Genomic DNA, 288,358 nt, shown 5'->3' with positions numbered 1-288,358 from the left:
TTATCCACTGACCTGGCGACCTGCACTGCGGAAGGAGTTTGACTGGTTACGATTTAGGCCCGGAGCAGCTCTCCTGCCCGGAATCACAGAGGCACAGCACGGCTGAGGCTGGCAGGCACCTCTGGAGATCATCTAGTCCAACCGCCTGCTCAAGCAGCGTCACCTACAGCGCCTTGCACAGGATCGCGTCCAGGCGGCTTTTGAGTATCTCCAGAGAAGGAGACTCCACAACCTCTCTGGGCAACCTGTGCCAGTGCCCTGTGTCACCCTCACAGGGAAGAAGTTTCTCCTCATGTTCAGATGGACCTGCCTGTGTTTCAGTTTGTGCCCGCTGCCTCTTGTGCTGTTGCTGGCCACCACTGAACAGAGTCTGGCTCCATCCCCTTGACACCCTCCCTTCAGATACTTGTACACGTTGATAAGATCTCCTCTCAGTCTTCTCCTCTCCAGGCTGAACAGGCCCAGCTCTCGCAGCCTTTCCTCATAAGAGAGATGATCCAGTCCCCTAATCGCCTTTGTAGCCCTTCGCTGGACTCGCTCCAGTAGTGCCACATCCCTCTTGTCCTGGGGAGCCCAGAACTGGACGCAGGACTCCAGATGTGGCCTCACCAGGGCTGAGGAGAGGGGCAGGATCACCTCCCTCCACCTGCTGGCAACACTCTTCCTCATGCACCCCAGGATACCATTGGCCTTCTTGGCCACAAGGGCACATTGCTGCCTCATGGTCAACTTGGTGTCCACCAGCACTCCCAGGTCCTTCTCGGCAGAGCTGCTTTCCAGCAGGTCAACCCCCAACCTGGACTGGTGCAGGGGGTTATTCCTCCGTAGGTGCAGGAACCTGCACCTGCCTTTGCTGAACTTCAGGAGGTTCCTCTCTGCCCAGCTCTCCAGCCTGTCCAGGTCTCTCTGAATGGCAGCACAGCCTTCTGGGGTATCAGCCACTCCTCCCAGTTTGCTATCATCAGCACCAGAGGTGCCTCCTGGCACCGGAGGCTGGACTTTGTGAGGCTGGCTTGTGTGCCTTCCCACCCTCCCCTCTTCATGTCGAGCTCCCCAGGTCACTTGTGGAGTTCTTCTCTGGAAAGAAGAAAGCAAGCAGTGAAGTGACTGTTTTCAAGGCAGGTGTTTTTGTGGAAGAGCCAAGCAGTAGGAACACTGTCATAATACAGCTAAAGTCATTTTACTTTTGTAGACTGCACTTTCTAATTTACATCTAACAAATTAGCAGAGGGTGCTTTAAGGATTAGTAAAGTTCAGTCATGGAGTGTAACAGAAGAAGGTGCCAGCCAAGTCTGCAGATGTTTTGTCCTTTTATTGTTGACAGATCCCAATCATATGATGGAGATCTTCTGGGTACATGGCTCAGCCCATGCGAAGCTCTGTGACTTCGCTGGCTTTCCAGCTGCTGCTTATACACATTACGTATTCTTCATCAAATGGGTTTTCATCTAAAACATACTGCTTTATGGATGCTTAATAAATTAAGCTTCAGTATCCTTCTTGATTTGAAGACAGAAGATAAATAAAGAAGGGAAACTGAGGCAATATAACATTTTAGTTGCCTTTGTAGCCTTTACTTTTCTGTAACACAATCTCTTTTATGCCTAGCTTTGTTGCATCGCAGGGTTCTAGTTTTGACGTCAGAGAAAACATCGAGTTTCCTAACTGCAAGTTCAGAATGGAGCAGGTAGAAGAGTTGGATAGAGATTGTTTTCTGTATGTTTAAGATAGAAACAAATAATCCACACAGTGGCAACTCTGCGAAACCTGAGCACTTTGAATATACATTCCTTTTGGTATAGAGCATTAAGGTTCAGCACGGCATAAAAGAAGTGCTCAGGTCTATTTTCCTTGTACGCATTTCACCTTCCCTCCACCAGCGTTCCCTCCTTGTGCTTACCATTACTTTTCTCCACAAGCCTGTCTTAAGACTACACCAGGTAGCACACGCTAGCTCTTCTATGTCTAACTTCATGCTACGGCCTGAAAGATGCACTCCTGGCGGGGGACTTCTTGCACAGATTTTACCCGGAAATCCAGAAAACATTGCCTCTTTCGATCGTTGCTCTAGCATGTATCTAGCAAACATGTTCTGGCCCTGCTTAGCATGTCAGCTACTGGCCTATGGGGGTGTTATTTGGGTCTTTTTTCTTTTTGATGAAGGTGTTTGAGGAGCTGCACAATGACCAGAAAGATATGATTTTGACTCCTTGTCTCTTACTGGTGTCACTGAATGTTTAGGTTTAGCTTAAGAGAAAAATTTCTAGCCTCACTGAGCCTTGTGCACAACCGGAACCAAACAGAGGTCTCGTGTCCCTTTGTGCTCCTGGTGGCTTTTGCTGCTCTCGGCAAGAAGGAGTTCCTGACGCGCTCCCATATCCTGTCACTGGAAGCTGGACTTTGTGAGGATGGCTTGCGTGTCTTCCCACTCTGCGCTCCTCATGCTGAGAAGGAAAAAGCAGGCAACTGGAGACTGGAGAATACTGCCATTGCCCTCCCCCTTGAGAGACCCCAAACTGTGTGTCTGTCTGTTTCAGTTACGGAGTCCCTCAGACCTGTTTACCAGGCCACCTGTGGACTTCAGGAGCTCACAGATGCAGTGTGACTTGAGGAAAAACTGTAGCCTCGACTCAGGCTGGCTCTGAGGCAGGGAGAGCAGCTTTCAGAAGAGACCTTTCTGAAGCTGAATAGGAGAGGGAGCAGGAGAGAGAGGGAAGCTGCCTCCTACTGCCTGGTCCTTCTCCATTCCCTTTTGTTCAGCTTCCTTGAGGCCTTCCCACTGTCCCCTGCGTTTCCCTTTCTCCTGTGCTGCAAGTAACAAGCCTTCCCAAGTTGGGTGTTTTCCCCTCCCGCATTGCCGGTGCTCTGGCTTAGTTCCGAGCAGAGCAGAAGAGGCTCAGCTAGGAGGAGCAGCCGTTGGAGAAGGAAGTGGAAGGTGTGCAGTGTAGCAGCTCTGGTGTGCTCAGAAGGGCTTGGGACCTTCAGGTGGCGCTTCTGAGCTGAGAAGCTCGTAGAATCTCTGAGCACGGGTGCTGACTCAGGCTTGCCTTTTCGGACCTAGCTGCACGTCTCTCAGTAACTCTAGCTCCGGAGGGATACACTTCTTTGTGGCATGGTAACGTTTACCAAGATGGGTCTAGGTGTTTAGAATTGGGACCTTTTTGGCTGGTGGGAGTAGAGGGGTAAAGCGGAAACGTCAGTGTCCATGTTTAGTGTTGCTTGTATGAGTTTTGCACAGCTTTGGTGTTACAGTACCACAACTACTAGAGGCCCGCATCCCGGGTGTTTTCAGCCACGTGCCTCTTAAGAGAAATCCCCCAGCAGGAACTCCTTGACTGGCTGGAGAGCTTCCCTTCTCCGGCCATTGCTGCTCTGTTCCTGATGGGAGTGGCGAGCTCTTTGCTTGCCTTTCCCTCGAGTAGTGTAAGCAAATCGTCTACTTCTTCCTTAACTCTTTTGGCTACGAGCATGGGGGTGCCCAACACTGGTGCAGGTAAAACCCTCACCTTTGTGCTGTGTCCTTTGAAGAGCTGGGACACTCGTGGTGTAGTCAACTGATGGCTTGCAGTCTTGGCAATAAGGTATTGGCCTGTAGGTGTCCCTCTCTAAGGCAGGAGTGACTGTTTGTGGCCCTGGTGATCAGGGGAACAGCACCTTTGGGAAGGGCAGGAAAGAGAACGGAAGGGCAGGGAGCTTCCTGCATTTTTCACACCTTCTGGTAGGGCTGGCATTCGTGGGCTGCGGTGGAGCAGCAGAGCTGAGCCTGCCCAGCCACCTGCCCCTGGGTTTCCTAGCAGAAGCACGGACCCTGTGTCTTAAGCACAAGCTCTTCCAGGCAAAGGGCATTGATTACATTTCCTCTTGTCCATTCAAGGTGGTGCTGAGTGATTTCTGAGTCACAAAAGCTTGGGGGCAGGGGAGGCAGGAAAGGTCTCAGAGGAAAGAATCAGTGGCCCAGAAGAATGTGCACAGGCAGGGAGGCATTTCTGTCTTTACTCATGGTTCGGCTTGCGTGTCCCCCGACTTCTACAGTGACGTCGCAGGAGCGTGAAGGGCTCTCTTCTGCAAGACCGGCCATAACTAGCACGCAGGTGGGTTCCACCCCTTCCCAGGCGTGGACGTGAATCGTCCGCCTGGACACGAGTTTAAGATGCCCAAGGTGCAAATACTTCTCTTCCTGCAGGACCCAAGTTTCCAATGGCAAGTAGGTGGCTTTGGAGCAAAGCGTGGACATGCAGGCACTGGCACAGTATTTGTTTCTTCTCAGAGCTTGTGGCCTCCTTATCTGCAGAGTCCAAGGCTGCTCTTCAGCCCTGAGGCACTTTGCTGTGGGTTTAATTAGACGTGAGGAGGCAAAGAACGCCTCTGCCTCTGGAGGCGGCTGGGAAAGAGGCTCTTGTTGAGTCTGCTCCGATTCACAGAGCTGGTCTGTGGGACTTTTTGGCATGACTCCGTTCCCCTCCTGTTCCTGGGAAGTGGCATTTACTTTACTGTCATTTCTCTGTGCCCAGTGAGCGCTTCTCTGACTCCAAGCCAGTGTGTTTCGGTGTTCTCCCTTCTGGACTCCTTTGAGACGAGGGGGCAGGTAACCAATCTTATTTTCCTCAGCCCGCAGTTTTCAGACTGCAAGCATCTCCCATTGTGAGGGCTTTGTTTTTTCTCAGAAGGAAGTTTGGTCTTTGTTCCTACTTCCCCCTGCCGGGAGGCATTTCTTGTGCTTTGCTGTGGAGCAGTTGTTTGCAGATAAAAGCTCCATTGCTCACCACCTTCCGTTTCGGCTGCACGTTAAACACCACTGTTGTTTAGCATGCTGGCCAGGCCCTTATAGCTGTTGCTGTCGGAAGGAGGCCAGCGTGGGCTTCTCTGGGTGTGTACCCCCGAGAAAGGGGAGTGTGTTGACAAAGACATGGTCTGGCTTCTGGCTGGAGGGATGGATGGAAGGAGCAGCTGGAGGGACTTTGTCCACTCCCTAGAGGTCGCGTTCTCTTTCTAGGATAGCTTTATTCCCTGTTCCCAAACCATATGAACACCCGGGATTTTAATCCTTTAAAGGAGGAATTACAGGCAGTAAGGTCAAGCTTGCTCTTTTCGTGTCAGTAGTCTGAAGAAGGAATACAAATACACTCTCATCACCAATGTTAGGGAATTTCTGCTCTTCGGCCAACCCGGGAAGTTATTTTCATTGACCCTGTTTCAAGTTGATGCAACACAATATGTTGGAGGCAGTCTTCCTGCAAAGGTGTGAGGAATGAAGAACAGAGGAGCTTGTTGGTCTATCATTCAGCGCAGCGTATGGTTCTGTAACATCGCAGCATATGAAAAGGCAGCATTCCTTCTGTAGCAGTCTCGTGTGCTCGCCTACAGCAGCACGATCAGTTTGGCAGCTGCCGAGAGAGAGGTCTTCCTCTCCCCAGACAACCGCCTAGTTCCAGAACGTTGAATATGCACATACTGGAGAATTATGCCATTGCTGGTTTTCTTGAGCCTACCCTTCTGCAACAGAGATACCCTCTTCTACAGGTGAGCAGCTGAGGCTGTCAGGATGACTTGCCCCTGTGTCTCTGTGGTGGCATGAGGAACGGAGCCTGGAACACCCGAGTCATGAACTGCCCAGTCCCGTCACAGCCATCCTCCATTTTGGTCTCAGTGTAATTAAGTAATGCAGATTATGCTACCTCTGTCTTTGAAGGCTCATTGCAAGAGATCTGAGGAGAGTGAAAGAAGAAGCAACTGTGGATCTGTAGTCTTAGACTTTCTACCAAAGAGTGCATGCAGCATTCACTGTATTTTGGTCTCTTGGGGGACTGCAAGGGTCTTCTTCTCTTGTGATGCTCCGCAGGTTTTCAGCGCTGTCTGATCACACAGCCGGCATCCTCTTTGGCTCTGTTTTCAAGAAGTTCATTGCGCAAAGTTCTTTGGTCTTGCGTTACCAGCCAGTATTGCAGTTACCATCCAAGTTTAGTGGCTGTTTTGTGGGGTACTCCGTTTGGCAAAAAAAAAAAAAAAAAAAAAGCCATTGCCAAGCTGGTTTGATGGCTATCACTGTCCTTTTGGTCTTTAACATACCATCTCTTTGAATTTTTTACAGAGCTTTCTGGGGTGCTGCATCAGTGTCACGTTCGGGCATCAGAAATGGTCCATTTCATTCATCAAATGCAGTATTACATTACATTTGAGGTACACTTTATCCACCCAGTTGGTTGCTTAAAAAAGAAGCGCTTCTAATATGCTGTGCGTGTTGTGTGTGTTAAATTTCAAAGAGCTTGTCATCTAGCAAATCAAAATAGCCCCATCCTGAATCATTGCTCCAGGTACTTGAATGTTCGTGGGATGAACTCTGGAACAAGGTCCAACAAGCACAGGACTCGGCTCACATCATTGCGGCTCATGAGGTTTTTCTGGACACAATCATCGCTCGGTGCTTGCTGGATAGTGACTCCAGGGTAAGTCGTTACCTTTGCGTTAAGCTGTAGCTTTTGTGATCTTGGCTCATGGGTTAGCAGTTCTCCTCTGTTATGTTACAGGAACACCGGGAAAAGTCATTTTTCCCCCTCTGGTATAAGACTTGTGGTAGGCTTTGTACCTAGTCCCTGCACACACACGTGGGTGCTGATTATAAAACTTGCTGCAATGATGTGAGCCAGTTGCTTTTGGTCCGGAGAAGCTGCATTCTCAGGCAGCAGCTGACCTGGGGCCCTGCAAAGCAGCCTGTCTGGCTGTGCTTAAAAAGATTAAATCTCTGCATGTTCCAAAGAGTCTCTTTCACTGTAGAACTCTCCTCAATGTTCTGCTGTTGTACGATCTCACAGGTACCTCTCAACCAGCTTCGGGCTGGTTTTGATCAGATCGTTGAGCTCCGGAATGCCCAAGATGCAATGTACAGAGCTGCTTTGGAAGAGTTGCAGAGCTGAGGTTGCAGTTTGAAGAGAGAAAGGAACAGCGTGAGCTTGAGGTACAGCAATGCTCTCACTAGAACATGGCAGTTAATTGAGGCAGATATAGGTGGGTTTTGCTCTCTAATACTCAGGGTTTTTCTGAGAGCATCTAGAGCTGAAACAAAAATTTAATGCTGGGACAAGTGTAAAAGTCATCCGTAGCAGGTAGTGAATTCAAACAAAAGCCCGCGAATGGTGTTTTTTTGCTGCGATAACTCACCCATATTTTCCTTTTAGCTTGTAACAGTACAGTAGGTACAGGTTATTTACAGCAGCTATAATGGCGACTCTGTACCTTTTCAGCACGTGCACAGCATTTCCCAGCGCTTCTCTCCAGCAGTTTCCACCATAAGATCCATTTCTCTATTGCCTACAGCTTTGCCAGGATATAGCTACCCTGGATGAAGTGCTGCATTGCCAAAAGAGTTCAGTTCACATGCAAGCTTGAGGGAAAACAGGTCAGAAGTGCTAAGGTCAGAAGATGCTGGTGGCTGTTGTTGGAGGCTGTACTGATCCCAAGCTATTGATGCAAGGACTTCAAGTTTGGGAGCAATTTGCCCTCTGGCTCCAAATATGGCATTTTTCCTGCCTGTGAAAAATTGTGCTAAATTCTTTAAGAATTGAGAGCCCAGAATAAATTGTCATTTGCATGTTCAGAAGAACTGCTAGAGGTTGGCGATTTAGCTTCTGTCTGCCTGGACTATATTCTGGCTCAGCCCCACCGTGAATTTCCCAGGCAGGACCTCCCTGGCCAGCCTGTCATGTCTGAAGGTCACTGGGTGCTCTCCCTACGCATACGTCCACACTAGCATTTCAGCGGAGATCAGGAGCGAGCTCTGGAAGTGAGTCTTCCCACGCTCCCTACCTCCTGAGCTGCGCTCCATCCTGGGGAGAGCTCCCGCAGCCCCTTGGCTGCAGCTGAAGGGCAAGAGGGGCTGCAGGCCTGTGCCTCCTGGGTCCTGACTGCTGCCGGCTGGGCAGTCCCAGAGACCAGGCGAGAGCTAGCCCCAAATAACCCCCCCTCAAAAGGCCGACAGGCTGGTCACCACGTTCGCAGCACCCACTGCCCCTGTGCTGCTCCGCGGGGCTACTTGCTGCTGTAGGTGCGGCCTACCGCGAATGCAGGCCTACACACTGCAGGTGCGGCCTACCGCCGAGCGGTGCTTTGGAGGCGAGCAGGGGCTTCAGGCTGGCTTGGCCTGCCTTGTTCCTGCAACCCGGGAACATGTTGAGGTGTCCTGCTTGCACGGCTTGGGTCCTGCGTGGTCTCCAAAGCCTTGTGGGGCTGGCCCGAGAGGTTCGGGGCAGTGGTGCAGGAGCGGTTCCCCTGCAGCCCCCGTCCCGGCAGCCCTGGGCCAGGCAGGGGAGTCCCAGCAGGGCAAGGAGGCCGCTCTGCTTAAAAGGCTGAGCTGGGAGTGCTGCAGACGCTGCAGTGCGTGAGCGACTGCCTTCCGCAGCTGCCTTCTCTGCTGCGCAGCTCTTTGGCAAGGGGGTGAAAGCAACGACTAGGCACTTCCCTCTCCTCCCGCAGTCGCTTCTCTCACGCCCCATTTGCTCCCCCCAGCTTTTCTGGACTCCTCATTCCCTGCTTTGCTCTTTCTCAAATCCCTGCCAGCTCCCCTTAGCCCTCGGAGGCAGGAAAGCCCTGCCTGTGGAAACTTCCCCGCCTCTTCAGAAGCTTCGGCAGTCTCGTCGTTCTGTAACCCCCCCGCCTGCACAGCTCTGCCCGTTACAGCTTGAGGACGGAGCAAACAGAGGCTAAAAGCAAGCAAAAGTAACGCAGGTAGCACTGTCTGCTTTTGAATTTACCTTTGCCAAAAAAAGGGGGAAAAAATTGGTCTCCCTTCTGCCGCAGCAGGGTAGTTTATAGATATTTATTATGATGTAATCGTTGGCTGCCTCCACGACCGGACCTAAATCCCCCCAGGTTTCGACCGGCTCCAGCTGGTTCCAGTGCAGGAGCAGGGAAGCACAGGCGGGGGGCCGGGGGGGCCGGGGAGGCGGTTTTGCAGGGGGCTGGACAGCACCGGGCACAGCGGGTGGCAGCTGCTGCTTCGCCCACGGCTGCATCTGGGCCGCGGCCGTTGGCTGCTGGTGCCCAGGTGCCGGCGCAGTGCTGGGGGGCCGCGAGGGCTGCGGCGGGGGCGGCCGGGGTGGGCGGCTGCCCGCGCGTGGCGGGTCCCCTTCTCTGGGGCGGCCGGGGCGGTTTTCCGGGGGCGAGGGGCAGCCGCTGGCGTTGGGTCCAGGTCTCCCGGGCGCCGGGGTGGGGGGCCAGTTGTCCCGGCATGAGAGGCGGCTGCTGGCGTCTGCTCCGGATCTCTGGGCTGCGCGGAGGTTCCTGCGGGGAGAGGTGGCTGTTCAGGACACGCAGGCTGTGGGTCCCAGGGCGCAGGAGAGCCTGGAGCTGCCGGGGCGCAGCAGCCCCGCGGTGTGGACGGGCTCCGAGGGCTGCTGCTCCGGGCCCCATCGGCCGCCTGGCTGGGCCAGGCCACAGCTGATGCGAGGGTGCCGGCGGAGCGGCGTGCAGCCCCCGTGGTGCCTGGCACCCTGCCTCCGAGTAGGAGCTGTGGGGTACCGAAAGCTACACGTAGAAAACAGGGCACACTTGCACCCACACAGCGTTGGTTTTGCTCCCCTGCACCGGCCACCCAAGCCTAGTGGCCTCTCAAGTTCTTCTTGGCCCGTACCACATTGACCTGCCTTCTCTGCACATGCTGGGAGGGGGATCGAACTCTGAGAAACAGCGGGGACTGAAGTACTGCACAGTATGCCAGAATCTAGGAGAACTGCATAGTCTTACTTCTCAGCGTGCCTGACAAAGACCAATACTCAACTCGTAATATTTGACTGACAGCGACTACCCAGGGCATCCCCAAGGAAACAAGATCACAACTTCTGCTGCAATGACAGCTAGGCTGAGCAGCACATTTGGAATTAATGGCATTACATAACAAGGTGATTTCTGTCGCCAAATTCCCTCATAGTGGACCGTAGCTATTGCAGTTCTTACTTTCTATGGCAATCTCGCCCTTCTTTGTTTCTCTTCCTGACTTGGCTTTGCCTTCGTCTGTGCCCGCGTCTTCACTTTTAGCAACAGTGTCAGTATTAGGTAATACTGGCAACAGCAGGAATGGCTTTCAGCAAAGAATACTCATTGCTATGAACTAAGGGGCCAAATAGAAAATCTTACACCAGAAATCTCAGTAGAGCGCCGTCAACAGCTAACTTTGCCCTCCTGAAGACTACATCTGTAAACTCTTCCTTACTAATAGCAGCCGTCTAATACAGAATTTTAGGGGAAAAAAGCACACGCACCGTTTCCTCTTCCTCCGCAGCAAAATAACTAGGCAGCACAACACTGCTCCAGCCACAAGGATCCCCAAGGCTGCTGCAGTGCCTATCGCGCGATGCTTCCATATGTCTTTTGGATCTGCAGCAGCTGCGCTTCTCTCACTCGCCAAACCTGGAGGAAATTACATAAGGCCATATGTTACTGTGTTCTGAACTGCTGATAATCTCACAATGTGTTTGACATTCCCAGGAAATTTCCTTTTTCCCCTTTCTTAGCATCTCTGAAGGAGTGAAATCTCGGGGACTGCAACGCTTCCTTGGTTTCAGTAGCAGCAAAGTGCCCAAGTCACTGCAAATGAGCACGCTTTGGAGTCTCTCTTTAGCCTCTCAGCCTTGTTTACGTTCTGCGATGGCCATAATCCAGTTCTCCCAATTGGATGGGTTTGCTCCCCCTTTCTGGCGATCCTTTACATCCCACAATTCCTTTGGTGCTCTCTCACCTTTCTGAGGCTCAAAAGTGCTGCTGCACGGAGGCATGCTCTGACCCTTTGGGACAAGTCGTCCCACTGAACAAGACTCATTAGGCCAGGCGGAGAGCACTCGGCGGTGCTCATCTGCTTTACCAATAACTCCTTTGAGTGACGTGGACAAAAGCCATCCCGGGTCCAGGGAGTGCCACTCCGACTCTTCCCTCCCCGGGCGGCACACTTGCCCCAAGGGGAAAGAGTCAGGCTCTCTTGGGCTCTGGCTTCCACAGCCAGTGACACCGGTATTCGTGGCTACACCGTGGGCCGGCTCCAGCTGAAATGGTGCTGGCTGCGCTCCCCAGCCCAGCAGCCAGGGCCGGCTCCTCTGGGGCGGCCGGCAGCAAAGGAGACACCTGAACCTGGCTCTCTCCCTTTGCCTTTTCTCCAACACAGGCACCACCTCCCCTTCCTCCACCCTCCGCTCTTCCAAACACCACTTGTGTGCTCCACATCTTCAGAACAACTCTCTCACTTAGGCATCCCTGCAAGACTGCTCAGTACCTTGGTGCTTTGGAAAAAAAGCGTATTTCCTGTCGTGGAGGGCTTCCCCGGGCCGTGACACACTTGGAAGCCCTGTCAAGAATCAGAGAGAGGTAAAGCCTCAGCACTGCTCAGGCACACAGCATGCAGAAGGACGGACGAGCTTCCCTCCAAACCCCTGCCCGACCGCTGAATCAGGGCATCGCTCGGGACCTCCTTTCACAGCAGGGATCCCACTCTGTGCTCCTTCTGTGCCTAGGGCCTCTGGGGACTCCCTGCAAGTTCTGAGATGCAGACACGGCAGGAGGTCGAGTCGATTAAGAGTTGTGGAGCCTGTGGAACCTGCACTCAATGTGGTTAAAACTGCCTCGTTCCCCAAATGGCAAAGCCCCGAAATCCCTGGGAGCTGCTTGGGGGGGGAAGTGAGGCTGTCTAACAGGACCCACAAAGGTTGCTATGCACATCTCGGGCACACTAATTGCAATCATCTCCACACGCCAGAGACAAAAGTCATCTTCAGAAAGCCGCTCCTGGCTTGTTTCAGAACACTTCCGGTGCCCTCATACTTGAGCATTTGGTCGCTGACATGCTGTGCAGTAGTGGGCCCCCAGGGAAGAGCCTGCAGACACACAGGGATTTGGAGTTCCTACACCAGATGACAATGGACAGCAAGTACCTGGCATGCCCGCTGCTTGAATTGCCTCTCCTTCTTCATCAGGGACTGCCGGAAAGGTCTCCTTCTCCAGGGTCTCCTGATGATTCTCTTTGGAAAGAAAGCAAGACAGCTTGATTAGAAGGAACTGTTCCTCATCCACTTCCTCACGGTATCTTCAGGAGGCAATACTTTTCAAAAGGCTTCAGGAAAAACCTCAGAAACAAAACCTGGCGTTTCTGGGCGGGCACCCGGTCACTAGCCCAAACAATGTGTCCTTTGTAGAGAAAAATCAAAGCGCACAAAATCTTCCAGATAACCAATACGGGCAGCAACACCGGCTGTTTGGGTGGGGAGACGAGACAATTGCATGTGATCCTCTTGTTCCCATTCCACTTGGTGCCTTTTTGAGAATTGGCAACAGAGATTTGGCATGATGAGCCTTGTTTCTCAGAAGGCCTTTTTCCCAGCTGAACCGGCTACAGCTTTTTCCTGCTCTCTTCGAAGGAAAGCATTTAATAAGGCTCATCACGCCAAATCCACCACACAGTACGCACAGCAGTCACATAGAGTGCACTGAGCCCCAAGCTCTTGCCGCTCTATATCCAGGGCGCTTTCACAAACATGGTGAAGAACACGCTCGTAGAAGAGACCCCGAACAAGCTCTGCAGCTTGCCAGCGCCTGCAAGGTGTGAAATGGTGCATCACTGCGGCAAGGCTCTGGTCAATCCCTTTCTCCTGCGTAAGCTACAGCTTATCCATTCCTGTTTCTAAAACCTCGGGTTTACAATGATTGCGCTTAACACACAGTGAAATCTACCCACCAGCTGCTCTCTCCAAGTCCTTCAAGATTTCCTGTAGGACTTCAGAAGATCTCTGAGAAGACTTTCCTGTTTGGGCCTTGTACTTTCTTCGCCAAGGACCTAAACAGAAAGGATTAAGCTGAATTTCACATGAACGAGACATGCACAAAGAAATGCTGCTTCTTTCAAGTAAACCAAAACAGTAGGAGAATAGTCACGACCCACCTGCACGATTCCCCAGAGTCTCTAAACCTGCATCCAGCTGAGAAGCTGCAGAGACATCCTCTACGGCCACATCTGTAACCAAAGAGACGAGCAGAGCTCTTTCCGTAGGCTGCTTCAGATTTGAATGGGAGTCAATGAGCATGGAATGTATCATTAGACCAAGGCACTTGTCCCGCCCTTCCACTCCTGAGTCTTCTGCAAACACTTATCGGGTACCTGCAAAGGCACCATGTGGCTACAAATCTGAGCATGCGGGGAAAGGATGCCCTGGCATTCACACAAGCTGTAACCTCAACCCCAAAAACCTGCTGCCTTTGCTGTAGGTGCTGCAAGAAGCACAAGGCTGGAGGAGCCAGGCAGAACACCCACCGTACATCTCTGAAGCCCTCCCAAAGCCCACTCTGCTCCTCTGCAGGCATGAGCCTCGGCCAAAGAATTAAGCTACACGGCCCATGAATAAAACTCTCAAACAAAATGCTCATTCCAGGAAGTGAATAAATCTCCACCACTTACTCCTCGCATGCCCCTGAGGCTCAGAGATGGGATCCAGCTGAGCAGCTGGAAGGTCACTGCCTGCAGGAACGCCTGTAAGCAAACACAGACAAGACAAGTTTTCATCACGTGGTGCCACATACTTCTGCAGAAGTGACTTGCCGTGAATTTCCGGAAGGGGAATGGGGGACACACATGTAGGTCGAGAGTCTCCCAGCTGCAGGAGGGCCAGGGGGACTTGTTGGCTGGGACCTGGCACCTCTCCAAATCCTCCTTCAAGGCGCTACCCGACAGCCCCCAAGCACCCCCAGGACAAACACCCGGCCCCTCGGTGCTTCCTTCTGCGGAGGTCTCTAACATACACCAGGGAAACCAGAACTTTACCAGCAGGCAAGCTGTAGAACCGGAGGACAACAAGGATCATTTACATTGCTCACGCACAGGAGCCCGCGGGCCAGTGGAAGACCGAACCAGCGTGTACCCCTAGTTGTTCTGCTGCCCTTTGGTCAGGGGATGTGTGCTGCAGACTTTGGCTTCCTCAGGAGGGCGCTACAGAGTGAGAAAAGAAAGGCCTATTTGTTCAACTGACTATCTGCTGCCTACTCACCTCCAGGTTCAAATCCAGGGTCCAGAGGAGAAGACAAATGTCCATCGCCTATGCCCACATCTGTAACCAAACACACATAGGAACAACTCCCATTACACAGATTTCCATATGCTTCTTCAGATTTGAATGGTAGTGAATGACGGCGGGGAACACAGAATCACAGCTAGGCACTTGTCTTGCCCTTCCACTCACGAGCATCTTGCAGACGCTCACCACGTGTGTGCCCAGGCACCGTATGGGTACCAATCTAAGCAGGCACAGAGCTGCCGCGGGAAAGCACACCCTGCAGTTCACACAAGCTGTAAACTCAACCCCAACAAGCCCGCTGGCTTTGCAGCAGGCTTTGGAAGCAGCACAAAGACTCTGCAAGGCAAAGCACCCCGAGGCACATCTCTGAAGGCCTCCCGAGTCCCACTCTGCTCTTCCGTCTGTGCGAGCAGCAGCCAAGCACTTATTCAGTTACACTCCACACCAAGAAAAGTTGGAAACGGAAAAGCTTCTTCTGTGAAGTGAATGCATCTTGACTACCTACCCCGTGGATCCTCCTGAGGCTCGGGAAGAGGGTACAGCTGAAAATCTGGATAACCATTACCTACAGGCAGAGCAGAAAGCCAACACATAGGTGGCCAGTTTTCCTTACAAGCTGCTACCAGCTTCTTCACAAAGCAGGTGTAATGAATGGAAGGGGGGGGGTCACGTCATGACATGGGACATATATGCAGGTCGAGAGTCTCAAAGCTGTGGAGGGGCAGAGACGACCTTTGGCCTGGCACCTGGCAGCTCTCAAAGTAAAGAAATGCTCACAACTTACCCCTGGGGCGCCCCCGCGGCTCTAAAGCCCTTGGACGACCTGAAGAGCAAGTATGAAGTACAATTTCATGTGAACAGAATAGTACAAAGTAAGTTCTTCTTCTTTCAGGGAAGTAAAAATGGACTACGTACCCCTGGGAAGACCCCGAGGCTCAGCAACAGCATGCAGCTGAGAAGCTGGATAAGCGCCCACTACAGCCGCATCTGTAACCAAGCCGAGACAGGAACAGTTCTCATTAAGTATTTCCATAGACGACTGCTGATTTGAAGGGTGGTGAATGACGGGGAACATATCATTACACCATACTTCTGCTCCCGTGCACCTTGCAGACACCTAGCGGGTGTCTGCACTGGCACCGTATGGGCATAAATGTCAGCAGGCACAGAGCTGCTGGGGGAAGGGACGCCCTGGAGTTCACACAAGCTGTAAACTCAACCCCATCATGCCCCCGGGCTTTGCAGCGGCCACTGGCTCAGGGGCACTCGCCAACAGCGCTTTGCGAGCCAAAGCAGCCAGCGCAGATCTCGGAAGCCTTCCCCAGGTCACACAGGCAGGTCGAGAGCCTCACAGCCGCAGAGGGGCTGGGGGCACCTGTTGGCTGCGACCTGGCAGCTCTCCAAACCCTCTGTCCAGGCGCTATACGACAGCCCCCAAGCGCCCCCGGGACAAGCACACGGGGCCCCTCGGTGCCTTCTTCCGGGGAGCTCTCAAACGCCCACCAAGGAAGCCAGGACTCTACAAACGGGGAAGCCTCAGCACCGCAGCGCAGGAAGGCTCATTTACACCGCGTGGGCACAAGAGCCCGCCGGCCCGCTGAAGGCCAAAGCGGCGCGAGGACATCCGTGCTTCCAGCCTTTCCAGGGAAGATCCCCTGACGACTCGCCTCCAGCCCGTCCGTGAGGCTCACCGCTGGCACCCGGCCAAGCGCCGCCATCGCCATCGCCCCCAGGCACCGCTGAAGCCACGCGCGGGGACAGCAGCTGCCGCCACACAGCGCCAGGCGCTGCTCCACGGACAGCTCCCGGCGCCGGCGCTGCCCCGCGCAGCGCCCCCAGCGCCCCCAGCCTCCCCGCGGCCCCACGAGCCTCGCGGAGCCGCTCCCGGCCCCCGACGCCGCCGCCGCCGCGGCCCCGCAGCCCGGCAGCCGCCTCCCGCCGCCCCGGCCGCAGCCGCCCCGGCCGCTCGCCAGCCGGCCCCGCGGCCCCCAGGCTGCCGCGCCGCGCCGTGCGGGGGCGGCGGTGCCTCCGTCGCCGCCCGCCCTACCTGGGCCCGGCGCTGCCCGCGGAGCAGCCCGGCTGTCCCGGGCACGCAGGGCCGCCAGGAGGCCGAGCAGCAGGCGGCGGCCGGGGGCGGACGCCCCCCGCGCTCGCACCATGCTGCCCGTCGCCAGCAGCCGCCCCCCGCCGGCGCCCTCGAGCAACGCGCGCGCGGAGCGGCGTCTGCCGGGCGCAGCACAACAACACGCCGCAACACGCCGCAGCGCAACACAGCGCAGCGCAGCGCAACGCGGGGCCCCTCTGTGAGCTCACGGGCGCCCTCCGCGCGCCTCCGCGGGGGCGCCAGGGGCCGCGCACCCCCGCCGCGGCCCGCGCTCCCTCCGCGCGCCGGCGCCGCCCTGTGCGGGCAGCCCGGGCCTGCTGGCGGCCGCGGTTGCTGCTGCTGCTGCTGCTGCCGCCCTCGAGGAGCCCCTCGGCGGCAGCCCGGCTCCCGGGCCCCAGGTGCCTCCCGGCAGAGCCGGAGCCCGTCCCGCCTCCCCGCTACCTGCTGCTGCTCCTCTTCCTGCTCCTCCCGCTGCTTCTGCCGCCGCCGGTTCCGGTAGCGCCCGCCCGGCCCGGCGCGGGGCCGCCGCGCACCTGCCGCCCCTCAGCGCCGCTCGCCCGCGCACGGCGGCGCCGCCTGGCGGCCGCGGGGGCGCTGCAGGGCCCGGGCAGCCCCCGCGCGGCGGCGCCCCGGGGCCCCGCGACCGGCGACCGGCGACAGCGGCGCGGCGGGGCCCGGAGCCGCGGGGAGAAGAAGAGCAAGAGGGAAAAAGGAAGGAAGGAGACAGAAAGAGAGAGGGAGAGAGAGGGGGCAGAAAGGGAGAGGGAGGAAAGAAGGAAAGAAAGAGGGAAACAAGGAGAAAAAAGGAAAGAGAGAGAGAAAGGGAAAGCGGAACAAGGAGGGAGAGAGGAAGAGAAAGATGGAAGAGAGAAAGAAAGAGAAAAAGAGAAAAGAAGAAACAAAGGAGAAGGAAAGAAAGGACGAGAGAGAGAGAAGGAGAAAGAAAAAGAGACAAGAGAGAAGGTGATAAAGAGTGAGAGAAAGGGACAAAGAGAGATGGATAAAAGAGAAAAATAAGGAGGGAAAGGGAAAGAAAGAACAGGAGAGGCAGAGATAGAGAAAAGGAGAGAAGGAAAGACAGGGAGAGAAAGAAGAAGACAAAAAGAGAAAAGGAAAGCATGAGAAAGAAGAGAGGAGGAGGAAGGGAAAGAAAGAGAGAGGGAGGAAGCCAGAGCGAGAGGGAGAGAAAGAGAGAAAGCAAGAGAAAGGGAGAGAGAGAAAGAAAGAAGAGGAGGGAAAGAGTCTACGAGAATGAAAGAGAGAAAGGAAAGAGCAAGAGGCAAAGAGAGGGAAAGAGAAGAAGAGAGAAGGACAGGGAAGGAGACAGAGGGGGAAAGGAGAAAGGGAGAGAGGCAGAGAAAGAGAGAAAGGGAGAGAGAGGGAAAGAAAGAACAAAGAGGGAAACAGAACCGAGAGAGAGAGAAAGGGAAAGGGGAATAAAGAGGGAGAGAAAGAAAAAGAAAGAGGAAGGGAGAAAAGAGAAACAAAGAATGAGAAAGAGAGAGAAGGAGAAGGAGAAGGAAAGATGGAGAGCGAGCGAGAAAAGACAGGAGAGAAGGAAATGGGGAAGAAAGAGGGAGAAAGGGGGAGAGAAGGAGGAAGAGAGGCAGCGAAAAAGACCAAGACAGAGAGAGATGCAAAGCATGATAAAAAGGAGAGGGAGAGGGGAAGGGAGAAGAAGGGAGAACAAGAGAGAGAGAGGGAAAGAGAGAAAGCAGGAGAGAGAAAGTGGGAAGGAAAGGAAAAGATAGGAAGGGAGGGAGGGAGGAACGGAAGGAGGCAGGGAGGGAGGAATGGAGGGAGGGAGGAATGGAGGGAGGGAGGGAGGAATGGAGGCAGGGAGATGGTGAGAGAGCAAGAAAGCAAGCGGGAGAGAGAAAGGGAAAAGAGGAAGAGCAAGGGAAAAAAGAGGAAAGGCAAAAAGGGAAAGAGCGAAAGAGAAAGAAAACAGGGAGGGAGGGAGAGAGAGGGAAAAAGACAGCAAAAGAAAAGAGAAAGTCAAAGAGAAAAAGAGCAAGAGAAAGGAATGGCAAAAGAAGCGAAGGAGGGAGTAAGAGGGAGATTGATACAGATAAAGAGAGGGAGAAGACAGCAGGAGGGAAAAAGGGAGAAAATGAGAGAGTGAAAAAGAAAGAGAATGAAGGAGAAAGGGAGGGAAGGAAGAAGAGTGGGGAAGGGAGAAAGGGAGAGAGAGAAAGGGAGAGAGTGAGAAAGAAAAGACAACAGAGGGAAAGAGAATCAGAGAAAGAGAAAGACAGGAAAAGCAGGATAAAGAGGGAGAGACAGAGGGGACAGAGAGCAAAGGAAAGAGAGAGAAGGAAGAGAGAGGGAGAGAGAAACAGAGAAAGAGAAAGAAATAAAGAAATAAAGAGAAAAACCGAGCGAGAAAGGGGGAGAGAGGGAGGGAAAGAGGGAGAGAAAGAAAGAAGAAGACAGAGAGGAAGAGAGAGGAGAAGAGAGAGGGAGAGAGAACAAGAGAGAAAGAGGCAAAGAGAGAAAGCAGGAAAGAGAAAGGGGGAAGGAAAGGAAAAGACAGAGGGAAAGAGGGGGGAAGGGAGGAAAAAGGGGGGGAAAGAATAGTAAAGAGAAAGAGGGAGAGAAAGAGGAGGGTGAGAGGAAGAGAGAAGCAGAGGGGGAAAGAGACCAAGCGGGAGAAGGAGAGAAGGAAAGAAGGGCAGAGAAAGAGAGTCCAGGAGAATGAAAGAGAGAAGGAGAGAAGGAGAGAGAGGCAAACCGAGGGAAAGACAGGAGGAGGGAGGAGGACGGGCAGATGGGAGAGAAAGAAGAGAAAAAAGCAAAAGAGAGCAAGCGAGGTAGAGAAAGACAGCGGGAGAGAGAGAGTAAGAGTGAAGGAGAGAGAAAGAGGAGAAACAAGGCTAGTGAGAGAAGAGAGGGAAGGAGAGAGCGAGGCAAGAAGAGAAATGCAGAGGGACCGAGGAAGAGAGAGCAAGAGAAAGAGAAGACAGAGCAAGAGACAGAGGGAGAAGGAGATGAGATGGAGGGAGGGAAGGAGGGAGGGAGAGAATAACAGAGAAGGTCAGAGAGAAGAGAAAGAAAGAGAGAGGGGCAGGGAGAGGAAGGCAAAAGAAGGAGAGAGAGAGAGAGAAGAGCATGAGCGACAGAGAGAAAGAGAGAAAGAAGAGAGCAAAGGAGGGAGAGAGAAGGAGCAAGAGAATAAAGGGAGAAGAAGGAGAGGGGGCCAGAGAGAGAGGAGGAAAGAAAGAGCAAGAGAGAGAATGAGAAAGAGACAGGGAGGGAAAGAGAGAGAAAGAGAAAGAACGAGAGAGGGAAACAGAAGAGCAGGAGGGAGAAAAAGGGAGGGAAGGAAGAGAGAAGGAAAGAGCAAGAGCAAGAAGGGGAGACAAAGTAAAAGGGAGGAAGAAGAGAGTGAGACAGGTGCAGAGAGAGAAAGAAAGAAGGAGGCAGAGAAGCAGAGAGAGAACAACTGAGAGAAAGGGAGAGAGCACAAGAGAGAAGAGAAAGGGAAAGAAAGCAAGACAATGATGGAAGGAAGAGAGAAGGATGAGAAAGAGCAGGAGAAGGAGGGAGAAGGAGAGGGAGGGAAAGAGTGAGGAGAGAATGGGAGAGAGCAAGAGAGGAAATAAGACAGCGAGAGGACAGAGAAAGAGCGAGAGAGAAAGGCAGAAAGGGGGAAGGGAGGAGAGCGAGAGAGAGAGAGAGACGAAGAGACCAGGAGAGAAGGCAGCACGGGGAGGAGTTCAAAGCAGCCTGTTGCTTCTTGCAGCCATTGCCAACCTTGCGAACTTGCTGTTGGGCGAAGCAGCTGTGCGAGTCGGAGGAGCCTGGAGAAACAGGAGCGGCCGCAGGAGCTCGCAGGCCGGCGGCACCTTCCCAGCGCGGGGCAGCAGACGGGGCTGTGGCCACAGCGCTGCCTGTCAGGCTGCGGCGGCAGCCCAGCTCCCGGGCAGCAGTGCCCGCCGCCTCCTTGGCGGCCTCCAGGCGAGCGAGCGAGCGAGCGAGCGAGCGGCACCTCTGCTCGGGGACCCCTGCAGCAGGGAGAAGCACTGCGGTTTAGGCCTAGGCCTAGGGCTGGGGCTAGGGCTAGGGCTAGGGCTAGGGCTAGGGGAGAGAGAAAGCGTCGAGCCCCGCGGGCAGTGGGGCTGCCAGGGGCAGGCCGCAGGAAATGCGGGGCTGCACCAACATTGCTCCCAGCACAACTCGGTGCTTCAGGCCACAAATGGGCCTGGTGGGCTGAGGTTTGGGCCCTGCCTGAGATTAGGCTTCGGCTTAGGCAGAGAAAGACAGAGCGAGGCAGAGCAAGAGAGAGCAAGCGAGAAAGGAGGAGAGAAGGAGGGAAAGAGAGCAAGAAAGGAAGAGTGAGAGAGAGGAGAGAAAGAAAGGGCGTGCGAGAGAAAAGGGCAGAAGGAAGGAGAGGCACTGAGGAAAAGAGGGAGAGGGAAGAGAGAGGGGACAGAGGGAGAGAGAAAAAAGAGAGAAAGAGGGAGGAAGAGAAGAGCGAGAAATGAAGAAATAAAGAGCGAGAAAGAGAAAAGAAAGAGAAAGAAAGAAAGGAAGGAAGCCAGAGAGAAAGAAGGAGCGAGAAGGAGCTAGATGGTGAGAGAGAGCAAGAAAGCAAGTGAGAGGGAGAGAAAGGGAAAAGAGGAAGAGCATGGGAAAAAAGAGGAAAGGCAAAAAGGGAAAGAGTGAAAGAGTGAAAGAAAATTGTGAGGGAGGGAGGGAGAAAGAGGGAAAAAGAGAGCAAGAGAAAAGAGAAAGTTGAGGAGAGAAAAGGAGAAAAAGAGAAAGGAATGGCAAAAGAAGCCACAGAAAAGAGGGAGTAAGAAGGAGATCAATACAGATAAAGAGAGGGAGAAGAGTGGGGGAGAGAGAGAGAGACAGCAGGAGGGAGAAAGGGAGAGAATGAGAGAGTGAAAAAGAGAAAGAATGAAGGAGAAAGAGAGGGAGAGAAGGGGGAAGGGAGAGGGGAGAAAGGGAGAGTGAGAAAGGGAGAGAGTGAGAAAGAAAAGACTGAAAGGGAAGCAGAGAAAGAGAGAGAGAAAGGGGAAGTGGGATAAAGAGGGAGGGAGGGGGAGAGAAAAGGAAAGAGAGAGGGAGAAACAGAGAAAGAGAAAGAAACGGAATGAGAAAGGGGGAGGGAAAGAGGGAGGGAAAGAGGGAGGGAAAGAAAGACAAGGCAAGAGAGGAAGAAGGGAGAGGGAGAGAACAGGAGAGAGAGGCAAAGAGAGAAAGTGGGAGAGAAAGGGAAGGAAAGGAAAAGAGAGAGGGAAAGAGGGAGGAAGGGAGGGAAAAGGGGGGGAGAATAATAAAGAGAAAGAGGGAGAGAAAGAGGAGGGTGAGAGGAAGAGAGAAGCAGAGGGGGAAAGAGACCAAGCAGGAGAAGGAGAAGAGAGAAGGAAAGAAGGGCAGAGAAAGAGAGAGAAAGCAAATATATTTCTGAAATACGCTAGCTCAGGCACTATATCGATTACAAGCTGCAGGATATTATTCTAATGCTATCTGAGGGATCACAGTGGCAACAGTTGAAATACCATGTGCAATCCCAGCCACTGCATTTTTTCACTGTATTAGAAAAGAGCCTGAGATGGGGAATTCCATGATGAGGTATACACAGTCCTAGAGGGAGTAATGACTACAGGTGCTATTTGCATCAATGTCCCTGTAGCAAGTACCAGGATGATGGATCACAACTGAGACTACAGACATAGCTAATAGTCACCTTTTCTGAAGGGCATGACTCACTTCATATTCTAATATATTTGTCTGATATAAACTTGGAACTCTTGTATTTATGATTTATTTTAATCAGATATCCTACGTATAGAAAGAGGAAATACAGTCTTTGCATTACAGATACAAATACTATGTAAATGCAAATGTTATGTCTCACTCTTCTTCAGGCCCTGCCCTACGTTTTAGGCTTGGCAAGATGACAACTCTCATCATTAAATTAGTTGAGGGTAATATTGAAAGACAATTTCTGAAATTTTTTAAAGGAAGTCAGAGAAAATCAGTGTGTCATACAAAAGGTCAATGGAAGGGGGCTGTATTTGGGGCGTCCTTTTATGATAAAATGACGTGTCCTTGTACAGTGCAGTTCAAAAGAATTAAAAGAAGAACTTAACAAAAGATCATCTTTTCAACACAAAGCATCTTGGGATATGGCCTTATTGTATTATTTGCTGCTTTTCTGTAACAGGAAACAGGAACTTTTCTACTAATTATTTTTAGAAGTGATAAATGGATAGATGGTAAATAAAAATCCACAATTTTGAAGAGGTTCTTTCTTGCCTCCCCCTATTTTCACCCCTTCAATTAGAGCACAGCTGCACTAACAGCTGCTTTAGCATTTGGCAAGACTCAGGGGGTAGAACAGAGGGATGGCAGGAACCTCCCAATGCAGCCCTGCTCCCAGCTGAACTGAAATTCAGGACAGCAGATCTGCTTTTGGAGGTTTTTACTCAGTCATCCCACCCCACCTATTCCCCAGAGCTTTTTATTCCTCGGTTGTACCACATGCTGAAGTACTGTTTGCTTGCCTGAACATAATGGCAAGAAACAACCTTGAAGGGAGTGGATGTAAAGGTGCTGTAAAGGTAAAAGTGCTGATAAAAATAACAGCAACCTCTCACCCCTTTTATCAAACTGATCATTTATTGCACTTAGAAGACAAAGTTCTTATAAACACCATTGAGTACCAAATTCTTCTTTCCTCACCTCTATAATTATATAGCCAAACTATGAATAAAAAAGGTTATTTTTAAGCTAGATAAACTGTAGCTGTTAGGTTAAAGGTGGATGTGATGGGAGTAAGAAGAGCTTATCCAGCCAGAAAGCACAAAGCAATTTGTGCTGGTATTCTTTTGCTACACATAATGGCAGCTGAAGTGAACACACTAAGTATGCTTAATTTAGGATGGAGAGTTAAGAGTCTTATGTTAAGCAGGTTTAGAGTAAAATATACATTAGCCCAATGCAGTTACTGCACTGATATTTGCCCAAGATACCAGAACACTGCTATTCAAGTCTAAAAGTGTAGTAGGTTATTTAACAATCAAACTGTGCAGGATAAGAACAGACCTCACTTCAGATTTATATATAAATCCAAGAAGACCTACACTTCATTCTGCCACATTCACTGAAGCTTCTATTACATCTTACCACAGGAGGCATCTGTCTTGAAGATTTACTTGCTGCTCTTTACAACAGTATTTTTGCATCACTTTATATCAGAAAGCAGGTAAACATTGTAAAACGCCTCACAACTAAACAAAAACTGTTGCTTTATTGATCATGCTATACTATGCTTAGTATACGTCTTCAATTTTCCAAAAAACTATCAGTTATATACCTGTCCATGTTATTGCTGCCTTCTATACTTAAATGACTGAAATGTAAACAATTTAAGTTTGATTAAAATTGCCGTCAAAATTAATACTTTTACAACTGCATTCATTTACATTTTCAACAATGCCCGACAGGTGACTATTAAAAATACATATTTTTACATCATTTAAAATACCGCAGAGTTAAAGGGTTCATCTTCAAATTCCTTCATTTGCATTCTGCACTACCAATTATCATTTATTTCAGGAAAGGCACCAGCTGTGCAGTTCCTTCTCCAAGAAGATCCACAAAGCAGAGCTGGCATCTGTACCAAAGGGAGCAATACACCAAGGATTTAAAGAAACTCCTTTCGGTTTTCAGATATACTCCTGGCCTAACTGAAATCTGAAGTGACTCAGACACTTTATTAATTAAAATAATACTCAGCAAAAAGGAAGAGCAGAACAGACTTCACTTTTAGCATGTGTTTTCTTCTAAAACAATAGCAATTAAAATCAAACCACCTCCAGCTTGCATGTTCCCAAGTAACTTTCTTTACTACGCATTTAAGTAACAAAGAAATATCTGTAAACACTTACCTCTCTAACAGACAGCTGTGGGGGTAGGGATACGGAAAATACAAAACTAGTAAACTGGTAGTCAGCGGACTTAACCTTTTGGCACACCTACAAGAGAAGGATTTTAATATTAAACTACAGCAATGAAACTCAGTTGATAATCTAGTGTAATCACTGCAAATCCATATTAATACACTTTCAGATAGATGTCAAATATGCATAAGAGAGTAATCTCTAACAACTTACTGAAACACAAGTTTTGTTTTGTAAGAGTATACTACTAAATGGTATCCTTATTGCTGCAGCATTACGAAACAATCTAACTCAGTATTTTAAGGCTAAAACCAACTGCGTGCATAAATTTTGGTATAAGGATTTATACCCCAGTGATCAAAGGCTAGAAGAGTTGGCTCAGCATGTTTTTCTTCATGACACTGATAGAATTCTACAACAATACAAATGTGTAAGGTCCTGGGATAATGCAGGAACAAACAGGTATCCACAGTATTAATTCCGTTGCTCTTCAAAGTAACAGAATAGAATGCAATATTTCATCTTTCAGTTTACAACAGAATGCCTGTGTTTTCTCAGGATTAGTATGCAATTACTACACACGTAAGCTGGAACGTTGCCTAGATTTCTAATGTGCTTTGATATAAAAATCAAATTTGCCACTAGAAATAAAGCAAGAACCTACACACTCCTGAAACATTTTAAAGTAGGCTACTAAGAGCTAATGGTTAGATGTCTCACTGAAAATAAGCTTAAACACACATGGAGAAAATGCCCAACATGTCAATGATTTTAGTGAATGCTAACAAAGACTGGTTCTCAGCTTTCAAGATGAAATCAACATCTCAGATAAGGAAATTTCCTTATAAGAGAATCAGTTTTTGTGGGGCCTTAACAAATGCTGTCAGATTTTCCATCTCTACTCAAAAGTGTGAATCTGAAACAACAAGTCTTAAAAATGGGATCCATAAAAATATATATACTCTGGCAATGGAAACGAAAAAGAAACTTCTAAAACTTCTTCTAAACTGCAAAAAATTCACTGCAACAACAGAAACTATAAAATATGCTTTCTATTTAGTCTCCTTTTTAGATATATTCATGCCATTAAACCAAATACTTTTAAATTTGGTTTACACTTAACTTATTTGGTAAACACTTAAACACCTCAACTGCAGTGGGATTTTCCAGCTGATATTTCAGCTTGTTACATAAGCAATTTTATTCCTCAGAGATGATGTCTGCAGTAGTCATTACGCCCTTATTCTCCCCTAACTCATACTTCCTCCAGCATCTACAATCTGTTATGCCATTGAAACATTTTCTTCTTCTGTGGCTTTCTAAATATTAGTATATGGTAAAGACAGTGTTATACTACACTAAGAGCATCTAGTTAAGCTGAACAGCACAGCATTTGATGCCTCCACATTCTCCCATCACAGAGAAAAGTGGAGAGAGGTCATCATTTACGACGAGGTTTTAGTTGTACCCTAAGTAGCTGACCCTGTATTGTCTCCTAAATTCATATAACTAAGTATCTATTAGTCCTTTGCTTTGGAAAATGTGTTCTAATCAGTCATTCCATTGCACCTGCATTCCTTTTTTTTTAATTATTATTTTTTAAGTTACATTAAGGCAAGCCTGGGTAAAATATGGTCACATAGACATAAAATTTATTTCCCAGCTGCACAAGAGGTATGCAAACACCATGTCAGTTAGTAGTATGTAGTTGAATAGCGCCATCTACATCTCAAACACTCAAAATGAGTAAATGTTTCAGTTTGTTTTCCCATATCTTGCTGGTGATTGTTTAATTGTACAGGGTTTTCATCACCAGACCTATACTGCAGGCTCCAACACACACCAGCTCCAAGAAAAGCACATATACAGGTCGAGAACTGATTATTTACCTTCTTAACAAAGTCCACCTCGCAGAACTCCTGAAGAATTCCCAAACACACATTGCAAACCTTCACAGCTGAGCTCTCCAAAGCAGTATTTTCTTCATTAACCAAAGGAATCGGCTTGAGCACTCCATTCTGGTTCAGATCATCAGGCCCCTCTTCTGTGTTTTCAAGTCTGATTCTCTTACAGGGTGGATCAGCTACTTCAAAACAAACTGTATCCTCTTTTTCTGGATCATTTTTCAGAAACTCTTTCAACTCCTTCATCAAATCCTAACATAAAAGACAAATATAACTGCTGTTGATTTTTCTTCTTTTCTTCAATGTTTATAAACACATTCCAAAAGGCAGTATTAACTATTCCAGTTCAGCCTTAGTGTAATTAAAAACTTGTAATTTATACCAAAAAACATCTACACAATAAAAAAGCTCCAAGCTGTACTTCTGCCAAAATGTTACCCAGAGGAATTGATTTTTACTGAACAGACTTCTTCATATCATCCAACAAGACTAGAAGCATTTTACATTCCTCATTTGCAGAAATGCATTTATCTTTGGCCCCAGCTCTAATCAATGAAAACTAAATGAAAATTAAAGGGTGTGCTGGTGAGGACAGGGAAGAATTACCTGCAAGTCTCTGAATTTTAGGAACTATGAGAGAGGTAAAATGTAGTTCAGAAAGAAAGATTTATTAAAGGTCTTCAGTAACAAACACAGCAGTTATTGTGTTGTTGCAACTCAGAGGGAAACTGGGTAGACCCAAAACAATAAAAAATGGCATACAGAATGAACACGTCTCAAATGATTGACAGAAAATGGAAAAGGATAAGGAAGAAAGCTATGAAAGATGAATTCCGGAGAGTCTGAACTTGAATGACGGTAGAAACGATCAAGACGGACACCTTCAAATGCAAGCATAATGACAAGGGATATGCATTACACCAGGTAAATGGAGATGTTTATTTGCACTAAACAATGAGAGAGGTCTCAGAGAAAAAACATGGAAGAAGAATAAATAGCCAAAAACCAGAGGAGGAACATCAAATACAAGAACAAGGGCAAGAATGATGGTGCATACTTAGGAAAAATTTGGAGAATACTGAATTCCAGCAGTAAGGTTTCTTAAAAAGGACGCCCAATAACACTCTGTTTGACTGATTAAAAAAGGAAAACTTGCCCTTAACCTGTGCTCTGCAGCTCTTAAGTTACGGCACCCTAATCGGTTCTACCAAAAGAAGTAGGCAACATGAGGTTAAAACTTTGGTGCACAGGTGGTTCCTCCTCTGCTTCAGCTGCACTGACCCAAAGCTCCTTAGTTACTTATACTAAAGGGAAAAGAACAGAGAAAACAGCCATAGCTGTTCTGGTTCCAAAGTGATAGAGCCATACTGTGAAGAAGCTAATATGCCCTGTTTTCTGGTGTTTTCAGGAAACACTTAGCAACTTTCACAGTCAAACTTAACATTTAACCCACAACAATTGTTATATTCTACCATTCCTGTAATTACCCAATAAAATTGCACTGTGTAAGCAGCAGTCATTTCCCATGACTCATTGTGCAAAGCAGGATCCTCTCAGGTAAAGAGCCCAATAATACAATGTCCTTCTAATCCAAGGTAGCGCAAAGAACACCACATTCATATGTTCACATATTCTAATTAGGAATACAAAGAAGAAACTATGTACGGACATTCATAAGGTGTCTGTGATCCCACGCAGCAAAACCTGAAAATACATCACAGGCAAGTACCAGTGTTCAATAACAGCTGAACAATAGGTCTGTCCTTTCCTGTGAGTGAAGACATGCTGGATAATTGCAAAATTATATATATAAAAAAAAAGCTTAGAATAAGCATAATTCAGGAAAAAAAAAGAAATGGACTCAACTGAGCAGTACTTTGAGTCAATGAATTTTTTTTTTCTTTTTGTCCTCTAGAGAACATTTAGGTACATATTTGTCTTAGACCAAAGGCACAATTGACTGGGAGGACCAACCCCAAAAGATCACTAACTCAGGGAAAAGCTTCTCTACTTCCTAAGTAAACCAGAAGTCAGGAGTTCTGATGAAGGTATGCTGAGCTTCTGACCAGAGCTTCATCTTCAATAAAATGCATTACATGACATGATATACTTTACTGAATGGGGAAGGAGGAAGAAGCAAAGACCTATTGTTTAAGCCATATGTAAAATGAAAATTCCTTCTAAAATCACAGCAACAAAAGAATTAACATGTTAAGAATCACAGAAAAAACTGATGCCCTCCCTTTCTGTCATACAAAGCCTAAAAGGCAAAGGTAGCCTTTTTTATCCACTAGCATCTTCATTTTTTTGAGATTTCCTATTCTTCATCTCAAATATTTTTAAATAACAAGGTTTCAAATTAACAGGACTACTGTTTTTGAGACAGGCTTCTGTTTTTCTTTATAAGATTATGGCTAGTTTCACTCCCTGTCACTCTCTCTCCCAGTACTTTAGAACAGACTACTTTATTTGGCTGAAACTTGATGATGGGCTCTCCACAAAGTTAAGTTCCTATTTTTTTTGAAAAAAAGAAAAGAAAAAAGAGACTCTATTAACACCCCCAGTGAGGTATTCACCCTTACTGGGTATCTGTGAAACATGAGGGGGCATATAAGAATAACCAGAGTTGTTCAGAGCAAGGGTTCAATCAGTCTACTGTCTCCAACAGTGGGCAGAAATAAATGCCACAGGAAGATTAAAAGCAGAGCAAGTATGTGCTGCACCTCTGTCAAGAGCTTTCTGTCTCCAATTATTTTGGGTCTGGGGGATCTCCTTAACCTTGGGGTGGTTTGCCTGTTAGTAACCCTTAACAGATCTTTCTTCCAATCCTTGTCCAGTCTGCTTGAAATTTTTTGCCTCTGTAACATCCTTTGACAAGGAATTCCACAAGTTTATTACCTACTGAAGGAAGAACCATCTGATTTTGTTTCAGGCTTAGCTCCTCTGAGCAACATTTGATATCCCCTAGTTCTTGTACATCACGAGATGGTGAACAGGCAGTATATATATGCCTTCTCCACGCCAATCACAATCTGGTAGACCTCCAATGTCCTATACTACTCAGGAGTTCCTTGCATAGTCACTATGAATGTCTCAATCCTTCTCAAAACCTTCACAGCATAGGAAAACCTAACTTAATTCAGTTTCTCCTGGATATGGATTCTTCAAGGTAGGCTGTAAGAACCAAGGACTACTTGAAATCTTCAAACTGGTCCTACTTTTTTTTTAACATTTAGATATTTATTAACTTAATTGCACTTCATAAGACTTGAACCATATTGTCATGATGTTTCACACTACAATCATTTGAATTAAGATATTTAAAAAAAAAAAAAAAGAGGCACCAGAGCAGTTCATTAAGAAATCTTTCATTTCCAAGAAGAGGTTACAGACGTAATCTACGTGATGATGTGCTGAGTGTCAAAATCGCACAGTCTGGCACAAGCCGAAGGCGCGTGTCAGGCCGGGGTCGAGGCCCTGCCTGGAAGACGCGCGCAGACTTTTATGAAGCCTTTTTCTCAGCGCGTAACCCCCCCTCCCACCCCCAACGTCCCGGATTTCACGCGTTTTCCGCACCTGCCGAAACCCAGGCTAAGAACCACGAAGCAAAAGCGGCGGCGCGGACACCTCGGCTCTCGGCGAGGAGCGCCATCCGCCGCCGCCGCCACGCACCCGCCCACGCAGCAGCAGGCTCGGCGGGCAGCGGCGGCAGCGCCTGGGCGAGCCCCGCGCGCGGAGCTCCCCTCCCCTCCCCTCCCCTCCCCTCCCCCACCACCCCCGCGCCGAACGCCGCGCGCGCCCCGACCGTTGGAACTGTTAGAGCCCCCCCCCCCCCCGCCCCGCAGAGAGGGGGCTAACGCGGCGCGCGGGGAAAGGCGAGGGCTGCAGCGCGGGGGAAGGCGGCATGGGGACCGCGCCGCCGCCGCCCCACGCTCCGCGGAGAAGCCTTTCCCTGAGCCCCCCACACCGGGCTGCTCGGGCGCAGCGAGCAGGGCTGCGGCGAGCCGAGCAGGCCGAGGTAGCGGCAAGGCAGAGGGCATCGATCGGCGCTCGACGTCCTCTGCCTTGCCTGAAGGCTGGCCGGTGGGTGGCTCGGCGCTCGCGCGCGGCGCCTGCCGGCGCGGCGGGCGGACGGACGGAGGGGCGGGTGGGGGAGCGCAGCGCAGCGCGGCTCGGCCGGGGCGGAGCGGAGCGGGGCCCGGCCCGCAGCCAGGCGGAGATGGCGTCGCAGCCGCCGCCGCCCAAGCCCTGGGAGAACCGGCGGCTGGCGGGCACCGTGGCACCCGCCTTCCAGTGAGTGCGTGGCCGGCCTGGGTCTCCCCCCCCCGCCGCGGGCCAGGGCTGCCCGGCCCCGGCCGCTGCCCGCAGGCCGAGGGGGCTCAAAGGTCGCGGCCAGCCGGGCGGTGGCTCTGGGAGCGCGGAGCTGCCGGCGGCTCGGGTGGCCTGGGCGTCGGGGTTGTCTCCTTGGGGGTGCTTGTCCCACTTTTTTGAGGGATCGTGTGCACGTCCGGGGGGGGGGTGAGGGGGGGGGTCTCCTGCTGTTTCCCCTCCTCAGTGGGGAGAGGGGATGAAGGCGTCCAGCCTAGCTAGAGAGGCGCTGGCTTCCGAACGTACGTGTGTTTGCTTCCGGGAGGCTTGATGCTTAGCGCGGTGCGGGTGTACGCGCCGGTAAAGCTGCCGTGTCGCCGGGAGTGCTGTCCTAGGGACTGCAAAGCCGTGCGGGGATGCGTGCGGCTGCCTGCCTGCAGGAGCGGGGAAGCTGTGCCTCCTCCTTCCCGGGAGCGGGGAAAGAGAGATGTGTGTTTCTGTCGCTGCTGTGCTCACCCAGGAATCTGAGCATTTCCCAGAAAATGCAGTGTGCTTACTGAGAAGGCTGTTGTACAGAAAGTGTGTCTACATTCCTTCTTTTTCATCAGAAACCAAGGAAAACTTGGCAGTTAGAGATGAGCCTTGTTTTTCACTTGGTGCTGGTGATTGCAAGCTGAGCTGAAACTGGGCAAAAGGTCAACCCAAGACGAAACATTCAACAGCTTCAGTTCAACAGAAATGTTTGTGCCTTTTTACTGCAAGCTGAAGATTACCGAACTAGAAATTGGATGTTAATTCTTCTTGGTGGGGTTATCTAGGTCATTTTAAATTGTTTTAAGCAGCTTTAAAGTGAGTCGTCCTAGGCTGACTATAGGGTTTTTGTGTGTGATTTAGTACATTACAGTAGCTTTCTTCTCTGTGGTGATAACTTCCCTTTGCTTCTGTTTTTAACTGTTATGAGAGTTAAAACCTATGATGGAAAAAGCAAATAGCATAAAGACATAAACATTATTTGCTAATGAGCTTTCTTAAGAGGAAGTTGTTCACTGCCTTATGTGTACGCAATACAGCAAGCATGCTTCACATTGAAGCAGCTCTGTAGCAATTCCTGTTGTGATTCAAACTTGATCTTTCATCTCTTGCTTTGTGAATTTCATAGGCTAAAAAAAACAAAGTCATGGGATGAGGCAGTAAATATGGGAGCTGACCAAAATGTTTGACTTTGAGGATGATTATATGTGATTAGTTTTTCATGAAACAGCAACAGTTGGAGAGCTGCTTCATACAATTCAAATACCTATCATAGTACTTGCAGAGCCTTACTACAAAAGGCATAGACAAAATGATGTGGACTTACAGGCATACAAAGGGATAAAATCTGACCCATAATTTCTCTTTCTGGCAACTAGTAACAGTGATAGATTTGATCCCCAGGTGTGCTGTATAAAGCTAATTAGATAGTTTGGGGAGAGGGGGAAATCAGAGGACCCAAAACACTTGCATATGTTGTTTTATAATTGCTTGGATTCTCATTTAGGTCACACCATCCTTTAAGAGTAGATTCAAAGGAGGTTCAGGTGTACAATGGGCTCATTATAGAGAAAAGCTGAGAACAAGTATTGGAAATAAATAGATTTTGTATTGCAGTAGTCATAAACATTCTTGGTAGATCATAAGTGAGACTTTTGGGCACAGAGAAATGTCTCAGGTGTTACAGCATCAGTTTTGAATCTAGATGCAGCATTTCATACTCTCTTTGTCAATACAATGAATAACTTCAAAGTTTTTCCATGGGTATATTTCAGATATGCTGCAGTTCCACCTGGACACTGAATGTCTCGTGATCTTTTTTTTTTTTTTTTGAAAGACCTGGATTTCGTGACCAAAACTTCTACTTCACACAAACATTGTGCAACATAGTGCGTATTTGGCTATCAGGCTCCCCATCTTATCAAAATGCACTGTCTTATTGTATTGCCAAGAACTCTGGGAAAATGAAAATACAAATTTATTTTGAGTACTGATCTTGATTGTCTGGATTTGTTTAGGTCTGCTGACTTGGGTGACAACCTGCTGACTAGGCCTGGACAACCCACAGTTGCACGAATACCTCCACCTATTTTGCCAAGACCATCACAGCAAACGGGAAGCAGTAGTCTGAGCACTTTCAGGCCAGCGTATAGTAGTTCTTTTTCTCCAGGCTATGGCTCATATGGAACCTCTTTTTACGGAAGCTATAGTCCTTACAGTTATGGATATGGTGGTTTGGGTTATAACCGCTTTCGTACAGATGATATTCCTCCCAGCAGGTTTGTTCAGCAGGCTGAAGAGAGCAGCAGAGGTGCATTTCAGTCCATTGAAAGTATTGTGCATGCATTTGCCTCGGTCAGCATGATGATGGATGCTACCTTTTCAGCTGTGTACAACAGTTTCAGAGCTGTGTTGGATGTAGCCAATCACTTCTCCCGCCTCAAAATACACTTCACAAAGGTGTTTTCAGCTTTTGCTTTAGTGAGAACTATAAGGTATCTCTATCAACGTCTACAGCGATTACTAGGTCTACGGAAGAGCTCTGAGAATGAGGACTTGTGGGCTGAGAGTGAGGGGACGGTGGCTCGTGCTGGCGTTGAAGACAAGGCAGCTAGCTCTGCAAAATCCTGGCCTATTTTCTTGTTCTTTGCTGTTATACTGGGAGGTCCCTATCTGATTTGGAAACTGCTTTCTACATACAGTGACGAAGAAACAGGTAAAAATGATCTGCAGCATGAGAGTAGAGAGTATGGAAAACATTGTTCAGTTTATTTATCACATGAATAGCTATTACTCTTATATTACAATAATAAAATTTAATAGACATTGGGGCACAATACTGAGTTTTAGGCACATGATACAAGTAGCAGCCTATTTAAATAGCCTAATATTGAGTTAGGATGCAGTTTCACAGAATGCTTTCTGTGATTCCAAAATAGTGGTTCTGCTGTTTCCTTTCTATTAGATGTGGCAATTGCACAAATATGCACTGATGGTACTGAGAATTGCATTGTCAAAAAAAGAAAAAAGCTATTGGTTGGATTGACTCACCAATTCTTGCTTTGTTTGTTACTCCTTTCAGTTGTCTATCAGACAACAGACAAGTCAAGGTGTTGTGTTTTTTTTTATTTTTTTTTTTTTTTTTTTTTGAGCAGTATCTAGTAACTGGGCAAGTGGAGAAGATGATCATGTAGTTGGAAGAGCAGAATATGACTTCAGTGCTCTTTCAGAAGAAGAAATTTCTTTCCGTGCTGGTGACATGCTAAAATTAGCACCCAAAGGTAAGCTTTTAATTTTGTATCTATTTTCTAATCGTATGTGAAATCAATCATATTGTTAAGGTCAGAAAATGAAAAAAATGCACATAACTCGACTCAACTCCTCATCACCAGTGACTTTTTTTTTTTTTTACTAGTTATTATATGTGTTGTAATAAAACTTGTTGAGTAGTTCTGTTCAATTTCCCTAAAATATAAACAGCCTAGTAATTTATCCAGGGAGTGCTGTGTGGTTACCCTTGCAGTTAGCTCCTCATCACACATGCTGCACAACTGTTAAAATCCTTAGGGACTTGTAATGTTGTGGTGTCATCGATATCAGAAAAATTTGCACTTCATAATACTCCTCAGAACACCTCATCAGTGCAGATTCTAGTGATTCTCTTATGAAATAATTTGGACTGGCCTTTTACTACAAAGTTATTTTGTGTGTGTGTGATGATTTGGTGTGTCATCTACCTTCTGATGTATTTGTGCTTCAACTGCAATATATTTTGTAACTTAATGCATTTGCATTTTTTTCTTCTTCAGAACAACAACCCAAAATCCGTGGTTGGCTTTTGGCTAGTTATGATGGTCAAACAACAGGACTTGTGCCAGCTAATTACATCAAAATACTGGGCAAAAGAAGAGGTAGGAAAACTGTGGACCTGGAAAGGATTGCAGAGCAACAGTCAGTCTTTACCAACACATCTGTTAAAGGATCCACTGCTGCTGTGACTTTAGAGGAGCAGGAAGCTACTTTTGATTCTGTTTTTGCTGGAACTAATAAAGTTCCTGTTGCATCTGATGCCACTGTGATCAGTGGAGAGAAACAGGAACTCTAATGCACTTTGATCAGCTCAGTAACAGAACAATGTTTTATTGATAAAACTTTGCGTATGTTGAAAACCTGTATGGTAGTGGAACACTGATGGGTCTGTACCAGTTACTGCTGCTACTGACTGGTAAAGGGATGGAGAAATGATTTGCTCAAATTTATAATATTTATTTTTGATTCACCTAAGGCTGTACATTAGTGACTCTACCCAATCACCTAGCAGCAATTATAAGATCTTGAGCCAAGGAGTACTGAGGCATTTGTAACAAAGCAAATAAAAAAAGAGAGATTGGCAGCCTGTTCTTATTAAGTGGACAGACAGTTAATGAAATCCAGAGATTAACATCCAGTCTTCATCAGAATGTCAGCTTGACAAGAGGCCTCTTTAAAAGATATGCAAAGGTAAAATGGATTTCTGTAAGAGGTCCTCCAAAACTGAAGGTTGAGGACCCTAAAATATTGATTGTACAATGTTTTCCCTCAAAACGAAGAAGAATTTTAAGAGATTTAGGTGATGCAATCAAATCATTAAAAGCTGTCAATTGCTTGCTTTGGTAAGAAGTAGAGCTGCTGTTATAAAGACCTTAGCTCTTTTTTATAAAAAAGTGACTCTTTCTTGTGAGAAAGAGAAGGTCGGGAGAAGAGTACAAATTACAGAAGAAAAGCAGGGAAGCTTCAACAGTAGGTCTAACCATCCTCTTTTCGTTATTAAAAGAGCATTAGAATAAAGTGCGTCCTCTAGTCAAGCACTTTCCAGGGCACTTATTGTTACTCCCTTTTGTGACCAGTAAACTAACTTTGTGTCATTCTAGCCATGCATTATAGCTTGTTAACTGCCCATCAGTAGCCTATCAACTACCATCTGCATGACATTTTTCTTCTGTTTTGTTTTCTTCATGAATGTCAAAAGACCTAGCCTGCAGTTTAATGCAGCAGGAATGCATCGGAATGGTGGGTTTTAATGCCATTGAAGGGCAAAGAAATAAAGTTTCTGGTTTGTCTCAGCTAAGTTCTTGGAGATAAGTCTTTAATGCTGCCTTTCAGGTAGTAAATTTTGTATCTGCCTATAAAATTTGACGGTTCTAGTGTATCAAAAGCCATAAAAGCGTCAAGACTGTTCAAAGTATTTAGTGTTTTCTTCATATTGATATTTGAGAGTTCTGTATTGGAATACTGTTTTTAGTGAAGCAAAAATAATTAAAACTTTTTCCTTATAGAATGTGTATAACATGTTGAGCTTCTGAGGGTTAAAGCAATGGATAAAATAACTAAAGCTTGTCTTAATCATTAAAACATGTTTTCTTTCTTATTTTAAAGGTACGCAAAAGTATTAGTGGAAGTAGCACATATGCATTTGTGTAATTGATCCAGTAGTTTCAACTTGACTGTTTCTACAGAGATCTTCAACACCCATTATGTATTAGCAAAGCTTTCAGTATTTCTACCTTAATTGCATTTGTCAGACTTGAGTTCTTAGAATTCTATTCACCACAACTAAACTCTGACAAGAAAAAATTTAAAAAGAAAAACCTAATTTTGTTGAGGTAGAATGGCTGTAAAGATGCATATTATGTTGGAGCCTTGGATTGTAAAGTAACATCTGAATTCCTGTTGCTGTTCATAATTAGAGCCAAGAATTTAAGTGGTTGTGCTCAGGTCTTGGAAGATGGTGTAGAGAATCATTTTTACTTGATTGTTAGATCCTCAATTGCAGATCAAAAGGGAAGAGTAGTTTGAAGGACAAATGAGAAACTTAGAACTAGGTTTAAAACAGAACAAGTTCCTGAGACATTTCCCCATGCACCAGGGCATTGAAGAAGATTACCTACATTTGGAAATGACTTCTGAAATAAAAGCAAACAAATCTGAAATATAAAATACATAGAAGAAATGGTTTTTTTGGTATCAAATGTACAGTTTCTGCTTACAGTGTGTATTCATAGAGGGAATCAATTTACCGTTATGAGACTTATTTAATGGAGTATCAACCTCTCTTGTGTCAGTGAAAGACTTCAATTAGAGGAAGGGTCTTTTTAAAAAAAGAAAATAAAACATAAAATCCCAAATTTTTGTAGAGTATCCATTGAAGTACACTTCTTTTTTCCTGCTCAGAACAAGCTGGGAAGACACTTCCTTGATGTTTCTTAAAATCTTCAGATTTTACTAACTTTTAGAAAGAAGAGGTTTAATTTTCACTTTTCAGGTCATGTTATTTTGAAAACTATTCTCTTGGTAGAAAAATAGGTTATTATTAATTTAACTGACTTGCCTTTATAGTAGCTTGATTTAGTCTACCAGTTGCTAACTGACATAACTATATCTGTTGAATCTTGGGAAGAATTTTGATCCTTTCAATCTTGTGATTACTTTAATGGGAAAAGAAGGCTCTGAGGAAAGAAGTTATTTATTCAAATCACAATTAATTGTATTGATTGCATAAGGATATTAAAGTAAAATACCGTGTTTTAACACTCCTTTCTTTTTTATGTATAATCAGGAAAAAGTGTGAGTCCTGTAACTTCATTGTCTACATTTCTGCCTGTATGTCAGGCTACAGAAAAAACATGAATGCTGATTGAAAATGGGCGGCTGGTTGACAGGCTGCTCAAGACTTGCACAGCTTTAGAAAGGTGAGAAGACTAAAAGGAGCAGGTGTGGCTCAAACAGGGGAATAATGTGCAAGAGGAAATCCAAAAAGAGATGCAGTTGAAATACTGCTAAACTTGTGCATTAGGCAATTGACTTTTTTTTTTTAAGATCTTTACTTTGAAAAAAGTTAACTTTGTGTTATTCTTTGGAGCTATTTATACATCTGTAACAGACCTAGAAGTCTTTCCTAGGATACTTGGTTATCTGAGCTTTCAATTTAGTCTTACTTTTTAAATCTTACTGATAGTGTTTAGTGTCCCAACCATTTTATGCTTGAATACTGTCTGAACTAATGACAGATCCCAGTTTTGATTGATTCTCTGGGTGTTAGCAGTGTATTGATGTATACACATTCAAAAGCTTCACTCAGGTTTCTGAGTAATAAATAGAAAAATATTCCTATTGTATAAACTTGTCTGCTTCTTCAGCACAGGTTCAAAAAACTCTTCTTTTCATGGAACTGGACTACATCTGAGCTAGTAAGATTGTTTTGATGTATTTAGTGATCTCAGTGAAACTTGCTAGTCAGGCAAATACAGAGAAAATAGTGTCCTATAAATCTGATCTGTTTGCAGTGAAAGCTTTCTGGAAGAGATGTAAACTCAGAAACCAACACAATGATTTTCTTGAAGCACTCTAGACATTCTGGAAATACTCTTCAGTCAGTAAGAGTAGTGGAACTGCAGATATTTTACAAAGAATAGATAATATGTAAGCATTCTTCTATAAATAGCTCCTTTTATTTTTTTTATCCTTACAGATGTGGCCATGTGTTGGGATTTGCCCACATTTTTGGCCTGTGATGAGAGGTAGTGACTGCATGTGTCCACAGGTGGTGGTACGCTTTTCCCCTTACATCCTGGGTCTGGTTCTGCAGAATGATTTGAAGCAGGCTTGGGATGACGTTGCTGGTCTCTTCAATTCTGTGGGTGTTCCACACACAGCCTTTAAGCAACTGGATAATCTCTCCTTGAAACACATGTATTTGCACAACTGGTTTAACAAGTGAGATAGGCATAATGTAATGTCAATGCAGTGCAGCCATGGATCTTTCACCCATACAGTTTTTAATGCTATTTTGAGATACTAAGCCTCCCTGAATTCCACAAAAGTCAACAAAACCTCAAAGACTTGAAAAAATTGACATGGTTTATGCTATCAGAGGTGATATTTACAATTTTTTGTTTTAGAAATGAAAATGTTTTAAATGTAAAGAGCTAATTCTACTAACGTATTAGCAGTAAATGAACATGGTGTCTAGAGCATCAAATGAGTAAAACTTGACAAGAGTTTTCTTCAGTATTTACAAGGATATATTTTTCCTTTTAGAAGAAGAACTGAACCTCTGCCTTACAGCATGAGTTAACTCAAAAACTGTGTTTTTAGTTCTCTGACACACCATCAAGCTTGCACTGCTAATGTATGATATAATATACCAACTTCTCAGAGGTAGCATATTCTGTGGATTGCCGTGGGACAGTACAGAATCATGAGCATTTTCTATTTTAACTGAAATCCAAAGGAAGTTTTCTTACTGACTTTAAAGAATTCAAACTTTATATACTTTTATATACTGATGCAACCCTTTTTCTGAACTTGTCTATGCCTTTTTGCATTCTGTCCCCTCAACATATTACTCAAGGGTTTTTCGTTTGTTTGTTTTTAAGGAAACAGTTAATATCTGAGTGGCCATGAGTATCGCAATGATTCACGCCAAAATACCAAGGAGGAACAGAAATTACATAGTATGATAGAATGGGTTTTAGCCAGAGGCAAAAAGAACAACAGAATTGGAGAGGAAAAAAAAAAAAAAAAGACTTACATATAGGAAAAGTAAATCTGGGCTGATCTTTAGCAGGCATGGACGGTTTCCCAAGTGAAGTGATTTTTAAAATGTTCAGCAAGATTGATGCAGTAGCAAATATACTGAAGAAACAAACCTACAATGGACAAAATAACAGACAGGACTGGAACTGTCTGACCATTTGCAGGATAATTCCATCTGCTGAGAAAGTAGTTTTGAATGCCTCCTAGTGGTTCAACCTGTTCCCAGGTGGTTAGCTCTGTGAGTCACCTTTTTCAATTACAGGTTATGTTCATTGTTTTCCTAACTACATAGAAGTGCATCAAATATTTAAATTTAAATCAACTCAAAACTGGGGAAGAGCTAAAGCTACTTATTTTCACTCAGCCTCTTTGTTGATAGCTTTATAATACCGTTTTAGTCACAGAAAGACTTTAATCTTTTAACTAACTTGCCTTGCTCCTGTAATCATCATGAGATTGTCATAGCTGACCTATTGTTGGGGTGATAAATTTAATTATGGTCCTTATGTACTAGGTCTGCTCAGTTTTTTTCTTTGTGTAAATAGATTTGCATGTGGGAATGTAATCATGATTGTAAGATTTTTACTGGAAATATATATATATATGAGTTATTGCTGTAGAGGGCTGGGATATTATTTAAAAAGACTGTTTGAATGAGCTGTACCCAATTCAACTCTATTTTAAGTTTTATATAAGGGAGGGGTGGTTTGCTTCTGCGTGGAGGTTCTTAAATAACTGCAGCTTTTGCTCCCTTCCCTTTTATGGTGCCTGTGTGGTGTCGAAGTTCTCGTTCTTTTGTGCAGGGGGAAAAAAAAACGATTAAAATTGTTACCGTGGATGCGCAGGGTTGGTGCCTCAGCGGCCATCGTGCAGTCACCACAGCTCCTAATTGTTCCTGGTGGGTGTTTCCCTGTGTGGGATTTGCCCTTCTCTACTGCTTAACGGGAGCTTTCAAAAGCTGCTGTTTTTTTTTTTTCATGTCTGGGTGTAGCTGTGATGTCGTCATCGCAGTGATGTGACGTCACGCCCGTGACGTAACCTCCCTCTCGCTTCCCCCCCCCCCCCCTCGCCGCCAGTCGCTTACGGGGCGGGAGCGCGGGCGGAGGCCGGTCAGCGTCACCGGCTCGTGACGACGCTGAGGCGCAGCTCGGAGTCACGCCTACGTCACGCGGCGGGGCGGGGCGGTGCGTTGCTAGGCGACCGGACGCTGCGCGCGAGGCGGGAGGGGGCGCCACCGCCGCTGCACTGCGACAAGGCGGGGCCGCCGCGCCAGGCAGGGGCGCCGCCGCCGCCGCAACACGGCGCGCGCCAGGGCGCCCACGCCGCCCCCGCCGCTGCCGCGCGGCCGCGTCCCTCCCGACCACCTCATTGGCTCTCCCCGGCGGGAGGGGGCGGGGCGCTAATCACCCGCTGCGCTCTGATTGGCTGCAGCCGGCCCCCCTCATGGCTCTTCTCGCCCGTGCCCTCCCCCGCGCTGCGAGGGTGGGGCTGGGCGGCGGCGCGTGCGGGGCCGTCTCGCGGCGTGCGGGGCCGTCTCGCGCCGTGCGGCGCGGCAGGTGGGGACGGCGGCGGTGGCCCGCGGGTCTCGCCGCGCTGCGGACGGGGCCAGCCCTGAGGCTCCGGGGGCAGTTCCCTGGGTGCGCTGAGCGGCCAGCGGCCGGGCCCGGCCCGGGCTCTCCGCCGCGGGCTCCGTGAGGCGCCCGGCGCGGCGCTCGCCTCCTCAGGGAGCGGCCGTTGTGCCTCGAGGAGGAGCCGTTGGCGGAGCCGTTGGCAGAGCCACGATCTGCGCCCGCTGACCCGTCGCCTGGGAGCCCGCCAGGTAACCTGCCCCGCCGCGGCGCCCCCCCGCCTGCCTCCTGCCTCCCTGGGAGCGCTGGCGGGGGGGTTCCCTTTCTGCTCCCCTCCCCTCGCTGCGGGAGCGGTCCCTGAAAGCTGCGGTGGGACCTCTCCGTTGGGGAGCGTTGGGGTGGCTGCCGAGGACCCTGCTGTCATAGGGTCCGGTGGGGGGGGGCTCCCCACCAGGGTGATGCGTGGTGGGGAGGGTGCTTGCCCTTGCACGATCTTGCCTAAAAAAAAAATGTTTTTTTAGATTATTATTAAAGCATGCCTTACTTTGATGTTATCTTAACTAGTATGCGAGCAAACTATGGTCAAAGTTTCTCCTTCCCCCACCCCGCTTTCCATTCTGCACCATCGCTACATTGCATTTAAGGATTCTGTGTGAAGCATCGTGCCCATCCCAGCATCTTTCCTTTCCATAGGTTCTGCAGGTGCACGGGAATAGTAAATCCTCGGTTTAGATCGTGTCTGTGCTTTTCTTAAAAATACCACTCTTAAACCAGGTGCAGCACTTCAATAACATAAACCAACTTTCTGCATAATGGATTAATGCTTTATTTAAATCACTGTTATTATGAAATATTTTAAAAGCAATGGGAATATTTTGTGCTGCTTAATTTAGAGTTTTAAGTGCTGATAAAAATTGTTAAAACTGTCATTTATTTTTCTACACTGTGAATATATAATGAATTGATCAAAATTAAACAATTCTGAAACATTTTTCCCAATTTCCTTGGTTTGAGGAAAAGGTCAAGTTGAGCTTTCGTTAGAGAAACAAACTGGAGAGAATCTGATGTTGTTACCTCTCTAGCAGTCAGATTTATTATTGGCCTTACATTGCAGTTCTTATGGTGTGCACATTCTTGCATGAGAGATAGTCTTGCATGTTTTTAACTATACTTCTTACAACCTTTCCTAAAGGAGAAAAGACCAATATTAAACATCAGATCTAAAGACACAAAGGGGAGAGTTCTGTGCTATTTCCAAAATAGAAGTAAATAAAAAGACTTGAATCTATATACTTGCAATAAGTATGCTCCTTCATTCATCTTTGCAGTAGTGATTCTATAAGTAACTGTGTTTTAATGTACAGAATAAGTGGATAAAAAAATATTTGAGCAACAAAGTCTTTATTCTCCCTGAAGGTATCATTACATTTTAGAGTACCTGTCATCTTTGCATGTTTGGGTTGCTTCATAGTCCACAGTGCTGATGTATGCATAAATTTGTTACCAGTAAAGTGCTTAAAATCCGCTGTGGTATTTTTCTTCATTAAATTATAAATTTAGTTATTGCAAAATAATTGCTTTTCTTTTTTTCTTTGACTGATTACCCAGTGTGATCATATCATAGAACTAAGCTTTAAGATGGGGATATATAAAGTAACACCACCACTAATAATTTTATTTTCATTAAGTATATTTTATGTCTTGAGCTCAGAGGATATTAGTACATGATCATTTGCTCATCTCATTCAAACATATTTCTAAACCACTTGCTACACACATTTAAGATACCACAAGAAGTGGTCTTCGTATCTCCTAACCACTCAGTTTTGCCACTGGTGCTGACCTATTCTGGCCTCGTGATTCCTTTTCATAGCAGACATGGTAGATACCCAGTGGCTTAAACTGAATTCATACTGACCTCTGTCTGTGCACCGATGGAGAGAAGTCTCCACCACAGAATTACCACAGCGACGCACTTGGCAGGATTATCAGAATAAGTGCTAATGACTCAATGAATGTGGGAACTAATCTACCTTTACTAACTCCCTGTGGCATCTTTCTTAGTTGTAAAGTTTGGGCTCATGTTGTCCATGAAGTACCTTTGACTTCAAAACTGGCTATTTGACACACTTTGCAGCCAATTTCATTTAGATAGAATTGCTCAAATGCTGCGACTTTTATCCATTTGACTTGTCTTTCTAAAATGAAGCTTTTAAGTGCAAAGCAGAACACTCTTTTAAAGATCTCCCATGAATATATGAAACCTTATTTGAACCTTATTGGATTTGTTTTTTGTTTTTTTTTCTGATAGTTTCATTCAGCTGCTCTTCTGAGAGGATAAAAAGTTATTTGCTATTGTGACTTCTGTTTCTACTAATAAAAATAAAAAACCAAGAAAAACTAGAATGGCTTTTACAATCTGAAGCAAAACCAGTGCTATGTTATATATTTTAAGAGTCTTTTCTTTTAGCCGCATGAAAAGAGGGTGAGGCAAAAGAAACAAATACATGTCATATCCTTTTAGTAACTAGTGGTCGGTTAAATCTGCTAATATCCAAGTATGTTTTCCCTGAAATTCTCTATAATCCTTGTTTTATACATTAAAAGTCAAAATTTTACATGTGAATTTTAGGTCTCATTATTTATGTGGTCTGTTTAAGGTACTTTGAGAAAGATCCCAAGTGCTTTCCCAATGCAAGTCCTCATTAAGATCTTGCCTGTGCATTGCCTGAAAGTCTTGATAAATGCTTGCACTTTTCTACCAGCATATGCTAAGCGAGTACTTTGAACTTTGACTCTGTTCCCTGGTGGTATACATAAAATTGATAATAAGAAACTAAATGTTTTTTTTTCAAATTAGGAGTGCTGGATTTTTAGTGTTTACTACTGTTCTGCATGCTTTGTTGTCTGTTGTTTGACGTGAAACTGGAAGAATGAGGCTTCTCAGCCCTGAAAATCCTTAGTAAATGGAAATTATGAATGCTTTGGGACAATTCAAAAGTCAGGTCTTCAGGATGACAGTTGAAAGACATCCAGGTTTCATGCTTCCTGGCTCCAAAGTAACATTGATTGCTCTGAACTGGGTGCCCTGAGTTGGCTCATGTATAATTGAGTGAGGTTTGCAAAACAAATATGCTGAGCAAGAAGAGACTACAGTTGAGCAGTAGAAAGTCTGGGGAACAGAGAAGTATATTTAAATCATTTTTCCCTCTTGTAACTTAGGCAGCTTATTCAGAGATTGTAGGAAGCCCCTTTTTGCACTGGAGGACTCAGTGGTGCGAGTCCCTCCTGGAAGCGGACACTCAATAGTTCTCTTTCAAAACTGCAAAGGGGGAAGGTAGATGTGCTAGTATATCATCCTAAACATTTAGAACACCGATTCCTAGCAAATCCTCCAGCTTACTGCTGTTGGGCAGTTTGTGAAAGTGATTACCACCCCTGGATTCAAGGACTTGACTGAGAGATGGATATTATATTTTCCATTCCCTCTTTGTGTGAAGGGATTAAAATTTATACTTCCACATCCCAGGAGAGTTCTTCAGTTACCAGGTATTTAGCAACTGATCAACAACCGTTCACATGTATTTCTTTCCCAGGGTCTAGCTCTAAGTATCCAAATGCTTTGATGGAGTTAGAGGTAGAGGCTTTGGTTGCTAGTTCAGCCCTTCTTTCAGCAGTTTTAACCTCCAGAGCAAATATGGCCCAATACAAGTTGGCATACTTCATACTGCTCTCTTAACTAGAGTGGGTATTATTTTTAAATTACAAATTAAAATGGTTTCATGCTAATATATTGGATTGCGATGTCCAGTGGTGGAGGAATGGGCACGTGTTCTGTTTAGTTGCATCAGCTGTAGAGGTGGAAACTTCTGGCAGAAGTATGTGACTGACACTTGGGATGATAAAACTGCATGTTTGCCAGCACATGCTTGTCAGAGCCACAGGGGTGAGTAAACAGAATTATTGTCTAGTTGGTATGCGTACAAGCAAGTAAGTACTCCAGAAAAAGGACCTGTTCAAGTTTTTGTTGGATTAGGTTGTTACTGCATGGTCTTTTATGCAATGTTTTGGGTTTTTTTTGCATTGATAATGAATCTCATCAGCACGCCTTACAGATACTGCTTGTTGAATCTACTGCCTTTGATTCAAGTTTTATCTAGTAGTCTTACCTATTGATGTGCTCTTCAAAGAGGTGATCAGCTTCTCTTCTAAACTTGTGGAGCTGGAATTAATGGTTCCTGTGATTGCACCTTTTTTTTCTTAGTTGTCTTGCACTGACCTGCTCTTTGCTTCAGACTTTAGGGAAAGGAAGACTGACAACAATGTTTTGCCTTCTCATTCAGGAATAGTTTTTTTTTCTAGATTTTGTTAAGTCAAACTGCATTTAGTGTGCAAGAAAACCTTCACGTTTGCGTGGGTGTGTAGTTTTGTTTTTTTTTAACCCTACAAGTTTATAGGCAAATCAATTTTTTTTTCCTCTGTTCTTTTGTGAAGAAACAACTCAAAGAAATATTAGTACTTGCTGCTCTTATTTTTTTTGGTGTGTTCTGCACATCTGCCTTTTCTGCCCCCCCCCCCCCCCCATGAAATCTGAGGATGCAGAAGCGTGTCAGATACAAACCTTATAGCATTGGTACTTGGCTGCAATGCTGTAGTAAATATTTCCCATAGTAACTTAGAGTGCTACCATTAACATGCATTAAGCTTTAACAAATTATTCAGTTACTCTGAAATCTGAGCATTATTTAAGTGCGTACATCTCTGTGTGTACGTTCTAATAACATTTTCTTTTCTAGGCTTTAGTAACCAAAGATGAGTCGTGGATTTTCAGAAAACAATAACTTTCCATATGACAACAACCAAATGGTTTTGGATATGATCCTGTGTTCCCTAATTGGTGTTCCTCAACCTATCAACTGGGACAGTGTGGCAAGGCTAGTTCCAGGATTTACATCCAAAGAGGTGAATTTACTAAAAAAAGAATCTGCATGCTATACGCAGTACTCTATCTTCTTTTGCTTCTTTTGTTTTGGGAGGGAGGGAAATGGAAGTTAAGTTGTTTTTTTTTTTTGTAAAATAATTTAAACTATAAAGAGCTAAAAGTGTTAAATGAGCAGTAGATTGAAAAAGTATATTTTGTTTGTACAAAACCTGAATGTTAAAGTTTTGAAATAAGAACACAATGTATTTCTTCAGAACTAGTATAGAATAAGACTAAAAACTACTGGAAAATTTTATTTTAATAAAAATTGAAAAGTAGAATTGAAAAATAAAAGAATAATTGCACTAATATGTTTCAAATTACATAGTTAAGACTTTCATGATGACAGTACCCATTAACTTCATGCAGATTGTAGTATACTTTACTAGCAAACCTAATAATTTCCTTTGATTGGCATTACGTTCAATACAATTCTGAGCAAGTAAAAGTTATAGACCTCCACTAGATAATAAAGTCATGCAGTTGCCTCTTGCTTGGTCCTGCAAGAAGTGGCTTACTCTTTCTCTGGAATAGGTTTTGGAAGAACTTGCCACCTCTGTACACTTAATCTTTCTGGATTGCTGAATTTCATGATGAACTGCCTTTTTTTTTGCTTTTTTTTTTTTTTTTAACAGTTTTGGATTTTTGGGTTCTGAGGTGAAGTAAACCAAGAGAAGATAATTTATGTTCTCTTAAATGCTTTTGAGCTAAGAGAGAAAATGGCTTTTGCCCTTGTGATTCAGTGAAGCTGGAAAAAACAAGCCAATAGTCTGTATTTTCTTGCAAACTTAATCAAATGTGTCAGCTCACATTTGTAGCATTGCTAGTGGGCTTCACTGTGACCTTGTACTTAGAACATAAGTGATTGTTTGGGAGCAGGAGCTTATGTGGAATGTTACTGCCTTGCAAGCTGAAAAAAGTGCTTGGCAAAGGGTTTAACATATAAATATATTTTTTGTGGTCACTGCTGTTCAACTTCCAGTTTGGATAGAGTACTGTACAACCTTGAGCAAATAAAATAATTATAAAAGAATCCGTCAGCTTTCTCCTTATATAAAGATAGTATGGTTGATTAGTACATGTCTGGTTACTGTGTTTTAAAAGAACGAAGTGTCTTAAGTATGTGGAGTCCCTCTTTAAGGCAGCTAAGTGAAGTGAGACCTGTGCTTTCATGTGTCTGTTGAATCTTGTGAAGTGGCATTGTTAAAAACTTGAGACACTGCATTAATATCAAAAGGCTGTCACTGCGTATGCCTCTACCAAAAGAGAAGGTGACATGCAGCAATATGTCAGTTAGCTAAATCTGAATAAATAATGATAAGAGATAGCAGCTTGTATAGAGCCAGAGTGTTGTATCACAGGAGGATTATCCCTGGAGTTTGGTAGATTAGCTTGTATGTGTAAAGCTAGTTGTGTGTAGGAGTCTGCAGAATCAAGCCCGTGATTGTCATTGTGTAGGTACAAATTGACAAGATGTAAGTACTTTTTAGTTCATCAAAACAAGGAAAGGAAAGGTAATAGAACTGCATTGGAAATCACCAGTCCCTTTTGTCCAGAGTGGAAATTGTAAAGTAAAAGAAACAATAATTATGAGCCAATTAATATAGCTGCTTTTACTAATATTTGACAATGTTAATGGTAAAGCAACTAGTTAAAAAAATAATAATAATAATTTGAAACTCTCCTCAAAGCTGACCCTTTGGAAGATCAGGCCTAAAATAAAGATTGAAACAGGTTCCATCTTATCTGTTTTTCTTCTTTCTGTCAGAGTGTTTAATCATGGCAAATCTGATTTATTTTACTGTATGTTTTTGTTCTTTCCTGATGCCCCTAATTATATAAGAAGCCTTGTAAGTTTAATCTTTTGCAAATGAACAGTTTCATCATACTGATACAATACAATGAAATATATCTGCATCAAAAATCACAGTTATTTTAAAATGTACTGAAAGCTACTACTTCATTGTCCTATTGCTTAATCTTGTGACAGTGTGCAAAAAGGTTTGATGAACTAAAAAGCAGTGGAAGTTCACCTGTTGACAACCAGTATAATCCCCTAATGGCTGCTGGTGGGAGTCCTGTGGAAACTTTAGCTACGTACATCAAATCCTCCTTGCTTGATACACAGACCGAGTTTCAGGAGCCTCCCATTGGGCAGAATTCCATTACTATAACTGGTATGTTTTCAGTAATTCTGAAATATATTGACTTTGATTATAATCAATATGTGCATGCTTTTCTGTCTTGAGTGCTAAGTCCACCCAGGAATGGTACTTGTTTGTCTTTGAAAAAGAAAAGTTAAGCACACATATAATGCATATAAGAAGCCACTTTCAGTTCATTTAGATTAAGAATCAATGTTTGGGTTTTTTAAGTTTGTTGTTCCAAAAGGCATGTTATGCTGAAGTTTATGCTAAATCCTTCTGTTTGGGAGGGATGAGGATTATTCTTCTGTTTTGTGTCCCTGATGTTGCACTGTGTAAACCTCCAACACTTACAGTCACGTCAAGCTGTGTTATTAAGATAAGTAGAAAGTTTTTGTGTTGAATGGCTGAAAGCTGAGACGGTGGTTCCTCGAGGTCAGCCTCCTCTTTCCCAGCAAAAGGCCCTGCAGTTGTCTCAATGGCTAGATGGCTACATGGGAATTTGAGCATAAACTAGTTACGTTTTGATGCAAGATATTCTTGTATTGATATATAATGAGTCTTGGTCAATTATGTGGCCCAATAATACTTTGATAGAAGAGGACTAGTCCTAATGATTTGTGCTGTGACTGAAAAGGAAAAATATTGGTAACACCACCTTAAGTACCTCTCCTGTAAGAAGTTTTAATAAAACAATAGTGCAATAGTTATTCTCTGGTTTTCATTGTAAATAAAGGTATCTTCTACACGTTGGGAAACTTGCCAGTTGTGTTGCATGAGAAATTTGCTTCATTCCAGTAATGAGTAAATGATTTCTGTGTTACCCATTGAGATGATAGTGAAGGTTTAAGCCAACAGAATTTTCTCTGTTATGTTGTCTTTCTCAGCGTTGCAGCTTTCTGATCACTGTTCTTTTTGCAGGATAAAAAATAGCTTGCCTTGCTGGGCAGTGAATATAATGTTTTTTAAAAGTCTAATAAAGAGACAATATTTGAAAACTGTATATAGAGTTTATCAGCTATCAAGTGCTATCAGCTTTCAATTATGTACTTGTTATGTATATTAAGTTAAATAAATAGTTAACTTCTTGCACCCACAGGTGGCTGCTTAGAAGATTAGTAGCTTCCCAGTAGGCAGTTAACAAGCTAACTCTGCTTATAGAATTCTTTAGATAATTAGTGCGTGCTTTCTTTTTAACAATTTGATATATGTAAAAAGTATTAATGCAGTTAAGTACTCTAATGTTCCCTAGTGCAAGATCTTAGCCTGAGATTTCCTTTGTTCCTGTCTTTCCAACACATTTTTCTTGTGACTTGGGATAAATGATTTCTCATGTTTGTGTAATTTCTTAATATGTTAAGATTAGGGTAATACAATCTCTTTCTACTGGATTGTAGTGAACACACCTTCTTAATACTTGGGAAATACTCAGATATTTCAGAACTGAGAATTTGAGAAAAGCCTATTTGTAAATGAATATTTTTTCTTTAATTAATTACTTCCTAGTGAATTTATTCACATCGCCTTATTTTAGGATCAAGAATTTGGGGCCTGTTTGGATTTGTTTGTAGACATGAGTATCCCCAAGAAAAAGCAATTGGACTCAATTCATTTTGAACTGGATTTTGGTTTTGGCTGAGTGGTAAAAGCTTATTAAACTGGATGCTACCTATAAGGCAAACTGTTGTTAAGTCCTTCTAAATGCATATTATGGCAGTGCATAAGCGTAGGGTGGGCTTTTACCCAAGGTATTTCTGTTATTAACTTTCGGAAGTTGAGCCATCTATAAGCTTGAAAAAAATGATTGGAAGAAATGTGAGGTAAAGTTCAGATGTCCCTGTTAATTTGGCTGTATTGCATATTCTTCTCAACGTTATTTCCTTTTCTTTCATAAAGAACTTCACTGTGTCCAAAATAAATTTCTTAACATTTGCAAACAGAACTTTTCAGTGTCATTTTTTCCGCAGGCCTTTACTTAAAATATTCATCTTGCATTGCATTAAAAATCCAGGGCCCACATCTTGGCTGTATTTCTACCAGTATGGGTCATCTGTCTGCAGTGGAATGGCTGCCCTGAAGGCTGTGGCTGACCTAGCCTCTTCCAAGGTTCTTCTAGTGTCTGTCCAATAAACTTTCCCCTAATATTAGCTGTCTTTCCTTGATTATGGCCTTAACTAAGGCCCACCTGTGCATGGCCATAGGTTTTATCTTTAGAGAAGGTTTTGCTGCTTCTTCCACTAGTGTGTTAACTTCACTGTCCTGAAAGGTGCAACTGCTGTGTTCTGAACAGTATAGAGCTTCCAGATGGTTTTTGATGTCAGTCAGCTGTAAGATAAGAAAGTCAGCCATAAGATGAGAAGGTCTCTCTTAAAGAGTACAGCTTCTTCCTTTAGGGAGAGGATTCTTCTGGAACACTTCTCCTAGAAATCTGAGAGTAGGGAGTAATAGTTGAAAATCATGACCTTAGGTGTGTTTATCAATGGAAGCCAGATATGTGCCCTTCTATTATTTTGAAAAGATAATGACATTTCTGAGTTATAAGCAAGATTATTGGAAGTTTCAGATTGCAGTGATCCATTCATCACTGTAGAAAGAGTTGTTCAGTATCCGAATCTTAGGATTTTCTTAACTCTTGATCCAGAACTCATTTGGATGGGTGACCAGACCTCTCCTGTCTTCACTGGGTTTTGTGTCCAGCTGTGAAGAGAGCCTATTTGAACTAAAGCTCAGTTGTCCTTTATTCCCGGAATAAGCTGTGCTGTATAGATTTGGGACTAAAAGAATCTGACCGCTTTTTTGAGCGTTGTCTTATTCAATTTGCTGCTTTAAGCCATGTGTTTGAGAAATTTAGGAAAAGTACATCTGTAGAGACTTCTGTGCTTCAGCTTGTAAGCAGCATACTTCCACAGCTAACAATTTATGGATAAGAAGCTGAGTTAGTCTCAAGCGATTATATTCTGGTGGCAAAGCTTACCGAAAACAGAAGCCTTCATGTGATTGAAAGTCTTAAGACCCACATCCCACGAAGAAGAAAAGGGGAGCTAAAGGAGTAGATTGCATTCCCAGAGGAAAATGTTGAAGACTGCATAAATCTCTTGGCTCTATATTGAGATGGGACTGATCTAGATTTGCAGCTAAGTGTCTGGGCACTCCAGCAATGCTGCTGATCTGAGTTTCTGGTACATGGCTTGGATTTTCTGCTAGCTCTTATGGTAGCCCAGATCTTGCTGCTAATCATGTAACATTGCCCCAGTATGAGAGCTGTGCTTCACTTGTGCTCCAAGATGCTGAAGAGCAAAAGGTCGGTCCCTGTTGTTCTAATGAAGCCTTTTTTCCTTACATTTAAGGAAGGTCCAGCACAACCTCCGCAAGGAATTGTTCTTCAGAATCTGAGAAAGGTCCTGTGCATAAAGGTGGGGAAGGCACTGATGGAAGTCAGGGGTAAGATGATGTTTGTGGTTTTTGCCTACAGGATTATATAGCTGACAGAGCACTCATTTGGAGGAATCCCAGAATAATAGACAGCACCACTAAAAGGGGTGCAAGAAGGTCAGATAGTCATTCTCCTTGTTCAAGGCAGAACCAGTTAACAGTTTTTCTAGCTTTATTAATAAATATGAATGAAGTCTAAAGAATTTTTGGTAGTTTTCCAAATGTTTATATTTCACATGTATTTTTATATCGTTTCCCCTGATTCTGATTAAAAATAAGAATGGTAGTGGAAATGCATGTGTCCACAGTTTGTGTATTGGTTTTCTGAAGCCAGGGTGACAAATACATCTTGTCCTTTAGTACTGCTATTACTAATGATTGTAGAACTAGTCTTAGGCCAGGAGCAAGAAAATTTGCTGAAAATCTCAGTGAGGCAGCTTATTTTTGACTAAGTATTTTAAATTTCCAAATTTTTTTTTGATTATTAACCAAAAAAGTAACTGGACTGTCATTTGAAATGTGAGCTCGCTGGAAGGTTTGTCAGTAAAGTAGCTATCTCTCTAGTTTTGAAAGCTGTTTAAAGTGCTCTGAACTTTTTCCTGTCACAAAGAACACAGCTGTGAATATCCTAAACCTAATGTTGCTACAGAAATACTAGGGATTGGTTTGAGAATTTCTTATGTGCAGTAGTGATAGGTTACTTATGAAGCCGTAGATAGTTCTCTTCTGAATGATCAATCACTGCTGTGGTGGGAAACACAGTGTGATCGTTAAAAAGGAATAAAACAAGATTGATGCTCACTAACAGTTAATTAAAAAAACAAAGTTATGTTCTGTGAACATAGAATTGTCCTATTAGTCTAGAAGAAGAAAAGGAAATCTGTAAGTGAAAAGTGCAAATAAAAATTTTACTACCAATTCAAATAGCCGTGTGCATCACCAGTGCATCTTACTATAGAGATACTTACAGCATGATGTGTTTGATTCAAACCTAATGGTAACCCTCTTTTTGTAGAGATAGATTTTACTGATTCTAACTTTGACCTTTTCTTAAGAAATAGGCATTTTAATATACAGTAAAGCAATTTTAATTTCCACAGATGAAAATTGCTATAGTATACTAGTTAATGTCCTTGGTACCTCAGTAAGTTAGGGGTGGGTGGGCAGATGTGAGTGTGTGTGTATATGCATGCTTTTTTCAAGGAAGTAAAACAGGGAGAGCAAATCATTTATGTGATGTTTTAACAGTATTCCATAACAAACTGGAGACAAATTGGGGACTAGAGTTATAACTGTTCTTTCTCCAGTCCCTTAACCATTAAATCACACTTCGATTATCTGTCTGAGTATATGCAAATGTGTGCTTTTCCACTAGCATCTGACAGTAGGCCCTTACTGTTAATAACTGTGCAATTTGTTTTCCTTCTGTTAAGAAAAAACTGTTAGTGATGTCAATATTGCAATGTTTGATGCAGTTTTGGAGATGAAATTTTCATTAATCAATTTTGGCATTCTTATTGGCTTAGGGTCCTAACTCGTTTTGTGGCTTTCTTTCTTTTTAATTGAGGCCAAATATGGTGATCCATGTGTGTGATGAAGCAAAAAACCTCAAAGAAGATTTCGTTTGTCCTCGAGACCTTTTGATTTCAGAAATGAAATACTTTGCTGAATATCTGTCAGTGGATGCCCAACGCTGGGAAGAGGTGGACATTTCAGTGCACTGTGACGTTCACATCTTTGACTGGTTGATAAGATATGTTAAAAGGAACACTAAAGAATCTGAAGCTTATGAAATGCCCACTTTAGGTAAAAGACAGTGTCTTGATCATTTGTGGCAGGTTCATTATGATATGTACTTCAGACTAAAATCTCAAACTAATGGAAAATTAGTGGTTTTGGTACAATTCAGCCCCAGTCTCTTGTTTCAGTGCAACACCCAGAAAGTTTTCATTCATTAGAAAGGGATTGCAGCAGAAAATTATGTGGTCATTATAGCAGAAATCTGATCTGTCAACACTGACAGTTTTAAGGAAACATCCTGATAGCTGAAGTGGTAAAAAAGGTCTAATATAGTTTGGGATCCGATTTTTTTTTTTTTAATCTTTTTATGATCCTTTGTTATCATCTTTTAAAATATAAACAGAACAAGGTAAGAGAGTCCTAAAAACCTTTGCATTGCAGGTTATGTTGAGCAAAATTTCAGCTGGGTATGGTGGCTAGGGATGGAAGTTAGCTTGTTCTATGGTTGTTGTGTCATTTTATCCCTATGAAGTTACCTTTTCCAGCTTTTATATAGTCCAGTTTGATATAGTTTTGCTCTGGCCACCTAAATGGTAAAGAAAAAAGAAAAATCAGCTAGAAGCATAATTAAACAATTGAACAAGATCATTCTAGTTCATTTGCTAACAAAAACTGAGAACCTGGGCAAGAAAATGACTGTAAGAATAATACAGTGTCTTTGTATATGGAACCAGACATCTGTTTCATAAGGTTGGAAGTCTTCTGTGTGTTGGAAGATGGAATGATAGGTTGACTGGTAAAATAATGCTTACAACATGTGCTAAATATGCAGAGGGAGGGAGGTGATGTGAAATTATCAGAATTCATGTAAAAACACTCCTTTTGTTGTTTTCTAGAACCAGCAAATGTCATATCAATTCTTATTTCTTCTGAGTTTTTGAAGATGGATTCATTAGTAAGTATTAAAAAAGAAAGATTCTGTGCCATAAGGGCACAGCTAATCACTAGGTGTCTAACAGCTTGTTTGTTATGCTTTGACTGTTGCATCAGCCATTGCATCTGTTTTATATAATGAAGATGTTTTGAGATTTTTGCCACCTTTTCACTCAAAGCGGTAATCTAATATTTGCAGAATCTCAATGAGGGCAATATAAAATTTGTAGAATAAGTTGCTTTTAAATGTGATAGTGGGCTCTTGGATTTGTCTTCTGATGATTCATCTAAATAACCTTGGTATCTGACTTCTGATAGGTTTTATTTAAAAAAAAAAGTATTGTATTGGTGAATACCTTTTTATATCCTTCACCTCTGTGGAAATAGCGACTATTGACTTGTTTGTTAAAATGTTTGTCAAAAGTTCTGTCACTGGGGTGACCTGCAGTGAAATACACAGTAAGGTTAGCTGTTAAAGTTGAGATCTATGCGGTACCATGTATAATGTGTCCTGTGCTTCTCCATTACAAGTAATTGGAAGATACCGCTTGTTGAAGATGAAATGTTTCTGGAGCTGTTTCCCAGGCTGTAGAGACCTTTTGGAGGAGAACACAAACAAATTAAGAGTCTCATTAATGCAGGGTCGCAGTTAGACAAATCTTAAGCTTGCTTTTTATTTTTGAGTTGAACTGAACTAGTTTTGCAAAACACCACACACTTTAAAAAAAGAAAGCTTGAAGCAATTCATCTGCGATAGCTTAGTCTAGAATTCTTTTAAATTATTTTTAATATTTCTGCTTTTTATAGGTAGAAAAATGTATTAATTATTGCCATGAAAATATGAATGCCATTGTAGCCACGCCATGTAACATGAATTGCATCAATGCTAATCTTGTTACACGAATTGCTGATCTCTTCACACACAGTGAAGTGGAAGAGGTGAAGGACAAAAGAGATAAATTTAAGAGGTAACTTTTTGCAATATAATATACCACTGAAATACTATAGCGCTTCTGGATCATTTCTGGGAACAGCTAAGACACTATGGAGTCTAGAGTAATAAATACAATTTATACTTTTATATAATGTATCTTTAACACAGAATATCATGAAGTGACTTCAGAAATTTATATTAACATTTTGAGCCAAAGGAAAGAGCTTTTTATAGAAGACAAGCAAAAAGAAAGACCACAGTGGGAGTGTGACATGGATAAATTATTCATGAATCCTCGCATGGAGGCCAGGATTAGGGAAAGGAATCTTTAATGGGGTGGCATGCTCCTAATTCACAGAGAACAGTTTGGTTTCAGCAGCCTGCAAACTGTGATGTTTGGGCATAGAATTTAGGATGGCCAGAAGGCTGAATAGCTGTCATGGAATATTATTTAAACAGCGTACATAAGGACTCTAGGTTAGTTAATATCAAGATAAGGGTCAATTAATAGTAGGCAGACTTACAGGCAAGCAAGATGAAAGTAGGAAAATATTTTAATTGGCAGGAATGAAAACATTACCAGTTTAGTTCTAAAAGTTAAGTATGGCTTCACAAAAGCATTCAGTAGTAAAAAGTGTTTTAATCAAGTAGAAGCTGTGAGTTTAGATAGCAAACAAAGGATGTAATAGAGGGAAAAAAATTAACCATACGGAGTGTACATTGAAGAACATGCTTTATAAAGGTAGGAATTCCATGACCGACTCAGTGGATGTAAGGTTTTATCTGTAATATTATCACCGCTTATAAAGACGTGAGGAAAGAAATCCTTTTTTTAAAGTAAGGTTAGGAAACAGTTACCCAAACAGCACTGCATTGCATCTGCAAATGAGGCTGAAGCTGCCAGTTTAGATAAGCAAATGCTCTGCGTGTGCAGAGTTGTGTGTTGTGAGGGAAATTGAGGTTGGGCAAGAAGAAGGCCCTGTGCCATATAGGGGAACATGACAGAGACGGTTTAATGAATGGCTTAGCAAAAGCATTTAAAGTCCCATTAGGTCCTCCATAAAGAAAAAAAAAAAGTTCACACTCCTCAATGAGTAAATTCCAACCCCAGACAAGTCCAATTATATGGGCATTTCTTACATGTATGCCACAAACATTATCTTAAAGGAAAATCACATTAAAAGCTAGATATTGAAAGAAAAGTGACAACTTAACATATCATCAGAATATTATTATTAGTCTCATTATACATAAAGCAATTTTCAGGTCTTTTTCTAATGGGTAAGCTGTGTTGCTGTCATTAATAGTAAACTTTTCTGCAAGAAGATTGAGAGACTCTTTGATCCAGAGTACCTAAATCCAGATTCTCGGGGAAATGCAGCAACGTTATACAGGTGTGGTAATTTTTTTTTTTTAACTACTTCAGTTACACAGATAGCCTCTGTATTTCACAGTCTTGCTCTTACTCCAGAGTTTTGTGTCTTTTTTTTTTTTAATCTAGATGTTGTTTATGTAAAAAGCTGCTAACTAAAGAAACAGAAAGACGAATTCCTTGTGTACCGGGAAAAATCAACATAGATCAACATGGGAATATCGTCTATGTTCATATAAGGTAATATGTATATTAAATATATTTCATCAATTATATGATGTTGGGTGATTTTACAAAATACTACATGTTTAGGAGTTAACATATTCACGTTACAAAATTGAGTCATAGATAGGCATAGAGCAGTATAAATCATCATCTCAACAACTTTTTTTTTTAATATATTCCCTAGCAAAAACAACAAATGGGAGATTATGGTTGTACTTCTGAAATTCATTTAGCAGTGCCACTGCTGCTGCAATATGGAAAAGCTACATCTGAGATCACTGGGAGTGCTGTTTTGGGTTGCGCTGCTTTAAGTAGAAAATACTCAGCTAATTGTTTCATCAAAGGGTTTTTTATATGTAGCCAATGACAAATTGAATTAAAGGCTGCATTTCCACAAGGTTTGTTAGGGAAGGGTTGATCTGTCTCTGCCAACAAAGAAATGCTAAAGATTTTATTCTGGACTGACTTGACGCTGTCACATCAGATATTCATCCTGCTTAAAAATTACTATGAATAAACTTTTACCAGTTTTTTTTTTTATTGTTTTAAAGTATTTGTCAGAGGTGTTTCCAAGCCCTGTTCTCTCTGTATGCCTGATTGATTTGGCACAAATGTTATATTGATTTATGTCTGGTTGAGCCATGTTTCTGTACAGTGCATTCCCTTCTGAATGAAGACCAATGCCTGACAAGCTGCAGTTCCCTCCCTTCCTCCCACCCTCCCCTTTTAAGGAAATTAGTAACAGCAAGACTTTCTCATTGGATCTATTCGATTCAGAACAACCGAAACACAATTCAGTGTCAGCTCCCAAGATAATACATGTCAACTTGGAATTACTGTTGGGAGATAATACTAAGGTGTGGAGCAAGTCCTGCCTAACAGTCTAAGTAGAATTGAATCTGTGACCCTGTCCTGACGTATTAGGATCGTTGGTGATAAGCCAATTAAAATTCTTTAATTGTATTACGTCAAGTGGGCTGAGTGCACATAGCTGCTACATAATTCCTAGCGCGTATATGTACAGGTTCTCAAAGTTGATTAGAATCTGCGTAATCTTTTGAGTATTTGTCTTCTGGTACTTGTGGCTGCTTTTCTGGATAGAATCCATTTACCCATTCCTTAGACTAGGTGACACTGGCCACTAATGAATCCAGGCTTATGATCTAATACAAGCCTGTCTTTAATGGTATAGTTGTTTAAAAGTGGATTTGTATGCACTAGATGTCTAATGGTACCTAGAAGTTCCCATAGGAGTTTTTGTCCCCTTAGACTAGACTAGGCACCTACATAGTAAAAAGCTGTTCAGGCCAGGACTTAAAATTGTGGGGAAAACGGTATCTGCTCTTTCCAAGAATAAAATGCATCAGTGCTGGATGCATATTGTCTTTTGAATTCAAAAGAGGTGTGCTGTTTTATCACTAGGAAGGAACAAAGTCCATAATACACACTCCTAGTTTTAGAAACAGAAACCTCAAATGCATATAATCATCAAGAAAAGATACTAACATTTTTCAGAATTGCTGTTGCATTGCAGATACATAGAAACATACTATGTTGCATTTTAAAATAAATAAAATAGAATGGCAGTATTTCACGTCTGTTATACGGTAGTATTCTTCTAAGGGCAGAAAAATGCAGTATCATTGAATTTGTTCACACATGCATATTTTGTTTTCTTTTAGTTTGTGTATTGAGTTTTCCTTTGTTTTATGGTTCTCCTGATTTCCGTAAAGCTTGATATTTATCTTAGTTTACAAGTTGCAGTATATGAAGTTTGAAATGAAGCAAGCTGTAATGTGTTGTTATTACTAAGTTTAGGATGTTTTGTCATCATCTGAATTTCATTTCATTTGTCCCACACTACCCTTGTTATTGTAAACTCTTCTGTAGGATTTTCACCAGTGGAAGATGTATTGCTTTGCTGTTTCTCCACCTCACCTTTCTGGTGGCAGGATCAAAACTGCTTTAGGATTCTGTGCATAACCTGACCTTGTGCTTTTTCAGAGATAAAACCTGGGAAGTCCATGAGTATTTAATTGGTCTTCATGAGGAATTAAAATCTTGGCGAGATGTTTATTGGCGCCTCTGGGGGACTGTCAATTGGTTGGCCTGCTCAAGGTGTAACCAAGTTAGTATATTTTCACTTTTACTTGCTTGTCTGTTTGTCTTTTCTTGGGTGAGTTTTGGGGGCTGCGTCAGGGACTAAAAGAGTATGGAAAACATATTTATCCCCTCCATTTAGCTAATTGGTTTTGATACCAGCTGGCTTTGTGATTTTTCTTTTTTGATTAGGAGACAATTACTTGCATTATGGAAATTACAGAAGCTGTGGTTCATGACTTCGAAATACTCCTTTCCCATCACTTTCCCTTTCCTTTATTTTCTGACTGCTTAGAGCAAAACATGCTTAAATTAGAATGGCTATTCTCTGAGCACTCAGGTTTTAATGAGTGACATCAAGGCTTTCTGCCTTAAGAAAGGTGGTGGCTGGGGGGGAGTTTTCTTGAGTTTTTGCAGCTTTTGGTGTGTGATAGTAATAAAGCTGATATGTAGTCTTTATACTGCAAAATTTTGACTTCCATCGGTAATCTCACCTCTCATCTCTCTTCTTATTATAATGTAGTCTTTCCTGTGTACTGAATTCTCCCATTGCCAGTACCATTCGCAGCCAGTTCTTTATCCAGGTGTAGCAAGTGCTCTGGGTTCCACTGGGACAGGAATATATCCCTGTTGTAACCAAAAAGTACTTCGATTTGATCCTACAACCCTCCCAAAGGTACTTCATTAATAGTTCACTTTTAAAAGAGCATAAGACATGGGAGGGGACGGGTTTAGGAAAATAGATCTTTTGCAAAAAGAGGACTGTGCGTTGCTGCAGTGTCTCAAAGCAGTGCAGGATGAGGATTCTGACCTCGGCCGTTCTCCTGCTGCGGTGAACCCTTCTGGGATCACCCCAGTGCGGCAGGCGTTCCCTGGCAGGCAGAGCGGGGTGTGGGACTGGAGAGGGAAAGGGTGCTGTGCTCATGTCGTAAAGCTGTTTTTCACTTCCTGTCATAGTGTGTGCAGTGTAAGCTGTCCGTACAAGCAAGGGACGTTAGTCCATTCCCTTTTGTCACCTTACAGCTTCACCACATTTAATGCTAAAATTGGATATGAAACAGTTCTGTAAAAATTGTTATTCCTACCTAGTGGACTCCGCTTTGCTTCTCAGGATGTCTGTTTCTAGAAGTTCCCATTAACTTCAACAAATACAGAATCAGTTCCACCTCTTTAATCAAAAGCTCATCTGTAGTTTCTGTCTTGAAAAAGCTTCCAATTATAGAGACCAGAAGTTTCTAGAAAGTTGAGCTTTCGTTATCATGCTTGCTGGACTCAGTTCTTCTCATTAGTTCATGTATCTGATTTCTTTATGTGTATATGTATGACAGGGCTGTAAAGTGAGGGATCACGTGGTTGGTTTACCTTCAGGAGATGAAGATGGGGATGTTTTGCAATCTCGGACTACTAAAATACTGAATGATCTGCTTCATCACAGAGATGTTGTTGTTGTTCCTTTCACTAAGGATGAAAATAGGTAAGAACATTGTTCTGAAGTAACTTAGCCTTTGGCATTTTACCTGTGTGTACATTACATTTGACTTCCCCATTTTGAAATGTGCAACATATGGGATTTTTAGAAGGTACTTGATTTTATGATTGTTTAATTGGAAATTGGGAAGAGAAGAGCAAGTATTTTTACCTTTTTACACTTCAAACAGGCATTTAGTCATTCAACCTCCATAACTATTCACTCCTATCTTTATATTTTAATGCATTGTTATCAAAAAACTAGTTATGTGGCTAACGGGGGGGTCTTTTTATCATGAGTAAAGAGAGCCTGATTGTAAAGTTATGAAATAAAAAAACCTTTTTTTTTTTTTTTTTTTTTTTTCACCTCTTCAAGTGATTCTGGTATTGGACTCTGTGATGAAAAAGGTATTGAATGTGATGTGCTGTTAGAACCAAATATGCCGTGGGGCCCCAAAACAGGAGAAATCAATGCTGTGAGTGACTGCTAGCTTTTTTCCCCTTCTTCCTGATAATGAAGATTCTTACAGAGATACTTTGAAGAATTCATTAGACAACTTTGTGTATACGCATTGCTAAAGGAACAAGCACACAACTGAGCACTGTGGGATAGCATTGACTAGTCTGGGTACAAAATGTCTGTTGAGAAGGCAAAACTTTTACAGAAATATTTCTGATAGGCTTTGTAAAACAGAAGCAATTCTCCATATGTCTGTGCTTTACAGACCATTTGTAAACTGGTGGTGTTTAAGGACCCAGTCGTACTCCAGAATACATCAGGTGGTGAATATTATTTAAATAATTGCCTTCTTTGGTTTGTCTGCTAATGTGTCTGAGTATATCTAGTGGCTCTTGTAAAACCCATAAATGAAGAGCAGTAATCTCTTCTTTTCCAGGTGCAAAAGATCCTATTTTCCAGTGCTGTGATGTATGTTTTACTATGTATATGCCAAATCATCAGAGTTGCTTTCTAAGTCAAGTTGAAGTAGAGTGTTTGTAAAACTACCTCTGCTTTAAAGAGATCCTTCATGTAGAGATAAGTTTACAAAGTTCTGCACCCGTTGTGGAGCTTCACTTCAGTAACTCAGCAATCCTGACAGCAGCAGGATGCTGCTGGCTCCATGAGAATTTTACACAGAGCACCAGAAGCTTCTGCTACAGATGCTGGAGTCTATTCAATATAAACTCTAACATAATTTGGTGCCCAACACTTGCTCCTCCCCGTCTGCTTTTTTTTAATTAAAAAAAAAAAATCCATGAGTATCTTTAGTGCTGAGGTTGGGCAAATTAGAACGTGATTCTGAATTCACTGCATTTAATGGAATAGTAGTTCACAACCTGTTTGTGCTTCTTCATTCCACCAAAATGTGAAGTCAAAGATGAGAGTAAGCTTTCTAGGGGCTACAGTATATATTGCTGTACTACAGCATACCACTCCTATTTTGAGAATTGCACTCACCTATTTTTTCTTTTAATTATTATTAGTTCTCTAACATATACCTCTTTCCCTTTTCCTGGCTGCAGTTTCTTTCTCTGAAGAGCTGGACTTTGCAGCTGGTTAGTAAAATGTTTTGTTCATAATTTAAATATTTGCTCTTCTGTACTGGCAGATAATTAACTTTGATTTTTTTTTTTCTTATTTTCTAATTAATTTGTAGGAAAAGATTTTCTTACTTTTGCTTTAATTTGGAGTTTGTAGTACAGTGAAGAACTTTCAAGGAATCATAAAGTATGCGTGAAGTGCTACTTTGGCCTGAATAAAGATGAAATATTCCTTTTAAACATTCTTACAAATGACAACAAACAATAGACCTGCAGTGCGTGCATCAGTTCTTCATAGTTCATTAAGCTGGCAGAGATGTAAATGTTCAAAATATTATTTTTAAGTGTCTGTCTTTTTCATGACTTGTCTGAGATGCTTCATGTCCTAAGCACTTTAAGTTGAACTTTTTTTTTTTTAAACTGTGTCAAACTGAGCACCTAAAACCATCAGAAAGAATTGCTGATCATTCCATCTGCTGGTTAACATTTTACGGTTCTTTCATGTTATTGGTGCTGGAAAGCAACAAGTCAATTAAAGCACACTTACACCTTTATCGCAAAAAGCTTTATCAGGGTTGAGGGCAAATGCAGAGGATAGGGAGTCATTCTTCGAGCAGCATAGAGTGACATTTGGTTTACTAACTATTTTTATATTCAAATGCTAGAGAGAGCAGCAGTTCAGCTCTATAATTATGTGGCTAACTCAGATACTTGCTACCATAATGTGAATTTTTTTAGTAATTAAAAATTATATAGCAAATAGTACATTGGATACTAAACATAGAATCATCTAATAATCTGGAGGTCATCTTGTACAATCCCCCCACACTCAAAGCAGGGCCAACTTCAAAGTTGGATTCAATTTTAAAGGTGTATCAACATTGCTCAAGTTTATTTCCAGTCAAGTTTTGAATATTTCTGAGGATGGAGATTCTACAGCCTCTCTGGGCAACCTCTTCTGATGTTTGACCAGCCTGAGGAAACATAAATAAAAATATTTATCATAACATTTTAAGCAAAGATCTGAAATTACTTTTTCGATATTTGAGAATCATGTTCTCAGACCTAACTTTACACACGGTTACCTCACTCAGATACGAAGCTAGATTTGGAGAGAGCTCCTTAGGACAGATTTAACATATCATTTAACAGGATCAAGGCACACTTATCTGTGGCACTCTCCTCCCATCTGTTAGAAACAGCAGTCGTTGTTATCTGAAGAAGAGGAGTATACCACTGGCTCTGAGGTCACGGAAGATGAAGTGGGGGACGAAGAAGAAGTGTGCAGGAAACCAGGTACAACTACAGCCATCTCTGTAGTAAATCTCCCTGGAATTTAGATACAGGGATTCAAGGCAAGGCAGCAGAATTCTTCTGTAAGCAAACTTTAAACTAGAATTTTTAAAATCAAAAATAACATTTGAATTTTAGTTCTAGATTTGTCTGTGCTTAGATAGAGACTAATCTGCTGCTTGGTGCTGCCAAAAAAACACTGGCAAACAAGGGAAGTTGAAACTATTCAGATGCTGAGATGCCCTCAAGGGTGCGAGGGCATATTTTACAGGAAAGACTATCAAGCAACTTAAGAATTTTCTCCTAGATTAATGTTGGAGGAAAATACAGTAGCTACATGCCTATATTTTCTGCATGCTTGTTTGCAGAATACTATTCCTCTGATCTCATAACTTAGTGAGATGACTAGTGAATGTGGCTAGAGTTGTCTGCATTGAAGATAAGCTCCATAAAACTTTTTTTTTTTTCTCTCTCTTATGATAAGGAGTTTAGGAGTATGGAAATCCAAAAAGCAGCTTCTCCCTTTCACCCTAATAATGAGCCACTTGAACTGAGGCAGTTCTTTGTTCTTTTTGTCCTGACACGAGGGGATTGGGGTACACCAATTCCTGAAAGAAGTTGAAAACTGAAAACATCGTAGTCTGCCTTTGACTTGTTTGGTTTGACATCACCAAGACCTTTGAGCTTGTTGATTGAATTAATGTTCTCAGAGATGTAGTGTGTATGTGCACCTGCTTTTGAATTTACAACAGAAATTTGGGCAGTTCCATGTAACCATTTTGCATTTTTAATATATACTTCAGTTCATGCATGCTTCTAATGGGAAAGTGTTTGAGTAATCTGTGAGTGTTACTAACATGCCTGTAACATTAACAAAGGAAAAATATCCAGTCCAATTACACTGTTTGTGAAGAAGTAGAGGGGAAAAAAATCCTTTTATAGCTGTGTAGTTCAGAGATTCCAGATATCTGTGATTGTGCTTGTTACTAGATATTGCATTAATTAGCAGGGAGAAAGGAGAAATTAAAGAAATTCTGCAAGCACCCAAAGAAAGTGGTTTCTTCACCTAGCGTTCAGAAAAAGGAGAAGCCATCTGACAAGGTAAAATCTTGAGTTTTGAAACCAGCCCCTCTGGACTGAATAATGAGGAATACTCTTAAGTTTTAGACTTCCTCTTAAAACACACTTAGGAATATACTTTTCTTTCTTTAGTCAAGTTCCCGAGATGCATCTCCATTCATGTAAGTAATTTTCAAAGTCCTTGAGACCATATTGTAGTACAACCTTCTTTGTAAATGGCTACTGATAATACTCTGTATGCATCTTTTTTTTTTTTTCCTAACCAGTGTGAGTATGCAGCAAAACAAATGGGATGCCTCCAGATCACTAAGATTCAACCAAGATGCTCAAAGAGAAGACGGTCCGTTTTTGCATGGGCTTAGCTTTTGTAATATTAACATTATACAGAGAAAATTATTCTCTCCTATAAGAAATGTCTACTTCTCTTAAAATACAACTACTTTAGAAACTTTTAGGTTGAATTTACTTTTAGATATAACAAAATTTATTTTGCGTAGCTACTTCTCATTTGGTAGAGAATAGGCTTCTACTAGACTAATTGTTAGTGTATCAGCTGTTTCCAAACCACACAGCGATTTCAGATTCTTCCAAAATGTAGAAAAGTATTCACACAGCTGGAAACTACTCCTGAAAATGTTACTTTAGGATTTGATTGGCACTTATTAGCAATCTCCTGTATTCTGCAGGAGAAAAAATCTTTGTGGCTAGAAAATGAAAGATAATCCACCATTTAAAGCCACGCACTTCACATTCACTTCGAATGAAAAATAGACAGACAGTCTTGGGTCCACTGACTAGAAAAATATTGGGAAGGAGTTCCAGGTTTGCAGGAGGAAAAAGGAAAATTCCATCATAACTGTATGTTAGGATGTTTTTTATTCTTTATTTGAAATGTCAGCATATAATCTAGAGAGATTATAGGGATAGTGCTGGTGTTGTCATCTGCTGGCCGCACAGGTATGTTAATAACTTGCTTCTCACATCCCTGTGCAATTTGTTGTGTGTGCAGATAAACATGTTCAGGACTATAATCGTTCTGGGGTTTTTTGTTTTGTTTTGCTTTTTCTTAGTCTCTCCTGAGATTCTTGTGCATTTTTGCTGTTTTGAAAACCACTGCCTCAGAAGCATTCCTGTAGATTTTGTTCTCAGTGTAGTGCATCAGGCTAATCCTGGTATCTGCTGGGAATACAGCTGAAGCTAGGTTATGCATCAGGATCTCGGATCTAGGTTATTCAAGATTCTTGTATGAGCTGAAAAGAAAGCTACTTTTGCAAATAGAATATCATTAACATGTTCTTGTCTCTTGTTTTCACTAGCAAGAAAAACTTGTGTTCTAAATATTATTTCTTACTTCTCATAGATCAGAGAAGAATGTCTGAGATTACAGGGCACTTAATAAAAATGCGACTGGGAGACCTTGATCGAGTCAAGTCAAAAGACAGTAAAGAAGTAAGGCTTGTCTTGTTAAATTGTAGTGTTTACAGAATTTAAGTGAGTCTTAGTAACAAAAATACGTAATACAAATGAAAATACCATCTTTTTAACACTTAATCTTAAAAAGTAAATTTGATCAGGCTTCATTTTGTACTAAAAACTGTGTTTAGCCAAATAGGGGTGTGTGGGTGTGTGGTTTTTTTGTTGTTTTTTTTTTTTTTATAGTTTAAATAATTTGTGAAGTTCACTGCCTTTAAAAACCTGACATGGAAAATAGGATGGATTTGAAGGGTTTCAGTACTGGGTGGCGATAATGAAACCAAGTATGCTATAGGTTCTCGTGATTTCTATGAGAAGTCACTGATTAAACTGGAATAATTTCACAACTTGATTTCCTGAATTGCAGTACGCAGGAGGCATTTATTCTAGGCTCGAAGCTCAGATAAAGGCCTCGGCACAAGTCAGTGCACGACAAAACAACACTGAGAAGAACACAAGGTAAGATTTTAAAATGAAAGGAAAAAGCAGAACATGGACTTTTTTTTTCTTTTTCTTTTTTTTTTAAACATGCTTGCCCCATTTCAAACACATTTTGCATCAGCATCCCTTTGAGCAGTTAACCATGTATAATGTAAAAGCTTCCTTTATCAAATTACACTAGAGCTAAGAGAATGAAACCCTTGTACCCACACTGGATGAAATGTTTTATAGCTGATAGGTTGGCTGTTACTCCAAGATAATTTTTTGTGAAACTTTGAATAACTGGAAAAGTGTCAGCCGAGATTCCTTCGTCTGTTCTTTGGTCTCCTTCCAAAAAAAAAAATTTTTTAAGAACTACTACATTACTGCATATGAATCACTTATACCTTAAAAGGGAAAAACAAAAATTTACTGAGAAGCTGGCACATTGTGCAGTTGTAGAGCCTAGGACTGGTCATAATTTGGCCAGTAGGTGAGTCTCTTGAGCTGAAGCTTATAATGGAGTTGCTGACAAACTTTCAAGCAGGGGATAGATGCATAAAAATATTGTCAGAGAAATTTCTCACAGGTCTCATCTCTGTCCACGGAATTGCAAGTGACTACTTCTATAGAATTAGTGATTTCAGAAGAAAGTATTCGATGTCACAGTTCTTTGAATTCTTTATATGAATATATAGTTTGTGGGTACAGGTATCCTGGCAGAAAGGCAACTTTATCAGTAATAGATATGAGTGAGATTTTTTTCTCTTCTTTTTGAAGACACTTTAACATGAAAATAATTTCAAATACTGAACTAGAGAGCTGACTTGACAGTAGTAACAACACAGTTCTAGCAGTAATAATCTACAAATATGCTTCTTATGTGTTCTTAATCCAGGTCAAAATCCCGTTTTGGTCAAGGTCGTCCAACATAAGGACTCATGAAGAAAATATAGCCAAAATACATTACTGCTTCCTGAAACTGTACTGCACTCTGACATATGAAGAATACATATCTCTGAAAGCTTTCCTGTGACTTATTTATTAATTTAAGCCATGTAAATTATTTTGTGCGATAAATGAATGCAAATCCATTGAGGTCTGTACTTATTTTAATTGTAAATACACTATTTCTTAAATTTAAATTTAATTTTTTTAGGCTATTGTGTTAAGTTGCATAGAAAATATTTTATAAATTACGAAGTTAAATTATTAGACTATTTATGGCGGAAGACGTAAATATGCCTTCTGGTATGCTAGAAATACTAAAAAGGAAAAAAGCAAGACTACTGAATTCTGAGTACAGTCAGCAGTGTTAACACAAATCACCTACAATATTTATTTTCTATAGTATTTAATGGCACTTTTTAGGTCAGTCCTCTGGGGATTTGCATTTAAAGTCAGTGGAATTACCTATCACCTAGACTAGTTAGAGCAAAATTTTAATGCAGTTTTGAGGCTTCCCTCCATATACCTACACAGCTCTCATTTGTGTGAAGGTGGGCAACAGGTGGGATCTAGACCTCCAAAGATGATTTAAATGCAGTGATGATGCACTATTGCATCTTGCATATGAAACACTTACTTTACTTGTATGGAAAATTAAATACTGATTCCTATTTCATAGCTGACTCCTTGCACAATACAGTATCTTGTTCCCTTCTAATGTCCAGACCTTAGGAGGCAAAGCACTTCCATCTCTTAATGATGCCATGCCACTAAATTTTGTAGCAAATGTGTTATTAATTCTGCATCTTTTAATTGAGATGAATCATATGAGGATTTGTGCATACTGATTTTTTGGCTCTAGTTACTTTCTGAAACCTGCCTGAATAATGCTGTTTTGAAGTCAGATGCACTTTCAAGTTTTTTGTTTGGAGCAATAGAATACAAGTTTGTCTATACGTACAATCCAGGGCTACCAAAATGAAATAACTTGCCTAGAAAATAAATCATGTCTAAGCAAAGAAAATGGCAATAATAATGGCTGAATTCAAGAAAACACGTTCTGACTTTTTGAAACAGGTAGAAAGAGCGCTCAGGGAAAACTTTTTCCGGACCTCAGCTGTACAATAAATTGTGAGTTTGGAATTAAGTCAGCAAGATCTTGGGGCGGGAGGGGAGGGTACAGGGCGAGGGGTCGTCCTTGAAATGCACTCTTCTCTCTATTCAGGCTTTTTTGTTTGTCTTGTTTCTTGAGATTTTTTAATTGGCATTAGAAGACAAGGATAGCAATACTTGAAAATACTGCTTTCAAGGTGGAAGATTTGTATTCAAACAATAAAAATGAATTTTGTTTATTATGTGTTTTGTCCAATGCCATAGCAAATTCAGAGCCCAGTGAAACCAACAGGCAAAACTGTGGATTTCAATGGCCTTGATTTGAGGCAGGAGTGGTAACTTTGCAGGAATACTTTAACCTATATCAAATAAATAAGGCTTTACTAATGCCTCAGGTCTGTTTGCAAGTAGTAATGCAGTTCTAAGCATTTATAGTAAACACTGAAAGACTGATTGTTGTTTGCTGAAAGAAGAAGTATTTAAAATCCACCAGGTACAAAATGCAATAGAAAGTGTTTTGCCATAATTTTGTGACTTCTGATAGAGGATTGTTCCAAATTCCACAGGTAAACTGTGCTATGAAAGTTGCAGGCTGCATGTGTATGTGTTTAGTTTTCTTAGACCTACTGACTAGGCAAAGGGGGAAAATCCCACTGGATTGGTTATGAGGGAAAGTGCCAGTTTTGCGTGCCAGTATTGTAATATTTTATTCAGAAATGGTTTTGAGCATATGAGAGTAATATATATGATGTGCAGTCTATCTTTTAAGTATTTTCCTCCCTTGCCAACCACCTTGAATTTTTATCTTGTATTAATTTTGAAATCTTGTCTTGGTTTAACAGAAATAAATGTTACTGATTTAAGAAATGTGTGGGGTTTTTTTTATAGATATCTGTAAAAACTAAACAAGTTCATAAATATTGTTTTATGGTCTCAGTCATTTTGTCTATTTGTGATTAAATTGCAGCATCATGGTAAAGGAGTTTTACCTGTCAAGAACAGTATATGGATGAATGCTGAGCTACTCCAAATCTGCAACAGCTTGACAGTATTTTTATCTGAATTGAGTTTTGAAGCTGGATTAGAAGTTCATGAATGAGCTGCTCTACTAATGACCCAAGTATGCAAAATGTCAAACCAAGCTATGCTGAAATATTTTTAACTTTGCCTTCCACTGCCACAGTGCTGATCATACCACTTAACGTTAACTCTATGAATAGGATTAGTTTCCATGATTCTGTTTTTAGAAATTTCTATATGAATGTCCTGCATGAATGTCCCAGTTGACATACTGGGAAAATTGCAGTGTATGTCTCACTGTCACATATGTTGAACTCACTGCACTGTGGAGATGTGCCTGTTTGCTCAGTGCCTGGAAATCTTGGCCGAATGACCAGAATTTTAAAGTCAGCCATGGCAATGGTCTCAAAAAAAAAAAATGACGTGTTAAGAGAAACGTAGACATATACTTGCTGCTCCAGTAAGTAAACATAAAAATGTGAATAGCATGAGAACATTTGACATGGCTGAGAGGACACCTCTATTTGCAAAAAATACAGTTTTAAAACATCATTTCCTGTTTTTGTGGAGTGTATACAGGTATTGTGGTGTGTTGGGCAACTGTTCCTTTGCATCAAATGCTTGTTTGAGCAATTACATGAAGCACCTTGCTTTGCTTTATGCACCTCCCTCTCCTGTTCTGGGCACATGTGAAACCTTAAGGTATTATTGGCATCCAAGAGAGCAACATACCTAGACAAATACTGAAGACATTCCTTCTGCAGCTGTTCTTGGTGAAGTCTAATAATCTGTATGAACTGTACACCTATGTTCTGAATTCCGGGCCAGAAAGTTTCTTTTTTTTTAATCGGGAATTAAGGAAGAATCCACCCATGTTAAATTTGCCTTACTGCAAGAATAGATTTACTGCTGGGTCCCCTCTGGGTGACATATGTACCAGTAAATGAAACCAGTCAAAGGCTTTTTCGTGCTTGATGCCAAATAACAGCACAGAAGGGCCGTGTCTGTAAGGTTAATGTCTCTTCCTTTCTTTGAGCATCATGATGGTAGAGGTTGATGAAACAATCAACCAGCTTGAAAGCTACAGCAACAGACACAAAGTTAAACAGGACAGTATGGGCGCCTCTACTTTTGGGGAGTCACAAGGGCTTTGGATCCTAATTCAATATGCAGTGCTGCTTTTGAAAGTGGGCAGCATCTTCTGGTGGGAAGGACTGTGCCCTCAGTAGATGCCTGGCATCTGTCAGTATGGTATGGGAGAAGTGCCCACCCTGCTGTTTGCCGTGATTGTGTCTTGCATGCTTAGCAGGCAGCGCTGTCCTCAGCTCGGTGCTGGCCTGATGTATTCTGGTTACTGGTGCTCTAAGTCCTACAGCTGCCACGGGTGACTAGCGGTTGAAGAAAAGACTGAATTCCCCTCCACCCCCCAGCACGTTATCCTTGATATTACATAGCTGTGTGGTGTTACCAAGCATCTAACTGTAAATGCATGACTGTCCTCATCTTTCCTTTGGTACTAAGTGTAGAAAACAAATGATCTTCATCTGAACTCTGTTCAAGCCCAGATTCCACTGTGAGACATAGGTGGCAATGGCAGGAACTGTTGTGATGCCTCCTTATGTCTGGGCCTGGAGTGCTGATCCCTGAAAACAATGACTGAGCAGGAAGGAAGAATCCTGCTTGGCAGCCTTGGACCAGGACCGTCCCAGCTGTTGCAGCTTGCAAAGAGTAGAAAAGAGCATTGAGTTGCATCTGAGCAGCAGTTTTCTTTCCGTGCCTGCCTGGGAACAACCAGGCGGGGGAGGAAAACCGAGCTGCCTTAGATTGGCTCCAGTAATAATGCCGCTGTAATCAAGGCTGGAGGTGGCCTTTGTTCAAAAGTGATGGTGCTGATGATTAAATTGCTTTCAGTGTTTTTAACTCCTTCTGCTTGAACTGCTTCCACATTTCCATTTGGATTATATGAGGCTAAGAAACTGCAATAATTTTTTAGTTATATGCAGCATTATTATCTTTTGCATTTTCATTTAAGCTATAGTAATTGTGTTTATATCCATGGTGACAAAACAAGCGCTAGCACAAATATGGAAAGACCTTGGTCTGGCAGCCATTTCCCTACTGCATGATCAGTTGTCCTTTTGAATTAAAGGTATATTTACCTCAAAATGGTTGAAACAAATTGTATGATCAGCTAAATCATTTGTAGTCTTTGAAAGTATCCTGGAAGCTTTTAGTGTTCCTTTTTGGAGGAAACTTCATTGAAGTAAAATGTTTTAACTGACTGCTACACCTTTTCTCAACAAATAGTTTCTGTGACTTGCAAAGCATATATCAGATATATGTTTATATATATACTGTTTTCCCTATAGGAATTCTGTATTTATTCCTTGTTGGACAGAGTTGTGAGGAGATACTCCAGCATTATTATGAGATAAAAAGGTGCTAGTTCCTTTATCAGATGATGCCCTGTTTAGTTTTCTTTCCCAGGGAATATGTAGGTTTCTCTCATATGGGTCAGGATATCTTGCATGTACTAAATCCGTTAAAGTATTTGTTTTCATCTCTGTATTGATTATTAAAGTAAAAATAACTACGTCACTTGTGCTGAAACGCAAAAGTGAGATTTCCTTGTTGGTTTATTTTTATTGCCCAAAGGGACTTTGATCTCAGAGGCTGGAATTGATAAGCGTTATATATTTTGTGTATTTCTCTCAGTGTCTCATTATGGTCTTCTGGTTTGTTCTCACTCAAGAATTCCTCAAGGCATTATTAGGAAATTTATGATTTGCTAAATGATTCTTTACAAATATTGTGTATGATAAATGATCATCTCTCCTTGCCTTCAGTAGGATATTTTTCCTGCGGTGCTCATGGCACTTTCTAGATCTCTTGTTTTTGCTTTGATCGGTTGGGTTATATTCATCTGCCTCGATGCACAAAGTAAGTAGTTTCATTTTTATAAAGGTTTGTGAATCTGCTCTTGTTACTGAAATAAAACAAAATTAAGTTAAATAAATTCATATAAATCCTAATCTTAGAGGTTTAAGATGCATTGATTTGTTGAGTGATAAAATAGCGTCTTCTCAGTGACAGAAAATAATCTTCTCAGTGCCGATGGAAGTGGTCTGGATTTCAGGGGCTCAATGATCCCAAATCGAAAACCGCTGTTCTTGTATGTACAGAGGGTTTTAACAAATTCTCTTTGAACTTTCAGATTTTGTTATTTTATATCTGCAGCAGCCATTAAATAAGACACCTAGGCTGACGTTGAGTATGAGGATGTATAATTATGAAGTTGGGATCAGTTGACTTCCCTGGTGCTGTTATTCTGTTAAAATAGACTGTGGTAGTTAGCACTGTTGTATCTGGTATTTGTTGTGCTGAAAGGACTCCATTAAAAGTCCCCTTCTGTGTATTGAGGAGAGGACTTTCAGACAGTGAGAACTACGCCATCCGTTAGCTGAATCTGGGGAGGGGGAACAGTATCTGGTGCATAAACTTGAGGTCTTAACATAATTTAGTTCTTCGGACTTTCTAAGGAAACGTCGCAGCAGTGAAAATGCTCAAACGTCTTTCCCTTGTTTTTGATGGCTCCAGAGAATCATCAAGAATGGCTGAGGGAGAAGAGTTGTTCTTCATAAAATAGCAACAAGAGCTTTTATTTAATTATTGTGTTTTTCCTTTATTTGAGTATGATATAATTTTTCAAGCAATTCCAAGCTTGCAGCTCTCTGATCTGTTTCAGTAGAAACAGAACCCTGCTCTCCAAAATAAACTTTGGAATATTGAGAATTGGAGGCAGAGATTTAGTCCCACACCAGCAACTGCTGACTGTAGGAGTATTCTCTAGGTTTTTGTTCAGTTGCTCGTCTACAAGTTTGCTCCCTTATTAATGAGAGTGGTGCAAATGTGAAGGCATTTGCCTATCCAGGCAAATGGCCTGCTACTTCACTTTCCAACTGTCAATTTGAATATGTGGTGAAGATGGCAAGGGGGAAGAGTGGAGACACTCAGCATTGGTGCAAACCCACATAAGACCATGAGGATCATGAAGGTATCCATAAGAATATTGGTTGCACTGTGGCAGCTTCACTCAAAAATTCTGGTCAGGGAAGAAGGAAAACATCCGATGTAATTTCTGTGTGTCTAGTTTGCAGATCTAGAAAAGAGCTTATCCGTTATTATTATACGGGGAAAATGTAGCGGTCACTGAGGAACAATAATCCACTTACAAAAGCCACTTTTCAGAATAAAACCACACTTTAAAACTGCTGACTGCTATAAAAAATGAAGGGGAATAAGTTTCAGGCAAACCAGTCAATGTCTCTTTTACCCTAAGCTCTTTGATCCTTGCTGAAATTTCAGGGGTGAATAGCTTTATGTGTACCAGATTACTCAGGAGTAGAAAACATTTACAAGGCCGTGGTACGAATGTAGTTTTGTTGATGATTTTCACAGTGGAATTTGTAATGTTTCAGCAGGAAACAAACGAACAGTGATTCATTCTTGTTAGGCAATAAAGCTGTAGTTTCGCTCTGGTCAAGGTGAAAAGGAAGGACAATTCTGTAGCTAGACATTTTCTCATCATTTTTGATAGCTGCTTTTTTAAGTTGCTAAGTCCTTCACTGTGTAATTCTTGAGCAGGGGTAGACTGGTATCAACACACCGCAGTTTACCTACTCCAAGTAATGTTTTTGTATTGCTTTAACCACTGAAAATTGTGTTAAGGAACCACCATGATAAATGTCTTAGAGATTAATTTTAATTAGTATATACATCTGCTTCATATAACATAGTATCTTTTACCTTGTACTAGTTCTAAGAATATTCCCTCTGTGTTGTTTTTACATTATTTTTCCTTTTCTTTTTAGAAACCACAAATATAAACTGTGACACAACACCCAATCCACTCATGCTGTCAACCTTTGTGGATGAATATACAGGTAAAATCATCATTCTATCCTAGAATTATCTGATTTGCTCCCTAATGTGCATAATATTTTAATGCTTCATATAATCTGTGTATTTTATAGTAAATCTGTGTTATTAATTAATTTACAATAGTCTTCATGGCTGGATGCAGCGGGTGTCAAGATGGGCTACTGCTCCCCGCCACTAGTAAATTTATGCCTGTTACAGTGTGAAGGTTGAGATGAAATTAAGTCTCTAATATGCTGAGACACAGCGGGCAACGGTAAAGGAAACAGGTACGGGAAAATGTCTTGAAGTTTACAGTCCACCTTGTCCAATGAGCCTGCAAGAGCTCATCTCTTCTTTCCCTCCTGCGTCAGAAAGAACCACTGCCACCACAGCCCCGCTCTGCTTCTGGACGCTGCTTCAGGCTGGCGCCTTTCTGGAAGCCAGTTTTTTTGTCTTGTTAGGGGCAGTAGGGGGAGCAGATGGGGAGCAGAAGGACAGGTGGGCTTGCAATACTGGGTATTACAGGATCCAGGCCGGCTACCCCCTGTATTTGCATTTTCTATTCCAGCTTCCCTTGTTAGTGTAGCTCTTCCTGTAGTAGCATTACAATTATTTAATCTGTGTCACCTGGAAGGATTAACTTTAAATTTACCCCCACATTTTCTATGCTTCCTTAGCCTGGGCGCAAAGTATGACTTCCTTGGAAACAAAATCCCATGCTGTGGGGGACTGCAGTGGCTTGCAGTGACTGCAAGCGAGTGCAGTGCAGAAGAGGAGAGTAGACCGTACTTCTCCTTTTCTTTTTTTTTTGGTATTTGCACTGCAAATGCAGAACAAAATAACTATCCTCCTCTCCTCCCACCGCTAACTGCAGAGGTTACTGTTGCTAGCTAAAGCATAGAGCTGTTGTTTGTGCGGCAGCCCTGCAGTCGGGATTTGACTTGCCGAGCAGTTACGCAGCACTGTCCCAAGGCAAAGGCTAGGCTGTGGCCAAAGCATACCCTCCAGGATGTGGGGGGATCCTCGGGATCCCATGGAAGCGTGCACCAGGGCCGTGCAGGTTACGTATACACAGGCAACCTCCGCTGCTTCCGGCTTTCCACAAGATGCAGAAAACAGGTATGACACAGGACACTGATTTTTTCCAGCCGCTGTCGAAACAAGTTATTTTGAAGCTGTAAAGGTGTAGCTGCTGTGTCTGACTCTTGCACGGGGATAGAAAGGAGGAGAATCTCCTTTCACCCTGACTACTCTTCATTTAATTTTTAAAAGGCTAGCAAGAAATTTGGCCCTTGGTGTGTCCTACGTACGCATGTATGTGCTGCCGTAGCTGCAGTGAATGAGCAAAAGGGACTCCTGTGCAAGTGGCTTTGATTTGTACCCACACGCTTTCTTTTTGTCGGACTGCGGCTCTCACGCCTCTGGACAGGGTGCTGTTCACAGGGTGTCTGCTTCCTATTCCCTGTCTGAATGTATCCAACTCTGCATGGAGAATTTCACAGTGTATCCGGAAGCGAAGATGGATTTTTTTCCCCCAGGAACAAATTCTTCCAGCAGTTTCAATAACACTGCATACAGCAGCGTGATATCTCACAACACTGCCCCTGAGATACAGCACAGTTGTTTCTTTTGTGCTTGCTGGCTTCTGACTGGACTTTATCCTTAGACGCAATGACTAGTCCACTATCTTTGGGCTGCTACCGGAGAGCATTCCAGACACTCCCTGCTGTTAGAAGGCAAGGCTCCCTTCCTTGAGAAATTTAGAGACCAAGACCATGAGTCTGCACTGGAGACTGGAGATGGGGCTATTACATACAGGGCTTACTAGCCTGCAGTGGTAATGATGGAGTATAAAAACGATGGATTAAGTAGGAAACTTAACTAGCAAGTTTCCTAAAGACCACCAGAAATATTTGAGATGTCAGGAAAGATTTTGGAGAGGAGAGGGATTTGCAATCCAGATAATATGTTCCATGAAAAGATACATATTATTTTATAAACACACATCTCTTGATAAATATGAGTAAGATCACTTTAAACAATTGAATAAAACTGCTAGTAATACCACACTGGATAGTTTAAACAGCACATTTCAAACCCTCTTTCAAACACAGATTTGGTGTTTAACCAAACAAGCAAGACAGTTTAATATGAGTCATGATAATTACACATAATTACAAGTTCTAATATCTTTAGGACAATAATTCCTAAATGCATAGTTGTAGAAAATTGTTTCTAAATTGATTCAAATATTTCAATGTTTAATGTTTCAGTGTTCTGTACATATAGGAGCAGATTAAAGCATAGCACATATACCTGACATTCTGTACCAAAATCACAATTTAACAACAAATGGTAGGTTGGGAATTTGCAATATTTTCAGTATTTTCCACCTGTAAGGACTTTTCATATCTCCTGATTGACTCTACCAAGGAAAGAGAATTCAGCGTGAATCTGGATTCAGGCTTGTACTGCAAATTCCCAACCTGAAACACATCCCATGCAGCCCTGACTAGCATCTCACTGGTTTTGATTACGCTCCCTGAGCAGGAAGGCATGTCCATGTGGAACAAATGACAGGCACGGGGTCTAAATGTGAAAATAAGTTTTGCAGCATGAACCCGTCTCTAGGAAGTGATGAAAATTTAAGTGGAGATCATGCCAAGTTTTTTAATCCTGGGCATGATATCATGGAGGGTGAATATATTGAAGAAGTGGTTCTCCATGGTTTTAAAAACATAACAGTACACTTCTGTACAGCACTTAAGGGGACTTAGATTAATATCTCGTTGATTATCTGAAAATGCCAAACTGATATAAAATCTAACCAAAAAGTATACTATATTATTTGTACCGTAATCTAGTTGTCAATACATTTGAAATGAACCAGTGTATTTCTTTTCCATAAAGCAATCTAATTTTTGTTACATTTTTTCTTACAGGTGATATAGAATGGATTACAAATATCCCACCCAATGTAATTTTGACATTAGAAGAATATTTGTTCTCTGAACACTTACCGTATGTGGAGCTACTGTATAATCCTGGATATAATAATGCAACAGTGAGGACTCATAAGCCATTGGATGTTGATGCTATTGAGGTATTATTTTCACTACATGTAATTCCTAGCTATAAAGGTCTTTTTGACAGGTGACAAAAAGCAACACTAAGGCCTAGATTTTAAGTGTTCATTCCCCTGTGATATAGGTTGGTATTCCAAAAAAGTGACTCATCAGAAAGTGCAGCGTAGACTTCAGTATCTGCCTCTCAGTAATATCTGTGTTAAATGTCTTCGGTTTCCTACAACTACAAACTTATCTGGGATCTTAGAGTCAAGATGTTTCTTTCCTAAACACGCATTGTCACTTGTAATCGAAGTTGTAAATACTTAGTTAAGATAGGTGTCACTTTTATTGAAACTCATATCTCAGTAACATTGAATAATTTCATCAGAGTGAGGTTGATCAGATATAACTTGGTAGAAGGTGATCCTTTCTCATGTGAACATTTAAAGTGTTTAACTGCACACATGAATAGGTCTACTGGCCTCTGTTGGTTGATGCATGAAAGGAATCAAATGTAGGTCCATCTTTCTCGCTGTACTTGCTCTGAAGGACTACCAAGAGTCTATAAAGCAATAGTAATATGTTTTTCATCACTGACATTGTCTCTGAAAATGCAGATGGTGTGATTCTGCTGAGTAAGTGGAGACCATTTTTTACAGACTTACTTTTTCAGAAAAGCACTGTACTTGACAGAACTGCACTGTGCGTATTTTTAAAAAAACAGTGTTATAATCAAGGCTTCCACTTGATGAAAAGGTTTTACGTTTGCATTTCTCATTTGGATATTTTCCAAATGGGTTAAAACATTTTCTTGCCAATTCTATGATACTTCTTATGCTTCTTACTCATACTGTTCTTCCATTTCCTGTCAATTTTCTATCAGGGAGAACAGCCGGGTGCATGGATGGTGGGATCTGGATGGGTGGATACCAGCTGTTGATGAATAGCAGCCAATTAAAAATGACAATTGATCCTCTGTAATGGATTTGCTGTAGAATATAAGAGGATGTATTTTGGTACAACATACTAAAATCACAAAATTAGCTAAAGTATGCTCCTGTTACTGAATCAGATGAACAATTCTTTGTCAACTTGGAATGGCATGCCTGAGGATTCAGGTACCAGAAGTTGTTCTGGAACATTTTGCCGTTTATATGTTGACAATAAATATTCATTGGCAATCATATTTAGGAATTCATAGATAATACAAGAATATAAAATAAATGTTTACATACATTATTTATTTCCTTGCTTATTTATTTTAGAGTGACCATCTTTTTTATGCTGTTGTTTGCCAAAGGATTGGAACGGTAAGTAAAAGGCATGTTTTATCAAATGTATTTTTTCCTCTAAGTTTAATGCAAATTATTATTTTCTGAAATACTGTCTCATATAAAAGATATGATGTAGGGAGTTATTAAGTGTTTTACAGAAAAGGTGCCAACTGGAACAAGAGTTATTGTTTTCAGAAAACCTAAGGTAAATTTAAAAAAAAGTTAATTCAAAGTATTTTAACAAGGTTTCTGCTCCATTACTAGAAATGGTAATCTGACTCTTTCATTACCGAGTATCATGTGATAAATGTTTAGAACAAAAGCGATATCTCTTTGAAGGTCTTATTTTATATGACGAAATTAAATGTTAGCCGTATGTTGCCACCTCACTGCTTTCATTGCTAATATTTTTTTTTGTTTCCTTTATGAAGGCTGACAAGATACAGAATGCACGTGATTTAATCTTGCAGGACATAAATGACAATTCTCCAGAATTTCTACAAACTCAGTATAACACTTCAGTATCAGAGGTGGGATATGGCAAATGTTGATATTTTAAAATGTGATATTATTTAATTACTTTCTGGAGCCCAAACATGTACAGTTCTAATGCAACCACTCAGATATAACATGGTTACATGCACGCTTGTGTGACTTTTCTGCACCTTAGCCCGGTGTGGAAAAGAGAGGCTGGGCTGCATGCACAGCCGGAGGCATGGGGTGCAGAAGGAATGGACCCTTCAGCTCTCTGACCTCGAATGGAAATTGGAAGTAATTTGCACATGCTGGGGAGGTGGCATCGTTTTTCTGCCAGTAGTAAGGAGGGAAGCCAAAAGGATTTTGTTATGGAGCATTTGATGATGTTTATTTTCTCTAGGTATCTGAAGTAAATTTCACGGTTATAAAAGTGGAAGCTCAGGATAAAGATCTGTCACCTACGTTCAGCCTCATTAGTTACAGTCTTTGGGTGAGTACCTTTTGTTTGTCAGGGACTGTGAACACCAGGCTACATTTCAGACCTAAGTACGGACTGGAACCTGATCTGCAGTGTGATATTTTGCACTTTACAGTTATTGTTACAAATCTGCAAAATGCTAGCATCAGAAGGACCATGCTGCTTTCTGGAGATTATAATGGGACCAAAGAATGACTGTAACACCTCTTCTGGGTTCTCTCTTCCCGGGTGTGTTACTGAGGATCACGTTTTCCATCCCTTGCTGATCCATAGCTAACCTATCAGCTGCTGGTGCAAATACAAGCTAGAACAGTGTGGGCCACAATAAATTATACCGCAGGAGCAGCCTAGCATGCAGTGAGCCCTGAATCGGTTTATTAACATTTGTGAAATGTTCCATGGCACTCTTTAGCTGCAGCTAAGGAACTCAGTGGTCCTTTTTAAAAGCAGAAGTGAAATTGTGTCCCCTGTTTTTAAAGTCTGTGCAACAAAGCTTTGCTGTTGATCTCCAGTCCTGATAATGTGTATATTTATGGCACTTGAAGTAAGATTATCACAACTGACTTTAGATATCTGCAGTGCAGATGTCCACATCTGAGCTTGCTGTCTCAGCTCCTTTTATAGTTGGTGGAGGGAAGCTGATACTGTTCCTCTGATCTGCTTTAGTTATCAGCCACAGGATGAGATGAACCACATAGAAGGACTTATTTCTCTCCATTTGCACATTGTAGATGTCTAGGGTTTGATGAAATTGGTACTACTTTTATGGTCCTATGTGGTAGGCTCGTAAGTGATAACATCAAGCCTGCTATTAACAAGATACACTTCTAGGTGTTTCCCAGGACAGTAGGTGTCTGATTAAAAATATATAGTTCTAAAAGAAAAGTGTGATCACAGGTTTTTATAGAAATTTCAATGAATTTGTAGCAAGTCTGGTGATTTTTAAATACACAAAGACTGATATTCATCTGATGAAAACTGAAATCTGTGGAACTACATCAATTTATACTACCTGAATATCTTTTTCAAGCCACCTAGGTCTATTTATTTTAATCTATTTCAGTCCTTACCACTAGAAATGTGAGAGAAGGAAGCACCACAGAAGCTCCTAGTATTTTTTATTTTCCATGTTGTTGCAGAAAAGGAAAAAAAAGTTGTGTTGCCATATAGATTTTAGTTTTCAGGGGGAGACTACCTAATACATAATCAGTTGTGCAGTTTTGTTCTGAAAATATGAAAATAATAATGCATGAAATCTTTTCACATTCAAATGTCATGTTCCACACACATTTTGTCGGTAACCTGGGAGCTTTTGAAGGAAGAGCATGCTGGTTTCTGGATAAGCAAAAGATTGTGATGTTGGCATTGCCCTGCCTTGCCTTGCCTTGCCTTGCCTAGGAAGTGCAGTTTCAGTAGGTGGTAGCTCTCTCCAGCCAACGTGGACATCTGACCGCCAGTCTGCAAACACAACCTGTCCCCCTGTTTTTGGTTGTTGCTTACTAGTAGATCAGTCCTTAAGCTCTGTTCTCCATGTCTGAGTTCCTCATCACCTTAACCCCTAATGTTTACTGTTTCAGATCTATTGTTTGCAGCAGAAGCAAGAGCTGATACATGTCATTCTGAAACTTGACAGTTGGAAGTGTTTCAGTGTTTGAAACGCTGCTACTTCAGGGCCACAATTTAGAAAGCGAGGAGCTAATTCTCTTCTTGTTACAGTCAAGAGCAGATTTCCTACTTACTTCAGTGGATTTAGATCAAGACAGAAATGTTATCATTGTACAAGAATGGAAAGATGAATACCACTGTGCAATAGAGAGGGTGTCCTATGTTCCTGGGGAAGAAAGTTAAAATTTTTAGTTGCTCCTGCTGATAGATTGAGGAATTCTTGAGTTGTAGCTCTAGAGAGTCCTCTGTTGGGCTTATTTGACTAGTTTTTTTCCTTCTCAGATATACAATCTAGCAGTGCTGATGGGAGAGACAATACAATCTGGTGAAGAGGATCAACATTTTCCATTGTAGTGGTGGTGTTGAGAGATTCCTGGTCCTTTATGAATAATAGTCCAATAATAAAGGTGGCAAGAGAAAAGAATACGTATTTCATAATTAATTATATAAAATATATGACTGATTCATTTAACAGGGTCCAAACTCCGATTACTTTTATATAAGGGAAGGAGATGGGAACATCATGGTGAAAAAACATTTGGATTACAACAAGATCAACCTTTTCAATTTAACAGTGCAAGCAAAGGTATGGTATAAATGTATGTGTATATATATATATTTCTAGAACGAAGCACTTCCTCTGACAGGGAGATAAGAACAGCCCTATTGACACAGAACAGAAATCCTTCCAGTTCAGTTTCCTGTCTCTGACACACAGCACTATTGAATTAAAAGAAGAGTGAGAACCAGGGTAGTTCTACAGTGATCCTTCCTTTGATATAATATCCCAATTTCCAGCAGTCTACAACTTTGGTAGTTCCCAAGCCAAAAGTTCTATCTGCATCCTTTGTGTTTACTTGTGCATGATGAGACTTTAATGAACTTATTAATTATCTTTTAGACCAATTTATGCTTTGCCACATGATGTTGTTGTTATCAGTGGTGTTGTGTTAAAAAGGTACTTCCATTCATTTGTTTAGAGCAGTTTCTTAGAGTCACAGGTTTGCTAATTTTTCCTAAAACTTCAGGTCTCACTTAGTCTAGGTCTGCTCAGTATTGGCAAAGATATAATGCTGGTGGTCTGCACTTCTATTTCAGGCAGTTCATTCCTCCTTCTATTGCAGGAGGCATCCTTCCACTTCCATGTCACAACACTTGACAAGCATGAATATACGGAGTAATGCATTCTATCTCCTTTGTGACTGTTAAATCTCCCTGTGAGATAATTGTTTTGGGGTTTTTTTGTAAATAGGAAAGATAAGGCTAGATGGCCAATGAACTGCTTATGCACAATAACTCATGGGAGTTCTTTCTTTATGTCTGCCAGTGCAAGTAAGAATGCTACAGTCTGGATCTGAGAGATTAAACTGAGTGACTCAACAAATTTCATACTACAGTTGTGCTGGCAGTGTCAGGAACAACATCCAGATCTTCCTGAGTCTCCCTTATGCATTTAATTCTGTTTGGCAATGCCTCTTTAAAATTCCTTTACATTGTTTCAGCCAACATCAGCATTGACTCTCTCTAGTCCAAAACCAGACTAAACATGTTAGCACATACATTTGTTAATATATTAAAAAGTTTCTCCTTTGATATCTAAGTAAGTTTGGACTTGGTTCTCTTTTCCACACTGCTGGCTCATACCACAAAGAAAGAAGCATGTTCTTAATGTTTGAGCCAATTGTTTGAGTCTCCCTTCAAATATTAGCACAATTTCTTTCTGTGTGCATTAAGTGTGTATATAGCGCATATTACTCTTCACTATTCTGTCACATATTCACCCGATCACTCTGGTGGATCTAACTTATCCTATTTTTGCTGCAGCTTACCACCTGCAGTCTTTTTGTGCATCCGTCTGGGGATTTGAATATATATTTGCCTTTGATGCCTTTTGGAACTAAAAACATATCCTTTTGCCATGTTTATTTGTGGTGCCTGGCAAATGGTATAGCTATGTACTGCTATTACACTCTACATGCTACTTTCTAACACATGCGTGATATAAAATCAATACCTTAGAACAACTATCTTTTGATAGTATTATTCCTAAAATTGGACTTCTAGTAATGGAAAAAACTGATAAGGTCAAACTTTTCAAATTAAGACTGTTTAGACACTACAAAGCACACATAATTATATTCTGCCATATTTTCTGCTGAAAATGACTCTTTTATTACAGTGTTTCTTATTTTCTTCTTTCTCTTGGGATATAGGAAAGATTTGGAAGCAACAGTGGTAATGTATCATTACTAATTAATGTACAGGATTATGACACATTGAACCCCTATTTCAGTCAATCAGTGTACGATGGAACCATCAGGGAAAACCAGGTAAAAGCATTTCACTGAATGCTACAAATGTAAATAGCTTATTCTTGTCCACTGTGTTTACTCGCAAGGAATCTTTCTCATTGAGCAACTTAAGATGGATTAGTGGAAGGCTGCTTTGTTTTGAGCTAACTAGTGAAGTTTATGGTTCTTAACTATAGGTTTCCAAATACGAGGTAAACAGGCCACATATTATATGAAGTATAAAGCTTTCTGCCACAGAAACGCAAATTCTTCTGCCACTTGAGAGGGAAAAAAACCCACTAACTAAGAGTTGTAACAGGACTTTTACTGTAAACTTGGAAGGGCAGCTGTCTGTATCCATCAGTCCTGGAGTTAACTGCCCTGTCTCAGTTTCAAACCAGTGTAATTTCTTCATATTTCATTACAATCAGGTAGGCAAAATAAGAATCTCAGCTGTAAACTGTGATTTGTATGTTATTGTAATATACTTTCTACATAGGGACAGGAAAGGTGATATAATTTCTGGGTGGAATGTATTTAACTCTGATTTCTGTATGTATTGAAAAAAAAATCTCAGGCTAGCATTACCAGAGTAATCTACTCAAATTAAAATAGTTCATTATCTTCTTTATCATTTTCACATTAACATATGTTAAACTACAAGTGCACTTGGTGTCATACCTTTGGTATCCTTTCTGTTAGAAGTTCATCTTTAATTGTCCAAGAGGAATTTTTTTAGAACTTCTAAATTTTTTTTTTAAGTTGCTGTTTTTATTAGGGCTATAGTTTAGACCTGCATATTATTTTCCAGTAGGGGAATGGAACTGAGATTTTCTATATTCTTAATATTAAGTTCCATCAGTGACTACTGCCATATTGTCTGGTGTTTCTGAGAGTGAACACAGTGTATCCATAATGTATTTTGCTCATCATTTTCCTCTGTAAAGCCAGTATGACAGAGAGAATTTTTTTCTGGATCCCAGTGATTAAGCATATATTTCTTATTTCTTCAATCAAAGTTGTAATTTATTTAATGCATACATTTAAGTTGTTGTGTATATTTTTTAATTAATCAGTTATGTATGTTTTCTAGATTGGTCCTCTGGCCATTCTCCCAGAGCAGATATTAGCTAAAGATGGAGACACAGGTATAAATGAAAAAGTATTTTACAGCATCCAACTAGGTAAGAGCCTTTATTTTCTTCCACACACGCGCATTCAAGCTGTTACTTATGATGTCTGTATTACTGAAGAGAATTGTAGCAAAGTGTAGTGTACAGTCAGGCAATGTCCTAGCTGCATAAATCTTTGCTACACTACTGCTTTGCAAGCTGGATCAGCTTAGTTTCAGTGATTATAGAAGGGCCCAACTATTTCAGAAATGTGTAGATATTCTTAACCTCCCTCAAATAAACAATTACTGATTCAAAGTGCAGTAGAGTCAACTTAGTGGTTTCCATTCGATTGACGGATTTCAGTTCAGGACCATCCAGAGAGATTAATTCCGTAGGGAGATACGCCTTCTTCTGACAGGGTCACTAAAAGCCCATGAGATACTTAATTTGAGACTCTTGAAGTGTAAATGAATTTCCTAAGAATCATTTCAAAGACAAAATATTTGAAAAAAAGCTTATCTGGAATGTCTGGTAATTTTTGCTGTGGCTGAGGAGATACCGGTCATACAAAGGACAGATCGGATTTACAGTTTTGGTTCATTCTCACTAACCCATTGTGTTTTGTTGCTTTTCAGTGAACCCTCCAGACTACAGCAACACTTTTTCAATCGATGCAGACAGTGGAGTATTGGAAGTAAATACTGCAGTTGACAGAGAAGAATGTCCATATCTTCTTGTTGGCATTAAGGTAGTGATGATTTTGCAGCTCACTGTGTTAATACCAAGTCTGAATTTCATCAACTAATGTTAGAATCTGTGTTAGTGTTAATAGTATTCATGATATTTTTTGTCACGGTAATGGTAAGGGGCAATTGCTATCAACATTCCGTTATGCAGGTCATCTCAAACACAGAATAAAGGAAAACTTATTTCAACAAATGTGTGTAGTCATGTCATATCATTGTACTAAGATGGAATGGCTCAATGTTATCAGGATATGTAATTTACAGCTATAAACTCTGTTTTCTAGGCAGCTCAGCAGGACAATAATCTTAAAACAGCTGATGCAGTAGTGCTGGTTACTATTGAAGATGTGAACGACAATTCTCCAGTATTGTCACAATCAAATTACAATGTCTCAATTCTAGAAAACTTCCCAGATGGGATGGAAGTTCTTCAAGTAACAGCTATTGACAAAGATGAGGTAAAATGATCATTATGGTTGCTACAAATATTAAACTTCTGAAATAAATGATAAAATACATTTTGCTTTATATAGGTATAGTGAATAGTACTATAGATTTTTTTCTGATTTACCTCAGTGTCACTAACCAAAACACACTGAATTTCACTTCTTTGAGGGGGAGGATTTGGCAGCCAAAGATTAAATTTTGGCTGTCTTTGAAACTCTTCCAGTTTGCAGAAGGTCCTGAACATGAAAGTGCAACAGTGCAAAATGGACACAAAGCTGTGAGTGGCCCTCAGCCTTGGTTACACATTTCTCTCATGTTGCTTGCTCTTCTCCCTTTCTGTGGAATCAAAATCTTAATTAAACCAGAAGGTTAAATGCTTTCCCACCTGAAAATTGAAAAGAAAATAGCCTAAGAGACTAGCTCAGCAACTGTCTTATTTAATAACAAGTATCATTACTGTTTGCAGGGAGGCTTCCAGGGAACATTCATTCTCGCTCCAGCTGACAGTCCCTTCCACCTAAATGAAGCTGGGATCCTGACTGTGAGGAACTCCACACTGTTAGACAGGGAGAAAACACCATCTATTCACCTACAGGTATTAAAAATAAGCCTACTCCTTTCCAAAAGCAGACTGGGATAAACAGGTGATATCTGATCTGTCCTGGAAAGAGGCTGGCCAGAATCTGACTCTCAGTGGTATGGATTAGGAGCAACTTACCTGAAGAATCAAATCCAGACTTTCATGTTAGAGCTATCTGGAAGAAAATACTTCTAAAGTGATGCTTTTTACTCAGCTTGTAAAAATATTCTGAGCTTCTTACTGTTTATAGAACATGCATTTGAACAGAATTGTAATTTTGCTGCATCATTTTTAAAGGTTGCTGCTAGAGATCATTTGCCACCTTACTACGAGGTGCAGTCTGCAATCAATATATTGTTGCTGGATGAAAACGACAACACCCCCACCTTTACAGGCACACGGTATCAACGGGAGATTTTCATCAACATGACTGCAGGAATGTCCATTCTTCAGGTACGAGAAGTACTAAGTAAATGCGACATTTTTGTGCGAGTTGAATGTATGCCTGAGTCCTTGCTCAGTCCCTTCAGCTTGTGTAGTGGTTATACAATTGTAAAGATTTTTGAAAGGCTGCTGAAGCATTGTAGGTGATTGTTAGATAAAGTATATTTTTCATAATACAGAAAACCAGTTAACCAAATAAACCAGGAAACCAAGACAAAAATGGCTTCAGGAGCTTACCTGAGACATATAGAGAGTCACTATCGAAACTCCTGCCCAGGCACAGTGAGTTAATGGCCCCTGCTGTAACTTCTTGAATAATCTACCTCCAGTGACTTAAGAATTACTGTGAAACAAGCCTTCAAAGGTAAAAACTTGGTGCATCAGAGGACAAACATTCTAACTTAGATTTAATCCAGGAATCATATAGGAAATAGGCAGTTAAAGGTGCAGTAAAAAATTGCTGTGGCTGTATTTGGCTGTTTTTTATAAAAAATGCCAGGCCTGTTATTGCTATGTTATTTTATATATATATGTGTGTGTGTGTGTGTGTGTGTTGTATGTAATTTGCTATAAAAAAAAATAAAAAAGAACACACAAATTTTTAATTATCTGCTACCTGAATGATTTTCTCTGCAGACTACAGAGGAATAAGCAATTCTGTTTTGCTTGATAACAGCACAAGAAACTGAAGTAAAATTATTTTTTCTCTCCAGGTTGCTGCTGATGATCCAGATGATGGTATAAACGGAGAGATAAGGTTTATCTTAGCAGGTGGCAATGAAGATGGATACTTTGAATTGAATACATCCACAGGACAAATCAGTTTAAAAACAGTGATCCCATTAGGAGTCAACCAACTTAAGAACTTTGTCTTGTGGATTACAGCTACTGATGGTAAGACAAGATTTTAGTACAGATCAACAAAACTATTCTCTTTGTAGGTTTTTTGTTTTTTGGGTTTTTTTTTTCTTAAAGGAATGCTGTCAAAATAAACAGGCTCCCATATTTCATTTTAAAAATACCATGTATGTTTATCTGCTCTCATTTGTTGAAGACAAGAAGACTGCTGTCTCATTCATCCAAAGTAATAACTGCGTCTCTGATAAAACTCCCCTTCCTGCTGATGCTGCTATGTCAAATCTAAGTTTTCTAATTTTCCATCATCCTTTAACTTAATTATTGACTGCTGCTGCACAGGGTAGAATACCCAGTTTCAGGCACACCTGTAGGAATAATTCAGTCGTCATGCAGTACTGGAGCAGGGAGTAAAATGAAAGTAAAAATGATGAGCAACTTGGTCTGTGCTTGCACATCCATGAGGGTATGGAACAACTAAAATGGAGATGTCAAAGCCATTTTTAGGATGACCAGCACAAATATTGTTTCCTTTAATGTTGTTTCCTTTAAGAAAGTTTCTTTGCTTCATTTAAAAGAGCAACAGACAGCTCAGTGAACATTCATGATCTGAAAAAGGACGAAGATAAATGTAACCTAGAAATGGTATCACATTCCTGGTAGCATGACCATCCAAAATGTTTTTCAGTGTTCTGATTTTTCCCTATCTAATTTGCTCAGTATGAACTCTGTGTCTCTAAGTCAAGGCCTTGTGGATAAAATGGGTACTGAGGGAACATAGTTACCAAAGAGATGCACCAGCCCATCTTTGGGCTGTCTGCTGTGCCAAATAGATAGTATGTTCTTCATGTTCGTGCAGGATATGTGCAACACCCAGCACATGAAACTCTGGTTTTGGTTAGGACCTTTCAGCAGTACCAAAACAGTGGCAGTAAGGATAATAAAATATCAGTACCAGTGGAAAAGTGTAAATTTTAGGCAGAAGGTATTTTGTGAGTCTGCTCAGAGAGTGGTGGTTTTTTTTGCTTGCAGGTGGGACGGTTCCAAGAAGTTCATCAGTTCCCGTACAAATCTTTGCAGTTGGAGATTCCAGACCTCAGTTTATTCACAAAGTGTGTAATGCATCTGTGGCAGAGGAGCTGGCCAGTCGAGTTGAAGTAGCAAGAGTGAGTACAACTTTGTTCTATCACCTGTATAGGACATGACAGCTATAAGGAAATCCTGTAAAAAAAAAAAAAAAAAAAGTGCTCTAAATGTATATATCCCCCTAAGTAGAATATGGATAACTAGATGTTGTGTTTTCCTTTCTGCATATTAAGCTTCACCTACGTTGCATACTGATCATGCCACTCAGATGAAGCCTATCACCCACTGAGACTTTTCTGTCTGTATTGCAAACCTTCAGACAGCATCTGCTACTGTTTAACCTTGAAACAGCATCTGCTACTGTTTAACATAGAAACACAGAACTGCTTGAGAAAGTAAACTTTTATGCTTAGCCCTTTGTTGACTTTGGACATTCCCCAAAGCTCATAGGGGCCCAAACCCCAGGACAGACAATATTCACTCCTCTGTTGGTTATAAATCTAAGATTCTGTGACACAATAGCGAGGAAATGGAAACTTACCATTAGAGAACTGTCAAAAAGGCATGCTCTATGGCGACTCTGGAACTTGCTTCCCATTTGGATCCAGAAATGCTCAGGCAAGCTGGCCACTAGAATGCACTGTGAAAGCTCCTTCCTAGATGCAGTTCTGAAGACAGAGGAAGGTTTGATACCAAAGCAGAAAGAATATAATGGGTTTTAGTGCCTTGATTTATTGGTTGCCTGAGTTAGTTAATTTTTTTCACTTTTTTTGTAAAGAAAGGTGGAACCAAAGGTTGAAGTACAGTCTATTATTTTTATTATGTATTATACGTATTTACATTTCTGTATTAGTGATATTCCAATAAGAGGCAGTCCTTTCAATCTGTGATTTTATATATATTGTGGCTTAATTCTCACTACTTTTAATGAGTAAAATAATGAGTAAAGTGAGTTGGGACATAGTTAAAGCTATTATTGTTTTTTTAGGCAGTGGATTATTTGCTTGAATTTGTTTATGATATGCTGTGTCTTACACAGGTAGAATTTGAGTCTTTAAATCCCCACATACCAGTTACATTTAAAGTACTGACAGAATCCGCTACGTTTGACATCGATGTCAATGGAATCATCTGGACAAAAACCAAACTGGATTATGAGTCCCAGAATAATTACACCCTAAATATTTCCTTGTCAGATGGAAAGGCTGCTGACTATGCTACCATGTTTATCAGAGTTACAGATGTCAATGACAACAGTCCTGTGTTTGGTGTAGCCAGCACTACCATTAATATTCTGGAGAATGGTCCCATTGGAACTACTGTTATCAACGTGTCGGCTACTGATGTGGATGAGGGCTTTAATGGATTTGTGGTTTATACTCTGAAAGGTGGAGAGGGAAAAATAGATGTTGACTCATCAGGATTAATTTTGCTGGAAAAGGAACTGGACAGAGAAACACAAGAATTCTATAACTTAACTGTTATTGCCAGTGACCAAGGTCAGCCCGTGCTCTCTACAGCTCTCAATTTGACAGTCATTGTTGATGATGTGAATGACAATCCTCCAGTCTTCAGATCAAGTAGACACGAAGTGAGTGTCTCTGAAGATGAAGTGCTTGGGAGGACACTCCTGACAGTGTCTGCTACGGATTTGGATGCTGGGGCCAACGCTCTGGTGAAGTACAGGATTGTCAGCCAGCATCCTTCAACCTCCTTGCCTGTGTTTCTTGTCAATCTGACCACAGGCCAGCTCAGCCTGAGCCAGCAACTGGATTATGAAACCGTAAAGCAATTTGAAGTAGAAGTGGAGGCATCAGATGGAGGGCAGCCAAGTCTCAGCACTACCACACTTGTTGTTCTCCATGTACTAGACATCAACGATAACCCACCAGAATTTAATCAGGCAGTTTATGATGTATTTGTTTTTGAAAACGTACAGAAAGGTAGTCCTATCTACACATTCACTATTACTGACAAGGATGAGGTAGGTACTAAATTAATCTTGTCTTATTTATCAAGATGGCATGGTTTCCTCCATTAATTTAATCTATAAAAAAGCATAGTAGTAGATGGACAAAGGAAGATTTTTAAATGCTTGGCAATAAATACATTCTGGGTCACAGAAGGTTGATTCTAGGATGCCAGCAATAAAACCTCCTTTACCCAAGGATTTAAGACTAAACACCATTTTATTGCCAGTGACCATCTGCAAAATAGTTTCATGGCTACATCAGAAAAGCTAGAGAAAGAGAAATATATATGTAGTCCAGAAGAGACAAAGTTGTGTGTCCGTATGCACATGCATATGGGGTGAACACATGTATGTCACACCAGATAGATTTTTTTAAGCTTTGTGTTATTGCTTATTATGTCAAAATGATTAACACTGTTTTAATACAGCTTAGTAATTTGCTTCTGTCTGAGAATATTTGACAGTGTATTTCTGTAACGTGATCAACCTGCCCATCGTATCAGCTTAATCAGGGAGGAAGAAATTGTAAAGATGATATAGTTTCTTTTTCTTTAATAGAAAATGAAACAATTTCACTCTGCTTTATACAAAGTTGTTTCTTTCTCCCCTTGTCTCTTAAAGTAATTTTATATGTAGCCATGGCAGTGGAGAGCTGGTTTGGAGGAAGAGATTTCTGTTTTGCCATAATATTCTTGCTCATGTCAGTTTTAAAGAAGCATAAAAGCTTGTCCCAGTTCACACTGCACTGAGCTGTGTGTTGCTGCTCTCCACATCGTGGGGACTGGTCTTGGAGAGTTTTAGGGAAAGGATAGGTAGGCCCAAAATAGGGGAGCCCACAGCAGCTTCCACATGCCCCAGTTTTTGTTTGCCTAAGAAGTCCATTCTTCCCATAGCTCAGGTTGGAAGGCCTCAGTTGTTCAATTTTGCAAAACACTTGTGCTTCAGGAATGAAAAGTCCTATAGAAACATCAGGTGTTAATATAGATAAGATTTTTTTTTAATCTTAAATAGTCATCATCTTAATCTTAAGTAAACTGTGTTTTCTTTTTAGGCTGGCTTTTCTCAGGGACACTTTGTTCATAACAGTACTTTGTTTACTGTGGATATCCCTGGAATACTTTCATTAAGGAATGACACAGAACTGGACAGGGAGACTGCATCTGGATTTACTTTACAAGTAAATTTGGGGCAGACTTGCAGCTCTGGCCCATTTCTATTTTATTCCCCCCAACCCCTTTTTTGTATCCTCATTAGCTGGTTGAAATGACAATACAGTCAATAATATACCATTTCCATTTCTTGCTTTGGCAGGTGTGGGCAGTTGATGCTGAAACAAATGGGCTTAATTCAAGCGCCTTGTTCCATATCACAGTCCTGGATGTCAATGATAACAACCCTGAGTTTCAGATGCTGCCGTACAGTTTTGCAGTCCTGGAGGGAGATTACATATTGGATGGTTCTGCTGTAGTTGGACATGTAGCTGCTACGGATTTGGATGAGGGAGAGAACGCACGAATTACACATTACTTATCAGCTGAGGATGGGGATAATCCATATGACATCCAACAGGTAAAGGTTTGGATATGCTGAAAAGGATATCTAGATACTGTTTTTCTCAAAGTTACTTGACAGAATTATTCTCATCAGGTAGAAAGAATAGTCATAACCATTCTAGCACACATGGAGTCAAAAACAACACTTAGAACCCAGTCTGGAAATGTAGGTCCAGGTTCAAAGGCTAAGTGATATTGGTCAGACATTGCTCTGAATCGAACTGTATTTGTCTAAAGGAGAACAGAGGATTTCCCTCTTCTCTTTTGAGAACTCAGTGTACAAGAGTGTTATCAAAATGATCAGTGCACTGAACTGTATTACCTTCTCTAGGATGGAACCATTTTGGTTAATGGCTATGTAGACCGAGAAACCAAAGAGAAGTATGAGCTGCTGTTGGTGGTATCTGACAACGGAGTACCTCAGAGGCAGGTAATGGAGAGGATCACGTTATTCTTGTATCAGCATCCTTTTATTCATAAATGTGATTGTCTGTGCATTTTCTCTCATGTTTTTCTCCTGTCATCCCTCCAGAATTTCACGTATGTCAGCATTCAAGTACTGGATGTAAATGACAACCCTCCTCAGTTTATGAAAGCACAGTACTCAGCCACTGTACTTGTAGCAACGGCAAAAGAAGGAGTTTCTGTACTGTCAGTGTCTGCTACTGACCTTGACCTTGGGAACAATTCTGTTATTTCATACAGGTAAATTTCTGTGAGGTTAATAAGTATCTTTTGTTAAGGAAACAGAAGAGCGTTTTTATTTCTTAGTTGGTCACAAGAAGATAAGACTTATTCATAGATATTTTACAAGTGATGTAATCATTAATCCTTTTTAAACTTAGGGAAAAGGAGTGCTATTTTTACTCAGTGTTTTAGAGCTTATCAAATAATGGTTATTCCATAAAAAAGCAAAAGCGATCAAATGATAAACTTAACAAGAACCAAATGCCAAGACTTGTTTGTAATTCTGAAATTTTGTATAACATGTTGGAGTTTCCGAGTAGCAAGTAGGATGATCTCAAAGAATGACTGTCATTCTGTTCACACATCATTTACTTGCTAGGAGGGGAAGATCAAGAAATACTAACTTTCATAATGGGCTATGCATAAAAAGTTAATAGAAGAAGGTTTTGGATGAGACTTATATCATGGAAAATACTGTGGTATCCTGACATTAAAAGTATATAGATTGAGAATGATAGATGAATGAGTCAGAAAATTGTGAATATTTAAAAATAGTGTATTGAAAGAGATTATTTTCAGCTATGAGATGACATTCTACTTTAAATATATTATTTGTTCTTATGAGCAGTACAGTTACCTGCAGGAATTTGCAGAACACTAGGAATTAGCAGGACTGCAGTCTTCAAATGAATGTCACCTGCATTTCTTATATCACTGAACTATGAGCAGCTGAGAGTGCAGTACCTGCCTTCTGTTCGTGGAAGATCAAACACGGGATATAATGGAAACTGAAGGCATGAATGCTGTCTTTTTTCAGGATGGAAGGCATGCTTGGAAAAGAAAAGGCTAATATGTTTAGGCTAATGACACAGCAATTAAAGCATGTTGCTTAACCATTGCTTATAAAGAGGCAAATACTACCTGTTGGGTGCTTGTTACAGTAGCTTAACAGTAAGTAGATGGTACTTCCTGTGTCATTAATATGAATGTTATACTGATTTCTCTCTAATACAGTTTCATGAACCATTCTGATGATTTCCGTATAAATAACCATACTGGAGAAATCACTCTCAGCAATAACTTGGCCCATATTACAGCTGATACAGTCATTACACTGATAGTTATTGCTGCTGACCATGGAGTTCCTCAGCTTACATCAAATGGTGAGTGATGCCTTCTCACCCTTTTCTTCTTCCCACATAGTATCCAAATGCATTGGCAACTTCCATAGTTGTGTAACCTTTACAAACATTGACATTTTAAATGAATCCCACCACAGTTAAGTCAAACTGAATTATGGCTAGAATCCCTGTTACATTTCAGCAATGATGAACATTTATTTGGTTGTTTCTCTTTTTATTCTTTGATTTCCTCCCAGCTGATCACATTAACAAGGAACTTGGTTTAGTAATCCTGATTAGTAATATGATTTCTATATTTACCGCAATGGTACTCCTGCTACAAAAACCAGGACTTGGTGGTAGTAGGCACTCTAAAAAGATGTGTTACAATCATATTGGTAAAGTGTGTTTCTCTTTCAATTTTTCTTAATTTTCGTAGAATTAGAACATTTAACCAAATTAGCAAATGGCAAATATCCCTCTGCACAAGTTTCTGCTTCTTCAAAAAATATTCAGTCATACGATATTTTCTATAACCATACTTTCCATGTAATTTTAGGGGTTAGTTTTGGTTGCTCATGAATAGAAGGAACAACTGATTTTCTCAAAATTTTCTTCAAAAAATAAAGAGTGGCCCTGGTAGAATTTGCACTTATGCAGTTTTATATATATCCTTTCCCTTTTGTTACAAAGCTATTTAGCTTAAGACTTCACCACTTTGGATCCCTAGGGAAAAAAGGCTGAGAAGGATGTGAACTGAGGAGTGGAAAGCAATTGCATATCTTCTTGACTTCAAATTGGTGATCCTTGCTCTCCTATTGTATCGGAGCAACATCGCTGTAGTCAGTCAAGTTGGGTTATTCTGTAACGTTAGCTCCGTATAAAAGTCATTGTGTTTTATGTGTTACATCTTATTCCTTATCACTATTGATATTTTGCTTTTAATTCCTCTTTACTACATGCCAATTTTTGTCATTTTCTATTAGTTCCTTAAAACTTAGCGAAATACAGCACAGGTCATGATTATTTTAGCAGTCATTTCACTCTTTTTAATTTGTTTTCTCTCATTAGCCTCTGTTACTATCTACTTGCTGGTAAATGACACTGACTTCGGACTGACTTTCGATAGCTCCAGCTATGAGTTCAGCATTCCAGAAGAGGAGCCGGTCAGGACTGCTGTTGGCACTGTGAGGGCTCTGACCGGAAGCCTAGCCATAAAAGTAGTATACTCGCTGAAAACACATAGCGACAAGTTCTCTGTTAATGAGCAAGGAGACATTGTGACTCTTGCCAGGCTAGATCGAGAAGAAGACGACCTATACAGCATCATTGTAGAGGCAGTTGATTCTGCGGTGCCACCCAATACAGCTGTTGCTTTGGTACAGTATATTGCATTTTTAAATATTAAAAAAAAAAAGGAGTGTAACATTAAAATATAAAAACAATACCCAGATAATAGTGTCATCTATTATGCAAGCATGAGTGTTTTGAGTATTCTGAGAGCTTATCATATTTATTTATTGATTTTTTTAAGGGGACATTACCATCTTGAAATATTGTCAACATCAAAAATTGTATCACATCCTGAAAGAGTTGCTCTGTGAACAACCCACAATCAGAGAAACTCATTAACACTGAAACTGATTCTATGTGTAGTTCTGTCAAATGCGTGAAGTAGATGAGCTAAAAAGCCCCAGATTATTAATCCTGCTCATCTCTTCCAGTTAGAATATAGTTTGGTTTACCTGTAACAGTGAAGAATAAAAAAAAAACTGAGACAGAAGTTGTTTTGTATCCCCTTGGGTTTTTTTTGTCATTAGACTTCCATAGACCTAAATAACTGTTTTTATTGCTCAAATATATCTCTTTTTTTATTGCAGGTAACTGTCAGGCTGAATGACATCAATGACAATCCTCCAGTTTTCTCAACATTGATTCGGACTAATCTATCAGTTCCTGAGAACGCAGGCCTGCTAGACTTGGGCTTATTTTCTGCTACTGATCTGGATATAGGAGTTAATGCACTTATAAGCTATTCTTTGCAAGATGATTTTGCTGGAATGTTCCATATCAATAGTTCCACTGGCAAGCTGATGACAAAACAATCCTTAGACAGAGAAATGATGGACAGTTATGAGCTGAAAATAATAGTAAGTTGACAAATTTGATGCAAGTTTGCAAAATTCTCAACAGAGAGAGAGAAAGAGAGAGAATACTGAACTATCACAAGAAAATCCATCTTATTGCATTAGAATTCATTCATGTTCTGACTGGTTTTTGTGTGTTTTGTACCCGGAGCTTTTTTTTCCCTCTATGTTAATTGCTATTAGTCAAAAAATGACCCAGGAACATCAGATCTTAAACATCATAAAGCCACGCGACATCTTGCTGTGAAACCTGCAAAGAATTCCTGAGTCCATTTTAGACTGCGCAGCTGCCATACTGCCATATTTCTTTTATTGCTTTGCCAGTCCAAATCGTTTGTCCCTTTCACTTATTTTTCTCACTTTTGAAAAGGCATGTATTTAGACTTTTTTAAAATCTATAAAATTAATTGGGATTTCCCTGTTCAAAATGTAAAAGCATAGAGTTTCATCCCACCCCATTTATTTTGTAAGCATCTATCTATTCTAGTTGATTCCGTTGATTCTATTGCTATTAATCAGTTAAACTGATGTTTGAGCCTACAGATAACTGTTCCAGCATTGACCATTATGTACAAATGTACTCCAGGGAGATCTTTACTGCTGACTTAGATTACCTGACTAAATTATTTAACACAGCAAGGAACTCACAGGAATTATTCAGAACTACAAGGACGCATATTAAAAACTGAACAGTGTCTTCTGAAAATTTTAGAATTAATAAAAGTAGGCACTTCTTAAGAATCATTAAGAATTGTATATATGGGTCCTGTAGGTTAGGAGTTTTCCGTGGCAGATGTTAGTGCAATGTAAAATACACTGTGAATTTACCACATACTAGCTACCTTATACCACTTGCCCTGATACATTTTGAGCCTTCAAAATGCAAGGGATTTACTTATTCTTTTAAAGGCCACATCACAGATAGGCATCTTCAGATCATGGTTTTATGTTGATTATTGCCATGTCTGATCAATGGCACATATGATCTGGATCAGGCTTGAGCATTTCATTAATTGATCATGAAATGTGCCAGAGCACATGATATGGTGATGATACCAGCCGCAGAAGACATGCAACACCAAATCAGGCATGGAGTTACAGCTGTGTAATTGGGTGATAACTGGTCTTCTGAGACAAAGTTTCCTTTCAAAATTTTTGGAACAAAGTTGAACTGACAAAGTGAGTTTGTATCAGTGAAGTGCTGTATTTAATGACAATTTTTCTTCTTCACAGGCCACTGATTCTGGCAAACCATCACAATCTGCAAGCTTAGTTCTAAGCATCGCTGTAGAAGATGTGAATGACAACCCACCAGAGTTCCCCCAAAAATCATACACCGTGGCTGTAAAAGAGAATGAGCCTCCACATGTGGTATGTGGCATTAAGAATAAATAGCCTGTTCTTCTGCGGTTGTTCTCCCTGTGTAAGCTTGGAAGCAGTACTAATCCATGATGACTGTGCAGTGGGGTATATAGGTTTTGGACTTTGTGGGGTCTGTAAAGTCGCACAGTGCGCTAGTTTTATATGACAGTGGAGTGCCCATCACACTGACTCTTCCTCAAGCTCTCTTCATGTCCATCTCTCTTCCCCTTCTGCCCTTACCAATGATGCCAAACCGTGCAGGTTTGCAGAGGACCTACGGGCAGCATGTTGTAAAGCTGCTCTATATATTGTGCATGTATCCAGGACTTCCGCATTCTTAAATGTCCTGTCTTTCCCCCAGTCTATCCATTTCTGGCTCCATATCTGCCTTGCAGATGTGAACTAGTGGTTCACAGGAATCAAAGAAAGAAGCGTGACCTAAGATATGTCCATTACCTGCACTGCCAAATGCTGCATCAGTATTCTAGCAATGCCATTAATGGCCAGATGAGTAATTCAGGCAGTAAATACTATATAGTTAAATACCAGCCTTGTGTGTGTGTTTTGCCGCTCTCTTGGTTCTGCTCTAAACCCTTTTTTTCTCGTTTAGATTCTGAGTGCAACAGCCATGGATAAAGACATAGGGTACAATGCTATTATTCATTACACTATAATTGGAGAGACTTCTTCATTTTATGTCGGTGAACTTTCTGGAAATATTACAACTCTTCAACCTCTGGACTATGAAAGTAGTGCCCAGCATACATTTATTCTGAAAGCTTTCAATCCTGGGGAGCCATATTTACAGGACACAGCAAACATTACAGGTAGCTCTAGTTTACTACAAAAAATTTACCTTGGTTTCTCTTAGGGAGTATTTCAGCATGTGTAGTTTTAAGGCACAACGATAGCCTTCAATAGTAATATAGTCTGCCAAAGTAAACTATTGGAACTGATGATATGATGTTTTAATTATTGCCAGATTAAATTTTTCTCAAAAAAGGTTTGGTTTTTTTTTGTCAAAAATGAATTTTTTTCCCCACAGACTGACATTACTTACTTCAATGCTTTCACAAATTTTTCTATGGCACTTTTAGAGTACCTTTGGCATTTTGACTGAAAAAATTTACAAAATCATCATTCAATTCTTTTTCTGCTGGTTTACTGTAAAGCTACTTATTGGTTGGTGAGAAAAATTATTAATTTTTTTAATGTTACAAAAATAATGTTAAAATAACACTACCATCTTGGATTTCTTTTGCAAAAAATAGGGCTTTTTTCAAACTCTGTAAAACAGAAAACAACATAAATGATTTTTGTGAAAATGTTATCCTGGGTTTTTTTTTGCCAGCCCTAGTTTTGGTCAGTTTGACTGGAAGTGTTGATCCCATTACTTTTTGTTCTGTGTCATTTATGTTACTGTAGAGCCCTGCTTCACTAACAGTGGGCCATGACCCTACTGTGCCAGGTCATGTACAAACATAGCACTAACCAATCCTGTCTGTCAGTTCTTGCAATTTAAGCCAATTTAATTAAGACAAGAGATATCAGATTAACACGGGCATAGAAGGGAGCCCAGAGAAACAATACGATGATATTATTCATGACAGATAGTGGTGACAGCATGCTAGCAGTTCAGCCATTGTGAGAAAACTATTACCAGAGTTGTAAATAATTTAATCCACAAAGGCAGCAGTTTTGAAGTACGGAAAACAAGGTTGCTATCTGGTTTAAACTGAAAGAGCTCCAACTTAATTCAGAGGAGCTCTGCTGGTTGATATTAGCTGAAGAAATAGCCTGTAACCATTTAGGTGAAACTCATATTTGCACTCAGACATGTACCTTGTTTTCTTAGTTACCGTGGAAGATGTCAATGAAGAAGGACCTGTATTTGACAAGCCCTCATATCACCAGATCCTTCCTGACAGTTCTATAGCTGGCACACTGGTAGTAGATATCAACGCAAGAGATGAAAACAAAAGTTATGATGAAGGCATTTTCTACAGTATTACAGGTATGTTAGAAAAACTCTCATGGGTGCTTATTATTAGAGTACTTGCATCCTTATAAACTGTTTTTGCAAAATGAAGTGTACTTGCAAAAGTCAAGTACAATGAAGCTCTACATCTGTAGCAATCCTGTTCAAAATTAATGCAGTCAGCCATAGAAGTCCAGTGTTGTGAATCATCCATGCACAGAACTGAAATTTAAGGAGAGATTAGATGATAGTAGTATCCAAAAGCTCCAGTCACGATGGTGGCTTTCAGTGAGTGAGTACTATAGAAACAAAGTAGGAAATCCTTGTCCTACAGAAGTCATTGGGAATTTTAGATTTCACTTACAACATTGCCTTGAATTTAGAATCTAACAAAACACAGGATACAGCAGGTACATTTGAACAGGGGAAACCAGGAGGCTGAATATCTCTAAGCTCTGATAGTTATATCACATAATAGCATCTACAAAGCATATATGGTCTCTATAGCTATCATGCATCAAGGACAGCATAACCTTAAAGCAGACTCCTGGAAGACTCAGTGCTTAATTGATGCTCAGCTCCCAGCTTCACAATAGGGAGCTTGTAAACTGTCAGCCCTCGATACAGCTCCTGACATCTCTGTATGAAAGGAAGTGCTGTTTTGTGTGTTTTACTCATGAACAAGAATGAACTGCTTGGAGATGTGATAATTAATGGCAGCCTTGGCTGTAGTGATCCTGAAATACTGAAGTTCAAGATCCTGAGGGTAGTGAGGAACGCAAGTAGAAGAGTACAGACCCTGCACTTCAGGAGCCCAGACTTCAGCTTATTCAGGGAACTGGTGGGTGTGATCCTGCGGGAGGCAGCTCTGACGGGCAAAGGAGCTCAAGAGAGTTGGCGGATATTTAAGGCCAGCATCTGTCAAGCACAAGACTGGTCCATCCTGACGCTCAGGAAAATAAGTAGATGTATTAGGAGACTGACTTGGCTAAACAGAGAATTTTGGACTGAGCCCCAGTGCAAAAGGCAGTATACCAGGGTGGAAGCATGGACAGGCTACGAAGGAAGACTGTAAAAACATTGCCTGGGCGTGTAGGGATGGTGCTAGGAAAGTCAAAGCTCACCCAAAGCTGACGCTTGCAGTTGATGTCAGGGGCAACAGAAAGAGTTTCTCCCACTTCATTAGCAGTAAAAGAATAAAAAAGGAAACTGTGGGCCCACTGCCGATTGTGGTGCATGATTTAGTGATAGCGGATGCAGGTACAACCGACATAGTGCCATCTCTGCCTTGGTCCTCACTGACAAGGTATTCCAGGCTTTTGTGACCGGAGGCAAGGTTCAAGGAGGAGAACAAGTACCAGCCATAGCTGAAGGCCGGGTCGGGGATCTCTCTTCCAATACCTAGGAGGAGGCTACTGAGAAGATGGAGCTAGGCTCTATACTAGCATGGGATGCATGACAAGAGGATGAGAGACAATGGTCATAAATTGAAATGGGGGTTCTGACTAGATATAAGGGGAAAAAAAATCCTCTATGAGGATAATTAAACACTGGAACAGGTTGCACAGAGAGGCCATCCTTGGAGGTTTTCAACACCTGACAGGACAAAACCTTGAGCAACCTGGTCTGAATTCAGTGATGACTCTGCTTTGAGCACAAGCAGGTGCCAAATCACATATACAGATTGCGATTTCAACCCACGTCTCTTAAGTCTGGGCATATAATTCAGTCGCTTGACTCTGCTGGCTCTGTTGAACATTTCCATCACCTGTTTTTCTCTCTTCAGATGGAAACTCAGAAGGCCTCTTTAATCTTTCCAGTACCACAGGACAACTCAATTTAACAAGAGACTTGTCAAAGCAGACTGTTCCCCTGTATTACTCTTTGACAGTCACTGCTACAGATTTGGGTGTGCCACCTCTTTCAACTTCTGTCAAGGTACTGAAATTTTTGCCTCAGTATCTACTTGCACAGTTTATTCACCAAATTGTTTTATTCTAAGCTGAGTGTAAGTACTCCAGGGAATGGGCATTAGGAGGCAAAACTGCAAAACTGGAGTCAGAATGTCCACTCTGTTTCAGGAATGGGACAAAGAATGATAATATTTATAGAGTTAGTCCACTGTAGCCATTGCTGACACACCACCCATCACTGTTTTGATCATTCCATTTCAGAAAAGATGTAACAAAGACAGAAGCTATGGACCATGAGGGAGGAATATTAGAGGAATGGAGACTTCTATGCAAGGTCAAAAATGTGGGACAGTAAAGGGGGATGTGATAGAAGTACATGATATGGTCAACAGGACACAGCAAATCAGATGTTCCTGTTTATTCTCCTATAATAGAAGAAAAAAGGAATTTTAAATTGAAGAGTGAGATATTTAAATATGAAGAAAGAAAAAGTTTTTACACTGCTTATAAATGGCTGGTGATCTTTTGCTAAACATCACAGCTTAAAATTCACACAGAAGTCGAAAAAGGACTAGAAATGTGTATGGATAAAAACATGTACAAAATTACATTCAACTGAATTTTGAATTATGAGCCCTCATTCTTCAGAGCATTGGACAGCAGCTGGCTGGCATCATTTTAGAAAGAAGTTGTCATTATTTTTGTGAAGCATGAGGCATTATTTATTTATAGACTGCCACCATTTTTCAAATATAAATCAGTTGTAATTGTTTTAAATATATATAGTACTTTAAAATTCTGTACTTCCAAACTTATTTGATAACTCCTGCTGTGGTCATACATACACCAGGTGGAAAAATTTGTTACAAACAGAGATTAGTACCTCTTGCTGAGAGCTGTTTAGCCAAACAAGTCATCTGAAGTGTGCTGTATGTGATGAACTGCAATCCCTCTCTACATTTAGGAAAACATACTGGTGAACCTAAACTAATGAGGTTGCTGACATCTTTCGCTAACCTTTGCTACCTTTGAGATATGAATGTGTCAAACAGTATGCAGCCATCAAACTTTTTCTTTCTGAGAAAGCTCTAGACTTTTGCTGTTGCAAACCTGAAAAGTCTGCTAAACGTGAAAACATAGTTATATGACCATTGTGGTTATGTTTTTTTCACTGCAGGTGTCAGTAATGATTGCTCCCATCGGCATTTCGTTCCCAGTGTTCTCTGAAGCAGTCTATCAACCTGCCCCGCTGAGTGAGAAGGCACTGCCAGATACATTCGTAGTACAGATCAGTGTGTTGTATAATGTCCCCGTGATATACAGTATTGTATCTGGTGATGAAAATGGTAAGCTATGAAAAGGGTAAGCTGTTTACATGAAATAACAAGGAAGAAGGTGTGTTAAAGAGCTATTGCTACGAGCACTTAGCTTGTGGATTATTTCTTCTATCTCTTCTTTTGCTTTTATCTCAGTTCTACAGGTGTTAATATTGCATGTATAAACTATTGTATCATCCAGAGGTACAAATTTGATATGGATCAAGTGTGGCACATGACTGAGTTTCTGTCAGATTAGCTAGAACCATGTGATCCAGAGCTGATTCACTGCCTTTATGCTTTTTCATGTCTGCTACAGGAGATCAGGTGGTGCCTGGTCAGGCATAAAGTTACAGTGAAGTGGAGAGACAATACCTAGTCCAGCATAAGTCTTGCTGGTAAAAAACTAACTCATCAGCATTCTCTTAACAAATTTGAACACATAGAGTAAGTTTACATGGAATCACCTGGATCAGTGCTTTGTGTCAGATGTTTCTTTTTACTAATAACAAAAGCCCCAGAACTGATTATATTGTATCATCAAACATAGCCTCTATGTGTTCCTTTTTCTGTAAAGGGTTTTGTATGAAGCTGTGGTCCCCTTAAAGTTATCTGCAAATTCCTCTTGTCAGTAAGAACAGGAGGTCATAGGAAATACAAAAATCGGTTACTGAATCAGGATCAAATAATCTCTGACTGTTTCAGGGGAAGGTGAGGACTCCTGCTGGAGAATTGTGAACTTCTCCCCTATTGTTCCCATCCTGGCTTTCTGAAATATTTGTTTTTATTAATTATAGCCTGGATACTTCTGACATTCATGCAAATCCACATTGTATTTTATTTTGTTCTTTGAAGGACACTAACAGATGACAGTCATACACATAACATGTAGCTTGCGTTGAAGGGCCCACATCTTCAGTTTAAAAATAATAAAATAATAGAGTAATTTCTGTGTTTTTTTTTTTTTTTAACAGGGTATTTTATTATTGATCCATCCACTGGTATCATAAGAACGAGAAAGAACTTGACAGTGGAACATTTTCCAGTCTCTTTTAATGTGCAAGCAACAGATTCATCTAACCATAGCATACATAATCAAGTTTCTGTGACTGTAGAAGTTATTGATGAAAACAATTTCCCTCCAGTTTTCCCATTCTCTCTAGTAGAAGAAAAATTGGAAGAGGTAAGAAAATGTCATCCTAAACCGAATCACAAAAACGAACCCTCAAAATAATAAAAAATATCTTATGTTGAATGTACAAGTAAACATCCTGGAACGGGAGGGGCTTACCATTCTGCCGTGTGATGTTCTGCGGTTTATTTCAACCTGAAACTTCCCATACAGAAAGAGAAGGGTCCAGAAATATGAACACATTAACAGAAAAGTGAATCTTTTACTAATGACGGTCTCCAGGAAGCAAAAAATAGCCACTCCATCTTGCATATTTGTACACAGAGCATCTTCATGTGCATTTCCAGTCTAGGGGATGCGCTTGTCATCCTGCAGACTCTTTATCAACCTGTAAAGGAGCTTCATGCAGAGAAATAGCAGGCAGAAGTCTCCTCTAAAGTAGCATCATTTCTCCTCTTGATAAAATATGATCTGTTATGACTCTTCCTGCCCCTAAGTTATCAGTAGCATGAAACAAGGCAGATTTCAGTCTGCTGCTGTTATGTTTTGGAAGCCTGCAAAGGAGGCCACAGCATTTATTTATGCAAAAGCATCTAGCCCCACATTTCACTGTGTTGCATTTTCAAACAACACTTTTCACACTTTCATCTGCTAGATACTTTTTTTAAAAGAAGCACATTGATCATGTTTATATTTTCTATAGCACATACCTTGCCTTTGAGATTATCAACAAGCTCACATAAATTCTCTTTAAGACACAACTGATTTGAAATCTAGTCAATTTGTAACCTTGAGCTAAATATAGATTTAATTATTACACATCTTTTTATGTTCCCAGTTAGTTTAATGGAGAAGAGTTAGAATCACATTTCCCAAACTTAAAAATTAATTTCCACATGAAATATTTACACAGAAGGAACTGTTGGATGCCCTGTTGGATCATGTAACTTTAGATCAGGTCTCAAATGGCTGTACAGGTGAAACACTGATATTTACTGTCAATGTTAATGCAAATAACAGTTTTTTAAATGGAAGAAATAGAGAAGTTTTTTTCTGTCCTTACAGCTGAAAAGCATGATTATTAGCCAAATAGTATTCAGACAGAAACATGATTTTGAAGTTGAGAATGTCTATTGAGTTTCAAAGGAGGACTAGAAGCTCTTAAACTTTAGTAATTCCTTAAAGGCAAGCCAGACGCTTGTGTTTGTCATTGGTCCTGTTTGAAAACACGGTGATCATCCTTGAAGATCACTGCTGTAGATAGAGACGGGGGGGAAATAACTGCTCTGTATATTACCAGAAAACAAGATTCTCTTACTGTGCTGAATGAACTGTGTAATTTTGATTGAAAGTGTCTATACTGTTGGAAGTGTATGTGGTGTCTGCTACTCCTCCTTCACATAAATCAAAAAATTGCAGCTAACCAAAGTCTCTGACAGCCTCAATCTGTTCTTTTTTGACAGAATTCACCCGCTACTCAGATTGTGCAGCTGAAAGCTCAGGATAATGATGCAGGCAGAAATGGTTTCCTAACATATGGCATTCTCAGCGGAGACAGACTAAAATTCAGAATAGATGAAGCTACAGGAATTCTTTATTCCACTGCCTCCTTTGATTATGAAGAAGAAGCTACAGAATATCAGGTTTGCTTTAGATTTCTTACATCTTTTCATAAGTCAGAGCTCTTTATCTTTCCCTTGGATAATTGGTGACATTTTTGTTTTGGTTTAGCTTGATCGGGCTTGAACGTTTTATGCATTGTTTTAATATGCATCTCAAGATATGATTCATTATTCAAGCAAGACACAACTTGTAATAATGCCTAACCTGAAATTCAAGCAAGGCTTATAGACCCCCAGTCCTACAAACGCTCAGACACATGAGCACATGAATAACTAACTTCATGGTGACAGCTCATGTATTCAGTGTTGGCTGTTTGCTTGAATCTCTACTAGACTGAGACCTTGGAGATAAGACCCTCAGTTAAACTTCTTTTATTGTTGCTGCCACTACTGGATATTCTTTATGATCTTATTTTGCTTCAGGCAAAAATACTGGTGAATTGGTTGGTTCTTTATGGAAAGACTTTTTAAATCAAACAAATATGCCTTAAGTTTTCAAAAATTATTTTGAAGTGAATTCAGATTTTGAGTTTGAATTTCTAAGAATACTTCAAAATTTAAGAGCCATCCAGATCTTTTAATCTTTATGCAAATACCTATTTGTATGATTTCTCATTACCAATAATTGTGCGACTTACAGATTGTGGTATATGCTGAAGATGATGGAATCCCTGAGAAGAAAAGGGGTTATTGCACAGTTGTCGTGAAGATCATTGACGTTAATGACTGGCCACCTGTGTTTGATCCAGTGAATACATTCAGTGTAAATGAAAATGTGCCGGTGGGATTCATAGTTGGGAGAGTCACAGCAACAGACAGAGACATGGGAGACAATGCCTTTGTCCTATATAACCTTACAGGTAACAAGGGATTCTCTTACTGCACTGAAACAACGGTCACTTTGTTGTCTACGCTCTTACGAGCACAAATAGCATTATGCGGGTTATCTGCTAATCGCTTTCCACATAAGCCAAGAAGGTTCACTTTTGTCTGGTTTGGCATTTTCCTAATTTATGCTCACAGAATCTTTGAACTGGTTGAGTAGCAACTTCTCTTGCAGGAACTACTGTTTTTGTAATTTTAATCATACCCTTAATTACAATTAAAAGTCATATTTCTAAAAAATCTTTAACTGCTCCAGTGCTTTAACTGCCATCAGCAGGAGTAATTTTGATTAGAAAAAACAGCCATGGCTTTCTTGAATGACGAATAAAGATCTTAGGGCCTAATTCAGCCCTGTCTTGTAATACTGTTTGTGCCTGTGCCACAAGGTGCCAAATGCTACTAAGTTAAGCCTCTCCTCAGCTTGTGGACTATGAGCGTTTCACAGCTACTTTGAGCAGATGTGAATGGTATCACAAGAGCATCAGGGACCTGATTCACTGTTGAGGGCTGCTGGCGAGCTGTCTGCTTCACCCTAGTGCTGGACATGTTTAGCTCTGCAGCGGAAGTGGCACAACAGGCACCATGTCACCTACCCTGCTACCTCAGATCTCTGCCCAGGCTACTAATGTAAACTGCCTGCAATTTCGTTTTACGTTAATGTGCCAACTTGTGAATTGCAGTGGCCGAGAGCTCTGGTTCATGCTTCCTGTCACATTTAACTGTGGTAGCTGATGGCATCACAGCTGGGAAAAGCACCCAGTTGCCCCTACACCTAAACCTGACAGAGATGGAGATTTAGAACCCTACGGACCGAAGCCTCCAGGAGTTAAAATAGTTGTTTCTGGTGTTTGGACTATCATGAGTAGATGTATTATATATTTTAGGGTCTTTTATTTCCAATATGTGCGCAGTTTTTGATGTGGCTTTGGACAAGGGTGGCCAAAAACAGTCAAAATCGCTGCCAGGTCTTTTGGCAGTCAAATTGTTTTTTCTGCGGATCTGTGTGTCACTCATTAGAGCCAGAGTACATGTAATGACATCTCTTCCTAATGGTCTTGGCTGGAATACTACCTTGTCACAGCGCTTCATGCCTGTTGCAACCAGTAACCTGAGATTGAACATACAGAAGGTCAGAGGACTGTAAAAGGCCTTTGTGTCCTCTGATCCTACAGTTACACAAGCATGGAGGAACTCATTTCCAGAGGTTCATCCCCAGACTGCAGTATACTGTCCATCATCATTTACATGCCTTGCAAGCATAAGTGCTATTAACTTTTGAGTGCAACAGGTATATCGGCAGGACTTGTTGACCCATTCTGTTGGCTCACATTTCAAATGCTCATCCACTCAAAATCTTTTCTGTTTTTCTTCTATATTACCCCTACTACATTAAAAAAGGGATTTTCATCAGCTCAAGACACAGGTAAACATATCATTTAAGAATGTAGTTAATTATGTGTTTCTAAGATGCATTAATTGATAATGCTTCTTTGAATGTATCTCAGGTGGTGGAGGAAATATATTTGAAATCGATGAAATACATGGGGACATTAAGATAAAGACCTCTCCAGACTATGAAACCATGAATAAATACAGCCTTACAGTGAACGCCATCAACAATAAATCTGCCCCTTTTTATCAGGTAAAAGAGCATTACTGTACTGAACAGTGACATTCCTAGTCAGAGTGGATTTGAACTAGTGGGAGAGAGATCTACGAAAGACATTTATTGTGCACAAGAAATTAGTCACCCAGTAACGCTTAGGGTCATATTTTTGCTACCTGTGCCCATGCTGAGAAGTACTATACTTCAAAATTAGTCCAAATACTCCATAATTATGCATGGCAGAATTTGATCCTGAATTGTTTGACCAACCTGCACCAGAGAACAAGAATTCTTGCCTGCTGCTGTTAGTTAATACTGTAAATACTCTGATAATTTTCTGTGGCAGCAAAAGTAATTTGCAGAAAATTGTTCTAGCTCTGCTGTATTTCTTTTATTTGAAAAGTTATTACAAGCTTATTTAACAAAACTAGAACATGTGGCAGTTCCCTTATCCCCATCTAGCAGCAGCCGTATGACATGTTGGCCTCCTGAATACATCTTGTTCTTACTCATTCAGAAATCTTTCAAAAAGTAGAATCCTACTGCTACTTGGAATTTACTGTCCCTTTTATATTAAAATCCTGTAGTGATTTCTGATGTTGAGTTCACAAAATGAAACCTAGCCTGTTATTTCAGTACAGCATTTTCAAAGTCTAATTAATGCTTTTTGTTGCACATGCAAATAACAAAAATGTATCACTAAACAAGACATTCTAAATATTCTAAAATGCAAGAAACCATTTTGTTTTCTAGGCAACTGCTACTGTCATGGTTCTAGTGATTGATGTGAACGACAATGCTCCAGTGTTTGTTCAGAATTCCTATTCCGCTTCTATAAACATGATTAATCCTGTAGGTGCTCATGTCATAACTGTGAACGCCACAGACAAAGATCAGGTAACTACTCGTTTTTGATTCTGAGACTGCTTTAAGCTGCAGCCCAAATATATTTTTCTCCATTCTCTAGGCATGAAATATCAACTGTTCCTACCCTTCAAAATGTACTCACAGTGTGTGTAGTTTTCTTTAGTATGGCTATGGGAATTTTTCCCCTGGAAATTAATTATTACTATTAACAGTGATACCCAAATATAGGTCCCAGGACATATGACAGTGTGAACCAGTAAGTTTTATGGAACCTGTGGAAAGTGAATAGCTGAGGAAGTGAACAGATGAGGAATTTGAAGCACATTGTCTCAAGTCACATGGGGAGTCTAGAAGATAAAGAAATCTTCGCTTCCTGTATTGACTTATTAACATCCTCCTCCTCCTCTTCTGAAAATCTAGAATTAGAAGTTCTAATTTGTGAACTTTGCTCACAAAACTAATGTGTTGATGTTTTTGTATGAGCTGAAATAGGCTAGAAGTTTGTGCAGAACTCAAGGCCCATGATGAACCTAAGGCAGAACACTAAATACTTTGTTAGGCAAAGATATTTTTGTAAGGCTATAAATACGTATGACTTTTGGAACATCAGAAATAATTTTCTGGAGGAAAGTCTGTCCATTGGCCCTTTCCCATGCTGCTGCTCTTGTGTTACAGCTTAACACCAAGTAACTCTGAGCCTGGTTCCCTCTGGTTATTTAAAATGCCTCTGGCATTCTGTCCATTTAAGCATGGAAATGTTAAGATTCCAGTGAGTCTGTACTACAAGACTTGAAGCACTGAAATAATATGGTCCTACATGAAGTTGTGTTCCTTTCATGGCAGGGGCAAAATGGCCTTGTTGAATATTACATCCTCCCTGATCTAAACTTCAGCCAGTTCTTCCTGATAGAAGATAGGAGTGAGGGGAAAATAATAACGACTGGAAACCTGTCCAGATCGGGAGAGATCCATTTAACAGTAATGGCTGAAGACCAAGGTTCTCCGTCATTAAACGGCACTGCTATGATTACTCTTAATGTGCTTGACAACAGTCCGTTTGTTCCTCAGTTTAACAACACGGAAATCAGGTAAGGTTTCCATATTAAGTTATATAACTGCTTCATATTCTCCATGTAGTGGAAAACCAGTAAAGCTGAAGCTAAGTTTCATAGCAATTCCCTTTCCTTTTCTTGTAGAAGAAAGGACATTAGTTTTTAAATAACGAGTCTAGGAAATCCTGCTACTCCAGTGGCTCTGTGTACATGATGCCGGGCATTACCTTTCATTTCTTTGGTGTGCAGCTTGTGTACATCATCCTCTTTGTCCCTTTCCTCTTGCACACTAATAAAAAAGTATTGATTTTTATTGCAGTCATTGTTAATTGAATATAAGAAGTGCTGTCCATGCTAATACCTTCTCTCTTGTCAGCCCACAAATGAAAATCCTCCTTGCCCTTTACTCAAGGATAAACAAATGTCTGGCCGGAAAGGTGAAATTACACTGCACTCTGAAGGCCAGTGAGCTCTAGCAAACATCCCGAGGGGAGAAAACTTGCTCTTAAGGAGTTAAATTTCAAACTCTGTCAGCACAATAACTGTTATGAAACTTAACATTATGATTTATCATTTCTTTTCTATATTAGTGTTTCAGTTATGGAAAACACGGGAGTGGATCATTTAATTTACACTTTTGCTGTGGCTGAAACTTTAGGAAAACAGATTGTTTATACAATTGTATCTGGCAATGAAGCAGGTGAGTATTATTTCCTTTCTGCCTTAAAATAGCTAAGATAATAAACTAACCGGTCATTTTTGTGGCAGATACTACTGTATTTAATGAGGAGATGGAAAGCAAGGATAAAAATTTGTGATTTTTTTTTAAAGAAAGAATGTAAAGAATTTATTTCTTTCAGCAATCTTTAGCATGAGAATTTGTTAATCTTCTTTGGCTAGAGAGTTGGTGATGTAACTTGCCAGCAAATGGGTTCCTATATCTTAAATTAGAATAATTTACAGGCTAAGGGAGCCAAAAGAGAAATGGCTGTAAGCAAGCAGCTTCCTCCCTGCCAATCACTCTTAGTCTATCATTTCCTTGCACTTGTACCTACTTAGGGGCATCTAGTTTTCTTCAGCTGTTGCAGCATTGATGTGACTTCGTTTGCCACAAAAAAAATTGGAATAATTAAAAACTGATGGGAAAATTGCAAATCAAGTGAAAAAGGACTTGTGCCACAAGAAGCTACAGTTCTGTTTTCCAAGTATATTGCTCCTTTACATGTTTAAAGCCTGTTTGGTCTAGGATAGGGCCCCAGCTGTGATGCCTTCGCTGCTCGGTCCTTGGTAGTGGTGCATTTCACGTCCTTAAGAGCAGAGGGCCTATGGAAGCATCCAAAGAACAACCAAAACACAAAAGGTAGGAAGCATGCAAGTGAAATGGTAACAACAACAGCTCAGGTGCACATTTGCCTTTCAGGTCATTTTGGATTGGATCCAAAAAGTGGTCAGCTGAAAACAGCAATTAATTTGAACTATGAGAAAGTTTCTCAGTATGTAATTTTTATTGAAGCAAACGAAAATCCCTCATCTGCCACCCAAGTCCAGCGTTCAGGTAACTTTCCTTTCCAGCTTGAATCAGGGGTGATGAACACATGACATTTGTCTTCTGTATTTGCAACCAGCTAGAGAAAACATGATTTTCTTTAACTGAAAGTTCCGGTGTGAAAGATGACAAGCTGAAGGTCAGGGTTTTGCAGCAGTGCACCGACAAGAGAAGCAGTCTTCCTCAGCAAATGCACGCCCCCACAGGGCCCTACCACGGTCTCAGAGGAGAACGTTGTAGCTGGGCATTGGGCTCCTGAGCACCAGCTGGAGCACCTGCCTGTCGCTTGCTTGCTACAGCATAGCCAGCTGGAGAGGGCTCCCTTCCTCCTCCCTCATCCTCACGCGCAGCACAGATGCTGCTGTAAGGCCACAGCCCAGTCCAGCCTCTGAAAGCTGTGCTTTGTTGATGTTTGTTTGACAGGAGCCTGAGCAGTGTCAGAGTTAACCTGCATTTGTTTAATAGGTCTGTTTTCTCAAAATGTGGCAATGCTGAAAATCTCAGTGCAAGATGTAAATGAAGAGCCAGCATTTTCGAATAGCGTCTACTCAGTTCGGATACTGAACTCTGTGCCGTACAAGTACCCAGTTATTACTGTTCAGGTAGAGTATCTTTCTGTTCTCTTCATAAGGAAAGGCTTTGGAAAGACTTGGATTTCCTCCACAAGTAAACTAGGTTAAAGGAACTGTTAAATCTGCTCTTGAAAGCTTGAGCCAGATTCTGCCCATCATCCAGGTTTCACACAGTGTGGGTGAAGGGAACCAGTCCATACCTGTCCTACGAGTCGGTCAGTCAGAAGAGCTGTGCAGACTCTTCTGACTTAGGGCTATTATTGTTTGGTCCCTAAAGGTTTTTACACCGCACAGACTACCGTTCCCTCTCTGGCACTGTTAACTGCTTTGTTATCTATCAGACCCAAAGGGGAAATGAGTTACAAAATGGAGCAGTTCTCATACTTGTCCTTTCCAAGTCTGGTGTTATCCTTCAGTTCCTGTAGCGAGCTCCCTTTATGGCTGCAGCAGTAGAATCCTCCAGACTTTATGGGAAACGTATTTCTGCTTGTATAGCCCTGGTCTGATTCTGCGTTTGTGCTCCACTTTGCTTAGTGCACAGGAAAAAATATGACAGCCACTAGCCTAGAATATTCCAGTCTTACAAATAGACACTGGAGAGCTTTATGTTTGAGGAGTGAAGTACAGCCCAAAGCCACAAGCTGAGTTTCACAAATCGCCTTTCTTTTTTGAACCCAGGCCACGGATCCAGACTCAGGAGAGAACGGCCTTCTGCTGTACAGCTTAGTGCATCATGAAACGAATCAGTTTGACATCGATGAAAACACAGGGCAGATTTTTACAGTTTCTGTAAGAAGATGGGCTGGAACAGTTTCTCTGCAAGTCCAAGCTGCAGACCAAGGTGGGAGAGGACTTACAGCCCAGACAACTGTCAATGTAAGGAAGATCACTGTGTAGTGCTGTTTTGCTTCCATGTCAAAAATCTGTATACAAGAAGGGCTAGTTTGGTACTGACAAAAGAAATATTGAATGCCATGTTGTGAGACTGCTAGATGTACCGATACAAAGTATATAATCTCAGGCCAGAATTACTAGGTTGCCATTTCCATTAACAAGGAAAAATATATTGACATGAAAATTGACTTTTACAGGACAATTACACTTATGGACCACATTAATCTCTTAGATAATTCAGGCCATGACTAACTTAACAAAGTTGTCTTGAGCTAGGGAGCCTTGGGGTAAGATTCTGAAAGGAACTGCTTGGCAGTAACTGTGAGCCCAGAAACACAACCTCCCCCCCCCAGTATACCTTATTCCTGGGAGGAAGTTATTCTTGAGTTATTTTGAGTTATTCTTTCCTTGCAAGGAAAGATTTACCTCAACTCAGGGGCTGTATCAGGTATTGCAAGTTTGATACCACTTCCCTTCCAGCCTCCTTGGTGCAATTTCCCCAGGATATCCTCTTCAGTAGTGTATGACCTCCACGTAGCTGCACAGCAGATACATTTTAACCTGCTATCCGAATCCCAGCTACTCTGGTGAAGGTTTGACATATAAAACTGTAGTTAGATAATAGAGTCCTTTAAGTGCTGCATTTATAATAAATTGCTTGTACTGCACATGCAGGTAACTGATGGGTATAACTGGAGAGCATGCAGAGAAATTTATATGTTTTCAAAATTTATTCATACTTAATTTTAGAAATCTGTTTCTTAATAAATTCTTAATTTAATTTCTTAATAAATTCTTAATAAATTCTTCAATTTTTTAATTGCCTGTAATACTATTTTAACATTTATTTCTATTGAAATTATTGACATGAGTTATGAGTTCTCATTTTTAGCCTCACAATTAGAGTTTTTTTGAAAGTCAATCTTGGGAATGAAGAGAGATATATAAATGCTTTAGAAAACCTTACATGTGATTTATTCATTTTGTAGGTAATTGTTGATGCCAGTTCCAGTGACAACATTGTGGTAATTGTTCTTAATCAGATGATCAATGCTGTTGAAAGAAATATTGCTGAAGTAAAAAGGTATTTTTGAAGCTATGAAGTTTATTCTGATATACCTAATGACAAATTTAGAGTCCCTTTGAGACAGGGGTCTGACAATCTACAGGGGATGTATTACAGCCTGGGTCTGTGAAAAGCCGGGCTTTCAATTTGATATAATTCAGGATAATTTCAGGGAGTCCACAGGAATCCACCTGAAAGATATGCCCGTTTTTTCCTGGTAAGGTTTTGGCCTGCACTGAAGACTGTCAAAAAAGTCTTTGGACTAGATAATTTCCAGAGGTTGCCTCCTACTTCAACAGTTCTATGAATTTCAACAGACTAGCATAAAACTTTTCATTGCTAGTAAGACTAAAAGGAAATGATCGTGTTGCTAGCTCTAGTTTTTCTAAACAGAGAAGTTAACAGGTGGTTTATGGGTCTGCCATGCAAATGCTCTGCCCTTTGCACAGGGTTGTCATGACTTTTAATTTTTATGAGGTTTCCTCAGTTTTATGAACTTAAATGACATCAGGAGAAGAGCTAATATACTGGCATTATATTGGATTAGTTTGAACTTCCTCTCCTTCTGTAAATCATGCAAGTCTAGCTCTGTCTATGGAAAATATGCTTTAACTGGCTGCCGAAGGAACAGAATGCCCCAAGATACAAACGTGGAGATGGACAGGATAGAGGATGTACTGACCTTTCGTTCTCTGACACGTATCCTCAGATGAGTCCGCAAACCAAAACCACCTTTGCTACAAATGAAAAATCCCCCTTGCGGCACAGCAGCAGTGTTTCTCAAGGGGGTCTCAGCCCTACAGCAGTAGGGGATTAGCTAGCAACGTGTGGATGGTCACAGTATAGTTAAAAATGTACACTGGCCTTTTTGGATTGTTTATGAGGCACAAAAGATTTTGTTTGACTATATATAAGCAGGTATTTTCACTGGAAATATGAGGCCTTGAGTCCTATGCTTTTGAGGGAAGATCACTTTAAAGGATGGAAAAATGAGTTTGTAACATCAACACTGTCACAGCACCTATTTCCCGTTGGTAAAGATTAGACGGAAACCCTAGAGCTACTTGTCGCACCTTTCTTTGAAGCAGCTGGTACCGACTCCTGTCACAGTGATGGATTAATGGGGCCAATGGTCTGATCCAGTGTGAAAATACCTCTTTTTATGGAGGATCACGAGAACAGATTCCCATCTCCCTACCTTTAATGTTTATAACACTCTACAGGTATCACTGCCTGTATTTATAAAAATAATGTCAAGCATGAAATGAGCCTTATGTTACTTGGTAAAGCATGACTAAATATACGATATGCTATGCAATATTGGTTATGAAATCCATGTATAAAGGTTTGTTAATCCTTATTCCTCTAAGTATTCAGTTATGCTAATGGTAACTATCTAAGAATTTTTAGGCTATGTACTAAAGTTAATAGCATCTACTAAAGAAAAAAGTGCCTTCGTTTAGTAGTCAGAGCTGGGGACTGGATGTTCTTTTTCTCTGCTACTACTCAGTCACTTTATGATATTGGGCAAATAGCTTAACTCCTTTGCTGATGATAATCCTGCAGTTTGGCATCCTTAGACTAAAACACTAAGTACGTGCAACATGTTGTAAATGCTACTTTTCTATCACTTCCAAAGTAAAAGAATTTGTCATTGCCCAGTTAATTAAAAAAGTTTTCTTAATATGATGGCAGGGTCCTTGAAGAAATACTTGCATGGAATATATACATCATTGATTTTTATTCCAATGAGTTTGAAAGAAGAGCAAGAGAAAGCACGGATGTAACCTACTTAAAAATTATTGCTGTTGATGAGGCAGCCCAAGAAATACCTGCAGAAGACGTAAAAAGGTCTGTATCTTACGGTTGGTCCTCTGCATGTCAGGAAGGTTTTGTTTCCCTTAAAATTATCAATGTCTTGACTGGGTGGATTTAGACCAAATATCAATTTACCTGAGACTTGCCTCAAAGCTCAAACTGAGCTTTTAGAATTCAGAAAGTCTTCATTAATTATTCAAAGATAATTTCCAGAGCTTGTCAAAACCAAATGAATATGGCTGTTTAATTGTGCAAGACATACAAGTCACTTTTTAGGAAAACTGAAGCAGAAAGATTATAATTAAAATAGATATTGCTTTCACTTCAGAATTGCAGAATGTTGATTAAATATTTTAATTTTAGGTGTATTTTGTATTTCTTTCATAACATGACAGTGGTATGAACGCATATTCACAAAACACTGTATAAAGGGCGGCTGCTATTTAAAATGCATGATGTGATTTCTAGACTCAGCTTCTGTGTTTCACTAGGAATTGTTTGTGGCTGATTGATAATACCAGTGGAGGCTGTGGGCAGGGAAAGCACCCTGCACTGATGAAGCTTTTTGACTGCGGAAAGCTCTGTTGGCATCTGTAAAGTGATATATGTGGATTTAGAGGATATGTACCTCAAGTTCACTGTTCCAAGCTTTGCAGCATTTTAGTTCACATCAGCCCCTGGGCTGGTTGCTAGAAATGGAATTTTTCCGTGAAAGATGTGAAACGTCTGACTCTTTGGAAAGGACGCCTGCTCTTGGTAGACTCTGGGATGAGTTTTCTCTCATTTTCTTCTTTTCTTCACTACTCTGCAGACCAAAATGAAGGTCTGAGAAATCACCAGCATTTTACTTTTCTATCTTCAGAAAACTTACAGAGCAGAAGATCATCATTCAGTCAGAACTGGAAAAAATATTTGAAACGTCTGTTACTGCTGATGTAGGAGAGGTTCCTGCTGCCTCGGTGTCCTCTGAACTCATTGCAACTATCGTTCTAAGTGTTCTGCTGGGCTGCACCCTTGTAGCCTTCCTGGTATACGTATTTATTACTATAGAAAGGTATGAATATTTTTACTTTAACAATGTCATTTAGATTGAACTTACAACTAGGAAATTAAATGTCAGCTTGAAAAATACTTTCTATCTGATAAATTACTGATATTTGGATGGAGTATTGCCTAAGATTTGCTGTAAATTAAAATGTCTAGACTTTTTTCCTGTAGATATTAGATACCTCTTTTACTCCACAGCAACTCAAAGTTGGTTTCTTTTTTGTGTTTGTCACAGAGTGACAGCAAAGAGAAATCCTTTTAAAACAGAGAAATGTGGATAGCAGAAACTGTAACTAAGAAGGGGGGCACAAGTAGCTATAGCATACCCACATAATTCTCCACTAGTCCCATGAATTTGCATGCTGAAGTCGAGGGAAGTTTTGCTGTTGACTTCAATGGCAACAGGACCATATCTTTGTGGAAAATGACTAGATTTCCAAGAGGGCAGTGGGTATTTAATCTTTTGCCATTAATATGTAGTCTAACAATTTTGCAGAAAAACAGGAAATAATACTCCAGACTAATCCCCGGAATAATACTGGTAACACATGTTGTGTGTTAAACTTATGACACAAATATTCCATGTTTTGTTTTTAAAACTTCAGAAAGAACGAACCATTTTATTTTCATGTATTTGTCATTTTCAGAAGTAAGAAGCAAAAGTGGTTTGTTGGGAAGAAAACTGAAATTATTGAGGGTTTTGATAATCCAGCTGTAGCTGACATAAATGAAAGTCCAAAAATCACAGAGAAACCAGAGCACACGAATAATGTGTAAGTAAAATGCTGATGATATCACAAAGCTATAAAAAAACAGCATATCAAAAGATGTGCTTTTTTATTCTGATAACATGGGATGTTCCCTGTACCTTTCACTAATGTATACCTTAATTTGTAAGAACTGTTACTGTAGTAGGTTATAAACTCTATGCCTGAAGAAAGCTAATACCTTCTACTAAGTCTTGTAACGTAAATTACACGGGCAAATTCCTGCTTACTCTTTAGCAAATTGTTGATCTCTATGCAGAAAAATCCATTTGGGATACAAGAAGCTACATAATGTTCACCTGGGTAAAATCCCAGTGATTTTGAAACTAGTGTACATACTGCTCACAGATTCAGAGAGGCCAAGACTTAGTCACTTAACTGTCTGAAGGTGTTATGAATTCTCTTAACTCTCTTTCAGGAACACTGAAATAACAACGTTTACCAGCATGGAAGACACTCAAGGAGGGGATGCTGATAAAGATGTATTTGAGGCGGAACAAAAATGCGATTATCTTGAGACACTGCTATTAGATTTGGAAAGTGAACATGAAGGAAACGTAGGAGCCCAGCCTGTTGCAGAAATTACAACAAAACAGGTAATTAGCTTTTCATTTGCAAAGACTGGAGTAAAAGATATTTTATCATTATTCATCAAATAATAACTGAAATAATTATCGAAGGCTGCAAGCCAGTAACTGAACTCAACCATTTTTTAAAGTACTTGTGGGGGAAAAAATCTTATCTGAAGTAATGAAAATCTTTGAGATGGGCTGTTCGTCTCTGCTTACAAGCAGGAGGAGGATGACAAGGACTTTGTTGTCCCCAAAAGAAGGATGATTCTCTTGCATCTTCTACCATATGTACAGAAAGGGTTCTCATCTACTGCTGCCCCTAAAACCTGCAGCCTCGAACAATGCTTTGCAAGCTTCAGAGACAGAATATACGTAAAGTTATACTACTTCTGTTGCTTAGAATTTGTGCACTCTGTACCATTCATAGTCTTTTGCCTCATCTGTGTTACTCATGTTTTCTTGCAGAATGGCTTTTTGACAGATAAAAATGATGAGCCAGCTCGTCCATTAACACCTGATCCCATAATACACACTCCGGACAAAGAACTGAAAGGCGTGAGATTTTCAGAAGTGGCAGTTATTTTGGATACAGAGACTGAACAAGATGAGCCTGATAACGAAGACTTATTTTTCAACAATAATTAAAAGATGCGTGATGAAGAAACCTTTTCTTTATGAAAAATCACAATGACACTTATTAGAACAATACAGAATTCAGTGAGTAATAAAAATATGGGAATGCTATCTAGATTTTAATTCCTGCTGCTCCTGTTATTTGTGCTGTAAGAGATGGACAGGAAAGAAAATACGAGCTAAAAAGAGGGGCTGCAGAATGACTGTATTTCACACTTACTTCCCTGGGAGCAGCGGTATCTCAAAATGTATTTAATTCCTTATAGGATGTGTAAAATAGCAACACAATAAAATAATTTCGAACGTGATGCCTTTTGCTTATTTTAGTTCAAGTATTTCTCAATCAAAGAATCGCCTATTCTTCTGCAGGTGATCGTTTACCATCGTTGCCAGTTTTTGAAAATGACTGGACAGCCCTTCCTCTTCAGCTGGTGCCTTTCATTCTCATAGGAAATAATACTTAGTTCAGTAGAGCCGCTAGTCCTCCCCGCCCGCCGCAGCCCCCGCCGGCGACACCTGCGCCCCGGCACTGCAGCAGGCCACCCGCCGCGGGGAGGGGCGCGCGGGCGGCGGCGACCAGCCCGGGGCGGGGGCAGCCCGGCGGGGGGCGGCGGCGCCTCCGCGGCAGGGCAGGGCAGGGCAGGGCAGGGCCGAGCTGGGCAGGGCCGCGCCGCGCCGCCGCCGCCGCCGCGCCGCCACCCCCCTCCCCCCGGCCGGCGCCGCGCCGGCTCCCTCCCCGCGCAGAGGCGGGAGGAGGGAGGGCGGCGCGGCCTCGCCTTCTTCCTCCTCCTCCTTCTCCGGCGGGGAGCGAGGAACGGGGGAGGGGAAGTTTCTGGCACCTTCTCGCTGGGTCGCCGGCGGCGGAAGCGGCTGGGCAGCCGGGGGAGGCGGGCACTGCGGCGGCTGCGGCGGCGGGGCAGGGCGGGCAGCGCCATGGCCAAGTGGGGGCAGGGGGACCCGCGCTGGATCGTGGAGGAGCGCGCGGACGCCACCAACGTCAATAACTGGCACTGGTGAGGGCGCGCGCGGGGCAGCCGTTACCGGGGAGGGGAGGGGAGGGGGGAGGGGGTGCGCCGGCGGAGGGGGGGGGGGACGGTGTCGGCCGGCGCTGAGCTGCCGCCTCCCCGGCCCAGGACGGAGCGGGACGCGACCGCCTGGTCGAAGAGCAAACTGAAGGAGGTGCTGGAGGGGCTGGTGGTGGAGGGCGCGGCTGGGCGGTGCGAGACCGGCGACCTGAAGCACGTGGAAGGCGAGGCGTCCTGCAGCAGCCGGAAAGGGCGGCTCATTTTCTTCTACGAGTGGAACCTGCGCCTGAGCTGGAAAGGTAACGGCGGCGGCGGCGGCGGGCGCTCGGGGTGACGGCGACGGCGGGGCGGCCGCGCGGCGCGTGCGAGCGAGCGAGCGAGCGGCCGTTAGCGGCCGTTACGGCCGCCCTGAGGCGCCCCGGACCGCTGAGGGCGAGCTGCCTGCCGCAGACGCCCTCGGGCGCGCCCGCCCAGCGCTCCCGGCCCCCGGGTGATCGCGGACGCAGCTCCCGCGGAAGGCGGCGCGTCAGTAGGGATTGCCCTCGGGTTTACGGTGCTCCTCTGCAGCATCAGCGGTGCTTGCTGTGGTAACACGCGTGTTACTTCGGAAAGCAAACCGTCCCGTCTGGGTTGGGAAAGCAGGAGCGTTCTTGTTAACTGCCCTGAATCCCCATTTCAGGGAAATCTGCAGGAGATGAGTGAACCTGAACTGTGACAAATCCTTAGAGTCGCATAAAGCAACCTAGAGTTTCAAGATTGCTTCTTCTCCCGATTTTTGTGCCACGCACGTTTCTCGGCAGTGTTTAGCAGCACGTTGATGGGGCATTACTGGTCTTGCTTTGCCCGAAGTAAATAATCGCAGTGAGGCCTGTGTTGCTTATTATGATGTGCTCGAAGTGAAGTTTTTCTAGTGTGCCTGAACAGCAACTATGCGGTTAATACATCCGTGCTGATAGCAGGAGACAAGAAACTAAAAAGGAGTGTAAAAGTGCAGATATCTCCAAAAAACTAATGGAATTTACATTGTTTTCTATAACTCTTCACAGGTTAGAGGATATGAATTGTATTAGAAAAAAATGGCTAATGGGAATAAAGAAACTGGATTTTATTTGCTATTATTTGGGGTAACAAGGGCTGTGACGTCCCCAGTGAAGCAAGGAAAGTGGTAATGTGGGTCCCTGCTTTTTCTTGTGGTGCTGCCTCCGCTTGGGACCCCTCCTTGTGGAGGTTCATCCTCAGCTGTCCTTGGCCTGTGGCAGTTCTTCATTTGCAGCCCTGATAACGTAGCTTTTGATGAGGGAGAATTGTATGCAACTAGCTACATCGAGGAGATGTTTCCCTTTAACAGACACCTAAGACTTGATGGCAAATTGTAAACCGTTTCTGGCATTAGAATAAGAAGCAGGAATAGCTGATATAAAGTGTGTGCCTGGGAAGCTGTATGCGGCTATTTTAATGCCGAATGACGGGCTGTTCTTCCCCAAAATACACTACTCGTTTCTTAGGCCTCTGATGTTACGGTGGGAGGTAGGAATATCAAGGGCCATTTTACTTCCGGAGCCCCCAAACAGGACTGTAGGCTGTGGATCTGTGCTTCAGGTAATGCTGTCAACTGCTCCACTGGGCTACCTATGTCTTTCTTACACTTCTCCTGTTTATGGATCCTTTCCAATGCAGGTTCTCTGCAATTTTTAATGTTTACTTTGATGCTGAGACCAGTGCTCATATTTGAGCAAATTTGGGACCGAGCTCTGCTCCTGTAATAATAGGGGACTCAAAATAGTACTGTTGTTGTGTTTTGTTTTTAAGTATGTCTTGATAGTTACCTATCAGTGTGTTAGAAGTGCGTTATAAACTAGGAAGTAGTCCTAGTAATTGTCATCTGAACTTCATTAGGTACTTGCTTTGCTCAGTTCAGTGTTGTACTGAGTGCAAAATATCTTTGTAAACTTACATTTTAAAGGATTTTGCTACTGCACAGTGAAAGCCTAAAAGAGCTAGGGTTGCTTTTTTTAAAAAATTTAATAGCAATCATGTTGCATATTTTTTGAGAATGCTGAATTAGAAATGAGAGTTCAGACTTACCTGCTAAAAATAATAATGCTGTGACTATGTCCTCCTACACGTCTTCTAGGGAATTCTAACTAGGAACCCAAACTATGGTTAAAGTATGAATATGTAAGGGAAAGATGATATAATGCCTGAAATTTGCAGCCAGTTTGGGAAGGAAAACATTCCCCTTAGCAATTTAGATTACAGAACATGAAAGCGAGGATGTAAGGGTACTTAATGGTACCAAAATTAAGCAAAATGGCTGTCCTCTCTTTTATTTGTTAAAAGATGTCCTGAGGATTTGAATGGAGTATTCTACATGTGATGGGAGCTTTATGAAGACTGGTGCATCTCCTTTTAAAATTCGGGTATTTCAACAGTGGTTTTATAGGTCGGTCTTTCTGCGAAATGTGCTTTCACTGTTAATTTCCTAAAATAGTAGACTGACAGGAAACCAAAAGTTCATTCTGTTCTTAGCTCTGCTAATGGACTCCCATGGGTTTTAAACAAATTATTTGACTGTCTTATCAATAAAATGGTAATAGTTTTGCTTACATTACCATGATACTAAAAATGCAAAGTTATACCTAAAAGTTCTACTTCCATAATGTAGAACAACCAAACCAACTCTGTTAACTGATTGGACTTTCCTGACCAGCACGGATATAATTTGCATTAATTCCTTGGACAAGCAATTCCTGTAGCTTTGCAAAAGAAAAAAAAAGGCTGTTTGTTTACTGTTTTTTATAGATAACAAAGACTAGGATGACAAATTTGTATTTGGGAATCTTTAGCTTAAGAATTCTAAAAATGGCTAATTGAATTAGCTGAATCGATAGAAATCAAGTTTGTTTTGTTCCCCAAAAAGTTGTTGCTACATCCTCGCACTTCCTTTTTGGATATAGTACCTGAAACTAAGATTTGTTTCAACATCTGCAAAGATAACGTTAGGTAGTTTTGTCTGTGCTAACCCTGAACCAGGAAGAATGCAGTAAAGAGAAAATGGAGATGGCTACACTTACCTATGTTCGATCCAGAGGTGGTATAACAGTATAATCAACTAGTTCACGTGCCTTTGTGCTCGAGATAATGAGTTCTCCTGGGAGCATTTGGGAAGCCCAAGCAAGCAGGTCTTTAGCTTAGCCCTTTGCTCTGTGGACGTTGCTGTCTACTTCTGGACTTCAGCTACCAGACTTTGCCTAACGTGCTGTGCTAACGTGTCTTACGTCTTGACTAGGATGGGATCTCCACACCATACTCCACTTTGTGGTATTAATGTCATTAACTTGCCGTTCACTTTTTTGCTTGGTAAGAAATGTCTGAGCATTTTCTTAGGTACTTTATTGCGCTCTTGACCCATAGCAGATTGGATTACATCTGTGCATGGTGGTCCCCTAGAGCCTGGTGGTCATTTCAGGGTAGTAATTAAGAAAACAATTAAAGGAGAGTTGATGTTAAGTAATAGCTGGAGCTAGCTAGCTCCTGGGAAGGTGAGAGAATCCAAAGAAATACGACATCGACATTTATGGTAACTCCTTCTCCCCATTGTGCTCAACACTGTGGATTGCTTGTATTTTAGTGCTGCTGATAGACTGATGAAGTCTGTTGTTGTGTTGCAATGCTTTGACAACTAAGTTGATATAGCAGTATGAAGATAACTGGAACTGGGGTAGAACTGTATGTTTGTTTCTTCTGTTGTTTTCTAAAGAGATTTTTAACATGATCTAAAGAGTAAATTTAATTAACTAGATGCTTTTGCAAGGTAAGGGAGAAGAGTCTTCAGTGAATGAAAAACACTAATTTACAGGAAAGTTTGAGGCAGAGTAGTATGGTACCAGGTTCATATTCCAGAACTTGCATGCAGAGCTATGTGGAGTTGTGACGGCCTTTGGCCGGAAAGCTACAGAAGCAGAATGTAATGTCTCATCTCGCAAACTCTTTACTGTCAGTAAAACTACTGCAAGTAGGAAGGATTGCTCTCAGAGAATTTGGAAGTGGAGCCTCCTGTTTTCTAAACTGCTGTTACACACCACTATGCATGCGTATGTCTGCTTTGGTCTGTTCTGTGGTAAGACGCGTTGTGTCGTTGTGTGTCAGGAGCTTTTCAGACGTTTGAGAAGGACTAGCTAGCATCTAGCGAGCACTGAAATAAAGGGCAGACAAATTCAGGGGAAGGAGGGGGTTATTTCTCCTTCCCTCCCTATATTCACATTCTGTGTTGGCAGAAATAAGTCATAAGAGGAGAGGATTAAACCAGCTGACAACTGAAGAGGAGAGCACTAAGAATGACAGTGCAAGGCCTGCTTAGAAGATACATCAGTGTGCACAATGCATGCATTAATGCATCAGTTCCAGAAAATATGAATCTGTGAATAGTTTATTATTACAGAAGTAGTTTGACATGTTTTGAGACTTTTTTTGTTGTGATTTAGTTCCTTTAAATTAGGTTTTAGGCAACTTGTTTCAAATAACACTTGTACAACTGATTTCCGAGTGTAAAACTACTGCTATGGGGAAAATAGTTTTTAATAATACATTTAAGAATTCATTATGTTAATACAGGTACAGTGAAAGAATCTGGTGAGAAACATAAGGGATCTGTTGAAATTCCTAACCTGTCAGAAGAAAATGAGGTAGATGATACAGAGGTAGGTGTGAAATACTGATATGGCTATATAGGTCCAGAATTCTTAAATAAAACATTCATCAAAATATAGGCATCATATTTTGATTTATCCTGTGATTAAGTGGGATAATAAGACTCAGATAGTTTATTTTGCTCTTCATGTTTTTTATTTTCCATACTTAAATAATGGCTTATCTCTGTTCTCAAACTTAGATAATAGGAAGAATGTGCACAATTTTTTTTTGCTAATTGTAGTTTATGACAATGCATTAACTACAAATTTGAGAAGAACGCTGCTTGTAGCCTTTTATAAAAAAAGAATCTCTTTGTTGGTAGTGTAGTAGTTGATATTGTGGCTTCTACAGATTACTCAACTTTACTGTGTAGTAGACAACTCTGTTTAGACTTGATGATCTTGACAAAGTTACTGTGGAGATACTGCATTTATTTAAGTGAAACCCCAAGAGGACTTAGTTTTAGTAAGGTATGATAAACTGAGAAGATAATGGACTTGAAATTGCAGCTGTCCTCTGAATATAGTAAACAAAACCGAAATATTTTCCTTTGTTGTCAGAATCCAAAAGGCTAGTGTTAAGATACCGCTTAGATTCTGTATTTTTTTTCTGTTTCTAGATAAATGTTAGCAAAAAGAAAGGGGAAGGGGATGTTCTGAAGGATCTTATGAGAACTGAAGGAACCATGAAGGTCAGAGAGGCTCTCAGAGATTATCTGAAAGCACTCAAAACAGGTAATTTCAAACAGTTCGGTGCATTTTTCTGCAGTCTTCTTGATTGAATAGATTGGCAGTACACTGACAGGTCCTTGGGTTTGTATTTTTCTTTTTAAATTGTCACCAGCTAAGATAAAAGTAAATTTTAGTCCTAGAAGTCAAAACCTTTATTGTTGTCAAATGTGGCAGTTTGAGAAGCTTCTGTAGAGACCCAGGCTGTATTTTGTTACACATACTGACCACAGCGATGTTGGCCATCGTTGAAGACTTGCGGACCAACCAGTTGGCTAGCAAAGGAAGGCCCTACCCCCAACTTGCCATTTCTCTGATACGTTGTACAGAAATGGAGTGTGGAGATGGTGTACACCTTAATGGGAAAATGCTATTCATTTTGGTTCATACACCTTTGAAAAGCCTGGCTTTTAGTGGAAATTGCTGTTTGGTTGTATGGCTAATAAAAAGATGCAGGTAAAGTAGGAGGACTCAGGGTTGGAGTTGCAGGGCCCTTTCTACACTCTTCAGTTTTGGCCAGCCTTTTTCATTACACAGATCTAAATGTCGGGTGGTGGTACAGCTTGGTTTCATACTGAATCGTGCTTTTCTTCATTACAGAGTTTACCTTGGGAATGATCCTGCCAACAAAAGCTCCTGTTGGTCAGGAACTGGCAGCTGAGAGAAGACTAAGTGGGAACATCATGCAAGTATGCTAGCTTTAAGTGTTGTACACGTTTAATTTCACCATAAATGTAGTCCCCTCCGATTTTGCTATAGTAACAATTGCGTATCTCTGTGGTTACCTGCAAAAGTGAAGCCTTTGGGGTGGAACTGCCGCTGTGATCAGGGCCTGTAATACAGAAACGACCTGTCACAGAACCTGGGCACAGGTTCTCTGCGCAGGAAAGAGGCTACTGATGATGTTACCCGTTTGTGTTTTGTTCTGTAACAGCTGTAGCTTCAACAAGGTGAAATGAAATTCATCTACACTGCTCACTTCCCACAGGCTAAAATTAGCTTCAGATTTCTTTGGAGTGAATTAGATGCTAACAATTTTGTCCCTTAATTTAGTGAGTAATGATTAAGAATCTGCTCAGATAAATATGGAAGTAGGTTGTATAATTAATGTATATTCACAACACAGTATGCTTAAGATTGTACAGGTAACAAGACTCCTGCCATTCCAAAAGTTTTTAAATGCTTGATCCTGCGATCACTCATGTGAATGAATGTTTGCTTTACAGGATTCACCGCATTCCTTGGATATTGTTGGTGTAAAAATTCCGACAGTGAAGATACTAATGAAGGAAACGTTCAACTCCACAGCAGATGAACTTTATGGCATCTTCACAACTAAGGAAGTAAGTGACACTTTCAATAGTTAATAAACTTTAAGAACTGTACAAGAAAGGAGGATGTTGTTATTATCAGAATAGATGTTTGAGTAATAAAAGGTAATATTCATAGGGTCAAGTACAGCTAATATTCCCTGATCACATTAAATGTAGTAAGAGACGAGATCAATCAAAAACTGAAGTATTGTGAGCTACCCCTTTCTTGCAGCTTCACCTAAGGATTTGTATTGTGATAACTTGCTGTTAGTTTTGCTGAACAGCTTCACCATTTTTTTTTCTTTTAAACCAGTGAGGAATTTCAGTGGTAAAAGTGCAAGAGGATTTGACAGTGGTTGAGGTAGTATGTCAATTTGATGGTCTCCTAATAATGAACCTACGATAGGAATCTGGCCTAGTTCGACAAGTTGTCAGGTTTTTGAAATACTGATCTAAAGCATTATAACATGGTGGTAGGATCATTCCACTTGTTTAACTAGAGGTTATTAGGGTGGCTTAGTCTTCTTGTCTGGTACCTTAACAGGAAGAAAAGTCAACTAACCAAAGTGAGGTTGCATCTTTATGTATGTGTATGCAGCTCAGTCATCTCCTTGCTAGTAAGAAAGGCTTAGCTTCTTTATATAAGTACTTGTAATTCAGGATCTTAAAAAGTGGTCAGTAACATAACTGTTGTTATCCACAGCTTGCAGCTGAATTTGATTAACTGTTGGATGCAATGATACTGTTGCTTATAGGGTACAGTATATAATATTACTACTTCTGGCTGTGTGTCCTTCAAAAAAACCTGGGCTTATGTGAGAGAACTTAATTTAGAATCCTAACACCAGCCTTCTGACAGGAAAAAATAAAGGTTCTCAGCAGTTCTTCTGCCTCTTCCTTTATTTCCTCCTGTGCCTCCCTGATTCTCAAACCAAGCATCAGCCAGTCACTTCTGCACATATGTGCTTTGCTTGAGTCTTTACTGGTCTTTATATTTACCACAGGTTTTTCAGCATTTATATTCTCATTCTGTCACCTCATTGACAAGATCTCAGTGGGGCACTGTATAAAGTTAAAAGCTCCATCAGTGTTTAAAAAATCATGTTTTATATTACAGTTGTGTTAATTTCAGGTAGCCCTTCCATCTAACTTCTTCAGCAACCTCCTTTGTTTCCTGCTTTGGTGTATTATGTATCAATATAAATTTGTATTTGACTTCTTGTGCTGTGTTCTTGTTTTGCTAGTTGGTTCAGAAGTTTTCTAAACGTCCTGCTGTGATTGAAGCTGAAAAAGGAGGGAAACTTCAGATGTTCGATGGTTGTGTTAGTGGTGAATACGCAGAATTGGTAAGTTGGACTTAGCTCCTACTTTGCACTTGAAAAGTGGGGCAGCACTTTCTTCTCTGAGTTAAAAAATAGTGCAAGATTCAGATGTTTCAGCTTCTCTGATACATGTTCAGTTCCTCTATATCATGAACCCAGCAAATGGCCATTGTTTGTTTGTTTGTTTGTTTTGTTTTTTAAACCATGAAAAGAGCAGGCATCAGCTAAACCTAAGGAACTGCTCCGGGGGAGAAAACTCTCTGCACCATCCTTTTTTACTAGGAGGAGTTAAAAAGCAGGTTAAAGTTTATCTCCCAAATCTGTCACTTTTTTCTTGTAACTGAAACTCTAGAGAAATGATCTCTGCTCTGTTGAGGTCAAACATTACCCTGCCCCCAACTAATTGCTCTTGCAAATTCAAAGGAAAAACTTGATGATAATTAGAGTTCAGCTCAATTTTTGAAACCCCTGAAAAAGCATCGACACAGATGCTGAGGTTAGAATTGGTATCTTTTTTAACCAGATGACAAGGGTGTAAGTGTCACTGATAGCAAAACTTGTTGTTGACTCCAGAAAGTTTTCAGTCGGGGGGGGGAGGGGCAAAAAAAGACTGCAGAATTGTTATATCTGAGACTGGGTTCAGGTTTTAGTAGTAATACCCCACTGTTGAAGCTGAGGGCAGTTAGTTATGTTGCTGATCATCAACCTTTGCAGTTAGATAAGGAACCATTTAGATTAACAGCAGTCAAAGGATGCACTGTGGCTTAGTAAGAACATTTCTGATCACTGAAATTAGTTGTGAGGGTAAGAAAATGTTTTTAATAGGAGAATGCATGATGATGCTTTAAAGGTGCTGTAGTCCTAGTAATCTTCAGTTCTGAGTTTACAGTTCAAGCATTGAGCCTGATTCAGACCAAGGTCAGGTGACTAATGAGTGCACTAACGCTGAAGCATTACCTTCACTTCTCACAAAAGCTGAGGGCAGGCTGTAAATCTTTTTCAAGCAGTACTGCCCAACTTGTACAGTAAGTAGGATGTACGGCATAACAGAAAATTGTGGGCATACTCTATGCCATGCTTAGATTTCATAGTAGCACAAACACTACTACTCTTGCCCATTTCGAATCACTATTTTATGTTTAGTATGTCATCAGTGTGGCCATATTCTGTAGAGAGAAGATAACAGTAAAATGTAGCAAGCTGAGAGCTTGATGAAAACGGTTTATTAAAAAAAAAACACCTCATATTGTTTGTGTGGGTATGTCTGCTTTTACTAAAATAATATTCTTCATATTTTTCAAGGGGGCAGTTGGCTTTGAGTAGTCATAATGTGAGTTTTCCAAAAGTAGAGGAACATGCTAATGAAGAGGGGAAACCTTCTATCTTCTTACAGATTCCAAGCCAAAGAATTGTCTTGAAATGGAGATGTAGAAACTGGCCTGATGGTGAGTCTATTTGAGGACCTTTAATAGAGGCTACACTTTAAATGGAGAAGGAACAAATATGACAGTTGACAGACTAGTTAACTGGAAGCTTGCTTCCTCTGTAGTCTTTGGACAATAGCCAGATGCCCACAGAAGTTGTCATCTGTGAAAACAGGCTTCACTCAGATGCAGGGAAAAGAAGAGATGAAATGAGCTGCAACAAATTTAACCCTTTTAACAAACACTTTATTGAATGTCATCTTTTCTTCCTTCAGAACATTATGCAACGGTTGCCTTGAATTTCAAGGATCTGGCAGCTCAAACGGAACTGCAGTTAGAGTGCAAAGGAGTTCCTGTCTCTAATGAAGATAGTACAAGACAATGTTGGAAGAAGCAGTATTTTGAAGAAATACATATTTTACTGCAACAATCCAAAGACAGTACCGAATGATAACTGCACTGTAGTTTTGTTAGGGCATTACTTTTTATAAATTGTTAACATTTGTTTTTTAAAGAAATAATTTATTTGTGGGAAGAATAAAGACCCACTTCTATGATACTGTATATAATTTAAGCCTTATTTATGGATTTTTAGTGAATAAGATGGCCTGTAAGTTGGATTTTGTTCTACTTGCCTACAGTTTAACTTCAGAGAGTAATTATGAGTCAGCTGCAGTAAGTATTACCATCCTAGGTAGCTAAGCTAAATGAATCGGTAGAAAGCAGTTGCAGTTCTTTAACAGTCAGTTTATCAAGTGGCAGAATTGTCCCTCTAGGAAATGGGGTGCTCACCACTGAAAGAGATTATAAAACTTCTGATAAATTATAACTTTCAAGAAATGTGGGGCATACAGTTTACAGCATCTTTAAATATTTTCTGAGATTGTTTTAACTGCAGACTGAATTTCTTTCCACCTTTGTAGACAGTTTTAGGGAAAGATAACAGTGCCATGTGATTCTGGTTGGTGTGAAGGTTATCACTGTTAAGTCTGCATGCACTGTACTCCCTTATTTGACCTCAGCGTGAAGTTTACTTTGGCAGAAACAAACAGTAATAATGCTTTCCTTTCGGACTTCTGTAAACCTTCCACTTAAATCATTTATGGCCCTTTGCAATCCCATAGCTCAAATTAAAGCAAACAACCATTAGATAAATTTGACAGGAGAATAGCTGGGATATTTAAAGTAAAGAATCATTACTCTTAATCATAACCACAGTGAGGTTAGCAAGGATAACGTAATTCTCAAATGCTTTACAAAAAGTGTATGAATTAAATATGCAATTTGAAACAATGAAATGGACCAAGAAAGGGCAAGCCGCCTGTGGAAAAGTTGGTTGCATCAATAAAATGATTTTACATGCAGTGTATTTTTTCCCTAACTGATATTGCCAAACTAAGTGAGTATGTATAGAACCTGAGTCCTATGTATTTTATTTTACAGAACATCAACATATGGCAACCTGCAGACAAATTTGTATCAGGCAGAAGACAAAGATTTGCTGCTCTTCCCTAGAGGAGAGGTTTTCCCTTAAGTTCTCAGTAGACTATCCCCTATGAACTTAGGAAGAGTTTGTTGTAAAAAGAAGAAACACCTAATACTGACAGGACAAACATATATATATATGTATATATATATATTTTTATATTCTTTGTACAAGTATTGCATTGCATATGTTTCAAGTGTCCGTATAGAAGCTGAAGAACACAACCCCTTGAGAAGTAACATGTTTTTAGTAGATCCAGCTTATGTTTGTTTTCCTGAATGCTTAAAGTTCAGGTGCCTGTTTTCATAAATATTCAAGGATTAAAAAAACTTTTTTTTTTTTTAAACACAAAAATGACTTTCAGCCAGAGTGTTAACTGACCAAGGCTCAATCTTTAAATAAAGGTGGAAAATCTAGGTTTAAACTGATATCCTTAAATTGAAACTAGGCTAAAGTAGTAGATGTGACTTACTTGTGGTCCCAGTGTCGCCACTCTTACTTCCCGCTGTGGGACAGTCACATCCCCCCGAAAACTTTGCAACTGCTGCTGGAAGAGCTGAGACTATAAGAGGAAGAACAGCCCCAGCCAGCCCTCATTTCCTCTTCAGTGAAAGGTGTAGCAAACTCAAGATGACGTTTCTTCTTTAGCGTTCCTCTTATTCCTTCATGCCTGCATGTCTGTAAGTTTGATAATATGCACAAGCTCCCTTAAATTAAAAACATGAAGGCAAGTATCTACCTTTTCATCCTGCTGGTAGGCTGGCCCTCCACTGTCAGCAGAAGCGGGCAATGAATTCTGCTTTCACAGCACCAAGGAGCCCCAGGCGGACTGGTCTGGGCTCTGTCCGCACAGGCAGACAAGGCAGGCATCTCTTCCAGTTTTGCTTCACCAGCATTCCAGGACTCTTCTGTCTTCACTGTATGTGCTGGAACTCAGCTCACATGAGCATCATGTTGCTGACCTGAAAGGCTCATTTCTGGAGAGTTATTTTAGAATGCAGAAAATAAAAGTTCATTTTACTTGTAGCAGGTAGCCTTCAGAAGGATTTCTAGCACTGGTAGCCAACCAGGGTATACAAAGTACAATTGCTATCTTAGGCAAAACAATTTATTCTCAAGTGTTAAAATTTCTCATGTTCCTCAGAGCCTTTGCAAGAGTTCAACAGATTGAAGAATGTTAAACTACTTGAGTTGCATGGAGCAAGGTTTGGAATTTCAGCTAATGTAGTAACAATATGATGATAAATGACTTAGCATAGTAAATGTAGTTTGTTTTCTGAACAAATCTCTGCTATGAGTTCCCTATCCTAAAGTTTCACAACAAAACAGAAAACATTAGGAATGGAGGCATACAGAGAATCTGAGGAAAATAAGCACAAGTTTTTTGGGATCCACGTGTTTAAAATGAGACTGATGAGTGCAGAAGTTACTACAGGCAGAGCAAGCACTGTGAAAGAAGTGACAGCAGGAAGAGGAAGAAGGAATTTTGTTCTCATGTACGGCTTTCAGAATGTAGTAAGATTGTGGAGAACCTGGTGTCTGAGAAAACAAAAGGGAAAAATATTTAAGGGCGAAGGACCAGATTTGTAATAGATCTTTGTACGAGAATACTGGTAGCAGAAAATCAGAGTAAAGGATGGTCTTAAAGTCCAGAATGACTGGTATGGACTATATGCCCAGTGAAGACAGTGAAAGGAAGAAGTGTTGTAAAAGCTCAGTTTTGAAGGGGTTAAATGAGTGATGGGACCTCCAGAAGGAAATACATTAAGCATTAGATGAGAGGTGGGATTTAACTGCAGAAATAAGTCAGTGACAGAAGACAGTAGTTGAAGTCACGGGAGCTGAGCAAGTCGCCGAGAAAGTATAGACAGGGAAAAGGATTCATCAGTTTTAAAGAATCATTAATCAGTACAGGCAGAAGGAAGGACAAAGCCATGGCAGAGAATAAAAGCTTTGAGACAAAGATCCAAGAGAGTGAGGAAGCTAGTCAGAGAGAGGTTTTTCAAAAACGGAGAAAAACAGCATTCTTGAAGGCAAAGAAATACAAACCAGAAAATGACTGAAAGAAAAAGGGGGGAGACTATGAAAGAAACCGTGGCCTACAGAACATGTGAAATGAAGGACAGAGAGGAAGATAAAGAAACAGGTGAAAGCTTTGAAGAAGATAAGGAAGCAAAACCAAGTTTGTGCAGGTACCACTTACTTTTGTTTCAAAAGGCCTGAAAAAAAAAATTTGCAGTAAAAAATGGCAGGAAGACTCAGTTTACAGGGGAAACTGGAAGCTAATGTCAGGGAAGAGCAGTAAGAATTATTATTTCTGTTCATCCTGACACAATTTTTGAGCAAAATAATACAAAAGCTAGTATTAGGTTCAGTTTAGAACCAAAGGATAATCTTTTAATTAAAGCTAATCAACATGTTTCTTAATGTGTTGTCAAACAATTTGATCTGGCTTTTTGATGAGGTTGCAAAGGGAACTGCTGGTATAACACACCTCAGGTCACATAAGATACATGCCTTACTATTTAAGGGTATTTTGCTTAAAGAGCCATTACAACCCAACATACCACATCATTGAAACGTAATACAAAATTGTAACTTCCAAGAGTCCTTGTTAATGGAAAACAATCATCAAATCAATGGATTTCTAGCAGGATTCTAAATGGCCAGTTATATTGTCACCTATTGTCACAAATATAAAATACAGAAATTACCACTGATAGCATTTGTAAAACACACACACAGATCCTGAAAATAACTTAAAGGATGTAGTCAGTGACCAGCTGAGCATTGCAGTGCTGCAAACGAAAGCGCTAATGTTAATCATGGAACATGGAAGAGGAAGAGAGAGGTTACTCGTGTGTCATTTATGAAATAATTACTAGGATAGTGTATTTATATTTGGTTCCACCACTTAACAGATTTCAAAGTAACAGGAAAAAGAACCACCCCAAGTCAGAGAGCCCTGCTCTACAGAAACAGGGTTATGGTGTGACCTTATCGTGGTCAGCAGGTACCTGTATGAGAAAATAAAGCCAGACAAATTGCAGTAACTGGAAGCTGAAGTCAGATGGCATACCAAAAATCAGATGCACGTTTTTAAGAGTGATTAATAACTGCGACTACTTACCAAAGGGATGTAATGGCTTCTTTATCACATGAAGATTGCAGATTGTGCAGGGAGTATCTTCCTAAACGGATCTTAGCCACAAATGACTAGGCTTGGCAGAAGAGTCGATGGATGAATTCTGTCGCTCGTTATGTAGAAATGCTGACTAGATGCTGTGGATGATTTCTCTGAAGTTAAAATCTATGGAGAAGCTGATTAGAAATACTAATAAAATTATGCCTAACATAAAAACATAATTACTTAAAATCTGAATAATGAGACCAACTTAAGCAATCAGCAGCATCATTACATTGGTAGTAAATGCAGGAAAAAAGGCTTGTTATATGGTTACAAAGGGGTACATACAGTGTAAGCTTTATGACAAATTATTAATTACAGAAAGTAAAAATAATTGAGAGATGCAAAGAGAGGAAGTCACAAAAGCACTGCACAACTGAACCGTGGGCTCAACAAGTGATGCTAGACAGCGTGAAGTGACGGACAGAAAGAAGGAATTGAGAAGAGAAAAGGCCAAGATGGATGTGTTTTAAAGACAGTAGAAAACCAAATGAGATAAACTGGAAAATGAAGTTGAAAACGGAGTTTAATCAGAGGTTAAAACCAGAACCATCAAAAATCGGATCACACAGAAAATGGATATCACTGAGAATACATACAAGGCAATGTGACAGGAAGGGATGGGCAAAGTCACCTTTGCATTTCGGGAGGTGAGGAAGCTGCCAGGAAAGCGAGGGAGCACCGCGAGCTGGAGCGGGCCTCCGAGGCAGCAGGGGCACAGGAAAAGGAAAGGAGGGCTGCAAACAGTGGAGGCGGTGGGGAAGAACAGACTAAGGCAGGTTGACGTTAAGGGAAGAAATGAAAGGATCCACCAGCTTCTTACACCACTTTATGCTCTTAACTACTGGAATAAAGGTAAACAACCCCCCCCTCGACTGTCTCATTGAACATTCAATGCAAAGTAAACCAGAAAGGACCAAATTTACATGAATCAGATGCATTTGAAAAACATTTCTCTCTGCACCTGTTTCAGTTTTCAAGTTGTCTTTGATGAGAAATCTAAAGACTGAAGCAACATATATAAACAAATGAAAAGTCATCACAATCAGTTTAATGAAGTGCACAGAATAGCAATTGATCATGTCAATAAAAATAAAACAATTAATTTTACATCAAGTGTGCTTTATTTCCTCCACAGGTATTCTGTTAAATAAAGCACCATATATATACTGCCAGGCCACAGCTAAAGAGGATTCTTTACAGAATCAAATTTCTTGTGGTTGTTTAGTATACAAGTAAACTTAATTTTGATAATAAGAACCACAGCGATCTGAGGCAATCTGCCTCTATTATAAGGTACAAAACTGGCACAGAGGACACCATATTATACACAGTAAAAATGCCATAAGTTTAAATTACATCATACAGGGCGAGGAGGCCCTGTTCTCCCAGACAGCCATATTAAATGAAAGCCACTACAGTGAACTCTTAATTACATAAAACATATCCATTATTTGATTGCCCTTTAAGAAAGTGTACGGTAGATGCAAAAAAAAAAAAAAAAAAAAAAAAAAAAAAAATCTGGAGTTCTGCCTGACCAAGAATTAAGCATATAAATCTATCTTGCCATTCAAGCAGAGAGCACTGGACAAACTGAAGCACAAAACAGAAATAAGCAAAACTTATACAAACAGCATTTGGGGGGAAAAAAAGACTTAAAAGCAGACATGCTCCATCTAATGTCAAGAAGCAGCTTGGTTTCCTTTTCCAGATATCCTTGTGACCACATGAATCGTAGACTCAATGGTCCTACACAGGATGTCTAAAATGTCATGCTGCTGCATATGACTAAAAAGTCCTCTGGAATGGCCACAACTGATTGATAAACTAGTTTCAGGGTCCTGGGATGGTAAGGCTTGACCATCACAGCTTCTCAAATCTGCGAGGTCAGATAAAACTGCTGAAATTGAAGTGGAAGGAAATTCTGCGTCCTCCTCCGCTACAATGGAATCCTTCGAAGTCTGCAGGTCTTTAAATTCCTTGCATTCTTCAAATTTACCATTTCCCGACTGCTCCTCTGTGTGTTGTGACCTCGTTGTTAGCATTATGTCTTCTGAAAATGAAGATGGAACTTCCATTCTGTACTCTTTGACAGAACTGTTTTCAGGGGAAGGAGGATCTTGCTCAGTGCCAGGATCAATGATTGAAGAGTCCCTTGTCTCGTTATCTGAAGTGCTTGTTGGGGTCAACGCCTCCCGCGGTTCAGTTTTTATATCACTGATACAGCTGTCTACAGTGTGCTCCTCATCACTGCTGACCCGTCTTCTTTTTACAGGAGTAGCTCCTTCATCATCTGTAAGAAAAAAAAAAGATATCTACGTTAGGGAAACTGCGTTGTCCTCAGGCTGTACATCTAAGTAATAGGTCTGCCATTTCACATTTTTATCCTTCAGAAAACTCTTCCATATTAGAGTAAACATACCAATTATTAAAAATATTTCTTTCCTCAGAGACAATTCAGGTAATTGCTTAAAACTTTATCTCCATAATAAAATCATTTCTTGTGTAGTGTTAGGAACTAGAATCAAGAGAAAGCCTGCCTTCATCATTAAGAAAGCGATGTGTTACGTTAATTTTGTAAAAGTTTGTAAAAAGGATTAGAATGACACCAGCATTATAAAAGGCAAACCTTTAGTTTTTCTTTCTTTGGCTTCTTGCTCTTGTAATGAGTTCCTCTGTTGCTGACAAGCTCTACATTTGTTTAAAAGCTCTTGTAAAGTCGGAATCAGGGCTGAATTGAGCTGTTTGGGAGTGTGCACTGAAAGCAGCAAGGCAAGTGCTCGGAGGTCCTGAAAAAACAGAAGTAAACAAACATGACTAGCTTAATTTAAAAGTCTTATTTGATTAATACTATACACAGAGATCTGTGTAATAAGAAGAGGCTCCAACACGTTCTGAACACTTTTGAACATCCAAAAGATCAGATTCTAAATATATTTACACCACTGAAATTTCTCACTCACTGCTACATGCTGACTTTCATGCAGATCCATCTGTTCCTAAGCAGATGACAACACTGCGTTGCTCACTGTAAGATGAAACCTTTTGCTCGGTTAGAACATTTCAGTGTGTAATTCCAGTGCACTTTGCATTACTTTTACTTATTTGTTTCTACAATATGCAGCCCCCCTAGGTCTATGATCGCCACCACCAGCATGGAGAATTCAGCAGAGCTCAGACAGGTGCTCTGTAAACTCCTGACTGCCTCTTTAGTAGAGGATAAAATTTCTAGCAGGCAGTGAGCACCTAATGCTCTGACCCCAGAGAGTCCACCTATGCACTAGGTTCAGCTGAGATGCCCACCTCTTTAATCAGAGCCTGGCACCCAGCACTGAAGTGTTTCCATAGAAAATAAGCTGCCTCCTAAAAGTTTCTCCTATCTGAATGGCTTAGAAAAGACTCACCCCATTTAAAGTAGAGCTTGCTTTGGAAATTTCAACTCTCTGGTTGCTGAAGTCAGATTCTAGGCTTTGATATTGATTTATTAGATTGGTAATTAGAGTATTGATAAGGTTGGCACAGTTTGCTTCAGAAAACACCTGCCCTTGGACCTGTAAAGAGAAGACTATTTTAAAACCACAAAAAAAGGTATTGTGAAAAAAGTATACTAAATTGAAATAATATGTATGACTGCATTTCTTGGAGTATAAACCATCACTAAAACACCACATACCTTTAGAAGAAAATGGGTCAAGAAGGTATATACAATGTTGTTGTTAAGAAAGGTCCGTTCATCCATTAGAATACATTTTATGTATTCTGCAAAAACTGGGTCTTCACAGAGGAGCTTAACACAGTTCTTTGACATTGCAGACTAGTGAAGAAAGAAAGAACACCACAAAATCATCACTGGAAGTACAATGCTCTGTTAATACTGTCTCCAATGTTTGTCTCGGCTGCCCGAAATCCAACCAGGCCCACTGATGTTTTAACTGATACTGGAAAATTCTTACCTGATTGTCCTGAAATATTTTCATCAGTATTAGTAAATTGTACAAATTAATTATTGCCAATTATTATCTCACATTTTCAGTTTATAAAGTTTGTTCCATGGGAATGCAAGTTTATCACAACAGTATGTATTTAAAGGGTCAGTCTCTCCTAATCTGCGGGCCAACCACAGGGTCCTGCTGCAGAGGTGCAAAGGCCCCTCCTCGCAGTGGCTACACTACGAGCTGCTGCACAAGGAAGACACCAGACTTAGAGATCTCTCAATTTTTATTTCTATCACACCAGTGCTTACATTATACAAACAGCAGAGAATTCAGAGAGGCGGAAAGAAGTAAGTTCTGTACACTGCACAGGTCCCTCTTCTTTTGTACTCTGTAAAGTTACTGAGTAAGAGTTTGCAGGACCTAGGGAATCCTGGGACCAAATATAATTTGCTAAATGTTTATACCTCATTTATCAGGGTTTATTAGATGACATGCCACATAAACAGAGGTATTGTCTACTCGAAATGCTAATATTTTGAAAGAGTAAACAATATCTACTAGTTATGATTTACTGGTTAATAGCTGTTTCACACTCAACCGTATTTGCTTGTATTTCCACTCAATTAGTTCTCAAACCCACTGAATCGAATCTTACCTGAGTCTGACAAAGCTCAGTCCAAAGTTTGGGGAATAACGCAAGATGAAGTGGTAAACCTTCATATGCAACTAGGACACCTGAGATTTTATGAGAAAATAAAAGTTATTATGTGAGAATGATCTAAAATTGATCTTTGTTGGATATATTCATTTGCTGATATATGTAATTCCAAAGTACAGTTTCATTTTATATGATCACATTCAAAGGATATGATCAGAAAGACCTATGGTCTGTGAAGTTTTTACAGTGCAATTTTACAGTACAATTAATAAATATTTCCCATGAGTATTTCTGTGAAAAGCAAAAATATAAAAACTAAAAGAAGAGCTGGCTTTAGTTCTGGATTTATAACCAGACTCATTACTGTTTTCTTACATTTTTAACTGGTAAACTCTAGCTCTTAAAGGTTTTAAATATCTCAAGGTTTTAAATATATTTTTAAAAATAGCATATAATTTTTAAAGGATAATCTTCATTATTACCCCAAGCACCATTGCTACCTAGATAATGAAACAGTTAAGGGAAACACTGAACAGTAACAAACAATACACATCCCCAATAAACTTTTTTACCCAAGAGACCTATAGTACACATTAATAATGCTAGAGTCAAAACCGGAAGGACATGACAAATACTGAAGAACTGGGTGATTCGGGCAATCCAAAGAATATCCACTCTACTATCACTAGTGTTTTCTTGGATACAATTAATTTTGTATAGCTTTAACTGTCTAAAAGTTTGATATCTAATCAAAGCTAGCTATCTAGGTTGTACAGGCAGGGAAAACAGGCATCTTCAGAAGGTGATTCATGCTGTTTAAGCAAGTATCTTAAGGATCAGGAGATAAATTTCCATCTGAAGGAATCTGCCTCTGTCCACTGACTACAGCGGGAGTCTAGCTAGTTGCCTACGTTTTAGGCAATGGAAGTTAGGCGAGACGACTCCCAACATGCCCGTCTATGGGATAATTGTAATTGCAGGACTTTGATGTTTGGGCATCTGCACCTACCACACTGTGCTTATCCTAGGGCACCTTGGTGGAAAAAAGAAAAACAAAAAGAAGACGGGCCTTCAGACTAACACATGCATTTAACGGGGCAGTTCAGACCAGGATGCTCTGCTGCAGAGAACCAGGCAAAATGGCTGGAGTAATTATACAGATAAAGTCATCAATGCCTTGTTCCCACACTGAAAAAAAGAGATTTACACTGTTACAGGAAGAAACCCAAGTACTAGTGCTACCTGCTTGCACAGCTGAAACCGTGTCTGTTTTCAGGTACAAACTCTATTCATTGAATGGTAATAAACTGAGTTAAGTATTGTGGTGGTTCCCACAGCAACAGAGTAAATTAAACCCAGGTTGGTAACAATAGGATGGGCACCATTCAGTGGCTGTCTAGATGGTCCTACATGTTCCTGGGCAGGTAAAATCCCCGAAATAATTGCCAGAAATGGCGTTCATTGGCAGAGATACTAAGGTTTCTGGATCTGACCAAATCTCACTGGTTGTCTCAGGTCCTTTCTGGACAAGCCTGAGGCATGACAACCATGTAGATAAGACTGCACTACTACTATACCTGTTGTACAGCTCTGTGGATACAAGAATAAAACTTTAAATTCTAGAACTATTACTACAGCAAGTTTCACAAACACTGCTTTTACTTAAAAATGTTAAACATAAAACTCGGTGAAGAAGCACAATTATCGCGGCGAAAGAAAATATACTTAGGCCGTATAATTTTCATACTTACTCATTTTAACTAAAGTTTCGGTGAACTTTTCACAGTTGATTGCAACTCGACATAGTAGATGGATGAACTGATGATAAGAGAAGAAGTAGTCTAGCAGCATACGATCGTAAACATCATCTTTGCCCTGAAGATTTAAGAGAGCTTCATTTAAACTACATAAGCAACTGGACAGCTACCAGGTTTCCTAAGCATTTAGCTTAATCTTACCACACTTTTTGCCCTAAAATGTTTAATCAAATGCTACAGAAAAACACTATGGGCATTTCCAAGTCTAGCCCAGGCCAGCTGTGTCTCACCAGTGTGTCCTTGGCAAGCACAATACTGAGACCATAGCAGGAATGGCAAATTCAGTTCCCCTCTACCAGTAAAAATGCGTTATTGCAGGATTCTGAATAAGCAGACCGAGAAGGCACGAAGCTGCGTGAAAACCACATCTTGAAGATGATCAGACAAGAAGGCAATAATTCTGAATCACGGACAGATATCTAAATACACACTACTGCTTTTTAGACTGTAATTTGTCTGTTACTATCTGTCTTCAGAAGTCAGAATATTCTTAAAACCACACTTCAGAGGCTTTCAAAGCGGTATTTTCAGGAATGTCTCAACCCAAATGATAAATTTATGCCAAGGGTTTTGTACGTGAACATTAAACTATTTGGGACGTACATGCTCAAAAGGGCATCAGATTGTGTAGACCAGATAGCCAGAAAGAAATTCAAGCAAACAAATACAATCTTAACAAAACGAATGAAAAATGAGCATGCAAAAACACAGGTACACGTAATTGTGGATGTGGTTTTAAAGGCTTAAAAATCTGCTGGTTCCTAACATATATGAATGTATTATAAAATGTAAGATACTGTGTCATGTAATATAATTACTTTTCAGCTCAAATATTTACATTATTTTCTGTCACATCCATTATGGCTGGATACATGAAGGGAAAACCACTACAGATAATTTCTGGTTCTATACAGTTTTTTAAAAGCTTGGTTATACAGTAAATTTGATGGTACACAAATATACAAAGCATCATTTGAAAGCTTTAAAAAAGAAGGGTTACTTACCCTACAGTAACCGTGCTTCTTCGAAATGTGTTGTCCACACAGATTCCCATCTACGTGCACATACGCCCCATGTGCAGGAGATTGGATTCTTTCTGAATAGCAGTGTCCACTGGGGCTGTGCCTGCACCCAGTGTGTCCTTGCGACCACTGTACCTGAGGGCATAAGGGGTATGGCGGCTTCAACCACCACTCAATTCCTTCCCCGATAAGAATCCCCTACGACAGGACTCCTCTGAGTTAGCACAGGAGGAGGACCACAGAATCTGTGTGGACAAAACATCTTGAAGAACCACAGTTACTGTCCAGCAAGTAACCAGTTTTCCTTCTTCAAATGATTGTCCATACATATTCACTTCAGGGTGGGATTCATCTTACCTGACTTTAGCTATCTAAAATCTAGTCATTTAAGTATTCTCTGCAGTCAGTGGAGAGAGACACAGACTCCTCCAGAGGAAGAGTCAACTTATCCAGATTCAGCTGTCTGAGATGGGAAGGATGAATCTCCTTCTGAGGGTAGTAACTATTTCTCTCCATTAACCATAGAAAGAGCTGGACACTGACCTTTTAGATAGGCAAAGTTATGTGAGCTGAATCCCACCTCAGATAACTAAAAAACCATTGCTGCAACTGTAGTAATGGGACATGGCAAGTGACTACAAAGTAGCCCCACCAAAGCTGGCGTCCCATCAGGAAGCCCACAGAAGGGAAAATAGAAAGTAAAAGACTTAAAGCCCTATACAATAGCCCTGCACGCTTCAGGTATCGGTATTTTACCCAAACAAAGAGTAGATTCTGCTTCAGTCCTGGTGGAATGGACTCTAACGAAACCCGGAGGATCTATTCAACTGTCTGTTAATAAATCTGAACATAGTTTGAAACCCATTTGGACAATCCCTGGGCTGCTCCTGAATCTTCTTAATAAATGCCACAAACAGATTGGGAAATTATTAAAATGATTTTTTTTTCTAAATACAAGGTTCAAACTCTCATTACATCTAGAATACGAAGCTGTGTATCACCAAGGGCAGGGAAATGGTGCTTCTGGAGTGCACATCTAGAATGGAGTATATGAGGACAACACATCTTGAAGAAGAATTATGCTTTGTTAACAAAGAATAAGTAAATATATTATGCTACTGGATTCTTTTAATACTTTTAAAAAGAGGGAAAACAGCAGAGAAATAGATATTCAGATGATAATATATTTACATACCTTGCTGGCTTCCACCATGGTAGGCAAGAGGCACATATTAAGTTCAGGACGAGGAGGACGAATATTGCTTTTTCCCCCTATTAATTTCAAATTTTCACGACATGGAAAATAAGGTCCAAGAGACACTGTAGTATAAGTTAGGATAAAATAGGGATATATTAAAAAAGGTCAATATTTGAAATCAGCAGGGCACATGATAGATCAATAATAGCGTAATATAACTTCAAAATACAATCACTGAAATACCTACTTGGGATGTTACTGTGGTGGTATGTACAATGATTGTGCTGTAGAAATGGAACCAGAGTATGTAGGAAATCATGAGGACTTAAAAGTACAAGCTCCTTGAGGACATCTACAAACAAAAAGTTGGTTTTGCTATTACACATTGTTATTTCTTAACAGCAAACAGTTTAACTTATGGCTCATGCATTTGCAAACCTAGGTTCTTTCACATCACTTTCGCTAGTGCGCATCGTGGAGGTAGGCCATACTGTGAATAACACGTAAAGTGAATACACCTAAGTCAGTCAAGCTTCCCTTCACCTCTTCCACTAGGAGAAAATCTGCTCAGTGGTATATCAACAACCAATGAGAGTGGTGCCAGGTTGTAGAAAGTAGAAGCTCAGTAAAATTACCCTCTTTCCTTCTTCTTTACCATATCTGGTTTGATGCCTGGAAAATGTCAACCAGCAGCAGTCAGGAGGGCAATGAGAAAGGCACTCAAAATAAGGGGAGAATGCATACAAATCACAAAAAAGAAGGTTTAATGTGGACAATGTTTTAGGCCTTCATCAGCACACATAAAAATGCAGATTCTACCCATTAAATAATATTTAAAAATCTAAATAAGAAAAACTTTTCAAATAGGTCTTCTAATGCAAGAAAGACACTTTTTATATAATGCCTATGCCTACATTTTAAAAAGCAAATCCATTCACTTCTACAAGCTATTTAAGTTTTACTTTAATTATTATATTTTCCAGTAAATGGATCATAAAAATGGACATTAAGAGCTGTTACTCCGAGTAACTTGGTTGCCATGCATCCTTCTGAAAGGAGCTTTAGTAACTGCTTGGAATTGCAATGCAAGAGTTGGGACTTGATTCTAAACTCACTAACGCCTGAATTCAGGAGTCACTCCTTAATCATGTAACCTGCTTTTTAAATAAGTTCGGTAGCAAACTGGCCTCTCAAAATGAACGCCAACTTTTTGTGCACACAATCTGCGTGCCTAGCAAAGTATAAATATTAATTTCAACCTGATGAAAATAAAATTAGTTAGAATAGCAACTTTGTGGACGATACTACTAATAAACAATCCTAGTCTATATAGTATCTAACGAACATCTGCAATTGCAAAGCCAGAATTTAAAGTTCAACACAGGTAACTACACAGAGCCGGTCCTTCCTGACTGCAGTTATACTATTATGACTTACCAATACAAGCATTTCTGAGTTCTGGAGGACTGTACGAATTCAGCAGAGTTAAGAGCTTATGGGCAAATTCAATTCGCTCCTGCCACTGAATTAGAGCTTGCTTCACATCTGCAAATGCAAAAAACATATAAATGTGTGTGTTTAATTTCTCAACAGCTCTTGAAATAAAGCAGAGAATTTTACTGCTGAACTGCTTCAAAAATCTGTTGGTTTTTTTTTCCTCTAACATGATTTTAATCAGTTTAGAAATCTATGACGTGTCACTGGTCTACTGCTATCAAATTTACTTCATCTAGTTTTACATCATGTCAATAAGCAATTTAATTATTAATTTAATAACTTAATAACTGGTAATAATCTCATCTTTGTTACCATATGGAAATTATGTCAGTTATTAAAACCAGATAACAAGCAAGATGAAGTATAGTTTTGGGGTCATGAAAACTTAATTAGCAAACAACGGGCAAAATCCTTTAAAAGAGTTATAATCAAACCTTTTCTTTGAAGATAGGGACGTGTTGACTTCAGCACTGAAAGGAATATAGACAGCAGTTCTACCAGATCTCCGGTCACGTGGCAGGCCGTGGCCTCGTGGTACATCATGTGCAATGTGTTAAAGGACTATGGAAAAAGAAAGCACAGCTTTATATTGCCAAATTAATACACTCGTTATCATTTCTAACTCTATCCTAAAAACACCGTTTTTACATTTATTTTATGCTCAAAAAGATGCATCGAAGTGTATTGTGCTAGATACAAAATTACTCAAAGATGCCAACATTTAGGAAGAGCCTAAGTTTATATACACAATTAGAATATTTACTAGGAAGGAAGGAAGGAAGGAGAGAGAGAGAAGGAAAGAACGAATGAACAGGCATTTTACATAACACTCTGATACAATTCTTGACCTGTGTACATTGCTTTGGCAATAATGAAAAAGAGGTAGGCTTGTCCCTGAGTTAAACTGAAACTTGCTTTTGGTCATAAGGCTGATTTTTGTTCTTCTCACCTAACCCCAAAACTAGGGCTACATCAATTTTTTCCCATGTACGTGCCAGAGGGAAACTGAATTTGTAAAACTTAGTACAACAATAACCTCTACACGAGTAGCTACCTACCTCTACTCAAGAAATGAGCATCTTGCGAACACATCCAATACGGCTTATAAAGATATACATTAAAAAACACCCTGAACTTTACTTCAAGCTAAACGCTTTGAACATTAGTGCGATAGGCAGGCAGATGGCCGGTTACCTTTGACTCAACACAATTACAAAGTTTTCATACATAACATTTATCTAAAACCAGTAAGCAAAGCATAACTGGAGATACTGTATTTTTCTCTCCCTCTAATCCCAATCTTTTTGCCTAGATACGAAGTGATATTAGAGATGCATAAAGAAAGATTCATATGTGAATTTGGGGAACAAATGTAAGATTGATATAGATGCTAATCACGTTTCAAAATGCTGCTTAAGGACATACAATACACGATTCTGTGTCAGACAAATTACTTTTCTGTTACTAATACATCTTCGGGCATCTCGGATTTATAGAAATATTGGGAAGGAAGAAGCAAGTCATTTCCCAACGTCACAAAAATTTGAGCACGAGATGTAAGAAAAGGTATTTAATCTGCTGGGATATTTCAAGCTTAAAGAAACAATAAGCTCATTCCCTATAATGCAAAATCTTGATATGTCATTTTTATATTACAAAGAAGATGAAAGATATATGGACAACACTGCTAAGTGGAAAACTGTTTTCTGGATGTGACAACTCTTTGCTACACTCTTTTTCACCACACAAAATGCTTTCAGCGACCAAGTGAAAACATAAGGCCTGGTAGCATTGAGTTGTAAAGCAATTCAGCTAGGAGCTGAACATCAGTTTTATCTAATTTCTAGCAAGGTTTTACCTGACGATGAATTGCATCTCATGTCAGGCATTCTTTATAATCTTAATTATCAACGGTTAGTACGGATCAAAGTTAACTAAGTTGGTAAACAACAGTTCTTGGTGCACCGGCATGTTTGCACGTTAGTCTACTTTTGAGTTTCACATGTGAATAAAGTTACAGCTCGGTTCCTAACTTTTTAGCCCAAGTTTATTGTATATAAGCATTTAAAAGACAAGAAGGATCAGATATTCTGGAGTAACTACCTATAGTTACCCAACAGGCTTAAATTTGTAACAAGCTTGTGAAATTTTCATTTTCAAATAGTACTGCAGTGTCTTCATTTTTATCTTTTCTATTTGACTGTGTAATTCCAGCTTTTTCTATCGCACTTTGCTGCAGAAAACACAAACCAAGACAGCAAAAAGTTGAGAGCACTTTCCCGCCTCCCATTCCTAAGAACCACGGCTTGCTTGCTGTTCACGCTCCTCCAACCTGCCTCCCAGCTTCGCTTTCTCAGTCAGTGCCTACGCGACAGCTAGGACCCGTTACGACTCCCCAGGCATCTTCTCCGCTTGCTGCATCGAGAAACTGTCATCAACACGCCCCAAACCTAATGGACTAATTTTACTGTGCTGTACACCCTTCCCAAAGGAACCTGCGGGTGGGACAATTTCATACTGTTCCCAAGTCATAAAAGCCCTCATCCAGCCACCTTCCTGGTTTGGTGGTCTGTAGTAGACCATGCCACAAGAACTCCCATAATCTTTTGCCCTTTCTTCATAATTTATAAGCTTTCCATGAACCTAATTTGCTCTCCATAATGGACCTCAGAGCAAGCGCATCTATCCTTGATATATGAGACAACCCATCACCTTTTACTTCTTGCTCATCCTTCCTATTTAAGCTACATCCTCTCATAGTTATTCTACCAAGTGACTGTTATCAATTAAACCATTGCCTTTATCCAGTATTAAGATTTTTATTGCCTCAAATTTACTCATTAGACTTCCTACATTACTGCTTAGAAATGTAAAATGTCTGGCAATCTTTTTTGGCCTTCCTATGACCCTTAAGATATCTCATATTATTCCACATCTTTATTTTAAATGATATCATATTAAAACATCATATGCCAACATTTTTGTAAGGAAGGAAGTGATGAGTTGAGAAAGCAAGATGTTTATTTAAATTACAAAGCAAAATATTTACCTCGGTCATCAGAATCAATCCTCTGTTAAACACAACAAGAAGTCTGTCTTCATCAGATTCTAATAATATTCTGAAGGCACTAGGAAAAAAAGTCCAAACATTTAGAACTAAAAGCTGATTATCACCCTTCATGTTTCATACAAATGTTGTGTGTTTGAAAATAGTCACAGAAGAAGAAAACCCCAAATGTAACTGTTCTTTACTTTTTTCACTTTTTTATTAAAACATGCCTCTCATGTCAGCTTCCTTTTTAAACAGCCTGTTATCCAAGGTAATTTATAAATAAACTTTACAGAGGTATTATCCAAATAATGTCTGCAACGATGTTAAAAACTGAGGAGAACAACGTACTTCAAAAGTTCATGCTCCTTAAATACTGTGTTTAAATAGGAGGTCCAGTTAAGCATATGCTTGGACTTGTAAACGTATAAAAATATTTCTGTGAGAACATCTGACACAGTATAGCAGAAAATGGAAGGATTAGCTAATAGCTAATTAACCATTCATCTCAAGACAGCAATTCTTCCAGCACATTTGGGAACACCAGGCTGCACTCCGTGATGGGTAATTAGGCACAACCCCTCGAGTACCAGAGGCCACTGCTCCTTTTCACAAGAGCGTTTCTGTCCCTCAACAGCAGCATTTGAAACTCTAATGCCTGGCCTATGTGCTCAGGCTATTTCTAGTTATACTCAAAATAAAATAAAATAAAATAAAATAAAATAAGAACAACAAATCACCTGTGTCAGATAGACTACTAAGACATACTCAAAAAAAAATAAATATATATTGAAGATCTGATACAGGAAAACTCTGTCCCACCGGCATAATTTCTAAATAACACTTCTGCCCAAGAACAAATGTCAGCAACAGCAGAGGAAATTACTGCCTTGCCGATCTAGACCAATCATGGTAGGGCTGGAGTAGGAGAACAGAATTTTGGCTTAAATGCTGAATTTGCAGATTTGATAGTTTTTAGTTTTTGTCAGGGACTCTACTAATACCATTTTGCCACGGTTTTTCTTTTTGAGCAGTAACAAAATACAATTTGTTTTACAGCTGCTTATGGTACAACATTTGTTTAGTTGTATTAATTTTTAGATGATGAAACCTTCTAAAATAAATTATTTTCACAAATGATAGACTTTGGAAAAAAGTTATAATTCTACTGTTCTGTTTGTTGACTTCTGAAGAAAAATATTCTTACAAAATTTTCAAAAAGAATATCAAATGAACAACCATATTTTTTATGGAACTTCACATTCCATAAAATATGGTTCTTATTCAAACAGGATTAGGTTGCTATACTACAACTTCACTACTAACGTACCTTATTAAAGTAGTCCAACAAGACCGTCCATCCAAGCAGCGCAAGTAACAGCTTATGGTTGTTTTCTTAAATTGCTTTATATCTTCTATCTCTTCCTCTCTCATGTCTGGTCTCTGAGCTACAAATAGTTGCATGAGGTTAAACAGCTCTTCTACTGCCTAGAATACACAAAAATATTAGGTTAGCATAATCTCTCCCAATATGTTATCATTTATATCTTCTTATTTATTCCTCTGTATTAATTCTACTAAGCAATACATAGAAGACATATACATAAGCAACTTTAGAAGTGAATATATTTTAAGCTTTATAACAATGTTATAAAATCAGCAGACAACACTTGAAACTGAAATAATTTAAACTAAATGGTTCCCAAAAGCCAGAAAAATCAAACGTAAAAGTTGTGGCTATTTCTTTTCTATCTCCAGTGCAGTTTTACTTTAGCCGTTACTATTTATTGTGTGGATTAGGACACAAATTACCTGGTGATGCTCACCATATATCCTATTTTTCTGAAGAAGTTGGCAGCAGATTTAAAAATAACATTCTGAACTTGTACAGATATTTGAGATAGCCCTTTAGAACCTTAAAAGGATGTTTGGACACTTACTAACAGTAAGGTATTGTGTAAGTACAGTAAGTACATGCATTGCTATGTATGGACAGACAGAAGAACCTGGGACATCCTGCTCCAAGCGATCAAAGTTCCTGGCTTTCCTAGAGGAATTTAGGGTCATTTTCTGCAGCACAGGTACGCATATTCTCTGAGGATAATCTTTATATTCTAAATAACACAATCCGGAAAGCTGCTTGTGCTAAAGCTCAGCGAAGCCTATACACATGGAGACTCTAAACACAGCGGAGTAAGCAGGGCTGCCTGCGATACAAGCGGAGACTTCAGCGGGGAGATGCAAGCAAGGAAAGCAGCAGGACTATTTCCAGACAGCCAGAATGTAAATTCACTCCATGAGCTGAACTAGACAGAAGTTTAACCCAGAAGATTCCATATATCCTCCTACTCTACCTAGTGAAGAAATCTCTGTATTCTTTCCTCGCACACGCATAAGGGACCTGAAAGCAAGATTCACTGAGTAATCTTGCAGAACTGCATGCTTTGCTTCTTAGAAGTTTTGTAAACCTGTTTGCTCACCACTACACATTGAATATTTTAACTAGCACCTATTTTTCTATTGCAAGTGTCACAGTACTGTGAAACTCTCCGTGTCCCAGCACCTTGCAAAAGCACACAAGTGTTCCCAAAGCGAACGACAGGCCACCCCCTGTTGATATGAAATAGGCTAAATCTTGGCCCTATTCAAAAAACTGAAAGCAAAGAGGAAACTAACTGGGAATTCCTCCAAGTCTGCTTGCTAGAGTGCTACGCGCTTTCTGGAGACCACCGCTAAAGGCTCCTTCCCTGCTCCTCATAAACTGGTGTACAGAAACATCGGTGTCTGCATCCCCAAAAAGCAGATGCTCTCCAGTGGCTGCACAAAAAGGGAAAAAATCCCAAACACTCTCCCCCAAAGAACAGCAACTGCATCTAAACACATTCTAATGACTTATACAGGAAATCAAATATCATACTTTTACCACTGGATACATTAAATAAGTCTTCTCATGTCTCATGGGAAGAGAAGTTCACTAAGGGAGGAAATATTAAAAAAGAAACCACATTCTTCAGCACCAATCCACTTACTCCTGGGTACTGACTGGCGTGCGGTGTGAGATTCTTAAAGGCCCACTGGATATTCTGGTGAGAAGCCAGCTGCCTCGTGAACGCAGGGGACTGCTCACAGCAGAGGCGCAGGATGCCGTAGTAGGCAGGCAGCATCCCGCGGTTGAAGAGCACCACATCCTGATCGTCATGGTCTGCGAGGATGTAATTGAAGGCAATGTTCTTTGTCACCACCGGATTCTGTACAATAAGGCGGACGTTCTCCGGACAATCCACACACACGTTATACCAAAAAGACAGCAAAGCCTGTTTATTGTGGTTGGTGGCTATAGCCGGCTCAGAAAGTTTAGGCTGGAAAAGATTCCATAAGTCCATGAAGTACGTAGAAAACATGAGTTTCTCAGTTTTTGAGATCAAACAGTACGTCATGAAACTGAAGTAGGGCACCAGTTTTGTAGTGCCATGAACAGCAGCATCAACATACAGCTTAGCTCTTGAAAGAAGGCCAAGAAGCACATTGTAGACTTGATGAAGAACTACTGTAGTATCTGGACTGAGAGGCAGATCGCGCGTAGGGATGTGCAAGGAGCGGGTGGATCGGAACATCTGACGGAACGAATTGCTTGGAATAAGTGACACCAAGAGATAGGCTGCAGCTTCAAATAAAAACAAATTTGTTATACCACGGAAAAGGGCACACATGCTTAACAGCCATTTAAACAAGTTAAATTATACTGCATTTCCTTTACAGATTTCAAAGCATTTTACAAATGTTGGCAAGTATTACTATATTTACTACGGTGATGAAAAAAAACAGGGAGTAAGGCTTGAACAAAGCAGGTTAAAAGAGGCATTTAGAATGGCATTCAGGCCTCCTTACGCTACATTCCTGCCTACTGCTTTGCTCTAACTATTGTAACATGATGCATCCTGTCGCATACACACAAAACAAGACGATGTTTTTTTACGAGTAAATTGTCTACTGCCTCATCAAGACATCATTACCTGTCTAAAGATCTCTACAGTTGCAAAGCTTTATCTCTGGTTTCCATATGTCTCTCAACCACAGTCCAGAAAATTTGTTGAAGTTTAATATATTCTCTTACTGTGGAATTCCCTTCATAAAAACACTTACAGAGACATCACACTTATAGTGATCTTGGCAATGACCTGGCAGTGTGATTCCTGGCAGAACAAACTAGGGAGCCAGGACACCCTGGATTTGGGGAGAAGCACAGGCTTCTCCTGGATCCACAAGGTCAAAGGACTCCAAAAAAGACCTTGTCTGTGCTGAGTGAAAAACCAGCAACTCCTATTCCTACCCACAGTGCAACTATGTGATGAAAACTCAATACAGAACTTGTTGGATTAGTCCTTTTTCTTCTTTTGAGTTGTCCTGAATCATGTAGATTAACCATGTAGGATAAAGAACTTACTGATGTATCAGTCAAGTTAATAAACGAAAATATGCCTTTCATCAGCTACGGGTAAGATGTCTTGATGAGGAACCAGAGTTGTATTAATATTTTAAAATAAAGCAATCCTAAAACAATTGGATAAGGAAGCAAAGGCAAGCACAAGGGCATTTGTTTCATTCATGATAGGAATAGCACATGCATAACAACCTGCCACAACAAAAGAAGCAATTTCTTTCATTTAAATTAACTTACAAGTTCTCACTCTAGGATAGTTATGTGCCAGAAGAAAACGTTCAACCCAGTTTTCCATATTTTGCAGCACCCAGCTGTGAGCCAGTTTGTTGCGAGGTGTTTGCACAGCCAGCCAATCCAGGCACTGAGACGGGTTGTATTCAATGACCTGAAAGAAGAATAAGCAAAGAGAACCTTGAGACTATTTACTGATCGTACCAAGGAACTAAAACCAACTATTAAGACTTTTTTCAAAATCACGTAGAGCTTTCGAAGCACCTACAGGAGTTAGGTTTTGTAGCAGACCAATAAAAGCCTTATTAAATTTCAGTGGGGTCTGTGATTCTAAATCTTGTTTGGAGCTTTTGAAAAGCACAATCTGTCATTTAATCCAGGAAGTTGCTCTACATATCCTTTTCTGTACATTTTCTGTTTGACATATTTAAGAGTTGAAATGTAGAAAGAGAAAACTGAATAATCTTTTCTTTATAAACAAATAAATCTTTTTTTCTAAATAGTTAACGCACAACCTTAACAGTGAATCAATACTTTTTGAACAAGTTATATCAAAAGAGCATAAATGGTATGCAAATATGTTCATTTAGCTTCATGCAGAGGGTAACTATGATTTTTTTTGAATACGCAGTTTCAAGGAATACATTCATCTAATGCTTTTCAAAGCTATGAAAAGCCTGTGGAGCGCTGCTGTACAGTCATGAAAGCTTTACAGATGTAAGGAGACGACGTACCTTCCTGTGCCTTTCTGGTTCTGTGTGGATGGAAATTTGTTGACATACTATCAGGCTAATAAATGTATTCTTTAATTTGCTACTTTTTCAAAACAGTTTGCTCTTTACCTTAAGATCTATGTACCTAGATAAGGAAAAATGAACTCTATCTAAGGACCCATAGGAAATAACTGCCGTGGTGAAGACATTCCCAAATACCATAACCTACCTGAAGAATATGAGAGGCTGAAATGACCAGCTTATAAATTTTAATCTCCATTTAAAAATAAATACATCAAGAGCAATCTCCTCCCTTTTTAGAAATAACAGTTTGATCTGTCAAGTTTTCTGCATAATAGCTGGAGAAAATCTCCAAGAAAGAGACTAATTGTTCACCACCTTCATCACTCCATCACTTCTTAATGACTTCTAGAAACTGGAATGCTTGCAAAAGTGGGCTGTATGCCTTAAATCAGTCTGTCTATGCATTAACTTCTGGGCCTCCCATCCATGCCTACGTAATTTGTATCTAAACCTTTAAACACGTCAACAACGTGAGGATCATCATGCTAGCAACACCACACACCGAACTGATGACTTCTACTGCTAAAAGCTTGGCTTTCCATCAGAAACCTGCCACCAACTTGCTTCCTCTGCAGGTTCAGCATGTATAGCGGTAACAAGGAGGGAAAGAAAAAAGACCATTCCATGGCAAATTATATACATAAAATCTGTAGCTAGTGACTGAAACAGGAGGCACAGGTACTTTATGCCACAACTTCCATATTGTCATAGGAAGCTTAATTTCTAAAACTCTTTTGCAAAGGTTTCCTTATTGTTAAGAGAAAGCCATAACCTACCACTTCCCCTTACACAGAAGGCAGTTAGATTAATTCTTGACTTTGAGATCCACTGTTTGAACTCTTCTTACTTGAGCTACAGGAGTTAGAGCTAGTTCATATTCAGATCAGACACCTAACAACAGCTTGGTATACGCTTTAGCATATTACTTAACTGTTCTTATCCCTATAACTACTCCTAACCAGTAGTAGGATACTCATGATCAAGAAACCATATTCTACCCCAGACCATTTCAGTGGATAAGACAGGTTTATGTTTCATCACAGGCCTGAATTCTGCACAGTAATAATCTTTCACAACCCCTCTCTGTTATTTAAAAAAAAAAAAAGGGGGAGGAAAAAAAAGGGTGCTAAAGGGAATGAACGTTCAGCAGCTTGTTCTCAATAGTCTTTCAGCTGGATACACTGTTCTTAGACAGTAACAAAGAAAAACAAATTGAACTGGAAATTCAAACTGCAGTTAAAGTAAAAGCTTTAATCCCTGATGCATTCCTCAGATCAAGGAATTTATGCTCGTGCCACTTTGTTAGGCAGCCTTCCTCCCTCTCTTTAGAAATGCAAGCAAGAATTCTTCTGCACCACAGCAATTACCAGATTTGAATTAGTACTCATTTTAATCGTTAAAGCGTTAATGAATACAGAAAACAAAAACCATGTAACTGATATTCAAAGAATCAGTACATAATGGGCAAAAACACTGACAAAGGATGGGCCTTGAAACATTTTAGACCTTGAGAAACAGTAACTGAGAAAAACTAGAGGAATTTGCCCAGAAGAGGAATTCTAGATCCTTATTATGAATCAACTGATTTCTCCTTAAACTAAAATTTAAAGTTAAATGGAAGTACCACTTAACCAGAATGATGTTAAAATAACATAAATTACAACGGAACTTTTCATGTCTATTAACTGCTGCTGTTTATTTGGAAGAGAAACGGTCACAAAAAAAAGATCATGAATTGATATAGCAAGGATGATAGGGTAGTGTAGAACCCTTCCAAATACGTTAGTGGAAAAGAGTGACAAAGAAAAAGGCATTTTAGCTTCTGTTTGCTTTTACATATTTTACCTCCCATATCCTCTGCAGAATGTAAGAAGCAAAGGGTGGCATTCCTGGGGGTCCACCAGCAAATTCCATTAGCATCGTCAGCAATTTGAAAAAAGGATTGGCTGCCTGTAATGCATAAAAATAAAAATATCTATTTTGATCTATTTCATTTCACCCAGTAATTTTTTGACTTTTCTTAAAAAAAACTCCAAATATTTGCACAAAAATATATTCCTACGAACTTCAGACATGAAAAATTTAAATACTTTTAATCCTTTACTATTTCATCTGTAAACAATCCACACACGTATACAGTATAATTAAGCCACTGGTTATAGCTAGTGCATGGCACCATGATCATACTAGATATGACCAGTAGTAGAAGTATACAGCTACAAGAAAATAACAGCATACATTTGTAAGCCAGACATTATTCTCAAAGGGCAAATATTAAGCTGCACAGTGGTGACTTTACCAATTTACCCTTTTATATACATAGAAGGTATCACTGTCTCAGATAAACTATTATTTTCATGTGTTTGCATAACATGTAACATGCATCCTGAAAAGTTTATCCAAAAGCATCACATAATTATTGAGGGTTTACACTGATCATTATTATTGGCATACGGTTTCCTTCTGAAACCATCAACATTTCTACTCTACCATGTTAGCTCTAATTAAAAAAAAATTTTTTTAAAGTTTGCTAAGGCTCATACAGCTTTTAAAAATGCTTTGATAAAATGGTTACTATTATTATTTTATATCTTGCACCTCACCAAGGGTGCCTGTTGTGCATGTGTATATGTGCAAAGCAAAAACGCATAAAAATGTAGCAAATGTTAGCATGAAGGAGGGAATAGATTGTCATCCGATAGTGCCCATTCTATCACACAAAGCAAAGCTGTCATGAGAATCAGGTAGCATGTGCTTCTTTCCCAACCATGATCATGTCTCCTCTGCTCGACATGCCCTCAATTTTTCCCGATTTTTTTTTCTTTTCTGACAGCAGCATACAAGAATGTCCTTGTGTGAACATACACTTCTCCACTCTGCATATATTTTTCACGTGGAATCCATTTGGAACTCTCAGTATTTTTGTTATCATCAGGGCAGGAATTTATTCCGACTAAAAGATGTGTTTGCATGCACAGAACTGCAAAATAATGCCCCAAAACTTGAACAACCAGATGATAAAGATACGTGGAGAATCTAGAAATATGTTATTTGGCTTTGAAGAAAACTTTTAGCTGAAACTGCGAACCAGATTTCTGCTTTAGAAAACTTAATATACAGTGCAGTTAGACTTTATTTTCTGTCACAGAAACTTTCATGGATCATTTTCCATGCAGAACTTTTGATTAGCAAAGGATTAAGTAATTTAAAACAGAAAAATATTAATACAAATTATTTAATAGACAGGCAGTATGTTTACATACCTCAGGAGTCAACTTTGCTATAGATGTGAAAAGCATGGACACAATCTTAAAAACAAAACAAACAAAACTCACTTAGACTTATGCTTATTCAGTTGAAATAATAAATCACCCCATTACACCTTTTAGAAAAGATCTTCAACAAATAGCTATAGCTTCTAATACTTACATGTTCTGCGAGTCGATTATTGTACCGGCACAAACTGAAAATGAGATTGCAAGTTTGCCTAATGTTGATACCATCGCGGATATGTTGAAACAAAAAAGGAAAACCCTGTAAAAAATAACAAGATATTACTACAACCTTTATAATTACATATGTACACACACATACACACATACATGTGTACATCTTTTAAGGCTTATGCATTTATATTTAAATGAATTACCTTTCCTCCTGTTAATGCTGCCATGTCATTTTGCGACAAAGTTAAATGCCTAAAATACAAGAAAACCTTTATCACTTTACTTTGGAAACTATTAAGTTAGGTTTAAGGAGACATACAAGACTACGAGTATTAGTTGATAATCCTCAGTATCAAAATACGTAAGAGAAAATAAAGGTATTGAAATAAAACTGAACAATAATAAATATTTTATAATTAGATCAAATTAAAAAAAACAAATGAGGGTAACTGAATGTGTTCAAGGATTTAGCTTGATCTTTTATTTGGTCAACAATGACAGAATATTTACTTTAAAATCATCAATAATACAGCTTACCCTCATACAAGCTCATTTATGCTTGTTAAAAAAAAAACCAAAAACCAAAACCCAGAAAACCCCTAATTTCATGCCAAACTAACTTAGATTAGACTTTGCTTTTGATTTTTAATTTTTCAGAAGCTCTTGCCTTTCTGAGCGAGATTGTTCAACTAGAAGAGCAATCAGGGCAATCATCTTTTCAAGTGCAGCAGGCCTATATTTTTCTTCTGCTAAAGAAAGTATATCTTCCTCTTCCTCCTCTTCCTCCCCTTCCTCTTCAGAAAGTACTTCAACCTGTGGCTGAAGGAGAAAAAGGATAACTTCCATGTGGACATTATGTACCTTAATTTCAAAGAACCTGTAGATGTTGCATATATTCTGTAATCTTTTTTTATTCAAAACACCTTAATAAACTTGCCTGATGCAAATCAGGTAAATATCTAATTACTTCATTTTCACATTCAAACATTCATTTTGCACAAGCTAAATTGTATTTCCAAATGCAAAAGCTGGACTGAGGTCACTATACAGCCTGATCTGGTGATCTATTTAACCAAAAAATTGCAAGCAAATTTAAAAGTCTAAGTTGCACAAAAGAAGTAAACAATCCAATTGATATCACTAATAGCATCATAAGAGTGACTTAAGTGGCTTCTACTTAATATCTATCTTTTGCTAAATAGAAAACTGTGGTTTATAGCACAGTCAATTCAGCATCTTTTATAAATATTACATTCACTTAAACAGTAAAATAAAAAATTTTATGAGAGTGAAGCAATTTAGCAGCTGAAAAACAGTTCAAGAGACAAAGTGGCAACGATCACATAAGTAAAATATGAAAGACTAGTTCTCATTGTGAAAGATACTCAAACTTACATTTTCAGGTCCTTTAGTTCCCATATAGAAATGGACCATTGTGGATATGGCTTGCAGTGAAAGCAAGAACTGGCTCTGAAATACGTAGATATTGAATTACTTGGAAAATACATACATGTATGTACTTCACAATTTGTAAAAATTAAAGGCTATACTCACTTCCTCTTCTCCCATTTTGGCAAATTCGTAAAGAAAGGCAAAGTATTCTGTGAGATGTTTACTGTGAGGCTTAACACCATGCTCCATAATTGACAGGAGAGTCTTCACAAAGCGAGTTACACAGGAGCGGCTGCCAATGTCTTCCACAGGACCATCCATGTCATCCGAACTGAAAACATAACCCAGTTTAGATACTTCACATGACAGACAAACCATAAAACGACCCTGAACCAGTCCAAACAACTTTTCAGAAAAACAACAACAGTTTTCCACTCTGTCCTACTGTAACGCTCAGATCTCTGACACTGTCACTTATGCCAACTAGATACCAACATTGCTTAAATTAAAGTAGCATCCATCACTCAAAATTCTGAATGGTTATTAAAATTAGTATTTTGAACCAAGATTCTAATGAGAAAAAGAACTCTTAAAATAATTGGACTATGGGATCTCCTACTTATATCATCTCCTTGATTTGCATGTCAAATTTCCTGAGTTTCAAGAAAGAACGGTGTTACGTCTGGCTATGGTGTGGCACTAGGGAAAGGCAGTCTCCTAAGCACAGGGAAAGCATCCTGACAAGACAGAAAACACAAATGTTCAACCTTATTCATGCCCTAAAAGTTGGATATCAACACTGAACAAAGTAAGTGGCATGGTATTTTAAAATAAGGCATCCAGAGAAAATTAAATTCTATTTTCTGTTATGAAAACTGTGTCTTCATGCCCTGAATTTTGTTATGGCATTACAGTTATCACAAACTCTGCCATTTTTGCTTGGGAAAAGGATCACAAGTGTAACCCAGCGCATTAGGAAAAAAAAAGCACTTTTTTTCTTCTTCCGATTACATCAGTATCAACAACAACAAATATTTTACAGCTGGAGATGAAGTGACAGTTTTCTTGATAATTAGCAGAAAAAACAGAATCCAATATTTTTTTCTACTTTGTGGCTAAAACTGTGATTTAGTTACATGGCACAGGACTGGATTCTAACCTCCAACCTCTTATATTGGATTTAAAAACAAAAAATGACTCCTGTGTAGCTCTGGATCCAACTTACAATCACACTGTCACGTATAAGTAGCCATATTTACACCTGCAGCTGGTGACTGACACTGAAAAGAAAGGCCACGCTGAAAATCTAGCCTAAGGGAACAAACGCTTCAATTAATGTATCTATATACACCGACTTCTCCAATCACAACAGCATTTTTAAATGAATGAGCGTATTTAGTGTAGAATAATAAAGAACAATTGAAAGTACAGTTTTGTTTTTACAAGACTGTTTAAAGTATTTCAGTAAACCAAAGCGGCTGCTGGAACTCATGGAATAGAAAGAAATTTTCCAGTGCTATGATTTTACCAGTCTTCCATTCCTGGCTGGAGATAAAGATGTGCATGCACTGGCCTCAGTCTCTGTATCACGTGAATACACAAACGCTGGAACATCTGCAAAGGCATAAGCAAATAAATTCTGAGTGTTCTTTTTTTTAAATATATGACAACACCTGCTTTTGCAACAAAGACTATTCAGTCTCCAAACACTATTTCCAGCTCTATGTGATTCATAATTAAAGCTGAGACTGAGATGACCACGCTTGGATTATAAGCATATTGACGTGTCGAATTTTAAAGGAATAGTCAAACCTGGTTTTTATAAACAGTTCTTATGGAGGGAGCCTAGAACCAGCTTTTCATATTAGCGTGCACTGTATAGCACTGAAGCATGTCCTCAAGACTGCTGGCTATAAAAGTTTTTTTCTTCTATCCCCATTTTCTGAAACGTTTAGATATTTTTGGCAAACTCTTTTCTATTTTGCCTCTGTCTATAAGCGGGACTTTTGTGAAAAATTTAAGGAGATTTTTTCAGGTTATTTTCATTTATAAATGAAAAAGCCACTCATTTATAAAGCATTCAAAGGATTAGAGTTTTACCTAGGAACCAGCATAGAGTTTTCCCATGAAATATATTCCTTTAATGAGGTGTTGCATACAGAAACTATGCATGTCTTTCTGTGGAAATATTACTATAATAATCACATGACTTAACCTAAATGGAGGTTCAGGTGAGAGGAAGTAATTGCTGATAATAAGTTTTTACATAAACAACTTGCAAAGAAAGTATACATATAAGTGAAACTACTAATAATATTCATATCTTACTAATAACTGTGAATATTCAAATGCTATTAATATAGTTTTTTCACTTTTATAGCATTTCCAGGAAAAAGTATTAATGTAACTTTATGGCATAATAAGCCAACATAATAAAATTAAATCTACCCCTAAAAAACAAAGGCAGAAGGGAAATTTTGATTAGAAGCTTTCACTAGGACTACCAAATGTATGTAATTTATTCTATTTTATTTTCCAAACATGACACATTTTTTGACACATTATTGTTGAGCCAGTTCAGAAAAAAAAATATTTTACGTAGGATCTCCAAATTTGTGGAGATCACGTGGGAGTTGCAGGAACCTTGAATTATATCTATTGTGATATTTTGTGACCCTAATTGTACAACCACAGCACTATATTAATACAGATTTCATTTTGAACAGTAACGATCCCATAGCCAAACATATTCTCTCAATCATAAGCAAGAATGGGAAAGAATAGGACAATTAAAGGTATCAATAAAAACTCTCAGAATCACTATATGCGTCATAATAATTAGCCATTTCTGTTCATGGGTGAAGTAGTCACTTGATCTATATAATAATGTTTTTTTTTCTTACCTGTCTCACAATCTGATTGGGACACTTTATTAGAATCTGCATTGGCCACCAATCGTCATCAGCCATACGGTCCAAAAACCACTGCAGAAGATATATACTTTGTTAGTTTTGTTCCAAATCAACAAACACAAAAATACATTCTAGTCTAACTTTCATTTTGCATGGTATTAAAGTTTAAAGAGATATTAATATTGCAATTATTAAGGAGAAAGCAAATATTAATTCAATGGAAATCTGAATGTCCTTGGTGCATGAGAAGGAAGGAATAAAGATCAAGAGCAATAAACATTAATATAAATTTACATTCAGTATCTTCTTATCCCTATATGTTTATCCTGAAGAATGATGTCAACAGAATTCAAAATGATGCTCACAGTGAAGCATAAACTGAAGAATCTTGCAGAGTAGGGATAGGCCTAAAGACGAACATAGTTCCTGAATTAGATCCCTTCTGATTTTAAATGTGAAAAAGCTTTACCATCTCCCAAAAGAGAAAATGTGCAACAGTAACAGAGAATGATTCATACAAAGTTAGACTCAGCAAATAATTCAGATGAGTCTTCTCTTTCCCAGAATTTTGTTTTATTCACCAGAAAAGACAGACAGTTGAAAATAAATAATCCAAGTTGTTATTCCTTTTAATTGTACCTTAGTGTTCTTTTCTATTTTAAATGTCTTTACTTGTTTTAAGCACCTTAGGACTACCCCATACCAGTGAAACTGTGTCACCCAATTACTGAATATTAGATAATGATTTAACAACCTAGAATTTATAAATGAACAATGAATCGAATTCATTTGTATTGAATAAAGTCTATTGCAGGATACAGTAGGTAATAAGGGTCCTTGTACAGTCCAATTATCCCAGAAAGTCTATCACAATTTTCTCTTCGATATCTAAAAACTGTGTTTTCACCAACACCACAGTGAATTCTTTGCCCATGGTTTCTCATTCCCTCTCCACTTTTTCCCTGACTCCTTTCAAGGAGTTTCCTGAAGGTTTTTATATGAAACCATTACTCCATTTTTTCTTCTTTCTTCTAGCAGCTTTCAATTTTTATACACACTGGGTTCTAGATCCTTAGCTTCACTAGCAAGACTCTGTATGAATTTGTTTCCAGCTAACTCTGGCACTGTCCATTCTTACTCCTTTTCTAAGTCCCTTCATGGCACCACGGCCTTTTATCTCACTGTTCTCTCTTCCATTCCCTTCCTCTCTATTCCTTCAGCACAAATTTGTCTATTTATTTTGCATGATCTCATTTAAACTGCTCTGTAACATAGCACAAATCAATATGAAATAATCAATCAAATAAAGGGGAGGTGACACGACCAGGCTTTTATTCCAGTTACAAAATGTTTTTGGCCTGTGGCCTCACCACAGGTTTCTGAAAATAAAAGCCAAGTTATTCCCCAGCATCTGCAATGGTCAGAAAGGATGAATTTTATCTCACAGTGCACAAATATGCCAAACACAGTAGCTCACATCCCAGAATATTCCAGGGATATGAGCCTCTAGAAAAGTAAAACAATATATAGGAAGTTGGTTTGTACTTTGTTGAGTTCCTAAGTCACTTACCTCACAAGCTGCCTGACTGTTATTAAATTGTTTCGTTAACAGTTCAATCCACTGAAGCATTGTAGGCTGTAAAAGAAATAGAGAAAAAGCTGTAACTTAAAATAATAAATTAAAACCTAATGTTTAAACATCTTTAAATGGTCAGTTAAATTACTGAATATTAAGAACAAACATAGTTCAAAACCACTAAATGTTTTACAAACTAGTAATGATTTGCATCTACACAAAAACAGTAGTATGTGCTTTGAAACTAATGCAAGTCATATATAACATGTAGTTATCATTCATGCCATTCTGTCCAACTGTAATTGCAATCATATTCTTACTAATCCTGGATGCATCTAGAATTAGTAGTATTATGCCAGACAAGAAGGAAGTAAAATCTGACTGAAAATAAAGATAGTTCGGATAGAATAAAACTTTCTCTTTGTTTAAGCTAATATTTAAAACTTAAAAATTCATGAGCACCACTGTTGCTCAATGGCAAACAATCTCTTCTAAGCCAAACTTCAACAAGTGCTTGTTAAAATTACAGTTCTCATCTCTGAATCACCCAAGAATTTTCTAACAAAATGAACACAAGTTTTGCTGTTCCTGCTGTTTTGCTGAGAACAAGGTAAGCTAAAACTGAAATCCACAATTTTTCTATTGTGCAGTTTACTATAAATTTATTAAAATGCCTTTTTAATTTCATATCAACTGCTGTACTTATTACATCTCAAAATCATATCTCTTTAATGAATAAGTACAGACATTTACTTTTACTATATTCATGCAGCTATTTAATGAGAATTTACAAGTAAGGAGAATACCTTTTCCTTTGAATGGATAAATGTCTCTAGTACAAAGGAAGTGCTTAACTGAAAAAAAAAATTGCACCATTAATTATAAAATGCCTGAGTTAAAACATAAACAGCTTCCATTTAAAATAAGCATTATACACTTTTGAAGTGTTTACCTTTGCTGTCATCAGGGATACAGCTTTTGGATCTGGTAGTGTACTCGGGATGCTACTACACAGCTGCCACATAAACCTAGAGTCAGTAATTTTATTTGTTAATTAAAATAAATAATGAAAATCTGCATAAAGAAAAGACATCTTAAAATCACATTTTTAATGAAAAACTTACCCAAAATACGTATGCTCAAAAATGTTCTTGTCTTGAAGAAATTGCATGTTATCATGCCATATCCACTGAAGAAAAAATGCTAACATCAGATACAAGAAAGCAGTTTATTTCACTACATAAGCATGATTTTAAGAATATTTAAACATTTGCCATGGCAAAGAAAATATTTTTTCCTAGGAAAATTAATCCCTTTATTTGAAAGGATTGGTTCAAATTTGGTTTATTCTTATTACAGCAGATGCTAGCTTGGCCTGCCATACAACTTCAGAACAGACCTCAGTATCCTTTCCTTCTTCTATGATCTCCTTTTTACATCTTAATTACTCCCATTTTTAGGCTGAGGTTTTTCAGAATTGGTCCAACATCTTTAAAAAAAAAAAGTGAGGTCAAGACCATACTTCAATGTCTGCAATAGTATAATAGCTTAAAAACCCTCTAAGCACTTAGTCTCTGACTCAGATCACTTAGGCTTTCAGACAGCCTGGCTTGGTATAGCTAAAGGCTGAAGTTCTGACCCAAAGCTCAACAGCCTCTGTGAGCTTTTGATGAATTCTTGAAGAGTAAGATTGGACTTTCCATCATCACCCAGAACAGAATTTCATGCCAGGTCCCTCTGCTCCTCTTCCTAAAATCATGGTTTTGACCAAACCTGTTTGTAGTATTTTTCATATAAAAACAATTTTAAAGTTTCAAAACTTTTATTTTCAAAAACTGAGAAGGCTAGAAAGTGCAACCTGATTTGCTGGCTAAGAAGGAGCAGCCCTTTTAAGTTAAGAGCCAAACACTTGAGAGATTTGCTAACGTGGTGCTTTTGGCCAGAAGGAGCAGAGACACTGGCCTTTCAGTAGATAAAAAGGGAGAAGAACCACTTGTAAATCCCACGCGGGGGATGTGTCTAGTACAGGGAGGTCCCTACCAACACACTCAGTGCTCCTGTGCTTTTTCTTCTGCAGTTCCTCAGACCATGCAGAGCCTAAGCAGCACCTTCATAGAAATAGCCAGGTGTCACAAGTTAGAGCAGCCCTCAACACTGAGGAGGGCAGAGAGAAGCAGCTGTTGCCGGTTCGTGTTTCACCTACCCCTTTCACTAACACCTGGGCTATGCCCTCCAGGCCTACGTGGAGCAAGGGGTCCTTTTCGGACTGTTGCTCCCTATTGCAAGCACGTGGAGTTGTGTTCTTATCTTGCTTTCCCTGAGAATGTCATAATCTACTTGGAAAAGTGCAAAGAAACAACTGGAGAAGTGGAGACACTATTCTCTTGTTATGCCCCCCTCAAAGCAGGCGGCTGCGGAGTAATGGAAGCGGAGACAAGGGTGGTGGTTGATCAGAATGCTTCCTGTAATACTGCAGCTGGTAAAAAAAACTCCTAGGAAAACAGTGCTCTCGCATTTTTTCCAGATATGAAGCAGAATGATTCAGGTATTTGAATTAAAAATTATGGGACAGAATGAGAAAACATGTCTCAAATTTATAAGCAATGGCAATCACCTTAATTTATTTCCTATCGAAAAGCCACTGACCAGTACAACGAGAGCTGCAAAATGTTTTCCAGACAGGTTGGCTCGGTTTCACCTAGACCTAACAATTGAGAAAGTAACCACTGAAAGTGAGAATTGCTGTAAAATTACAGCCGTGTTTCTCTGCACCCAGCAAGACATTTTTATCCACTCTCCACTACAGCGCTATTTAAATGACTTGGATACTGAAGACCGTGACCAGTTAAAGTACATGTTTTTGCTGGAAACAATTTCTATAATTAAGAACCCTGAACCAAAGTGAAGTAACACAATTTCTCAGAATTTACACTGGTCTTCTTATAATGAACTTGCAAGTAGTCCAGAAATGTTGTTCTCTCTCTCTTTTTTTTAAATACACATACTCACGTTCTACTGCTTGAAGAGCATTATGTATCTCCAAGCTGGGGTTATTTCAACCGCCTCAGTTACTGACCTGAAGCAATTACCATTATTTTCTGAATTTGGGTCTTACTGCTAAGCTCAGAGATACAGCTGCCCTCCCTCACAACGATGGCGTAATCTAAAGGACGCTATTGTCCAGGGTTACAGTGTCTCACCTCTTAACTAGACCCTCTCCCAGGGACACTGCCAGTGCTGGGAAAGGTATTTTGTATCCTCTGATCTTGATCTTTCCCCCTAAGTTTTAGCAACAGTCTTAAAAAATGCACTTGTCTTTTTTGGAAGCTATTGTACGTTTCAGCTAATTTTCACAATGAATTTTGTTTCAAGCAATTAAAAGCAATTGATACTAAAATAATGATTATTTTAACAGAATAAAGGCTGATACTCTATTAGACAACATTCGCCTGAGAAAAATAGCTAAATGAAAGGACTGCCATCTTGTTGTTTAAAATTATATTTGTTTTCCTGCATTTATTCAGATTCCACTGATTTATTTAGGATTTCCTACAGTATTTTTAAATTGGTGTTAAAACAAATCAACTTGTACCTCCAGCAATTCTGATGAAACATCAAATTTGTAGTCTTTGCCATTTTCCTCCTCTGGTTCCATCCGCTTATAAAACAGCATGTAAGCACTGTGTGTCTTTAAGAAAAAAAAATCTGTATAATTTTTGCTTTGAGGGATAAATCATGAAAGTAGAAATATGTCCATATAACAAGTGTTTGGAGAAAAATACCTTTTCAAAGGAGAAGTCCATAAATTTATCAGTCACCGAATCATATGTTTTTGTCTGTCAAGAAGAAAATAAAAGAATTAATGACAAACCTTTTTTTAAATAGTCTGTTATTGATAATTTGAGGTAAATGTGCAAGTGGACTACTTCATGGCATTTACAGAGAGGCTACTGACAATTTATTTCTTGCTCAAAGCATTACAAATAGTCTTGTCCTTCTTTCTTCTGCAGTGGCCCACTCCAATTTTTCAAAGCTGCTATGCAGTATTTAGACCTTGCTTGTTATCCAGCTCCTTGCCTCATCACACAGATACCTCCTCTTTTTTTGGAACCTAAAGATATTTTACCTATTTGCCAAACAACCGTTTCTGTTTTATTTCAGCATATTGTCTTTATCACTTATTCACATAACTGCTTTAATATGATACTGCATTATTAATAATGTGTTTTATAAAATGATATATACCTATATAATTTTTAACAATGACCAATTCAGGCATACCCTGAGTACGTTTGAGAGTCATTTTACAGTTGTTTGTATTAACACTGCGTAAAAACATTCACACCAATGGCAAAAGACGCTGAGGTGACCCAAAAGATAAAGCCGATTAAGAAACCTTGCACTTCCAAATGCAAACAAACATCTTACCAACTTGAGAAATTTTATCTTCTTACTTTAAAAAGAACAAGCAAAACTCTTTAAGCCTGTGGATCTCCAAGCTTGAAAATTACTGACTGATATCAGAGCTCAAAGTCCTGTCCTGCTGAACAACAGCATAGCTGTACATGGAACTGACACCATTCAGTTGTCACCAATTAACAAGGATCTGACCACAAGAGGTTCTCGGACCAGAACCCAGCAATTACTGGCATAAAGTCTAGGCAGAGATCAAAAAGCCTTGTTCTTCAGAAATAGGTATAGTAGGTATAGATATAGATTTGAAATAATTATTTCTTCAGTCAACAGTCTGAGCAAGAAGGCCATCCAAGAGAATGGTTCCTTCTCCGGCTTCCTGAAGCTCCTGCTCCTGATTTCTTCCTGAAGCAGCAGCATCCTCACTTCTTGTAAGTAAATAAATGATATGATGATAGATATAGTGAAGAGTAAAAGAAATACCTAAACTTTTAGAGACTGACTTCACTAATTTATTTTGATTCATTAGTAATATCTAGGCTGTATTTTTGATACTTGTCTTTTAAAAACACATAAAAAAAATACTTGGATCAATATCCACAAATTAAATTAATATGATAGTTGGTACAGGAGGAATTAAAATCATTCTTCTTTATCAGCTTAACCTCTGTTCAAAGCATGGTGTCTTAGAGAAAGTGAAGAAAAAATAGAAATTGCATCATCTGCAGAAACAGTCTCACTCTGCAAAGTCTTTCATCCCCCAAAAGATCACTTGAGGAGACCAACAGTGGGAGGAACAGCTGATCAACAGGAACATAGGATTAAGCATCACCTACATAACAAAAATGTCTAAAATATAATACAACTCAGCTAACTCTTCCAACCATTTCACATACATTCACAACAGGTGATATACCAAAGGTGAACACTATGAAACCCTTCATGAAAGGGTCTTCAGAGCAGAGATTATAATAGTCGAACATGAGAAAAATAAAAGCCTTAACTTACAGTCATTTCTCCACCAAAACATTCAGAAGCAAGCTGGGCAGAATCAAATGGTTTTACTTCAGCATCATTGAAAAGATACCTGTAAGAGAGTAAGCTTTTGACACAACTGCCCTACGTGGCTCCAGGCAGGTAAACGCACAACAAACACATAAGAGGATTCTTCAGATTAAGTATTCCTATTAATTACTAAAATCTTGTTTTAAACATTGGCAAAGTAAAAAGTGATCCCAAAAGTGACTTTCAATAAGATCACAGGAAGTTAGGATTTCAACAGATATCTTTTTTCAATTGAGACACACATTATTTTTCCCATTTCTCTACCCTGCCTCTGGTGGAGACAGAGTTCTGATGTAGCCAAGGAGATTTGCCTATCTCTTTTCAATTTGAGTGAAGCGGAAATCAAAATTAAAAAGCAGAGAACCATTTCATGTAACAGCAGGGCTCAGAGAAAGATGGTCTACTTTTTGCACTGCCTTTGGAGCAGAGATTGGGTGGCCAGTGGGAACCATTTCAAAAATGCTCCAGCCAGCTAGGATAGAGAAGAGGAAGAGAGGAAATCTTGTCTCTTATTTCAGTGTCTTAGCTGAGAAACTGAGATATGACTTCCAGAAATGGCTGGTGCTCTGTTCCTTGCTCTGTGTCACCTTGCAAGAACTCCCCCCTTTCCATGCCTGCCTGTCATCCTGTCCCGAGGGCTCCCTCTTCCAACTATTTTTTCCCTCTTCATCACCATGATATGGCCAATGTATACAGAAGTTCCCAAATTAAAGTCAGATGTCATAGGCAACAAAATACTATAATTCTTTTTAGAAAGAAAGAAAATATTGCACAGTGTTTGGTCATGTTTCTATCAGTAGGTCTCTGCTCATCACCTATGCCTAGGAAGGCATCTATCCCCACTTTTTTAATCTTTAGAAACAAGTAATAGAAATATAAATACTGTCAAATAGTCCAGCATATCACTGTAAATCGCATCCGGGTGGAACTGACCAATAGGCAAAAATCACTAGCTAAATAAACTTAAAAATGAAATGTGAAAACAATATATTCCACATATAAAAAGCACACTAAGAACAGATTTTAATAACCTAAGTATTGTAACAGCATTTCCTCCACACAGAGTTCAGTGAGTTTACAAAGAAGAAAATTTGGTTCACTGAAACCTGACAAAATGAAAAGAACTGAATTTCAAATTCATAAATGTAGCTGTATGCTCTTCAAAGGTAAGAACCACCTTTTATGATGAAGGACAACATTAAATCTTACCGTTTATATACACTGAAGTATTTATGATATAGTCATCAATATTTGTGTCAGGAAACAAGCATTGGCTGTAATGTAACGCTAGCAAGGCACTCTGCTGCTGCCCCTGGCTCCAGGGCGCTCCACGACTATTACAGCTGCAGCCCACGATCATGCATGCTAAGACGTTAATATACTTACAACTATCAAACCCCAACACCTTGGGCTCTTGAAAGGGACCTACAGCATGTATCTCCTATATGACTGGGTCGGACAGAGTCAGCAATTTTTATTAACTTAAACATAAGAAATGATAGAATTTTGCTTTGTATAACTCACCATTTGTTGTTTTTGTAAGCATGGGGGTTGACTATATCTCTGATAAAACTGTAGTAATGTCCACCGTCTGCTGTTCCCGTATGAACTGTCACGCCTATCAAATCATACTCGTAACTCTCAGTCTCTTTCAAATATTCACCATCTTCCTTAAAACCTTAAATAATTTAATACAACATTTAGCCAGTTATTTCCTGAACATCTGAACTTCAGCGTTGGTGTGTCTTACATACACATTTCCTGCAGTTACACTTAAAATTTTTCCTTTTCTTTCAGCACTGCACAACGAAGACAGCCAGAAAATCCACACCCAACAGAAGCAGCACAGATCTCTACTCTTGTGAAACATTTGCAGTTTTTTGCAAGGCACCACTACTGAAGAAGTTAGAATTAATAACTAAGTTATTCCAAATTAGCAAATCTTATTTATTATGGCAGTTGGTCAGCCATTTTCTGAAGTTCAAGTATTGCTCTACAAAACCAAAGTAGACCAATAACTAACTGTATGTAGCTACTTGCAATTTCTTTCATATTTCATAAACAGTTTTAGGCATAATTTGAAAATACTTGGTCAATTTTCTCATATTAAATAAAATGCATAATTTCTTTGGAAATACAGATTGATTAAAACTTTCTTTGATTCTATTTTCTTTAAAAAATCACTAATTGTTTGCAGGTGACATATACAGATGGCAGAAACATGAAAGAGACAAAGAATGCTGAATTCATTTTATGAGGCATACCTTCTTTTCTGTCATTTTTTCCCATGAGGAAATCTTCAGTGTAAGGTGTCATATCCAAACGCAAAGGGAATGAAAAATGTGTATTGACTTTCTCCTTCATCATGGTTACCATATTAAATGTATATCTCATTGTGTTGAAGCTTAAGATACGAGGTAGTTTCTTAAAACATGCCCTGAAAGATTAAAAATAATAAAGATTTAAGAAACCTTAGTTGGTTAAATGATATTTTCACAAAGATGTTCAAGCCATTTATTTCAAGCATAAAATTGAAAATCAGTTACAAAGTCACCTAAAACGTAGAATTCAGCAATCACAATGCCTTAGAGTAGGGCAGACTGATGGCATAAAAGTCAAATTTAGCTTATTGAACAATTCCATTTAGGCTATCATCTTGCCTTGGAATGGACATCAAATTTACTGGTAGGGCAAGAATAATAGTTTACTAAACAGATGTAGTAAAATGAACACTGAAGGCATTCAGCAATGCAACGCCCATCATTAGAAGGAGTTACTATTTTGTGACTGACAAATCTCAATGCAGAACATATCTTGTGTTCAATCTCATAAACTGCACATTAATGATTTTCAAATGGTGTACTCTTACACCCATGTCGTTTATAATACCTACAAAAAACAGCTATGAAGTTTTTCCTCTTAAGAATAAAATTTTGTTAACCGCAGTAAAAAGATAATGCAAAATTGGTAGTTTTATTTTTCTGTGCTTTAGTAGACATTTTCAAGTATGGAAAGATTTTAAAAGTTACCAAATTTAGAAGGAGAAATTTGGGATTAGATATGAAGCCTAAGCAATTATCTTCCATAATGAATAATACAAATACTGAACAAATGCCAAAAGAATTTCATTTTTCAAAAACAGGAAAAGTAACAAATTTCAAAAGGTACTAATTCCAGGTACAAATGTCTTCTAATTTACATAAAACAGGTCTTGAACACTTTACTGAATAGGTTATCTTTTTCTAAAATGTCTTGCGTTCTTCCTTTTAGAAATCTATCTTTTTATATGCCCATTTGCATAAGGATCACATCCTCAAAGGCCTTTGTCTCAATGAGGGCATGATCCTGTTTCATCTCAAGGACTGCTCTAATTCAAATAGTAAACTCAGTAATTTACCGATAAGAAACATTAGGAATGTTAAATTTCTTCTTAATCATACCTTTTTTCAGCCCGCACTTTCTTCCCACAATGAGAACATGTATACATGTTGTCACCTTCCAAGGTGTCTTTAATGGTTACTTCATCAAGAGATTCCTATAAAAAAGGAGGAGCTTGTGTTTATACTGGGTATTTATATCTTGTGCTTACATGCCCTGCTTTACTACTTTACAGGACCCTCTCTTGATCTTTTAATAAGTTTAATCAGCAACACTTCCATGAATTATGAAACAAAGTTGGTTAAAGTCACCAAAGAGTTTGCAACAAGAACATACATCTGTACTGTAAGATTGGTTTGACGTTGTAATAGAAGGACTGGTGCCTAGAACCAAGACACAAAATTAAGGAATCAGTTTAGAAAAACGGTACTCTATATTCCAAGCTATTCCAAACAATTGAAGTGCTCTAAAACCAAATTCAAAGTGTGTGGATTAATAATTGTTTGAAAAAAAAAAATCAACCTAAAATGATCCTGATGTACGTTCTAAATTAACTTAATAAGCAATAGTTCATGTGGGCACATAAAATCTTTTGATATTTACAAATCTCTCATTTAAAATGTGACCATGGCTTTTTCAAAACCAAGAAACGAGTATGTAGTAAGTACTGATTGTAACACAATCTTTAGTGAAATACTGTAAATCAATGTCAAATGGCACCAGCTGATAGCATGTTGCATTGAAAAGATGAAACAACTCGACCAGATTACCTAGTACTAGCAACTAGTAATAGCAACCTAGAAATACACCAAGCTTACAGTGCAGATACAAAAAGCATTAACATATTCAATACAATAACGGACAAATCTCTTACACTCAACTGCATTTATTACATTTACACAACTGTGATCTATGCATCGCAGCTTCGCATTACTTACATAAATATTCTTCATATCTGCCACCTGGCATCTTACTGTATAGAACTCTTCAGCAGTCTGACTAACATGCTCACAGTCCTAAATCACGGCAATGAAAAAGAAAAGCAATGAAATAACTATATTGTAAGTTTAAAAATATATATTGAAAAGATATGGATAGGAAAAAGAATACTTACCAAAGAAACAACATTGTTTGTAATAACACCTCCAAACAAGCTTTTCACTGTATTTTTCTGTGAATGAATTAATAAATTCTGTCAAGAAAACTTGAGCAAATCCATAATTTTTCAAGCTTCCTTTTGCTCCCCTTTAATAACTCACCAGTTCTGGAGACATTTCTTCTATTTTTGTTATTAGGTCAGTGAAGAATTCAGTCATATCCTTCTGCTCTCCCGTGTTGAGTGGCTGCTTATCCATGGTATAGGTTTTACAGAAAGGCCTTGGATTGTATGCCTTACATTCACTCTCCTTTAGGCAAAAAAACAAGCAAAACAAATCAACACAAAATCCTTATATTTTTAAGTCACACAGATATACTGAACATACGTGTACAAAATTGTATTCAAAAATGCACCTATTTTATATACGATATATGCAATTATATACAGTATATAATAATATAATATGCCTACTTGGTGATAAAGTTTGGTAAGTGTTTAAATGTTTATGATAAAATGGAAAGCAGTTTTTACCTAACTGATCACAAGAGAACCATTATCAAAATAAAAGTATTTTGCCAAAGATGTGACATATTCACTTTTTGCATATCTGTTCTGCCACAAAATACAGTATGAGGAACATCAGAGTATCTTTATGCATTTCTGGACGTTACTGACTTTGATCTTGAGAACTGCTTAATTCTTATTCAGACTTCTCTGTGGGATAAAACTGCATCACCTAGTTCTCCACTGCAAGTGTTCAATCAGAGAAAAGGGTTTTCATATAAAGCAATTCTGAAGAACACATCATCCAATTTCAATACTGTACACACTGGGAATGTAGAATTTATTTACAGCTGAATCTGTCATCGTAAATGATGAAAATGACCTGAAGGTGTTATAGTAAGAGGATACTCTAAATATGCACTTCTTTCTTTTAAGGATGTGTGGCGAGACAGTGCTTCCTGTAAATATTATCTGTTTTGGAACAAAGTTTTTCTTCAAGCTTTTAATAAATCTTTATATGATTTTATGTTCTTAAATTATTTTACACCTACACAAATACTTAGATCTGTTTTTTTCTGTGATTCATGGCAGGCAGTAGATGCCTACATTCCTCTTCTCTTTTTGTCTCCAAAGAGCTTATGAATTTCTTTCGCAGAAGCTATTGCAAAGAAGAAAAATTACTCAGCTCTCCTCAGTCTTCCTTTTAGTTTTCTATATCCTATTAAAAATACTTTCACTATTTCAGGCAGTGTTTCACTATTTTAACAACAGCAAACACCTATGTAATGCTTCATATTTATTACTCAGGCTGTTAGAATTTCAAAAGTATTAGTTGTTTTTAATGATTTGTTTTAACAGATTGCTCTTTCAAACACTGGAGCAAGGAAAATGCAATGAACAAAAATAATATATTTTATTTTACACAGAAGGAAACTAGGGCAAACAAGAGAGAAGGCAACTTCCCCAAATTGCTCCATGATTGAACTAAGAATCTAGTTCAACCCTCTACAACAAGATGAATGACAACGGTGTTGCACAGACATCCATGTCAGAGGAAAAACAATTTATCGGGATCTTGGCAGAGGGTCATGCTCACAAAGGGAATCAAAACTCCCTAACAGGGCAGTGAGTCACTGTTTGGCAGTGACAGGAGTCTGTAGCAGGGATCCTTGCAGTGGGGTCTTCAGCTAGATCTGGACTGACTCCTTGAACCACTGTTTTGCTCAGTTCCTATCATCCAGCTGGCCATGGTCTTACACGACCACCCCAGCATATGCGTAAGTCATCACTACTGACACCCCTTAACTACAGACAAAGCATTGCTTAAGTATCTTTAGCTCCATACAGAAGACTGTCCTGTGTGAACAGTTTCTACTGACAATTTACAAACCTCATTTTACGAACTGTACTAGGCCTGGCACAGGGATTTCTCAAACTCCCCCAAATTCCCTCCTGGAGGGCTCCTTTAGCAATCACTCAAATACTTACTTGTGAAGGCAGGAGACAATCTCCTGCTTCCACACTGGTTCACTGTCTCAAACCACTCCGCTATTTCATCTACGGAGATGCCTGGCCAGGGAGCTCCTGGACCACCCAGGGAATTAGCAGCTCAAGGGGACAGGGCATGCCTACAGGCACAGCCCTGATGTCCAGCTACACCATGACTGTAACTGAAGAGCAGGCTTCATTTTCATACCTATAACTCACTCGCAACTTAACTCCCCGAGCTCTTGGCACAACAGCAAACACACTATGCTTGCCTGAGCATTAGCATGCTGGGCAGAAGGGTTTCAATAGATGAAGCATTCTCCAACTATGGAACCTGAGCTTGATGTTCCCATCCATTCACTTCACAACCATTTTTCAAGAACACAGTAGACAGTCACTAGTGTTTGGGAGCTTGGGCCGGTTAATTATAGCTGGTGTCCAACATTAAACTCTATTTTAGATTAAGATTTACATTGCTTCTTCATGAAAACCTGTGCAGTATCATAAATTATGCCAATATTTCCTTAACTGATTTGCTGAACTACAGCTTTAAAGTGGGTAAAAACTATTTCAGCCAAGACCCTCATTTACAGCTTAGGCGCAACAGACTTAAGCTGCCAAGAATTCACATATAGAATGGTAGCTACATTTTTCTTTTTTCTTTTAAGGAAAATGGGATACTTTATAAAATATCCTCTTTCGCACCTACCATTAAGTATGTAAACATTTTCTGGAGTTCTAGTAGAGTGGTCTTGTGTTTCATATCTTCTGAATACTAAAAGAAATTCATAAAAGACGACTTTATCTTTTTGTTTATTACTTTCCAAAAACAGTATTTAAAAAGATGAAATAATCATCTTTTTAAATAAAAAAACATAACTTTATTATGGACAATTAAGAAAAAAGATTGTGCACATGAACACATAGTACACTATTTTACACTTATATATCACTACTGCTCATATTTTGGCACATTAACACTAAACCTATGTCAAAAAGCAACTTTATTTTCTAAAAACTTATTCCAGCTAAGAGCTTTTGGTAAGTATTAGAAAGGCATTCAGCTACAGATCAGCAGCTTCCTTTTTTAATTTTATTTTTTACTTTTATTTATAAATGTTTAATTCTAGATGAAGTTAAGTGGCAACTAACAACTTAATGATAATAAAAAACGATGAGGACACTGTCAATTAGGGTGTTTCACACATTATATATGCCCTGTTCACGTCAGGGATCAAAACGAAGCTTTCTTTGTTACAATAAATAGCTAGAACTAATAATATCATATTTCTGAAAGTTACCCAATGTATAATAATTTATAGGATTTGCAATATTTCTGGGAGCACAAGATACATGCTCAGGGACTTTATAAACATTCAAGAATAACATTTTTTCTAACAAGATGACAAACTTGGAGTTCGGAACAACACAATACACATAAAAACAAACTTGAATCAATGTAGTTGATAGCAACATAAATATGAATTTGAGAATATGCTTTATTAGACCTTCACCTTAGAAACATATTGCATTACAAATATATTTACAAAAATCTCTCTTCGCTTTAGACATCAGCAAAAGAATCCAACCAAACAAAAAGCAAACTAACAATCCTGAAGAAATATATTACAGCAAGAAGTAAATCTTAAAAGTAAGTCTATACTCTATCAGCCTTTACACTGACTCTAAATTTAAACTTCTACCAAAATCCACCCAAGGAATGGAAGACCCCAAACCATACCTTTGCAGTAAAGATTGCTTGCCTGGCCTCTGGAATCATATACAGTTGCTGAATAGTGGATGCCAAGTAACAAGTTGCTCCGAGATTAGTTAGACCCACAAACCTACATTCAGCTCGAACATCATCATGTGGCCAATAATCCCACTTGTAAGGTGCATGGGAAGCTGGAAAAAGTATAAATCACCAAAAAAAATTAAAAAAAAAACAATTCAAAGTATAATTTACCAAGATGACACAAATAAATTTGAAAACTTTATGCTTACATTAATAAAATACATCCTGTTTCTCATTCTAAATGTACAGACACGAGCAAGACTACCTGTTTTTTAAGCAAATGCATGATGGGTATGTCAGGGAGATCACTTTATGTCTTGATACAAGAACCATCCTCTCTAGTTACCTCTAGAAAAGCAAGAGGCCACCTAGAAAGAGAGGTGGTGCACAGAGACATGGTTCCATACATCTTATCCTCACCTCTACTCCCTGGGTAACAGAAAGCACAGCAGAACACACTACTTTGGGCTGCAAGTGATTTGCCACTTTTATAGGAAGGCAGTTCTCACGCGTTACTCATGGCAAGCATCATCTCTTACAGCTGTTCTGTAGTATTGTGTAGTGCTCTGCAGTGGGGTATTATTATATGTCATGATCTTCTAGCCTCTACCTTTGAACTAAAATTTTGTAAAATCATATAATGTTTTCACCATATATCAAAGGCATTCATAAATTATAAACATCGGTTGCCATGCATTTTTAAACATAAGGAAGTCTTTTATAATATTTGATCCTAAGACGTATTTTTGGAGATTAACCAGTATTTGTACCTCTTGTTCACAGCAGCCTCATGGTGATGCTGCCATCTATAGTACAGTGCAGAATTCTGAACAGTGACAACAACTAGGCGATGTGAAAAATAAGGGCTATGTTTTAAAAAGGTAGGTTTTCTGCTGAATTTGAGCTAAGTTAAGCCTTGCTCTTTCTAAACTTCTATCATTCACCGTTGCCTGATTTTCTCTGGAAAGAGCACAGAGAAAGAGGCTCAGCCTCTGGAATGATGTCCTCCCAGTCCTCTGACCATTAGCTCTTATTTCCTCCATTCTTATTGCCTTCCCACATCCTTCATCCACTTATTCTCTTTGCTTTCTCTGTATTTTCCCATAAGGTGCATTGAATTATGAATAAGTGCTAATGTTAGAGAATTAAGTGCAAAAGTTTTAATTAAAATGGAAGCAAATCAGCTACTTGTTGGATAACCACAGTGTATGCCCTCTCTCTGTCACACACACACAGCAGTTACACAGCCTCAGCTGATCACACATACAGCACTTAACAAGCTCCCAAACACACACAGGTCACTCCCCCAGCACACAAACTACTCGTTCCAAAATTCACACCACCCATTCACGTGAGCCCCATGTCACACTGAGAGAAAGCCAAATGGAGTCTCTGCGCCTAGAGTCTCAAGCTGGGGAGTCTTCTCTTCTCGAAACAAAACACACAGGTTTGGTGTTAGAGATACCATACAAGAAGTGAGACCCTTCCTTTAAAAGAGAAGCTGGTTTCAGAACGACATCCACTACAATGAATGCCATACTAGCAAAAGATCTTATTGATCAGTATGAAAGATGGATAGATGCTTATCAGAAATAAGTAGATGCTTATCAGAAATAAGACATAAGAGTGCAATGGAACAAAGTGCTTAGCTGTAAGGCTATACACAAACATGAATGAACTTGGGAAGAGTTTTTATAGGAAGAGAAGGAATGTTTTTTACTGTACTTCAAAGCCATACATACCAAAGAAATCTGAAATCTATGAGAAGAGAAGGGGGAAGCAAGAAGTGAATTGCTTGAAGAATCAGACTAAAAAGATTTTCTGTTCCTGTAATTTTTTCCTCTATATTTCATACCAGCTATATCAACCATATATAGTATATATATAGTATTCTTACATAGTAGGAAACTAGACAAGTTAGACAAGTCTGACAGACTCTTCTTAATAAACTTTGTTCTAATTTGGCTGCCAAGAAATGAGAAGAAAGGGAAAGGTCTCCTCATCTGCTGGTCAAGAAGCCGGTAGCCAGACTAGACAAACTATTTGTAAGTAATTAGTGATTCTAATGTAAGTGATCGTAAGTGATTAGTGCTTCCAGGCACTGAAACACTTCTCTTCCTAGCATCCCACGCAGGAGAAAGGCACGGAAAAGTAATTATGTGAGCTGCAGAGACAACTAGATGACACAAGCACAGTTCTTTCTAAATTATGGAAGAACTACTCCAGTGTCCGCAGATGCTGACTCCAGCCTACCTTCCTCGGTATGTAAGGAGCTTGACCCCAAAACTGCCAATGCATCTAGCTTTGGTATCCATCCCCAGGGGCCCTCTGCTGTGCTTCTCCTGAAAGGTAGAATGTCCTACAAATAATTCAGTACCTCTACTAGAGTGTATGTCCAGCTATCAGACAAAAGCAAAAAAGTAGTCTAGTCATTTTACAATCCACGAAAGCCAGGGAGGTTCAAGATTTCAATTTTAAATTCTTAATTATTTTGACAAATATTAAAGGCTCATCACAGTTTCCTCTCCATCCATACGACCAGCTATAAATTCAGCTAATAAAAGTCTGGCATCCACTGAACAGATACTCAAATCTTCAAATACCAGACCCACAGGATATTCTGCTGCACAATTACTTGTTCTAATCTTCACTTTGGCATTGGCATCAAAACAACTATTAGCCCTGCAGCTTCAAGCACAGAACAAGTGTTTTAATTCTACTATTTCAAGAAATTTCAGTAGCATGACCTAATGCTACCCGGTTGCTTGGCCTGGTTGGCCAACTGAAACAAAGCTCTCCTCAGTTCAGCGGGGAAGATGTTCTTGTAAAGTAAAAAGAAGGCATCTGATTCCTCTGTAATTACAACTGGATGAGCTATAAGTAGAGTAATAGATGTTGACTCACTACATCACAAAAGGTGAATTAGGATGTTACAAGAACATTTGGAGCATCTTCCTCTGCCTTAACTAATAACAGTTCTTCTTTGAAGAGACAGCAAGCCATGCTTCTGAACAAAGGCACTCTTATTTCAGGACCAGTTGAGGTCTTTGCCCTCAGAAGCCCAGGTACCACAAATGGAAGGCTCAAAAATTCATCAAAAGGTCCCAAAGTCCAGCAGCTGCTTCAGGAACAGAGTTACATTTCAAAGATATCAGGCTATTTCTCGTGTCCTTCAAGATCCACCTCTCAGCCATGTTTAACCAGATTAAACAAGAGCTGATCCACTCTACCTGAATTACAGAGCAAACCGTTATCAAACCGCACTCTTTTAAATACAACCCAGCATCCTACTATACTGACGAAAGACTATGATTTTTTTTTAATTTTATTTTTTTTTAAGTTTTATAGGAGTTTGGTTATCTGAATCACCAAGACAACTGGCTGAGTGAAAAATGTCTGTATTCTAGAATATCTACAGGCAAAGATTTATCTGCACCTCACTTCATCCCCACCCCAAAACTGAGCAATTTAAAAGTGAAAGGATGATCAGATCAGATCTTCTACATAATATTTTTTCCTTTTAGTGTAGATATATTTTGGCAAAGAAGATAGATTTTTTTAATATGCAAGAAAAAAATCTGACAAAGGGCTTTTAGGAATTCTGTTCTCAGAAGGATCCTATTTTCTGACCCCTGCAATTTTTAAGCATCTGTCTTCATTTTGATAAAAACCTTCCTTCTTCCTTATGGATTTTAATTCGAAAGGCAAATTTGGCCTCATTTAGGTCTATCTTCATTACTCCTCTCTGTCATTACAGACAACAGCCTTTTCTCAGGATGGGAGACATAGAACTTGCAATATTCACATCCTGTTTTAAGTACAGTAAAACTAATTTCTCCCCTCAAGAGAACTTGCATTTCTCTGTATTTCACCTTCTGATCATGCTTCTGCTCCAAACATAACAGCAGCCACTATCTTAAAGAACTTTCTAGAAACCAAGCCACCTAAGTTTTTTTTCCTCCTCCTTTGAACTTAACATTTTTATTAGTCTTGATCTTAAAATAATAATAATAATAATAAATTACAAGAGATTTTATGAACAATAGAGGGTATCTAACCCCTCCACCAGTTAAGATCAGAGTCTGCATTCAATGTAGGCCCTCCTTATTGAGAAATACATGGAAAAAGGTTGGGGACATCAATCAGAATATTACTTGATACTTAGCAGTTAATTTCCTGAGGTATCACTTATTTAAAATGCATGAAGACATTGCTATGTCTCCGGTTAAAAATGCTGTGTATTTTCACTTTATCCTTTAGGACTGCTGCTTTAGAAGGGAAGCCCATTAATTTTAATGAGTTCCAGACAATTTCCTCCCCATTTTATACTGTCAAATTTCCTCATCCCCTTACTTCCATTCAATTTATTTATTCCAACCTCTTTTTTTTTCCTGGATATGGTCTCTTACCAACTAGGCCAATTCACCCATACTGAGGACAGGGACATCTCTGATAGAAAATTTCCTCTCATCTTCTACCTGTGTACAACACGGCAATGCAACTGTGCACCTTATCCACAAAGATATTTAAGCCAATAACTGTAGTGGGTAAGACGATCTTCCTCACTCAGAACCAGATCAGAGTACTAAACAGAAGAGATCAAATCTTCTACAGAAACAGAAGTCACAGATTTAAAAAAAATATATTTGGAGTAGTACAATTTGGGAATGACATACATATTGGTAAATCCCACCTGGTTCAGTACAGCAAAATGCAAAGCAGAAAAAAGCATGCACATCATTCCTTCCATCCACCGGTGAAGGGAGCTATGGTAGTGGAAACTTTTAAGAAAAATGCTGCTGCAGTTAAGACTTTACTACAACTACTTTATATTATTCATACTTGTTTAAGTATAAAGAACAGTATACAGTTAAACATTTTAATGACTGCCAGGATAGAGTCCTTTTAACATCTCTTTTTTAATTAGAAGCCTTAAATCTTTTTTTTTCCTTGAAGAAAATACACTAGAGAACCTTCAAGAAGATGTTTTCATTATGAAAACCATACCTTATTTTGCTGCATTCAATTAAAACAACCCCTTAAGAACCGACATAAACATCCTGGCTTCAATCAATAGTGTGTGAGAAAAAATGGTAGAACAGCAGATATGGCAATTGGTCAGATTAGAGGACAGGAATTGTACAAGTGGCAGGATTGAAAATGTCTCCAACGAACCACAGAACCAGAATATTACCACCAAAGACAGGATGGAAATTTATAATGTTTTCCTTAATGTTTCTCCTAAGAAGAAGGGAGAGACAGGACTAAGACTAAGATTTTTAAAGAGCAATCAGATTACAAAGATAAGCAAAGTGAAAAATTCCAATTTTAAGAGTCTTTGGATCACATCAATGGAATGACAAGACTTTAAACAAGTGCAGCATCAGCAGTCCAAGAGAACAGTAGCATCTCAGAAAGAGACGACTGCCCACTGCCAGTTGCAATAAAATTCACATTCATGGACCTGAGATACACTGAATATGGATTAGGACCACGGGCCAGATGGCTCTGGAGAACTCAAGTAGGAAGGAACAAACAATCTAGAGAAGAATATTTGGAAGAAAGCAAGAACTGCAGAAAATGTTACAAAAACTGCAGCAACCATGAATAATTGGGATTTGAAAGGAGAAAAACACTAGCTGTAGAAAATGGATGACTGCACCTGGAGAGATGCAAACTAGCTCAGTAGCTGAAGATGTACTCACAGCAAACAGAAATACCAGATATTTTCATAAAACATATTCTGTGCACTTTCCCTAAACATAGGGCATTTTGGAGGCTTTTTAGAAGGTTTCCAGAAAAGGAGTACAGAACACAAAATAAAGTATTAGATCAGATTTCTAATTTCCTTCCTGAATTGTAAGGTACTAAATCAATTCCATAGATTATAATAAATTACAGATCCTCAGGTTACAGAAATTCAAACTGGGCATAAGAAAGAAAATCTATCGAGCTAAAAAATGCATAATTAGAATTTGAAAATCAAAGATAAAATATTAACTAACTTAAAAGTTTGGTAATTTACAAAAGATACATAGGAATTGAGTTTCTAAAACACAGGAAGCATAGAAGCCAAGAGGCATGAAAACATGCTGCTAGCACTGTATGTAGACATCTAAGTACATGAATAATACATGAATAAAGGTTCTTACACTGCATATGTTGTGCCATAACCCAGTTGTGGAGCAGCCTGTAGTTTTCCACGGACCCCTTTACCATTTCTACCAGTAAGTCATAAGCAGCAGCCCTTGAAGAATGTGACTTGCATTTTGGCTGTTGTCTATCTTTTAGACTGGGCAGCAAGAACAGAAGATTGAAGATGTCTCTTAGAAACTCCTGTAAAACAAGTCAAAGAGCAGGTTTATCAGTTTGAACAAATTCTTAAAAGACGACAGTCATCTATTATCAATCTTTTAGAAACTTCTACTTTCTGGTCCTCTATCATTTATAGAATTTTCTATGACTTGTATACAAGTTTTGAACTGTGAATTTCAACAGTCTTCTCTATATTACAGGAAGTGTACTGTAAACATATTACAGGCTAAAGAGAAACAAGTCTGCTGAAAAAGAATGCCAAATTATCCTCTCCTAATGCTATCTCCAGCATGTGGCAAAAGATCACAGAAAAAAGAGAAAAATTAAATTCAGTCTGCCAGACATCTGCAACTTGAAAATGCATGGATACAACTTAAGAACAAAGACTTTTTTTGATTAACGAAGATACACAACATGAAAAATTGACAATGGCATAATTTGTAGAAATAGTCAATAATGTAGAAATGTATCATACATATTTTATCATAAAAAACACTAAGAAATCCAACCTCGCAGACCTATATACGCTTTCATTTTCCTTTGTATATAAAAGCACATGTATAATAAACATGTCCTTTTGTTATATGTGATAAAAGTAAATTGTGCGAACAATGAAAAACAGAATTTTGATGTGTAAAGACAGCATAAAATCCTGGTGCTACTGAAATCAGTAAGGGAAGTTAGTGGCCTTTAATAGGGGGTCTGGATTTCATGAATGATAATTTATTCTGACAAACTATTCATATGTAATTTTTTAATAACTTTAAGACTAGTTTCACTCAGTGAAAGACAGCACATGACTTTAATGATGCTTCTAGTTTGGGTTTTATGAATCACTAATTACTCACAAAACACGCACTTATATTATGTACCGTGTGTACTAAGTCTGTTTTACATTGTTCACTGAATAAGGTTGACTGTAAAAGTTCAAATGTTATCACTTCAGTTTACCTGCTTGGAATATTGATTGGACTGTAAGAGGCAAAAAGCATAGCTGTGCCAAGCCAGGTTGACTTGGATGACAAATACATAACATGTATCATTAATTATGTTTACCTTCCCAGTTTAATACACTAACAAACTGAGATGGAAATATGCCCAAACTTCAATACCTTCCCTTAAGTCAATTTAATTCAATAACATTAGAATAAAAGTAAAGCACTAAAAAGGCAATAATAACCCCAAGATTTATAGATCTGTAAGAAAATGTGGTCACACCCTTCCAGAACTACACCACCTTTAAAGAAGTGTAGAATGGTGAGAGGCTTTCCTCCATCTTCCATTACTAAACATTACTAATTTAAACAAAATTAAACATTACTAATGTACAAAAGGAAGTGTTACTAAGTAGCCATGTAAGTGGTATTACAAGTGACCATGAAAGAAGAAAATGTTACAGAATTTAGAAAGCAGTATTTCAGCACATTCCCTCAGAAGTGGCCATCACAGGCAGACTTTATGTCCAGGGCAGATGACACGATCCAAAGCTTACATTTAGCTGCTTCAGTGAAATGGCTGCAATCTTAACAAACCACATTTAAATATTACATCATTCTAAAAGTTTATCATTTTAGTTCTCTAAATAATCTGACAGTAAACCCTCTACATCTGCAAAATTTTTGAATGTTTCTTCCCCAAAGATACCTTCTTCAATTTTTTCCAGGGACAGAAGTCTCTCTCATTTGAAAGTAGCACAAGGGATACCGACGTAACTATTATACTTAATTCTACAATTTCTAGACTGTAATTAAAAGAAATCCTGTTCCTGAATTTCCCTATTCATGTATATTCAGTTAAGCAGCCTTTTGAGGTTAAAAGGCCAGACTCCTGCTCTAAAATCTTACTGAATTTTAAATATTTCCAAAGATGGCATCTGCCACCACACACGGGAAAATCACCATAAAAAGCCTTATTCCACTGTGTAGGGAAATTTGTGCAGCAGTAATACGAAATCTTATAACAAAGGTCAGATGTTTGTGCCTGAATACTACGGAGAAGTCTCCTCCTGGCCAATACAGTTCACCAAAATTCTTGCAGACTCTTTTCATGCTTTGGAGATGCATTTTTCTCTCATTACATGTGAAATTCAAAAGAACTGGAATGCCTAGTTTCTGGAGAGTAAACCTCTCTTTCTTTGCACCAGCAGGAAAATTTTCCAACTTTTAAATAAGCTGAGAGACTGCAGAGGCCTGAAGGAGGTAGAAGGATAAATACACTGTCCTATCAGTCAAGGGCCATACTGTCAGGAGCTTAAGCAAAGCAGTAAAGAGTTTACAAGCTAAGAAATCCTCTCCCCCATGTATTTAAGACCTTAAAAGAGGACTAGATTTTTTCACCCTATGAACTGCAATAAACAGGTGGACTGCGGACATTTTTTTTTTTTAACCACAAAAGAATTCTGAAGAAAAATGACACCCGCCGAGCCTATCTGTCGAAGAGGACGGGTTTGCCCTGACCAAAGAGTTATGTTGATACACGCAGATATCTAATGCACGCAGCAGCTGTCAAGCACCAGCTTCCCCTCCCATGAGATAACCAAGGTGTGCAGAACACCACAGATGGGGAAAACGTATGGGCCTATCGAGCTGTATATATTAAATGCCAAGCTCCCAGACCATTCCCAACCTGCACTCCTGTCAGCTAAACCTGTATCACACATGCTCCTGGGGCAGCACCCCAGTTCCTTTCCCTCCTTAACCATATTTGCCAGGTGTAGCTGGTTACAGCTCACCAGCAGACCAGCTGCATCTGGTACGTGGAGTTATGGTCTGTACTTTCAGCTGCGGCCTCATTTCCCAGCCTTTTTCAAACAGGTGTCCCAACACACCAGCCGTCTCAAAGTGCAGTCTTACAAACCAGAAAAGAAGCAACTTCAGATATCTGGTTCTATCTTTTTCCAATTTACACTCTTAACCTTGTATTTGCACCATCTGATCGTACTCAGACATGCTGGAGCAGGGAAGAAAAAAACTCAGAAGGTGGTTTTGTTCAGAGGATAAATACAAAAACCCAACCTTGTAAAAATGCACCTTTTTATCATGCAAGTGACCTTAAGATATACCTTCCTAGTGAAGGTGTGTTGGCTAGTACATGTTAAAAACGTATTTTTGTCCACCTAGAGTAGAATACGGTAGGCAGCGATTATCTGTAAAGGACAACAAAGAAGGTGGAACAAGTACTCACTGCTGTCACAAAACGTGACCTTTAAAGTCTGACAATATTTGCCAAAACATCATTTTGCTTAGTAAGAACAGGAATCTGTAGTGAAGAAAGGGCACATGCCAAGCATTGGAGTTCTCTGGGCAAGTCTAAACTACCTGCAGTACTTTGCCAGTATAATGTATTTTCCAAGATATTTTGTCACCAACCTTTGCTCGGATGGAGGCGTGTGCCTTCACAATCCTGTGACGCTGAACTCCTCACTAGTGGTATGTTAGTCCAGTGCACTAACAGACAATGCACTTTATAATGAGCAGTCCAAATATCTTTTTTTAATTGTACATATAATGAAAAAATTAATACTAGATCAAGACTTAGTCTCAGATAATCTCTTAAGTCCCTGTCTCTCAGTGAAGCCACATTCTTTTTGGGAAGTCTGTTGCTGCTACTGCTCTGTTCACCTTCATCCATTCTTCCAATGATATTAATGGCTTCCTTGTGATATATTACATACATGTAACATATTTTGACATTCTGCACAGTATCACTCCTCTCTATTTTAGCTTCCATTTTATTCTTTTCATACTCTTCACATGTCCAAGCTACTTAAACCTGACCTTCCTCTTCTATTCTAATTTCTACATCATCTTCCACAATGCACTCTGTAGCTTGAATTCTTGCTCTTATTTAATCTCCAACATCTCCATACTTAAAATACACTTATTCTGAGAGAATTACATAGCAGTAGTCTTTCAAAATACTGCCAACAGTGTTACTTAATGTTAGGTAGTGCACAAATGAGGCAGACACTACTAAAACTTTTCTAGAGTAAAATTGCCTTCAGAACCATTTTATGATAACGGACAGAGTAAACAGACAGGACACATGCAACATAACTGCATATATGGGTCTATTTTCCTGGTGAAACTTCACTAAAGGTCCAAGCACAAGCTCAGTATAGTCTACAGAAAGAAATGCCAGTTTAAGTCAGCTCTTAGACCAGGCCTTTTGTGCAAGTATCAATTTATCCAAGGGAAAAATCACTTCCTTAGACAGACAACAAATCTCAAGAAAGCACTAAGAAACAGAGCATACCAGGCTGTGGCAGCAGGAGCATTCAAGAAGGAGACATTTCAGTCACAGTCCACCAAGTCGCCATGCAGCATGACCATGACAAATACCTCGAGGGCCAAGGGAAGACCAGAAATACAAGCCCAATTCTCCCTCAACCATTACTACAACATGGCCTGACAATACGGAGCAGAAACTTTTTGGGAGCTTCGCTTGCCTACCTACTCTCCCATCTAACCACAAGAAGGACAGATGGATTGTAGTAATATTCTTGTAATGGATGTCTCCTGCTGCACATGTGTAGAGCTTAAAAGCTGCTTTCAGATCACAAGTGTTTCAGGATATGGTCAAAAAGCAGCAGTTGTTAATGACTTCTAGTAAACTAGCTAATGCTGATCAACTCGGAAAACATTTAGAGATCATGAATGAAAATAAATCAGATTTCTAGGATGTAAGAACTGCATCCTGAAGTTAAATATACTTAGAAAGGGCAAGGGCTGTATGTGCTGTTTTTTAATAAAGGAATGAGATGTTGTTTCTATCAGTTATCCTAAGGCTAGATATATGACATTCTCATACATTGAACCTTGCAGTCAAAATAGAGGAAAAAAGGTGAAAGGAATAAAGCACAGCAGCAGAGATGGCACTGCCTTGACCTCTTCAGGGTCCTTTTCTTACCTGCCCTTCCCGAGAAAATTTAAAGGGTGGTTTGTGTTTAATAACACTTGTTGCAAGACGAAGTAGTCCTGTAAGTCCATCATCTTCTATATTACCATCTTGATGGTCAAGGATTTCTCTGCTAGATATATATATATATATAAAAGAAATGTTAAAACTGTGTTTATCCCTGCAGCAATAAATAAAATGCAACTCACAAGTAAAACTACCTTTACCAAATCTTACCTCCGAATGCAGTCAGCAAGATGTCTTGCGAGTGCATCTAAATCAAGCAGTGTGGTCTGATTAAAAATGAAGAAAATGGAATATACATGAAAAATAATTTTTTATTTCATGATTTACAATTAATAAGCCCAGTTTGAAACTATGGTTATATTTTTTGGATGAAAATTTCCTACTGCACACAGAAAAAGGGACAACTAAAACTCATTTTTCAAACATGCTCTTGCAATAATATTTTAATACATTTTCACAAATGTGGTAAAACTGTTTGCTTTTTTATATCTATGCTGCACAGTTCAAATGAAGTAACACTTTTTCTTTCATTTCCAGATCCCACAAAAATACTATCTCTACTAGACCGAAAGAAAATGGAGCGATATTATTTTAAAGGGAAATGGTTAAATGATAGTTCTTCCAAGTACAACATGTAGTTTGTCATCAGAGGGCTGAAAAGCCCCGCTAGCATTCTCTGCTTGGGCAACATGCAGGAGAGGCAAGCGGAACTGTAACCTGGCTACGAGATTCAATCAATAAAATGGACTTAGAAGAAAACCGAATGGCAGAAAGGAGGAGGAGCAGCCAATTTTTTTGCCTCTATTGGGAACATCCAGAGTTAGGAGAGGATTAGATTTTCTCCACTGTGGAGAAACTAGGATTAAAGCTTTATCTTCTTTCCCTTCCCACACTCCTGTCACAGCACAGAGAATAAACTAAGGAGATTTACATAGAGCCTCCAGCAGAAGCAGTTGCAGAAGATGCCCCAAAAGGCAACTTTAACCATTTAGAGCTGTTCCAAAGATTGTGAATAATTTTTCTGACTTGTGCTGACTGACTTCTCTTATCAGCTTTGCTCGAATACTTGCTTACTTCCTCCTTAGATCACATTGAAATTATTTCTCCTATCAAAAGTGAATCTCCCCTAAATAATTAGGGTATTCACAGTATCTCTTACTTTCATGTAGTCCACCCGGCTTGTGTGTTATACCCATCCCCATCTTCTTTACTCTACAGTCTCTGTAACAAAATCTTCCCTTGGCCAAGAGCTACTAAATACACACCAGAGAGTAGGGATAGCTGGGAGAAGGGAGAAATCCAAGAGCAATTCATACCAGTTCATTGCATCTTAAGTGAAAATGCTTTGTATTGAAGTAAAAGTGGTCTGAATAATAAAAATAAGAAAAGGCACACATTTAAAGGAATGCAAAGCAAAACCTACCTGACTTGCATCTTTCACATGTATGTTATCGATCAGTTTGCACAGCAGCCAAAAATATTCTTTACAACCTGGTCGTAACACTGGTTCTTCCTCATAATCCTCTATCTGTGGAAAGAAATTGCTTTTGTTCCAAAGTACACCAGGGAAAATAATTATGTATTAAAAGAAAGTAGTAAATCCACTTTATGAAAATATTATTTTCTACAGAATCCTACTTAAGATAAGCCAAGTACAAGAACAATGTATTCTACAATGGTAACAGCGCATGTTATCTACTGTTTTTCTTCTGAAATTGTTACTAATTTTGCTGAAAGATTCTCAAACTGATCTACCGTAACATAAAAAAAAATCTGGAATAGTATTGGCTCTGTCCTCCACACTGCAAATGGCAAAATTTTTAGTATTAAAGGGAAACATGAGAAACTTCAAGTGAACAGGAACTTGATGTTAGTTAGTACGACTCTAACTGTAAACATTTTTGAAAGCTACTCAAATTGGGCAAATCTTCTGCAAATTGTTTTAAATTAAATGCTGTTTATGTCGACATGGTTTAGAACTAAAGCAGACTGCTCTAGTCCCTAACTGACTTCAGGCAAAATCATCCAGGTTAGTTCAAACCACCTCTATTAATCTGCATACATTAACACTGAGAACTCCCCCTGAAGTAGGCTTGGCAGCATTCATAGACTCTCCTCTACTTAGTAAAGCTGTGAGGACAATAATCCTTGAACAGAAAAACAGCAGCAATCAGCTGGGAACAATAACTTTCAGCCTCAACAGAGAGCACCGATGCACACATACAACTATGCGCTTATTTATTTACAGACTTATCTACTTTTAAAAGGGTAGTCCGGGCATAAATTGAAAATACAACTATTATTCCCTAATGGTGTGTTGCATGGACACTAAAATTCCTGAAGGAGAGCTCTCCCGAAACATTATTCTATATTCTTTCAAGTATGGACAACCCGAAATTAGTGCAGTGCCACAGCTTTAACTACTTCTGGGAAGTTTTTGGAAAAATATAAATCAAAGGTCTTAATATCTGAGTGTTTCAGAAACAGTTAGACAGTATTTGCTTTCTTTTTCTTTTTTATCTTTTTCTACTGACAAGAGTAAGCTTAAACACATCTTTGACAAAATCTTGTAATCTGTTAAATTCTTACCCGGATAGGTTTTAGAGCCTGAGCATCAGGAAGAAATTTTAATAATGTGGATGCAGCTAGCAGCAGAAAGGATCGATTAATTGAGTCTCCCCCATCCAGACCAGAGAGAGACAATTTGTATAAACCATTACAAGACTCATGGCGAACGGCAGTCTTCATGAAAAACAAATAAATAAACGAAAAGATGACACATATTACTTAGAAGACATTTTTTTCTTTTTTTGATTTGTCTTTCATATATATATATCTAATTCAATTCCTCTCATAATACCTATTAAGTTATTAAGGCAGAGTGTGCCTTTCTAGAAATATAGTTACAAATAATACACACTTAAATTAGTTATAGAAAAATGCAAAAGACACACATTTAACAAAATAACTGATTTGTCTGTGCCTCTTGCCTCTTCTATTATGTATTTTCTACATTGAAGATTACAGCCAGCTACTGAAAGAGAAAATATTACATTACGGGGGGGAACGTGTAGGCTTTTTCTGTGATTAGGTAATAAAACACAATAATAACAATCACCCCATCATGTCCATATTGCATCTTTAAGCAATCACTAGTAAATAGGAAAATTTCCTATTATGCATAATTATGCTATTTTCAAGGTTTTATTTCTTACATCAGAACAAACCACTTAAAACTAAGCAAAGATATTATTCATTAATGACAAATTTTAATACCAACTTTCACCTCATTTTATGATGAAAGGTATAGCTGGAAAAATATTACAATAGGGAAAGTAGAGTTAGACTAATCCACGTTAGAGGTCATCAGCTAGAAATTTCAATTAAAAAATTACCTTTAAATGGAAGCCAAGAATGAAGACTGGAGTTTGTAACAGTAACTGGTTTGCAATCAACCACAGATATGCCATCTTACGCTATATTTTAACTACAGAATGATTGCTTCTTAAACAGGACTCTAAGTACTGAGTCAGATCCTGCCTGCTTTCATCAGGAAACATGTTTTGAATTTAATGGAAGAGCACCCTCTTGAAACCAGAGTTAATCTTGTTCCATACTATGCACTAATCAGTAATGCGATAACCTCTCCTTTAACATACCTCGGGAATAAGAAGGGTAAGTTTCTTTAGCCAGTCTTGCAAATGATCGCTGTCCGCCAGACTGGATTTCACCAAGGAACAGCAGTGAGCCCAGCTCACCAAGAGCCACATCGAATAATGAGTAACTAAGAAAAAATGAGACGAGAGTACATCACGCTATAACTCTGAAATAAAATAGGCTTTTTAGGTTGAAGAGTTCCATAGTTCTGGCACATACAGCATTCATTTCAATCACACTAACATATAAGACTAAATCTTTATTGGCACTTACGATACTACCAAAGCTGAGCATTTTACCAGTTTGGTTACCACATACTGACCATCGCATTACTGATCCCAATTATGTTACCCAAAGTATTACCAATGTGGGGCACAATTTCTCCCCTTCACCTCTACTTCTTAAAAAGCAAGCTGGAACTTTGCTAATGGGCTGCATCAGCTCTTAACACAGACTTTTCTGTGGACTGCTGCTCTTCAGAAGACAAGAATACAGCTGTTTTTCCTACCCAAAACAGCCCTTCCGGAGAAGAAGACACAGCTACAGTACAAAATTTCAGTACATCTAAAACAATTTCTAAAGAAGGAAAGCAGGGCAAGTCCCCTGGAGCTTCTCCGTGTATTCCCATCTAGACTACAACAATCCTCATGCCACCTAAGAATGCATTTTTACAGAACTTTAATGGTGGAATAAAAGAAACATAGACTTTGCTATCTTTAATAGGTTTTCATTATTATTAGTTCATAAAATATAACCATTTGCAGCACTGACCTTCATGTCTTGATCTGTGATCAGACTGAGCTTTCAACACCCTGAGCAGGAAGAAGATAAAACCATTTGAACTTTATCACAGAACATAACAGATTACCATTTAGAAATACAAGTACATACAAGTGACTGCAAATAACAGCACAGTTACTCTTAAGTACCAACTAAGAAAACTAAAATTTTAATCTTAAAAGGGTTCATTTCTTGCAGTATTCAAAATCAGCAACAGTAAATAACTATTACATCTTCAAATCACTCTCTTACATTTTTACTGACTGCAAGCTAACAAGTTAAGAAAGAAAAAAAAAAGACCATAACCCCCAACATCTTTATTTTAGCCAAGAAAGAGAAGATGTAAAATGGAACCACGACAGATCCATAAAGGAGAAAGATGGCATTCTTCATAGTGAACTACACTTTGAACAAGCCTTTTAAATTTTAAACACGTCATTTATTTATTTACTTACTTTTTTTTTTTTATAAACTGCAGTAAAGGCTCTATGAACTTGAAAACATATTGTATATACTTAAAATTGTTACTGTAATTATGCTAGAGGTTAAAGCTAGGCATGTGTGTAGACCTGGCTGGAAATGCTCTGAGCATCTTTAACAATCTTTTAAAAATATGGTAAAACACACTATCTATTACTTGCAATCAAGTAATTCTACATCAAATGTAACAAAAAACCATGACTTCCCCAGCACCAGTCCAATTCTGTCACTATCCAGTCCTATGCAGAATTGCTTTTCTCAGGATGGACAAATGGCAAAAAGGACAAAAAAATCACTAACACCTAGTTTCTGAAGGTAAAATTTTGCCTTCAATACATGCACGCCCACTAAAACAATATGTGGAATTTCAGAAGCAACAAGCTAATGTTATTTTGGTTGTGAATAATAAATGCAAACAGGCACATCAATAAGCTTTTGCTTATAAGCAAATTTATTTTCACGATTTCTCCTTTATATTGCCTTGAAATTGAGAACGTTAATTGCTACAGAGATAACAAAGAAATAGCTTTGTCATGAGAATTTATACGAGAGCATATCTTGCATATTTTGTGCTCCATGTCATATATCCTGAAGACCAACTAGTTAAACAACAAGATGATTACCTATTTTACACATTCTCTTTTTATTCAATTCTGGCAATTTGTTTAGTTCGGTGATTTTCTATCACTGATAACCTCTGGGAGTTCCCTCCAATACTTATAAGGGTAAGTTACTACAAAAAAAGGGGGCTAAGAAGAGCAAGTCTTACGTCCATAGACTTAAATTTCTGATATGGGTGTTAATGGCAATTAAAACAGAAAGAGCTATTCACTTAATTTAAAACAGTCAAGGAAAATGTGCACACTTTAATGGCTTTATTACAAGAATAAAAAGATATTGTACCTAGGTGCCAAGTTGTCATATGTATAAGCAACTGACATAAGTCGCTGAATCAAACTGGTTCCCTGGACAAGTACAAGAAACACCTTTAAAAATTGAAGTCAAAAGAAAAAAACAGTTAATATAACAACAAGCTTTTTGATCTGTTTTTAAATTATTCATACTGTATGAATCTAAAACAAACCCACCTGTGTAGAGGGAGGAGGAGCAAAAGAGAAATGATACCAACTCCATAGTTAAAAGTTATATTCTGATTTTTATAAAAGCATGTCTAAAATCCTGTGGTTTATTGAGTAAGTTTAGCTGCTAAAATTTTATTCTGCTACTCTTTGAGAAACAGTTTAACTGAAAAGAGAAAGTAATGATCTATTCAATCCTTTCACTGAAAGAAAATTGTTTTTTAAAGCATAAACTGTTAACTTTCTTTTAAATACCTCAGGCGTGAGGGGAGAAGGCTGAGCATGAGGTTGTGTATGCAAATTTATCTGGTTTCTTTGTGATCAACATGTATTACTGACTATCCATTCATTTAAATTATTAATCTTTACAGAACCTCTGTTGGGCTACACAGAATTTACAAAATCTAAGTCTGAAGAAAATCTTTTAGAATATTTATCTAGCAAATCCAATGCAATCAAAAATACACGTCAATGACGATTAAAAATCTAAAGCCAGTTATTACTACCAGTAACAGCATTAATTACTGTCCCTCCCTTATAAAAAAATTAATATAATAACAGAAGAGTTAGTATTTGATCATTTGCCTAATTCACAGCAGCTTTTGAAATTTAGGAATCTATTTTGTCCAATATATAATACTTAGAGAAGAGTTAGGGTCTGGCCACACAAATAAGTTTTTAAGAACAACAAATGGGAAGTTTGGCTTTAGCGCAGAGTTCAGATCTACCCTTTCTGGCGATCGCAACTGCTCCCGTGCCCAAAACCAACCTATTTTCAGGGAACATATCTCTAGCCATCCAAAGCCAAAAGACTATGGATTAAATATCAAGCTTGCTCTACCTCGAGAAATGAGGACGCAAAAATCTGGGAGAAAAGTTTACAGGTTTGGGTGAATGTACCATACACTCAGATATTCTTAGGGGGAATCTAAGAAGGATTTGGTGAGGATGGTGACAGCACATAATGACAGCCTACCATAAAAACAGGAGTAATTAATTTGGAAAACGAAATGCAAGAAATAGGGATAAAGCCCTGTAATTCTGAAATTCCTGTTTCACATGCTCAAATTCCCATTTACACTGTTTCCTTGGACAACTCATCAAAAAATCCTTTTTGTTCCAGCTTCTACATCTGGTAGGTTTTAAGCAATTAAAATTGGATAACTCTTTAGAGAATAACTTCTAGGATTTATATCAATATTAATAATTTTTTCACTATGTTTTTTATTTTATTACCAAACCAAAGGCTTCACACAACAAATGAGCCTTTATTTTTTTGTGACCTTTCTAAAGTTCACAAAATAGACATACTGTTTATCTCTTACCTCTGTTAAACGAGGTATATGAAGGCCCTTTGCATGGTCACTTGCAGTCTTCCTTGATTTGCCGGGCCACGTTCTTTTTCTGTGACTCTCTGCTACACCAGACCAGGCAAAGACATCATGGTAGGCTAAATCCAGATCCGAAGGATCAACTGCAAACTGGCATATCAGCTTCAGCAAGCAAGCAAGACAATCTAGCTGCCACTGTGAATAAGAAGAAAAATGCAATTTTCCTTTTTTCAGAGATTTATTTTACAAAATAATTCTTTGTCTATTCTGGAATTTGAAATAAAAAGCTTAAGTGAACTATAAACACCTAGAACTCTTAAGTGGCAAGCCCTAACAAAAACAGACACTAAAGAGGAAGGGTATTAAACAAAAGTTACTTGAGGATATTTTCATGATCTAGACCTATTAACAGGTGCATTCAGGACATGATTTATTATACAGTGCATGAAATAACACAGAGGAAATAGTATAAGAGATTAAGTCCTACAGTCGATAGCTTTCCCTGCATTGTATTCAAACATATCACAGGCACATGGTATACAGAAGTGCTTTGAATGAGAATACATTTAACCACGTAGAGTCAAGTAGGTACTACTTTAAAAATACCACTTGGTATTGTAACACCTCTCGTCAGAGATGAAAACCACTACTTCATTTAGTGACTTTGGAGATGAGTCTTCACGGCCCTCAGCCAGGCGGCTATGCCCAACCGCAGCACGCGGTCAGCTCCACCCGCAGAAGAGGCACTGTGAGAGTCAAATCAACAGCAGCGCACCGCCGCGCCACAGCAACGCGTGCAGGAGATCAGCTGCCTCCCACCCGTGCACAGAAGCCCGCAAGATTCGGCACGACCTCAGGACACCGCACTAACGCATCTAGTTGCAGCACCAGCCTTTGCGTTATTTGCACAGTGCTGTGCAGGCTTTCCGGACAGGTCAGCAAAAGCAATCGGACTATCTTTGGCTTAGAGACTGAATAAGAAGAATGCCAATTTGTTTCTAATATTTAAATAGTTTTAGAACAAATACTTAAATCTGTTAAAAACTACTATCAACCTTTTAATAAAAAAGTACTACTGTTTTCTTTTCAGCATGTGAGATGCTTTGTCACCAATTTTATACATATATGTGCATGTTTCTTTCTTATTTTCATATATACATGACTCAGAGCTTGGGATATTTCAATTCTTATTTATCAAATGCCTAAGAATTGAAAATATAAGAGAGGAAAATTTTATCTAATAAAAAATATGAATTTACCTCAGACTAGTAAGAGCGTAATGATGAAAAAAATAAATGATATAAGAACAATTAATACTAATGATCGTTATTGGGAAATGTCTTTATTAACCCCAAGGCCACAATGCTAGCAGCTTGTGTCAATGCCAACAACTGGAAACATTCCAAGGAATGACGTTCCTTGGCCTCTTCAAAGAGGAGGATAATTAACAGATTATTGCTTTTAAAACAGACTATAATAAAAGCTTCCAAATTAGCAATCTTCCCTAAAACAAAAAAACCAGCAAAAACAAAGTATGCCCTTTTTATTTGGCAAATTTTGATTTTTGATCAATGCTGTTGAAAATATTCCTAAAGATGGAACCCAGGCTTCTTCTCTAGAAGTGCCTAAGTTGTACTTTGATTCTGCAAACAAAGAATTTTTAAGACTAGAGAAAAAAGCACAACAAAAATACCAAGAAAAAATACAAAGACTGGCTTTAAAATATGAAAAGTCTGAAATAAAAAGAAATTTTAAAAGAATAAATTCTTCCAGGAAATTCAAATTTCCATTTTCCTTTGTCTTGTGTAGATTCTGTGGTTACTGACATCACATTCTGTAGCACTTCTGTATGGATGAATGACAAGAGCATTTAACTAAAAAATAGCACTTCACAGTTGATCAGCTGAGCCTTCTGAAGTTTATTTTATGGACATCAATACTTTCCACTTACTACAGAAAAGTAAATAAAACAAAGGCTGATAGTAATGGAAGTCTCTATAAATGACAGCTATGTTATTCTGGAAAAAAAAGGGTGAATAATCACTTACCACAGTCCACGATTCCTGTTCTTTAGGTTCTAAGATTCCAGAATTAAAAATTTCTAGCAACTGTTGGAGCCCTCCAGCAGCAACAAACTGTAAATATATTTTGGAACCAATGTGAGAAAAAAAGCAGATATATAAATATCACTAATCTTAGTTAGATACCAATCTAAGCTTTATAAAACAAAAATCTGATAAACTATGCAGCTGGCTTTTTTAAGAAGGAAAAAAGAAATACTTGCAATTAAGTACGACAAATTTACAGGCCCAATAACACAGAAAACCTATGCAAAACTTCACAATGTTACGCTTATATTTGAGATCAAAAACTCTTAGATATATGATTTTTAAATTGATTTTCATTTTATACTATTATTAAAAAACTACATTACATATTGCAGAATACTACAGAAATATCAAACCTTGCAGCTCCACGTGTTTTTACTGTTTTCTATTTGATCTTCACTTGAATCATCTGAATCTGGGTAAAGATCACTGTAACTTCCCTAAAGACAGACAAGAAGAAATAACTATAAAAACAGCTCAAGAATTAAAATACGATAAAACAATTCATCAATATATACTTTGATTCAGAGAGAAAAAGATACAGTCTGTGCAATAAACCCTATTACCGTAGATTCACGCCTTATTCTTCTATTGGGCTTTCCCAGAGCTTCAATAATTTCAAGTGCGTATAAAAGTTTATGTGCACTTTTTATTCGCAGAAGATCCTTCCAACTAAAGCCATCATTACCCTTAAAAAATAAAGAAGACAAAGAACAATTAAATAATTACAGCTAACGTTGACCTATCTAAGAAAAGCAATTGGAAGGTTTTTAAAGGGACATGGACAAATTATTTGTTTTTTAGTTTCATCTACTATTTGAAATCAAACAATTTCAAGCATATTTCTATTCATGAATAACGATCTGAATAATGTGAAAACTGCAGTGAAATTTCAATAAACCTCCAACATTATTAAAATTTAAGGTGTATGCAATTTTGAAGTAGAGGAAGACAAATATACTGTGAATTATAATTTCCACCTGAATTTTGATGTGTGTGTCTATAAAGAACCGTAATATGTAACTTCAAGAACTTAAAACATGCATACTTTTTATCGATTGGGCAAGGAAACCACTAGGTAAATGCCATGTTTTGAGCTTGCAGAAAAAAACATAAGAAAGTATTGCTACCACAACAGCTATAATATTAAAGCAAAACTGTAAGTCTGAAATATTTTAAACACACTAGGCTACAGGTGAAGAAACTGCTGTTGCAATTGAAACAAAAAGACTGATAAGTAGCATTTGCTAATTGTTTCATTCATTAAATTCTTTTTTTTTAAAAGAAATCATAAAAACAAACATTGGAAACTAAACTGACATCTTAGAACAAAAAACCCCCAGTCCCATCCCCTCTTGTTTCTCAGTGTGTTTAACATACTTCCTCTTTAACATTCCTCTTTAGGGAAAATTCAGCACTAAAACACCCATGCATAATAAAGATAAACAGTTAAAATAAACATTCTTTGTTTACCTGCTCATCCGAAATACTTTGGAATGCCTGTAACATATTAGGGCACGTTGGGAGAAGCATTAACAGTTCCCAGACACGTCTGGATAAGTTTTCTGCATGGAGGTGGAGCTCTTCACATCTTGCACTCTGACAAACCATAAAACAAATATTCTTATTAAAATTTGATTTTGTGAAAATAACCTCATTAAGATTTCAGAGGCCAAAAATATATTTATTCTTAATTGACAAGCTATTTGTTTCCTCTTCAATGTAAAAACAAAAATAGAATGTGATGGTTGAAGTCTTGTTGAAGCTGCAGGAAACTGTTACATCATCTTCATAGCATATCACATATATGGAAATATTTGAGTGTAAACAAAACTTAAAAAGAATCTACCAGTTCAAACATACTAGTGGTTATTTAACTTCACACAAGCTAGTGTTGGCATATAAGCGATAAATCATAAGTTTTTACAATAATACCTTTGCAAACACTTCTTTAAACCAATTCCCATCATTAATCAGCATACCTATTTAAATAACTGATATTCTTTGCAGGGAATTACTTTTTTAGAGCATCTATAATATTCAGGACATTATAAGTGATATCAGAACAATGTAATTATGAAAAGCTGCAAATCATGATAATGATACCATATATGAAATTAAATACGCAGATATATCTGACATTTGGATGGAACACAAGAAACAGGCCAGATAGGAAAAACAGACCTAATTAAATTAGACTGCTATGTAATTATTCTAATAGAATTACTTTAAATTACCTCACTGTCTTCCATAACCACCTCTCCAGAAGGTGGCTTAAAAGAGGCAAGCATCTCTAACAAATCAAAAAGGGTTGTAAGATGAGGTTCTTGCAAAAGTAAAAGCATTGGAATGTTGTCCTTTTGAGGAGGAGGTAGGCAAGATGCTGGAAGCTGAACGCCTTCACCTTTGCGTTCTCTCCTTGGTGCACCCAGTGACACAAACACCATCTAGAAAGAGAGAGAAACAACAGGAAGGAGAGAGACAACTTTAATAAAGCATATTCTGAAGTCACGGACATGTTTTCAACAGGATCAGAATTAAGAACTTAAAGTTACATAAATATCTTTGCTGTCAAATCTTTACTGAGCAGCATTTCAAGCGACTGTCATAATTCAAGGTTGGTTCTGCTTTCACCTAAGGCAGTTATGGTGTGGTTGCACAAATATCAGTGTGGTTGGAGAAAGTGGGGATTTGTTGTATTGGCTTAACCACTTTGTGGAAACCCATTCTCAGAAGAACTGCTCCTGCTGACTAGTTATCACATCCATGACATCCAGCCGTTCAAACCGAATGGCTCCCTACAGTTCTGCAAGTGTAAGAATTCACCTGATTGCTCCATAGCTCAATTCTATAGAATGATTTATGTTAACTAGAAAAAATTCCTTTAAATTTTGTTTTTTTTCTTTTGAATTAACGCAATTCATGTAGCAAAATGGGCTAATAAACCATTAAACACTTAGTCCAGAAAACTTCTGATCTGTAACAGCAACAGTTGAGACAGACTCTTAACTGCTACAAACCAGCCAGAAATGGCAGACGTAAGCATACCAGCCTGCAATAATCTTTCTAAAAGTGTGTTAATAGATCTTTGAAGGTGTCTGGTATGAATTTACTTTTCCTTTAGATGGAGACAGGTATGTGATGATCACCTGGAAAGTTCTGTCATAGTCCCACCTCTCTAAGAGAGTCATAACATCATTCACACTTATACAAAATCAAACTAGGCTTTTCCATACTGTAAACTTCAGTAAACCTGTGAGTAGATCACTCTACCAGGGACTCTGAACTGAGATAAAAAATTACAAATAAACATTATAAAATGCTTCAGATTTAAGCAATGAAAGGAGAGAGCTAACCACTGCTGCTATGGAGTTGTGTTCAATAATTTAGACAAAATCTGACTACTTGATTCTGTTTTTTCACTGGTCCCACATTTTCCTTGATGAACGTAAAAAATTGAAAATTTTTATTTGGTCCTTGAGGTTTCAAATCTGCTAACGTAACTAGAATTTGGCTTTTAAAATTATTAATTATTTTCAAGACTGACAACAGCAGCAAGGACTAAGAGTATTTCTCTGAGCTTAGAGGTAGATGCTGGGAAGCACAAAACAACTAGTTTCAGAAAACTATAGGATGTTCCCCCCCCCCCCCAAAAAAAAAACATACCTTCCACTGCCACCTACATTTATCAGTTGCACAAGACAAAAGCAACATACCAAGTGGTGGCTGTTATCTATATACTGATAATACCTGCATATCCTTAAAACCCAGCTCATGAAGAGTTTTTTCATCATAATCAGTTGTCAGTTCATGCCCAGATGAAATCATTCTCACGGGTCCCATGAGGCCACCTAGGATAAGAACATATTTCAGTAAATTTCTGGAAACATAGTTTCATTTTCTAATGAAAGCCTTATGACTTATTTTAAAAAGTATAACCTTCAGCAGCAATTAAAATCAGACAAAGATTTAAGGCAATATACTTACGGAAACCAGCTATTAAACTAAATTTCCTTGCATGCCTTTGGACATACCCTTTTAAATACCAGCTCACCCAATCTTGTAGTGAAAAGTGTCCACAATACAGATTAAAACATGCTTTTCATATTTTGTAGTAAGAGTTATACTGTGTCAGTGAAGAATGCTGGGAAATGACTGTGTTCATCAGCAAAATCCCTTTGTATCACAAAATTGCGATAAAATCAACAAAGGAAAAGAAGCACAAGTCAATCTCACTTAAAAGTAAGCTTGAACTGAAGATGACATATACTTCAGAAAGGAAAAAATGAGAACACTTTCCACAGAATTCTCAACACTGAAGAAGAAATGTGAACAACTAAAAGATTATGAATTTAATTGGTGCAGACAACCATGGACTAACCAAGAATTAGGCTGCACAATGAACCTGTACCTCAGAATGCTCATGGAGTCCCAGCCACCTATGCAGGGGCACAGAGACATTGGCTTTTCACCCACTACTCTTATTAACATGCTTTTCTGAACATTAGGCCCTAGCCAATGAAAAGCAGCCCTTCCCTGTCACTGTGCTTTCAGCGCTGTGTTTTCAATACAGCTTCTTGAGAAAAGCCTATTTCTTGAACCTCCTGTAGGAGCCTTGGGAAGAACTGGGAGTTTTGTAACCTGAAAATCCTTCAAAACATTGTATTACTCGCCAATAGGAACACAGCAGTCAAAGAAATGGGTTAAAACCCAAAGGGCTATGTATATGAACGCAGCGCGGTAAGCCTGCTGCTTCGGGTAATTATGGAAAGCAAGTCACCTGCAGCTGCACGGTCACTGCTGACGTGTGCACACAAACGCAGGGGATGCTCCCCAAAGCCAGCAGAGACATACCCGCGCGCTGACATTTCTGAACGAGAGCAATCCAGTCAGACGTATACAGCATAGCTCTGACAGGACCACCAGGGAAATAGAGATGTCAGACAAATACACATGATCCTCAAATCCGGCCCGAACAAAATTTCTGAGATGTTCTTGAGGAAAACTGGATAGACAGCAGCCCTTCAAAGACATTTGTCAATTAGCAATAAAACCATGAAGATTTTATTTGGCGTTGGGAATAATATCGCATATCTATCACTCTTCTCATCGTCTCCAGCTGACTGCTTTGGAACATATCAATGCAGTGAACACTTAAGATGCAACACTTGTTCACGAGTCCCAGCAGCAGGAAAATGATTTCTGTCCTTAGCCCAACTGGGAACACAGCAAAGTAACATTTTGCACAAAGAAGCTGGAAACGGAATAGCCATCATATAGTGGTGAAAATGTAGGTCAACTGGAGCACTAAATGAAGCGAACAGCACAAGAAAGTGCTAGTTAACAAGAGATGAAATAAATATAAAGAAAGGAAGTAAAAAAATATTTACAAGTCTAGAACTCCAAGAGCCAAAAGTTGATACAAATATCCTGTTTTTTCCATCTATTCTCTGAAACTGAAATCCCACCAGAGAACACAACTAAAAACTGACTAAGAACAAGAAGATTTGGCTCTATAAGGAGAAGACGAGAGAAAAACTTATACTCTCACATCACGAGCAGAAAGATTTTAACTTTTATTGAAATTCGATAAACTCTATTCAGATTTCTAGCTTAGTTAACAATATAGTAGCCACTTCAAGTTCGTAACCAGAAATGGGGTTTTGTAGTAGGTTTGCTAATACTGGTATATTAAAATGGACATAGAAAAGGTCACAGAGACCTAAGTGTGCAGTATGGACCTTGCAGCAGAAGCCTCCTGTGATGCAGAATGACCTACGTTTTTTAGTCTGAGCAGTCAATACACAGAACTACAATTCAAAGATCTTCATGTCCAACAAAATGCTATTAAACTTCAGGCGTTTTTTTCATCTATACAGAAGATTCCCCAGGATAGGGCATGGCTGAGTAAAACTGCAGGTTTTAACCTCAGTTTCAATCCTATCTTCTCAAATTAGCAGCTGAAAAGTGAAATTCACGTGATGAGATTATTTGAAACACAAATGGCATGCACAGAACTGTGCAAAGACACTGCCTTAGGAGTTTGGTTAATAGAGATTTACCCAGTAACAGGATTTTATACGTCTAACAGCTAACAGGTACCAGTTACAAGATGAAGCACTTAGAAACATTAATATAGATTTTAAACGTAGGAAAGGACACTGTGTTTATAATCCAATACTTACAAATTTTATGGTTCTCCGATTTCCTATAGTTATGTTATGTTAATAATCAGCGTAATAAACACAGAAAAATTAAAACAACACCCATGAAATGTTAAGTCAGCTCTGCTACAAAACCACTGAACATATGTAACATCACTGAATTGCAGCAGCTGTAGGTCTGCAGTTCTGAATTGCCTTATTCCCACGTATCTTAAAACCCAGCTGAAACAAAAATAAAAATGTCTGCTATGTGGCCATATTTGGTGGAAAACAAGATAAGTTTCTTTACTAAGACAGCTTCTGAAGAGCAGCTGGAAAAAAGGACTTCATAGAAAAGCTGAATAACTGAGATATCTAAGATTCAAAGTCTGGTCCACCGATAAGGTGTCTCATAAAAACATTCTTTTTTTAAAGTTGCTCACCCATGAAGACAAGCAAGCGAGATTAAAGATTAACGTTTCCATGTTTACTAATAGTCAGCAGAGTTAGAAAAAGATGTTCGTGGACAGAAATTGTTCAGATAATATGTCCCTACCTACTAACTCTTGCTCATAATAAGGAAGAAAGAAAACAAGAACACATTAAAGAGAAAATAATTCAGAAAACAAGATCATTGTGAACAGCCATAGCTGATAAGGAATAAAATCTAAAAGAATTAGGAGGTAAGAATTCTATAATAGATAGCATTAATAGGATTCAGAAAACATCCTTTTCTTAAAGGATAAAGCACAAATTTCCATTCACTCAAAAATGTGGAAAGAAAGGGAATAACAATAGGAAGCATTTGCATCACACTATAGGCAAGCAACGATCACCTCAGGAACAAGGTGACGTTCCAAATTAAGAACATCAATATAGGATGAATGATCATTTTTGCAATAGGATGATCATAACTTAAAGAGTGGTTGCAGGAATAAGGAAAATATTACACCTGACTGGAATATATGCATGCAGGGTATTAATTTCTTATACAGAGCCAGAAATGCATACATTTGACAAAATACAAAATGAGGTTCTATGTAATAGAACCTACAAATTAAAGAAAACAACATAATTAATTAAAACAACAATGAAAGGGAAAATAACTTTTTTGGGGGAAAAAACAACGCAGTTCATTAAAAGTGAGCATATGCCCTCAGCAGAGCATAAAATACCGGTATGAGTACTATAGCTTACCAGGGAAGTCACCTTTGCGGCTGCTTTGGCCAAACTCCTGAAGCTGTGCTTGCTGATTTATCTGTTCCTTCTGCAAATTTTCATACCAGTGGGTAACTTCTGCCCGTAGATCAGCCACCTGATCACTAGGATACATTTCAATAGTCATCTGAAATAAAACGGATGTTTTATTTTTCAAAGAGCACAATGGCTTTACTTACATTTAACAACCTAGGAAATAAATCTATCCGGAAGCAAAAGGGCTTTTAACTACCTTGTCAGGAAGTCCAGCTGGCTGACATACAATTCTGAGTGGTAACGACTGCTTGTCACTCAGTGCCTTCAAGTGACTGCTGATACCAGTGCCTTCGATCTGCCACTGTCTCAGATGATAGGCAAACCTTAAGGAGCAGGTAAAAACATTGACAAAGTATTTTTGTCAAAACTTATTTAACCCAACATTTGATAAACAATGAGATGACAGACAAAACTTGCACCTTTATTCTCTGGTTTTCAAAAATGAAGAGGAAATGATTAATATTCCGTCTTTCAAATAAGAATAAAATAGCTTTGAAAAAGTATGAAAAAATTACTTCTTTGGTGAGGGCAGAGGAGACTTGAACCATATTCATCTTTCTTTTTACAAAGACAAGGGCCAACTCTCGTAACTGTTTAAACCTTATATATTACCTGTCAGAATTACCCATTAGTGTCCTTACTTTACATAAAGAAAACCCAGGAAACTATTATTCAAATTATTAGTTTCATCATTCATTCATCATTATATTAAGAGGAATGTAAATAAATTCTGTATCCAAATATATCATTGGAGCTATTTACCTTCTCCTAAAAGCTTCCAGGTGTGTCTTCAGCATTAAGAGTCCTCTTTCAATAATTGTGAGACTTGAGTGAGAGTCTTGCTCAAGATTACTAGAAGCTATCATCAGACTCTCCATACACTTGCTAATAAATTCCTGTTCTTTTTCAAGACCAGTTTTACCTGCAATATCAATGTTAAAATAAGTTATACAAGCACAAACTTGAGGCTATGCCTTTTAATACTAAGGATAAAGAGAGGATAAACTTAGATATTCTTTAAAACATTTTAAACACAAAACAAAAATAAAACTGCAATTTCTTACCATTAATGTAATAAGAGTTGATGTACTGGATGGCTGCTCGACTGACATCACCTGACTGCGCTCTTAAAGCAATACCCCAGAACTGGTCCATGCCACACAACTGTTACGACAAAAGGAAAAGAAACACAAACCCAAACAAAACATTGCCTCGTGATTTTACTGAGCATGGTGCCTTTCTGATCTGAGACACTTATTTGCTTCTTCGTGCAATTACTAAAAATACCTCTGTCCTTCCTGAGCTCGCTGCCCTGCATCAATTACCGTAACATTCTAACTTTGACAGAAATATTTTTATATTTTGAAGCATAAGGAAAACTAGTTAAATGCAGAAGAGTGAGTTTTAATTTTTCACAAACAGGAATACTTTTAAATGAAACGTTAAAACCACAACTATTATTGGTATTCATTAAAAGAACAGAAATTTTCATGAAAGAAATGCCTCAATTGGAGACAACAAAAAATAATTCCTATATATTATATTTCTAAGATAGTTTCTCTGTAAAAAAATATTTTAGAAGAAAAACTTCTAAAGCATACCATACGTACACTGAAACGTATTTTACAATACATTACTAGTCAGAATTAAGTATGCCAAATTCTGTGTAAAGATTTCATCTAGTCTGAATATTATTTATAAAAGTGAATGTTACAAACCCATTCTTTAAACACAACAGCTAACACTCAACAGCTAACATAACAGTTCAGTTACGCTAATATGATAAACTGCACAAAGATACATAGGAAACAGGTATCACTATTTTTTGGTGTTTTCCTATCTCTTTTTTCATCCCAACAGACAAGAACTCATGCTTAACATCATGAAAAACTCAGGATCCTTAGCCTCCTTTATTTCCATTTCACTGTACCACATTTGCAACTTCTGAGACATGGTTCCAGGACTCCCCTCAAGGCAGAAAGCTGTACTGCCTCCACCACTACACGGCTGTGACATCAGTGTTTCAAACCAGTAAACCAAAGAATTTTCATGATAAATGCTGTTGCAGATAAGTAATTTAATTTTCTCCCCTCCTTTGGAAAGGAGAAAAATATGAGCACAAAAAAGGGCTTACCTCTGAGTTTGAGCCACCATCATAAGCACTAGTAGCCAGTCGAGCCAAATTACACAAATGCTGGAAGAGGTTTAGACCAGTCATACTAATAGTTTCAGGTTTTAGCTGTGGCATCTAAATGAAATAAAGATACCTTAGTATGAAAAGAAATTTTTCAGTGAAAGAACAGATAGCAATGACATGGATGGCAATTTATTTCACTAGCACAGAAGAATTTCATTGTTACTACAAATACTATTCAAATCTGGCAGATCAATTAAAATTTGTTTTTGCAAAAGATGAGACTTTGAATTTTATATACAATATAAATTATCAAAGCTTTACTGCTGCAATTTCCAGTTCATATTTTCAGTGGACATGCAGATGAGGTTTATACACGCTCCCAGAAAGGAAAAAGTCTGTTTTTTTAGTCAGGTAGCTGTGCATCAGAAGGGAAAATGTAAGTTTTTTTATAGTGCTACATAGCTTCAAACACAACACAGGCTATTTGCAAAGAAACGCTTGAGTAAACACTAGTATGAAAAGAATTTCTGCCAATCCTTTCCCCTCTTCTGCCAAAATAGAAAAAAATCCTTGCATTACAAGTAGGGCCCTCCCAGACTGCTGTAAAGAGATATACTTCATAGAAACAATTTAAAATACATTAAAATAATGCTGATACAGAAAGAAACACTTTTATTAGAATTAATAAGGTTGCAATAACCTTACATACCTTTTCCAGGAAAAGATGCTTGTAAGTCTCCATACCCATAGCATGCTGATCTTTACTTCGTACTTGATTTAAGAACCAGTGTAGTGCATCATCATAGCATTCAGAATCTTCCACTAAGCAATGCCACAAAATGTCCACTTGTTCTAAACTTAACCCTAAAATTAGAAAAATATTTTAAACTATCCCTTTATAACATCAAACGTCACCCTACATAAGCATGAATACACAGAGAAATCACAATTTGCCAATACAAAAAGTTTTCAGAAACAGCGGAAGAAAAAGGCACCACTTACCACTTAGGAATCATTCACCTTTTCCCCCTTCCGAGCTGGCAATCAGCTACCACTTTTGGTTCCAAGTGCTGTCAGCTTTCACTAACCCAATGAGTAGTGCGGGCTGACCTAGGACCTCGCACCAAACAGCAGGTTGCTTCTCAGTTTATAAATAACTGTTAGGCACATGCTAAACTCCAACTTTGAGCTGGGTATGGAGACTGGGGCTGTAAATAGTATCTAACTATTTTATTGTTACTTCTTTCCAGAAAACAGTGGATTTATTTCCTTAGTTTGTGTATGGACATTTATGGTCCCAGTAAGGTTCCAAATTTCTTCAAGAATCATTGAGGCTATTCTTTCAGCAGCAAGTATGGTGTTAGGAGGTGTTTCCTCTTGGCTACAAATATTCTCATTCCTTCCTGGACTGTACTGAAATGACCAGCAGGGCAAGCCATGTATTGTATGCCAACTTTACTACTCTAACGGGAACACCTAAATGATCCTTCCCTTGTGTCACTGCAATAAGTTAACCCCAACACTGAATGGTAGAAGCTTACAAGGACTTAGAGAGCGGCCAAAGGGACAAGTTCATGGAAGGGAAAGACACCAAGGGTTACTAAACACAGAAAATCATATTCAGCTGACAAAGTCCCCAAGCTCAAACTAGCCAGGGGCTAGGAGAGTATGAGGGAAATAACATGCTTGCCCTGTCCTCACTAAGCATCTGTTTACATCTACTGTTTTTACTCATCCTCCTGAAAGGGATAGGCCCATCCCTAACAAATCCACCCTTCCCCCTTGTCCTCCTTAGGAAAAGGGTGGGGGAAGAGGTGGTTAAAGAAAAAGATAGCTAGAAACCATACAATGATAGGGAACAACTAATGAAAAACCAGGAGTGATTGAGCATCAAAAGGTTTTTAAAAAATAATAGCGAACTGGCAGGGGGGATTGAACAGAGCACTTCTGACAGCACCTACCAGTCCCTGAGGGCATCTACAGAGCTCACAGATGCCGTCCTTAAGTGTTTTAAGCGCTCTGACAAGACAGAAAGAAAAGAAATAGATCCTACAGTTTCTGGGATCCCCCTTAGCAAGCTTCCTCCTCCTGGTGCTCTGAAGGGTCAGCTTGACCAGGGTCAGGAGGAAATTAAGGAGGAGAACGAGTGACGGGACCTTGGACCATGGGAGACAGGACACAGAGTTACACAAGCATGCGGTCAGACCTCGCATGGCTACTCTTACATACTGTTCTAACCTGAAAGAAGAACGCCACAGCTAGTATCTGAACTTTCAAGCACCGCATGTGAAGCATGTGAGATCTACGCTGTACTGACAACTACATTATCCTCCTTTTCTTCTGATCTTCATGAAAAGCCTGCTGATAAGCAGGGTAACTCCTCAAGTTAACAACTAGATAAACATCAACCCAATTTGTGTCAGGTTATCCAGCTGTGTGAAAGCTCCAATAAAATACCAGCAAGAGATCACAGCAAGCTGCACTCTGAACTTTTGCTGGCGCTGAGAGTGGACAGGTATTTGGGATCTGCAGCCTGCAACCTGAAAGGGGCAGTACGTCTTCCCTGGCTGCTGGTAACAAGAGGAGGAATTTGGAAACATTAGTTAAGATCACTAATTCTTTTCTTCAGTGACATAGTACTGCCTTGACTAAGAACTGATCTAATATCTTTATTATTGATAGCTTTACTAACTTGAGCACAGCAGACAGAAGCAGTTAACAGACTCAGCAGTTTGCACAGTGGTTTGCACAGCCGGACCCTCACCCTCTGCAGGGGGCCAGATACTCTGCTGAAGGTAGCATGGGACTGCTCAGCAATGGTGATGATGTGCCACAAGGCAAGAGAGGGGACGTGGCCATCCAGGTCAGGGCTGCAGGAAGGGAATGCTGGTGTCTCTCCGGGAGGTTGGGTGGCCAGGCAGAGGGTGTCCTTGCCTGCAGGAGTTACGTTCTGGTTGAGGAACTGTGTCACTAAGTTAAGGAGCTACAGGAGGAGGTGATAAACTGCAGCGAGTTCAGCAGAGGCCACCAAGGCCTCCACCTTGCCCTGCGAGGAGAGGCTGTGGGAGTTGGGTTTGTTCAGCTTGGAGAAGGGATGGCTTCAAGGGGACCCAACAGCCGCCCCCCAGTACCCATGGGGAGGTTATCGAGAACACAGAGCCAGGTTCTTTACAGTGGTGCGTGGAAGGAGGACAAGAGACAGAGGACATACAAACAAGAAGAGATTGGACAGGATGTAAGGAAACGCTTTTTTCACCATAAAGAGTCAAGCAGCGGAACAGACTTCCCTAGAGAGGTTGTGCAGTCTCTCTCCTTGGGGATATTTAAGATCCCACTGGATAAAACCCTGAGCAACCCTGTCTGATCTCATAGTGAACCTCTTTTGAGTAGGAAGTCAGACTAAAGATCTCCCAAGGTCCCTTCTGACCTGAACTTTATTCCAATTCTAACTACCTCTAATTCCTATATTTTGGGGAAAGGTTATTCTGAAGGCTGTGGAAAACACCTGAAGGATTATCAGGAGGCATTTATTTTTCTTCTGTGTAATAACCCTCATATGTACCAATGAAATCCAAATTAACCTGAGGACAGTTGCTAGCTGTACAGGATAAAATGTCTTCCAAGCACGGCTGTCTTCTTATAAAAAAATAAAAGGTACAGTATTCTGAATAACCATGTCGTACAAGCAGATGTGCTATCTTTTTAGAAATTTTAGAAATTATTACAGGAATGGCTAGGATTACCTGCTTTGTGTTAACAGTTACAAAGTCTTAATTATTCACTTCAATTTACTGCCATGTATAGGTAACCACTTTCTTAAATGACTTCCAAAATATTCCACAGATTAGCACATCTCATTTTCCCAGCTTTTTTCTGAAACACGTCTGTCCTGCTAATTCTGCAATTCTATGTAATGAAAGAGGAAAGACTACTTATTTTGCTCAAAAAATAATGCTAGCAAATTCAAAGTTCTTTTTTGTTGTGTTTGCATTTATTTCCAGGTGTCCTATCATCTCTAAATAATACTGGTATATACTATACCTACTAGTAGGTATATACTAGTATATATAGTTATAGCTACTATATATACTTGTATATATAGTTATGTGTATGTATTTATACTGTTTCCAAAAAAAAAAAACCCAACCCTGTACCAGAACTCTGAAACGCTCATCTGATCTTAATTTTCTATTACTCAGCTTTGCTCCTATATCCATTTTGCCCCACAGATATATAGGCAGCATTCAAAGTGTTCAAGAACATATACTAAAAAATGCATACATTTTATGGCGAGTACTGTAATCTCACTAATGTTGTACTAATGAATACCTGTTCCAATTCCATCAACCACATCAAAAGAATTCTAATTTTAACCTTTTAGAATGAAAAGATTTCAGAATCTTTACGGATTACTATCTATCATACAGAATATCACTTTTGCAAAAGACAGTGCAGGGTTCATAAACTGATTTCTGATAGCATTAAAATAGACAGAAATCTTTGTTTTGGGGATCATAATTTACTTACAGTACACTCCAGTAAAAGATCTATGGGAACATTATGGACATGAATCAAACCCCCAAAATATAGCATATATTATCTTCATCTTGGTAATTACTATAATCTCAGTATTTAGAAAAATTGAAGCACAGAGAGCATAAAAAAAACTTGTTCTCACAAAACTGAAATACACCCTAAACTCCAGTGCTGCTTCTGTGCTTTAATCATAAAATCATCCTCCTTTTGAAACGGTATCACAGATGATTTAAAATTTTATCAATTAAAAATATCACATTTATTAAAAATAACATAATTATTAAGAAGTATGGGCACCTTACTATGAGGTGCTTCTCTGTTCAGATAACCTCAAACACTTACTGAAATGATCTGGTGATCCCAGGGTTGAAAACACACATGTCAGGAATTGAAGACGAACCTGAACTTCTGCACTGTGGCTATATCTAAAATTTGAATTTGTTTAAAAAAGAAATTCATTTAATTTACTCAGAAATATTTAATTGCTTATTGTCATAATTTTCTTTCACCCACACATGAGCCCCTTAAAAACTTTTTAAAAACTTTTAAAACTTTTTAAAACCTTAAATACTTTTTTATTAAATTTTTTCTAAATTTCTAGTTTTGTTCGGTATATAATCTAAACTCCAGTCGTACACATTACAGAAGCACACCAAACAAGTGAAAAGAGATACTAGTCATTACCAGACAACATTTTTTTTTGCATACAGTCTTATTCTAATGCATCATTTTGTCATTAGCACCTTGCAGAATCTGACCTTGATTTTTTCCTTGACTTATACAATGCTGATTTCTACTCTGAATTTCTGATCGTAGCTGATGGATACCCTTTACAAAAATATTTTCATAAACTATGCAAAAACTAACTTTATTCCCATTTATAAGGTACAAGCTTAACGGTAAAAAGAGAGGAACAGTGTATCATCTAGTCTGAAATTAAAACCCGACTCAGCCCAATTTCAAACAGCTTTTGAAGTAATTTCTCATTACAGTAGTGTCTGATATAGCAAAGTAAATATCTGGTCCATAAATAGAAACATTTTTCAATTGTGGATGCCCATAGTTACACAGTGACTTTGAAGACTGTCAGACATAAGTATTCTGTTCTCTGTGACTGGGGAGCTAGAAATTGTGTCACTTGTGTATATATACTTAATTTTAAGCATACAGAATGCGCAGAAGAATGTGTTAAACAGAAAAACTACCTTAAAATGTTAATGATAACAGATTTTAAAGCAGAAACATTTGAATAGTTTTATGATGCGACATCACTTAGATTGATCTGTATATATAAAATTTTTGTTTTATTTATAAATAAACACTGAACACAATGTCTAACAAAAATGACACTTTTTAAAGAAAAAGATACAATTTAAAATGCTATTATTTATATAGACCTTTCTCTCCCTAAACATTTAATGTCACTACAGAAAGTTATTTACTTAAAAGAAAACATCAGAAGCACCAGAGGGGGGGAAAAAAAACAGAAAAGAAACATGTTTAAAAAATAGCAAATACTCAAACCCAGTTGTGCACAATATACTTACAATGCATGTTTATGTCGTCCTTCCCTGACTGCCTGAATGTAGTGTACCAAATTATCAAAGAAAAGTTTCATCATGTTAAGTTCTTTTTCTGCCCACCTGTGTCAATTTAAAGGGCAGAAAGTATTACGGTTTGCTTAAGAAGGCCACAAAAGCTACAGAAAGTAGACAGCTATTATAGGAAAATGCATACACATAATAACAAAGCAAACATTACATTTTCCATCCACTATAAATTCAAAAGTATTTTAAAATACAGTACTCTCTTCCTCCTGTTCATCCATATAACATATTCATGTTCAGGCACAAGCTTAGCAGAGAGCATTCCCCTTGGAGCCCATCAAAACTGTTCCTAAAGGCCCTAATTCAGCAAAAGTCTAAGCCAAAACTCAGAACTTGGCACATATTTAAACATCATGTCCAAAAAGGCCAAAAATCACAAGAAGGATTGCTGATAAGCACTGTAATCTGTCTTTCCTTGAAGTCCATGCATTCCTCTCTCTATAGCTAGACCAGCTAGCTATATTATTTTTTCCAGTAAGTAGTGTGCTACATATCTTCACGTTTCAAAGGTTTGTGCTACATACCTTCACATTTTAAAGGTTTTCTTATAAATTAAATTTTTTATTACTGAGAAGCATTTGATATGCCACCAGAACAGAAAGACAAAGCATCAAGTTATTACAATTTTTTACAATACACCATTACTGGATGTCTAGTATTTTCTGACAAGCCCTTTGGGGAGGATTTAAAAAATATAAATTGTTCTTCACCTCAGTTATGATAATAGTTTGTATTATGAAGAAGCCTAGGTCTGAGTGATTAGGTAAGTTCATACAACTAGGCCAGACAGCAGACAGATGATAACAACTTTGAGATATTAGTTGGATCACACTAGAGGAGCAAGCCTTGCCAAAGTCCCCTAAACTTCATCGCTTTTGTTGGCTTAAGTGTGTGTGTGGGGGGCTACTTACATTGTTATCCAGTGCGTATCATAACTGCTCCCAAACTGCTGAAACGTACCAAACAGCTTTGGAAGAAGACGAAGGGAAACTACTACTGATCTAAAGGAGAAAGAGAGAAGTGACTACAATACGACTCTTACGAAATTAAAAGTCAATTTTAAAATTACTTTGAGAAGCTCGTGTTCAATGAGTAAATATGTTAACTGAAAGTGTTGGAAATATCTGGGTGAAATTTAGCCTCACATGCAGCCAAGTAGTTCTCTGAATCTGAACTACAGATACTTCAATTTCTTTACATATAATACCTTGCACACATGGCTGTTAGAAAAGTATAAAAATAAAACAGTATTCATTTTACTCATACAAAAAAAAATTTTTCAAAAGACAACAAATTTTTGAGTTTCATAAAACTTATCTTTTGAAATTTCAGCAAAATGAGTATGGTTTTTCTATCAACAGATGAGATGCAGAGCAGAACTAAATCTGCCTCGGACTGTTTTCTGTGAGACTACTGTCTACAAAAACTCAAGAACTGCACAAAAGGCATGGAACTGTAAACTTTCACGTTGGTGATAAATATCTTCACATTTTTTATTAATTTCAAATAACAGATTGGTATACTGGTAACTCATCTCACAGATACATTTCTTAGCAAAAAGGTGACAGCATAAGAAACACCGCATGCACTGTTTCTCAGCAGCTGGTTGGTTGTAGCAACCAAATCAGCATTCACTTTTTCCAGGCTTCAAAGAGTACAATCGCAGTGCTTTGGCTCATATTAAAACAATTGCCCCAGGTCAAGATATTACTTCTTCCTCCAGCTGCTTCTTCCTGGAAATTAAATCTCACAACAGACTTGATGGAAAAGAACTTGTCTGTTCCTCAGCCACTTAAATATAAAGTCCAAAAATTCAACTCAAACTGCTTATGTTAAGGTACCAGACTTTGCACTCAGCTGGCTAAGATGGGGGCCAGGTTCTACCAACTGGAAGAAGGCAGTAACCTCTGGCGAACACGAGAACAGACAAATGCAACAAGATGAGAAATTCAAGACACTGATAGAATAGAAAAATGGAACATCAGACACATTCATAACAGTTTTTGAACTATGTTTATATGTTTACTTTTGTCTTTTTTAACTCGTATATTCAACTTGGCTTTCCTATATGTTGAAAGAAATAGATAAATGTAAAAACATACAATTTATGATTTAAGTTACCTGTTGTTTGCTAAATTTTCTAAGCAGCCTTCAATAAATCTCATTCGAATCTGTCTGTCAGTGAACCAGCATACTAAAGAACAGAGCAGCTTCTCTGCTTCATTTATTAACCCTTCAGAGAGATGAATCTACAGCAAGTAGAAAGACAGGTCAATAAATAGCATATATTTATTTTCTTTTAAAAAATATTCTTTTCTGGTATTCAACTTACTGCATCTTCATCCTGGACCAGATCCCACAAAAGGGTATTTCCTTTCTTACAAACATTATCCAAATTAATGTCCGTCACCGCATTGCTATTATATTGATGTTTATGAACTGCTGGTCCTGAACAAAATATAAAGACCATTATTGAATAAATAGAAGGAACTATCTAATCTGAACATTATTCCCTCAGTGCATGAACAACAACATGCTTCATTCGTAAACTTGGCTTTTTTAAGGTGAATACAATAACATTATAATTACAACCTTCTTCCACGTAGGGAATCTTTAAAGAAGAAAGACAAAGCATTATGACCATGCAATTAGTCAACAGGACAATTAAGCTACTACTTACGCTGTTTTTTGCTAACTGCAAGTGCAATGAAAACACTATTTAATAATTACAGATGCAGGTGCAACTGCTTTTTAATTTAATTAGATTTAACTGGTGGTATAATTAAAACATTTCTTAAATCTTTCTGTAGAGCTGTGGTCTGAAGGGAGGAAGGAAGGAGAGAAAGAGAGCAAGCGAGAAAGAGAGCAAAGGAGAGAGTGAGAGCGAGAAAGAGAGCAAGAGAGCGAGAGCGAGAAAGAGCACGAGTGAGCGAAAAAGAGTGAGCGAGAATGAAAGCACGAGAGCGAGAGTGCGAAAGAGTGAGTGCAAAAGCAAGAGAGCGCAAAAGAGAGCACAAGAGAGAGAGTGAGAGCAAAAGAATGAGTGTGAAGGAGTGAGCAAGAGCGAGGAGGAGCGAGAGAGGAGGAGAAGCAAATTTCAATAAACTCCTCTCACGCTGAATCGTGCTGTCTATCCTCCACGTAACTAAAAAACCGGAAAAGCAACCACTATTTTTACACATGATGGATTGAAGCGCCTGATTTTAGAAGGTCATCATGCTTTCAGAAATAGTGAGAGACCTCTTCCATCTCGTACGTGGCCCCAGCTGGCACCATTCATGTATCTTCCATTTGATACTATTTTCATAAAACATGAAAGTCAAGCCGACATTGAAAATTGCATGCAGAACACTGTAATTATTTGCACGTGCAAAACTAGGGGTGTCAAAAATAATCTGCACTGAAGTCCTCATGAGCAATAATTTGGATCTTCAGTAAAATGTACAATATCTATAGAAAATGCCGAGAAAAAGATTCTGATTTTCAGCATGTTTTAACTACAGAAAAAACTTTAGTTTCAAATCCACTGTAATTTAACAAAAGAAGATTTTTCCCTTTAAGAAATAATGCTGAAGTTTCACTTTATCACCAGAATATTTTAACAGTATTTTAAAAGTCAACATGAGGTTTTAGAGAAAGGCGAGATGATTTTACTGCAATACATGCTTTTACTGTACTTATACCTAGCACTGAGAAACTCATTTAACCTTTAATATAATGATACGATATAATGCTATGGAGTAATCTCTCCAGTATGCTGAAACACTCCCGAGTTTTTTTTTAAACTCGGGTTTGACAATACATAAGAAATAATGTAAGTAATCTGTACGCTGAATTACAGCAAACTTATTATGCTTTCCTTTGTTTTAGCAAAACAATTAGATTTATGTTACCATGGCCAGCTAGAAAAAAGCTGAAAACAGGTCTTCAAATCATATAAAATCCCATCTTTGAAAGATGTTAGAATATATATTTCCATTTATTTACAACTCCCTTCTCCTCACACACACCCCATGAGACTACTGTCTGGTAAAACTCATAGTGCAACAATAACTGAAACACAATTAACCAAAAAGTTTTATTAATATATGCACTACGTAGTGTAGAAATGAAAAAAAAATCCTTTTAAATTTTCGATATTGGGCTGAAATTAGAATTCAGTTCCAGATGATAATAAATGCCAAGCCTCAAGAAAAAATGGACCTCTTATTCAACCGTGTTTCAGGAAAAGATATAAAGAGTAGTGGTTTTACTGTCTGCCGGAAGATAGCAAACTTTGTTCTGCCAGACCAGGAAAGAAACAAATGTCAAAACCAAAAACCGTTTGTTAACCAAGCATCCTCTCCATTATAGTTAAAAGTAGGATAGAAGCACTTCAGAAAACGAAGTTGCCACCATACCATATGGAAAGATAGCGTAATTCTTGCAAAGTGTTATGGTAGCATCTTGAATTGCACCCTGAAGTAAACTAGAAGATTTAGCAGTGGAAGATAAAACAGCATAAAATGCCCTTTAAGGCAAGCTCCCCAACACACCAAGTTGTATTTGAACTCATTTTTCCAAAATTATCCTCTGTACAGCCCATTACAGTAATTCATTTAATATGATAAACATATGGAATCACAATAAGATCCACACACCAGAAGAAAAGTCACACACGCTCTCACAGAAAAAAAAAATTATCTGGCGTTTCAGTAGTACCTTTCTTTTCACTTTAATAACTGATTAGAGAAAACATTTACTATGCTCTTTAGTACCCTTATTTGTTTTAATTTGCAGTAAAAGTTCCTGTAGAAATGCAAAAAGAATATGTCAGTACAGTTGTACCTAATATCACACAAATACGAATCACGTAGTAAAATCTCAGTTGGTACTGTGGTTTCTTCTGGCAACTACTTTTTTATATACAACTTAGCACTTGTGCGGTTCATTTGCTTTGCTCCTTAAAATCATTCGGTGGTTATAATTATTGGAGACTATTTCAAAATTGCATAAAACTGAGTGAGAAACACAGAAAATGTTTTCACTTTCTTTTTATTGCTCTTACCTTGACTAAGATGCTCATGATAGATAGAGGCAAGGTTAGGAAGGTGCTGCTGGAGATGAGATGTTAGCTCAGCGTGTGAATTAATTTGCACAAGCTCTTCCTCACAGCCAGACTCTTCCCCATCAAAATCAGCCATGTTTTTCTCTGATTTTGCACTGACTTGGGAACTACTGCAACTGACATCATCTGCGCTTAGCATATCATCAACCATGTGTCTGTAAAACAGGAACATTACAATGGACGATATAAAAGAAAAAGTTGTTTATAGCTGACTAATTTCGTAAGTGAGAGTTACAGTAGCACTTTGTAGAAGAAAACTGAAAAATCATTTTGCAGTCAAGTTAATGCATAGTTTATACCTATATTGCAATATATAGCTAATGTAAGCCAAGTGAATAGACATCTCTCTGAAGCTAATGTCAGGATGAATCATCTGTCTGAACAGCAGACCTTCACATGAACTGAAAAGACAGTTACAGACAAATTGAAGGTCTCATCATCACTTCTTTAATGTTAACTAAATAACAGCATTTTACAGAAAAACTGTAATATTTTGTTAAATGTTTTTGTATTATTAAATACAAAAACTTTACAAAAAGCTTTTATCAGATGTTAACAAAATGCATTACTGTGTAACTATCTGCAGTAACTATCACCTCTGTTAGACCAAATTATTCTGAAGTACAGCAAAATGTCCATACAAATTTATGGCCAAACTGAGTATTTAGCTATCACCTTTATTACTGTTATTGAAGCAATCAGACGAAGTATCTAATGACCTACCCATCGTGGTGATGGTGGTGGTGGTGGTGGTGGTGGTGATGTTGTGGCCCAATGAACTGTCGGCAGTTAAATAATTCATTTCCAATAGTATCCCCAAGGAAGTCCCCCGTATGAGTTATACAAGAATCCTGAGACCCTTGTGAAATGTGAGCAGTGCTCATTTCCCCCGCCATATCATGTTCTGTGTCCTCAGCATGGGAACAAGCATCCAGCATTCTCATGCGATTATCCACGGGTGCCACCGAGTCTGTGTTAAAAACATGGTCCTTTCCTGCCCCGTTGCTTGCACCGCTCCTCTCCGAGGCCCCTTGTGAATCTCCCAGACAAATGCCCGTTTGTGATTCCAGCTTCCTGCTTCGTAGATCTGTGCTCCTACTGCTTTTCTGGGGATTATGACCCCTATCTTCTTCCTCTTCATCCTCCTCCTCTTTGAGAGCCTCGATATCCGCAATATCTTCTGACTGCACCTCACTGCCTGGACTTCCTGCAGACTGGCTTGCATGACTGGAGTTGGCCTCATTACTGGATCCATCACTGTGGCCACTGCTGCTACCAGGACCGCTGCTGCCATCCTCACCACTGTTTGCTGTCTCGTCAGAACTTCCCTGCATGGATTCCTGACATTTTTTTTTTAATTGGTGCAAATATAAAAATAAAAAAAACATTGAAAATTCATAATCAATATCATCATTATTCAAACACCAAAAATTCTTCATTTATGCAGAAATGTGTCAAATCTTCACATTTTCTTTCATTCTTTCTTAGTTTGGTTGCTGATGACAGAATGCTCTGATCAAGATTTAGATTTAAGAATTTAATTTAAAATTCTCTTATTCGAAACCAGCTATGCTCTTTGCATGTATACACACACACAGTGACAGTGTGAAACACATAAACAATATGTCATGCAATCTTATATTAAGAGAGTAGTTTTATTAAATACAGTTTAAAGGCAGCAATCCAATTTTTTTTGTAGTATACCTGGTCATAGGCAAGGTAAAGTAGAGCGTACGTAAACCACACAGAACAGAAGTAACCATCCTAGCTGTGCGCTGTGCTGTTGCAGATAAGCACTATAAGCATGCACCTTATGTAGCTGCTTGGCTTTTGAAACTATGAAGGCAAAAAATACATTCTATAGCTAACAGTAGGCAACTTAGCAATGCAGACCAAGACGTACAGTCTTACCTCCGTATCTGAAAGTCGCTGCTGCACGTGTTTTGTTCTGTTAATAAGCTGTTCTTCCATTTCAATATCGCTGCCTCCGCTCTGATGGGTGTCACTGTTGTCACTACTCTGAGGGCTGGCTGCTGGTGACCCTAGTTCAAAATCACGTTTCCCAGTTACTTTCTGATATATACTAATGGGAATGTAACAGCATTACATAAATCTGCCTCATCTGTTGAACTCAACAGCATTCTTCCTGCAAACAGTTGAACAAGGGATGTAACTCAAACAACCCGAAATACCTACATACTAAAAAGTCTTTTTAGAATACTGAGTATTGTACTATAAAAGCTATATTTTGATGTCTCTTATGGCCAGTATAGCACATATATACCAATTTGCTGGATTCTACACTAAATATAATTTCCATTTGACTTCTTTTAAAAACATAATTTCAAACTCGCACTAGTTTTTCTTCTATCCAAATTCTGTAACTCTAGAAAAACATCATAGTATCAGATATAACAGATTGCAATGTAATTCTAAAACAAGACTTACAGGGTGAAGGGGCTGCTCTTCTGAGCTCTTCTTCTTCTGAAGAAAAAAAATGCAGGACGGAAAAATAAGTGAGTAAAAATCTTTTTGTCAGCATATATGTCCAAGATTCATAACAATCAGCAGGAACAGAAGTAAGGGAAACTACAGTAAATGGGGTTGGCAGCACCCTTGGTAATGTCTGGGAGGAAATATACCGCCGAAAAAAACAGAAACAGCATGTAATATCAGAAACTAGGCAAAAATTAGCTAAACTGGTGGAAGAATTTACACAGCTATATAAACTATGGATGTTCAACAGAAAAGGAATAGTTAACCGATGAATTATAGACCATCCCTGGAAAGAAAAAAGTATATACTACATTAGATACACTAACAGAATTTTTCTGAAACAAAGTTTTCCAAATGTACTCACAACGGTCTAGCGCTTTCATCTTTACTTTCACCTTCTGCTTGGAAAACATGCCAACATGACACTTTTTCAAAATACCTCAGCGAGCTTATCAGCCTAAAAGTTCTATATATCCTCATCGTCCAAAGTCAACAAGGACGCTGATGAAAATTAAAGATCCGGCTACTGGAAAGATACATACCTTTCTTGTTCCCCATGGGTAGATTGGTGCTCAGTAAGGATGCAAATGAGCTTTGTTTTGACAGCTGAGCCTTAGCTGCTAGTGCATTATTCCACAGTGCTTTTATAAGCATTGATGCCAAATACAAGGTCTACAAACAAAACCAGATAACAGTGCTATGACGAAGCAGTAGATTTTGTTTGCAAAAATACACTGTTAATCTTTCTATATGTCAATATTATGGTTCACTAAAATAAATGCATAAAAATAAATGGATGCACAAAATGAAGAAATGCTGTGCGAACATTTTTTAACTTCAAAAATGAAGTTAGTCTTCTATCAATGGTCATGCAGTTTTCAAAGAGCTCTGAATATTATTATAACTTAAAAGCCAGAAAGGCCTATTTGATGAAAAATGACAATTTTACTCATATATTTTCTTCTTGTATTTATTTAGAACAGAAAGACAAATCCATAATATTTGACTAATACATTAGCACAATTTCTTTTTTCTTTACAATGATTTTGTGGGTTTTTTTTGTCTTTACCTGTTCAGTGTGAGCACTTGGATGAAGAGTTGAGACGAGGTTAAGAAGATGTCTAAGTGGAACAGGGTCCAAGTTTTTGATCAAAGAAGGAAATAAGTCGTGTATATAACGACTGCAATGCTTTAGCTGTAAAGTACAAACAAAACAGAAAAGAGAAACAGAAAAATAAACTTTAAAAGATGGTTCAAAGATTGATAAAACTGCAGTAGTTAAACAACTACTTCGCACAAATTCTTAGGAAACATTTTGCTCAATAATTCTAAGCTACATCAAACTTGCGACTTTGCCTTAACTGAATTCTTATATTTTAAAGCACATAAAGTTTAGTTCAATCAAACATAAAAATCACCACCTATCTTTTAAGCTCCAGGCTTAACCATCATATTTTGATGAAAAGAAGAACTGGGAGATTATTTTGCATTTTTATTTAAATAAAACTTCTAAAATATTATTGGATATGCTAATTCCTGATTAAGAAATGCAATGATCGACTTCTTAGCAGTGGTAAATACAAATAAAGACATTACACATTAATGTGAGACTGAGAGAACAGACTGTGTGACTGTATGAGGATTATTTACAATTTTTTGTCTTTCCCAATAATGGATGTCAAAAAAGATGACAACATTTTTAGCAAACTGCCATGTATTTACACGTGAAAGTGACAGTGCTCATAGATGTTTCCTCTGAGGTTAAATGCTGCTTTTCATACCCACTCAAAGGGTTTCATTATGTTTGTAAGGATGTTGGTAGCTACTCAACAAAGATAATACTGTTATAGGAAACATCTGAAAAATAAATAAATAAAAATTCCTTAATGCTGGTTATCAGGTATGTGCTTCAAAATATGATTTTATTTTTTTGCCTTCCTGCTGTCTAAAATAGCAATGTAAAGAGTTTATGGGGCACAGAAACAGTCTTATACAGCATTCAAAGTGCAATGAAATAAGGCAGGTTCTCTACAAGGATGTATTTCACTGTATTGAACATTAGAGAAGTTCTTGAGATAACTGGCTCAATTTAGAGAAGAAAATTTTTGTCAGAAAGTTAGAAAGTTGAACGAGAAAAAAGGATTCTTGAGGCCTTCTTTTAGTCTAAAGGTGTTAGCCTTTTAAACAACGTTAGTAATTTAATGCTTTTACAGGAAGCAATCTGCACACACTTATTTCTGATATGAAACATATCTTTTGGAAATAGCAATATGTTAAAATGGACAAGTAAGCAGTAAAAGTAGCAGCACATTTGGATAATAGTATTAAGTTCTGGAAATAGTATAGAAGAGGGAGAAATCCAGAGCTCCAACACTAGTGTGAATTACTACATGTGTGAAAATGGCAAAGAAGATAAAGTAACACTTTAAAATACAACGAAAATAAGTAATTATTGATTACTCTGATACAGAAAATTGCTAGAGCCTATCAGAGTGAATGGTGTTATAAAGAGCATTTATTAGCATTCCAGCTGCATGTTACGAGGGTGGACTACAAGGTTTCAGAATGTGTGTACAGCAGTATTCAAATGAAGCAAATTAGACAGAAGTATGACTGAACGCAGAAAAAAATAACCTCAAATTATAACTTCTATAAAAGCATGTTCCCTACGTCTGTTCAAAAAGATCAATTTCATTTCTCTGACCTTCATTTTGAATGTATTTTTTCTGAAAAATTGACATTAAAACCTTGGGGGGTTTCTGTTCCTGTATTTATTTATTTATTTAAAAGTATGATGAAAGTAGAAAGAAACAATAGAAAAATAGTTTCCACAACAGGAAATTCAAATGCTGCAGCGTTCAAATCCTCTAAATAAAATCAAAAGGAAAAATCTAAAATACAGAGCGTAACAATACATTAAAAACAGCAAACAAGTACATCTTTCCGCAGGAAAAGAGCCCATCAGGCTTTTCAGGTTTACCTAGCAAAAAAATAAAATCTCACTGCCTCCTTTAGATGTCAACATCAGCACCGTATGTGCCGCTGTAAACATCACTGCCATCATTTTCACCACTGCCAGTAACAGTAGCGGAAGCTTTAATAGATAGGAGCAGGGCAATTAATACATCAGTTAAAGTATTACATCTACCCTACAACCTCCTACAACACTATGCCTGTGCTAAACAACTTCAGTTTTCCCTTGTATATTTTTGCATCTGATGAAAAAATGGCAATTGTGGCAGGTACTGAGCTTAAAATTTGGTAAGCTAAACACTAAGATAAACAGGGAAGAAAAAGTAAGAAAGTCAACTTTATTAATGTAAAGCAAAATCAACTTGCCATTTTCTGTTTTATTTTATCATTTTTACAATTATAAAAAAACATACATATACCTGTGCTGCAGCCCAAATACAGTCTATATGCTGAGTACTAAGTCTCCCTTCAGCTGCAAGAAAATTCAGAATCACTTGGCACTGTTTGATGATCTGCAAAAGTGAGAACATATTGAGAAAAAATTTACTAAAACAAAAAGTTACTCCTCCATGTTTATATTAAAATAATGATAATTTTAAACAAACCTCAATATGTAAATTTGGTCCAAAAATATGCTCAACTACATTGTTGCTGATAAGCCAGTCTGCGAGCTCTTTTGCAATAGACCTACACATGAAAAAACAGCAGAAATGTAGGTAAAATTACCTATAATGCATATACAAGCCTCATCCCTAGCAAAGCATGTCTTTCAAATTAATATCTGTAAATGCAGCAAGAATACAGAAACTTCTTTGAACACAAAGCATGCTCAACATTCATCTGTTCACGTAGAAGGAAATACTTTCCACGTTTTTCTTTAGCTAGAAGACTAATGCCAAACATCAATATTTCCTACTCACCCCTTCGGATTATTAGCAAATATGTAAATATGTGACAACTCTACAAATTTGATTATTTAATACAGCCCAACAGACCATCTGCAGACCACTTTCAAAGACCTCACAGGTCAGATTTTGATAAACACTGTTACGGAGCCTAAGTTTATAATGAAATGCTAAAACAAATACCGAGTTCGCAAGCATAGCTAAAGGTGGAAGTGAAAGAAATGATTTTACAAGAAAATCACTTAAATATTTTTTAGACTCTCTTGTGTAAACAGCAATTCACACACTTGAAAACCTATGTCTTACATGGTCATACTTACACACATGCTGTATAGATATTTTAATTTTTTTTTGTTTTATCCATTACAAAAGAGATCTTTACCCACTGCCAATCAGTAAGTAAACATTTAAACAGAACAGGAGAGGGAACCTTAATTTTCCAAAACAAAATTTGCACTTCCAGAAAGGAGTGCCCTGTACGGAAACTAGTGCATAAGCTCCTTCTTATTCCTTCCTTTCAAGCAAATGTTTGTTTCTCCAGATTTTGGCACCAGAAGCAATTAGGGGACATTTTGGTATTTAAAGCACTGACTCTGGTTTAAATGGCCCTGAATAAAAGCACTCTGTTTCCCTTGCGGGGGGAGAGGGGAGGGAGCATGGCGGGACGGGCTTTGAGAACCACAGGAAGCATTACTTTCACCGCTCCTATCTGTGCTGCCTTAATGATCACCATCACAGTTTCAGGACTCCCAATCTTGATCATCCACAGTGCGAAAATGGGATTCTTTGGGTAAAAAGAGATAGTCTTGGTAAGGTTTCCAGGCAGAATTCACTTTTGCAGGGCATGTTGCCAGTTCTCCAATTGCTTTGAATTGCCTGATCCCTACGAATGAGCTCAAGGCGCAAAGTTCCTATCGCTCCACACCATTCCTATACTGTCCTCTCTCATTCTGATTCCAGGACAGGGGGAACAAAATATACTTATGCCCTTTGAAAAAGATAATGTCCCGTAGCAATCAAGAAGTAACTGGCTTGCTCAAGGAGTACCTTGGCTAGATCAACAATCTATCAACAATATCATTTCTGACTTATTGTTAATAAGGAAGTTTTCACACTGTAGAGGAGAGGTCAGTTTGGTGGCGTATTTGAAACTGTTCAGAGAGGCATAAGAAAGATAAGCCAAGTCTGCTCATGAAATCAAGATCAACTTAACTTCCAACAGTTCTGTTACACCTCCTCGCCTCCAACACCAAGAGCCCCCTCTCCCCAAAACCTTGGAGCACACATACTATAGACCCATTCACAGCTAGAATTTCCGTCCAACTAAATTTGAAGGAAAGCCTTTTCACGTGAGAATTGTGATTTTGCACATTTTACAGCTAAAGGAAGTTATTATTCATCTGAATATATGCTACCAGCCTCCTTTAGCAACATGGCTCTAAATAAGGCTCTCATCCATCCGCCTCCATGCTGACAACCAGAAGTGACTATTGCCCATACAGCTCAAGGGGTTGCAGCTCTCTGACTTCTCATTTCTTCAGACAGCTGGCAGGCTGGGTATCAACTGTAAGAAACTGGAATAACAGAGAACAGAGCGCTCACTATACATTTATTTGTGAGAAGTGAGCAACTAGCTCATTTTCTGTGGGGAAAAACGTTCTCTCCTTTGCTTCATAGACAATCTTCACGGGAGCAGAAGACAAGGATTTGTTACTGATACAGAGCCAACACTCCTACACCAGCATGAGGATTACAGGACCTTCTGGGAAGTAATAAACCTACAGCGTATGAGCTGTAATGAAAAGCTGTAATGGAATTCAACATCGAATATTACAGATTCATCTTAAATCATAAATGCCCAACCCACAACCTAAAAGCTGAACGCAGCCTGCCAAAACAATTCCTTCAACTTACAGCCAACTCCCCGCCAGCTCATTCCCAAGGCCTTACAGTGTCCCTGCTGTGGACAGAAGTGCTCCCGTTACATGACCAAAATACAGCCAGAAAGTCTTATAGCTGGCATTTTGCTCATATAAAAGGTAGACAGATCTGGCCACATGACTGGACATACACGCACGACATGAGGCAGGCCTAAATAGATGCACTTCGAATTACGAAATGTGAAAAAAATATATATTGCATATGGTCCTCCATTACAGGCAAAAGGTTTAACACCAGAGTCAGAAGTCAATGAAAGTAACTTTGTTCAAGGAGAGCTAAATTTCTTCTTGGATCTGACTTTTTAAATTTTTATCTTCTTTAGAATGAGTCCCAGCCAAACACTGCTGGATTCATTAGGCATGTTTAAGACGAAAGGACTTACTGTTCCACCTGCTTCTTTGAACTGAACACTTGTGCTACTGACACAATGTCCATTAGGCCTTCTCTTGAGAATCATAGGTTGTACTTTGGCTATTCTGAAGGACAGGGCAAAAACTTTCTTATGAAGTGATTTCCTTCACATTTTACTAAAGGAGGCATTGGCAATTCCCTATCTCTAGTCTGCTACACCTTTCTTCTGAGAAATAACGAATGACTCTTTTGAAGGAATGCCTTTTCTAATTTGTGTATTCTCAAGCGTAAAAAACTGTTTATTCTACTGGTGAGCTCAACTGTGATAAAATGACATCTCAGATTTCTGGAGGTAAATACTCATTTGGTAGGGGATACGGATTTGTTGAGGATGACCAAAACCAAGAGGATTCTCGTGAAAGACAGAATATAGCTTTTGTTGTTTCCCAGAGAGAACTGTTCCTCCCAGAGAGTCTTGCTGAGGGCACACTAATCTCTAAACATACTGCCTTTTTAAATGACGTGGTTATTACCAGCACTAAGTATTTTGATCTCTGGTGCACTAAGAAATATATTCATGAGAGCAGATTCCAGGATTCACCAAAGCAAGCTAATTTCAGCATATATGTAGCATGTCTAACTTATTTCCTAAACACTTGCATTTCAGGAAAGACGGTTTTTCTGCTGGTTCCCCGGTAGCTCCTTCATACATTTGCTCACTTTCAAGAAGAGTGAACATCTTAACTCCAAAGCAATGTCCAGAACTCCATATAAACAGAAATAAATTGCCAGAACTGCACAGGCTCTAAAATTTTCTGCTTTCTGAACATCTGAATATTTGACCACTCTTATCTCACAGTACTCTAATTGCTCCTGTTGCTATCCAAAGAAAACACAGAATCAATAACTGAGTTAGACACAAAACCCCTTCCTTTTCTGGAAATACACTGACTCAGTGCCTCTAATATCTAAATATCTGAAATGTTATGTGCTAAGAATTTAATGTAAATTTTTGCCTAATTCATGTACGTTAGTGAGTTAACCAACATGACAATATTGGCAATGTGATTTTCAAATCCAGTCACTTCTCAAAATGTTTTCTATATTCTGCTATTATTCAATTACAGACATTCAGAAATCAGGCGAATATGTTCTAGAATTGCCTATTAGCTCCTGCTCTTTAAACCTCTTTACAAGTACATATCTGATTACAAACCTATGAAGCAGAAGCAATTTCCAGCATTTTACTTGCTAAGAAGTAAATGCAAACTGATAAATATAGCCCCAGGATATAGCAAACTACTATAGTTCCCAAACTACCAAGATCAGCAAGATTTCATAATTCTGCATTGCTCAATGAAGTACTGGCAATTTTCTCAAATTTTGTGAAATAGTTTCGTATCTTCTTTGCTTTTACTACCATCTGTGATAACAGACATATGGAAGAAATTATCAAAGAGAGTAGCTCTAATGATATTTCGGAGCGACTTCTGCAAAGAGATAGTAATTGGAGCCTATCTCTGTAAACAGACCTGTAAGAGGAGGGAAGCTTACAGCTGATAGGCAAGTTTTTCTACAAAAGATTCAAGAACTTCTGAAGGTCTAACAGAGGTATACTAAAATTATGTCAATTCAAGTTCTACTATTGTTTAAAAAAGTAAACAATCTGTATAACTTAAGAGAAGAATTAACAGTTACAATACTTTTTGAAATTTATTTATTTGGCTTACATTTCCAACCAAGCATGATAACTCTTTCTATTTGGTACTCTTTCCTGAGCTAGCCATTTTACTTCCTTAAGAAAGGCATGTAGAATTTCAAAACCAACTTAAGCTACTTCTAGTGATACATATTCCTTTTAGAAAAGGATGGAAAGATTATGTATATTGATACACATAACAAATAATTGTAAAACCAAATCATAATGTAAGTAATAACTTTAAATGGTTTATGCAATTTTTACAAGTAAAATACGAAATCCCTCTGACTTTCATCCCACTGGACACACACTGAAAAGATACCTGTTTCAATTCATTATGAATTTTTAATTCATGGGGTTTCATTTTCTGAGAATTAAAGTAAAGCAAGAATCTTCTTTTATATGCATGGTTCCTTTCACCTCTTCTTAAGGTCCTCATGATTATGCCATCTACCATAGTTTGTATGTTGATGGATTACTTATAACGCATAGAAAATCCACTGTCAGGCCCTTCTAAGTTTTTTAACTTTAAATGTAAAGTCCAAATGCAAGCCTATTCTAGTAATTTACCTTTTTTAATGATTCAATTGTGAAAAAATTAACCTACAATTTACGTTTGTATTTTGTCTTTTATTCCATTGTTATTTTAATAATTATCAAAAGCCCTATGGCTTTGGGAAATTTCAGATAGACTCAGTTCATAAAGATTCACTTAAGTTCTGAGTTTCCTCAATTAAGCAGGGCAACACAGAATAGCTTATTAATACAAGATTTAAAGTATACTCTCTGATAATTTTGATATTGATATTTGATAACTTTTCAATGTGGTTTCACTCCAACTTCTATGTTAAAATTTCTTTCATATAGCCTATATTTTTCATAACTCAAAAGTATTTTTTCTTAGAGTGATTTGGCAACAATTGTAAGACTATACCTATATGGTATCACTACAATTCAGGCAATTAAACAAGAACTCAATTTTCAGTCAAATATGCTAAAGTTTTCTTTTAAAAAAAGTTCTTCAAGGGGTTATAAAAAAAGTTCACTCTTTCATACTAAAGGAAACAGTGTGAGTGAAAGACATGCATTACGATCTAAGTATATATACACTTTCCCTCTAATACAAAAGCAGCAGTACAAAGAACTGTTTTACAAATTACATTTCTAGGTCATACAGCCCTTGGGAGTAAGAACATTCACCTTGGTAACAACACGTAACAGCTATTTTTCATGAATTTAGTAAGTGGGATAGCAAGACAAAAAGTCATTTAAAGGACTTGATACCCACTATGCGTGTGTGTTGTGGGTAAAGGAGGAGAAGTAGGGAACGAACAAGTGAAGGCAGCTGCTAGTTTGATCTAGTTTGATCATCTCTAACTCTTTCTCACAGTGTAACTCTACACGTGACATATTCGGACTGGATGGTCTCTAGACATAGCCAATTTTTCTCCCTAGGCTTTTCCCTCAAATTCAGAGACAATTCAGGTCTTTCAGAAATACGTGCTTTTCTTTCAAAGAACGAAGTTCAAGCACTTTTGACACCAGGTTCCCCAGGCGCTCCATGAGACTTTGGGGAAAACAGTGGAAGCTATACAGTTCCTGATATAACCTCACGTTTGTGAAAAGTACACATGAAAAGCCTAGTTTTAGAGCTTGAAATTCATTCATTCTTGTAGCTGAAATGATCAGGAAGGGAACTTTACAGTTAATGCATTTTCCTGGTAACTCAAAAAAAAAAAAAAAAAAAAAAAGTAAAGAATGCCTCCCTCAGGGAGGACTGAGTTAAAGTCCTAGAAACCACATGCTAACCTAAGGCTGTGGTACAATATTTGGTAGCCACATGATGACCCAGATCCAGGAACGAAACCCACAGAAAAGTATTCCCCCCCAATAAAATCTTATTTATCCAACCAGGTCGATTCCCAACGCAATTCACCGCACAGCTGCAAAGCCATGCCAACGCAGTACCGGATGAAACACAAGGACTGCAAGTCAGCAATGTCACTGGAAAATTGAATGTAAAATCTTAGAAGTAAAAATGCAGCAACATAGGGAGCAGCCTACAAAGGATGAAGACCAAACTTCTTGAATCACTGAAATAGCAACTACGACATAACAAGTATGGAAAGCACCAATCTCAACTACTTAGGATCAAAAAGGCATAGAGGATATAGCAGGCACTTTCCCAGCACACGTTCAAGCACATGGTTTTGTTTATGAGCATACATTTTCCTATCTGACACTTTTGCGGGCTCCAAGGACACCGTTCTGACCACCCTCTTGAATTAAGAGCCTACTGTGTACATCACTAGAAAGAAACACGAGGAAGCTGAGTGAAAAACTTTACTATTCTTTTTCCACAGAAAATCTGGAAAGACCCACTGAGTGCGGAAAAGCAGAGAGGGGAAGAGGTCTTCTAACGGTCTTGCTGAAAACACGGTTGGTGAACCTAAGCAAAAAAACAGATGGAAAACCTTACATGAGCTAAGAGAACACTGGTGAAGGGCAAAAGCAGCACAAAGCTCACCATCTAAAATCTCAGTGTGTAAGGAAGAAGAGGGAAGAGAAAGGAGAAGAAAGAGCCCTGATCTTTCTGTTCACAGGTGACGGGAACTCTGGACACCTGAAATTATTCTGTAGAAGCCTTTAAGGGAGGGCAATCTGTCTTGAAAATGAGGAGGGAGACTTCAGCGTCAATCTGCATCCTGTAACTCAAATTCTTGGCCGCCTGCCACATGACGAGCAAACCAAAGCATCTCTTTATAGACGTTATTTTCACAGGCTGACAATGCATTCATTAAGGAGAGAATACAACGTTTTCCTCTTGTGGTCGAAATGGCACAAGAAATCTTTCTCTCCATTAAAGGCATGATAATTTTTCACCGATTGGCGTGAACAAAATAGTTTCAGGGATCACTGTTCCAAGATTCGAAGGCTCTTATGTTCAATTTCATTATTTTTAGCTTCAATAGATTTCATACTCTACAGTACCTGGGATAGTGTTCTGATGCCACAAATCTGATTCTATTTGAAGAGCCAGGAATGGCTAAATTAAAAGTATCTCTAGGAGGGATACTATGAAGTTGAGCCACTATGAAATCCAAGATGTTGCACATATCTGGACAATAAGCACGCTCAGTCAGCGCAAATCCTTAGCCATACCAGAGACAGCCAAATAAACTAACACTGCAAAGACATACAAATATCTACAGCTAGAAAACAGATTTCCTTATCTTAGCTTTCTGCCTGTTTCAAGTGCAAGTCGTGAAATTCGAAGTCCTTCCTAAACAGAAAATCCTTTAGCTTGTCTTACCATGGAAAAATTTGCAATCCAGTCAGATAAAGGCGGGAAGCTACTACTGCCAAACATTCGACCAAAAATCCTGATGATATTTCCAAACAAAAGAGAAGAGCTAGATACTACCTGATAGCTCTTAAAAAAAAAAAAAAAAAAAAAAAAAAAAAAAAAAAAGGCCTCCCACAAACCCACCTTATCAAGATACAGAAGCAGAAATCCCAAAGGTTGACAGTTCCAAATGCATCTGGAAAAGTCAAAACACATAACGGGGATGACCTGAGATAATGCAAAACATCATCCTTTGATAAATCTACAGAGGCTACAAAGCTACAAAATGAATTTTAGACTTCCTTTCTCCTCTGAATAATAATAAAAAAAGGGAATGAAAACCTTTCTTTTTGCTGCTCGTTCAGTCACTGTCAACTCCATTAAGTGCTTTCTCGTTCAAAGATTTCTTATGAACAGTGTCTTTAATGAGAGGGAAGCTTTGTACTGAACGAACAGTATGGGTAAGACATTTGCCCCAAACTCCTGCACCAGCCTTTTATGGTTATTTGGCTGGAAGAATATCAGGGTACATGAACTCAAAAGAAATCCGAAGATGAGCAGCAATACTTAAAATGGATTTGGACCCAACTTTTCAGATGAAACATCAGAATGACTGGCATTCAGACAAAAAGAATATCACATATTACAAAACTGCAAAAGAAGGTCTTTGGTTCATTCTGTGATCCTTGCAAATGACAGGCTGTTTATAGATGCTTTTGCCAAGAAAGTCGTATCTCAACTGAGAATTTAACAATTTCCTTCAGCTTTAAGATAACTCTGATCTTCTTGCACAGTACATCTGCTTGCTCTTCTGCAGGGAAGTTCAAGCACCCTTCTCTTTTTCCCCACTGATAACTTTCTGGTTTTACATTTGATAGAGAAAAACAAACATCTTTTTGTTTAGTTTAATTGGCTAAACAGGTTCTTGTTAACGTTCCTTAATTAGTTACTATTTGTTAAAAATGATTTCATTCACAATGTGTTGCAAAAGATGAAAACTAACAAAGAAACACCTCAGGCTGGAATTTTCAGCATGAAGGAAGGAGGACAAGAAGTGGATGAAACTGTGGTTTGACTGTCCCAGTTTAACTATACACCATAAACTGGCAGTACACTATTGAAAATACCCCTGCCAACCAAGCCACTTCACATATTCAACTAATATCTGCAAATCTTTGCTCTGCATAACCTAAAAGCCAGTTACACTCCTATAATATTTACCTTTGCTGCTACAGAATGAGAGGCTTTGGAAAAAAAAACCACCACACTTCCCAGGGCACAAAAAGCACACTTTTAGTAGAACAATGCTAATCTTCAGAAATGTACATTAACTTAATAACTTTACACTCAGGTTTCATCAGATCATAGTATGTATGTCGTACTTCAAGAGAATACTTTTACTTAATTTTTCTGATACTGTGCATCAAAACTTACTTTGAAATAAATGGATAGCATGGACTCATGCTCACCTGTTGGTTTAAGGACCAACGACATGAAAAAAATTGATCACAAGTGGTTATTTGTCTTGTATTCGCATAGTATTTTCACATCTACAGAGAGGCAAAAATGTTCCAGATTCTGATTCTTTATTTTAAAATACCAACCTTTTACCATAAATTCCACTTGTAATATCCAAGTTGCTATTTACATGAAATCTACAGTATTGTGGTCTTGACTGCTGCCAGGTCTGAAGAGCAGGCAGAGGTGTTACTGTAAAATGGTCTCTAATAAAACTACCGTCTACCCAGATTATACAGCAAGCCAACTGCTGCTAGAACAGATTCATCATTAATGAGCAAAAGATACTGGAGAGTGTGCGTCTCTGGTGAGACAGATACACACATGTAGATATAAGCCCCCAAATAAATACAGAGTATATCACAAGGAAAATCCTAGGTTTTACATAATTTGTATATTTTTTCAAAAATAACTCCCATTTCAATTACTTGTGTCTTAAAGACCTATTTTTTTCTAAGTTCTAGGCAGTTCTAACATTAAGTTTAGAGTTGTTACATAAAACAAACACATTTCCTCCTTGGAAAGCACTCCCACACATGAAACTTCAAACTTCGACTTAGGAGTCTCCTTTAAATTGTTTAACATACCGCAATGACTTTGAAGAAAAACAGTAAGCAGTTCTAAAAGCAGACTAAACGGAAAGCTAATAACAAGGATGGATGCCAGTGATGGCTTACCAAGTCTTAGTTAACTAAATAATCAGAAAAAATGAGAAGATGGCAAAACACTGCTTTCATATGAACCAGCTGGTTCCTTTTTTTTACATAACAATGGAGATAATAGCCCGTTACAGGTATTATTTCAGTATCTAATTTTTTCTAAAAGTTATCTTGACTCTATTTTTTAAAAGACAGTAAAGAGATCAAGAAACATTTAGAAATATTTTTAAAGTTACCATTTAAAACAATTTGAATTAAACCCCTTATTAGGGTATTTCTAATAAACACCTCAGATAATCATTACTCCCCAGAGTGTATAATCCATAACAACAATACAGAAGAACTGCAGTCATACAGGTGTACTTAAAGTATGCATAATAATGTTCCTACTTACGTTTCTGTGTCTGAAACTAATGACTCATTATTACACACATCATTGAAGGTATGAAGTTGGTTCTATAGTTAAAAAGAGGAAGAAAAAATTAAAATTTTATCTAAATATTTTGTGAAGTAGTTTTCTTATATTTAAAAAGAGTAGTAATGACAGTAAACACAATTTTCCTAGTACTATCAATTTGTCTAAACGAAACCCTTCAAAAAAAATTTAAATAACAAGCATCCTAGTAGGTAAGTGGGATCAGTTTAATTTTTTTATCAACCTTTCTTTCACTAAACCCATCAAATGACATTAGGAGACGCTACCCACTCCCAAAATCAAAGCAAGGCATCTACCAGTAGCTTTCCTCACAGATTTTCCTGAGAAGTGAAACATATGGAAACTAATGTTTTCAGATGAGTTTCCCCATTATCAGAACGCTCACTAAAACAGCAAAGATTTCATTAATCACATTATCAACATTTAAAGTCTACAAAACTGGAGAATGAAAGTTACATTTTTTTTAATAAAATGAAGCCTTGAGAGGTATCTGAACTGTTAAATTCAAGTCTTCAGAGGGAATCTTCCTCCCCCACCACCCCCAAAAAAAGCATTTGTAAACATTACCTCTCTTTTCTAGACTAATCGTCCCAGGTTTACATAACATCTTCAGCCTTAAAGTCTGTAACCATATTCACACACCAAAAATTTAGGGGATTTTTATATTAAATTGGAATTTTGTTCAGATTGCCAAAATGCCTTGTTAATATACTTGGAAGTTCAAAATTTAGAACGTCATAGTTGAGGTGTTTTTTTTTTTATTGCATTACCTTACAGGTATTTGCAGGAATAAAACCTGTTTTTCTATCGCGCAGGTGTATGAATTCCTTGCTTCAGAACCCCAAGCGTCTTAAAATAGTAGTAGGAGAAACACCCCCTTGTCAACTCACTGTCAATTATTTCAATCTCCTACTGCTGTTAACTCAAATACAGTCAACTAATTTAGGCCAGAATTGTTCGGGGAGTTTGTTTCATTAATAAAAAAGCAAAGCTGTCTTTAAAAGTCAGAGACTGTTATCATGTGAAGCCTAGGGCAAGGCAGCGTCGGAAACATGGACCCTTTCAGTGCCCGAGGTGTATGGTGGAGGAGGGGGGAAACTCTCGGTACTGAAAGTTTAAAATGAAAGCTGTGCGCACAAATTTCACAAGTGTGTTTTGTTGAAATTCATTACGTGTCTTTGAACATTTGGAATTTCTTCAGTATTAGAAAAGAATTACTATGTGTCCTTTCTCCAGAGACACAGTCTCAAAAAAGACCATGAAACAGCTGTATGGCTGCACGACACAACTTGCCACCATGTGCTCCAGTAACCTGTTTTCTTCTGCACTTGCAAGCCTAAGGAATCGTACCTACAAGTTACAAATTTCAAGCGACTAAAAGCTCCAGCCCAGCTCCCTTTCCTGCAGCATCACCAGCTTTCCACGTACCCAGACTCTGTGCTCAGCTCTTTACGTGTACCCGATATTTTTAAAATACTTGAAATTACGCAATAAAACTGATTTGTCATCGGGTTTTCAAGAAAAATTAAAGACGTAACAATGAAAATTTTTGAAATTCAAATTAAACTTCTTGCGTAACTTCCTCAAAATAGTTATTTATTCTTTTCTCTGTTGAAACAAGCCAGGTACATGTATTCTGTAACGCAGGTGACAGCTAACCTCCTTCAGTTTGTACAAAAACATTTATTCATGTCTAATCTTAAGAATTTTTAGGGAAAAACGCTTTGGAAGAACAAAATTGAAAATATGGTTTAAAATGAGTGAGACATGAGAGCCTGATGACACAGTTATTAATAGATATTTTCAAATTAAATGCATTCAGGAATGAAAAAAATACACGAACCAACCTTCATGAAGCAATTATCATGACCAACTGGAATTGAGTCAAATAAAGAAAGAAGGGAAAGGTCACCGGTATTTCTGGAGACTCTTTTTCCCCTTATCAGAAAATACTTTGAAAGGCATCAAAGACTGACAGAGTATTGAACTATTATTATTACCAATTTTCAATCCATGATCACATGGTGATCCAAATTTCCCAAACAAAATCCTGATCTAAAGGAATACTGACAAAGAGTCTTCTGTTTTATATTTGAATTTTCAATTCTGTATTTTTTGTAACAATTTCAGCTACAGCCTTCTGCAACGCAACAGCGTAGCACAAAGCACCCGTGGGACAGCGCTGCATAACGCCCTGCTGTTTTTTCACTCACCCCCTGACATTTTTTTTTCCACCTCATGTTTGGTCGCCATGAAATGTCAGAGGGAATAACAGACTTTTTTATGATATATGAAACGTTATAAGAAACGAAAGAGAACTCGACTAATGCAGCAAGAATGCATTAGTTAAAAAGTACAGCAAAGGTATGAAGCGTTCAGCAAAGATACACCATGCACCCAAGCCGAGAACCCAAAGAGTCTCCCTCGCTACCTTGGTCTCCAGAGGCAGGCATCAAGGGAAACCGATGCACAGAGAAGAACTATGCACAGGTCAAGTCTCCCCCTGAGCTTGTTCAGGAAAAACCTGCCAATGTTATGTTTGCATTTGCACTAATGCACAGAATCAGGTAACAAGGGGTTGAAAGACTGGAAGATGAAGGATGCTCAGATCAGTTACGAATACTCATTTTCACACAACATTTAGGTTTCTCTATAACTAGCAGGGCAGGAAAAGGACAGGAGACCTATTTGTGAAGTAACAGTACAGCAAGAAGAGGGTATTTTGTAGCTGAACAATTCGGACTGACAACTGAGAGATGAAATCAAAGAGAAACAAGGTAACAACAACAAAAAAAAAGCTTCAGGTGTATCTCATTTTACATTTTGCTGTTGTTTTCTGTAGCTATTTCCAACTTCATATTCAACCACTCAAGCTTCCCCTTTGCTAAAATTAACTTACATGTGTCTGTCTTCAACCTTGTTTTGTAAGAAAGAACTTTAGTCAGATGATATGACACATTATTTGTACACTGCTCTTCAGAAGAGGCAAGTCTAAACTTGGTGGCAAGCAAATATAATCCCTGTATGCCATGCAGCATGTATTCTGCGAGTCTCAAGAGGTCCCATGAAACTGAAAGGTTTAATTTTAGGACTGGTCATGTTACCTGTCAGACAGAAAAAAAAATCTTTTGGCAGACACAAACCAACACCTCCTTGTTAGAAGACATACATCTGTTCAGATTCACTGATGTCTTTGGTCAAAGATTTGCATCTCCTCAATGAGAACAAAAGTATCCTTATCTTGCAAGGGGAGCAGTTAGTCGTGCCAGAAAAGTTATTTGAACAATCTCTTTTAGTTTTGATCTTGTGAGTAAAATTAAAAATCTGTATCTGAGTCAACTTTCCATATTAGTTTTCAGAAGAATTTTCTCTTTGAAATAAAGTGTATTTTGCAAAGTTCACACTGTTTTTTTATAATTAGCATAAAATTTGGCTAAAAGTTTCCTTTGAATCTTCACATCTATTTGGAAAATAAAGTGAAGAATTGTTTCAAGGCTAAATGCTCAGCTTTTGGCAAATGAAAGTCCAGGAAAGGAAAACAATTTGCAGTTGCAGATACCTTAGTTCTAAAGTCTTAAATACAAAGCAGGAAGCTGAAATTGTGTTCACTGGGAAGAACACCTCAAGGAAATTACTTGGACAAACTCTAGCCATCAAAGACATGCACAGGAAAAAAGAAACTCAAGAAAGGTAGCCATTAAGGTACATCTGTAACGCAGAAGGTCTCTACAGACCTTTGTTTGCAAAGAGGACAGAAAATGTCAATAAATAGACGGTCAAAACTTCTGTAAATTTTGGTTCCAATTTCATACTCAAAATTGCACAAACCTGGCAATTAAAATCATTCCAGGCAAGACATATGGAACTAAATAAAACAAAACACTTCTCAAACTCAAAAGTCAAAGGAGGCAAAGCAAAAGATGTTCCCAAAGAGATTTTAAGATTTTAAAAAATCGAACCAAAAAGAGAAAACTTCTTATGATTTGAATAAAAAAAATGAAGAATGAATCGTCTCAGAGTTCCAGAGCAGGTTTTGGTACTACTTATTTAAAATAGACTTGATAAATTATCAACAAACAATATTTCAGTTTTGCAAGTCAAAGCCCATTTTCTTTAATCTAAAGTACCTGTGAAATTTTACTTTTGGTAATACATGTCTGCTATGAAAATCTCACTTTTACAGTAACATTTACTAATCATAAAAGGTCAAAACATGTTATAACTACTTAAAATTATATAATTTTACACTCTTTAAATGAGCTATATGCATGAAAAATAAACACACGATGCATTTTTATTTGAAGAATTTCTTAAAGATAAGCAAACGCCATACATTAGCAGTCAAAGAAGAACTGTACAAAATTGAAAGAAAGCACTTATAGGAATAAAAATCTAATGTGATCAGAATTATGCAAACATTGGAAATCTACTTTAAAATCAATGATACCAAAAATTATGTTTTCAAAAACTGTGCAGAAGAAAAAAAATGAAACTACTCATATGCCCAATTAATTGCCATATTTTAAAATATATCTGCCAGATACGATATCTATAACTGTAAAAATAATAAGCACATGTTGATGAAAAATATTTCTACCTAAGACTTCACCAACTCTCTGAAGATTTCTTATTATGCAAAAAGAACTCTGAACATTCACTTTGCACTAATTAGATATGACTGAAAATTTGAATTCAGGCACTGAGTATTATATATATATATATATATATATATACACACACACACACACCTTTACGTAGTCATATAAATCACTTTTATATAAAAATTATATATACAGAAACAAATTCATGCTGTCACTATTTCTTCCAAAAATTAAATTTCTCTTTAACTTGCTTTAGAACCCCAACTGGACAAACTGCATTATGTTTTCATTCATATAAATGCAAAACTGAATGGCCAATATTTTCATGTCTAATAAATGCAGTTACCCTTAAAACAGCATTTGATTTACACTGAGTGGTTGTTGTTTAAACAATTTTTATTTTTAAGTTTAGTAGGTCACACATCTGTGAAAATTAAGTATTTTCTTTGGTTAAAAAACACCAATAATCTGACTGGAAATACTTACAGATGATTTTAAATTACCATTTATTAAAATAATTGTAATTATTTCTATATGTAAGACAAATAGAGGGAGAACCAACATTTAAGTAAACTTGTCTTGTATTTACTGACGCTCAGTGGCTAACAGAGTCACTGAGCAACACTATTTATTCGGTTAGAACGGGGAATGCTAAAAGTGTTCAGAAAATAATACATATCTTAAGAAGAATATTTTGATTCATTCTAGTACAGTTTGTTGCTCTTCACCATGTTGTGCATGAAGACAAACGTGACAATACGACCTATAAAGGTTGACCAAATCTTAAATACAGTATCAGACTAAACGTAAAATTAAAAAGGCACAGATTAATAAAAAAAATTCACTTTTGACCTTCTGTACAACTATCTCTATATGACTATAAATACATACGTAGGAAACAATGACAGACAGAGCATGCACGAAGTATCCTGACTGGTGCAATATGGAGTATTTCCATGGGAAAGAGATTGGTGCGGGGGGGGGGGTGTTTTTAATCTCTTTCTGTTTGATGCTAAATACATTTACCTATTCACTTCAGTCTTCTGCTAACTGATGCAGAAATGCTGTCCCTTGAGACAGAAACTATACTAAACAAACAGGAAAAAGGGGTATGTACAACACAAAGAAGCAGCTAATTGCAGTAAGAGTCAAGACACTGTAAAGGCAAAAATCAAAACAGCTCGCAAGCCTTTGTAAACAACAAATATAGCCTTGTAGGGGGACCTACTTTCAACATGGCTGTCACAAAACATGGTTATGATATGGTTTCATTTGGTAGGGTAGATTGCGTTGCAATTCCATCTGCTGCAAAAAGTAGCTCTTGGTCATCTCCCTCAATGAACTCTACGTTCATAAACATGATTATAACTTCCTAAGATCACTTGTAAGAGGATTCTGCTGCTTTCCACACATTAAAAAAAGCCCAAACAACAAAACAGTAACTTGCAAAACACAAAAGGAAACATTTCTTCTACATATTATTTAGATTTTAAAAAGTTCTTACTGTTATTTGACTCAGTCCAGCCAATCTCATTGTTAGCGTTGGAGACATAAAGTACTTAAATGCCAGATCGAGACTTTCTTTATCAAAACACAAGGCTGTATCCAACGGTTCTTTAACTGTGCTCCACATTAAATCTGCCATGTTCCGGGCTGCACTCTGCCGCAACTCCTGGTCTGACAGTTTACATAAATACCTAGAATAAATTACAAATGGAAGAAAAAGAAGGTATGATTCAGACTAGAAGATACATAAAACTGTCTCCTGGATCACCATCTTGAGTATAGCAAATATAAATTTTCAACAGCCATAAGAGTATTTAAATTATCACTATCGATAATATATCAAGAGCTGATAACAATAAAAAACCCATTAAGGAACAACAGAATTATGTAGAATACTTAAAATTCTACAAGTAGACATGATACTAAACCTCTTCAGATGTCTTTGACCAGAAAAAGATTTCCACAAAACGACACATGAAACCCCTGCGGTTCTGCGGAAATGCAAGCTGGGAGCCTGGGCCTCATACGCGTTTCATGGGAAGGTGCCCTCTCTGGAGGGCTGCATCACGGCCGTTTACTGTTCCATTCAAACTCCTCACAAAACCCAAGGGTCACAATTCACCCAACGTTAAAATATTTTAGCGCTGAATTTCTGGAAACAATATAAACGGACCACAGACAGCGCTCTGGCAGGTGCCCCAGTGCAGTGAGAATCCTCGGCAGATGAATATGCCCCTGTTTGCAGCCTCCGCTACAGCATAGAAAAAAAATATATAATTGTGCAACCTGGTTCTGATCCAATTAGCGTAAATGTGACACATGCACATTTCTTCTGCCATAATCGTATGTGATCTTTGCTTGTACTAAGGCACTCGCTGTGCCACATTACCACTTTCCTAACAGGTTAGTAGAGGAACGCATAGTTGTTTCTTCTAGTGACAATTATTACAATCTTTAAAGATACACCATAACCACTACCAAGGATCCTACAAATCTCATAGAGAAACCAAAAATGATAAAGAATCTTAAATAGTTACATTCCTTCCAATGCAGAGATCTTAAATAAGGGGTCATGCCATCCTGCACAATGAATTGCAATGCAGGTCTTCTCCGCACATGGGAGGCAGAAGAAATAATCATTTATGGACGCTAACCTACAGAAGCTAGCGCAACTTCAGACTTACTTAAACAACTGCTAAATCAATCTATACTAAGAAAATCAATGCTGAAATGCCTGTAAAGTTCACATATAAAATACTGACACAGTTGAGTTTCTTCTAAATTCAAAGCGTAATAATGTTTAGAAATAAGCTTTCCTGAGTTTATTTTGAAGCAGATAAAAATTGTACGTGAAAGGTATACACAACGTTACCATAATTAATTTTTTTTCTGTGTAATTCAGTGTTTTGAAGTTTTGACTACATCTGAACTAGATTTAACTACACAGAAATGCGTTAAAAATCCATTTGTTTGACAGCCTAAATCTGGATCTGTCGTTGCAAGACTGGCCAAATACATGCTTTCATCTATTAAAAACCACAGAGGACATTAAACTACACTTAGGTACATTTATACACCACCATGCCTTTGCATTTATATCATATACACATTAGTAAATTGAAAAAAAATAAAAATACAGGCCCTTGTTCTTATTTAGATTGAGGCCCTTTTTCACAGTTCCTGCATGGAGGCCGTAAAGTAAACACACTTCAGTAACACTTAACGTTGTCAAACAAAGCAAAGAGACTTCAGCGCAAGTAATCACAGCGACAGCAGATTTGTGATAGCAAGCGCAGACAGAGAGCAGAAGGACCAGAGAAGGACCAGCCAGGGCCCAAGTAACCAGATCCTTCACAGTTATTAAATGTGAAATTGGTCTCCTCATACGGAGCACCAGCAACCAGATAATGGTAAGAAAGTAATGCTTTTCTGCTATGACTTTTATTAAAAAAAAAAAGCAAGCAGTTAACAAGAAGGGAAAACTCATTTGAAAAAGTCCAGCAGCAAATCAGACCCAGTAACCTATCTCTAATCCAGAGATAGGTGAGAGGAGTTACATTCTAATGAAAAAAATCATTGGTCCATGCTACAAAACGTAATCATCTCAGTATAATTACCAGCATCCTTAGACCAGTTTTCATCTCTCTATTTTTATATGCAAACTGTATTCAGCCCTGGTTCCCAAACCTCTTCAATGTTCATCGTGCTCATCGAGTCATACTTGATTGTTTTGTGAACGATTCCTACAGATCTTAAAGACGTTAAAAGAAACTGTATGAATTTTCTTAATCTATGAATTTTCTCATTCTGCATATGTCTATATATGACAGATGTAGAGTGCTTGTGTGCAAGAGAGACAAAAATAGACACAGCTCTACATGTACAGGAAGAAGGGCGCTTTTGTGGCTTTGCTGGAGTTCAGTGACAGGAAATTCAGGTGAAATTGCATTTCACCTGAAATCTTGTTTACTCTAGAAAGTTTGGTGAAATAACTATACTAATCCCCACAATACAAAAACTTTTTGATTGTAATGCAACTGTACCAGTATAAACCTACTTTTATTCATAAAATTTGCTCCACAACAACATTTGTTAAGTCCTTTCAGTGCAATTACTACATTTAGTCCAAGCTTGCACCACACCTGTGTCATGTTTTATTATATTATCATTAAGAGACAGTTTTTTAAAAAAAATTTTTTAAAACAACTGAAACTCCAGTGCAGATGCAGTTGCACAGCAACAAAAGTACTTTGACAATATAATTCGTTTTGCTAAGGCCCTTCAGAAAGCTACAGAGAAAAGGGCACATTTAGCCAGTTAAGCCGTATTTTAACTAAGATCTTTTAGCATAACTGGGTTATTCTAAGAGCTAGGCACAATGTACATGAGGAAGATGCCACGCTTGTGTTTCTGTGAGCATGACAGAATCTACATAAGAAAATTTACAGGCACTAGTATGTCAGTCATAAATCAGGATCGTGTATCTTTACTGCCAGAATTAAAGCTACAAAAATTTGCAGACGAGGCAAAGCCTTATTTTGATTGTGGAAAGATAAAGTGCCCTGAACACCTCTGTATCAGTATACTGGGTCCATTTTATGCTTTTACCAGTAAAACTTTATTTTTTAACAAAAATGAAATCTTTAGATAGCATTGGCAACTAACACACATCTTTCCTTGCACTGAGTAGTTCTGAATTTGCTGCATTGCCTTGCATAAGAACAGTGGTACTGGAGCAAGGCAAAAAGGTCTATTCAGCCCCAAATCATCTGTCTAAAAGTGGATGAAGGTCTTATCCCACATATAATAAACCTGATGAACCTATCTACTACTATGAATTTATTTCTCTCTTTCCATTTATACTTCTGGCCTTCTCAATAACCTGTGCCAGTTACTTTCAAAATTACATTTGCATGAAAAAAAATCTCCTTTCATTTCTTTTAAATCTGCTGCCTGATGACTGTATTGCATGTACTCTATTTATTGTTTCTTGAAAAACTGAATAATCATTCCCTGTTCTCTTCGTATCATTCGTATAACTGTCATCTCTCAAAAGAAATCCTAGATCTTCTCTCCCCTCATATCAGTATCATTCTTTATCTTTTCCCTTCTTGGTCACCCATCCCATCATCTAGCCAGTTCTGTTATAACCTCTGTGAGATGAAATGATCAGAAAGGGGTACAGTAAATAAATGTGAATATGGGACTGATTCATACAATGGCTTAATGATAGCAGCTATTTTGTCCTCAGTCTTTTTTTTTTTTTTAATTCCTAAATTTTTGTCTTTGCTTCTGCTGAGCCTTAAGTCTCAAAGCAATATATGAATGATGCTTCAGGACCTGTACGATCCAGGAAATCAGACATCGTTGCCTAAATGAGACTTCTGGAAACAAACATACCTCTTTTACACATATAAATAAAGGACAGTCTATATATGTATAGGAGCTGTCCTGTCAGCCTGACACACTTACAAAAATTGCTAAATATGTATTATATATACTCAAACCATTAAAATATATACACTAATTTTAAAAATTCAGTTTTAGTCGACTGAAACAGTATTTAAATTTGCTTTTAGGGGGAATGGAGAGTGTCCAGCTTAAAACATCCTGTTTTATGTTAGCATAATGCTTAAAATCACATCTCATGCTTCAGGACTTTGGGTAGTCAGCTGTGAAATAATCTTTTTTCCCATAATACGACTCTTTTTGGACCACAGCTGCAAAAAAGATATCAAGCAGAATGAGTCAGTGCTCCTCAGTGAAATGAAGAGCTCACTTGAGCGCCCGGCTATTGTCTCCCGACTTTCCTATTCTTTGGACCTGTGGCATAAATCTTCAGGTATTTGGAGGAGTGAAATATTTTGCGTAATTGAAATCTTTAGGCTTATTACTAGAGTTTTTCATGACACTTAGCAGCAAGGAAAGGTCTTGGGCAGTCCTATTAAACTTAATTTTTTAAGAAAGCTATTTTTAAGCAGAAGAGTAATCCGAATTCCTTCCGATGCCCCTTCTCCCTGTATTCCACAGGAAGCGCTGTGTACCAGCAGCGCTGTCTGGCGGTTCCACTTCCTCTGTGCCTACAGCCTCTGCTACGCTTGTGCCTTGTTCTGAAACTAAAAGCCTAATGCAGGATCAGCTGCCACGTGCAGTTTCCTCTCAATATATTTGAGCAGAGAAGGTTCTGCCTCTCCCTATTTGGGGCAGAGACACAAATCCTTCATAAAACAATCTCTCAAGATCAGTCCTTGAAGAGGGAGAGAGAAAAATGGAGAAGAGGAGAAAGGGTTAGAACTAAATATCATATTAAACAGCAGTATTTCCACACACAGCTCTCAGATTTCACCAGAATGAACGTTTAGTAGATGGTACCAACTTGTGATGTAAAAGACAGGAATTTTCGGTCTTTGCTTTCATACCATCCAACACTTTTTCGTGGTTTATGGAGACACTTAAAATACCAGGCATATAGTTTTATCTCTTACGTCTCATAAAAAAATGGACTTCATTGCTAGCCTTTTTATTTCTGAAGAACAAAACTATCCATGAGCCTTTCGATAACAATGTTGCCACTGAAAAAAATGTTGTCTTCAAAAGGCAAATCCCCACCACAGTTTATAGCTACAGCTCTTTTGAGGCATTCAAAATCTGGAACCATGCAGAGCATCTTGCATCTCTGATCTTGAGGTGAAATCAGCTGGAACCAATGTCTTTTATAAGAAAGACATCATCAACAACTTGCCTTCATCTATAATTGCAAAGAACTGTACCTTATTCTTGAGTCACTTTGTCAATAAATTTCATCATTTTTTTAATCATGAATAAACAATGATTTCATCGTGAGAATTTTGCCATTTGATATGCAGAATTTTAAGTTCTTAGATCAATAAAGTTGCCTTTTAAGGAGGTCAAAAACACTTTCCTTCCTTATCGATAGGTGCCATTTTTAATTTATATTCTTTAACTCTTTCATAAACTACTGAACAATGTAGGGGTTTCAGAGGCAGAACATGAACACTAGCGCTCCATTCCTCAGGCAGAAAATAATATTTATTATCTTTTTTTAGTAGGAGCGATAATGGCAGCAGTGAGTCCCTGATCTTTGCAAAGTCTAAAAGTGGTCATTATTAGAAAGTGATGTGTGCATATAACCAACTAGAAATGAATCTCCTCTAGAAGAATACACATTTTGCTATTCATTTCATCCATTCCTAGTAGAGATAACGCAGAATAGGAACATAAAGGTTAACCTCATCTGATAAAGATGCTGCTAGGATGCCAAGCAGGTGATCTCTCTCTCTGCTCATCATGTTGATCAGCGTTGCAAAACTGCGGTTCTTGCAAGAAATCTGCATGAGCAACAACTTGGATTTGTATCCTTTAGATCAGACATTCTGTGAAGGCATCTATCATACGGCTATGGTCAACTACATAGTCATGGCAGAAATCGGTGAAGAGAAACATCTGGGTGTGCATGGTAAACTACTTCTAGGCCAGGGATTTTGAAAATGCTGGCAACAGGCTGCTTGCAACCAACACAAGGGCTTTGAATGAATCTGTATTTGACAGAACAAGTATTATTAAGGTCTTAGCCACTACCAGTCTCTTTCAGATGCTGTGGGCTACAACCCCTTTATGGGCCAGACAGTCCCCTTGCTCCAGTGCAGCTGCAGCACTGCTGTCCCAGCGGTCATCGGCTCTAGGAGGAGGCTCACATCGGGGTCCAGAGCATACAGGAGGCCCATCCTGAGGTGATGGCAGGCAGTCAGAGCCCCGAGAGCTCACACCAACTAAACTGCTCTCCAAGACCCTTCTATTACTTTGCACAGTAGCAGTAGTTACTGCATGATTTGTTTTGAAGGTGCTGTGCTGCTGTGCCCAGGATTAGTATTTGCTTTCAGATATGACAGTAGACAGCAGGGGAAGACCTAGAGGCCCAGGGAGTTAAAAAGAGACCTATAAGCTTGACAACTACATGGGGGTAGCTGCATATGTCAAAAGTCACCTTTTACTGAAAAATCATCTGAGTGAACTTCTGTCCCATGTAAAGGTATAACATTGTATATTATTTTGTTATATGACCTCTAAGGTTCATGTCCCACTCCATAAGTGCATCTTCATGAACAAAGCTTTGGACTTCTGTTCCGTAATGTTGAGAAATCCTAGACCTCCTATCAAGACTCAGTTGTAGAAAATGAAAATAGGGTAAATATCCCATTCATTCTCTAAACTTTTGATGTCTTCCATAGGGAAACCCTATATCAATGTTACCTTTCTGACAGACATAAGTGTATTCTATAAACTAACAGACATTGAGGCCATCATTTATAGCAAGAAGCTGCTGACAAACTACATTTTAAATCAGATGCAAGCATTTCTATGGGTAAAATAGTGAGGAAGAGATGAAGAGAAAACAGGGAAACAATCTATTTATTCATGTCACACTGATGTTATCTACAGTTATAAAATAAAAAAACTTTAAGAACTAAGCACTAAATAGGAGGACAAACAAAGAAAGATCAACAGCTAAGGCTGCAGCCCATGTTCTTCTGTCTCACTCAAGTTCCTTTGCACCAGCCTAGCTCTATTTGCTGATCCTTCAATGCTCTCTATATTTTCCATACACTGCAAGAAGATAAGTAAGGCTCATGAACAAATTCCCAGGTACACAAACAACCACCAGCAGAATATGTATGGGGACAAGCGCTTAAAGAACCTCTATATTTCCATGATCGTTTCCTAGACTGCTTCATGATTAATAATTACCTTAATTAGATTTCAAAGATAACCCATCAATAATGAAGGAGTAAGTACAGCAGGACTGTCAGCTCAAGACTGGTATAGTTTAATAAAAGATGGGAATACTCTTTTGTCTGCTGATATCATTTTGCTAGAGACCATTTCATAGCAAGATACGTTGATAGTGAAGCAATACTTAATTTTTATGTCATCAAAATTCTTTGTAATTAAAAAACAGAACATTTTTTAAACATGAAATGTAGTTCTGATCCTCACCATTTTGGGTACTTTTTTGTTGCCAATATGATTTTTTTTAAGAGTGTGATTTTATACCAGTATTGTTAACATAATATAATCCATAAAGACACATTTATTGATATCACAGAAGTAAGCTATGACTATTATAAGCGCATTTCTAACAGCACAGTTATAGGAGACCCAGACCCTTGGAGGATTTGTGGGCCCATGGGCTGATGCAAGAGCAGTGGCCTTTTAGGGAGTCTGGAACAAGAAAGTTTAAAGTTGGGACCTCACAAGGAGAATCAGCAGAGACACCTCTCCACTGCCCCACATGGCAGGGCAAATACACATACACAGGACAATTTCATTATCTACTCGCTGGATTTTAATATTGTCTGAAGAAAACCAATAAAAATAAATTATTTGTATAAATAAATATATTTATAAACACTTTAATTTTAAAGCATTTTTCATGATAGGCAGCTTGATAAAAAGAAAATCATTGGGACTGGATATAATTAGATACATAAAAGTGTGAGTAGACTTCTGATCACACTTCAGTTCCTGCCAGCTGGAAATAAGAACTTCAAAATGTGAAGTGGTGTTAAAACTCAGTGAAACTCAGTGTATGAAATTTCAATGATTACAAATTGCTCTTCTACTCACACAATCTCATTGCAAATTTTCTGCAACTTTATGAAGATAATGCAGGAAACGAACTGTACTACAGTGGATCCTGATATAACATGTCAAAAAGGGGCTGAATGCCATATTAAAAATGCTATTATCAAGATTGATTTGCTATACTGAAATCAGGTAGATGGAAGGAGCTACCCCAAACTAACTCTGAACAATACCTTCACTCTGTTTATTGAAATAATAGAGACAGAGCTTGAACAATTCGAAAGTATAGCATCCGAAATTATAAATAGGAGCTGTCAAAAGTCCCACGAGAAAAAACTCTTAAATTAAAAATTTACCTGATAACATAAGTCCTAAAGGGTATAATGTGCTGCATGACAGCAGGGATGTGTAGCCATATTCTGATCTATAATGCAAAAACATAAATAGATAAAAGTTTCATTAATGACATTTATTGAGAATTATAAAAATGAAATATTGCTAGTACATTTGCACATGCAACACCACTTTAAAAAAAGGCTTTCTTATTTTTCATGTGAATCTTTAAAATTGTTAATTGTCTGATTTTCAAAATTATCTGAAGAATGTTTCTGTGACTTGTTTAAACAAGAGTTGCATCTTTTCTTCTACTCAACTAGAAAATAGAAATTTACTATAAATAACATACTGCACACATGTCTCATTTCTGAACTTTCTGTAGTTTGTTTCTTCAGTAGGAAAAACTGCTCCTCAACCTTGTTGCTTTTTTTTTTTTTAATCTAAAAGAAAATGATTCCATTCTTTCTGTTCCTTGTGAAGCTCTCCTAAATCAAGTAAAATTATTTCACTTGTGTTGATGCTTTGCTTTTTAGGCCTTATATACTCTATAAAATTATATTTTATAACCAGTGATTAAGAGCAGGGGTTTTTTTACTACTGTATTTGCATTCCTGTGTTTACCATACTGCCTTTACCACTTTTGCAGAAACGTATGCTGGAAAAAAAAATGTATGCAGAAAAAAAAAAACAACAACTGAAACAGCTATTTAGCACTGCTGTGAGAAGAGGACCAACCAAACTACTTACACAGGCAAAGTTAGAAGTTCCATCTGCATTTCAAAAACAAATGCTGAGCCTGTTAAACCTGTTACAGAAAGACAACTACGTGCCAGGTAAGGGATCTAGCAAAGATGAAACAGCAGCAGCTGTTACTACTACTAACATAATTTGAATCGTGCACACACAAGTGTGTGAACAGTCACTCAAAGCTGCCATGTCATTCTACAGCTCCATGCTTGTTCTTACACGAAAGTTTAGTCTTTGCAACTGATGCAATATATTCTGAGTAGAGAATAAATTCTCACCAGGAGTTTGGGAAATTCTGTTTGCAGAATATTCTGAATTCTCACTTGCTAGCAGAAAACACTACTAGCCCATAGGAAAACTGTATCTCCAGCATTTATTTTAAACATTTGTGGAATTAGTCAAATATTTTTGAGTCAATTCTGGGGGAAAAAAAAAAATTGGGGGGATTTTTTTTTTTTTAAACAATGCAACTAATATTACACAGTAATGATACTAACCAATTTTGCAAAGGAAACCTGCCAAATCTTCACATTGCCAAAAAGGCCACATTTGGAATAAGCTGCTGATCCTACTGGCAGTCTCAAGAAAAAAAAAAGGAAAAAAAAGAAGACCAATGTGCCAAATACAGAAATTGCAACTAGAAGATGCTTGTTCTAGAAACAGGGATTAAATAACATTTTGACACGAATTGCAAGGATAACAAAGGTACTATTTGTATTCAGACACTTTGATCCTGACACAGTGATGTGCTCTTTTTCACATGCAAGTATGAAACAAGCACATATATTTCCTTACACAACAAAAGTAGGAAATGTTTTTATAATTTTATTTTATGGATTTTTTGGGGTGTAGTCATTTTTATTCTGTATTAATTCAAACTTTTAAAGCCATTTCATCCATGTGGATTCTTGCATTACATATGCCCTTTATCCTCTAAACTGAATTAAGTGATAATTTCCCATGCCATAAATAAAAATATAATTTTTATCATGAATTCAAATACAAATCCACTAAATTATTTAGACAAAATGACTGTTTACATAAAAAATTCATAACTCTCATCACACTTTTTAATGCTTCTGTCTGCTTTTAAAATTAAGTATTTAATGTATCTTCTATTCTTAAACTTCAGAGTGTTTTTTAAATTATTTTTTACTATAGTTAATTCATTTCTAAAAGGCAGTTTGTCTCACAACAGTTTTTACTTTTATAACTTAAATCAAGTTATTAAGTTTCATAAAGTAAAATTAAAGCAGCATTTGGAAATCCTCAGCACTACTTTTATTAATTCATCTCGATTGTGGAAGATGGCAACGCTTCCTCTACAACATCCCCCAACCTGAAATGATACGGAATGAAGCGATGAGAAGCTTTCTCAGTGAGGACTAAACCCTCCACAGAACAAGCTGGAGGTCGCAGCCTTCTCCGCATCTCTTTCAGTTCTTCCTTAAGGAGACCAACGGAATATCAGGCAGTCTGACAGAGCAAGGAGCATGGAATACGAAAAGTGGGAAGAGAGGAGGAAGCCAACTGACTAAAAGACCAATCTGACTAGAAAGGATAGCACAGAAGTATCCCAAGAAGGAGCAGTCCCACCACAATACAGGTTGCTAAGAAAGCATCTTGCAGAGCAACGAGCTGGAGGAAGACCAAGAGTGCCAACTAGCCAACTGCCTGCGTGAAGCAAACTACATTATATTACAGTTGCTAGCTCTATCGTTACAAACATAAGCTTGTTCGACAAAGACTTTTAGTCAAACCAGGTTTGCTGGACAGAACATTTCAAGGGAACATCTTTTCAATTATTTTTTCCATGTCCTCTATATGAATGAAACAGCAGTGCTCAGCTCAGGTCCCCTGCATACCTTACTAATTTGTGGTGGTGTTCTCCCTTTTACATGCACCGTTAGAGTACACTTCATGAGACAGTCGTCTTCCCTTGTGGAATAAACAGAGCAAACGCTTTCCGCACAGCTATGCAGCCTTATCTACTAAAAGCTGACTGTTTTGGGGTGTTATCAAATGATTTCTTTGACTTCAGTTTACCGTCTCCAGCTTTGTTCATCTATTCTCCTTCACAGAGCTCACCACTAAGCCTGACTGTTTAATGAGGGATGATTAGGCCCCTCCATACTACAGTCCTTCCCAGAAATATTTTTTGGAAAAACTTAAGGTGGTACCAAAAAACTCATTCTCCTCACAGACTTTTAATTAAATCCTAGCTTTCATATTTCTCAGAGTCTTTGCAATAATGGCTAGTTAACTGCCATCCTCAAAAGCTGGCGCTGCTGCTGCGAAAATGCATTTAAGGGTTATATACTATGGTTCTGATTTTACACAGGTAACAGTTGACACTGCAGAGCTGTTCACTGAGCTGTGATCAACAAGGTCACTCATAAAGCTCATATTATCTACAAATCCCACAAACTCAAATACACTGCGGTAACAAGACATCAAAGTAGAAGAGTTCTTACTGAGATCAACAATATTCTGTTCATAAAAAAGATATCGTGAATGCTCATTTTTGCTTTATTGGAGCTGATTCACAGACACAATCAGAAATACATATTATTATGTTATTGATATTTACTATATAAATCGTAAATACAGAGATAGAATATAAACAGAATCAGGGAAGAGAAACATCAACATTAGAAACTTATGCACCATTGTAGAGTGAGAGAGAAATCTGTTTTTCTTCATATGAGCAAGGTGAAATTATTGTATCAAAAAAAATTAGCTGCCTCACCCAGAACTAATACACATGTTGTATTTTGAAGTCGGAAGCATTACTGACAAGTAAACTGAGTGACACCAAATGCTGGAAGTGGATGAATAAAGCATGTTACACATAAAACATGATCTTATACTTTCTGTAGTGAACTTGCAGATAAAATCTAAGAGATGAGTTTCTCTAAGACAGGTTTCCTCACGTCTCTCCGACTTGCACGGACTTGCCAGCAAAGCCAGAAAGAGTTCACAGGAAAGACTGTGGTTGAACTGTAAAAGATGCAATGCTGGAAAAGGCTGAAGAAACAGTACTTCTATTGGTTATGGGTTGGGTGGAATTTCACTTTATCTGACAGATTTAACCATAGCTTTCATCTAAAATAGCTGCAAGACACAAGTAAACATATTACCTACTAGAACAAAAGATAGCCGCAAAGTTGCTTGATTTGGAGAAAGAAACTTTGCTGAGGTACATTTGGGGTTAGGGGATGTCTGTAAGAATTTGGAAAAGAAAGTTCTTGTGGAGAAAGATGGACTTCAAGAAAGGAGAAAGACGACAGATGCAGTTTAAACATACGCTGGCCCAGGACACCTAGAACATGGGATTTGCAGTCAGAGCGCTGGTTGAAAAAAATGCTGGTGTGACAGGGAGCTGCCTGGTTCCATGACCAAAATTTACTTCCAAAACTGGAATAACCTACAAGACCATACTTTTTCAGTAAGCGGTTTGATGAAGACTGTTAACATTATTTCTTAAATCCAGAACATGGCTCTGAAGTTGGGAGGGGTCACAGATTTTCTTCTGACTGAAGACATTACTGTCCCCAGCTCTCACACAGCTGATTGTGATACCACCGCACCCAAATGCCATCTGGTCTGCTCACATGTTTATACCCTATTTCACTTAAAATATGCAAATTAATTTGAACAGTTTAACTCATTATTTTCTATCTCAGCTTGTTTTAACTTAATTGGGTTAGAATGTCATAGGAGCAACTCAGCTGATACACAGGAGCAAAAGACACCAGCGGGTTGCACTAACAACAGCTAGAGACAGAAAGCTCATCAGGTCACACAGATAGGGCCAGAAGAGAACATAGCTCCACGGTTTAACGTACAGAGGCCCTGCAGCAGTCCTCCTGTTTAAGATCACAAGAACTGAGCATGCCCTGGCTTTACTCATTTGCTCTCTGACCTACAAGTCAAGAAGCCTCATACTAGAAGAAGCAGGAGTAAGTGACACCGGTACATCAGTGGGTGCTTTATTTCAATCATCCATTCCTTCTACACAAACGTGTTTCAGTACTTATCTGGAACATCATCCTGGCTGGTCAGTAACAGCAACAAGAAAGGAGGAAGGATGTGTGGAAGCAAGGATCTCATTTTAAGTACTTAATATTAGGACAAAATAATGTCAAAATTATGTTAAACTCACTTCACAAAAGGCATAACATAAATTGTTTTCCTTTACATCCATAAGACTGCTCATCACTTCATCTTCTCACATTACACTAAACTCTTATATGTCCTTACTCAGAGACCAGTTTTATTTTCCATTACCAGTCTCCTTCAAGTCTTCACTAAAATTAACTCACAATTCTGCTAGTCAAAAATCACTATTATTTCAAAACAGACAAATGAAGGATATATGTTCAAAAACTAAATGAAAATAAAAGCTAGTTCCCTCTCTGCTGCAAATACATATGATATAAAATCACAAGAAACGAGAGGCAAAGAAAGGCACAGGCTCCTCCTTTGCACCTCACAGGAAATAGGTAAAAAGTTAATATAGCCTGAAGCAGGTTAGAACATATCCATGACACAATTTCAGGGACAAAAATCACCTCAGACAACAACATCCTTGGGGCTGTTACAATCTCAGTGTCTAGGAACAATGAAATAATCTAAACTTGCAAAGTTAGTTGTGTGCCTACAGGAAATGTGTAGGGTTTGGATGATGAAATGCTGTCCCAATGGACCAGCAACCCTCATTTTCCTAACAAGGAAAATGTTATAGTGGTTTTTGTCCCTCCCTGGTCCTACGGAATTGTTTCAAGCTTCAGTCTTTTCATTTTTTAATTTTTTATGTTTAACATTAGATAATTTGAGACAATACTTACATTAGATACCACTGTAATAAATGCATGTGCTATAAGAAATGGCAGTGTCTCCGGGGTTCCATATTCAAAACAATCCTTCATGAGGGAAAGGCCATTTTTTCCACAAAACAGACAAACATAACGAAGCAAGTGCAATGGTACTTCTACATCCTACAGAAAGAAAAAAATTAAAATCAGTAAAGAAATACTATATCCATTCAGATATATAAGGAATTCAAAATAAGACACATTAATATAACACAAATCTATACAGAGAAGTGAACATGGCTGTTTTAAGTTTCTAGGAAATGTGTATCTATTTAAAAATAGAAATAGGTGTGACTTACATTCATATCACAAAATGCCCCTAATATATTGCTTTCTTGAGCAGAAATATCCTGTTCAAAAAGAGAAAGAATAAAATTAGCTAACAGAAGGAATAAACACACATTTGTAGCACAAAATACAACTATTAACAGACATTACAATCAGCTAACAGAAATATGAAAAAAACAGATTTTTAGGAAGCCAGAAGCTCAAGTTTTGCTCAACTTTTACACTGCAAAACTTATTTTTGCAGTTCATAAATTCACCTTTATTAAGCTGTACTTATAAGTACATAAATACACACTTAGGATAGTATCTCAGCAATCGCTCTCAATAGTCAGGATTAGCAGATCATTCTTCCATTCCGCCCTTCTGCCCCCCCCAAGATCACCATGTACCAATACCAAATTTTTTCAACAGAAATACTACAGAGGTGGAAGTCTGGCACACTAGCTGCAGACCAGCCTGGGAATTATAAAACAGAATGAATCTAGATGTTTTTGAATGTCAATGTTTTCCTAAAGATGAGAAGTTTACCCAAACATCTGAATTCAGATGACCGAATAGACAGTACGTTCCACAGTCCTACATTTAGTGACGTAGAAAGTTAAACTGTCAAATTACTCATTCCCATCAGGATGTTAAAATTCTTCAGCCCCAACTACTACATTCTTTTACATATAAGAAAACACCTCTTATAAAATAAGTGCCTAATACTCTTTAAAGGATAAATGGGTGGGGGGAGGAAATCATATCACCCTGTCAATCTGTTAGCTATTTGCTGTGACAAGAAATATATTTTCTAAAAGTACTAAATTGAAAATGATTTGGAAAAATAGCTTTTTCTTTTTAATGCTCACATCATGCACTTTTTGGGCAGTCTAAATCAGGATTTTCTTTATTAAATTAGTCACACATACTAGATGTATCTTGCATAGGGCTGGGGGCAAAAAGGCACTCGTACTATCATAAAACGTAACTGTAAAACCACAACATTGTTCGGGATACTTGCAGGTAGTTAAAGCACACATTCTTCTCCTTTCCATCTCTCTATGCCAAACACCCAGTTCTTATATTCACAACTCAAATATAAGTTAAACACATAGTTTATTTAAGTAAATTTCCCTGAATCTATATCAAATACCTCTGTAGTGGTACGTTTCTTAATATTACACCACAGGATGGTGGAGGTAAGAGATGCTGGGTGTGATATAAACATATTTTTAATTATTCAATATGTTCATATTATACCTAAGCGTTTATTTTTCTTTTTTTCCTGTTGAACTCCAAGCCATGCCTAAACTCATGATAGTCTAACGGTTATTTTTAAATCAGCTTTGAAGCCAGTAGGTGATATGTTTTCAAGTTCTCAGTAGCAAGAAAAGGCGTTCAGTGCTCTGCTCATGAAAACAGCAAAACAGCGTGCAAAATTTCATCAGTTTTCTTGAATAGAAGAGACTCATTGCTGACTGAAATACAGTCTTTAGAATATAAAAGTCAAAAACACATGGAGCTACGTTGTATCAGTCCTGCAAAGCTTACTAGAGGTGTGGTATTTGAGAGAGAGAACCTGGGAATGTGACTTCTGTACTGGCAGATGTGCAACAGAACAGTTGGAGACTTATAGCATTCCTGAAGATCAACTTTACAGCCAAGGAAGTAAGAGAATTGATCCTGAGAGTCTAATATGATATTTAAAACAAAAAAAAACAAAAAAAAAAACAAAAAAACATCCCCACCCTCAGATGAAACATACTAGCTGAGGTCTGGCATGGACACAATCATGGAGGGGGAACTTAACTAGGGGCAACTTCCAAGAAAAGATTCAGTTGCAAAGGAGGACCAGAGATGGCAACATTCTGAAGAAGCAGGGGACTACAGGTATCTAAACAACTGACTTTTCCTCTTCCTTTTATGTTCTTGAAGGAGTTACTAAGCAGTTGGCTAACTCCCCTAAGATTCATTATTCATTCCTGTCTGGAGAAATTTTAGGATAGTGCAAAGTTCAAGAGCACACTATATGTCGGTGCTCCTTTCTCTACAGGATTTTAAGTGTCCTTTGTTTTCTAGAAGTTTGTTTTTCCTCTGAAATGTCCGTTCTAGACATTAAACAGGCTGCATGGAGTAAGTATGAAAAGAAAAATAGGGTGCACAATTTTAAAGTCTCCTGCATGCAAGGTCTCTTAAGAGGACCAATTCCAAAGTATGAAAATTTCTCAAAAATTCAAATATACATATTCATAAAGAGTTTTCATTGAGTGCATTTTAATGATGCAAAAATGGATACAACAATCTCTCTTTGGGCATCTAAAAATGCTGGGAGGTTTCAACAGAAGCAAATTGTGCATTTCCAGATACTATCATAACAGAAGTTTCATTCTTCAGTGTTTATGGTCCTAAGGTGGGTTGTCCTCTAACTGGCTGCAATCAATTGTGCTGTTCTGGGATCTCAAAATTAGCAAAAAAACATCTTTCATTAGGCTTCCAAAGAGTATGAGAAAAGTTGAGACAAACATTCTGTTTATACAGATTCATATTCATTTTACTTAAGTCACAACCATATACTTGTCCACTCTCAGGTATACCTTTCTAGTAAGTAACATATGCTTGATTTACTTTCACAGATACAGTTTCACTGTCCTCAAATCCAGCATATTTCTATGACGCTTCTGCCCTCTGCGAGGCCATGTTCACTTTTCTGTCTGAACCCAATGGTTCAAGGCAGCTTCTGCTAGCAGGGATACACACCCCTTCTGGCTATCAGTCAGGCTTCCATGGTCTTCGCCTTCTCACTTTAAAATTAGAAGAGGCATATGAAAACCACCACAGAGAGAAAAATGTGTAAGGGACAAAAATCATTCTTAACCCATATCATTTAAGGACATTCAAGGTCTATAGCAGGGTCATACACAAGCAACATCCTTTTCTCTGGTTCTGCTGTTATTTTTGGTCCAATTCTGTGATCTCCTAAAACAGGAAAAAACTGCTACTTTAATAAGAATGTTTTCCCCTCCATTAGGTGGTCAAGTGTCTAGAGTGACTCTGGTAAGCACCTGGATAAGAGGATCAGACTTCAAGATTTGTCTTCCGTCTGCTGTCATTAAGAACAAAGTAAAGTTTTGGAGGTGTACGCAGAGCGAAGACTAACTGCAATATGGACTGCTAATTGTCACCAGAAATGTGTGAAAGCCTTACAGCTGTAATTTTTAAATGACAGCCTAGTTGGACAGTTCTAGACAAAATAGATGTGAAACCTTGCTGGACATGACGACTCAATAAAATTGTGCAAATTCATCTCAAGAACCTGGGAAGAGCAATTTATGAACTCAGCAAGAGGGAAAATTAGAGTTTATTTCGTATCAGAAAACTTCCCTTTTTCCAGGGCAAAGGAAATGTTGGTGGGGGAGCTACACTTCAGTCTCTCTCAACAACTTGGCAGATTTGGTCTGTTCAGGAATGCATTTAGCTTATAGGTGTAGACAGCACACTCCAAACAGGTTTTTGTTTTTTGGTTTTTTGGTTTTTGGTTTTTTGCTTTGTTTTATGTTTCCTTGAGGACTGAGTCCAAGCCTGATCTAAAAAAAAAAACCACGCACTCCCATTGCTGAGAATAATAATCTGTCTCAATCTGGCTAGTATGTGTCCTAGACTGAAGCCCAAAACTAGGTTTTGAACCTCAGTAAATGAGTTACGCATGGCAGTAGAAAGTTTTATGACATTAAAACAGCTAACATTACTACTTTACAGTAACAGTACCCCAGGGTTTCCTAAATATAGATGATCTCAAATTGTGAGAAAAATTATAGATGTTGAGACCTGTGAAATGTGAACAACCCCCACCCCCCAAAAAAGGAAAAATGTGCACTTTATGAGACAAGATAGCAAACCCCTACAATTGATACCTGGGAACATAAAAGTCTAGCATAAATGTAAAAAACACTTTTCTCTCACTAGTCTGTATCTCAGAAGAGTGTTCCCCAGCTTCCCTTCTTAATGTTATACACTTTTTACTATACCTAATGAATAAATGTATTCGATAATTCAAATTATCAACAAATCACTTCTACCGTCTAGAGCGATAGCCAGTCACAACATAGCAATCTATTGCAGATTTGTGCCCAAATCATTTTATGTCTGCACATCAACTGAAAAAGAAATCATCCCAGCAGGCATTTCTGAGATTTTTTTAAATCATTTGAGAGTTAAATTTAAAAAAGAAAAAAAAATTCACTATATTGTCCTTTAAAAGGAGCCAGTGTTGTCTTCATACACATAAAAGGCGTTCCAAATTTGTTCACAGCATCTTCCTGTGAAGCTAGTTTCAGTAGATGTCCCACAAGAGCACAAAAGCTAAATCACTTAAGCAGTCATTGATTTTTTTTTAACTGACGAGATAGACCTACCCTCTACAGTTTCGACTTGCACAGGCTGAACTGCAGATTTATTTACATATGGTGAAAGTTTAAAAGCAATTAGGCAGGCCAAAATGAAGGATGGGTAACCTGAAATCCACAAACTCTAACTTTGCCTCATTTTTCCCTGAAATCCACAAATCCTGACAAATCTATACACATATATTTGTAAAACAGCCTACGTTAATTTATGCTCATGTCTTGGCAGAAGACAAGAGAGCAAATCTAGCCCACCAAAAGAACTCCTATGCCACTCATCTTTCCATATAATAGGTTAGCTAAATTTCTTGGCAGATACAGCAGGATCTATTCATCAAGGATCAATTATATCTTGTGATCACACTAGCACACATAAAAAATGGAATATGACTTTGTGTCTTTTCAGTTTGGACTGAAGTTTAAAAAGCAAGCTTAACTACTCAGAATTGGAACGGACTCTGAAACCCTAAAAATTAATAAATATATATAAAAAAGACTGTTGGGGATAATTGTAGTATATTCCATTCAGTGACTTCCTCAGGCATTTGTTGGGTAGAATCTTTCTTCCTATAGCTAAATATATCTCTTTCTTTGCATACAATGTTGTGCAAGAATTGTTTATGAATGGACTATCACAAGTTGAATGAAAAACCAACCTTTCCAAGAACTACATTGTTTCAGCTAGAAAATGCTAACACTGCAGTATTTATTTCTGAAACTGTGAATTAAACATTTGCAGGAGTTTTGAAAGTGATGTTTTCTCAGAAGAAAATATGGAAAATGTGAATGGTAGCAATAACAAATAGTACAGCGAGAAAATTAGCATCACAAAACAGTTACATTTGTAGAGCTCAGTTATTCCATTCAATTAAAAAGCTGTTCTAACAAGAAAGTTTGGTCTTGCAGAAAGTTTAGTTTATGTATCTTTGCTTCTAGAACCATTGATTTTAACGAAAAGAAATTAGTAAACTATTAATGGGTTACCTTCTGGAAGAAAGGCTTCGCTATAGTCCCCTTTTTGCCTTCCTGTTATTTAAACAGTACAACAATTCAGTGTACAGTTCCATCCAACACTTATCAATATATTACCTATAACAATTAAGCATATTTTAAAGAAAGCGTAAGAGTATGTGTCATTTAAAAAGTATCTCTGACAAGTTCTATTGAAGTCAACAGGAGAGCTGAATTTGCCCATCCTGTTTGAAAGCAACTATCACCAAACACACACAGTCTACTCATTAATAAAAACAAATAACCTTTCACAAAATAATTAAATATACACATAAAGAGAAGATATACCTCTATTGTGGGATGAGTATTATGCTTATAAGCAGTGTACAGTGGAAACTGAATCTGAAAGATTTTTGCCACACACAGCAACAGTTTTTCCTTCTCATCAGTGCTCCATAAACTAAAAGCATCAGTGTTCTTTGCAGACTCCTCCTCTGTCAGGATACAAGTTCTTGCAGAATCTAATTTTTTCTCTATAGATTTTTGCCGTTCTCCATTTTCTTCTTTGTGAGACTCTCTTTCTACATTCAGGGGCTCATCAGCTTGATTATTCTGATCTTGCCATGTTGAATCTATATTAATAGTGCAATGTTTACAGAGCTGGTCCCGCAGAGCTTGAACTTGGGCAATCACTAAGTTAATAAGCGCACATACTACTTGGTTAAAGATCTCCAAATGCTTATACTCCTTGAAACAGCACAGACATTGTCTGTAAGAAAACAGAAAAAATAAAAATCAAAACAAAAATTCCTGAAGTAGCTAAAGTCAGAATAGCTAGAACGATAATCTCACGAAGACTGGCTCAATATTGAGCTAACAAGGGGAAAGAAAGGACAAATTTGAATATTAAAGCAGCTGACCAAAAGGAAGTTTCAGGTTAAAACATTTTCAACAACAAAATATGTGACAGACTCATAAAGGCAAGGAAATCCAAATGAAACAGACTCTACCCAACAGCTAATTAGAGTCACAAAGACTTCCTTAAACTCTATGAACATCCCATTATTTCCAAATGCTCACCGAAAACTGTGAGGTCCCTGTTATCGTTCAGCAGCTGCCACTGTGACTAAAATACACAAAAGGGTGAGCCTGGCATCTTAGGGGCAAAGTCACAGTGCTACTGGAGCAGCAGTGTTCCTGGGTATGCTCCGGAATCCCTTTCCTCATCTGTTTCTCTTTAGCAATAGCACCACAATAAACCACCTGACATGCTTGTCAGCTGCGTAGGAAATAATCATCATTTTTTTAAATCAACGGGGCTACAAAACGATTTTATTTTTAATTGTGTTTAAGAACTGATCACTTGCTTTATCTGCATTTAGAGAGAAACTTGATGTACACTAGTACCCTGTGCCTGTATGGGAAAAAGCAGTATCAATAGTGTCTTCATTACTTTCACTTTGTAGATTCAGAGAATATTCCCCCGAATAGCTACCCATGTATTGTAACTGAAAAGAACAAGGGGAGAGCTATACACCATTCCTCTAGCAAGACAAGGACATAACTAAAAAATTCAATCCACTTATCAAGTTAGAAAACTGCGTTATAGCTCTAGTTATGGGCAAGGATAGATGGACATGCCAAAGATATTCGCTGTGCATAAACGCCCAAGGTAGACACCCTAGACCCTATTGTCTGGGAACATTTGCTTCTTCCATACAAACAAGGCAATTTCCTCACTCTGAACAAAATTTGAAGGATATTCCCCTAGAAGGATCTAAATCCTGGAGGATCTACAGAAGAAAGTAATCAATTTACAAGGGGGCTTCAATGAACAGTAAAATTAAAGGTTACATGCTTGTAACAGAATCTTTGAGATGGACTCAGCCCTTTCTCACTCAAATTCTACTAAGCAAAGTAACTGAAGTTGGAGCTGCAAACTCAGTACACCCACTTAAGCGCTCTTCCATTCTGTTTTCACTGTTTTCAAAATTTCGAGCAAGAGCCTAAAATAAAACTGGCTTTACTTGCATCGGCCTCCTCTGTATCAAGTATCAGTCAAGACTCCCAGGGAAAAAAATAAACATACAGAAATCCATCTCAAAGAACTTCCACTTCAAGTGAATATCCTTTACTGAATTCACTACTGTATGACATGACAGTGGACTGATTTCTCTTTGTATTTCATCCAGGTGTCTGCATGTACCTGTTTCTTCCATATTTGTATTTAAACTGGTAGCATCTTGCAGTAGAGACCTTTTTCCCGTTGCATCTGTACAGCACGGAGCACAATGGACTCTAGTCCATGACTAGGGATCTCAGGTACTACAGTAATATAAAAATAAACATACCCATTTCTGAAAGAAATCAGCAGGCAGAAGATAGGGCAAGAAGTCATCAGTAAGAGGTAATTACAAAACTCCTCCACAAAACAGCATTTAAGCTAGAAACTGGGCTTAATAAATAATAATTTGTAAGAAAGACAGACAGAACTCAGAACTACAGATTTTAAATAACAAAAAGTCTACAGCAGGTAAAGGGTGCTGCCTTTTTTGACAGAATGCAAACTTATACCCTCGCGCTACAGCATTTAAAATATATACATCCTGAATACATAGTCTAATCGACTGAAAAAGCTCTGAAGATAATACTCAGTATTCCCTAATTGCAGGACAGATACAGTGATGGAAGCACCTAAAACCTTTTCTTCCATCTATACAGCAGGAAAAATTGTTTTAATATCCCCTATGTGGAGTATGACTTCACCTGTCTGAAAACAGATTCTTGTGATTTACCAGTAAATGTATTTTCACGTTAACAAATGAAACAACAAATTGTAGGCAAAAATAACAGGTATATCCTTAAGTACTTATCCTTGGGGAAGACTATGTACAATAGGTCCTTTATTTGTGCTTACAAATTACCACCCCTCCTGGCTGTAGCAAATTATTCTCGATAATCATGAAAAGCTAAAGCCTGCTGAACACTTTTCACATATCTGTATTTGAACGCTAATGAATACTGAAGAATTTGCCACTGGGCAAAGGTACATTATTCAAGATGGAAGTATTTGCAAAGCTTCTATATAAATTTTCATACACCTGAACGCGTCTACAGGAAGAAGAGCTCCACCAAAATTTAAAATACAATCTATGAAAAAAAATGAACATGCTACAAATACGACTTCTTTGAAGATACCAGAATTCCCAGAAGGAAACTGAAAAGGAAACACTACATGGAGATGGAAGCAAAGTGTCCTTCAGGCTGAGCTGCCAGATGATCTTCTGAAGGCAGAGATTTAGGCTATAGAAAGGAATTCTTAAGGAAGGCCTCAAAACACAAAGCAACACACAAAATCCTCTAAAGCCCATCTGGAAGAGCAGAAAAGGGACATGAAACATTTAAAGTAAAACTCCTTCCTGGGGCATCTTCTCTAACTTCCACTTTGACTAGGTTAAGGAATGTTTTCCACACTCTCTGGTAATATGAAGCCCTATGTAAGGAAGGTAAAAAGAAACCTGAAGAAAAGGAACAGTTAAATATTATCCAATATTTATTTTTTTCTTTAGGTTGCATTTATAATGCCCTGAACAAGACAAATCTCTGAACAGATGGTGATCCTGGAAAAAGACTAGGTTGCAACTGTTCTCAGACAAACTTGATCTGTCAAGGAATGACAGGATTCTGGTTTCTGTTGCTGGTGATCTTGATTTAAAATTTCTTCCATGTTAAAAAGAGTATTGCAGAAGATTATGACTAAAACAACCTTCTTTGGGCAGAATGTAATGAGGAAGAGGAGGAGTCTGCTACCACAGGTACCTAAAACATGGCATGCCCAGTTTTCATTTGGAGGCTAAAACACCAGAAGTAGCTACCAGCAATTAAGCTACCAGGGATGCAACTGCTTTGACTCCACTTAGGACAACTCTTCTGTTCTCAGTCACAACAGAGCCAATGATATCCTGGGAAAAACACACGCACACACCTTCTCCCATAGTGGCAAACAAGGAACGCCTAGGGAAGAACACAAATCAGGGTAAGCAGGTAGAGACACTTCCTTAATTACCGAGAGTTAGAAGGAATAATTTGTAGCAGCTCTCAATGGACTTTTCTTCTAAAAACATCTCCAACTGTTTCTTGGACCCACAGATCCACTTTCAGCACCCACAGTGGCCCACGGCAAAGGAGTTCTATAGCTCAACTACACATCATGCCACCTGCTACATTCATCTGATTCTTCCTAATTCTTGTATTGGAAAGGACAGCAAATAATTCCTTAAATATTTACTGAATGAAGCTGATGATCTTGCAGATCCCTAACATATTTCCCCCTCCATTGTTTTTAAGATGAAAAGTCTACTTCGTTTTTTCTCATAAAGAAGCCATTCCAGATCTTTATTTGCTCTTTCTGCACTTTAAGCCTTTTCCAGCTCTACTGTATCACTTCTAAATGAGGGGACCTGAATTGTAAAAAGTATACAAAATGTGGATATAACCTGGATTTATATAGGACATTATGTTTTTCAATTTGTTCTCTTTGCTTTTCCTAATATTTCTTAGGCTTCACTTTGGTTCTGCAACCACTGTTGAGCCCTGAATTCCAAATGTCCTTACTGTAGATTATTTCTAAAAACTAATATCCATAAAATTCCTTGCACTGCTGCTGCTAGATACCAACAAATGGAAAAAGCCATATTGGTGAGGAAAGCAGAATAGCTAAAATAACTCCTTTTCAAAATAAAAGAGTAACACTAGTAATCTAAATAATAGGTCTGTTAAAGGAATAATCTATTTTATTCTTAAGACAACCATGTGTCAAGAATTTTCTTTATCCGGTTAATAGCCATGGGCTACAATTGTTCCTCATCTTGAGCCACAGTATTAGGACACTGAGAAAATTTTAACACTCCGGTTTGTTTAATTCTCCTTTCCCCCACTCCCTCACAAAGCAGCCAGAAAATCTCATGTTAAAACAGCAGCATACATTATTTGCCATTGCAATTTAGCCATTTACTACTACACATTTTATTTCTACAGCACCTAGAATGGCAGTCACATTCAAAACATGCTTTGTCCCATATGCGCTGCATAACATAACATTTGTATTTATAAGTGATAAAGTGTCCTTTACCTTCCAAACATCACTTAGCTACACAGCAATAATTTGCCCATTTTAATTCACTCTACTGTATTTTTTAAGAAGTGCAGCCTATTGTCGAGATCCAATATCAGTCAAACTCTTTATAAAAATACCTTTGCGTCCAGGAATTGATGTAAGCAAATATCTTGAGCGCATGTTCTTTTCTGAGCTGCAATCCATCACCACCTTCAATGTCAGATACTGAGGAAAAATAAAAACATATTAGTAGCAAAATAGTGTGCAACTGTTGTATTTTTAATAAAATTTGTCTTTGCTATTTGGGTAGAAAGAAAAGCATAGCATGAAAAATAAAAAAAATTCACTTTGTAATAATAAAAACATTGGCAGTCAAGTTATAGTAACTTTATGGTAAAGGTTTTTCAGCATGAAAATGCATAACACCCTAATAAACGATCTTTTCATATTGGAAACTGAAGTCTTCAACCAAAACTCTACGTATTTTTTGCTGTCATTAAACAGAGACAAGGCTTGTATGCGACTAAATTTAAAATAAAAACATCTTGGATTCTGCTGTGAAAATCAGCAATTCAGAACAGCCTCTTCTTATAATCCACTATCGCATACTCAAACTGGTCAACATCAAGCTCTTCAAGCATACAGAATAAAACTTTTATAAATCACACAAGATGTTTCTGGAGACTATCGTTTTAATTGGACAAGGCTAAAGGCTATATTGTGGAAACAATATTTTCCTGTTCCTTATAAATAAACTTCTGTGATTAAAAACAGCTCATTCCTTATTAGGTAGCTGCAAGGTACAGGAAAGTGTTTCAAAAATAGATGCACGGAAAAAAAGCTTTTAAATCTATAAAAGAATCTAAATAGCTAAATTTACAGGACACTTGAGCATGAAGTCTCCTCATAAGCTTCACTGGGAACTACTGATCGGTGTGCACTTTTGTACATGAACCTTCAGCAATTTTATTCCTCAGCCAGCTTTTTTTTTTCTTATTTATTTTTTTTAAAAGAGTCTGAATTTTGAGATGACCATGAGACCTCAACTTGCTTTTTCTAACCAGATGAACACTGAAAAAAATTTATCAGGGTAAGAACAGATGCCATACATGTAGCGTATGTGTAAAGTTATTTCAGACTTTTAAGTCCCCAATTATTACTTTCAAATATAGACGTGTGTCTACTGGTATTTAGTACTAACAAATCACCAGTTGGTAGTAACGATAAGCATTTACCACATTTATCAGAACCAGAAATCCAAACAGCTTTAGAGTGAATTCAAAACCCAAATATTTCAATGAGGTATTACTGGAAGTCCCACTTTCATCAAAACACCACACAAAAACAAACTCTAATAAGTCAAACATCAGTAGCAGTTCACATCTACATTTACACATCAGTGTATATATTAGGACATTAGATTTTGCCCATTGGTCACATTTCTTTCTCCAACTGTCAATGCACAACTCTCATTTCCTCCTTGTCCTAAATTTCTGTAGAGTTCTACAACTAATTGTGATATAAATGGAGAACATAAGGCTTTTTTTTTTTTTTAATGTTGACTCTTTCTTTCATAACATAAAACTAACTCAAATATTCACTCCCAGATTTCACAGAAAATTTCAAATGTTACATGGTTACACAGCTGCTTCAGAAGCAAGCTTTGTATGAGAGGTTCCCCTAGAAGAAGCGAGCTTTTCAGGAGCCCTACCTCAATCTCTTTTCTAACAGCAGCCCTACAAGGCCCTATGTGATCCATCAATAGGGGTTTCCAAAATACCGAAGCTAACAGAATTCTGCCGGCACAGACCAGAAAGTAAAGTTGAGGGAAACACCACTCCAGGGAATAACCACACAAAACAAATACTGATGTCGTTTTTGAAATATGGATGTTACATAGGCACACACACACACACACACACATATATATATATATATATATGCACACATATATAAAACACACACACACACACAAAGCAGTCTCTCAAAAGGATACTATCAAACTTTAGACATCACTTTTCTGTCCCACTCCTAGTAGGGCTTGAAGAACTCCAGCGCTCCCGGACAAAGTACAACCAGACAAGTAGACTAAAAGACGGGTATCACTTGAAACTGCTTTCTATTATAAGCAAGACAAATTAGCACAACACTTGCCTCTCAAGGCAGCAGCACAGTGCTGAAGAAACCCAACTATGGCAAACAATTTGGTTCAGTTTGCCACAGAAGACAGATCCTTGCCTATATATACTGTATTTAAAAAACCTGCACAGCATAAAACATTCATAATACCCTTACAAAGTTTTCTCAGTTTTATGAGCTTTGTTGCATCAAGATGAATTCTTTCAAACCTGACACAAAAACTTGTTGACCATAACTTAGTACCGGTGAGCCTAATTCTAACTTGGATGATCTTGCATACGCATTGCTAAATTTATAAAATTTGCCTCTTCCCCACATCTCCCCACTTAAAAACACACATTCTGAAAAGCACGGCAGTAACTCCTGATTTCCAGAGCAGTCTTATTCACTGCAATGTCTTGAAAGACTCTCAAATTTCCCTCCACGAGATCAAGAAAAAGGCACTGGAAGTTAAGTAAACTGGTCCCCCAAAGTAGCAGCTATGATTGCCACGTAAAGCACACAGAGTCTAGAAGTTAAGGAAACACTGAAGTTTATGCCCCTGCGTAACAAAACAGAAAGCTGTATGTGCTAGTTGGAGAAACTTGTTATTTCCCTGTTTATACATTTTGTATTTCACACGCAGACCAACTTTAATTGGTCTTATTTAGTAATGACTAACACAGTGACTGAATACACATGTTCCCTTTTTTTGTACCTAAAAGACTTTTGATCTTTTCCCTAAGAGTACTCAGAAAGCTCAACACAGGAGCAACCACACTGGGGCTGCAGTTTCCCCATCAGTTTAAGCCAATCTAAGTCTGTGCTAGAGCCAAAGAGGTAAGTGACACATCTGGCAGGGCTTCTCCTGGACCTTAAGTGAACCTCTCTCTTCTATTCCTTTGCAGAAATAGCATTTTTCAGTTCAGCTGCTCCATGTCTTCACAACCAGTATCTAAATCTTAGGCTTCTGAGTTCCTGGCTTACCCTGAACATCAACTTTATGGATACTCTTGATTTACAGCACCTCTCTTCAGGGACACATGTAGCGTGAAGTACAGCAATCATTAGTTATGAAGCCTTTCAAATATTTTTCAGTTGAAAAAAATATGCATAGAAAATAAATAGGAGTAATTGCATTCATTTTCATTCCTGAGTATTTGTTGATTTTAGCCACAGTTCTGTAGGGATTACAGGATTTCCCACTCCTTTGCTGCCTAGAATTCACTTCTGAACCCTGACATCTCTCTCTCCTTTCAAACTGGTTTTCTTCTGCCCTGTATGGGCCAGTAGTTAAAACGGATCCATCCATTACAAATGCACATCCCTTTTTCTCTCCCATGTTGAAGCCCTCTGCGTTCCTCAGGTCCTCCTTAGCCTGCTGTCTTCCCAGTCTTGCACACCTCTGGTGTTTCAAACCCAGCATTAACATCCACGCCAAGCTTCTTCAAGAAGCTTTACTACGGCAGGCCCCCTTCTTGCAAGTTAAGGTGGTGAACAGATTTTTCCAGGTTTTCTGGTTTCAGACCCAAGGCGGTGATTCCCACAGGATGCGCTAAGGCACACCTGTGTGCTCCGAGGGTGGCAGGAGCATGTCAAAGTGGCGTCTCGCGTGCTCTGATCATCTCCCTGTGCTTAGTAACCAAACTCTGAAGCCTGGAAGAAACAAGCAGTGGGATGTGCTGCATGACAGGCCAAACAGCCTGCTGCTCAGTGTCAAAACACCAGGAAACCTGCCCCCTGCAGCCAGTTTTAACCTGGAGTAAACATGCCTGGAATGCCAGAATTTTAGAAAACACAGGCCTCATGAGTCCTCCACTTGAAAAGGTGGCATCAGAACATAATGATCCTCCATTGCTATTGAACTGAAGACTTGCAGTGTCTCCTTGAGAATACAGGGCTGACTCTGCACACACAATGCCGTCTCTGGTAAAAATCCAGAATTCAATAAGAATAGACAACATGTGCCCTGGAGCTTTACAACCAGTCATTCCATGACCACACAGTACCTCTTCCACTAGTGGTACTCCAACCCAATGCTCAGCACTTCCCCAAAAGCTCCCAGCAGCTGCTTCTTCATCCAAGCACTCCCAAGCTAGTCACGTCAGAGATGCCTTCCTCAATTTACTCTTGAGCTCTCTTTCTGCACAACTTTTTTCTCCTCCTTTGAATTGCTCTAGCCATTTTTTCTTCCCAGTTAAAGCCTCATAGACCTTTCTTCTCACCCTCCACTCCTTCCTTCTCTCTCTTACTTTCTCCCCCAAATGCCTTGTCCCTGTTCTAGGTACAATTTCATGGTCAACCTCACTCAGGCCAAGTCCACACTACTAGCAGCAGCAGCCGTCCCATCAGTAGCTGTGCATTGCAACCACTCCCAACAGTCATTAGCACTCCTGCAGGAACCCAGAGAGGCAGACCAGGCACCCGAGCTGATTCAACTTACCAGTCTTGCAGTAAACTACCCACTTTTTTCTTTTTGCTGGCTTTGCAAGCCACTGAATATTCAGTGGCAGCTCTGTAAATCAGGAGGGGTTGGGAAGGAAAGTGGGAGAAGTGTGAAGCTGAGAGAAGAAATCACCTTTGCAGTGATGGAAAACATAAGCTTGGCTCACCCCCGCTGGTGTAACATCACCCTAATACTACTCACCTACAAGCAAAGAAACTGAAGACCCTGCCCCTACCAGAGTACAGCAAAACCAAAGCTCTGAAGGCCAGATCCATTTGAGGCAAAACTAACCAGCAGAAAGACGACAGACTAGCAGGCAAATTCCAGCTAAGTATTTTCTACAAATATAATGTAGGAAATAAGGTCTTTTTACACCCTTGCAATGTCTCATTTCACTGACTCTTTATAGCAAGTTGGTTGAGATGTCTCTTTTGTCATCATAACACCATGTAAGAATGATCCAAGCTGCCTAACTGACCCAAAATAATTATTAATTGCTTGATCTCTTTTACCATCTTCTAGTGCATATATTTTCAGACATTTCTTTTTACAGTCAAACATACTTAAAATGTAATGGTTTATTAAAGTAGCTGACAAGAGGCCAAAACACGTAAGGGTCAAAGAAAAAATTTAAAACATATCAGAAAAAAAAGTGGATTACCTCACTGCCATTCCCCCTTTTACTTGGCCCGCCTGAAATGAAAAACTGAATGATATACACCCAGCTAATCACCCTTTTGAGGAAGACTAAGTGTGTAATATTGTACTAGAAACAACACGATCTCCCAAGCTAAGAAAAAGATTATTAATAAAGCTACTAAAACTAGAGAATGACAGAAGATGAGAAAATCATACAGCAACTGCAAAGAAAGGGACAATATAATTTAAACTGTGAGCAAATGAAGCTCAGATCCTAAGTGCATTTTTAGCAAGAACTTCAGAGCTAGAGGAACAGACTGTAATTAGACCTCAAGGACAACTATCATGCTAGACTTATGAGGAATATCTTATATCCAAAGGTCACTTATCACACTAAGTACAATCAAATGGCAAGTAAAAATAGTCATTTTAAAAAGTATGTTCTCTACTTTCCGAAAAATCAATTAGTAAAAAATGTAAACAATAGAAAACTACTTATGTTAATATGTAAAAGTGTGATTTCTACATATTCAAAAATGTAATGACTAAGGTCACATACAGATTTTGCTCCCTCCCTCCCCCCACCTCACCTAATACCAACTGCTTCACAGAAAAGAACAGACACTTTCAAAATGAATGTTATTCTCAGAAATTATTTTCTCACACAGACTAAACAGAGGAAATCAAGGGTCATGCACTAAATGAAATAGCATTAGGGAAAATACCACCAATTTTAGAAGAACTACAGACAAACTTGTGTATAAATACAGGTGTTCGGAGAATCAGATGAGCCTTCATTCAACAGACATTTTTATAGACATATATACACTGAGATATTTTCTGTACAGGTTTTTTTGTGATCAATAACAAAAAAAAAAGATGATAGGCACAGAGCTTACCTTCTCCCATTCCCTTTTTACTTCCATCCATTAAAACTCCTCCTCTTTTTACTAAAGATAATTTGCAACTGCTTTAGACATATCCACCAGAGCTCTTTCAGACCTTTACAAAGCTATCTTTAAAAAAGTATCTAAAAGGACAGTGCCAATTGAACTTCAATGTCAGTAGTTTGGGTTTAACTGCCCAACCTTCCCTGTAACTTTTCTATAAGAGGAAAACAGTCTTCTTTCCACTCCCCAGTCTCTATAAAATAAAAATATTCCAGAATATTGACTGGATACACATTTAAAAATGTGCTAAAACACTATGTAGAATGTACTGAATACAAGTGACTCACTTTCCTCAGTATTAGAAAAACTGTTCGAGCATCAGGTTAGTATCAGATGTGTCACCCAAACTACTGGAGTTACAAAATTCTGTAATCATATGGTTATGGCATTTCTGAGTTTGAGATGATAAATTAAACTTATCTTTAAATACTGAGTTGACAATGCCCACCCCCACCACACCATTACAACACAGCGTTAAGGTTAACTATATCCATTTTCATCCCATAACATACCCAAATTCCTTTTAAATCTAACCCTAACTCTAAAGTTCTCATCATTATAAATGAGAGAAACAACTATACGACAGAAACAACTCCAACATACCAACAAAGTAGGTATCACTCATTTAAGGTAAAATTTTGATGCTTAACTCCAACTTGGTAAATTTGTTTTCCTTCTTTCTCACAAACTTGTAATTACACACAAAGCACACACAGATTACAAAGCAAATATTACTGGGACAACATAATAGCTTAAAGATAGGAAATAGCAAACTTTTCAAGACTCATTTCCTTAGGGAAAAAAACCCCAACTGTGATCAAGCGACTGCCCTCTATCAGACACTTAGCATAAACTTTTGACCATAAAAGCAACCTCAACCAAATCTGTCAAAGGTCTGCAAGTCTAAAGGATACTGGCTTCTTATGAATAAAAATACAGAAGCTACTCAAAAGAGTAAGGAAAAAACAGTTATAACTGGTTCCCTAACCATCCCAAAAAGCAGCCATCGGCTGGTTATTCAGCATTTGCATAATTCCTCATAGCCAGCACAAAAGCAGAGGGGACTGAACAGTTTTATTTTAATTCAGTATTTCAAAGTATAGTGTAGATACATTGCAATAGCAGGAGCCATGGTGTGTTCATCAGACAAACAGCACTTCCAAGCTACAACTGCACCAGAATAGGCAAATCTATTAGCTGATCTTAGCTAATTTCCATCTTCTGCATCTCCCTTTTTCCATGCAACCACCATGCAGGTTTTCTCTTTGAATCTCATTCTGTTCATTTACTATACATTTTTCCCCATCCCATCTCCCTCATCTTCTCCAGCAAGCAGCTTTCTTCTACTATAATAAATTAAGGTAGCATGGAGCAAAACAGCAGAAGTCGACTCTGAAAAGCTGTATGCAATTTAAGAATTCTCATCTTTCAAAATTGATGCCATCCCAAAGTTTCCAGTGTGCTAAGTCACAACTGCTCTTGGTCAAAATGCTGTGTTTAGCATGGCCACTGCCTTCTACTTAAGCCAACAGTTATCTTTACTAAGAGCATCTTATGACTCTCACCTTCATGAAGAGAATATGCCTCAGCAACTACTTTCAAGGAGAACAGTTCTGCATGAAAATTTTTTAAATGCAGTCAAACATTGATTATCAGTGGATAACTTACCCAGGTTTCATATTAACAATTTCACAACTGGTAGGACACTGGGGCTGGTTCTGCCCAGAAGTTATCTGGATGAACCAGCATCTAGATAACCTCTTACCGTCTTAGACACACCACCACAAACACAACTGTGCTGCTTCACTGCTCAATTCGGGTCCAGAAGCAGCACTGCCACTTGCACACAGAGCAAAGCCTAAGCTACTACGCTGTCTGAACTCCCACTGGCCCCATACAGCGTTAGCCCCGCTGTTTCAGCACTGTACGTCCAGAATCGGGAGCATCATGCAAGCACATCTGTAGCCACAGGTCAAAATTCACCAATACTGAATCAAAGCAGTACCATCGAGCAATGCAAATTTGATCTGGACTAGGTAAGAGCATGAAATGCACAATTCATGCTGGGTTATGCCAATGGTGGGAGAACAAGCAATATCACATCCAGCACACAGTTACAGTGGCATGGACAAAGAGTACAAAGCTACCATAAGCAAAAAAATAATTCACAAACATTTAAGAAGCAGAATGAGTGTGCACCAGTTTAATACTGTGTCATAGGGGTACGGCTGTTTGATCAAATGCTGATATGAAATTGAGCTAAGATCAGCTTGTGGATGATCTGGCTGCAAAGGGAATCAAAGAGGGGCAAAAGCTCGTGTTGCTCTGGCTCTGCTGACCCAAGAAGACCCAAGTGTGTCAGCATTGCCCTTCTCAACTCCCCAGCTTCTGAGAGGGTTTACCGGCCCAGCACCACGCAGTGGGAGCACCAGCTGTTAAATTTCCATGGAAGCCGGAGTGAGGGGAATACCAGTCTGGTGGTACAGCACGGGTGAGTCGGGGTCCACCAGGGCTTATTAGCTCTTGTTCAATGTTAGCCATGTCAGATGCAAGGTGCCAAAGAACAGAAAGCTATGGTATCTTTGCACCGTAATTCCTCAAGCTTGTATTATCTTAGGATTTTCATCATCGAGGATATTGCAGCCCTCCCTTTCCAGGGAAAGGCAAAAAATTAAACATTACTAAAGAAAAAGGCAATAAAGGACTTTTGATGCATCTGTGCCATTCATTGGCATAAAAAATGTGGCCCTATTCCAGAGTCCTATTTTAACTCAGTTTTATAAATTGTTTTTAACTCCAAGACAAGATGTTCTAATTCTGGGAAGATTACTTTTTACCCTTTAATACAACATTGTTTTATCTCTTCTTTCAATACAATATCCAGCTCAGTTTAAGAAGTATTTCCATAGAAACAAGTCTGCTTGACATTACCGAAAGGTACGGAAGCCTATACTAGGTAGGTGTGGAGAATCAGACTACTGGTCATAAATATTTTGACAGCGACCACTCTAAGTTTCTTAAGGAATCAATTCAGGACTGGACAATGACCACATAAAGCCAGAATTCCTAGCATATCGCTAATTACTCCAAGGTAATCCCCAAAGCCAGGGCTGCCACCATCAATGCCAAAATTACCGCTCTGATAGAGAATTGCTTACCTTCAATTTAAAATGGAGCACTTATTTGCATTATTTCTTTCTAATAACATATTAACTTTGAAAATAATATACCACAACTTGAATGACTCTAGTTTTGAGTGATTTTTCTTTAAATATTCCATCACTAAACTTTTTCTAAATAATAATTTTAAAGTGAAAACAGAACTTAAAGTTTAACTATTTTATAAGTAGAACAAAGATTTAATTGCACCAACAAGGTTCCAAAAGCTAAAGAAGTTTTCTATTAGTCTTAACTACAAGTAGCAAGAAATTCAAAAATTAAAATAACTACTTCAGGAAGCACTCAATTTTCAAGAGAGAACCTTGCAAATTAGTTTAGATGTACTACTTGGCATACTATGAATCAGTTACAGAAAACAACAATTTCTCCTCACATAACCAGAAACAAAAGGCCAGAGCCCGTGATTGCAACCACCTCAGTCAAGAGGAAGCAACAGATTTCCAGTAGATTTATAGCAGAAGTGCCTAATGACTGTATCCTACCTTTTACAGTCAAAATCTGAGAGGGGCAAATATGATAAATTTCTTACAAAATATATTTGAGCCTCCTGAAACAAGGAAATAAGAAAGATAAACCGGCCAAAGGTTATTATACTAAATGGGGCTTCAGGCAGTTCCTCTGAAAGCCAAAGAAGAGCTTGATGAATGTTTGCACTCCAAGACATTATTTTTGATCAAAACAGACACAAGCATCCCTCATTTTAAAAGGAGAATAAAATACTGAGAAAGGACAGGCAAACAGCAAAGTTGCAGTAAGATTCTCCCTCAACTTCCAAACATATGCTTGTCAAATTCTGCTGTCACTTTTGCTAAGACATCCTGTATTTAATAATTCACTGAAATACATGGTGTTTTCAGTCATTTATTGGCTAGTGCCTAATTACATAATTTTTTCCTGAAAGCAAGTAGACCAAAAGAAATGAGAGAGATGAAGGCAACGTATATGGTCAACACACAACTCCACAGCAGTAAGTCTCATGGCAAGTGTTCCCTCCCCGGTCAGAAAATGTATTTACAGATGTTATTATGATGTAAACGAACATTTTAGGAGTCAAGGATCAGCAAGTGCACACAATTAAAAGTCTGCAACTATGTCTGAACACAAGCTACAAAGTCAACTGTTTGGAAAGATTGAGACTGACACTGCTACTAAGCCTTCTTCCAATTAGTGATGAAAATCAAACTCTTCTGATCAGCTTGATCAGCTTGTATCTGCTTAAATACTACTTCAGAAGATAAAACACTGAGACTTATGATAAATACTTTGTGGTAAAAGTTTCATTTCATCAAAGAACATTAAGAAAAAAAAGTAGCTCAGGCAATAAAAATACTAATTCAACCATAAGTAAAGTAGCCACAATGTATTCCTAACTGTGAAAGACGTCAGAGACTGGTCAATGTAGCAAAGAACATTGGGGGGGGGGGGGGGGGGAGGGTAGACAGACCAAAACCAGCCATCCCTCACCTAAGCAGAAGAACTTGCTCTTATTGAGCTTTTTCTCACTGTGGAATTTCTTCTGAAACTCCATTGCTTCCTGAAGCTGGGGATACAACAAATGACTAAAAATTATCTCAAGTCCACCCTCAATCCATATTTTGGACGAGCAAATACAGGCGAGGAAGTGAGCTCACAGTCCCCAGTGCTATCCTATACTTGCTTCATAGGAAAACCACTAGGCTACGCTGCAATTTCACTATATCATTTCTGACCATGACACCAGGCGACTGTGAAAAGAGTGGCACAAAATGTATAATGTAAGCCGTTTATGAACAGATGATTTCCCAAATTCCTGATTAGATTTTGTTATTCTGGCCCCTGTACTGCTTCTCTGGAGTCATTCTCCCTTGCAAATATGCCATTGCCCGTTTCTATCACTGCTCAGAGCTTCTCCAAGCAGAAAGTTTAGAAGTGAAAGCACTGTCTGTTCTGTTGAGGCCCACAGAGTATAGAATGAAAACTCATCACTAGGTTTGCAAAAAGCAGGGACAGACAGCCGAAGACAACTCTGAAAGATACCGGCATTTCAGTTCACCTCTCCACTTAAAAAATACTTTCATTAGTTGTAAACATAAAAGGCTTTGTATTGCAATTTAAATTAGAAGGAATTTAATAGCACGTGTCGCAGATTAACAAGTGGGCAACTGACCGTTTCCTGGAAATGGAATTAAGCTCACTAAAAAATATATCAAATTCTCAAAAACAGATTAAGAAACGCACAGTAAAAAGATAATAAAGACAATGAATATTGCACAACACAGGATAAAACAAACACACTAGTATCATGTGACTTCTACATTATTTATATAATTAATTGGCTAACAGACTATCTTCTCAAGAAAAATCTACTCACAACCAAAAAGTGGGAAGTCTGCTCTTGTAAGTAGGCAAATACTTCCAGTTTTGAAGGCACTGGGTTTCACACAAAATGCGAAATTAAAAGCAATAAGCTTCCATCTTTCTGGGAGAAAAAACCCAACCAAACAAAAAACTTTTCCAAAGCTTGCAGAAAGCTCCAGTGCTTCAGTTATTCTTCATGAGTCTGGCAGAAAGCAACAGTATGAAATCATCCTCACCAGCTCGTGAGCACAGCAGGTATGGAAGGAGCACGTTTTCAGCTCTTAAGGAATCCGCATACACCATTGGTAAGTACAGTACAGTTGTTTGATGGCCTCTTGGCTAACATATTTAAGATCACGATGTGCTGCCTCGCTTCGGTTTTCATCCTAAACTTTTCCCTGTTTCTGTATATAATTACATGGATTAAAAACTCTTAAGTGGAAGTAAATTAATAAAACTGTGCAATGAATTGGAGACTTCTTGAATCTGTTAAGGTAAGAGGCAAAAAAACCTTTGCCACTCAATTCCTATTCTTGCGTGGGAAATAATCTGCTGTGTGGATGCAGATCTAAAGATCATGCCTCAATTGCCATGTGCTTTCAAAGTCTTATTTACAGACCTTCTACAAATTAGCTAAATAAATGTCAATACTCAAAGGTGCCTTTTCCACTGAGACTTTCTGACATGTTTCAGCTTCTTTAACCAGTTGTTCCAACACTGAGTCTCCCAGAGGAGTTCTATATACATGCATACAAGTACATAGAGATAAACAGGGCAAGTATTTCCTCTTCTAATATTATCTGAAAATAGCCGTAATGCATTCGTACCAAATTTCCTCAAGAAACTCAGCTTCCACAAAACACATTAGATCTGGAAAATTCCAAAACTCAATAAAACTATAAATGAGCAGGATAATGAAGTGCTAAGAAAGCCAGAGATCCTGACAGTTATACGTCCATGTTCAGCATTCAGATGGCAGATCAATTCACATACAAGAAAAGGAACTGAGTGAAAAGAATGGCTTCTAACCTCTTCTTATACTAGATTGTAGAAACTGCCAATTTGCTACACAGAATAGAGAAAAAAAAAAAGAAAGAGAAAGAAATTACCACAACATATGCTTAAACAACAGAAATTAAATAGCCACAATGATGTTTAATTGCAGCATGCTATTAGTATAAGCAGCATTCAGTAATCAATACAACCACTTGCTTTTGAAGGTAGTAAGATTATTTTTCAGGTTGTCCCAGCATCCTGATCAGCGTAAACGCATAGCTTAGCCTGCAAAAATCCTTATTTAACAACTACCTGAGCTGGTGAAACTAATGGACAGGCTACATAAAAAAAAAAATTCACTTTTTTTTTTTAAGCAAGTATAACATAAAAGCCTTTCCACACAAACATACAGAATCTTTCTCTTTCTCTCACTTCCAGCTCTCCTCAGTCCAGTAGAAGACTTAACAGGACTCAGGCAATGCTGGAAGCACCAAGACAGCATTGTAGCACTACCATCATGAACAGGCAACTTCTGACCATGGTGTTTCTCATCTTTTCTCAACCAGACCTGAACAGTGGTCAAAAGAACACATGAAAGAAAGCAAATCAGCCTGTTATGGAAGCCTGTTAAAGGAAACAGAGAAAAGTGAAGGCACAGAACCGTACCCAGAGCAACAGTGAGGAATAAAGCAAGGTGGAGGACAAAGGGAAAAGCAGAAAGAACATAAAAGTGAGAACAGAAACTGAGAAATGGAAAAACCATGAGCATAGAAACATAACAGAAGAGTTGCAAGAAGGATAAGACAAAGGATAGAGTATGATGGAACTATACACTCAAAGCAGAAAATACAAGAAATAATAGAAAAAAAGTAGTAAACATTACTTTCTCCTTCCAACCTCTAAAATGCCAAATTACAGACTGTTCATCCTTTGTCCACAAAACATAATTCCAGAAAGCAAGATCTGCTTTTGTCACTCAATGTTAGTTGAACACAGGAAGGCAGAAGCAAACTCCAGTGACACAGAGAAATCGAAGTTGTAAGCAATTAAAGTCAAAGTGAAAAACTGTTATTAACAATGAACAGATATATTTTACTGTTTAACAAAAAAATAAGCAGAAAGAAATTCTACAAAAATAAAAGGACTCCCCTGAGGCTGTATAAGACTATATGTAAGACAAAACCCTTGGTCCTCCAAAAGCCAAGGCAACTCCTTAAAGTCAAGCAGAGGGAGCTAGGGCCCGTGTCTGCTCTCCAAGGTACTGCCCCTTCAATCAGAGCACAAAATTTCTAGCCCAGACATCTCCCTACCAGCAACGCCCCATCTCATTCTCTGCCACCTGAGCGTATAAGGAAAATCAAAACAGCTAGCTTCCCCCAAAAACTAACGCTGACAATATGCAGGACAGCCTAAAACACAAGATCTTGGACATGTCTCAGGAACTGCTTGGGTATTCCATAACTTGAACACTATCCTTACAAAGGAAAAGCCATAAAGCACAAAAAGATTTGAAAACAGATTTTAAACAGGAAGTTTTCCAACATAGGGTATGAGTTGACTTCAAGTTCTACACTATCCAAATATTTTTAAAAGTCAAGTAAAGGTTTGTTTTTTTTTCTTTCTTTCTTGAATTTAAACAAAGGTGTTTACCTAACTAAGCAGGGATATAACTAGAGACTGTGCAGGCCCCTTACTAGGAAGACAGAGCACCTACAGCATAAAGTTTGAGAACCGCTACCATAAATGAAGGAATGAATTATTGGATGTTACAACAAATACTTATCCAAGATAAGATTTCACTATATACAAAGAGAAAGATCTTAGTAAATGTCAGTGGTCCATAACTCACAAGAAAACTCAGCAGAACGGAATTTACATAACTTATCCTCTGCATCAGTGATTAAGTGGCTGGAGTAATGAGAAAGATCCATCAATCTTCAGCAGTACGAACAGGACAAATCTCAGGACAAAATAAAATCATTTTTTGATCACATCAGATAACATGCACCAAAACAGTTATACAGAGCAAAATCTGAAGTATCTTTCTAATAATGGAAGCCTTTTAGCTACTAAAGCCACAGAGTTTATCTTTAAACTGCTTTACAGCTACAAACAACAAGTTAAAACACTGTCTTATTCTCCCTTTCCTTTCGCTTTAGAAAGTTCACAATTAAGAGAGGAGATAGGTTCCTCTTCCCATTTTTTTTCCTCTGGGTATTCTGATTCATTTGGACTGGCACTTCACAGAAGTCCATGACTACTACAGTTTGGGAAATATTACTATAAAGGAAAAGTAATCTTCATTCTCCTTCAAGTCTGGCTGCTCACCCTCTTAAAGAAAAAGGGTCAAAGACAAAAGCAAACATAAAACAGTCACTAAATTTGAACTCTATAAACAACTGAGCTTTTTTCGTCAACAGCAGAGACTAAAGAATTAGGTTAATGTAATAAAGTTGGACAGTTACCCCAATAACTCCTCCCTAGAACCTCTGCAAAGCTTCTGAGCACGAAAATATCACAGAACTGGAATGAAAGTATTTGAGACCAGGGGGTGGGGGGACAGGTAGGACATGCAACAGAGACTGTCTTACAGGTCTTGCATGAGAGTCAAATGAAACACTAGGTTTACACAAGACACAAGGGACGGTCAAATAATCAGTACTGACGCTTACAGGCAACCACTGAGCAAATGACAGTACCTCTTGAGCACTGATATTAACTATGTAATATTTTTAATATTTGTATTATAAAATAGGCTCCTTACCTACAGATAAAACTGGAATATTTACAACGCAAAACATTCCTCCGCTCCAGAGCCCAAAGAGTGAACTGAATGCTGCAGGGTTTTGAAATACTTAGATTTCTGATCTACCTCAAGGTAAACATAGTTTTGCTCCACCTCTATGTCTACTTTTCATATTTTCTACATCCCAGAATTATGCGACAGGAAGTCAAGTCAAGCTTCTTGAACATCCAAATGAAAGGCTATTTTCAAGCTATACAATTACCAAAAATAATCAAGTATCTCAAGCGTTTTGTGGACCTGATCATATTGGAAGAAGTTCTGCAGGCAGCTGGCAGTAATAATGGATAGAAAACTAACAGTATTAGTCTATATCCAATCTCTTTGTGCTTGAGTAAACTGTACATTTTTTTTAATATAAACCTTTACAAAAGGTTTAAGAGAAAACATAATGAGAAAATAGCCTGAAAGCTAGTGTGATAATATAATAACTAGAAGCTTCTATTGATCAATATGTACTGATTTTATATGGTTTCAGAGCTGCTAGAAAAAAAATTATTTTGGACTAAAAAGGTAATCATTGAAGAAAGTGAAGCAGAAAGCTGGGCAGAAAAACTTCATTCCCAGAAACAAAGAACTGGGAATAACCTAGGCCCACCTAAGTTACCTAAAAAACATGACTATAGCTGTGTGCTACAACCTATTTTTCCCATCTTGTAATATTTTGTTTACAAATTTAAAAAAAAAGCAAACTTAAAACAAGACCATCTATATGAAGTTTTAAGTCAACATACATCAACACCAGTTGCAGTCCCAAAGGAAAGTCTCTTAGGCAGCCAAGCCCAGTCAAGCGCAGCTGACTCAGGAGCAGCCAGAGAACTACACGCATGCCTACATAAAACCTGTAAAGGGGTTTGCACCTTCTCTAGAAATTATATAGGAGTTCACAGGCTGAAACCAATCGTGGTTTAGATCAAAAGATCACTGTCAGATCTCAAAATTTATCACATTCTGGAGCATCACATACTCTTATGCTTTTAGGTGAAGGCTGTGTAAATGTCCAGTGATAACATGGTTCTACAGATCAGCTAGAAACCACTTACTCTGGTCTCAAGTGTGACACAGTGACCCGCAAAATTACTGGTATAAAAGACTTGAGACAGAGAAAGCACAGCTTTGTATTACATTTATGCATCTTCTGACTTACTTTAGGTACCTAGTTTTGCTAGTACCTACCAGAACAGAACTATTCTGATCAGGGCCTCTAGACAGCACACTAGCATAAATATTACTGAAGAAGAAACAAAACTTGATATAATCCCTCCTCGAATGACAAGAACTGGCATCCAAACGAACCAAGGAATGTACAGCATGTCAATATCAGGGTTCATTTCAGGACACAAAGTGCTGTAAATTAACATAAAAGCATTCAATGTCCTCTACATATTTTTCTGCAGAAAGTAAATATATTTAAATGAACTCCCATAAAAACATATTTTGATGGCATAATTAAATCTTTGGTGAATAAGCACCCATATCCTGAAAAGTAAACCACCACGTCTTCCTATCTTTACCTATTTAAGGCTATTAAAAACGTGTATGTTGAGGAAGATTAACTCAGAAATCAGATCAGCCAATATATAGGCTTTATTCCTATTAAATGCCTACCTAGAAAAACATATGTGATGCTAACATACCTAGAGCGCTCAAAAAGAACTTAGACTGTTCTCTCTGACTGAACAATAGATTGTCTTGCAATGCAAAAACTGCTTTAAAGCCTGGGCATTTCATTGAGGAAATTGTGTTTTACTGAGTTCCTGGGCCAAGCCATAACTTCAGGCTGCTGCTACTTCTCTCAAGGATAGGGAATTTTGTGTTTTATAGTTATATCAAATGCTGAAAATAAAGATGTCACAAGAGAAAACACCACCACTTCTTCTGTCCACAAAACATAGTCTGCTTGTCCTGCTTTAGTAATGAAGTTTTGTATTAAATGTAGATAGGTAGATCAACCTGGAGCTTTTGTCAACAAATACTTTTTTAAACTACAGGTTTTCAGTTCCACAAGAACCAGAACTGTATTCATGTAAAACTAGGCCCATTGACTGCTTGTTACAAAATCAGGCCTAGGGACCAGGAATCTTGTAAGGAGCTCAGGGAAGACATACCTCTGGGCCTACCCAGAGGTCACTGCTTGACAAAGGCTCCAGTTCTGCAAATCGTTATGAGTGTGATTAATATTCTAATAGTTTACAGCAGGACTAATGTGCTTATAATAAAAATATGCCCAGCTGTTTGCAGAATCATTAAGTTTCATCCTTCTGTCCTCCATAAATTGGTAACCTCTTCTGAGGAAAATGGGACCTTCCCATGTGCTCTTTTCAAAACAATACATTAAGAGTTGTTAGTCAGTTCAGTAAGTGGCTTGTCGTACAACTGATACCAAATAATTATTTTGTAAACACCAGGGTAAATGAAGACAAAAGGTAGAATGCATTGTGCATAAAAATGTTTAGTTTAGCGAGAAATTTCTAAAACAAACTAAATGATGTTTCCTGGACCTCTTTCAAAACACTGTTTCAGTAGTTTCAGTGAAGAGGCAATCCCAAATGCTCAGCGGGCAGAAAAGGAAACTGCTGGCAGTCTCTGGCTCACACGTTTTGGGCATGACCTCATTCTTTACTACCACTTTTCATTTTTGCTGCAGTGTTTTAAAAACCAAGGCTTGACATTATTTTTGTACATTAACATTAAATATTACTCAAGAATACAAAGAATACAACTTGAAGTTGTAATAGGAATTAAAAGTACATCTCCCTTATAACTCATTCTCCTACAAGGAGAATATAAGGTATTGCTTTATCTGTAAGGGAAGATCTAACTGCCTAATTTCCAATTACTTTAAAATGGTTATAAAACTAAATTCATACTGGAAATTCAGAGATTTCCTGATAAATCAAGTTTAATGCTAGTGGTTTTTTTCATTTGATCATACCAGTCTTGATTAAGTTTAAACAAGGATTATTTATCAGTCCATCATACCCAAGCAAAGTTATCTCTTCCAACAAACAGTTGTCATCAGTATACCATTGATAAGGTTCAAAATAGGACCAAGTTTAAATAAGCATATGGCCTATAATACCAACGTATTCCTCACCTCCCCAGTTGAGAAAGATAAGATATAAATGCTAAAGTTAGGTAAACATCACGACTCTTCAAAATAAGATGTTAGGATTATAAGCTTAGCCAAACGATTTTCTTCACAATCCAACAGTTCTCTGATGTTAACCTTTTAATTTGATTTATTCCTGCCTCCAGGGTCTCCTGAAAGTTAGTTCTACATATTTCTTCTTGTTTTTCAAATAAAATTATGATCATCACTAAACAACATCTTTTCCCAGCAAGAAAAAGGCCAGTACTCAACTACTACTATATACTAACTACTACTGTGTACTACTAATGTAGGATTCACTGGTATATTTTAGCAAAGAACAAACAATTCATGCAATTAGGCCTCACAAAAGTTAAAAAAAAAATCCTATTCAAGTACTGTTCTAGGAAGCATTCTGTGTTTTGCTTTATTAGAACACGATTTGTCTCTAAACAGAACATAGTGTGCAACCAGGAAGATGTTTACAAATTTAAGATTTTTCGATAGCTAAACTTCCCGCTAATCACAGACTGTGGCGGATAAGTTTACTAAGCCCCTCAGCACCTCTAATAATCATGTTTTTTAGTCTTTGTTCATGAAGCAGTGCACACAGACAGCCCTCCGAGAGAGGGGGAGATACCTTGCCTGCCACGGAGCACCGGGGCCAAGTTCCCGGAGATGCACGAGGCCTACTGCACAGGGGAGCAGGAGCAATGTGGTGCCCAGAATGAAACCGGATTTCGGCGGCGGCAGGGGGGGGGAAATACCTGCTGTATTAACCCTCTCCCCCCCCACACACACTGTTAGGTCCCACCTGTAAAGAGGAAACTCGGGGAGGAAGCACGAGACCACTCCCGGAGAGCAGCAGCCCGCGGCTCCTTCCTCCCCGGCCCGGCCCGGCCTCGCAGCGCCCAGGCAGCCTCTCCCGGGCGCCGGCTTCCCGGCAGCCAAGCAGTCGCTTTTGAAAATCGGTACCGAAAACCACCTCCGCCGTGTCCCTTTCTCTCCCCCCCCCCCTCCACACCACAGCGCGGAGCAGTGAGGGGGCGGAGGGGGGGAGCGGGGGGGCAGGATCACTCAGAGCCGCCTCGCCTGCTTAAAAGCGACCCAGCCCAGGCCCGGCCTCCAGCTGCTCGGCAGCCACCGGAGCCGCTCGCAGGCGCCTCCTCGGCCGGGCGGGAGCCAGCTAGGCCCCGGCGCGGCTGCCCGGGGATGCGCGGCGAGGAGCGCGCTGCTCGCGCCGGCGGCCGGCTCACGTCCCCGGCCGGCGCCGCACACGCACCCGCGGGGCCGGCGGGAGAAGGGGGAGGGGGGCTCCCGGGGAGGCCCCAGCGGCTCGCGAACCCGCGGCACTGCCCCCCCCCATCCTCTTCCCCCAGGCCACAAGTCCCCCGGCAGGGAGAGCAGGGAGGGGGAAGGAAGCAGCAAAGCAGGGCAGGCTCTGCCTACATTGCCGCCCCACGGGGAGAGGTAACCCCGCGAGCGGCGCGCAGGAGGCCCGAGCCAGGCGGCGAGCAGGGAAGAGGAAGGAAAGGGAAGGGAACGGAACGGGGGGGGGAGATGGAGCAGGGTTATAACCCAGCCCGTGTAGAGGAGGGTACGTGGGGTCCCGGCCCGGGGCGAGGAGTGTTGGGGGGAGGGTAGTGGGGGAGGGCGGCCGCACTTACTCTCATTTAACACCTCCAGCAGCTCGGCGCAGCTCTCACACATTGTTCATTAACAGCAGCAGCCGCCGCCGCCGCCTCCTCCCGACCATTGATTGATCCACTCGGTGCTGCTGATTGATGATTGATGGGGGCCGGGGCGGGGGTCAGTGAGGGGGGGAGGGGAAGGAGGGGGCGGGAAGGACCAGGAGGAGAAGGGGGGAGAGGCAGGGGCCGGTCTGGGATCCGGGGGAGGGGGGATGGGGCGGCTGATCAATGCAAATGAGCCTGTGGCGGCGGCGGCAGCGGCGGCGGCGGGGAGGAGAAGCCGAGTCACTCACTGGCTCCCAGTGACTCCACGCGCCGCCATTTTGCTGAGGGGGAAGGAGGAGGAGGAGGAGGAGGGGACGGGAGCGAGGGGGGACAGGGCGCTCGGGCTCAGCTCGGCAGTTTCCGACCAGGCAGGAGGCGAAGGTGGCCGAGTCCCTCCTCCCTTTCCTCTCGCCCCGCCTTCCCACCCCGGGCCGAGCGGCGGGCTGGCGAGCGGGGAGGAGGAAGGGGGCGGGCCGGCAGCCGGGGCCGCGAGGGTAAAATGGCGGCGACGGTTGCGGCTCCTCGCGCACCCCGGGTAGGGCGGGAAGCGCGTTTCCCTGCCCTCCTCCCGCCTTCCGCGCAGGGGGATCTCCTCCCCCAGCGCGCACACGCCGCCGCGGCAGGGGCGGGGAGCGGCCTCTGCTGCTCGGAGCGGCGGGCGCCCGTGGCGCGAGTCGCCCGCCGCGGGGGCGGCCCCGAGCCCGGGCTGCCGCTCGCGGGAGCCGGCGCCGCCGCGCTGCGGCCGTTGGAGGGGCGATGGGGCCGCCCGAAGCGGGCTCCCCCCCCCCACACACACACAGCGGGCCGCGGCCTTGGCTTGCAGGACTTTGGGGGCACCCCCTTCCCGCTTTTTTTTTTCTTTCGTCCCCCCCTTTTTTTTTCTATTTTTTCCTTTTTTTTTTTTTTTTTTTTTTCTTTTTTGGCCCCGCTGGGGACGTCTTCGCAAACCGAGGCGGTTCAGGGGGAGGGCGGGAGCCGCGGCGGCCCTGCCTGCGGAGACCTCCGGCCTGAAGGGAGCGCCGGCCTGGCGCCCTGGGTAGCAAGGAGCTTCCCCGCTTCCGGGCAGTTTGCTGAGGTCTTGTTGCCTTTTCTCGCGGGGTGGCGCTTTCCTCCCGCAGGGCGCGAGGCGGGAGGCTGGGCGGCCGTGGCCTCGCTGGGCCCTGGCGGTACCGGGCTCGGCTCCGGCTTCGGGCGCTTCCTATCCCGCTTTCCCGAAAATAAACGTTTGAGCTGTTGCTGCAGTGTTGTGTGGAAATAACGTGGAAGGTAACTGTGTGACCTCCTCCGTGGCGATGCTGTTGATCGTGCTAGAATGGGACTTTTCCCCCTGGTAGCTTCTTTTGGTGTAGTAGACAGCTGTCTAATGACAAGTACTGCTTCTGTAAATAGCTGGAAATACTGTGTTTTTTTTTTTTTTATGAAAAGAGAAATTTATTTTTTTTAAAGAATGAAGATCTCCAATGGAAATTTTGTGGCTTTTTTTTTTTTTTAATAAAGTTATATAATTCATGTTAATACAACTCCCCACTTCAGTTTCCTGTCTCCACTCGCTTCTGTTAGGCACACGTTTTCGGCAGGGTTTCAAGCCCCAGGAGGACAAGTTACCAGGCAGGCAGCAGTTGTCAATGTAAAATAAGACACATCTTTGCCATGAAAATCATAAATAATCTCCCCCCCTTCTCTCTCACTCTCTCCATTCTCTCTCTCCATTCTCTCTCTCCATTCTCTCTCTCCATTCTCTCTCTCCATTCTCTCTCTCCATTCTCTCTCTCCATTCTCTCTCTCCATTCTCTCTCTCCATTCTCTCTCTCCATTCTCTCTCTCCATTCTCTCTCTCCATTCTCTCTCTCCATTCTCTCTCTCCATTCTCTCTCTCCATTCTCTCTCTCCATTCTCTCTCTCCATTCTCTCTCTCCATTCTCTCTCTCCATTCTCTCTCTCTCTCTCACACTCACATTCTTTCTCTCACACTCTCACATTCTCTCTCACATTCTCACTCTCACACTCTCTCACTTTCTCACACACTCTCACACTCACACTCTCTCACACTTTCACTCTTACTCTCACACTCACACTCACTCTCACACACACACACTCTCACACGCTCTTTCACGCACATTCTCACACATTCACATGCAAACTCATTCTCACACACATACTCTCACATGCACACTCACACACTAACACACTGACACACACAAACTCTAGCACTCACACCCTCTCTAACACACTAACTCGTGCTCTCGCTCTCTCACCAACTCTAACGCTCTTTCTAACTCTCCCTCTCTCTCCCTAATGCTCTCTCTCTCTCTTTCTCTCTAACACGCTAATGCTCTAACACTTTCTAACTCTCTCTCTCTCTCTCTCTCTCACTCTCTCTCTCTCTCTCTCTCACACACACACACATTCTCTACCAGATATATGTAATTGGAATACGCATCACACTGTTTCACAAGCCACAGCCTTGGCTGCTTTTTCTTGCCAAAGTAGGCATTTCTGTAGTATTTTTAAATTGTTTTTATTTGTGTAGTACCACCCAGTGGTGAGTTAGTATATTATTCTCAGTGAGTCTAGTTTCCTGAATTGTACATAACATTAAGGAAACGTACTAATAGCTGCAATGCAGATGTGGTAGAGTTTAATAGGAAGTATGATAACTCAGAATTGCCAAATTAGGAAAAAACGGAGAGCAGTTAGGGTTCCTCAGTGACTGACTGGCTTAAATGGAGAAAATATAGAAGTGTCTGATTTAATTATTGAAATACAGTTCTGTCTTTTTTGATTGTCCATGTGCATATTTACCCAGGCTGCAATAATAACCCTGGTTGCTGTACATACAGCATCCAACTCAAGTGCACAGAGTGCTTTTCCCCAAACAATAATCAAGGCATCAATTTCTTAAGCTAAGACAATGAGGAACTCAGCTGAAGTCGATACGGTTTAAAAATAAGATGCAAGTTATTGTAGTCAATACTCCTGGTCTAAGTTACAACAACTGCTGTGGAAGTCAAAGGATTCTACTAGGATGAGTTAGTTTTCACCCGGCTTCCTTCTTGCTGGTTGTTTTTCAAGTACTTTCCAAGTAAGCCAACATGAATAGCTGTATTCTACAATAGCTATTCTGAAATATCTGTGCTGAAGGTTCTGTTTGCTCTATTAAACTAATGCAGAAAATGAATTTCTTTAAGAGTCTAAGTGAGAAATAGTTTCCTTGATGGCTACCATTTTCATTCATGTCTTACGATAATGCAAATATCTTTCAAACAACTTCTAAGTAAGTATAACAAAGCATACCAGTGAAAGAGATGGGAAGGACTGTGAGTAAATATTAAACTAAAAACTTCACTGTGTTATTTCTTCTGCTTCTGCGGATGGGGAAACAGTCCACTGTGAAACATATAAATAAGACACATATTGATCAATTGCAAATTTCTTTTTGCTAAAAGTAAGCAAAGTTATCTGACAAGGATCACTGATACAAAGTAGAGGAAAAAATAGTGTTATTTCAAGCTATATTGTATATAAATGGTAATAGTATTTATCGTTATGGAACCAAAGTTATATTTAAGGGATTTTTTAAGGGTAAACATCTATTTTAAAAATCTAGTAGTCTTAATTGTATCCAACAGTGGTGTCTTAAAAAATAAATCAATGTGTCCTTTCTGCTTTGACACAAACACTCTAAAATACTCTAACAATATGGTTTTGCAGGGTATAATTACAGGATGTGGTGAAGTCCCGTGCCCTTAACTGCACTACTTCCTATTTTATTGTGGATTGTCAAGTTCTGGCAACTCCCGCTGATTGTAGTGCCCTACCTGTCTGCATGGCCCCTTTGCAGGATTTTACTGCCTCCAAATAAATTGAAAACCTGGGCTTAGTATCCTAATTTTTTGGGATACTAAGCTCTGGCAGAGGGGCAATAATGAAGTGTGGGAGGGGAGATAATATCTTAAATCAATGGTGCTTTTTATTTTTTTGGTCACACACGCGCACACACACACACACACACACATATAGATATGCTTATATACAGCTCCTCATTTTATTTGTTTTTGGGGGTACTTTGAATTATTTAAGTTTACAGTGTGTAGTTTGGGAATACTTGAAGTATCTCTGTTGCTCTATGCCCAAGTTTATAAGTGATTTCAATCTTAACATTGTTTTGACCCAAGTTCTTACCAGGAATATTACATAACAGAAAGCTTGTAGAAGTATATATGATGCCATATAATCTTTCTATCTTAAAC

General features: G+C 39.0%; 6 protein-coding genes and 1 pseudogene across 15 annotated transcripts; 4 read left to right on the top strand and 3 right to left on the bottom strand.

Moving 5' to 3' along the window:
* Positions 1-8,633: 8,633 nt before the first annotated feature.
* On the bottom strand, positions 8,634-16,123 carry LOC136991543 (uncharacterized). Its single transcript, XM_067292734.1, has 12 exons — positions 16,087-16,123; positions 14,955-15,026; positions 14,824-14,862; positions 14,545-14,604; positions 14,013-14,072; positions 13,427-13,498; positions 12,914-12,985; positions 12,710-12,808; positions 11,910-11,996; positions 11,255-11,326; positions 10,251-10,398; positions 8,634-9,273 (listed from the first exon to the last, which is right to left on the bottom strand). Exons 9-12 carry the CDS (start codon positions 11,914-11,916, stop codon positions 8,694-8,696), a joined length of 807 nt encoding a protein of 268 aa, XP_067148835.1. The 5' UTR covers positions 11,917-11,996; positions 12,710-12,808; positions 12,914-12,985; positions 13,427-13,498; positions 14,013-14,072; positions 14,545-14,604; positions 14,824-14,862; positions 14,955-15,026; positions 16,087-16,123; the 3' UTR covers positions 8,634-8,693.
* Positions 16,124-23,615: 7,492 nt separating this feature from the next.
* Positions 23,616-27,747, bottom strand: LOC136991603 (tRNA pseudouridine synthase Pus10-like; annotated as a pseudogene).
* A 2,404-nt stretch (positions 27,748-30,151) lies between these two features.
* Positions 30,152-37,345, top strand: PEX13 (peroxisomal biogenesis factor 13). 2 transcript variants are annotated; one of them, XM_067292733.1, is made up of 5 exons: positions 30,152-30,256; positions 32,320-33,017; positions 33,457-33,582; positions 34,111-34,212; positions 36,897-37,345. In XM_067292733.1, exons 1-5 carry the CDS (start codon positions 30,183-30,185, stop codon positions 36,965-36,967), a joined length of 1,071 nt encoding a protein of 356 aa, XP_067148834.1. In that variant the 5' UTR covers positions 30,152-30,182; the 3' UTR covers positions 36,968-37,345. The 2 variants fall into 2 exon arrangements, with proteins under 2 accessions (XP_067148834.1, XP_067148833.1); XM_067292732.1 differs by lacking the exon at positions 36,897-37,345 and having other exon boundaries at positions 34,111-35,408.
* Positions 37,346-40,522: 3,177 nt separating this feature from the next.
* SANBR (SANT and BTB domain regulator of CSR) lies at positions 40,523-68,501 on the top strand. The gene is made up of 21 exons (XM_013950029.2): positions 40,523-40,694; positions 45,240-45,405; positions 47,415-47,601; positions 50,916-51,009; positions 52,568-52,806; positions 53,637-53,695; positions 54,481-54,641; positions 55,915-56,001; positions 56,109-56,219; positions 58,209-58,332; positions 58,828-58,980; positions 59,633-59,778; positions 60,148-60,247; positions 61,296-61,328; positions 62,510-62,609; positions 63,613-63,707; positions 63,819-63,847; positions 63,953-64,026; positions 65,047-65,135; positions 65,527-65,618; positions 66,478-68,501. Exons 2-21 carry the CDS (start codon positions 45,256-45,258, stop codon positions 66,512-66,514), a joined length of 2,160 nt encoding a protein of 719 aa, XP_013805483.1. The 5' UTR covers positions 40,523-40,694; positions 45,240-45,255; the 3' UTR covers positions 66,515-68,501.
* Positions 68,502-93,421: 24,920 nt separating this feature from the next.
* LOC106490374 (cadherin EGF LAG seven-pass G-type receptor 1-like) lies at positions 93,422-118,542 on the top strand. Its single transcript, XM_067292728.1, has 24 exons — positions 93,422-93,481; positions 94,511-94,818; positions 95,320-95,589; positions 96,820-96,957; positions 97,559-97,775; positions 98,804-98,962; positions 100,713-100,864; positions 102,017-102,185; positions 103,130-103,338; positions 104,751-104,930; positions 105,550-105,769; positions 107,300-107,436; positions 108,154-108,297; positions 109,111-109,355; positions 109,910-110,019; positions 110,740-110,874; positions 111,331-111,467; positions 112,116-112,313; positions 113,321-113,415; positions 115,093-115,248; positions 116,078-116,269; positions 116,910-117,035; positions 117,448-117,625; positions 118,067-118,542. Exons 3-24 carry the CDS (start codon positions 95,500-95,502, stop codon positions 118,244-118,246), a joined length of 3,567 nt encoding a protein of 1,188 aa, XP_067148829.1. The 5' UTR covers positions 93,422-93,481; positions 94,511-94,818; positions 95,320-95,499; the 3' UTR covers positions 118,247-118,542.
* Positions 118,543-119,005: 463 nt separating this feature from the next.
* Positions 119,006-130,105, top strand: AHSA2 (Putative activator of 90 kDa heat shock protein ATPase homolog 2). The gene is made up of 9 exons (XM_067292727.1): positions 119,006-119,247; positions 119,368-119,558; positions 123,874-123,959; positions 124,571-124,685; positions 125,280-125,368; positions 125,906-126,022; positions 127,237-127,338; positions 128,708-128,759; positions 129,014-130,105. Exons 1-9 carry the CDS (start codon positions 119,168-119,170, stop codon positions 129,187-129,189), a joined length of 1,008 nt encoding a protein of 335 aa, XP_067148828.1. The 5' UTR covers positions 119,006-119,167; the 3' UTR covers positions 129,190-130,105.
* Positions 130,106-134,440: 4,335 nt separating this feature from the next.
* On the bottom strand, positions 134,441-284,185 carry USP34 (ubiquitin specific peptidase 34). 9 transcript variants are annotated; one of them, XM_067292718.1, is made up of 82 exons: positions 284,040-284,185; positions 263,950-264,037; positions 259,045-259,465; positions 258,730-258,771; positions 253,375-253,425; positions 253,049-253,198; positions 247,472-247,539; positions 239,011-239,203; positions 232,864-232,925; positions 222,656-222,737; positions 222,470-222,562; positions 220,147-220,272; positions 219,620-219,749; positions 219,030-219,065; positions 218,493-218,623; positions 217,305-217,921; positions 216,522-216,736; positions 213,807-213,922; positions 213,596-213,723; positions 212,386-212,475; positions 211,415-211,510; positions 210,210-210,292; positions 206,041-206,195; positions 205,329-205,442; positions 204,259-204,358; positions 203,957-204,116; positions 203,391-203,517; positions 203,138-203,285; positions 199,548-199,648; positions 198,035-198,244; positions 197,271-197,396; positions 196,364-196,486; positions 196,154-196,237; positions 195,738-195,824; positions 193,684-193,884; positions 192,183-192,265; positions 190,791-190,831; positions 190,022-190,146; positions 188,952-189,104; positions 187,786-187,890; positions 186,573-186,628; positions 186,348-186,468; positions 181,277-181,460; positions 175,071-175,234; positions 174,039-174,104; positions 171,498-171,644; positions 171,353-171,409; positions 171,177-171,254; positions 170,301-170,395; positions 169,125-169,297; positions 168,385-168,538; positions 166,804-166,882; positions 165,165-165,218; positions 164,975-165,070; positions 162,507-162,571; positions 162,335-162,410; positions 162,189-162,236; positions 161,377-161,442; positions 159,798-159,878; positions 158,423-158,508; positions 157,057-157,225; positions 156,898-156,972; positions 156,170-156,321; positions 155,706-155,754; positions 155,486-155,590; positions 155,320-155,364; positions 153,902-154,006; positions 151,266-151,413; positions 149,617-150,251; positions 147,918-148,075; positions 146,588-146,666; positions 143,973-144,099; positions 143,479-143,586; positions 142,289-142,393; positions 142,039-142,163; positions 140,826-140,978; positions 139,756-139,879; positions 138,002-138,081; positions 137,085-137,225; positions 136,816-136,962; positions 136,041-136,200; positions 134,441-135,704 (listed from the first exon to the last, which is right to left on the bottom strand). In XM_067292718.1, the coding sequence occupies exons 1-82, from the start codon at positions 284,080-284,082 to the stop codon at positions 135,094-135,096; spliced, it is 10,851 nt and encodes a 3,616-aa protein (XP_067148819.1). In that variant the 5' UTR covers positions 284,083-284,185; the 3' UTR covers positions 134,441-135,093. The 9 variants fall into 9 exon arrangements, with proteins under 9 accessions (XP_067148819.1, XP_067148820.1, XP_067148824.1 ...); XM_067292719.1 differs by having other exon boundaries at positions 186,348-186,465; XM_067292723.1 differs by lacking the exon at positions 140,826-140,978.
* Between the last annotated feature and the right edge of the window lie 4,173 nt (positions 284,186-288,358).

This window comes from Apteryx mantelli, chromosome 3, assembly GCF_036417845.1.
Source record: "Apteryx mantelli isolate bAptMan1 chromosome 3, bAptMan1.hap1, whole genome shotgun sequence".
NCBI classification, from domain to species: domain Eukaryota; kingdom Metazoa; phylum Chordata; class Aves; order Apterygiformes; family Apterygidae; genus Apteryx; species Apteryx mantelli.
Note: the sequence above shows the minus strand (reverse complement) of the source record. Positions and strands in the feature narration are given on the sequence as shown.

Bases quoted from the DNA above. Each gene is read 5' to 3' on its own strand.
- USP34 (XM_067292718.1), bottom strand. From the start codon at position 284,082: ATGTGTGAGAGCTGCGCCGAGCTGCTGGAGGTGTTAAATGAGA. The intron at 196,238-196,363 runs GTAATAGGGTTT...GTCTGTCTTTAG, and splicing joins GAATAAGGCGTGAATCTACG to GGAAGTTACAGTGATCTTTA. The intron at 193,885-195,737 runs GTAAGTGATTAT...TCTTATTCACAG, and splicing joins AACAGGAATCGTGGACTGTG to TGGCAGCTAGATTGTCTTGC.
- AHSA2 (XM_067292727.1), top strand. From the start codon at position 119,168: ATGGCCAAGTGGGGGCAGGGGGACCCGCGCTGGATCGTGGAGGAGCGC. The intron at 119,559-123,873 runs GTAACGGCGGCG...ATGTTAATACAG, and splicing joins CCTGCGCCTGAGCTGGAAAG to GTACAGTGAAAGAATCTGGT. The intron at 126,023-127,236 runs GTAAGTGACACT...TTGTTTTGCTAG, and splicing joins GCATCTTCACAACTAAGGAA to TTGGTTCAGAAGTTTTCTAA.
- LOC136991543 (XM_067292734.1), bottom strand. The intron at 10,399-11,254 runs GTACTGAGCAGT...AATTTCCTCCAG, and splicing joins TTTTTTTCCAAAGCACCAAG to GTTTGGCGAGTGAGAGAAGC. The intron at 9,274-10,250 runs GTGCGTGTGCTT...CTCTCCCCGCAG, and splicing joins CTGCGGAGGAAGAGGAAACG to GAACCTCCGCGCAGCCCAGA.
- SANBR (XM_013950029.2), top strand. From the start codon at position 45,256: ATGAGTCGTGGATTTTCAGAAAACAATAACTTTCCATATGACAACAAC. The intron at 54,642-55,914 runs GTAACTTTTTGC...TGTCATTAATAG, and splicing joins AAAAGAGATAAATTTAAGAG to TAAACTTTTCTGCAAGAAGA. The intron at 65,136-65,526 runs GTAAGGCTTGTC...CCTGAATTGCAG, and splicing joins AGTCAAAAGACAGTAAAGAA to TACGCAGGAGGCATTTATTC.
- PEX13 (XM_067292732.1), top strand. From the start codon at position 30,183: ATGGCGTCGCAGCCGCCGCCGCCCAAGCCCTGGGAGAACCGGCGGCTG. The intron at 33,018-33,456 runs GTAAAAATGATC...TTTTTTGAGCAG, and splicing joins ATACAGTGACGAAGAAACAG to TATCTAGTAACTGGGCAAGT. The intron at 33,583-34,110 runs GTAAGCTTTTAA...TTTCTTCTTCAG, and splicing joins GCTAAAATTAGCACCCAAAG to AACAACAACCCAAAATCCGT.
- LOC106490374 (XM_067292728.1), top strand. From the start codon at position 95,500: ATGTTCCATATCAATAGTTCCACTGGCAAGCTGATGACAAAACAATCC. The intron at 107,437-108,153 runs GTAAAAGAGCAT...TTTGTTTTCTAG, and splicing joins AATCTGCCCCTTTTTATCAG to GCAACTGCTACTGTCATGGT. The intron at 108,298-109,110 runs GTAACTACTCGT...CTTTCATGGCAG, and splicing joins ACGCCACAGACAAAGATCAG to GGGCAAAATGGCCTTGTTGA.